Source organism: Cydia strobilella, chromosome 5, assembly GCF_947568885.1.
Source record: "Cydia strobilella chromosome 5, ilCydStro3.1, whole genome shotgun sequence".
In the NCBI taxonomy this organism is placed as follows: Eukaryota; Metazoa; Arthropoda; class Insecta; order Lepidoptera; family Tortricidae; genus Cydia; species Cydia strobilella.
In genome coordinates this window covers 7,096,622-7,303,332 of record NC_086045.1, presented here as the reverse complement: position 1 = coordinate 7,303,332, position 206,711 = coordinate 7,096,622, and the positions used below count along the sequence as shown (strand labels likewise).

Here is a 206,711-nt window from a genome sequence, read left to right as displayed (position 1 = left end):
TCGACAGCTGTTCCCTGGAGAATACCCGATAAAACTGCGATTTCAACGCATATTAGACGAGCCACGAACACGTGCTATTCTAGAGATATCTAAAATTAGCCACGGCTTGGGAACAAAAGAACATATATAACAATAGGATAAATAAATTAACCAGGCTTGCATAATGCATATACAGTTAAAAACAAAACTTTATAAATTTCTAGTTTATAGACAGGGCTAATCGCATGTGTTAACACTTAACGATTACACCCTGTACTAAGTACCTTAATTTTAACCTCGGTAATTAAGTAGTTCTAAGTTATGGTATATACCTATCCTATACCTATTGTACCTAAATACCTTCTACTGACGTTACCGGATGAATTTCATTTATACAAAACCGTTAATTTGACCGATGATTCGTTTGTAGTTACCAACTATCAGCCAGTGTAAATACAACGTTAGCGCAGCCGTGGCGCAGCCCGATAAATTAATAGATGTATATATTCCGATAATTGAATTCGCGTGCGGCCCGCAATATTGATTGCTTGCTATAATTGAAAATACCTACTAAATACTAAATCTTTTCTTAATGATCATATATGAACATCAAAGGAATGTGAGTAATTAAGCTCTAAAAACGAATCACTGATTCATTGTCATTATACTTAGTATTTGTTAGCCTTCTACTTTTGGTAACAATTTAGAAAACGAATGTACTGTTATGCTAAATCTCTGAAAAATATAGTCATGAAACGTTACCGTTAAAATTGCACCCCTAAAGTTTTATGGCGATTTATAAGTACCTAAACATAAATTGTGAGATAGGAATCTCTTTATTTAAGTTAAGTAGCAATAACAACGTTAAAAGTACGAAAAAGAAAAGAGTACCTCGAACGAGCCGTTCGATATGAAGCGTAGGTTTCATAAAAATAATGCCAAACACAAGCGGTCTGGGGATGACAACCACACCGAGCACCGACGGCGACGGCGCGCGGCTAGACACCAACGCGGCGAGGCTAATTTCTAGGGTTCTCTCTCTATTAATGTACGTTATGTACGTCATGTACGACAAGCGAATTTTGTTCTTCTTGCGATACGGTCGTATTTAGGTACTTTTAAGAGTTCACAAAAACAGAACCAGCTCCGCGGTTGGGAACAGCGATAGCAACTTTTTCAGTTTGCTAGTTGTTTTATACACTTTTCTAATGGGATCGATTTGTCCCGGCTGCCACCGCTCTCGGCAGTTTTATTTTATTGGTTAACTGACTCTGATTTTAAAGAGGCAATGGGGGATATTACTGCAATGTTCTGCCACCAGAGTGCAGCACTAGCCTTTTTAGTACACCATAGAGTAACTTATACCACAGATTAATAAATAGTTACTACGTAACAGATACATCATTCCCATACAAAAGCGAAAATACCTACTCTATAATAGCCTACAAAATCTTAATAATAATACCTGCTGCTCAGGACGAGAAGAAATGTACCATAAGTATGCGCACAAAGAGTCGAGACTGCCTTGCTCGCCGTGCGAGCCACGTGCCAACGCGTCATCGTAAGAATGCGCTAGGGTTGTACTGTTACTTATGTTATTATTGTAATAAAACGAATGTTGCGAATCAACCATATTTTATATTAGTCAATCAAATATTTAAAAACAACACTTATGATACCTGACTCAAAAACTCCTTAATTTACGATTTATCTCTACTTATGTTCAAAGAAATAAATAGTGACAAAATTCATAAAGATAGATTTAAAATACTACTCACCTTTCTTCGTCTCTCGGAAATGAAAAAACCGGCCAAGTGCGAGTCGGACTCGCCCACCGAGGGTTCCGTACTTTTTAGTATTTTTTGTTATAGCGGCAACAGAAATACATCATCTGTGAAAATTTCAACTGTCTAGCTATCACGGTTCATGAGATACAGCCTGGTGACAGAAGGACAGCGGCAGCGGAGTCTTAGTATTAGCATAGAGTAACTTATACTAGAGCGGTACTGTCATAGTAAATTTTGTAACCCCAGTAAATTCACTGCCATCTGTCGACACACTTTAAAACTAAAAATGAAGATTTATAAAAATACGATAGAATGTATTTAAATATAGATAAATGATTTTTTTATTTGCATTAATTATTTTTATGATTTTGACCCATGTTCTTTCACTGATATGCGTTAAAATTGTTAAATAACAAACGAAACCGTCAACGCCATCTATACGACTGTAGGCCAAAACTAGTAGCGCCCTCTGAACGAGAATCAAATTTTCTTGATTTTCGAGGCACGTTTTTTCCTTAGACTGTATCCATCTATTACGGAGTTATATCTATCTTTGGTAATAGGGTGCCGTTTTTACCCTTTGGGTAAGGAACCCTAAAAAAACGACAAATTTTCTTTTGTTTTTTGACTTTTACACCCATCTACTGCACAATAATTACGTGGTTTCGGCATTTCGAAGCGTAAGCGCGGGAAACGTGCGGTGCGAGCGCTCAGGCGGGCGTTCGGCGGCCCTCTGTCGATTATATCGTCGACGATACGCCGAGCGGTAGGCATATAGCGCGTGGTTTTGAGCGAGTGAAGGAGGCCTGCTTATACATACTGTACCTTTAACAGGTTTTTGACAAGTTTTCAGAGATAATAAAATATGACATGGATGCAGTCAAGGCGGTTTGTTTACAGAGGACCTACCGGGAAACGCGAATCCGAAATTTCGCTCGAATATGCAGGAGTGACAGAGATGTTATATAGATAACGAAATTTCGATTTTCTTGTATCGCTATAGAGCCTCAAATTGTGGTAGTGGCGCGCCCTACGCAGAGTTTCGCGTAATATTCCCTATTGTATAACAAAATATTTTTAACCGCCTTCTTTAAAATGGAGGAGTATTTTATATTTATACAATATTTTATTTCACGTTTTGTACATACTTTGTAAGTTTGTAACTTGTAACCTCACAACTCCTCAAAAGTAGGTACAGATCAATCAATCATCAAATATTCTGTTAGCTTAAGTTTCTCGGCACATTGGTTTTTGTTGTAATGTTTAACAATAATTGTATTAAATAAATAATTCCCAGCAAAATAGCAGCATACTGGCCTGAAATAACATAAAAAGTTATTTAAACTACATAAGTACATTATGAAAATAAATCAGAAAATCAGAATCAGTGATCTTCACTTTTTTTTATTTGAAGGTATTTCTAGACTGGTCGCATTTTTGTCGAAATTCCGTTTTGAATGTTCTAATGACCAGATTCATGAGGAACTGAGAGAAATACTACAAACATACACACAGCTATTTCAGAATTTCCATCAACAGAGACAACATTTGCATGTCAATAATAACACGATGTATTATATTAACTAACAGATTTTTAGCTAAGCTATTTTTGGGATAATAGACACCACTTATAGATGAGCTATGACTTTAGGCTTTTCTAGTCGATTTTTCGTTATACGTTATGCGTTACGTTAAACTGAATTTGTCAGATAAAGTACATTTACGCTACGTGATTGTTGTCATTTAGGGTTCTAGCTAAGTTGGACATTCCAAGTATTGAACAACCAATTTAGCTAGGACCCTAAAGGCCACCCCCCACTAGCGTCTTTTGAGCGTCGGCGTCTAGTCAGCGCTATGGAAAATGGCGCCACTGTGCAGTTGCGCCAACGTTGCGTCGAGCTCGAGCAGCAACCATATAGAGTTGACTAGACCCCGACGCTCTGAGAACGCTAGTGTAGGGTGGCTCTAAAATGGCATAACGATCGGAGCGTGGTGGTAGGTACATGGAAATAAAACTATTCGTAGCTGTATATAGGCAAAGAGGATAAGAGTGGTACTGTCATAGTAAATTTTGTAACCGCTATAAATTCACTGCCATCTATCGACACACTTTAAAACTAAAAATGAAGATTTATAAAAATACGATGGAATGTATTTAAATATGGATAAATGATTTTTTTATTTGCATAATTATTTTTATATGATTTTGACCCATGTTCTTTCACTGATATGCGTTAAAATTATAAATAACAAACGAAGCCGTCAACGCCCTCTATACGAGAGTAGGCCAAAACTAGTGGCGCCCTCTGATCGAGAATCAAATAATCGTGATTTTCGAGGCACGTTTTTTCCTTAGACTCTATCCATCTATTACGGAGTTATATCTATCTTTGATATAGGTTAACAACTTTGTTATTATCAGAAATTTCATAACGCGGAAGAGATCAGCCATAACTATTTAATTAAAACGAGAGCAACAGTAAAAACGGAATCAATAACAATGGTTTTGCAATCGCTACCGAATTTCGTGTTTACTGTTTTCCAGATTGCTTTCGACATAATTGCTTCGCTGGAGAGCATAAACCTATTTAGGTCACACGGGCTGCGCTAGTAAAAAAACATAACACAGAAACTCACTGAAATAACACCGATTATAAAAACAATCCTGTCAAAATTTCTTAACGCTTGCCGTGTTTAGCACTACACTACACTACACAAAAAATATACAACAGAGATCAGTTATCAAGGGAAACGCCCGATACACACTGTGCGTGAGCCAAAATGAAAGTAGTGAAATGAACTTTGCGACCGTTTGTTTCCTACTGTTCTTAAAATTCGTCACATCACACCGTAAGCAGCGGAGAAACGGACACAGTGGATCGTTTTAAAATATGTATAACGAGACAAAAACAGATAATATAAATAGACAGCTAGAAACCCTAATAGTTTCGCCATGTCTGTCTGTCTGTCTGTCTGTCCGAGGCTTTGCTCCGTGATGATCGTTAGTGGTACGAGTAGAAAGCTGCAATTTGGCATGGATACATAAAACATGCATTGCGGCAGAACGGTAAAGTAAAAACCGGCCAAGTGCGAGTCGAACTCGCGTTCCAAGGGTTCCGTACATTACACAATGTATTTTTTTATGTGAAACGTGAGTGAAATGTCTTTAAAAAACCTGTAGGGGTCGGATCAAAAATTATTAAGTAATTAAGTGCGCCTCACGCATGACTGCACATTTCTAATAGGTTTTCTTGTCATCTATAGGTAAAGAACTAAGTTTGTGTATTTTTTTCAAAATTTTAGACCCAGGAGTTTCAGAGATAAAGGGGGTGGGGAAATGGTCAATTTTTGCCTATTATCTAGAATAACTTCCAAACTGACTATTCTAAAATTATAAAAAATATATATTTGAGATTCTCACAATGAGCTCTTTCATTTGATATGTAACAAGATATAGTTTGAAAATTTTTATTTTTTAATTTTCTCATTTATCCCCCCAAAAGTCGCCCCCATGCTTAAAATTCATTTGTTTACATGTCCGTTTTTGGGTCATATACTTACATATGAGTACCTACCAAATTTCAACTTAACTGGTCCAGTAGTTTCGGAGAAAATTGGCTGTGACAGACGGACAGACAGACAGACGCACGCGTGATCCTATAAGGGTTCCGTTTTTTCCTTTTGAGGTACGGAACCCTAAAAACTATAAAAATGGTACCGACTTCAAACGTATTAGTTGCTAGCGCATTTTAAACGGAGTTATACTTTATTTTATCATTTCGAAGTCGGTTTTACTTTTTTTTTGCATAGTTTTATTTTTGCATTTTTAGTTCTTATAAGTGATGCATCATTCTGCAAGACTCGTTCCTCTCTGGCCAAACTGTCATGTCAGTCAGCATTTTTGCGCTTTGGGTAAGGTTTGAAGTTCTAGATCTGAAGCCATTAACATTTGAGGAGTTGGACCTCATGGAATCCATCATCAGACCTAGACCTTAACACAAACGTTCCTTCAAATAATAAATATCCGTTGTTAAAGAGTCCCGTTCTGGTGATCCTCAGCAGTTCCACTTCATCAAATGGAACTATTTGTTGATGAAAATACTAAAATCACTATGTGTATCCCTATAAGATTTGAGGAGTTCCCTAGATTCCTCATGGATCCCATCGTCAGAACTAGGTTTTGACAAAAACTGGGACCAACTTAGGATACACATTCAAACAAAAAAAAAACAATTTTCCAAATCGGTTCAGAAATGACAAGAGTTCTGAGGTAAGATACAAAATACGATCGAATTGGAATTGAAATAAATCATGTCTTTTGGACTCAACTGTATCCATACCAAATTGTTTCTAAAACGAATCATATGTTTACGCGTGAAGAGGTAAAAGACAGATATAAATAACTACTCACGCATTTATAATATCAGACTAGCTAGAGGAGATTTTGAAGTGGCTTTTCTGTAGGAAACGCGCTAAAGTCATACCGAGCTAAGTCTGCAACGATTTTAATAGCACACGCAGTGCAAGTGTTATTTTAAAATTCAAATTTCTATGAAATTATGACGTATAAATAACACTTGCACCGCTATCAAGATCGTTGCAGACTTACCTCGGTCTAACTCTAAGCCAGTACCTACTTTTCTACGCAGCCAGTCGCAATGTATTAGCCTTAGCAAAGCCGCCGAGTATAACGTTTTTTCCACAATAAACGTAGAGAGTTCACTGTGCAAGCTCGGGTGTCGACCCGAGCCCAGTGGGCGGCAAATGGACTGTTGGGCGGGCGTCCTATATATAAACATATCAACAATAATAATACCCCTTGTTTCAGTGTAATTATTGGCGGGATCAAATAACATATTGCCTGTGCATTGGGAAATGTGTCGAGTTCCATTTTGCTCTAAGATGAAAATAAAGAAATGATTAATGTATTTAATTTTCATTATTTTACTATCGGTAGAGGATGAGTCGCCTGCGGCGGCTACTGATTGAGTACTGATGTAGTTGAGAACTGTATTCGTGGGTTTCATGACAACATTGGAAAAAGTTATATAAGCGGAAATTATCAATTCAAGTGCAGGTAGCGTTTAAACGGATATACCGACTTTAGAGTTCCGCATATCTAAAAAAAACATATTAACCTATTAAAATCTTGGATGAAAACCAACCGAAGGAGCAAGCGGGGTTCCGTAATGACTAGAGTTATGCCGTTCCTGGGAATACCCGGGAAAGTTCCCAATTTTATATGGAGAAATTTCCCCAATATGCTGTACTTCTGACAAACAATATTATGCCAGAAGAGGGTAACCCAAAAAATATATACACATTATAAAAAACCTAACCTAGGGTGCCGCCAGCAGCGGGGCAGGACCCAAGCTGCCGGTGGTCAGGTCAGGGCCGCAGAGTGAGAAACCGACGTACTATACGCGCCGTGTTCAAAATTTCCGCCTTCTGCATCTGACCCTTGATCCAACCACCCAGTGAGTCTCTCTAGGTGTTGGTCGAGACTTCGCTATGAGACCGTTCGCTGACACGACTATCGGAACAATAATCGTCGAGTCAACATCCCACATGGCGGTAATTTCGTGAGCCAAGTCTATATAAATACGTACTTGCTGGATTTGTCCTTTTCGGCTTTCACGAGATTATCATCATGGGGGATGGTGACGTCAACGAGCACGGTCCGGCGCTGCGATCGGTCTATCAGCACGATGTCAGGCTTATTAGCAACAATAGTCCTGTCAGTGATGATAGACCGATCCCAATAGAGCGTGGCACGACCATTTTCGAGAACTGGCGCAGGTGAGTACTTGTAGTACGGCATTCGCGGTCCACAAGGCCGTATAGGAGAGCAAGCTGCTGGTGAATAATAAATAATAATAATTATTATTATATCAACAAAAAAGCAACCCTTATAAATAGGATCACTTCTGTGTTCCTATTCCTAGGTTCCTACCTAGGAACTACCACAACAAGTGTATCGGATTAACAAGTTATTTCTAATTTATGAAAGTCAGTTATACGGAACCCTCGGTCCGCGAGTCCGACTCCCACTTAGCCTACATTTTTGTAAGACATTCCATGATTTAAAAAACCGTAGCGTAGTTTTTTTTTTTTTATTGTCAGTTGATAAACAGATTTGTGAAACGTCAAAAAATCTGATCGATAAAAAAAAATGCTAATAATACCTAATATTGCACTGCAAAACCATAATAGCATTAACCTGATTTGTGTACCACCGTTGCAGTCGCTCAAACCGTTGCACACTTCAGACGATAATGTATTATATAATATGTTCTTCCAAGTTATGGACACAATACATAGTTATGCTGTCATATGTCTAACACGACAGTACCTTACCGTACTAAAGCCTGACCAGGAATATATGATCACGCGCCATGTTGCGGAATTTCACTGGAACTAATTTTTTCATACTATACTGAACTGTCACCCTATACATGAGAATAACAGCGCCCTCTTGACAATGATCATATATTACTGGACAGGCTTTACAATGAATTAACACCAATATTTTTCCTGTGGAGTTGTGGACTACCTCTGCCTCTGACTTTGACACAAGCCAGGGATTTCTAGAATAAAATCCCGCCCCGTATCAGTGGATTCGCATAGTAGCAAACAACGCGGTTTGCGGCCCAGCGGATTAAAGTCCAATCATCCCGAGCGTGATTCGACGCTGCTTTATGGCAGCTAGTGAAAACAATTATATTTGCCATTTAGCGAAAGATTATACATCACCTTTCTAAATCGTCATATATTTATTATCATTAATCATTAATGATAATTCTCTAATATTTATTCAGTTTGTTTAACATACAAAAAAATACAATACTTAAAAAATACCTAAGAACTAAAAATGATCCTCGCTACGCTCAAGATTCTAACTTAGAATCTTTCGCTTTCTCGGGACTCAAAAACACGAGATGTAAAAATAACTTTTCTCAAAAATGGACGGCAAAGTCGACGTTGCCGGTTAAAAAGTAGGTCGCGAAGAGCGTAGTTTATGGTCAGTCAAAAATTAAAAAGTTAAAAACATTGCAGTCTCGATTTCGGGACTGCAATGTTGCATACAAATTCCATTATTTGTCGAGTTGCAAACTTTTTAAAAGTTGAAGTGACCATATCAAATGAAGACATAGGTCCAAACAGATGATCAGTACTTATTATTATAATGTTGGTACCGCGACTATTTAGGTATCTCAAATAGGTTGGCGTATTTTCAGCAGAAAAATACACTTCCATTTTTAATTTAAAAAAATAAAACGGCGGCAAAGCAAATCTTTTTACTTTTTTCTGTGAAAATATATACATAAGAACGTTGCTTCTGTAAAATATTTCTATTATATTTGCATTTGTTGCGCCATTTTTGAGAAAAGCACTATATATGACTCGGCTGGAAGGCTACTTGCTGGCTTCGGATTCAATTAAACGGACTCCCAAGGTCGTCCGTTTAAAACGAATCCTCAGCCAACAAGTAGCTACTTCCGAGCCTCGACAATAATGTACTATTGCTTTCGTGTTGCACACATAATTTTTCACCTCAGCAGTGAGAACATATATTAAAGGTTAAAATGTATTTCGAATTACACAGAATAATACAGAGAAAAAAAAATGTTATAAAAGTATGAAGTGGCAGTTCATGGCCTTCACTAAATTAAAAAGCTACTTTGTTTCACTTCCTGGAGTGAGGAAAGTCGCATTTTCGTCACTCCCTGGAGTTATATTTTTGCCTTAACTATAAGTGTATTATCAAATATTATTTTTAATTATTTAAATTAAAAATTTTATTTTAACCCAGAAAACCTCTACCGAAAAATCTTTTTAGCCTAAAATACATATGATACCTACATGTTTAGTTTTTCAAGAACAAACGATTCAGTTATATAAAACTAGTGACCCGCCCCGGCTTCCCACGGGTTAACAAATTATAAACCTAAACCTTCTTCAAGAATCACTCTATTGATAGATGAAAACCGCATGAAAATCCGTTTAGTAGTTTCTAAGTTTATTGCGAACATACATACATATAGACCGACAGAAGCGGCGGGGGACTTTGTTTTATAAGGTGTATTGATTACATGCCTGTTTAAATATTTATGTTGAAAACACGCCATTTTGCCCAATGAATTGTAAGATTCATAAAAATGTTTGCCGTCTTGGATTATTTTTCTCCTTATTGTCAGCAGTGCTTTTGTAAAATGAGACTAGGCAATTTTACGTCCTGACAGCCTCAGCCTCACAAATATAGAGGTAGGTAGCCTTCGACGTCGCCCGTTTGCCGGCTGGCTCAGCGGATTCTGTGCAAAGAGTAATTTAAAATTCAAAACGCCCGGTCGCGGGCTCGCGCTCGAGTCGAGGCGCTCATTAGGAGCTATTCATTCAGCACGGCCGGCGTGGCGCACGAAAATAATAATTATTAGCCTGTTGTTGCTATTATAAATATGCTTATTTTTGGCTAAAACATACTTTATCTACCTAGTGTATTGTATAAATGTATAAATCTTGTATACTTAACATTTATTTTATATTAGTCATGTAAGCCTGCGGGGCTAAGATGGACGGCTGTCTATCATTTGTCACCATACCTGTCACGCTCTAACAAGTGCGTAAGTGCGAAAGTGACGCATGATATGACAAGTGACAAAAAGGCGACCATGATACCGCTGCTGAACTGTAATTTATATTATCTACCAATAGAGTATGAGTATAGCTTTCAACACATTCCTTCTGCTCCTGCCTTGACTTTCTTCATGTCTAGTGTACTTAACTTGCTTTTATAATGCAATACACTGCTATGTGCTACTAACAAATTGATTTCTCGCAAACATTCTTCTACCCTCCAAAAAGCCCAGACCTTACACCTTTCGATTTTTTTCTGTGGAGATATCTAAAAAGTCGAGTGTTATTTTATTTTATTTTATAGCCTTTTATCAGAATATGTCGTTTGTTTAATTATCTTCCATTGCTAATTCTGTGTGCCCTTTGGCAAAGGCCTCCCCCAACATTTTCCATTCTTCTCTCTTCTGTGCCAGTCTATTCCAGGTTTTGCCAGCTGTCTTTACCAGATCATCCTGCCATCTTCTGAAAGGTTTTCCTCTCTTTCTCTTGCCTTCTCTTGGGTACCATAGTGTTGCTGATTTGTTCCATTTGTCTTCTCCTCTAATTACATGGCCAGCCCATTTCCATTTAAGTGTTCTCAGTTTTTGCACCACATCTTGGGTCTTTGTAGCTTTCCTGATTATGTTGTGGTTGATTTTATCTATTTTCCTCTTTCCCATCATGCTTCGTTCCATGCTTCGTTGGCAAGTACGAAGTTTGGTTTGTGGTGATTTGGTGAGCGCCCAAGTTTGGCATCCGTATGTTAAAATAGGGAGTATGCAGGTATTAAATAATTTTCCTTTAACAGATGTTCATTGTTTTGTCTTTCATTATTTCGAGTGTACCGTACCTTAATAAAGTGATGAAAATACCCCAATTAAAACAAAACATTCCCGGTGAGGTACCCGCGATCCCCCGTAGCAAGTGTCAGCGAGTTTTCCAAAGTTCACACAGTCGATTGCAGGAGTGCCAGCGACGAGACGCAGCCGACGCAGGCCATTAGGATGATGTAATTTGTTAAGGGGATCCCATGCCCCAATGACCTTCGATCCGAAGCTCTTAGTTATCTAATGTTTTTTGTAGCTTATCATAATAACAGCAATATAGTATCCCATATTTACTTCAAAGTTCATTGTTTTCAAGATATTTGGCATCAAAGTTTTAGGCCAAAAAACTGGTTTTCTGGCCATAACTTTTGGGTTAATTAGTTTAAAATTAAAACGTTAGACACATTTTTAGAGACGTCATAGACGAACCCAAATATGTAGATTTCGTATCTGTAAGATCCTTCACAGCAATCGAGATACGAAACAAGTGTTTTTTTAGACAATGTTTAAAAGAATCATAAGTAAATAAGTATTCATTTCTTTCAAAATCCGGTAGACAAAAATTGAGATAAAAGATTGAAGAAACGATAGAAGTTTGTCTTATAATTCTATATGTAGTACAAAAGTAGGAGATACGATTCAAAACTTGTCAAAAATCGATGAAAACCTCGGGTACCCCTTAAAAAATAAATTGCATTAAATTGTTGTTAGGTTGAATAAATTAAATAGAGAATAGCATTTATAGTATTATTTTTATGAATTTTTACTACTGTACAATGTTGTAATTTTCGGTGCGGACGAAAGGTTCGACATTTTTATTGGCCTCACCAAAACCATCGGCCGAAACATGATTTATAGACCGCAATCAGCCGAAACTGAAACTTCGGTCGGACGGACACTAGATATTAGGAAGGAGACAGCAAGAATTTTTAAGACGTCATGCAACACCATTATCTTGATTTGTCGCCCAGTGTTCATCGTAATGATCTTTTTCCCGATACCACAATAAGTACGATGTTTTTCTTATTTTTATTTCTAATTCTGAATAAAAGCATCATCCGTTCCGTAAAGAAAAGAAAGCACCCTTAGTTTAATAAACAGGCGACGGGTAGGTTTGTCGAACGAAATTGTAAAGCCGTAGGGTGACATCGGTATTCGAAGCTTTTCAGGATTCCGTGCCCGAAGGGTAACTATCGGAGCCTCTTACTACTTTATTATGGTGTCCGTTCGTCTGTCAGTGGGTCTACCTCAAGAATCGTTATAATTACAGTTAAAATTTTCTCCAAGAATGATTTTCTAATGATTGTCGCATGGAATAAGTTACCGTTCGGATTCAAACATTTTATTTTCCTTGATAAAATAAGTTTTTGGCAAAAAAAAATATTTCTGGTACAAGCTTTTATCGCTGACTGTACTTTTCTTTCCACAAGTAACTAATACTCTCTTTCTCTCTCTCTCTCTGCCTAGCCGTATCCCATCATTTGGGGTCGGCTCTCCTAGTCCTTCTTCGCCAGGACGCTCTGTCCCGGGTTGTCTCAGATGTGACATTTGCATCTTTCATGTCCTTGTTTATAGTAGCTATCCATGTTTGGAGGGGTCTTCCTCTTCCTCTTTTTGGCGCCGGAAACATTTCGAGCACTCGTCGGGTCATGTGTTCGGGTGGGCGACGCATTACATGCCGGTACCATCGAAGTCGACCTTCCACTAGCTTCTCTTGGAAGTAACTAATACTCACACAATTCTAAAAACTCACACAATTAGGTTTCGTTGTTTTAGTACAGAGTTCCTATGGCCACCTCCTGTCTCCATCATGAAAATTATTCTATCCTTTATTTTCAACTTCTACCTATACCCAACCATTTTTTTACATAAACAAACACCTATATTTTCTACATAAACAGAAATGGATTGCCAGTTTACTTCACTAATTAGTAATTATATACTCGCATAAATTAAACAAGGCTTAATTTAATTTAATTTTACGCCACAAACTGAACACTCCGAAAATTCCTCGTACAATGTCTGTTAAGTACGTAGTAAATCAATTAGCAGCAAATTTTAAAATATGGAAAGCTAAACTTTTTGACGCGTATTTATTACTTTTTGACGTTGAAAATAACACGAGTACAAAAAATGTTTTGCAAACGGAAAACTAGGACTTTTATTAATTATAGGTAGAAGTGTTGCACGGCAGTTCATAATAGCCAAGCAAAAGTAACAACTGCTTTACTACAGGTGCCTAGACCAGTCTCACGTCTGCTCTTTTATACTGGTTTATTTTTGAAAATAAAGGTTTTCATTAAGACGAAAGTGGACGACCGCGCGAAATCGCCTCTCCATACAAACGTAGTCCTCATTTTCCCCTCTGTAATAATATAAACCGAAAATCTAGAAATTAGCGTTTGAGACGTAGGGGATTATGTCATAATATCTCTTTAAAAGTCAACTTGATTTCAAATTGATTGATTGCACATTACTCGCACTGCATCTGTGCATCTCGCTATAAATCGATATCATATCAATAACAGATTCTTTAAATCAGAATAGCGCTGCAGTATGCGGGAAAGCCGGGAAAACAGCGAACAGTTCGGGCATTGTCACCGACGTCTGCCGCCGGAAGCCCGCGAAGCTTCCACGAGCGCTGACGCTGACGAGCGTCCTCGAGGGGAGACCGTCGCAATGAGATCTACTCACTCATTTGAGGTACCTTATATAGCTTCCATAAGTACAGTACATCAAACTTATTACAAAATGCAAACAGACAAACAAACGATTCATGATGGGATGGCCTTTTCTCTGTGGATTGGTTCGGTTAAAGGTTATAAACCACTTATACGTATAACATACCATAACATTTTCAAAATTTATAGAAAACGCCAAAATTATTTTTTTAAACGCCCAAGTAGTGGAAATGTTATAATATGTTATATATCTGTAATCTAGTCTCAAAGCGCTTTTATTTAATACCTCACATACTCACATGGTATGTTTTTAGTGTAAAAAGTAATATTTTAGTAGAAAATTATCCTGTTATTCAAATTGTAGTACTTCTCTTTTTTTTTTTATTCTGGTTAATTAATTTTGAACATTATATGTATAGAGGATATTTACAATCACTTGGAATGTATTTTAGAAAAATCCATTCAATATTTTTAAATGTAGAGCAGTTCAAAATCAACCCTGCATTGTGAAATTTTTGAGCGTTTTCTTCTAATTTGTAAGACCAAGTAGTGAAAATGTTATAGGATGTTATACACGGTGTTTCATGACCCACTGAAATAGCGATCGCTCGGTCAACTATACACATATGTATGGTGAAAATAAAATTTGATCACACTACACACTACACTGTACAAACTATAATGCTCGCGCAGGGGAGGCGAAAGGGGAGGCGAAGAGAAATTCTAATTAGCGCTAATGGAATGTGTTTTAGCTGAAACTTGTCTGTAGGAACACGTTGAAATCACCTATTCAGGATAGCTGCCTTACCGACGGCGATCAGCGAGAAGCGATTATATAAGCGATGAGCGAGTTATTAATTCGCGGGTGATTTTCTCATAAGCCCCAATCGAATCAGTCAATGAAATTGGCTACATTGGCTTTGGCTGCAATCTCATTTTTCGTCCACACGTTTAAAAAAAGGACACAAATTTATATCGAAAAGCCGTCCACACGAAACAAAATCAAATGTCAATTAATAACTACAAAAACCGGCGAACAAATTACATCCGCACTCCACAGAACGATTTGATTAGTCACAGCCAGTGTTGGCCGAACGCTAATGCCATTAACCATTAAAAATTAACAATTAAAAAGGTTAATGGCCATTAACCATTAGCCATTTAATTCGGATTAAAGTTAATTCGGATTAAAGTTAATTCGGATTAAATTTTTGAGACGTTAATGGCCATTGAAGTTAATTCGGATTAACTTTAATTCGGATTAACTTCAATGGCCATTAAAGTTTCTAAAAATTTATTAGAATTACTCTCAATTGCATCAACGTCTAATAAAATTACATTCGTGATATTTTAAAATGAGACAGCAAAATGACCCTGACTGAACCCTGGCAGTAGTAGCAGTACCTACCTACTACCTAGTAGAATTCTGGTTTGGTGCAACACAGACATACGCGGTTTTGGTCATTTAAATCGTCTTGATGAGCACTTCGGAGAGCCGTACCCACGATAGAGCTGATGCTGAACCCTGGCAGTACCTAATGGATCTAAGGTTTGGTGCAACATAGGCACACGCTGTTTTAGTCATCCGACTCGTCTTGATGAGCACTTCGGAGAGCCATACCCATGATAGAGCTGATGCTGAACCCTGGCAGTACCTAATGGATCTAAGGTTTGGTGCAACATAGGCACACGCTGTTTTAGTCACCCGACTCGTCTTGATGAGCACTTAGGAGAGCAGTACCCATAATGGAGGTGATGCTGAACCCTGGCAGTACCTAGCGGAACTAAGGTTTGGTGCAACATAGGCACACGCTGTTTTAGTCATCCGACTCGTCTTGATGAGCACTTAGGAGTGCAGTACCCATGATAGAGCTGATGCTGAACCCTGGCAGTACCTAGTGGATCCAGGGTTTGGTGCAACATAGGCACACGCTGTTTTAGTCATCCGACTCGTCTTGATGAGCACTTAGGAGAGCAGTACCCATGATAGAGCTGATGCTGAACCCTGGCAGTACCTAGTGGATCTAAGGTTTGGTACAACATAGGCACACGCTGTTTTAGTCACCCGACTCGTCTTGATGAGCACTTAGGAGAGCAGTACCCATAATGGAGCTGATGCTGAACCCTGGCAGTACCTAGTGGAACTAAGGTTTGGTGCAACATAGGCACACGCTGTTTTAGTCATCCGACTCGTCTTGATGAGCACTTAGGAGAGCAGTACCCATGATAGAGCTGATGCTGAACCCTGGCACTACCTAGTGGATCTAAGGTTTGGTGCAACATAGGCACACGCTGTTTTAGTCACCCGACTCGTCTTGATGAGCACTTAGGAGAGCGGTACCCATGATAGAGCTGATGCTGAACCCTGGCAGTACCTAGTGGATCTAAGGTTTGGTGCAACATAGGCACACGCTGTTTTAGTCACCCGACTCGTCTTGATGAGCACTTAGGAGAGCAGTACCCATGATAGAGCTGATGCTGAACCCTGGCACTACCTAGTGGATCTAAGGTTTGGTGCAACATAGGCACACGCTGTTTTAGTCATCCGACTCGTCTTGATGAGCACTTAGGAGAGCAGTACCCATGATAGAGCTGATGCTGAACCCTGGCAGTACCTAGTGGATCTAAGGTTTGGTGCAACATAGGCACACGCTGTTTTAGTCACCCGACTCGTCTTGATGAGCACTTAGGAGAGCGGTACCCATGATAGAGCTGATGCTGAACCCTGGCAGTACCTAGTGGATCTAAGGTTTGGTGCAACATAGGCACGCGCTGTTTCGGTCATCTGACTCGTCTTGATGAGCACTTAGGAGAGCGGTACCAATGATAGAGCTGATGCTGCACCCTGGCAGTACCTAGTGGATCTAAGGTTTGGTGCAACATAGGCACGCGCTGTTTAGGTCATCCGACTCGTCTTGATGAGCACTTAGAAGAGCAGTACCCATGATAGAGCTGATGCTGAACCCTGGCAGTACCTAGTGGGTCTAAGGTTTGGTGCAACATAGGCACACGCTGTTTTAGTCATCCGACTCGTCTTGATGAGCACTTAGGAGAGCAGTACCCATGATAGAGCTGATGCTGAACCCTGGCAGTACCTAGTGGATCTAAGGTTTGGTGCAACATAGGCACACGCTGTTTTAGTCACCCGACTCGTCTTGATGAGCACTTAGTAGAGCGGTACCCATGATAGAGCTGATGCTGAACCCTGGCAGTACCTAGTGGATCTAAGGTTTGGTGCAACATAGGCACGCGCTGTTTAGGTCGTCCGACTCGTCTTGATGAGCACTTAGGAGAGCAGTACCCATGATAGAGCTGATGCTGCACCCTGGCAGTACCTAGTGGATCTAAGGTTTGGTGCAACATAGGCACGCGCTGTTTTGGTCATCTGACTCGTCTTGATGAGCACTTAGGAGAGCGGTACCCACGATAGAGCTGATGCTGAACCCTGGCAGTACCTAGTGGATCTAAGGTTTGGTGCAACATAGGCACGCGCTGTTTTGGTCATCTGACTCGTCTTGATGAGCACTTAGTAGAGCGGTACCCATGATAGAGCTGATGCTGAACCCTGGCAGTACATAGTGGAAGTAAGGTTTGGTGCAACATAGGCACGCGCTGTTTTGGTCATCCGACTCGTCTTGAGGAGCACTTAGAAGAGCAGTAACCATGATAGAGCTGATGCTGAACCCTGGCAGTACCTAGTGAATCTAGGTATTGCCAGGGTTCAGCATCAGCTCTATCATGGGTACTGCTCTCCTAAGTGCTCATCAAGACGAGTCGGATGACCAAAACAGCGCGTGCCTATGTTGCACCAAACCTTAGTTCCACTATGTACTGCCAGGGTTCAGCATCAGCTCCATTATGGGTACTGCTCTCCTAAGTGCTCATCAAGACGAGTCGGGTGACTAAAACAGCGTGTGCCTATGTTGCACCAAACCCTAGATCCACTAGGTACTGCCAGGGTTCAGCATCAGCTCTATCATGGGTACCGCTCTCCTAAGTGCTTATCAAGACGAGTCGGGTGACTAAAACAGCGTGTCCCTATGATGCACCAAACCTTAGATCCACTAGGTACTGCCAGGGTTCAGCATCAGCTCTATCATGGGTACTGCTCTCCTAAGTGCTCATCAAGACGAGTCGGATGACTAAAACAGCGTGTGCCTACGTTGCACCAAACCTTAGTTCCGCTAGGTACTGCCAGGGTTCAGCATCAGCTCCATTATGGGTACTGCTCTCATAAGTGCTCATCAAGACGAGTCGGATGACTAAAACAGCGTGTGCCTATGTCGCACCAAACCTTAGATCCATTAGGTACTGCCAGGGTTCAGCATCAGCTCTATCATGGGTACTGCTCTCCTAAGTGCTCATCAAGACGAGTCGGATGACTAAAACAGCGTGTGCCTATGTTGCACCAAACCTTAGATCCATTAGGTACTGCCAGGGTTCAGCATCAGCTCTATCATGGGTACTGCTCTCCTAAGTGCTCATCAAGACGAGTCGGATGACTAAAACAGCGTGTGCCTATGTTGCACCAAACCTTAGACCCACTAGGTACTGCCAGGGTTCAGCATCAGCTCTATCATGGGTACTGCTCTTCTAAGTGCTCATCAAGACGAGTCGGATGACCTAAACAGCGCGTGCCTATGTTGCACCAAACCTTAGATCCACTATGTACTGCCAGGGTTCAGCATCAGCTCCATTATGGGTACTGCTCTCCTAAGTGCTCATCAAGACGAGTCGGGTGACTAAAACAGCGTGTGCCTATGTTGCACCAAACCCTAGATCCACTAGGTACTGCCAGGGTTCAGCATCAGCTCTATCATGGGTACCGCTCTCCTAAGTGCTTATCAAGACGAGTCGGGTGACTAAAACAGCGTGTCCCTATGATGCACCAAACCTTAGATCCACTAGGTACTGCCAGGGTTCAGCATCAGCTCTATCATGGGTACTGCTCTCCTAAGTGCTCATCAAGACGAGTCGGATGACTAAAACAGCGTGTGCCTACGTTGCACCAAACCTTAGTTCCGCTAGTTACTGCCAGGGTTCAGCATCAGCTCCATTATGGGTACTGCTCTCATAAGTGCTCATCAAGACGAGTCGGATGACTAAAACAGCGTGTGCCTATGTCGCACCAAACCTTAGATCCATTAGGTACTGCCAGGGTTCAGCATCAGCTCTATCATGGGTACTGCTCTCCTAAGTGCTCATCAAGACGAGTCGGATGACTAAAACAGCGTGTGCCTATGTTGCACCAAACCTTAGATCCATTAGGTACTGCCAGGGTTCAGCATCAGCTACATTATGAGTACTGCTCTCCTAAGTGCTCATCAAGACGAGTCGGGTGACTAAAACAGCGTGTGCCTATATTGCACCAAACCTTAGATCCACTAGGTACTGCCAGGGTTCAGCATCAGCTCTATCATGGGTACTGCTCTCCTAAGTGCTCATCAAGACGAGTCGGATGACTAAAACAGCGTGTGCCTACGTTGCACCAAACCTTAGTTCCGCTAGGTACTGCCAGGGTTCAGCATCAGCTCTATTATGGGTACTGCTCTCATAAGTGCTCATCAAGACGAGTCGGATGACTAAAACAGCGTGTGCCTATGTTGCACCAAACCTTAGATCCATTAGGTACTGCCAGGGTTCAGCATCAGCTCTATCATGGGTACTGCTCTCCTAAGTGCTCATCAAGACGAGTCGGATGACTAAAACAGCGTGTGCCTATGTTGCACCAAACCTTAGATCCATTAGGTACTGCCAGGGTTCAGCATCAGCTCTATCATGGGTACTGCACTCCTAAGTGCTCATCAAGACGAGTCGGATGACTAAAACAGCGTGTGCCTATGTTGCACCAAACCTTAGTTCCGCTAGGTACTGCCAGGGTTCAGCATCAGCTCCATTATGGGTACTGCTCTCCTAAGTGCTCATCAAGACTAGTCAGGTGACTAAAACAGCGTGTGCCTATGTTGCACCAAACCTTAGATCCACTAGGTAGTTCCAGGGTTCAGCATCAGCTCAATCATGGGTACTGCTCTCCTAAGTGCTCATCAAGACGAATCGGATGACTAAAACAGCGTGTGCCTATGTTGCACCAAACCTTAGTTCCGCGAGGTACTGCCAGGGTTCAGCATCAGCTCCATTATGGGTACTGCTCTCCTAAGTGCTCATCAAGACGAGTCGGGTGACTAAAACAGCGTGTGCCTATGTTGCACCAAACCTTAGATCCCCTAGGTACTGCCAGGGTTCAGCATCAGCTCTATCATGGGTACTGCTCTCCTAAGTGCTCATCAAGACGAGTCGGGTGACTAAAACAGCGTGTGCCTATGTTGCACCAAACCTTAGATCCACTAGGTACTGCCAGGGTTCAGCATCAGCTCCATTATGGGTACTGCTCTCCTAAGTGCTCATCAAGACGAGTCGGGTGACTAAAACAGCGTGTGCCTATGTTGCACCAAACCTTAGATCCACTAGGTACTGCCAGGGTTCAGCATCAGCTCTATCATGGGTACTGCTCTCCTAAGTGCTCATCAAGACGAGTCGGGTGACTAAAACAGCGTGTGCCTATGTTGCACCAAACCTTAGATCCACTAGGTACTGCCAGGGTTCAGCATCAGCTCTATCATGGGTACTGCTCTCCTAAGTGCTCATCAAGACGAGTCGGGTGACTAAAACAGCGTGTGCCTATGTTGCACCAAACCTTAGATCCACTAGGTACTGCCAGGGTTCAGCATCAGCTCTATCATGGGTACCGCTCTCCTAAGTGCTCATCAAGACGAGTCGGGTGACTAAAACAGCGTGTGCCTATATTGCACCAAACCTTAGATCCACTAGGTACTGCCAGGGTTCAGCATCAGCTCTATCATGGGTACCGCTCTCCTAAGTGCTTATCAAGACGAGTCGGGTGACTAAAACAGCGTGTCCCTATGATGCACCAAACCTTAGATCCACTAGGTACTGCCAGGGTTCAGCATCAGCTCTATCATGGGTACTGCTCTCCTAAGTGCTCATCAAGACGAGTCGGATGACTAAAACAGCGTGTGCCTACGTTGCACCAAACCTTAGTTCCGCTAGGTACTGCCAGGGTTCAGCATCAGCTCCATTATGGGTACTGCTCTCATAAGTGCTCATCAAGACGAGTCGGATGACTAAAACAGCGTGTGCCTATGTTGCACCAAACCTTAGATCCATTAGGTACTGCCAGGGTTCAGCATCAGCTCTATCATGGGTATGGCTCTCCGAAGTGCTCATCAAGACGAGTCGGATGACTAAAACAGCCTGTGCCTATGTTGCACCAAACCTTAGATCCATTAGGTACTGCCAGGGTTCAGCATCAGCTCTATCATGGGTATGGCTCTGCGAAGTGCTCATCAAGACGAGTCGGATGACTAAAACAGCCTGTGCCTATGTTGCACCAAACCTTAGAACCATTAGGTACTGCCAGGGTTCAGCATCAGCTCTATCATGGGTACGGCTCTCCGAAGTGCTCATCAAGACGATTTAAATGACCAAAACCGCGTATGTCTGTGTTGCACCAAACCAGAATTCTACTAGGTAGTAGGTAGGTACTGCTACTACTGCCAGGGTTCAGTCAGGGTCATTTTGCTCTCTCATTTTAAAATATCACGAATGTAATTTTATTAGACGTTAATCCAAATTGAGAGTAATTCGGATTAATTATTTGACTTTCATGCCCATTGAAGTTAATCCGAATTAAAGTTAATCCGAATTAACTTCAATGGCCATTAACGTCTCAAAAATTTAATCCGAATTAACTTTAATGCAATTGGTTAATGGCGGAACTAATGGTTAATAAAATTGATCAATGGTTAATTAAAATTAACAATTACGGCCAACACTGGTCACAGCAATCGAATCGAGCGAGCGGTCCCGGCCAATCAATGTCCTTAAATATCATTTTCATCCATACCGCACAATTCGACTGCCTATGCCAAAATTTAGTTAAAGTAGTAAGTAATTATTGTATCGTTTGGAAGGGGTTTTATTAGAAAAAGTACTCGCCGGCAGTGTAAATAGTCAGTTATCTAGACGTACGTGTCTTCGGTGAAAAAATTGTTCATCACTAGTCATTCTTTCCACGCGACGACGTTATTCTTATTTTATTATTAGTATTAAGTAGATCTTTCCCGTACACGGGACATCGTCATGTCCCGGACATTTGAGACGCCTGCGTGGAGCCAAAGGCAACAAGTATGTGAAGACTGTCAGTAAAGTTGACGCTCCGCTAGCTTTATACTAAACAGAATTAATCTCGACCCTAGACGAAATTGGCACATAGATGTAGGCACTTCGATGAATATGGGTATTGATTGAGTTACTCCAACAACAGTCCAATATTCAAATATTTGCCAGGTGAGAACAAAAGCATTTCCGATATTCCGGCTGCGGTATCGCGGTGAGAGCGGACATTGTTGGTGGCGTATTCATACTGCTTAATGGGACGAACGCTCAGGCGAACCAGTGCCACACTGTCATATCAAAACGCGTCACCGTAAAACCGTCCATCTTTTTAGCCTGTGTCCCTTTGTAGTAGGGAAATCAGGATACTGCTCTGATCGTGGCTCCCTCTATATCAGCTCTACGGCTGGTATATTAGTAGTCAGCTTATCGTGACTCGGTTTAGTTCCGCAGTAATAACGCAGGGGCGCAAGTCATACAAGAGAGCCGGAGAAGGTTCCCATTAAGCTTACACAAATGGACGTACTGGTATTAATTTTCAGAGCACCGTTCAATCAAAATATATCTGGTATACTGGCCGGAAAAAAATACTATCCGGATTAATCAGACCCTGGTGCATCATTGGCACTTTAAAAATCGACCGTCGCTACGGTAACCTTATAATCGAAGATCACATTATATACTGGTTTGCTTGGGGCAGCGCACCCATTAAATGTTGTTTATAAATTATAACAGGCCCGTTTTTTTACGGATAGTTTAGGATTGGGATTGGCCCGCACTTGGCAAAAATAATTCATCCTAATTATTCATTTAACCTAATGCATTTACCCCTTAACTATTTGGCCCGTGAAATAGTCTGTTCGGTTACGAACAGGCAAGTCACATAGGTGTAATTCACTAAGTTCGATGTCACACTCACAGGTACGCCTAAAGCGATGCCTCCAGCAGCGTCTCGTCCTACAGCATTTAATTATTTCGGAAATCATCACACAGGAGCAGGAGAGGTTAATAACCCCGTCACCCGCTGCAATGAATGCTTGAGTGCGTGCAAGCTCCATTCAGCGCTCAATGCACGGTCAGCAAACAAAGCGCATTCAGCGCATACGTGTCACCTGGTACCCTAGTACTCGCGAACTGTCTAACGCCTCCTTTAGGACGCCGTGGTTGGGAAGGATTAAATAGCTTTCTCTTTCATCCTTTAGAAAGATTATTAAAAACCTCGTAAGGTAATATCTACTTTTTAGGGTTCCGTACCTCAGAAGGAAAAAACCCTTATAGGATCACTCGTGCGTCTGTCTGTCTGTTCGTCTGTCACAGCTTATTTTCTCCGAAACTACTAGACCAATTAAGTTGAAATTTGGTACGCATAATATGTAACGTAAACAAATGAATTTTAAACGAATTACGAAACTAATACTGGGCCTGAAATTTAGAATAAAATAAAAAAAATAGTTATTTACCTATTCTTTATAGATGACAGGAAAACCTATTAGAAATGTGCAGTCAAGCGTGAGTCGGACTTAATAACTTAGTTTTGATCCGACCCTTATGGGTTTTTTAAAGACATTTCACTCACGTCGTTAAAAATTGTGTAATGTACGGAACCCTTGGAACGCGAGCCCGACTCGCACTTGGCCGGTTTTTATGTTTGGGATATATGGAGCACCTTAGTTATTCTGTGACCTAATGCTACTAACTGCAGCCATTTCCCGTTTTACTCGTACATGTACGTGTACGTACGAGTAAAACAGGAAGTTTTACTGGGACTGCGCCGTTTAAGTGTATTATAAATAACTAGTGACTCTGTGAGCTGTAGACCTCGCGTTAAGATTCATGAGCTTAAAAAAAATTAAAAACAAAACAGAGGAGAACATTATCCGGACATACGAAAGCAGTTCGCCCGGGAGTCAAAACGGAGACCTTCGCTAATGCTTCTGTCAATTACTTCAAAGGCGCACGCTATCAAATAACAAAGTTAGCTCACTGAACCGAACTTTTAGCATGCGCGGCTTGAATATTCATTTCATTACTTCCGGGAGCGGAGCGCATGTTGTCCAGATTACTTTATGTCACTTTGTTGCAAGCAATTATCTGTTTTTACCCGACTTATGAACAGGCATCGTAAATTGCGAGCGAAATCCATTGAAATGACGTACTTTGACTTGCCTTGACTAACAACCCTACTTTATTCTTTATTCTTTATTCAAACAAACACAAGTATAAGTTTACAGCGACCTACGCCAAGACACTTATACTGTTAATACATAGTCAGTATCATAAACATGTATACATTTTTCGAACTACGAGTATCTCAAGGAACTTAAATTAAACATACATACTACAAAGTTACATAGGTAGAGTTTAAAAAAATCCTGACACTACTTTGTAAGGAGGGCCACTTGTCTGCGAATATGTCTGCGTTTTGGATTGAAGCTAAGAAGTTATTTAGTAATTCTATTGCTCGGTACGTGGGTGCGTTTGAACCGTGATAGGTGCGGACATTTGGATATGCGAAAAGGTTTCTGGCTCTACGTGCGCTACGCCCTACTGCAGCTATGTAGTTGTCTGGGGTAAAAATACGCATACGCTCCAGAACAGATGGGTTGTCAATTTGATTTCTTAGAAGTAGACAGTAGTGTAAGGCAAGCGTTTGCTTACGCCTTAGCTCGAGAGACTCCAACCCTACCATTCCCAGTACAAAGGATGACGGAAATAAGTACGGGTAGTATCCATAATACCTTTTGTAAAGATGTCTAGTAAATTTACGTTGGACGCGCTCGACCATGATGTTATACTTTGCTTCCCGAGGGTCCCATGCGATGGAACTGTACTCAAGCTTGCTACGGACATAGGCATTATATAGAATTATTGCAATTTTTGGGTCACGAAACTCTGAAGTCGTTCTTATAATGAACCCTAAAATTTTGTAGGCACTTTTGCAGATATTTATAATGTGAGAGTGCATGTTTAGCTTAGTGTCGAGTGTTAACCCTAGATCTTTTATTTCTGTTACTCGGTCAAGGGGAATGTTTGTAAGAGTATATGTCTGGAGGATAGGATCTAGAGACCGGCTAAAACTTATTACTTTGCACTTAGATTCATTTAGGTACAAGCGGTTTGTTTTACTCCAGCTGTCGACCTCGTTGATTGTTTGCTGTAGTACCGTACAGTCGGATGCATTTACGACCGGTTGAATTATTTTAAGATCATCCGCATAGAATAGTGATTCCACACCTGATATATTACTTGGTAGATCATTAACCATTATTAAGAAAAGAGTAGGCCCCAGAGTGCTACCTTGACTAACCCCGGAACGTGTGTAATACCTTTCAGATTGGTAACAGTTTAATTGGACATATTGTTTGCGGTTCCTGAGGTAGTCAGAGAAGAAAATAAGAAGTTGAGGGGTGAAACCTAAAGCTGATAGTTTGCATAGGAGAGTATCATTGTCAACTAAGTCGAAGGCTTTCTTAAAGTCAAAATAAACAACATCAACTTGTCGTGCAGTATCCATTTCGCGTAAAACGCTATCGAAGAAGCAGATGTGGTTGGTGGTAGTTGATCGGGAAGCGCGAAATCCATGTTGACAATCTACTAATTTACGATTTATCTGATTGAGTAAACAGTGGTTTAGAATGGTCTCAAACACTTTACCAAACACGGACAATACAGCAATGGGCCTGAAGTTTGTGATATCAGAAGACTTGCTTATCTTAGGAATTGGGGTCACTCTTGAGACCTTCCATTGGGATGGGTATACGCCCAGCTTAAGCGATAGGTTGTATATGTGAAGTAGCGAGTGTTCTAACACATATACACAGTCCTTGACTAGAAACGGGGGTATACCATCAGGCCCAGCTGACGACAGTGTTGGCCGAACGCTAATGCCATTAACCATTAAAAATTAACAATTAAAAAGGTTAATGGCCATTAACCATTAGCCATTTAATTCGGATTAAAGTTAATTCGGATTAAAGTTAATTCGGATTAAAGTTAATTCGGATTAAATTTTTGAGACGTTAATGGCCATTGAAGTTAATTCGGATTAACTTTAATTCGGATTAACTTCAATGGCCATTAAAGTTTCTAAAAATTTATTAGAATTACTCTCAATTGCATCAACGTCTAATAAAATTACATTCGTGATATTTTAAAATGAGACAGCAAAATGACCCTGACTGAACCCTGGCAGTAGTAGCAGTACCTACCTACTACCTAGTAGAATTCTGGTTTGGTGCAACACAGACATACGCGGTTTTGGTCATTTAAATCGTCTTGATGAGCACTTCGGAGAGCCGTACCCACGATAGAGCTGATGCTGAACCCTGGCAGTACCTAATGGATCTAAGGTTTGGTGCAACATAGGCACAGGCTGTTTTAGTCATCCGACTCGTCTTGATGAGCACTTCGGAGAGCCATACCCATGATAGAGCTGATGCTGAACCCTGGCAGTACCTAATGGATCTAAGGTTTGGTGCAACATAGGCACACGCTGTTTTAGTCACCCGACTCGTCTTGATGAGCACTTAGGAGAGCAGTACCCATAATGGAGGTGATGCTGAACCCTGGCAGTACCTAGCGGAACTAAGGTTTGGTGCAACATAGGCACACGCTGTTTTAGTCATCCGACTCGTCTTGATGAGCACTTAGGAGAGCAGTACCCATGATAGAGCTGATGCTGAACCCTGGCACTACCTAGTGGATCTAAGGTTTGGTGCAACATAGGCACACGCTGTTTTAGTCACCCGACTCGTCTTGATGAGCACTTAGGAGAGCGGTACCCATGATAGAGCTGATGCTGAACCCTAGCAGTACCTAGTGGATCTAAGGTTTGGTGCAACATAGGCACACGCTGTTTTAGTCACCCGACTCGTCTTGATGAGCACTTAGGAGAGCAGTACCCATAATGGAGCTGATGCTGAACCCTGGCAGTACCTAGTGGATCTAAGGTTTGGTGCAACATAGGCACACGCTGTTTTAGTCACCCGACTCGTCTTGATGAGCACTTAGGAGAGCAGTACCCATGATAGAGCTGATGCTGAACCCTGGCAGTACCTAGTGGATCTAAGGTTTGGTGCAACATAGGCACACGCTGTTTTAGTCACCCGACTCGTCTTGATGAGCACTTAGGAGAGCGGTACCCATGATAGAGCTGATGCTGAACCCTGGCAGTACCTAGTGGATCTAAGGTTTGGTGCAACATAGGCACACGCTGTTTTAGTCATCCGACTCGTCTTGATGAGCACTTAGGAGAGCAGTACCCATGATAGAGCTGATGCTGAACCCTGGCAGTACCTAGTGGATCTAAGGTTTGGTGCAACATAGGCACACGCTGTTTTAGTCACCCGACTCGTCTTGATGAGCACTTAGGAGAGCAGTACCCATGATAGAGCTGATGCTGAACCCTGGCAGTACCTAGTGGATCTAAGGTTTGGTGCAACATAGGCACACGCTGTTTTAGTCACCCGACTCGTCTTGATGAGCACTTAGGAGAGCGGTACCCATGATAGAGCTGATGCTGAACCCTGGCAGTACCTAGTGGATCTAAGGTTTGGTGCAACATAGGCACACGCTGTTTTAGTCACCCGACTCGTCTTGATGAGCACTTAGGAGAGCGGTACCCATGATAGAGCTGATGCTGAACCCTGGCAGTACCTAGTGGATCTAAGGTTTGGTGCAACATAGGCACACGCTGTTTTAGTCACCCGACTCGTCTTGATGAGCACTTAGGAGAGCAGTACCCATGATAGAGCTGATGCTGAACCCTGGCACTACCTAGTGGATCTAAGGTTTGGTGCAACATAGGCACACGCTGTTTTAGTCATCCGACTCGTCTTGATGAGCACTTAGGAGAGCAGTACCCATGATAGAGCTGATGCTGAACCCTGGCAGTACCTAGTGGATCTAAGGTTTGGTGCAACATAGGCACACGCTGTTTTAGTCACCCGACTCGTCTTGATGAGCACTTAGGAGAGCGGTACCCATGATAGAGCTGATGCTGAACCCTGGCAGTACCTAGTGGATCTAAGGTTTGGTGCAACATAGGCACGCGCTGTTTCGGTCATCTGACTCGTCTTGATGAGCACTTAGGAGAGCGGTACCCATGATAGAGCTGATGCTGCACCCTGGCAGTACCTAGTGGATCTAAGGTTTGGTGCAACATAGGCACGCGCTGTTTTAGTCATCCGACTCGTCTTGATGAGCACTTAGAAGAGCAGTACCCATGATAGAGCTGATGCTGAACCCTGGCAGTACCTAGTGGGTCTAAGGTTTGGTGCAACATAGGCACACGCTGTTTTAGTCATCCGACTCGTCTTGATGAGCACTTAGGAGAGCAGTACCCATGATAGAGCTGATGCTGAACCCTGGCACTACCTAGTGGATCTAAGGTTTGGTGCAACATAGGCACACGCTGTTTTAGTCACCCGACTCGTCTTGATGAGCACTTAGGAGAGCAGTACCCATAATAGAGCTGATGCTGAACCCTGGCAGTACCTAGCGGAACTAAGGATTAGTGCAACATAGGCACACGCTGTTTTAGTCATCCGACTCGTCTTGATGAGCACTTAGAAGAGCAGTACCCATGATAGAGCTGATGCTGAACCCTGGCAGTACCTAGTGGGTCTAAGGTTTGGTGCAACATAGGCACGCGCTGTTTAGGTCATCCGACTCGTCTTGATGAGCACTTAGAAGAGCAGTACCCATGATAGAGCTGATGCTGAACCCTGGCAGTACCTAGTGGATCTAAGGTTTGGTGCAACATAGGCACACGCTGTTTTAGTCACCCGACTCGTCTTGATGAGCACTTAGGAGAGCGGTACCCATGATAGAGCCTTACCACCTACCTTAGATCCACTAGGTATTGCCAGGGTTCAGCATCAGCTCTATCATGGGTACTGCTCTCCTAAGTGCTCATCAAGACGAGTCGGATGACCAAAACAGCGCGTGCCTATGATGCACCAAACCTTAGATCCACTAGGTACTGCCAGGGTTCAGCATCAGCTCTATCATGGGTACTGCTCTCCTAAGTGCTCATCAAGACGAGTCGGATGACTAAAACAGCGTGTGCCTATGTTGCACCAAACCCTAGATCCACTAGGTACTGCCAGGGTTCAGCATCAGCTCTATCATGGGTACCGCTCTCCTAAGTGCTTATCAAGACGAGTCGGGTGACTAAAACAGCGTGTCCCTATGATGCACCAAACCTTAGATCCACTAGGTACTGCCAGGGTTCAGCATCAGCTCTATCATGGGTACTGCTCTCCTAAGTGCTCATCAAGACGAGTCGGATGACTAAAACAGCGTGTGCCTACGTTGCACCAAACCTTAGTTCCGCTAGGTACTGCCAGGGTTCAGCATCAGCTCCATTATGGGTACTGCTCTCATAAGTGCTCATCAAGACGAGTCGGATGACTAAAACAGCGTGTGCCTATGTCGCACCAAACCTTAGATCCATTAGGTACTGCCAGGGTTCAGCATCAGCTCTATCATGGGTACTGCTCTCCTAAGTGCTCATCAAGACGAGTCGGATGACTAAAACAGCGTGTGCCTATGTTGCACCAAACCTTAGATCCATTAGGTACTGCCAGGGTTCAGCATCAGCTCTATCATGGGTACTGCTCTCCTAAGTGCTCATCAAGACGAGTCGGATGACTAAAACAGCGTGTGCCTATGTTGCACCAAACCTTAGACCCACTAGGTACTGCCAGGGTTCAGCATCAGCTCTATCATGGGTACTGCTCTTCTAAGTGCTCATCAAGACGAGTCGGATGACCTAAACAGCGCGTGCCTATGTTGCACCAAACCTTAGATCCACTATGTACTGCCAGGGTTCAGCATCAGCTCCATTATGGGTACTGCTCTCCTAAGTGCTCATCAAGACGAGTCGGGTGACTAAAACAGCGTGTGCCTATGTTGCACCAAACCCTAGATCCACTAGGTACTGCCAGGGTTCAGCATCAGCTCTATCATGGGTACCGCTCTCCTAAGTGCTTATCAAGACGAGTCGGGTGACTAAAACAGCGTGTCCCTATGATGCACCAAACCTTAGATCCACTAGGTACTGCCAGGGTTCAGCATCAGCTCTATCATGGGTACTGCTCTCCTAAGTGCTCATCAAGACGAGTCGGATGACTAAAACAGCGTGTGCCTACGTTGCACCAAACCTTAGTTCCGCTAGGTACTGCCAGGGTTCAGCATCAGCTCCATTATGGGTACTGCTCTCATAAGTGCTCATCAAGACGAGTCGGATGACTAAAACAGCGTGTGCCTATGTCGCACCAAACCTTAGATCCATTAGGTACTGCCAGGGTTCAGCATCAGCTCTATCATGGGTACTGCTCTCCTAAGTGCTCATCAAGACGAGTCGGATGACTAAAACAGCGTGTGCCTATGTTGCACCAAACCTTAGATCCATTAGGTACTGCCAGGGTTCAGCATCAGCTCTATCATGGGTATGGCTCTCCGAAGTGCTCATCAAGACGAGTCGGATGACTAAAACAGCCTGTGCCTATGTTGCACCAAACCTTAGATCCATTAGGTACTGCCAGGGTCCAGCATCAGCTCTATCTTGGGTACTGCTCTTCCAAGTGCTCATCAAGACGAGTCGGATGACTAAAACAGCGTGTGCCTATGTTGCACCAAACCTTAGTTCCGCTAGGTACTGCCAGGGTTCAGCATCAGCTACATTATGAGTACTGCTCTCCTAAGTGCTCATCAAGACGAGTCGGGTGACTAAAACAGCGTGTGCCTATATTGCACCAAACCTTAGATCCACTAGGTACTGCCAGGGTTCAGCATCAGCTCTATCATGGGTACTGCTCTCCTAAGTGCTCATCAAGACGAGTCGGGTGACTAAAACAGCGTGTGCCTATATTGCACCAAACCTTAGATCCACTAGGTACTGCCAGGGTTCAGCATCAGCTCCATTATGGGTACTGCTCTCATAAGTGCTCATCAAGACGAGTCGGATGACTAAAACAGCGTGTGCCTATGTTGCACCAAACCTTAGATCCATTAGGTACTGCCAGGGTTCAGCATCAGCTCTATCATGGGTACTGCTCTCCTAAGTGCTCATCAAGACGAGTCGGATGACTAAAACAGCGTGTGCCTATGTTGCACCAAACCTTAGATCCATTAGGTACTGCCAGGGTTCAGCATCAGCTCTATCATGGGTACTGCACTCCTAAGTGCTCATCAAGACGAGTCGGATGACTAAAACAGCGTGTGCCTATGTTGCACCAAACCTTAGTTCCGCTAGGTACTGCCAGGGTTCAGCATCAGCTCCATTATGGGTACTGCTCTCCTAAGTGCTCATCAAGACGAGTCAGGTGACTAAAACAGCGTGTGCCTATGTTGCACCAAACCTTAGATCCACTAGGTAGTTCCAGGGTTCAGCATCAGCTCTATCATGGGTACTGCTCTCCTAAGTGCTCATCAAGACGAATCGGATGACTAAAACAGCGTGTGCCTATGTTGCACCAAACCTTAGTTCCGCGAGGTACTGCCAGGGTTCAGCATCAGCTCCATTATGGGTACTGCTCTCCTAAGTGCTCATCAAGACGAGTCGGGTGACTAAAACAGCGTGTGCCTATGTTGCACCAAACCTTAGATCCACTAGGTACTGCCAGGGTTCAGCATCAGCTCTATCATGGGTACTGCTCTCCTAAGTGCTCATCAAGACGAGTCGGGTGACTAAAACAGCGTGTGCCTATGTTGCACCAAACCTTAGATCCACTAGGTACTGCCAGGGTTCAGCATCAGCTCTATCATGGGTACTGCTCTCCTAAGTGCTCATCAAGACGAGTCGGGTGACTAAAACAGCGTGTGCCTATGTTGCACCAAACCTTAGATCCACTAGGTACTGCCAGGGTTCAGCATCAGCTCTATCATGGGTACCGCTCTCCTAAGTGCTCATCAAGACGAGTCGGGTGACTAAAACAGCGTGTGCCTATATTGCACCAAACCTTAGATCCACTAGGTACTGCCAGGGTTCAGCATCAGCTCTATCATGGGTACCGCTCTCCTAAGTGCTTATCAAGACGAGTCGGGTGACTAAAACAGCGTGTCCCTATGATGCACCAAACCTTAGATCCACTAGGTACTGCCAGGGTTCAGCATCAGCTCTATCATGGGTACTGCTCTCCTAAGTGCTCATCAAGACGAGTCGGATGACTAAAACAGCGTGTGCCTACGTTGCACCAAACCTTAGTTCCGCTAGGTACTGCCAGGGTTCAGCATCAGCTCCATTATGGGTACTGCTCTCATAAGTGCTCATCAAGACGAGTCGGATGACTAAAACAGCGTGTGCCTATGTTGCACCAAACCTTAGATCCATTAGGTACTGCCAGGGTTCAGCATCAGCTCTATCATGGGTATGGCTCTCCGAAGTGCTCATCAAGACGAGTCGGATGACTAAAACAGCCTGTGCCTATGTTGCACCAAACCTTAGATCCATTAGGTACTGCCAGGGTTCAGCATCAGCTCTATCATGGGTATGGCTCTCCGAAGTGCTCATCAAGACGAGTCGGATGACTAAAACAGCCTGTGCCTATGTTGCACCAAACCTTAGATCCATTAGGTACTGCCAGGGTTCAGCATCAGCTCTATCATGGGTACGGCTCTCCGAAGTGCTCATCAAGACGATTTAAATGACCAAAACCGCGTATGTCTGTGTTGCACCAAACCAGAATTCTACTAGGTAGTAGGTAGGTACTGCTACTACTGCCAGGGTTCAGTCAGGGTCATTTTGCTCTCTCATTTTAAAATATCACGAATGTAATTTTATTAGACGTTAATCCAAATTGAGAGTAATTCGGATTAATTATTTGACTTTCATGCCCATTGAAGTTAATCCGAATTAAAGTTAATCCGAATTAACTTCAATGGCCATTAACGTCTCAAAAATTTAATCCGAATTAACTTTAATCCGAATTAACTTTAATGCAATTGGTTAATGGCGGAACTAATGGTTAATAAAATTGATCAATGGTTAATTAAAATTAACAATTACGGCCAACACTGGCTGACGACTTAGGTTTGAGTTTCCGAATAGCGGCTCTAATTTCTGAAATACTGATCGTTGGGATAGCAATTATAGATTCATTGTTATTACCAGCCTCCCGTTCCGCCTTTTTGGGATCTAGTTGTGGAGCTTCAGGTTGGAATACTGAGCTGAAGAAGGACGCAAAAGCATCGACTGCTTCTTGATCAACGACTGTTTTACCTTTATATATGTATTCAGATATTTGATTTCTATTCTGTTGTTTACTTTTGACGTATTTCCAAAATTCTTGAGGGTTTTTACTTATATTACATTCAATATCGTGAAGATATTTTTTATAATATTTGTTAATTAGCTCCTTTACTTGAGACCTGTAATATTTAAACATTTCGAGGTTAAATTGTAGGCCTAATGATTTAAATTTCTTTAAGTGATAGTATTTTAGTTCGATATATTTTTTCATTTCCGGAGTGTACCACGATGGATATGTATATACTTTAGTTTTGGGTAGACGTTTGGGCACAGTAACATTGAAAACGCCGTAGAGTTTTTTGTAAAAAACGTCCACTGCAGAATCAATGTTGTCTGTATTAAGAACATCAGACCAGTCAATAGACTCTAGCTCTGTATACAAGACAGGGAAATCAGCTTTAAAAAAATTCCATCCGGTCGGAGCATCACTATGTTCAACACTACGCGGTAAAGGTAGGGCCCGCCTTGCCTGTCCTCTTGGCAGGGTGACAGTCACTCCTAAAGGTGGATGATATGGATCTATAGGTATCAACGGCTCTACATCACTACCCACGCACACATCACTGAGACTAGTTAAAACTAAATCCAAAATGCCACCATATTCGTTACAAATTTTGTTTAATTGCCTAAGTTTGCAAAATTCAGTGAAACAATTAAATTGGTCAACTACAGTTTTTGTGCAGGAGGGGAGGTTGAAGTCACCAATAATTATGGATTTTATAGCAGAAAAAGTGCAAATTGCATTTTCGATACAAGTCAGTACTGCAAGAAATTGATTACTATTATAATTTGGCGGTATGTATGCCACACATATAAGTATTTTATTATTTTTAATATGAAGTGTAACAAATAATAGTTCCATGTCTGATGACCAGCCATCAATTTGCGTTACTAACTGAGGTTTGTATTTATCTTTCGCTGCTAGAAGTACTCCTCCCCACCCCGCGTCACCTGCCCTATCCTTACGGAACACGGTGTAGCCTGGTGGGAAGAGCTCAGCATCTTGTATCGAGCTCGTTAGAAATGTTTCCGTGAGCGCAAAAATGTCACAGGCACTTGCGAGGGCATTTCTATAAAAGAGTGAGGTTCGGCTACGTAGTCCCCTAACATTTTGGTATATTAATTGTATTCTTGTAAAGCGGTTATTGCTATGTATTGTTTTGGTCTGCGTAATTTTGTCGAAAGGGCTGATTCCAAGGTTTTACACATACGTCTTTTGGCCAGTTATCAGGGATCATAATTCTATCAACCATACTCGATGGCACAGTGAGCTTAAATGAAGCATATTGACCGCGGGATTTAAGACACTCAACTTTGAATGTGTCACAATCATAACCTGTGATAACTTTTAAGTGATCTTTAACTACATCTTCAGGGGTTCCCAACTTTACATAATATAGGTGAATTTGTCTCATCCATTCAGACGCTTGGAGTTGAGAAATGCAAGTGGTAGCACAGCCCCGTGTGATTCCCTTTAGTGACTTTCTATGGTCGTTAATTTCTGACAGGCCATTTTGGGTTGGATTTGTTTTGCTAGATGTTGATGGCGGTACCTTAAGCGGTGCGGCAGGAGTGGTAGACACTTGTTTGTCTTTATTTTTGTTAGGTTTGGAATTGTTGGTTGTTCTTGCCTTAGGACTGGAGCGAATAATAATGGGCTGGACTGGTAGTAGGACAGGAGAAGCTGGCGTGGTGGTGGTGGTCATAGCGGCGGCAGCAGCGGCGTACGATGGATAAGTATTGGTAGTGGCGGTGGTGGTAGCAGAAGCTGCTACGGGAGCAGCGGGGGTGAAGGTGAAGGCAGGGACAGGTTTAGCGACGGGACAGGTAGCTGCAATGGGACCATTGTGCTCACTAATTCCTGTAACATTATTATGCAGTAAGGCAGTAATCTTATTAATAAGTGTCGGGATTAATTCTTCTGACACCCTCTTGCAAATTTTATCGACTAGGCGTTCACTGAATGATTCTTCAATCTCCTGGCGTACAATTGATCGAATACTTTCAAAGTAGAGAATATCGTCGCGGAAAGTCTCATTGCAATACTGCACACTAGTATTTAGTACATTTGGGGACCGCTCTCGTCGTGTTGTTATGTTTCCAGAACTATCTGCTACGTCGATAGGAACAGAAGGAGCGTTGGAAGTACTGGGTTTGGGTAAAGGAGTAATCGACTTCTTTGTTTTATTTACGATATTCGTCTTTACAGAAGTTTGGTTACATTGACGGCATTTCCAGTTACTTTTATTTTGTATGGTCATAAGAGTAAACCGTTTAAAACTTACGCCCATTTCTTCAAAACAATTTAGGCAGTACCTGGAGTGGCAGGAACAACAATCCAAAAAATTTTTGTGGGTCACTGTGCTACATTTACTACACGATTTAGGCATTGTCGAATGGTATTTCTGTAAATTTAAAAATATTTATCAAAAAATACGTATATAATCAATTAAAATAATGAAAATTATTTTATTGACGTTGACGTTTATGTTTACTTGACAGTTGCCAGGACAGTTATATATACAGTTATACTTGAGTAACAACCCTAGTACTTCAATGGATTTCAAGCAGGGAGGATAAAGTAAGTAAATATTCTTCATTGCTTCAATAACAATAAATTTGACATGTACCTAAAATAGGAATAATGTGCCCATACATGGTGGTTTTATTGTAAGGAATGTATGTGTAATTATTGTGTATGTTGTAGATCTATTTGACATCTTACATAAGAATGTTTTTAAAGTCCTGTGCCGCCAGTGTTGGCCTAACGTTAATTGCAATTAACCATTAACCAGTACAAATTGAACCGTAAACTGTAACCGTCCGTTACGGTTTACGGTTCAATTTGTACTGGTTAATGGTTAATTGCAATTAGCGTTCGGCCAACACTGTGTGCCGCTATGAGTATATTTACCCTTTTAACTTCACTAGGTACTTTATTTAGTATGGGAGCGCCAATGTCGGACCTCGAGTTGTCCTATTAGTCCATATGCTCTAGTTACCTACCTATCCGCCTATAGGAGTGATACGTGCTACGAATAATATGTTACTAATAACCAGAAGTACTTCATACTTTGGCAACGCTCTACTGCAATATTATGACTATTTGCCATTTACAGTACAATAGAAATAATAGAATATACTCTTCTCTCACATTTAAAATAAAATCTAATATTCTAGATAAACATAAAGAATAATGACAGAAGACTAGTTATGATTGTTATGAACTCTAACTACTTACTAGAATTAAAGTAAAATTTTACTAACGTACATACCATTATATTTGAATTTGACAGAAGCCCTACCGTATTTAAGGTTAATAAGGTCTACTGTATGAAATTACAAGCAAATATCAGCCTTCCTAAGTATTGTATCCGAGATGTTCGAAAACAAAAAGTCGTATGCTTATTTTCAAGACTATATGTATATGATATGTATACTAAAAATAAAGTAGAATTTTACTAATGCTGAATTATGTACAATTTGGGGAGATAGAATAAAAGTTTCACTTTAAAAAGGCAAAGGTAGCAGGACTAGCAGGTACCTTATTATGTAGGTTATTGTTGGCAGTCGAAGGGCGATTTCTTATTGTACATATATGTGACGTTTTCAACCAAAAGGTACCACATTGTCGCTTGTCGATGAAGTTGATTTCTAATTGAAGCTATATGGAAATAGCGCCTTACTGACAAGAGACAATAAGTACCCTTTTGGTTGAAAATGGCACATATGCTAATGACAGTAACGATAACTATGTTTGTATATGGAACCGCGGACAACCGTCAGTCAGTTAAGTTAAATCCTTTTCTTGAAACCGGCACATATTAGAATCTATCTGTCTGTGGAGGTATCTGTTGTTAGGGCCCTAATTCACATCGCTTACGGAACGCCTCGCTATACCAAGTTAACTTTGACCTTCGACCACGCTTGTTACTAAACCAAAAAGGGTCCAATTTTATTGTACTCTTACTAGGGACTATGGACGAGAAGTGCTCACAGTAAAGTTGTGTCACGAGTATCAGCAACAAAGCCTATGAATGAATGTGAACACTTCCTCTTTTTGACACCGATGTTACATTACAACATTTACAACCGATGTCACAGAGTGTGACAACTAGACGTGCGGAGTTGCGGACGACCCGACATGACATGAGTCACCCTCCCATCTCGGGGACTAATAGTACCAACTGTACCCACCCTCGTGATTTGCAAAAAATATATATAGAAAACGGTCTTTGTGAATGCAACGTTTGTCGATGAAATACATGTGTAGGTATGTGTGTGTGTCCGAAATGCGGCCGGGCGTTTGGTTACTCTAATAAAAATTTTTATATTTAGTTCCTTTATGGTTTAGAGACGGGCTTGTAAGTAATCAAAGTTTTTGTAACGAAAGGTCGCATTTATTTTCGTATTTAGTGTAAGTATTTAAGTAAAATGGTAAATGGAACTATTTCGCTAAATCTGATTAAGTGCCTCCGAGATATCCAAATAAATCCCATCCCGTTCAAAGTGTTCCAGCCTTCCAGCTGCAAAGTAATCCGACGGAACTGGGACAAGAATGCAAATTGTTCCGCTATGTCTTACCTTAATAGCGTAAACCAGAACTGCTGAATAAAAGCTTCACAAACGCGGTTTCAGTTGAGATTTTCCTGATGGATTAGTGTTAGTGGAAAACGTAAGATAAAGCCACTGTTTTGTGTTATTCTCAGTTTTGCTGAAGAATTGTGTTGTCCCATAAAACCCAGCCAAGGCAGAGCTGCGCCACCCTTAACAGTTGCCAACCCCATTTACGCAATGACCAATGATGCAGTCGGAAGGTAAACACACATAAACAGTTTAGAAGTTATTCAAGAAAATAGGCAAGAAATGACCCCCCCCCCCCCTTTACCTCCGAACTAGGTACAGTCGCCATCAGATATATCGGAGCGGCCGAGGTGCTCAAAAATATCTGAACACGCACCTAGCGCCTTGACAATAGAGGCGTGTTCAAATATTTGTGAGCACCTTGGCCGCTCCGATATATCTGATGGCGACTGTACTAGGTCTAAAATTTGGAAAAAAAAAACAAAATAGTTCTTTATAATACCTGTAGATGTCAGGAAAACCTATTAGAAATGTGCAGTCAAGCGTGAGTCGGACTTAATTACTTAATTTTTGAGCCGACCCCTACGGGTTTTTTAACGACTTTTCACTCACGTTTCACATAAAAAAATACATTGTTAAAAATTGTGTAATGTACGGAACCCTTGGAACGTAAGCATGCATGGAGCAAGCGGGATGGTAAGCAGTCACCGTAGCCTGTTTTTTTTTATACCACGTCCGTGGCAAACAAGCATGGCAAGCGTGGCATACGGCCCGCCTACAAGGCGCACGATTCTCATCTTCCCCGCGTGCTCCATCACCATTGATACGGCATTTGTCCGTAGCGTGGACAGCGTGGGTCGCAGTGGGACTCGTCGAAATTAAACATTCGCAAATTCGAAAAAAAAAATTACGCTTTACTACCCGTGCGAAGCCGGGGCGGGTCGCTAGTATTCAATAAGTGGAGTTTTTGACATAACTATAATTTATAATCGCATACCTATTTTTGACATTGTCTTTGTTTATTATTTGACGATCCTTCTCAGGCGAAACTTTTCATATTATCTATGTATAACCAATGAAATGAATTTATTTGGATTATCTTGCTATTAATTTAAATTTATTTCTGACGATCGCAATATATATAGATTCTTATAATTTGACATTAGTAATCATATGTTATGAAATAAATAAATCTAATCTTATCTAATGAACGCTATTGAATGTTTATCATTCAATTCAAAATCATCACTTAAAAGCCAATTTAACCAGCCAACACGAGGAAGCAACTTTTGCATCGAATCAACGAAATCTCGAATTTGGCATCAAATGACTGCCACCATTGTTGATAAAATGCAACGTTCTCATCAGTTTCTGAAGAATAAAGATAGCCTTTACGAGCTAGCGTGATGAAATAATATATTAACGGTATTGTGACTATTAACTTCTTCTTCTAGTCAAAGAGTCAAACTAATTAAATTTTTCATTTTAAAATATTTTTGTGATTCGATTGAATATCAGAATAAGCGTGTACAGTCAGCTGCAGATACGTGTGACTGTAATAATAGTTAAATAGACTTGGTTTTTTTTTCTACGAGGCTTAGAGTAAAAACTGTACGAATGCGACCTGCTTTCTCCTAATAAGTTAATTTATCGGGTTATTTGTAATCCTCAATCAATCTTAAATCCTGTAGAAAATAAAGGATATCGAGTCTAGGGTACTTACAAGTGCGACCGAGTTGTTGTTCTGCTGTAGCCACCGCAAGATGGCGCTGGCGGTGGTGAAGTCGGGGCGCGGGGGCGGCGGGATGGCGTGCTGCAGCGATGACGCCAGCTGCTGCGCCAGCTCCAGCGCTCGAGCGCGTGCGGCTCGCCCCGGCCCGGTGCCGGCGCCGCCCGCCTCTGAACACAAACATAAGCACTTCAGAAAAATATAGTTTTCTTGTATAACGTGGAAGTATTACATATCGTTATTATTGTTATTATATTCGCGATAAAGGCCAAGCTACACCGGATGCCTGTGCGTCGAAGTGCAGGTTCCACTGCGTTGTAAAATAAGAATGTATGCAGCTCGTGCGCTGTAGACTTACCTATGTATGCGTGGACGAGCGCGTATTCTGGTGTGACAGGGGTGCTGCACAGGTCTACGCTTACGTCGACGCAAACGTGCTGCACTTGCAAGCGGTCGGTGTGGCTCGGCCTTAAGGCGGTTCCCTGAGCCAGAAGGCGAAAAATCTCCTTATATGATCATATCTTTCTAAGAGACGTTGATATTCGTAGACGTGGAAAAAATATATGTAGTTCTTGATTATATTATCTTTAATTTATAAGCTTCCGATTCACGAATTATGACACTTCGCTCGATACAATGAATTCCCAAAGTAACCTCTGACTAGAACTTTTAATCCAACTTTACTCGGTTATTTATTATGTGACACTATAAACAAAAAAAGAAGAAAAAACAATCTTAACTTAAATAGTAATTTGACCGCTTTCGAATTTCGATATTGTAAGGCAACGTTTTTAAAATAAATAAAAGTCGACAAAATTCGATCAAAATTGACACTTGGCGCGCATGGTCTTTCCCGTTCTTTCTTGCGAAATGTGACAGTGATAGCGGCAAACCGAGCGCCGGCAATAGATTTTTATACAACATTGCCGGCCTACTTTCGTTACGCACATCCGTTTATAAGTAGATACTTTGGCCGGCATTTATTAAAATATGTATTAGAATTTAAAAAAAAATGGTGTGTCGTGGAACACTGAAACGAAGTTAAGAAAGGGTGACGTATTCGTGTTCAAGTTCATTTATGTTCATGTTCATTTATGTGTCCGTTGTGATTGTGACGTCAAAATCTTACACTATATCCGCCAACCGTCCGATAAGGAACTTCGTTCCAAAAAAATGCTGTCACCACGGGGAAATGACATGCATGGCATGCAGGCATGAAGTTAAATAACTTCGTAAAAAGACCAAGAAGCAGGTAGGAAGCGTAAGAGCGCTGGTGACCTAGCGGTAAGACTTGTTACTTTCAATCCAGAGGTGGCGGGTTCAAACCCCGTCTTGTACCAATAAGTTTCTTGGAACGTATGTATGTACAAAATATCATTTGATTATTACCAGTCATTTTTCAGTGAAGGAAAATACTGTGAGGAAACCCGCAGAGTGCAGACATTCACATAGATATTCAAAGGTGAATGTGAATTGTGATGTTCCCAACCTGCTTTGGGCCAGCGTAAGCTAGCCAACATTTTCTAAATACAAGTTTCAATGAAGAACACATAATAGTACAATAGTTGAAGGAAGCTATTATAGTGGATAGTCAACACTTACTAAGCATTGATCGGTGATTAGTGCAGCATCCGTACAGAGGAGAGACGCGTTATCTCAGGGGATTATGCTAACCGGCTTATCTCTTGATGAACTAACTTACATGGGAGCATTTACAACCACTAGGAAGTTTTTCCCTTTAAGGCTAACACATAGGTGACAAACTCGGAAAGATTCCATCAGTTTGGTATTATGGTTAATTTAGGCACTTATTTTTAGCTAAACTGGCATCTCAGAGTTTTGAATTGTTCAATACAACGATTAGTCACTGATTTATTTTTATTATTTCAAATTTGTGTCCACCACAATACAGCTTCCAAGGCGATGTAACAACGACTGGATGTGATGTATACGCACCAATGTAATCACAATGGCGTAACTTTGATACGAAGATATCCATATCGATATCTCGTTTTGTGTTACGGAAGACAGTAGGTATATTGTGATTGACGGCATTAAGATATACGATCTTGTCAGTAGCGGGTGAGTGAGCATTTCGCTCTAGTAAGTATAGGCATTATTAGTACCAATAAAATTGTTGTCCGCTCGAAATGTAAACGTTAATATTAAGTCCATTCAACGCTAATCACAACAAATTGTCGTTGCGCCTCTACGAATCATTGTCGCTACATAGGTACATAGGGATAATATGCTATCAGCTACGATATAGTGCTAGAGCGTAAATTTGCAGTGAATAAGTTAATGATATTTCTCTTTAAAGATTCGGGAATCGAGCAAACTATACCTCAAAAGTTATAAAAGGAAAGGAAGTTAAAAATCCTTGAAAAAATGCGGTTGTATATAAAATAAAGAAAAAGTTGATTTACACAAGTGTCAAAGAAGAGTCTCTTTTAAAGAGGGGGCTAACGCAAAAATGTAGTTTTTATATTGATTTTTTACGTTTTAATTAAGGGCAAATGCCATGAAAAAATTCACACGAAAACTAGACTATACTTGTAAGGGCAGACTCCAACCAAACCAAAGCCTTAGGTTTAAGTTGGCTCTCTTTTGCTTCCTTCTAATTTCCTGGCTTAATTGTTTCACCATTAGCAACGAGCGGTACCTATTATGCGGTACCGGTATACAAATGAGAAGTCTTTTCAAAAGGGCTTATTTCTCTATGGACACCATACCAAAATAAGGCCTTTTGAAAATACACTTCTCAATTATTCAATATAGAATCGACCGCTACTCTGGAATCTTGCTGGAGAAAGAAAAAACATCACTGTACGCGGGGTTTTACAAAAAGAAAAATTACGTTAATAAAGATGTCAAGATATTAAATTTTATATACCTACACACGCTTACGCTTATTAAAAATTCGCTAAAAGGTCACTGTAAAAAATCTTTGCAAAAAATTAATAATCATTTCATCCCAACGAGGCTAAAATCTTTTCGAAAGGACTCCACTCGCGCAAATTGCGCGGCAACCGAGTGAATTGCATCCGTCTGGGAACAATGACGCTTTGGGTTGGCTCGGGAACAAAAAGAAAAAATCTCATCGCTTTACCTTCGTTAGAAAACTGCGCAGGAATATTTTTAACTCATATTTCCATCCATCTATCGTACGATATTAAAAGATGCAAAGTATGCGAAATTGCGGATCTTAATAACTAGGGTCATTCGATTCATGATCAATAGAAATCGCGGGGTAAATAAAGAAGTTTAAAAGTTTTTTTTAACTCTTACATATTGATATTTTTACTTGAATACTTCGGAACATCTCATTAATGGGATCACCATTAAGATTTAAGTTCCAGATGTTCCCTTCATTACGTAATGTAGTTTAGAAACAACATAAGTTCGGCCCTATGTTTTTGTATTTATTTCCCTAACCAGAATCATTAGGATAGGACGATTATCAGTACCACAGGGTGGTACGGGTGTCCGATCTGTCGTCCTCCTTCAGCCAGACCTTCGATATCCCCTGCATCTTTTTGATGATGATCTTCGCTGGGGCGTTCGACCCTTCGATCCTACGCGGAGCTCGTTCTTGGGTCTTCGCAGCACAGACCTTTACGCTCATCTTTTAATTCCATCAAAAAAATTAGTCCCTCAATACCATCGAAAGCAAAGATCCAAAATAACTACGTTTTTGGCTACAAGACTTCCCGACAACTTTCGAATTGTACAAAAATTTTAAATATACATATATGAAATCAGGATGAATGCAAGTATTTAATTATTATTTCGCTGTATACATACGCTGTGGAACCTGCGAGTCGGGGGCATCAGTTTCCCCGAAAAGCCTCTCACTGCACACGTCCAGTAGCCACCAGCGGGTGAAGTGCTCCGGAAAATGCCAACACCCCGGCATCGTACACGTAATCACATCAGCACATCACTTAGCATCCAATACCACGCGTACAAGGAAGCTCACTTAGAATAAATTCATTAAGCTTGGATTGGATAGGAAAAGGAGAAAATCGGAGCGGAACGTGTTGGAGCAAAAAAAATTCTGACCAGGCTTAACGTGAAGGAAGAAAGCATTAACTATAAATATAAATAAAAGGTGGTCGCGAGTTCAAACCCCGTTCAAATGAGTTTTTCGGGACTTATGTACGAAATATCATATGATATCTACCAGTCCCTTTTCGGTGAAGGAAAACATTATGAGGAAACCGGACTAATCCCAATAAGGCCTCTGTAAGTTAATAAGTTAATAAGGCCTCAATAAGTTTACCCTCTGGGTTGGAAGGTCAGATGGCAGTCGCTTTCGTAAAAACTAGTGCCCACGCCAATTCCTGGGATTAGTTTCCAAGCGGACCCCAGGCTCCCATGAGCCGTGGTAAAATGCCGGGACAACGCGAGGAAGATGATAAATAAAAGAACGGAGTTAATCAGAAAAAGATATTAATAAAAAATCAAGTCGAAATAGGAGATGGTTCTATACAAAAAAAACGGAGTTAAAGTTTGTAAACTTGTCAAAAAAAGTAATTTTAATTTCCCTCCCGATTATATCCGCTTTAAAAATTGTTTAAAACATATAGATAACATCTCCACAAGTTTTTCAATTAAAATACTATTCAGGATCATCCCTTTGTTTATTGGACACTGGGTAATCCGGGAGGCAGATAAAGGTCAGGCGGAAAAATGCACGACGCTGAATACCGAATGAACAATACGAGATATACATAATGCGAATGGTAATTACACAACTTTTCTGTTTTTACCTGTTCCCTGTTGCCAGAGAAATTAATGAAGTTGTAAAAGCCAGGGTGTAAGGATGATGGTAGATGGTAGAATGTAAATTAGTGGGAGTCGTGCCCATTAGTAAAAGTTGATATGAATAATATCCAACAAGAGTTTCAGGAAGTCATTCTAGATTCGAGGGCAGTATTCGACAGCTTTTTTTTTTTAATAAGGAAAAAGCGGTACCTAAACGTATTGGAGATAAAGGAAAATTCGTGATCCGCATAAAAAAAATAGACGATAATGGAAGTCCCTCCAAGAATGTTTAGAGAGGTCGCGATAAGGAACAGCTCAAAAATTTAATCTTGACGCGAACCGGCTGAGATTACATTCTTTCATGTATTGGCTTTTAATATTCTTGTGACAAAGTCTACGATGTCTGTTAGAGGAGTTTTTATTAGAAAATTTGCGAGTAACTAGGTATATAGTATATATTGCAAGAAAATCTACAAAGATGTTTGCCATTTCTGTTACTTATTGAGTTTTAAAATCCTTTGTAAGTCAAGTTTAATTACGTTTAATGCTTTTATATTTTATATACGGTTATTTTTAATTTGCATTATGTTTGCGGGAAGATTTCTTTTTTAAGACGGGAAAAGATAAAATTGTCATGTTAAAGATTTATAAAACTGTATCATTTCGCTGTCTATCTGAAATATGTGTCTTGTACTTATACTTATATCTAGCTCGTTTTTTACATTTTGCTTTTTATATTCAGGTATATTCTGTATAATTTCGCGAAATACGTAAAGTTATGTAAAGAATCTCCCAAGTGCGAGTCCATTATTCAATACCATTGCTCAACTTTTATTATGTTTTTTGGTGTTGTCAAAAGTTGACGTTTGACGAACAATGAAGTGGCCACAAAACATATGGCGCAGCACAGCGCCATCTGTTTCGGCTGTCAAACTATTTAGGTTATTTTTTTCTTAGACTTACCTCTCTATTACAAAAAATAACTCTTTGATAATCGCTCGCTGGCACCGTTCGGGTACGGAACCCTGATAAAAAGGAACGTAAAACAGTTCCTAGGTATCTGAACTGTGAACGGATCCCTCGCCCGTCATTCAAAAACTCATTAGTGCGCTACACTGCAGAACACGAGACGCGGCAACGGTTTATTTCAAACTGTGCTCAGCAACTATTTATTTTCTCATCTTGTTTACAGGGTAGGTACTTGAACCTCATGAATAACTCAACGAATGAGAAGCAATTCTAAGTTTACCCAAGTAACTAGGGAAATGTTTTCCAATGGTTTTGGATCCGTTATTAAATATTTCTATTTGTCGCTTAACTTCAAAATCGGGTAAATCCATTCGACCCTCTCAGCGAATATCTACCCTATTACCTTTTCTTAATACCAAAAACGCATAATCTGACAGATGGATTTACCCGAGTTTGAAGTGAAGCGACTCATATAAGCTTGATTAAGATAATGCAGACATTGGTAGAATCTAATTGCACTTGGGTTGTCTAGCTAGATCCGTGAGTGTAGGGATATGATATGTTGATTTTTAGGGTTCCGTACTCAAAGGATAAAAACAGGACCCTATTACTATGACTCCGCTGTCCGTCTGTCTGTCACCAGGCTGTATCTCATGAACCATGATAGCTACACAGTTGACATTTTCACAGATGATGTATTTCTGTTATAAAAACAAATACCAAAAACAGAATAAAGTAAATATTTAAGGGGGGCTCCCATACAACGAAAGTGATTTTTTTGCCGTTTTTTGCGTAACCGTACCATTAACCCTTAGTACGCGAGTCCGACTCGCACTTGCCCGGTTTTTAATATTTGTTGATGTATTTGCAATAGTTAACTTCAGCTAATTAGATATAGATTAATACATTAATATCTTAATTATCTTATGAAAGTAGAAATTCCTAATACAGGATTCAATCATTAATAGTCCGTGTATAAAATGCGTTCAGTCATACGACATTACGTATTCGATAATTTGTCAACCTAATACGTCCAAGCACGATATTTTGACAAAAGATGTGGGTTTTCTAGAACTTGGGAAAAAATCTACAGCAAATAACATAGTTTGTAAAGGGTTAAATAAAAAGGTAGATGGGTACGTGTAGTTAAATCCGCGATGTAGGTTCGCGTGCAGATTTGCGACTGCGTCGCGACGCGTCCGGCCGAGCGGACCAGCGGCGGCGGACTGGCGCCGCAGCCACCCTCCGTTCAACAGTTTGCACCCTCCCGCGGCATCGCGCCCCCATCTCATGTTCTCATGTACCCTATTTATTGTAAGCTCCTTCCGTACAGTCTATATTTATGTCAACTGAGTAGCTAAGGTTAAGTTAATAGGTAGGTACTAGTTTATACACAATCGTGTTTCGAAAGTTAAGAAAAGTAGGTAGGTAATCACTACATAGTATAAAACAAAGTAGCTTTCCGCTGTCTGTCCGTCTGTCCCTATGTATGCTTAGATTTTTAAAACTACGCAACGGATTTTGATGCGGTTTTTTTAAATAGATAAGAGTGATCCAAGGGGAAGGTTTATATGTATAATTTGTAAAGGTTTTGTGTAAATTAGTTGAACTACCCGTGCGAAGCCGGGGCGGGTCGCTAGTACTTTATATAATGCAATCGTGTTTCGAAAGTTTGAGGAAAATGGAATGTTTTTCTGGTTGTAAATGTTATTTCTGTTACAGATTCAAGGGATATCTTAGGCAAGGAATATGTCTAAAAAAGTTTGTACAACAATTAACCTTTAAGAGGAAAGGGGATGGCCGTTTCTCCATACAAACGTAGTCGCCATTTTCCTCTCTGGATATTAACATCATGAATAATATTTTCCCATTTTATCGAATTTTTGATTATTATAAAAATTAGGACCGAAAAACAGATTTCATACAAATTTTTAAATGCTAACTTAAAATAATTAAAAATTCGAAAAAATTCAATCATATTAAACGTAACAATTATGTTAATATCCAGAGGAAAATGAGGACTTTGTTTGTATGAAAAGGCGATTTCGCGCGGGTCCTCCACTTTCATCTTAAATGCATACTGTAGGATGCAGGCTGCATAACTATAACTAGTAAAAGTAACAATTTATTATATTGAAACAAAATTCGTTTTAATTTAAAAGAAAATTATCCAGTTACAATGTTAAAACATTGTTAAAAAAAAAAAAAAATTCTATTTAGTGGTAGGAATAGATAGGAAATTTAATGATTTTTCTCTTTTCGATTTTTCAAAGATAATTAGATATTAATTTGAATGAGTTAAATTTGAATTATTGTTTCAGTGTCCAACCAAAGTTTCGGTATCGAAAGTTTCATCATAAAAATTGTGTTTCGGCTGACAGTTCGGTTTTGGACAAAAACTGCCCAACCTTTCGGCAACATCGAAATATATAAAATTGCACTTTTAGTTTCAATATTTTGTGACTAAATTGTAAATAATTTGCACATAACTTAAAATTCAGGATCCGCCCTGAGATACTGCTGCAACGTCCTGGGTGATAATGACAATTAATTAACTGTCAATAGTTTGTTGAGTCACATCATTGACACATTATTCTTGTATGTTTCATCAATAGCACATTTTATTTGTCATTATGTCCTGTGATACAAACAAAACAGAGTATTGGCATATTCTTTATAGCTCCAGTAAATTTATATGCAGTGGGTAATCACTATGGGGCAACTAGTGATATAATACATTCGGTAGAGACACGCTGAAAGAGAATGAACCAAAGGACGTCGAACTTAAAGATGTCCTTCTGTTCTGCAGGAAAACCAGAAGATTTAAGGAGAATAGTGTGGGAATGCCGCCGGCACAGTAACCTGCAGCTTCAACTTCAGGGAACTGGGCTGAACGAACGCGACACATGATCGACAGCCCGCCTGCTTCCGGCCGGGCGTCTCTACACTACATCTACATCTACATGGGGCAACTAATATTTTGCAGCGCCGGTTTCGAGGGACGCCAGTACTGTCAAACTGGTTTAATTTGGCAGACATTCAGACATACTCTATGAGTAACCACAATTGAGATGAAACAGTACACTTGGTTTATAAACCTACTTAGTTTGCTGTATAAAAGCTAACATTATATTATTCTTGGTCTGTAAAATAAAGTTCTTCAAGCACTTAAGTAGTGTCTAAATCAGTCATGAACACCTTTCACTTCATTGGGTATTTTATTGCATTAACATGTAGATCAGTGGTTGGCAAATTTAAAAGAAGAGCCAACAACAGTTAGTTTCAGGAATCCTAAAAAACCACAAATGTTTATTATCGTCGGTGTAAAAGCTCACTGCTTGGGAGACTATTAGAGCCGTAGGCGGGTCGTCAACAACTGCGGTATGCCGATACCCGATGTACATTTAAAAGAACTTACCCGCTATAATGCCATCCATCTGCAGTAAAGCAGCTTCCAGTAACTTAGCGGGGTCTGGATCGGAATCGACCGATGTTGGATTGTTGTCGCCATCAACCTGTGTTGTTTTTCCCATTCCACGAATAAAGTAATTCAGCAGTTCAACACTAAATGTAGGTTCAATACTTCAATTGTTAGAGTCAACTTAGTTGGTGATTTAGTTTAGGAAAAGTTAACTTTTTACGCCCGAACTGTCAACAAAACTTCACATCATTCACAAGGCAAGCAAAAAAAAAGCGAACACAGGGTGCGTTCAAATGCTGCAATTCTTGATTCAGGCGATGGACGATGCGACATTAAATTTATTTTATTCGGTTGTCCATGTTGCGTCACTTTCTTTTGAAATATTGAAGAAAAGGATGCAAATAGCGCAACTATGAATTTAATTTTGATAGCAAGCACAAAGTTATAATTTTAAAGCCGTTACACACCTTCGCATCGCACCAAGATCATTGTGCGACGCAAGTAAGGGCGAGAAAGAGAGACCGCACAATGACCTTGGCGCGGTGCGATGGTGTGTTATGACTTTTAAGCTTGTAAAATCTACAAGGATTCAATTAAAAGGGTTCATCCATTAATTACGTCACACAAATTTCGAGGTTTTTTGACCCCTCCCCCCCTCTTTGTCACATTTGGCAAACCCCTCCCCCCCTGGGCCCCTGGTGAGACGTGTCACATTCTTTCAATGAAATCGGCAAATCGAATTAAGTATTATTAATATAAAATATTTTTGACAAAATAAATATTAGTAATTTTATAACCCTAAACAGATTAGGAAAGAAAATTGAACTATTAAAAACGATTATCGTTCCAAAAACTTGTTATTTAACTGTACAGTGAATAAAATAATTTAAATAAGTTAATGTGATATCACAAAGTTTGTGACTCCCCCCTCCCCATTGTCACATTTTCTTGACCCCCTCCCCCCTCCCTTGATTTAGGGGGCTAAACGTGTGATGTAATTAATGGATGACCTCAAAGTTGAAAAATTCACTGTCTTGGGTGGGACTTGAACCTACAACCATACTGGATCACTAGTGCAGTGCTCTGCCATCTGAGCTACCAAAACTACCCAATCCAATACTGAATATTTCTGCCATATAGTATGAGCCAGGGAGGCTGTAAATTCGTTTTAAAATACCTATCCAACGACACCCCAAAACCATAGGGTTGAAGGAAAAAAATCATCCCCACTACGTTACGTATAAGGGAGGTATTATAGCACTAACGAGCATAGATTAGTATATGTTATCTAACGAGCACGGAGCAAAGCCTCGGAGTCCTCGGACGGACATGGCGAAACTATAAGGGTTCCTACTTGACTACGGAACCCTAAAAATTAAATACCAAAGAGTAGTTGACCGAAGCGAAAGGTTACTTTCCTTTCCGTTCAAGTCATCAGTATGATGTCCTGAATACAAATATACATACATATGAGATGACAAGCGCGAAAATAGTGGGGGTGGTAACTGTGACGTCATAAAGACGGCGGTACAAAGATTTTTTTTTCTTTTAAACACCATTTTGGGGATATAACATACTATAACATTTTCACTACTTGGTAAAACAAACTATTGGAAAACATCCAAAAATTTCACAATGAAGAGTTGTACTTTGAACTGCTCTAGATCTGCTTTAGATTGAAAACGACTGAATGGATTATTCCAAAATACATACTAAGCGACTGTGAATATCCTCTAAATCGCCTCTAATGTTTTGAAATAATTAACCAGGTATATCGAAAATATAGAGAAGTACATCAATTTGAATAACAGTAGGTATTTATTTTCTATTGTGTTGTGTCAATAGGATCAGTTTGGAAAAAAATAAAACAGCTAATACTTCATAATTTATTAATATTTTATTAGACCCTTTACCAAATTAAACGTAAATAAATAGAACTAGATTATGGTAATAAGTACCAATCCTTTATAATCTTAATTTACCGTTACAGAACGATAAGAGAAAATTAAATTTCCTAACTGCAAAATAAACTTTTCATAAAAACAAGCAACAGCCATATTGCGTACATTGTGTTATACATAAATAATTAACATGTCATTGATTTCCTAGTTTGTGTATAAATATATAACTCTAATGTGACAATATTTTATTTTAAAATACACACATCTAGATAAGAGATATATTATATTAAACAATTTCCAAAACATGTCTCTTTAAATATGTATTTTTAAAATATTAAAGTATTGATCTAAGGCACAATCTGCTAAAACTTGATATAGTTACTATCACTCATAATTACAAACTGGTTTTTCATAAAATAGTATCCCTTTTAATATTAATAAATATTATTTTCATTTCAATTGACAACACAATAAATGTAACAGCAAAATATTAACGACGCTTTCAACTGTTTAAAATTACAAGCAATTGCTTTTAACCACATTAATTTATATTTATCTATCCTTAAGTACATATATATAACAACTTAAAAATATATAATGTTGGTAAGCTGTGTTTTGGTATTAAGGTGAGGGTCGCTATAGGTACTAAAGGCTTGTTGTTGACTTGGACTGAGTGCTTAGTAGTAGGTATAAATGATGAATAGAATAGACGCGGCCTTATTAACAATAGGTAGTTATTTATTTTACAAACTGTTGTTTAACCTCTCGTGCTAATATTGATACCCGAGAAAGCCGACGATTCCACAATTGAACTACGAGCGTAGCGAGTGGTTCAAAAGATGGAACTGAGCGTTGCGAGGATTTCAAGGCACGAGGGTTAAACAAATTTTGCCACCGAGTGAAACACAAAATTTTTCACCACACGAACACAAGGAAAATACTAACTGTAAAATATCAAACAAAATCAAAGCTAATTAATTCAAAATTAATGTTATTAAATATTTCATCATTTAAAAGTCAATTCCACTAGCCAACATAAGGAAACAACTCAAAATTTGCATTTGTTTACTTTGCCCCACATGTGGATAAAATGAAACTTTCTCATCAGTATTTGAACAATCAAGAGAGCCTTTACCAGCTGGTGTGGTGAAAATAATTATTTTGCTTTGAAATTCTAAAACGTATCCCTTTGCCAGCTTTCTACAGTTATTTAATTTAGAATTTTTAAATAAAATACTGTTCCACGTATTTTACAAATAACATTAACAAATTGGCTGTGGTTTTAACACAACTTCCAATACTTATTTTGTACTTACAATATACATAACTACTCCACAAAAATAAAGTATATAATATATTAGAATTTTAACGATAAACATTTCTCTCGTGATGAAATTAACGCGATTTACAAATCTGCGAGTCAATCAACAATGTAAATATGTCAACAGCAATCAATAAATAACACTTCATTAAGAGCCCGTTATCGATTTAGTCTGTGAAACTTTACACGTTTTGTTACGTAATATAAATAAGAAGTACTGGTTTCTATTAGCACGTCTTCTCATCTTGCCGTTTTACAGATCAATTTTTTGAAAACGGTCTCACTAAATTAGTTATGTTTTTTTTCTGATGGACGTTTATGTAAACGCGCGTAAAGCACTGATTTTGACGGTCTTATTTGTAAACTTCATAAAGTTTGGAAGGCTAAAAATAGTAATTTTGTATTACACATATCCTGTACTCCACCTTTTACGGAGTACATTTTTATTATTATGACTTTGAAGTAGTGTAAATGAAAGTCAGACGAAATCAATTTTCTTCAGAAATTACTTCAAAACAAGTGACAATTTCTCTGAAAGTCGACTCAATTTCAACGTAATTTTGATAGTTAAACAATCTACAACATTTGCTGAAACTGTCCTTATACATCAATTTGTATAATTTACCACCATAATTTTTTGATGAACTTTTAAAAACTGCCCCTTCTCTTCATATATTACCGGTGACGCACGCTCGCGACCTCATTATCAAAAGGCAAGACGAGAAGACGTCCTAATAGAAACTAATACTTGTTATTGAGATATTACGTAACAAAAGGTGTACAATTTCAACTACTAAATCTATCAATTTTACATTGTTGCTCTAAAATCGTTACCGGGCTCTTAACGTGTCGGTGGCTGGATACCGATTTCTTTAATAATACCTATGTATGTATATTACAATTCCTTCAAATCCTGGACAGTTTCTAAGTGAGGGATGGAATAAAATGATGTCATAATTATATTTTAATCAAAAGTAAATAAAATGTCATTTACATGACTGGTTGACATCACAATTGCTAACTTTTTAGCAATGCAGAGATTTACGTTAAATGTTAAATAAATTATTACTACATATTTAAATCTCTGCAATTATTTAACCATTTCATAATTAAGATCTCTCCCTAGTCATATCTAAATTCTACAAAATATATTATTTTTTATTAAATATTAAAGGCAATATCTATCATTAGATATGGACGGATTAAGTAAAGGCGCCCAGTGGGGTGACCGGTTAATAATATTAATAGCTTTTAGACTCTACCTTAACTAACTGTGGCGCGGCGGCGGGACCAAATAAAAGTAAACATTCAAGTTGCAAAACCAACAATGAAACAGCATTATATAAGAATCTCTATAAATAAGTATGTTGCTTGTTTCAGGTAACTCACGGACGGTCCCGCGCCGGCCCTACTTTATACACGCGATGACCACATAACATAACAAATATGTATTTATATATATATATAACTTCGTTGGTAAACATAATTTCAGTTCCATCTAAGTAATTTCGTAAACTTAACAGGCAAGACCACAACCGAAAGTAAGTACTTAAGAGCTACAGGAATGTAAATCTCAGGTTACTTTAAGAAAAATGGAACGGACTGACCAAACGTTAAACACAAAGAGTGTACTAAAACAAAGTTAACAGCTACATTACAAAATTAATTTCATTAACCTATAGCATTTTAAATTGTATCATTAAACCAATATTTCTCTATACATGAAATATATTTTATTTACCTAACTGATAAATTGAAAGTCAATATAGAAATTTAACTCTTCAAAATAAAAGAGATCAATATCGTTTCCCATTAGGTTGAGCACTCTTGTTTTAGAACGCCAACTAACCGCGTCTGATCCGGTTCCGGGACGCAAAAACAAATACGACCAGGCAATATTGGTGCCGCGGGTTTTGCGTATACTGATCAGACATGGACCGTAAGCGTTCTCTAAGCTGGAAAACGATGGCTTTGCATGATGCTTTGATGGACGCAAGACATAATAAAACCTTTCGGATAGTACAATTATATGATACGGGTCAGTTTCTCTAAATCTAATAGGGCTTTTCTAAACCTTGATATTAAATAAAATTAAGTACCTATGAATTGAACGATTCGATTTTAAACTTCCATAAGCATGCATGAAAGTGTTTTATATAACTACACTATTCCAATTTATTTAAAATGAATGTTATTATAATGCTTTTGTGCGACGTTGCCATGCTCCACACTTAAGCTATATTGAGCAAGTGTGCCTTCAATATTTTTCGTTTTAAATTTTAACAATTCAACTAACGATAATATCATACAACTGAACTGACGAAAGGAACATTGTATAGATTGAGAATAAAATAAGTACATATGACCATAATAATGCACCACTCTAATTAAAAATAATAAAACATAGTTATTAAAGAAAAGACGTATTTTTAGAAAAATAAATAATAACAACGAAATATAACTTGTACATTAAATATTAGCCGTGGACTTGCATTACATGCATATTAAGAAACAATTAATAACATAAAAATGGAATGTAGAATTTATAATTCCTGTCTGTACACAATCACAATAAGTAAATAATCACGGAAACACAGGCTAGGCCCTCTCTTCTCAACAGTGAAATGTAAAAATATATTAATTTGTACAATTTCCCCATACTTTAAAACATTTGTAAAATTCACTATCGCACCAAAAATACTTTTAAATTTTAGATTAGATATAGTTGTAGTACAATTAAGTACTGAAAAGTAGAATGGTAAACCAATACAAGTGTCCCTTTAAGTACTATCCATGTACTATACACATACAATGTTTTTAACATCGCATCCGCGAGTTGCGATTAAGTGCACCAACACACTACATTAGTTTTCGCAATTATCAGAGACCGGAATTACTGTGGCGTTTTTGAACTGTTATAGGAAGTTCTCATTTGTGGCAGAGGGGGCAAGTGCCTCGGGCGCCATCCAAGGGGGGGCGCCAAAATGGGCAAAAGGCAGCAGCAGGGAAACTTTTGTCACTCGTCAGGGGGCGCAAAATTGGTGACTGCCCCGGGCGCCATATCCTCTAGCTACGCCCCTGTCCGTAACATACAATGTAGAACACAAAATATTAAAAGTTATAATAGGTAATGGATATTTGACTGTAAAAGAAGTAATTTAAGCAGATAAAATGAAAAAAAAGATGACTACTTATTTCTTTTATAAAAAAAACTAATGGAATGTTCGTTAGTACTAAAACAGACTTTGAACGTGAAATTGGAAAAACACAGAACTGAAGTAGGTAATTAAATGTGTAACTATTAATTATAAAGTTTCATTGTTTTTAATGCACATCTCTAATATATTCTCTATTTCGCATTTTCAACTACTCAATAGTTATCTGGAAGAGATCGCTCTTTAGTGATAAGATCGCTTGATATTTACCTCTACTTTTAATATATTTTAATATGTTGTATTCTATATTGTATGGATATATGTATATCGAAAGTCGATAAATGAGAAGTCCCTAATGACAATTCAAACTGCCATGAGAATTCCGGCCTCTGGTAATTATTATTAAAATGGATAGAGAAGATACTTTTAGTTACTACAATATTCCCCACCTAAGACTCGAATCTCTCATCATGGAATGTTACGTCACGTTTTGGAATGTAATATTTATCATTACCGAGTGGTAGCACTTTCAGCTTTTAATTTAGTTACTAGGTCGTACCCCAAATCTATCTGACCCCGTCACAATTAAAATTTAATTACCCTTTTATAAACCCTTTTCTTTAAGTACTAGAATATCCGCATAAATATCTTCACGCATTTTAACATAACAATTTATAACCGCTTAAAAATATAACTCGACATAATTTGCACTTTTAAAATGATATCTTCGGGGGGACGTTCAGCGCATAGCGAGTTCGAAGCCCTTCAGCGCCCGACACAGTAGTTTGAGAACAGAATCGACAGTGAAGTGAAGCTCCGAAGCGCTCGTACTATGCACACACCGCGACCGCGTGCAAGTGCATCACGAAACACAAAGTCATTATTATCGGAACGGCCCCCCTGCAAACAGTCATTGGTGACTTTTGCTGAGCAAGTGGGAGTTGAACTCGTAGACGTTGCAGCACTGTTCGCCGCAGATGTTGCACTTCCAGGGGTTGGAGTCGCAGTGGCAGCCCTTGTGCAGGAAGTAGAGCGTGGAGTCGGGGAAGGTGATGGAGCAGAAGGAGCACACGAGCGAGGCGGGCGTCAGCGCGGCGTCGCCGTGCGTCGACGTGATCACGCCGCCCTCCGACGCCGACCCGGACCCGGACACGCGAGAGCTCTGCACACACACACAACACCTTTACCGACCACTATACCACCAGCACCACCACAATGCACATGCTACGGTGCTTTTTACGGTTACGTACTTTACCCTTTGGTAAAAACGAGACCCTATTACTAAGACTTTACTGTCCGTCTGTCTGTCTGTCACCAGGCCGTACCGAATGTACCGAAACAAACCGATACAAAAAACGTGATTTTTTTGCCGTTTATTGCGTAATGGTACAGAAAACTTTGTGTTACAAGGGAGCAAAATGACATATTTACGGCGAGGGCGTACATTGAATCCTAAACGAAGCACTATAATAGAATCCCGAGAGTAACGAGGGATTCTAAAGTAGAATCCTGAGCGCAGTGAGGGATTCAAGTGTGTTACGCCCAAGATGGAAATAATTTTGCTACCATGTGACACATACTGCTTTTCACATCACCTGTGAGGTAATTATGATGTTACAAATATTATTTAAGCTAAAAAAATAATGTGCAAATAATATAAAAATAGTGTCCTAGAACAGAAAACTTTTACTTTGATCCCTCCTAGCAGGGAAGAAAAGTGCCACTTTGATCCCTCCTAGCAGGGAAGAAAATTGCCACTTTGATCCCTCCTAGCAGGGAAGAAAAACCCCTTTTTCGAATTGGTGATGTGAAAAAAAATTACGGTTCTAAAAGAAATTACTTATACTTTTTCCTAATCAGAACACGATACCGAATATGCCCTTAAACGGATTCCCAGTATTTTTGTTACACCTTGTATAATGCTCAACTTCGTAATCGCCTTGCCTAATCTAATACCAAGTGAAAATGTAGAATTTTAGGAAGACACAACCGCATGAAATTAATATTAAAGCAACTACACTTTCAATCTAGCATTAATAACGTATGTCTTCGTAATAAAAAATAATAATACTTATTAGGCGTAGGTATGCATATTTAGTTCAAATTTTCTGAGGTCATTTTTCGGCTTAAACCTTCATTTGTTAAGTAAAAGGCATTGTTTCTTTTATGGAGCGCGGTTAGCTACCGAATCCGTCACGAGTGGGAAAAACAAGCCTGTTTAAAAAGCAATTGAAACGGAGACAGAGAGATCAGAGAGAGAGAGAGAGGGAGAGAGAGAGAGAGAGAGAGAGAGAATAATGGTGTTTCTCACGTTGGAACCGCGAGCGCGGCCCCGGGCGCTGATGCGGCGGCGCAGGTCCTCGCGCAGCAGACTTTTGAGCGGCGACACCTTGATGAGCGACGACAGGCTGGACGACACGCCGCGCTTGTCGCCGTTCGCCTCGCCCTGCGACTCGCCGCCGCCCGACTCCTCCGCGTTCGGCTCCTATAATACGATACCAGTGCGGATTCATGTTGAGTGTCTATACATCGTTTTTTTAGCATTAGAAAAAGGGTGAACAATCTTGATGTGTCTTTTTATTGAAAAACGCTATTTAAAAAAAAACGTAACTGTTACTTATGAAGCAAAAAAAAAATATGATCATATATGCTATATAATTGTTACATATAAGCTGCAACTTATTTTTCAAAAGTGTTTTTCAATAAAAAGACACATCACGATTGTTTACTCTTCTTCTAATGCTAACAAAGTATAGGCCTGTTACAAAATGAAGTATACAGAGTTGTATGGGTGAATCAACTTTTTCTTGTCACTTGTTGCCATGCCATATGGTTACGTTCCCCTGGGTCACTCTTTAAACCGTGTTTTTATGGCATTTCAATTATCTAAACGGGCATTTTTGTGGTAGTTAAGGGAGACGTATGTTGTATATTGTATAATGAATCCTCGAGAACGTCAGCTGCTGCTGCGTTTTCAAAGGACGGGGGTAAACAAACTTTGCTACCAAGTGAAACACAATGTTTTTTCACCACACCGACGTGAAAAAAATACTAACTGTAAAACATTACAAATCATCCCTTATCAATTCCACCGGCCAACATGAGAAAATAACTCAAAATTTGCATCTAATTACTTTACCACTTTAGTAGATAAAATGCAACTTTCTTATCAGTTTTGAAGAATAAAGAGAGCCTAAGAGCAAGCTGGTGTGGTGAATATATATATATATTTGCTTAGTCATTTCCTTCTATTTATTTTAATTTACAGAAGAAAAAAAACTAGTGAGTATAAACCAAAATGGTGGATTATGCTTCTGCTAGTGGAGATCAGGTATTATTATATGCGCCTTTTATTGTTCCGGCGCACCGCTCGGATAGGAATGACTAATGATTTTTTTACCTAGCACTATACATCAATTTCAAGTATAAGTGTAATTAGCTTGATTAACTATAATTACTTCTAATATGAGTGACGTAGTATTAGTTAATTATGGTTAATAGGTTGATTTTAGTTAATGAAGTGACGATAACAATTTTAAGCACCAAAAACCCAGTTCTAGTATAATAAATATGCGACACCGATTCGAGCGGGATGTCGCTGTAATACGCGCATAGCGTTGTCTCGCTCAAACTTCGGAGCGACGTGCGAATCGGACGCAGTGTGCCATGCCTCTTTGTGTCGAAAAAAAAGTTACAATAAAGGACATGTTTATATGTAATTGTAAATATATATTATCTTGATTAATTGATGAATCAAAAAAAACAAAACAATAATGATAACAGCTCGGACAGGTTATCGCAAAAACGAATAAGTACGATAATGATGATGGGACACTGCACAGATTCAAAGCCATCCAACTTTTCTTCGGTTTCAATGACGGTGCAACCCTACCCAACCTGTCTTGGGAAATTTATAGGTTGCGACAGTGAAAATAATTCAGAAATTTATTAAAAAACACTGTTAATGACACGACTTTAAGAGATCTTGTTCTTTTTCCGAGTTACAACTCTGTTTTGCGATGATCTGTCCGAGCTATGAATTGATAAATTCGCCAAAATCTGCTAACTTCTAAACACTTGACTGTTGTTTGTTAACTAATCGCTTTGACTTTGATGCTAGTAAAAGGGTGAATCGACTTTTTCTTGTCACTCGTTAACATGTTAACGTTCTTCTGGGTCACTCTTCAAAACCTGATTTTAAGACCTTAAATTTCACCAAATACACTTTTTTGTGGTAGTTATGTAAGCCCTTTCCATAAATGGACATGAGCACGCGTGTTAGTGTGTTAGTAGAACGTGATAGACAATTTATTATAACAAACTATGGTACAATTGTCCCATGGCTAACGGGACGAAATAGCAACAAAAAATAGTTGATCCACCCAAACTGTAGCTTATATCAAATTAATACATTAGTCATGCTAAAACTAGGACTTTCTCATGGCGTACTTAGTTTTAATGTAAACGTAAACCTAAATAAGTTTTTTGTCAACAATTTCATTTTTGATACAAGCTTTTATCGCTGACTGTTCTTTTCTTTCAACAGTACTTTTATTCCAACAAACCCAATCACAATCAGTTTGCGAGGCAAGTATGTGAAGTTCCAGCTCAATCGAATAATGAGAAGTGGGTCTAATTGTGTGGCCCTAGTGAATAAGGATACAAGTCTCGGGCAGCGCAGTTGTAAAAGGGCGTAAGTTCCACGTAACACCTATGCCCTTTTAGACATAAGCTTCGCGAGACTTGTGACCACAGAATTTAGTTTGCAAGATATTAAATAAAAGTTTGTAAAATGACCGTTCATTTATTATAAGATTTTTACTCGCGTGACAATTGGCCTGCTTTCGTGCTACTTATTTAATACGTTTTTATTTTCATAATTTAATAAATGACTGCCGCCCTGTACTGTACCTGCTTGATGGGAATGAGCGTGATGGAGGGCGTGATGCCGGCGGGGAGCTGCGCGAGCGACGAGCTGGCAACGGCGCCCGCGCTGTCGCCCGACTGCGGCGAGCTGCCACCCTCGCCGTTCATGCGCGAATCTGCGACGAGGCAATCATACATTCCAAGGGCTTTTTTTTTAATTGTAGAAAAATCCTGTAAGAGCTGAGCTTACTTTATTTATGTAGGCAAGTCGAATTACGAGACGTGAACATAAACGCATGTAGTCGCTTGAGAAGGTGTATCACGTCTAAAATTAATTACATGATGTATTTAAGACGACAGTGGAGGACCGCGTCTCCATACAAACATAGTCGCCGTAGTTCCTCTCTGGATATATACATCATGAAATATTTTTACACAATTTGATGGAAATTGTGTTGGGTTGGCAGTAATTTGATTTGTGTATTTGTGTACGACTTAGTCAAGGCACATTTGTGTACTTTTTATAGGGTACTTGTCGGCCATGGATATTGGTACCAGATAAATCAGTATCTAAATACAATACATTGCTTACCGGAATTATTTAGATGGTTAGACTGTCCCGGAGAGAACGTCTCGTTGTTGTCGGCCATAGATATCTCCACGTGCGGGGTCAAATAATGCATGGGCGGTGTAGCGTTGTCAACGGAGCGGGCACCGTTGCTATCGCCGCTATCCGAGTATGCGGCTGCCACGGACACGGACAGACCGGAGCCTAGAGCCCCGAGGGCGTTGATGGCGCTCGCGTCCATGGAGCCGTCGGCGTACGCGGCGTTGGCTATGCCGGCTGCTAGCAGGGAAACAGAGTTGTTGCCGGTTCCTGGGTTGTCTAGGTCGATGCCGTGTCTGGAATATTTTAGGTCTTTGAAATACCTTTGAATATTATAGAGTTATTAAAATGGGACTTTTATAGGATATAACCCTACAAGTTAATTAGCTTAAGCTTTGTAGTGATGACAATGCAATTTTATCATATGCATAAACTTAAAATGTAGCCGGAAAACAGGCTGCACAAACTTAGTATTAAAATAACGCATTGTCCATTGAGTATTGGCTCTTTCGACGAGTAGTCGAAAAACGCTGTAAACGAAAATTGGTCTCAATAATGTAATTTTAAACAGAAACATGCTAGCGTTTAGCTTTGCGCCGTGTTACGTAACTTGTTAGGATAAATTACGTAAAAACCTTGTCTTCGACTCAAAAGACAATGAGGAAAATGTAAACACATACATTTAATACGTACTTCCCATAAGTTAAGGTGAAAAAGGTTTTTTTAGCTATCAAGGCTTTATTACAGTTTTTACCAGACTGCATGCAAGAATGGATTGATTTCGGCAGAGTACATACTCTGCAACATAGTCACATACATACATATGCATGTGACTATGTGTGTGTCATTTGTGTGTTGTACCGTTACCTACCTCAAAACTACTGAGTGAAACGAGACGGGTTCGGTGAATGTGCTGTCAATTGATTAGTTTTCATGACGCGGGTAATATTGGCTACATTTTTAACCAGGTGGGTTAGGGGAGAGAGGCTCCTGCTTCTTAATTCTCAGAGAACCAGATCCTCCTTCACAATAATGCTATTTAAAATTATGAAGACTATTGCATAGTTCAGTCTTGAAGAAAATGTAAAACTGAAGTTTGTTTTTATTAGATCCAACAAATACCTACTGAGCTGCACTTATATCATAAAATATTCTCCATTTTTTAAAGCCCCAGATTAACTGAGTTAAAGCCCCAGTGCTTCTTATCAAGGTATGAATCGTCATAACTCAAAACGTCAAACTGTAATACAATATAGTATTAAATGAATGATATGATTATGTATGCATCACATCACACAATCCTTACCTGTTAAAGAAATGAACTCGGAGGCTCTTCATGGTTGGGGCACGGTAGCTGCAGAGGGGGCAAGTTTTGACAAGGTCGTGCTGGCCGACATGCTCGTTCTGGAAATGCGCGCGCATGGCGATCTGGCGCTGGAACCCTCGGTTGCATATCGGGCAATGGTACGGCAAGCTTTTTGTATGGGTGGTGAAGTGTTCCGCTAGATGGTCCTTGCGGAAGAACCTCTTTTGGCAGACTCTGCATTCGTAAGGTTTGACGCCGGTGTGTCGCATCTTGTGGCGGCGCATGTTGGCGCCGTTGGAGAACTTCATGTTGCAGACGTCGCACTCGAAGAGCTTCCTGTGTGGGCGGGCGTCCGCCTGCGCGGCCGCCACATTGTTGTTGTCGGGCGAGCACTGAGCCATGTGCGTGGTCAGGGCGCGGCTGCTTACAGTGCTAAATGTGTTGCAAGTTGTGCATTTTAGCAGTGTGCTGCCTCTTTTAGGAGTTTCTTCTTTACTAGCTGTGGTTGCCTGCCAAACATAAATGCCACATAATGTTTAGAAATTTTAACCACAGAGATTTTTCACTACACCAGTTTATTTATTTCTGAGCTTCTTATTCTTCAAAAACTGATGAGAAAGTTGCATTTAATCCACAAGAGGGGCAAAGTAGCACCAGTTAAGTGGAGCCAGTTTAATGGCAATTAATACATTTTAAAATGTAATGGGATTATTCATAAACATTTGCGAATGCTAAAATGCCCTTGATAATCGTTTGTAAGGGTAGTAATAGAAAGAGAAATTATTTATCAGATAAATTTTTATATTTTTAAATAATATTAGCAAATATTAAGGGACTGTTCAATGTTGTTGTTAAATTAATGGAGTGTTTGATCTGATCAGGGTGTCCTTTCCTTAGATTAGTCCTAGTTGGCAGGTTAGGGGCAGGTGTGGGGAGAATTTGCGAACTGTTTGTCTAATTGTTTACTTTGGGAATGTAGGTGATGATAGTCCTAGATCTGATTAAATCATAGTAAAAACTATTACTTCATAATTTATTATTTTTTATCACCTAATTATAGATTATAATTATATACCTATTACAGATCACCTAATATAGGTAGGTACAATATGGACTATATAAGACTTCTTGTGGTCACCAGTATCACCACACGCGAAAAAAGCGTGTTAAACATTAAACTCAAGGATAGAGTAAAATTGTCCATAATTAGAGCCAGATCAAAGTGTGGGAGAGTGGTCAAAAAGGTTGCTTGACCTTTTTGACCACTCTCCCACACTGTCCCACAAGTGGCGGCTTGGAAGAAGTTGTCGATGGAAACTAGAAAATAGTAATATGTATAATTGTATAGAGAAAAATAAGGTATATTTTTAAGTAGATAGAGTATCAATGTTACAAAACTTCAGTAATAAAGGCTATTTTTATTATATTATATTTTATTATGTGGTCACCACACATAGGCATATCTGTATTAATTTAACCTTTCTCCAGGCATAGTATGATTTATCAACCACATATACCTATGTCAATTGAATTTCAACCTTAGCGTTCTGATTTAAGGTTCAATTTAAATTGAACTGAAGGAAAAATTAACGTCTTCAAATAAAATAAATCATCAAAGCTGTAACTATGGGATACCTATTAGGTATACATATACATTCTTTTGGAAATTTTATAAATTGAATTCTAGGCACGATTTGTGAAAATTGTTTTGTTTAACTTTTTATTATTGTTTAAAAATGACGAAGCCTGTTGTGGACTTGTGGATATCATCATTGCTTTGTTTTGGACGAGGCATGTTGCTGATTTGCATTTCTAGCCACCTGACGATGCCTGTGTTGTGGATATTTTATGTACAAACTGGATCATTTTTAAGGCTTTATTTGATCATTTAGTCTATTTGTAAGATGTCAATTTGTAAATATATATTTTGGGTGAATAAATTAACTTTATGTATTTTAAAAGTATTGTAAGTTACATCCATACAAGCACTTTTATTAGATAAAACTTTCACAATCTTTATTTTAAACATTTTTATAGCAGTAGGCAAAATAAATTAAATGAGTACATGATCCATTAAATAGCATTGATTGTTACCTACTTAGCAGTCGAAAATTTATAAATATTCATAAGTCTTAGCTTGGACTAAGCTGGAAACATAATAAAAACAAACTTTGGTATTTGAATAGTATTAAACATCTTATAGGCATATACCTTGCATGTCAAGATTCAAGGTGCACATTTGAATACATAGGAGCAAAGATAGATATAACTCCGTAATAGATGGATACAGTCTAAGGAAAAAACGTGCCTCGAAAATCAAGAAAATTTGATTCTCGTTCAGAGGGCGCTACTAGTTTTGGCCTACTGTCGTATAGATGGCGTTGACGGTTTCGTTTGTTATTTAACAATTTTAACGCATATCAGTGAAAGAACATGGGTCAAAATCATAAAAATAATTAATGCAAATAAAAAAAATCTATCTATATTTAAATACATTCTATCGTATTTTTATAAATCTTCATTTTTAGTTTTAAAGTGTGTCGACAGATGGCAGTGAATTTACTGGGGTTACAAAATGTACTATGACAGTAACGCTCTAGTATCAGTTACTCTATGATAGGAGTAAGAGTATTTTATTATAAATACATATAGATGTCACAATTTTTGCTCTTTTTATTAATTTCAATGTTATAATTTTTCATATGACATTATTCCAGTATTATATAACAATATATTTCTTTTCCCAACAGGCGAAGAAAATAATTTTCATCACTGTGTTGTCATTAATTGCTGAAGTTAATTTGCATTTTTTTTTTTAAATGCAGTTACATTATGCTAGTTAAAAAACTAGAAACAAAAACATACCAACTAATGAAGATTACTACTTGAATAAATTGATCATTGGAAATTCAGAATCTTGATGGAAATGAGGAAAACCAGTAATCACACCTAGCAGCTGTGCAACATGGTGAAACAAGCACTACTTATCTTACAATACTGTACTGAAAAGGTTACAAAATCCAATGCTATATATGTCAACAAAATCTTATATTATAATTATCACTTTAGTAGTGTATGCTGTAATAATGCAATCATGCTTTAATATTAACATCATGTTATTACAGTACATGATTAAACCATACCTGTTCTATAGTACCTAATCAACTAATCCACAAAATATTACTGTTAATATAAAAAATGGTTAGAAGGTCTAGTTAGAATCAGAAAGAACAATATAGATCCACTTGGAATTGAAGTCTTTTGGCAATAAAATGGCTCATATACTTAAGTTACTAGGAATTAATTACTTTTTAAATTACTAACCGGTTCATTTTTGATTACAGGCAGGTTCGGCGACACGGTGCCTGAATCGGCCTCTGTTTCCCCTTTTGATGACATCACATTACCAGCTCGCGGCCTTTCTGGACATCACTCTCCCGCCACACTCACTTAAAATTAAAACACAAACATTGTATTTAATACAGAAACCTACAATAAATATACAGGTGATAAGTGAAACAACAATATAATAATTGCTACGCCAAGAAATCACAAAACAACTACGCTCGTAAAAGAATGGCGAGGTGAGGTGACCCATTTACAAAAACATACGAATTATCGACTCACGCTATACACTATTTATAAACGTTATCTATCGTATTCATCCCAAACACTTCACTTATCCCGTCCACTAAGTTGAATAATGAACACGATAGTAAATTATAAACTCACGTTTAACTTGATACGTCGACAACCAGCGGTATTTTAGGGAGAGATCGCTATGTGGCCTAATTCGATGCTCAGAACTCGATGCACAAATTCGTGTTACGCGTATAACTGTAAATGCACAAATAAGTCGATCCCCACTATTAACTTGCACTGATTGGACATATTTAAACTAGGTATATTTACGCCATTAAAAGCTTTGATTTCCTAAATTAAATAATAGTATTTTATCTACAGCAATCCCATTTTGATCATGATTCGAATAGAAAAAAAATTATACCTACTTCACACTACACCTGTGATGTGTTTTTTTTTTCTAAAATTTCTTTGTAACTAGTAACACTGGTGTGGTATTACCACTTTCCCACAATATTTAAGAGATATTTAATCAATTTCAATAAAAAAATACAAATATACTTATTTATAAAATATCATTCTTTGAAATAATTTATGGTATTGTGAAACCAATAATTATATTAATCGGTCTTTCTACAGAAATCTTTAATAGTCCGAATCATACGAAAGATTCAGTGCGCACTTTTCATATACATTTGGACCATATTTGGACTTGTAGAATTAAGAGTAACACCAGAACTCCACGCGTAAAAGCTGTAACAGCCATCAAAAACTCATTGAATACTTTACTGTATCTAGCCGTAAATAAATTCTAAATTAAAACTAATTTTCCAATAGCTGTTACGTTTGTTATGCATGGAGGGGAAGTACACAATACATTTAGATAGTCACACACAGTGTCAGTCAGCTGCGTCAGTCGTCACTTATGTCACTGTCAGTCGATAAATATCTACGTAAAATAAATATATATTTTGTTAATCAAACTAAATCAGTTTAGCTTGAACTAGCGCCTACTTTCGTAGTTGTTGTGCATTATTTTCTAATATAAGTATCCAAACTCGGTTCATTACATGTCTTCCGTGCGTCACACCGAAAAAGAAAATGTTGTGAAACTAAACTTGTTTCGTTATTTTTATTACTTATTATGTAAAAAAGCAATAGAAGATGTGTTCTTATAGTGTGTTTTCATTCTTAAGTAAGTGGCGTTTATGGATTAAACCGCTGCTGGTAGCTTTGTACGTGATACTTATAATCGTTTTAGTGCCAATATTGATAGGTCATTCCATAAACAATGGATTCAGTAAAGCTGATCAAGGTGCGTTGGTGGGAGGCGGATTCGTCCTCTTGGCGATGCCCATCTCGATATGGGAGATCACACAACATGTATTGCATTACACAAAACCTTCTTTACAAAAACATATTATAAGGTAATCCAATACTAACAATATCTATGTTACAAAATTAGAATGATCAATTATTTTTATAATTTTGTGGCCTGTAATTTCATTATATTATATGTTTTTGTTTAATGAAGAATCTTCTTTCCCTCAGAATATTATGGATGGTCCCAATTTATGCACTAAATGCCTGGCTAGGCTTAGAGTTTCCAGAACAATCTATTTATATGGATTCTCTGCGAGAATGCTATGAAGCATATGTCATCTACAATTTCATGAAGTATTTATTAAACTACCTCAATGAAGATCAAGATTTGGAGGCAGTACTGGAAACAAAACCTCAAGTTTTTCACATATTTCCTCTCTGCTGCCTTGCACCATGGGAAATGGGAAGGTGATTAGGAATATAATATTGACACTAAATAATAATTATTTATTAGATTGCTAACTAAATTTACAATAAAATTTAAGTTATTTTCTGTTTATTTACTTATCACATATATCTCTTATCTGTCCAGGGAATTTGTCCACAACTGCAAACATGGCATCCTACAGTACACAGTAGTGCGGCCCGTCACCACCGTCATTTCCATGATCTGTGAGCTGTGCAGGGTGTACGGAGAAAGTGACTTCAACCCTAATGTGGCGTTCCCGTACCTGATAGCCATTAATAATCTGTCTCAGTTTTTGGCCATGTACTGCCTGGTGCTGTTCTACAGAGCTAACCGGGTGGAGCTGAAGCCAATGAAGCCTATTGGAAAGTTTCTTTGCATAAAAGCTGTTGTTTTCTTCTCATTCTTGTGAGTATTTGATATAATTCAAATTTTTGACAACCATTATGAAAGTAGTCGTTTTCAAGCAAACATTGTCGCTAAGCCATAAGCCAAAAGAATGCACTGACAGGTTATTCATGTAATGATACAAGCAAATTTCGTCCTTTGCTTGAAAACATCACATATATATATTTATTGATTCAAAAAATTACACAGCATTACAGCAAACTAATACACTGTGAAATTTAAAACTAGGGCTCCCGGTATCCGTGTTACACGCCGAAACGTATACCCGTGTTCTTAAGCCCGGCGGTACTAAGAACCCGGTTTACACGGAACCGCCGGGATTCGAAAACGTTTCGAAGGAACGTTCCCAAGAAACGTATCTCAGACACGTATCTCCGTTTACACGGGTACTTAAGACCGTTCCGAACGGGTCCGAATTCTCCGAACCAGTTTGAGCCAATGTACAATGGTAACAAGGTCCACTATTATTATGTTGACTTCAGATGAATTCGTTTGTCGTACGATTTTTAAAGTGAAGCTTTTATTCTATCGCCCCAATTTATTAGGTTAAGATTAAAACCGCGATTTTAATACCGTAAATCGAATTAATTTCCGATTTTTTTAGTTAAATGCCTACAATCCGAAAAAAGTTTCACTTGCATCGTGGTTTCATAAAACCGCACAATTACTTTTTTTAAATTGTTTTTAACCGTATTGATAAAACATAGGTACTGAGCCATCTTCCTAATCTTCCTATGTTTAATAGTAGGTATACATAATTTTTATTTTAAACTATTTATATCATTTAGTAAAACCGATTGCTACTAAGCTAATTACAAAAATTTGATATCGATCATAGTTTTTTTTTATAATTACATAATGGTATAGTATTTTCGTTAATAAGAGGTGTGCAGACAGAATACAATATTAATTAAAAATAACAGTTTAATTATTTCGTGGTTATTTTTATCTCGGATCTATTACTGCTTTGCGAAAACAACAAACCTGCCAACGGCGCAAAAAAGTTATTAGTAGGTACACAAAAGCGGGATTATCGAGTAATTTTACCCAAGAACCATAAAAAACCATACTACCTTGGATAACTTGCGATAATATTGCTAATTACATTAAGATAGATCTTTAAATTGGTAATCATTCATAATTCACATTGGTCACTTTCGCACTAGCGTTCAGGTAATAAACTTAAATGCGCACGTTGCCGACCGGTGGTCCATCCATCCATTGTTTTCCAATATCCTTTTGTTTGTCATCGTCGAAAACGTGTAGGTTCCCAAACTATTATCACAAGTGTCACCGCCAATTACAAGCTTTATGTCGTTGTAATAAGGTCAAAACATCTGCACAAGAAAATGTTTTCCATTGTTTTGTAGCTGCACCGCATTAAAAAGCGTTTTACTGCATGGTAAGAGGTACCTAAAGTAAAAACAATTAGAATTTATTGAGAAGGTGCAATTTTATCAAGTTGATTTAAAGTGTTTATTAATAACTATAGCGACCCGCCCCGGCTTCGCGTGGAGAGTCAAGCATAATAAAATACATTCTGTAACAAGTATTCACTTCGGAAGCCTAATAATACTAAGAGTTCAATGTCCATTTGTCTGTCACCACTCACTAGGCTGTATCTCATGAACAATGATAGCTAGACAGTTGAAATTTTTACAGATGTATTTGTACGGAACCTTCGGTGGGCGAGTCTGACTCGCACTTGTCCGGTTTTTTTAGAAGTTAATAATGGGTTAATTATTCTTAAAATATAGACAGACAGCCATCGCGCACTTTTTTGTAGACCAATGAAAGAGAGACAAGTCCACCATACATTGATATCAAATAGATTGGGCAGCGTTTTCGATTAAGCCAGCGTGATTTTTTCTAACTTCATTAGCAAACATCGTCATATTTCTACCAATTTAAACAAAACCTTAACAAAATATACACATAAACATTCCCAAAGAAAAACTTCATTCATAGGTGAGGTCTTGTTATCGCGAACATACAGACAGACATACGGACCCGGCGGGGGACTTTGTTTTATAAGGTGTACCTACATTATATGACAAGAAATACAATTTCATATCATGTTCTTAAATTAAACTAAAAATAAAGAAGCAAGTTAAAATTGTATTTTTTTATAAATACTTACTTAATGCCAATTTCGAACATTAGTTTGACTTCCTGCCTACATACTAAACTAGATGGTTCTAATATTTTTTTAAATAGGTACTACCAGGTTTTTTTATTATATTGCTAACCCGCAACGTAAAAAAAAGTAGCTATTTAAAGTGCTATATAAAATACTATACTTTGATAAGAAGCGTGAATACTCTAATACCTATTGCAAGCAAAAACTACCTGCTCAAGAAAGGAGTTTCTAAACCGTTTATTGAATTTCGACTCTATGACCCACGGAATAAGGTTAAATATGACAGAAACTCGTCATGAATCTTTTGTCTATTCATTTGTAGCTGGCGTTCGTTCCTTCGCTACTATCGTCAAGGACGTGTCCGGAGCCACGGATAAATAAGATACGTATCTTCGAATACCCGTTTATCCGTGTACACGGGTCTTAACTACACGTTTCTTAATTAAACGTGTGGAACGGGCCAGAAAACCGTTTACGTATTATTCGGAAACGGGTATTCGAAACGTGTAAACGAAACACGGATTCGACCGCGAGCCCTATTTAAAACCGACAGTATTATACAGATTGTAGGTACAAATGGAAAAAAACTGGCCAAGTGCGAGTCGGACTCGCGCACGAAGGGTTGCGTACCTTTACGCGAAGAACGGCAACAAAAATCATGTTTGTTGTATGGGAGCCCCACTTAAATATTTATTTTATTCTGTTTTTAGTATTTGTTGTTATAGTGGCAACAGAAATAATCATCTGTGGAAATTTCAATTGTCTAGCTATCACGGTTCATGAGATACAGTCTGGTGACAGACAGACAGACGGACAGTGGAGTCTTAGAGACGGAATAGGGTCCCTTTTTTATCCTTTCGGTATGGAACCCAAAAAATGAAAAAGTAATACAAGACAGAAGACAAAACTTGATTCCCATCAGTTGGTATGTTTGCTTAGAGAAAAAAGAAAGCCATTTGCCTCTTCCCTGCTCATGAACACTGCTAGAGGCAGAAGAGGTTTACCACTTAGGGGTCGTCCATTGATTACATTACACAAAATTTAGATTTTTTGATCCCCCTCTCCCCCCTTGTCACACTTTTTCATGGGAAATTTTTCTTGCCTTATTACAAAGAAGTAAGGTGCCAAAGTGAAAACATTTTTGACGTCAATTGTACAATTGTACATATCTTAATCAGCTTCATGTAGCAATCCTTCAACCTTTTTTGAAGTTTTGTTGCCTAAAAACTTGTGTTTTTTTGGCAATTAAATTTTTTTCTACTTACTGGAAAAGGCAATTAGTACATTAATTACTGATACACATTTTTTACTCCATTTTCTGCTTATGATTTAATATTAACCAATTTAGCAATTTAAAATTGTTAGTCATAATTAAGTACTACTACTAATTAGTATTATTTTCTTACAGTCAAGGTGTAATTATAAATATTCTGGTTTATTGTGGAGTTATATCAAGCCTATTTGGAATACCAGAATCGGACACCAAAATTATGTCTTCAAAACTTCAGGTATGAAATAAGCCTATGCTACCCGCGTCATTAAATCGGATTGACACAAAAATACATAAACATTGTATGTGTATTTTTAACCCAAAGCAACAAAAATTTTGCTCAGTTCCGGTCACCTTGCTCGCTCGTCATAAGACGCGTCACTTCCGAGCACACCTACTTTATTATTCAAATAAGGCGCTGTCAAACTATGGGGCCACACAATCACCCCCCCTGTAAACTTACGAGCGTGAGGCCTAGCCTTAAAGATTGCATTTTGTCGCCAGGATTTCCTGATTTGCATCGAGATGTTCCTAGCGGCCATCGCACACCACTACAGTTTCTCGTATAAGCCGTTCGCGAGGCACGAGCCCGACTCGCGCTCTTGCCTCGGCTCGTTCCTCGCCATGTGGGACGTGTCGGACGTGAAGCGGGACATCTCCGAGCACCTCGGCGTTGTTGGTACGTTACCACTACAGCTCGTATAAGGCTCGGGCAGCACAAGCCCCACTCGCGCTCTTGCCTCGGTTCGTTCCTCGCCATGTGGGACATGTCGGACGTGAAGCGGCACATCTCCGAGCACCTCGGCGTGGTTGGTACGTTACCACTACAGCTCGTATAAGGCACGCGCAGCACAAGCCCCACTCGCGCTCTTGCTTCGGCTCGTTCCTCGCCATGTGGGACATGTCGGACGTGAAGCGGGACATCTCCGAGCACCTCGGCGTTGTTGGTACGTTACCACTACAGCTCGTATAAGGCTCGCGCTCTTGCTTAGGCTCGTTCCTCGCCATGTGGGACGTGTCGGACGTGAAGCGGGACATCTCCGAGCACCTCGGCGTTGTTGGTACGTTACCACTACAGCTCGTATAAGGCTCGCGCAGCACAATCCCTACTCGTGTTCTTGCCTCGGCTCGTTTATGAGACTTCTGACTTCTCTGAACAAAAGGTTTCCTTTGGCAAAATTATTCTTTGCGTTCCTAAAGATATACACGGTGGCTAAAAAATAAGTGCATTTCCTTCGCCATAGGGAGGTTTTGGGATTATACTGAGCAAGTTTTACTATGGGACCAACCCCAAAATCGCGATAAAAAATTGACGAAACATTTTGGCTGGTCCATTTTCTATGAGGGTAATTTTTTTTTCGCGATTTCGTGGTTGGTCCCATAGTAAAAGTTGCTCCCATAATGCCAAATTACATAAAATATTTTATTGTCTGAAAATTCATTGCGGGTTCATTCACTGGTACGTACACTTACCTTATTACCTAGTAGTCAGATTAGTCCCTACATACTTAGTATAAAACAAAGTCGCTTCCTGCTGTTTGTCTGTCCCTATGTATGCTTTAAAAGTACGCAACGGATTTTGATGCGGTTTTTTTTAGGGTTCCGTACCCAAAGGGTAAAAACGGGACCCTATTACTAAGACTCCGTTGTCCGGCTGTCCGTCTGTCTGTCTGTCACCAGGCTGTATCTCATCAACCGTGATAGCTAGACAGTTGAAATTTTCACAGATGATGTATTTCTGTTGCCGCTATAACAACAAATACTAAAAAGTACGGAACCCTCGGTGCGCGAGTCCGACTCGCACTTGGCCGGTTTTTTTTAATAGATAGAGTGATTCAAGAGGAAGGTTTATATGTGTAATACTCGTACATCAGCATTGCACCCGTGCACCGGTGAAGCCGGGACGGGTCGCTAGTTGATTGTATAAAATGGTTAAAGTCTGAATAATCTAAAGTTGATGAAGATTAGATAGCGCTGTACGGCTCCGGGTAACTCTGATTACCAGAAGTTGACATTTGACAAGAACACTAAACATATGGTACAACCTTGATGCTGGCAAAATTGTCCCAATGGACAGATGCCATAAGAACCAAGAACTGAACTGAACTGAACGGCGTCACGTATTGCAGATGTCAAGGTAGTACATGGGCACTTTCTTGCCCCCTTATTCATAAAACTACAAGATTTACAATCACAAATATGTATATTAAATATATTAATAACGGGTCACTCACGTGTTTTAAGTCGAAAACGCTCGACAGGTTTCACTCCGTACCGAGGAGCGTCATCAGGAGCTTGCGTCGACGGTGACGGACCGGCGCAGACACACGTGAGTGACCCGTTATTATTATATTTAATATGTCTGTGTCTCACGGAAGTTTTGTCACAAATATGTAAGTAAAAATTACATCTTAAGAGAAAAGGGGACGAAGTCACGTGACCGATTCTCCATGCAAACGTATATAGTCCTCATTTCCCTCTCTGGGTATAAACAATATAGAACACATTTTTACGCAATTTAACGTATACTAACCAAAGCTATAATAAGAGTTAGAAGCTTTCAAAAAATTGTATTTTTCACTCTTTATAATAATCAAAAAATCGAAAAAGTCTAACGATGGGGCATAGCCCATAGGTTGGTTAATTTAGGTACAATAAAGTGTGTAAAAATATTTTCAGGGAGGGAAATACGTTTACATGGAGAAGCGGTGGTCCACTGTCGTCCTAAGACAAATGATTAATAGCTAATGGAGGCTTGTAGCGCGTTTATACAATCAATCTTTTTTCAACTGCTTAACTTGAGGCAATGCGCTGTAAACAATTTCTGTGAACAGGGAGCTCCTTCAGCCGGCGACTGCGAGGCAAGTCCATGTACCACTTGACTCGAGGATACGACGAGAGCTCACGTCTGGTCAACGAGCCGACCAGCAGCTCAGCGCCTAACCTCACCGTGGAGGAGCCGGCCGTGGACATCCGGCCATCGGTGTACGGCTCTGTGGACACGACAGTCACTGCTTCCGCCTCCGACTCTGAGCCGCTGCTAGGCTCTGTCAATGACCCTAAGGCATGAGTGTGAGCAATCGCTAATCGCGACTAAACCGCAAGAAATTAGACTGAAATCGCAAGAATTAATCGCAGTGCGTTCTAAGCCTTAATTATGATTTAAAAAGGCTTATTCTTATTGTTACACGATTTAATTCTGCTGTGTGAAGCTCGTTAACGATTATAAATAAATTTTCTTTGTAACTTATATTTAATATTTCCTACATCACATATTATTGCCAAAAATAACATTGATATTAAAATTAAGGATAATCCAAGAATAAATAAAATGGACTGAACAAAAAACAAGTTACCTACAAACGGTAATTGTTTATGATTTGATTCGCTATTTATTAACTGACAATATATTTTTTACTGTTTAATTTTTTTTGTATCAATGTCACTAATTTATTTGGGTGTTTCTACATTCCAAATTGTTAAGCATAATATTATTATATAATTGTATTATTTACATAAGGTCCAAGTTCACTTAGGGACAAATTTTACTCGATCTATTTTAACATGCTGCATGGGCTGTGGAACTGGAGGCCTACCGCGAGTACCGCGAACCACTTCTTTCATTCGTCTATTTGCCTCTCTACCTATCGTTCGAAAGTTCGAATATGCAAGAACAATAGAGAGGCAGATAATGAAATTTCGATGTTCGCGGCAAAGATAGATATAAAGTTATATCTATCTTTGTTCGCGGTAACCGTATAAAGTACGAGGACATACAGCGTCATCCACATCAGCTGCATATTCATTCGAGAAGGTTTTTTTCTTATGCGCCTGCTACACAACTGGCAACTAAGTTACCGATTCCGACGGTACAAAATGTCACCCAGCGTTTCACGCTACATGCAAAGTTACGAGATGAGAAACACCAATCCTGCTCAATATTGTCTCCAGTGAAGCTTGGTGGGAATGTTTCGCCTTATGTTCCCGTTACGTTATTCGTGTTACATCTCTCTTACCCGATGAAATATGTAACGTTATTTGTCGATTATAGGATAATCGATTATTTCGATGTAGTCAATAATAGAATGTAATTAGGTAACGATTTATTTTTCTGTGAGAACAACATTAGTTATTTGTTTTGGGGGGCAAAGTTGTTGTTTAACCACTCGTGCTAATATTGATACCCGAGCAAGCGAAATAAAGTGGAATCTTGAGCGTTGCGAGGGTCTTGAGGCACGAGGGTTAAACAAATTTTGCCACCGAGTGAAACACAAAAAATTTCACCACACCGACACAAGGAAAATACTTACTGTAAATATCAAACAAAATAGAACCAAATCAATTCAAAATTAATGTTATTAAATATTTATCATTTAAATGTCAATTCTACCAGCCAACATTAGGAAACTCGAAATTTGCATTTTATTACTTTGCCACACGCGTGGATAAAATGCAACTTTCTCATCAGTTTTTGAACAATCAAAAGAGCCTTTACCAGCTGGTGTGGTGAAAATTAAATTTCCTTTAATACCTAAAGGAAAACAAAGTGAGTTAGATAAATACGGCGAAGTGAATCGTCAATAAAACTTATGTAATAAATACCTATGACATATTTAATCACAATAAGTTGTTATTCTTTTGATAAAAGGAAAGAATGGGGTAAGCTTTGTATTGTTTAGTCATTTTATTAATTTTTATACTTATGAAAACAACCATCAATTCAATTTCTACCAAAGCTGTAACCTGAATAAAAGACATAGCTTTTTGCACTTCATTAAGCATATGTTTAAATTACTAATAAACGATCTTCTGATCTGCGATATTGACTTAAATATATCTTAATATATTATGTTATTAATATAAATTGTGATATATACCGCAACTATTGGAGCGGTTCGTCTGTTAAAGTTTTAGAATTAAAAGTATTTCTTTATCCAATTTGCATGAGTTTGATTTTCACTCAAGTGAAACTTTAGTCACCATGGTAAGCGAATTGTCCTATCCTTATGTCCACCTATAGACCAGCGGTGTGACAAAAATAGGTTTTTATAACATTAGTTTTTTCTTTTTTAATATGTCATTGTAAGCATGTTAAATAATATACTTACGTAAAAAGTTAGAAATTTTTAGGTGGAGCGTTCGGCTATATTGAAAGATTTTAATTTTGGCTAATAACTTTGTAAATAATATATACACAGCGGCACATTAAGGAAGAGACAAGTTATGATTTTTCAGTAGGGTGTTTTAAAGCTTTGAAGTTTTAATAACATTGAAGTTTTTGCGCAAATTTAAATTGACTTAGGTACTTAGTTCTATGATTATTATTGTGCACATTAAGAAAATGTTGATACGTGGCAAACCTATACATAAATTGCTGCAGCGGCTAAATATGCTTCCACGTCCATCTTGGAAAACGAATAGATCACAATTGAATGTCGCCATCATGTAGTTGCGTTTCAACCATCGCATGGCCATCTCACTGGCCCAGCGCTGGGCCATCGTGTAGAGGAGCCATTAAAGTCCAGTGACACCTCTATATACTACCCTTCCATGTCGCTTTTTGTGGGGCCCATCTTGGGTGAATTACCGTCTGCCGGACGGAAATAGAATTGGATACCTTTTATTAGGCAGGCCCATAGCCCAGTATTTAGTTCATTGCTTTTATTTAGTAGCCTAGTACATTTTAGATTGGCGGGTGCTGCCTCTGCGTGCGTCCCTAGACACGGGCAAGAGCAGCATCCGCTCGAAAGGGCATCTGCGTGTTGGCTGCGCCTCAAATGTCCGGAATACCATTTTTCCGTGTACGGGAAAGACAAACAATTTGTTAATTTATAAATATATCTCGTAATATTTATTAAAATATTAGTTTCAATTAAAAATATTGGAATGTTATAGCATACATTTTATATTGTCTACGTATTTAAATTAATATGGATAGTGACATAAAATGGATGAAATTAAAATAATAACTATTATAATCTTACATCATTAAAGACCACAAATAAATTAGAAAGTTGTAAATACTGTCTTACGTAAAACAAGATGAACATAGCTGTCTGTAGTGCCTGTCCATCATCCGCACATCTAAAGCGAGGCGTAGACTAGTAAGGACATGCATGCAATTTACGTTACATTTCCGACTGTAATGTAAACTGCATTGAAAAGTTTGATTAGATACCGCCATATAATGAAAACTGCATGCCAGTTCTTGCTACTCTTGCTAGTCTAAACCTCGCTTAATTATTATTCCCCCTCGAAACCTTTCTAAGAAGCCCAATCCTAAGTTGACCGACCTTCCAACTGCATCATCAGATCTGCTCTATGTTAGATATTCGGCATATTTAATCATTATTGTTGGGATCAACAATTTTCTCCATCATCCATCTGGTACGTATAGTATGAATTGCTACTACCTGCAAAAAAAGGGTTGGTCATTGTCGTATAACCAGTGGCGTAGCGTGAACTAATCTAGCCGTGGGCGAAATCGCATCTGAGAGGCCCTTTACTTTCACTGTGCCCGAAGGGGCCTCACTCGAGGCCCCCCTTGGGGCGCGAGGCCGTGGGCGACGGCTCACTTCGCCCACGCCTAGCTACGCCACTGCGTATAATTCTAATTGGCACTTGAGCGCGGGCTAGTCTAACGCTCAAAAAACCTGTGTAAGTGCGCTCTCCGAATTCTCCGATTACGCGCCTTTGTTACGTATCTCGATGACACATTTTAGACTGGTTCTGTCGCGTTCAAGTCGCCGGCACTTAGTAACCGTAGAGCACACGAGAAATCGCAAATTATTTTTCCATATGTTCATTTTGAATCTTATTGCAATTGAAATAGGAGTTTTAATTCAATAACCGGTTAAAGTGACTGAACCTTTTTTATGCAGGTAAGTAGCACGTGCGGTGTAATAGACAATTAGTTAGCCGTAAGGGTCAGCTGAAAACTAAAGACTATCTACCTAATACTGAACTTAAGAGGCCGGTGTCGATTTTAGTCGCAAAAATGAAAAATTGATAGATTTAGTCGGTGAAATTGTACACCTCTTGTTACCTAATTGAAATAACAAGTACTGGTTTCTATTAGCACGTCTTCTTATCTTACCTTTTATCAGATACATTTTTTGAAAACAGACTCACTAAATTAGTAATGTTGGCTTTTCTGATGGACGTTTAGGTAAACGTGCGTAAAGCACTGATTTTGTCGCTCTTATTTGTAAATTTCGTAAAGTTTGGACGGCTAAACATGGTAATTTTGTATTACACATATCCTGTACTTGACGTTTATCGGACTACATTTTTATTATTATGACTTTGAAGTAGTGTAAATGAAAGTTAGAAGAAATCAATTTTCTCCAGAAATTACTTCATAACAAGTGACAATTTCTCTGAAAATCGACTTAATTTCCACATAATTTTGATACTTAAACAATCTACAACATTTGCTGAAACTATTCTTATACATCAATTTGTATAATTTACCACCATAAATTTTTGATGAATTTTTAAAAACTGCCCCTTCTCTTCATTTATTACCAGTGACCAGTGATTATTAAAAGGCAAGATGAGAAGACGAACTAATACTTGTTATTTAGATATTACGTAACAAAACGTGTATAATTTCAACGACTAAATCTATCAATTTTAAATTTTTGCTCCAAAATCGACTACGGCCCCTTATAAACTTATTTAACTTTTTGTAGATTGTCAACAAGTGTTTTGTCTAATTGAACATTTTATGTGTCTAGTATCTTGTTGACAACAACAAAGTGGACCTTATTGTTACATCATCACATGTAGGTAATTTTCATTAACAAAATCAACAAATACTATCACAGGTTGGACTCTCCGTCGCCCCTTTACAACTGCCTCCTGGTTTTGCCAAAATTGTCAAGAGCGCTCAGTCCCGCTTTCAAGCTGTTCGTCTCAATTCTGTTCCACAAAGTTCCCATTATCAGATAATAGAAGCTTAGTCCAGTGATAATTATCTTAAGTACGTTGTATAATACGTAGTCCGTCCAGTGACCAAATGAGCCTAGTAGGAACATGAAGATCAGACCTCCAGCTAACAAATACAGCTTTCTTGTTTTGGACAAGTTGGTGTAAGCCTCATCGCAGACTTTGTAGGCGGCTGCAATCGTGTCATCCAGCGACCCGTCCTTATTATAGACCTTGTGGTCTTTGTACGAGCCTTCTGTCGGCCGCATATGCAGTTCAAGGGCAACTGCGTTGTGGTCCGAGTACGAAAATTGCTCCCCAGGCACCCTATCTTCGAGTGGGTTGCCAAAGTTAATGACCTCGGCCTAAAAATAAAAATTCGATTTAGATGTACCTAGAAAATAAGTTGGCCTAGTCATCTTTTCCCATCAACTTGATGGCGTCAATTGAGAAAAAAGTCCTTCGCAGGCCTAACAAAGTTTTTTTTTATATTGACTTCATGTTATTTGAACCAATCCCGTTCTCCCATACATTAAATGATCCGAATAAACTTACCGCCCACTGAGAGTTGACATGGTACAGTATATGATCAAGCCTCTTCCCCTCAGGGCACAGCTTCACTTGCCTCTTATCAGAGTAGCTGTTGTTGGCGTTGTCGTTGGTGCCGGTGGCTTTCCTAACAGCAGGGTTGGTATTCTCACACTCCAAGTCGTACGGGTCTATGAGTGATGGAAGTTCTGTTATTAATCTAAAACAAAAATATTTAATTTTACCGGCAAAAACCAGTGAAAAGCACCGTGTTCCTCGCGTGCCTTTTTACTATATATTTTTCACCTCAGCAGTTCGAACAAGCCTACTTTCGTCACTCCCTGGAGTGACGAAAGTGCGTCTTTCTTCACTCCAGGGAGTGAAACAAAGTAGCTTTTTAATTTAGTAAAGGCCATAAACTGCCATTTCATACTTCGGGGTCTATTACAAATTCGAAATACATTTTAACCTTTAATATGTTCTCACTACTGAGGTGAAAAATTATATGTGCGACACGAAAGCAAACTTAGAATCACTCGCTTCGCCTTTGATTCAATTATAGACTCTTTCGCTTACTCGGGACTCAAAATCAACACTCACGAGAAAAACCAACTTTCCTCTTTTGTTGCACAAATAACTATTTATCATTTTAGCTTTATACATATAAAATCTGTCATCTACTGCTATTTATGACTTCTAAATCGACAACCGACCGTAGTGAAAGTACAATTAGTGCTGGTGGTACACCCTGAATAAATAAATAAATAAATATTATAGGAGGGACATTCTTACACAAATTTATTATTGCCGTGGGACCATGAAATTCAGTAAAATGCTGCAAATGGTGTTAAAAGTATGAAAATCGGTACGATTGATCTTAAGGCCATTTGAATCAATTTGACCCGTCGAACAAAAAAAATGGAGAGGAGCTACGACGTCAATTTTTTTTGTACGGGTTTTGTTTTTAATTTACTCATTTACCCCCCAAAAGTGGCCCCCATGTTTAAAACCCATTTGTTTACGTTACATGTCTGTGACAGTAAGTTTGTGAAACTTACATATGTGTCCCAAATTTCAACTTAATTGGTCCAGTAGTTTAGGAGAAAATAGGCTGTGACAGACGGACAGACAATCAGACAGACGCACGTGTGATCCTTATAGGATCACTTGTGCGTCTGTCTGATTTATCCTTCCAGGTTCCGTTTTTAGGGTTCCGTAGCCAAATAGGAAAAAACGGAACTTAAACGGATAGATTCGTCATGTCTGTCTGTCTGTCCGTCCATATGTCACAGCCACTTTTCTCTGAAACTATAAGAACTATGCTGTTGAAACTTGATAAGTAGATGTATTCTGTGAACCGCATTAAGATTTTCACACAAAAATAGAAAAAAAAAACAATAAATTTTGGGGGTACCATACTAGGAACTGAAACTCAAAAATTTTTTTACATTAAACCCATACGTGTGGGGTATCTATGGATAGCTCTTCAAAAATGATATTGAGGTTTCTAATATCATTTTTTTCTAAACTGAATAGTTTGCACGAGAGACACTTCCAAAGTGGTAAAATGTGTCCCCCCCACCCCCTGTAACTTTTAAAATAAGAGAATGATATAAAATTAATTAATTAAAAACACGACTGCTGAATTTTAAGCGAACTGAAAAGCTAAAAATAATTTTGATTTTAGTTATAGTTACATAACTTTATGAATTTAAATTGGAATATAAATGTACACTTACGGTCATTTACACTAAATACAAAGATTTATGCACATTTATGACGTGACTGTACCTGTGTATTTTATATCGATTGCAGTCGGGTCGGGGGACCTTGATGTAGTGCATTTTCCCATTCAGAAGGTTAAGGAAAAGCGCGCTACTCTCGAACTCGAACGCTTCGGGCCTGCGGCCTTCGCATAGATACTTGTTAGTACAAGTGTTGTTCTATGTCTGAATACTAGAGAAAGGCGCGTCTTTATCGGACTCTTTGGGCCTTCGGCTATGTGCGTAGCACTTGACGGTACTTGTCGGACGCACTCGGCCTTCGGCACTTTTACTATTGTTGTGTTTGACCACTACACCTTGCTCTTCGGCCTTTGCAATTAAGATACTAGGGGGAAGTTGCGGAAAACGCGCACTCCAGGCCTGCGGCCCTACGCGGAATTCAGACTTCGGCCTTTGAATTTAGACATTTATACCTACTATCGTTCTGTGTCTGAACACCAAATTATTAAAGGCGCTCCTCTCTCAGACGCTTTGGGCCTTCTTTTATTTAGTCCTTAGATTAATACATACAGTCGACTTTATGTCGCGAGCTTTCTAATGTGACTTAAACACTTTTCACAATCATGAAAATTCGTTTAGTAGGTACTAAAGCTAATAAGAAATGGAGTTAGTAGGTACCTATGCACGAGTTCAAACAAAACCTGTTTTTTTTTCCTTTACAACTGGGTTAAATTAGTAGGCAAGTAGGTACATAAGCAATACGAATATCATCGCTTAAATCGAAGTTCACATAAATTTTAGATTTTAAATATTTCAATAGCGCGATTTTAAAATGTTTGTCTTTAGTTTCAAATTTACACTATACCATATTATTTTTTTTGTATATATTTTTCTGATTAGCAGTAAAATTATTTTATTTGAGACGTCACTAAATAAGATAGAAGGATTTATTTTTCTTAGCATATTTTGTAAATCCTTATTCTACCAAAGTAAGAATCAAACGCATATGTTGCATATATATTTTGAATCGTCTTTCAAAACTTCATTTTGCATCTCGATAAGTTTGCAAGATTTTTTTTTCAACTGTCGCGCATTATTATGTATTACGTCCGCCATATTGATTTTATTATGACGTCACATAGCCTATGTCACCCGGGATGACGTAAGGATTCTAATAATGATATATCACACATCTAAATCGGTTAAGAGCGTTCTTACAAGAAAAGTCGAAATAATGTAAAATTGACGATATTCCCGACAACATTTAAGATTTTACGCTCATTATTAGAAATAAAGAGTACTTGTTCCAGTAAGAGCGTCTTCTTATCCTTAGGAATATCGTTGTACATTTTAGAAAAAGGACTAATTAAATTAGTAATGATTGTTTTTCTGATGGTCGTTTACGAAAAACCGCGTGAAGCACTGAATTGTGAGCTCTTATTTGTAAATTTTGAGAAGTTTACTCTGCTAAAGCTGGATATTTTGTATTACTAATATCCTGTACTTTAGGAATATCGAATGATATTCTTCCTACATGCTTTTAAGAAAGAGAAAATCAATGTTAAACGAATTGAATTTTCTCTTCGAAACAAGTGTAAATTCCTACGAAAATCTACTTAGTATCGAAGTCATTTTTATACACGAGCAATCTACAACGTTTGCTTATACTGTTGGTATACATTTGTGTTTATCAAATTCTACTAAAATTTTTTGGCAATTTTTTGAAAACTACTCTATATCGCCGATGACGCGCGCTGGCGATCTCAGTACCGCGGCAGAGCTTGAAGAGGTCGGACCTGTGTCGGTCGGCTCCGCACGTTTTCGACGGCGACAACGAGGTTTTTTATCGTTGTGTGCGGCAGGCGCCGTGTAAAACGCTATACTGTGTGCGTGTAAATTGCGACTGAGAAACTTTGATCCGAGTACTGTATTTGTTTTTATAGTATAGTAACATAACAAACTTCCGAACAACATTAAAAATATTTGAAATGACCTGACATTTTATAGGTAGTAAATTAAAAAAAAAACAGCCAAGTGCGAGTTGGACTCGCGCACAAAGGGTTCCGTACTATTACGCACAAAACGGTAAATAAATCACGTTTGTTGTATGGGAGCCCCACTTAAATATCTGTTTTTAGGGTTCCGTGCCCAAAGGGTAAAAACGGGACCCTATTACTAGGACTCCGCTGTCTGTCTGTCTGTCTGTCCGTCTGTCACCAGGCTGTATCTCATGAACCGTGAAAGCTAGACAGTTGAAATTTTCACAGATGATGTATTTCTGTTGCCGCTATAACAACAAATACTAAAAACAGAATAAAATGTGGTATTTCCTATAAAAAGGGACCTTATTGTCGATGGCGCTTACGCCATTATAAACGATGCTCCGATATAACTAAGACTGAACTTGTATAAGTTTTTAATTATGTATTACTCATCCTCCTTATGATCCCTGGCAGTACCTAGTGGAACTTAGGTTTGGTGCAACATAGGCGCACACTGTTTTGGTCATTCGACTCGTCTTGATGAGCAACTAGGGAGAGCAGTACTCATGATAGAGCTGATGTTGAACCCTGGCAGTACCTAGTGGAACTTAGGATTGGTGCAACATAGGCACACGCTGTTTTAGTCATCCGACTCGTCTTGATGAGCACTTAGGAGAGCAGTACCCATGATAGAGCTGATGCTGAACCCTGGCAGTACCTAGTGGTTCTAAGGTTTGGTGCAACATAGGCATACGCTGTTTTAGTCATCCGACTCGTCTTGATGAGCACTTAGGAGAGCAGTACCCATGATAGAGCTGATGCTGAACCCTGGCAGTACCTAGTGGAACTAAGGTTTGGTTGACATATCAGTCAAATTTGACAGATTGACCGTTTTTGTCATTTTCAGTGAAAATTATCTTTTTGGGATAGAATTTAGCACCAAGTAACATTGTTAAGTGTAGATTTATACTATCAGTCAAAACTGTCAAAATTGACAGTTTGACAGTTTTTGTCATTTTTAGTGAAGATTAACATGTTTTGTTAAAGTTTGGTACTAAGTGACCTAGTTTAGTGTTGTTTGACATATCAGTCAAATTTGACAGATTGACAGTTTTTGTCATTTTCAGTGAAAATTATCTTTTTGGGATATAATTTAGCACCAAGTGACATTGTCAAGTGTAGATTTATACAATCTGTCAAAATCGACATTTTATTTATTTATTTAAGCTTTATTGCACAACACATGAAGGTACAAAAGGCGGACTTAATGCCTTCTTAAGGCATTCTCTACCAGTCAACCTGTAAAAATTGACAGGTTTTGTAATTTTTAGTGAAAATTAACATGTTTTGTTAAAGTTTGGTACTAAGTGACATAGTTTACTGTTGTTTGGCATATCAGTCAAATTTGACAAATTGACAGTTTTTGTCATTTTCAGTGAAAATTATCTTTTTGGGATAGAATTTAGCACCCAGTGACATTGTTAAGTGTAGATTTATACTATCTGTCAAAATTGACAGTTTGTGACATTTTGACAGTTTTGGATCCCAAATCGAAACGGATTGTCCGATTTTGATAGGACCTTCAACATTAGTCATGGGATGGAAAATGCAGTTTGACACATCTGTCCAAACTGTCAAAATTGACAGTATGGCAGTTTTTGTAATTTTTTGTGAAAATTATCGTTTTGTCAAAGTTTGGTACTAAGTGACATAGTTTAGTGTTGTTTGACATATCAGTCAAGTTTGACAGATTGACAGTTTTTGTCATTTTCAGTAAAAAAAATCTTTTTGGGATATAATTTAGCAAACAAACCATGTTAATTTTTACAAAAAAAGACAAAAACTGTCAAACTGTCAATTTTGACAGTTTTGACAGATGTGTCAAACTACATTTTCCATCCCATGACTAATGTTGAAGGTCCTATCAAAATCGGACAAGCCGTTTCGATTTGGGATCCAAAACTGTCAAAAGGTCACCAACTGTCAATTTTGACAGATAGTATAAATCTACATTTAACAATGTCAGTGGGTGCTAGATTCTATCCCAAAAAGATAATTTTCACTGAAAATGACAAAAACTGTCAATCTGTCAAATTTGACTGATATGTCAAACAACACTAAACAAAACATTAACTTCAATGGCCATTAACGTCTCAAAAATTTAATTCGAATTAACTTTAATGCAATTGGTGCGTAATGCAATTGGTTAGTTTGACACATCTGTCAAAACTGTCAGAATTGACAGTTTTACAGTTTTTGTCATTTTTAGTGAAAATTAACATGTTTTGTTGAAGTTTGGTACTAAGTGACATAGTTTAGTGTTGTTTGACATATCAGTCAAATTTGACAGATTGACAGTTTTTGTCATTTTCAGTGAAAATTATCTTTTTGGGATATAATTTAGCACCAAGTGACATTGTCCCAAGCTGTACGGTTACCCTGTACCTGTACCAAATGTAATGACGAAACATGTAAACAAGCGAGTATAAAGGGGCCCACTGACTATCAGTCCGCCGGACGATATCGGCCTGTCAGTTGTTCGGAACTGTCAAATTTTTGTTCTAACTGACCGGCCTATATCGTCCGGCGGACTGATAGTCAGTGGGCCCCTTAATTTCTTTCTAGTATAAAATAATTCTTTTATAATACAAAAGTAAGTACATTTGCACTGGATTTAGTATTTTCGTACCAAATAACAATAATTAGGATTTTAAGTTAGTGTCGTTATAATTGTTTTCAATATTCTTCACGAAGGATCAAGATTGTTTAATCCATCATTGTAGTGCGAGCGAGAGGGAAACGTGGTAGAAGGGACCGGCACACTGAGCTCGCACAGCCCGCCGCAGCGCGTAAAATACCTAAACTCGCTCAACGCCGAAATGTAATAGCGCTCTTAAGGCATTTAGAAGTTATGGTTGAATAAAGAAACTCACATACATATATACATACAAACATGAACGCTGAAAACATTACACTCTTTTCTTTGGGCAGTCGTGTAAAAACTAAAAAAAATATATGATATACATTACCATGCAAACTTCCACCGAAAATTGGTTTGAACGAGATCTAGTAAGTAGTTTTTTTTAATACGTCATTAATCGTAAACCGCAATTTACCTTTCACTCACGTTTCACATAAAAAATACATTGTTAAAATTATGTAATGTACGGAACCCTCGGTGCGCGAGTCCGACTCGCACTTAGCCGGTTTTTCCTTTTGAGGTAGGTACGGAACCCTAAAAAGTGACTGAAATGTAATGATGTGATATATTTTTAGAATCGGCTCAAAAAGTCCTTTCATTTAATACCACCAGTTTTCTGAACAATTATTTTTTCCATACAAAAAAAAGAAGACAACTTTTTAGGGTTCCGTACCCTAGGGTTCCGTAGGGGTAAAAACGGGAGCCTATTACTAAGACTCCGCTGTCTGTCTGTCTGGCACCAGGCTGTATCTCACGAAACGTGATAGCTAGACAGTTGAAATTTTCACAGATGATGTATTTCTGTTGCCGCTATATAAATATTTAAGTGGGGCTCCTATACAACAAACGTGATTTTTTTACCGTGTTTTGCGTAATGGTACGGAACCCGTCGTGCGAGAGCCCGACTCGCACTTGGCCGGTTTTTTTGTTCTAAGGGTCAAATTGGCGTTTTTTCGCGTACCGCTAGCACTAAATTAAAGAATACTTAATAAAACCATTTAAGGTATTCTTACATGGCGCCATCTAGTTTTAACATTATTAAAAAACCTTTTCTAAGGGCTCAATACCATGAAGTTATACCCTAAACAGGAGCGAGCTGTCACTTTTTTTGCCATACTAAATTGAACCTTATCACCGAGCCAGAAAGGTGTTCCTACCAGACTAGAGAAAACGGTCCACATGAGATAGCAAAAGTGGGTCGCGGTGTCCCACTCGCACATGTTGCCAATGTTAAAAAAATACCATTTTGGTAGTATTTATATCAATAACTACTAAAATTAAATACCTTCTTATATTATTTAAGTGCTATATTCAGAGTGCGGTTCTGATATCTTTTACGTAATTTGTAAATAGTTATAATGTCAATATTATTAACTGATTTAACCAAGCATGTGCACAACAAAAAATACATTAATTTTAATATGGTAGACATTGTAGTAACTTTGAATATTAATTGGTATCCCCAACTTGATAAAGAAAATTTCAAAATACATGAATGGCGGCGCTCAAGATTTATTTGCGAAATAAAGTATAAAATGGGTAAAATATGTTGTGTGAAAGGTTGCAGAAGTGAAAGTTTTGTTGATTGAGGTGTATCTTTTCACAGGTAAGCCTCAACTATTAAAGTTTACGATAAAAATACAAGAAAACATTGTCAAACTCATTAGGGTGACTATGATGTCGGTACGATGTGAATCGGCCTTACAGAGTTCTTATTACCTACGTACTTACTTAATGTAAAAATAAGTTTACCTAAATAAGTATATCTTTATTTCGGCATGTTTAATTATTTGGTTGATAGATAGATAGATAGATAAATGATTTATTTGTGCACGTAATGAGAGCTATATAATTGCCAAAATTTAAATCCAAAATCTGTAAATATTACAGACAATTTATACATAATATTCTATATAGGTTGAACACACATTTCCGGCAGTACACAAAGGCGGCAAATAAAAAAAAAAATGGTGCAATTAACTACGATGACGCTTAAAGAATAGCTGAAGTGTGCAAAAGAGAAGTCATTACGTATATGAACATAACATGAGTGCGAAAGAGGCAGACTACAAATAAAAAAAACGTGACAATTTTTAGGGTTCCGTACCCAAAGGATAAAAACGGGACCCTATCACTAAGACTCCGCTGTCCGTCTGTCAGTCTGTCTCTCATCAGTAACAGCTTTTATAACGACTAAATTAAGTAAGGTTTTGTGAAGCGTTTTACAGAGGAGAAAAAAACTATATCCATTCTCTCTGACTTCCTATGCGTGAATGAAAAAAGATCTTCGCCAAACTATACATTCCAACTTATCCTAATATCCCACATACATATGACTTATGGTCACCCTAATTAGAAAGAGATGCAACCGCCCACTTTGACTTCTCATGTGGACACACTTTTTGGCCCGTGTACTCCATCCGGTTTATTAAAATCTAAATCCGTGCTCAATACAAAATTTAAATTTTACGCTTTGATATTATAAATAGGAGTAGGGTGGCAGTTTTCATACGCAAATAAGTCGTCTTTATTTTCTAGACTCTACACTTCACCAGGGATATTGCCACCAGTTAATGCTTATTTAATTATACCTGTAGGACAAATCGCCAGGGCCTGTGTTGAGGTCTCCAGCAAGGATGGATACATCGGCTGTGGATTTAGTCAGACTTACAATCTCTGCAGTGGAATGCGCTTGCAGAGTCCTATGTGCTAAGTAAATATCATCCTCATGGTACTGAGCATGTAACTGGAAATAAATGGAATATTAAACGGTTTTGATTTTGGGGTAATTATTTTAAAGATAGCTGTCACGGTTATAGTATGAATTTTCTCAAATGACTTTTACGCCTCACACCCTAATCTGTTAAACACTCAGGTTAAACAAAAGCCTTTGTTTCTTTTGTTCAGCGGTTACCAATGCTACCGCTATTGACTGAACGGAAACAAACTCGTTTAAAAAGAAAATTTTCCCCTCACTAGCTCGGAAAGTTGTCGTTTATCCTTCAATACAAGCGGGGAAAAACGCGTTTTATCCACTAGTGGGGAAAGTAATTTGACCTTGGATGAAGCGTGTTTAAGTAGCTTGACAGATAACAAAACGTAAAACGCTCATGATAATGGTTCGTTCGATATTAATTATCATTAAATAAATGGTTTGAGAATCTAATAAAAAATACCAAATTTAGCTTTATTTCATGATTTTAAGTCATAAACCTTAAAATTCCATAAGAAACGTTTGTTTTTTTATAATGATGTTAAATATAATTCTGAACGCACAAGTTGAGTCGATGCAATTTCAAAACGCATCGTTGACATATCATACATCAGAAATGTCAACATTGTCAACAATTTTTTTACTTAAAACTTTTTCTCACCGACTCGCGTAAAAATACACAACTTCCAGAGTTTTCTGTTATAATATCATAAAGAAATGAGTGATTCCAGTGATGAAGATGATCTAACGTGAGGATGTTGCACTTTCCTCGCTATAGTGAGGTGAAAAGTTTTGTGTTACACACGGGCGCAAATGTATTTTACTTCTCGTGTGTTGAAACACTTGCTACGCTCAGGATTCTATTTTAGAACCACTCGCTTCGCTCGTGGTTCACCTATAGAATCCTTTCGCTTGCTCGTGTTTCAATTCCACACTCGCGGGTAAAATACAACTTTGCACCCTTGTATAACGTCCTATTGATATGGTTCAAATGTATGTCGTATAACGTTCTTCATTACCCAAACACGTTCTTAAAAATGAGCTGTTACATTCTGAACCTTAATACTATCACGATAGTTGCTTTTTATTTTGCTTTTTTTTGGTTGCTTCGACACGCGCTCGGCACGCGTAAAGGCGCCTCTCCATAAATGAAACAAAGGCTTTTGTTTAACGGATTAGGTTCTTAGGCCTGAAAATCATTTGAGAAAATTCATAGTATACACAGCTTATCATTTATAGAAATCGAAGTATGTGAATCTATATTCATAACAGATTATACCTCTCGCGCCGAATGAACTCCTATGACAGTTCATTTTTAGGGTTCCGTACCCAAAGGGTAAAAACGGGATCCTATTACTAAGATTACTACCTACTACTCCGCTGTCCGTCCATCTGTGTGTCTGTCACCAGGCTGTATCTCATGAACCGTGATAGATAAAGAGTTGAAATTTTCACAGATAAATAAATTATTTTTATAGGACATTCTTACACAGATGATGATGATTATGATATATTTCTGTTGCAGCTATAACAACAAATACTAAAAAGTACGGAACCCTCGGTGGGCGAGTCCGATTGCACGTCTGGTTTTTATATGGAGTAGCTGTGATCTGTGATGTAAAATATTTGTACATTTTTTTTGATTAATTTATTCACAAATCTAATATTTCAGTAAAAAATATGGTAAAAACATATTTCTTCAACAATGATTTAAATTAAATTAAGAAGGAACTGTCATAATTGGAAACATAATTTGACGTGAGAGGTATAAATACAAAGTTATTAGCGTTTTGAATGATTCATGGTTAGTTTCACTAGACTTTATTGTCCGAATCAAACACGCGTAGTGACACCGTGAGTGTCGTGTGTTTGGACAGACCAACGAGTGTGAACGCGACCGGACCAGCAAGTGTGAATGCAACCGATAGTAACGTTGAAAGTGAACGCAGCCAACGCGCAAGAATGAGGGTAGACCGAGCACTGTCTACACAACTTTGACACCCACCTGCTATCTTCAGTCACCCGTGAACATGATGCATGTAACTGCGTCGAAATATCGGGAGCTCACAAATAATACAAAAGGTAATCACGGTCTATATCCCGGTCAATATAAGTCTAGTGAAAGTTATTAGCATTTTCGCGTTTACAAGTTTAAATTGTAAAAGCAAAAAGCTGTTTTAGGCAGATATCATTTTAAAATAATGTCTATTCCAGAGGCTAACAAATACCAAAGGGTCAAATTGAGACATTTGAGACATGTTTAAAGAAATAGTGAAGTATCAGACTAGTTAATTGAAATACTTACATGGGTACAGTAAATGTTAACCAGCCTATCTTTTACTCGGATCCGACACAAACCGACACCCTTGCCTCCAAACCAATCCCCATGGTGGATCTTATGGATGTAGCCATTCAATGGCCATTGGTGGAAAAAAACGTCCTGGATAAGCCACTTTGAGAAAACACAGAGACCTGATCCAAGGACTCCACTGGAAAATGATTTAAAAAGCCATTAATATGTTTCAGTTACAGAAATCTTGTTTGGAGGTATATGATAAGACAGCTGAAAAGGCAGATAAGATTAGTCATGCCAGAAGCACTTTTGCATGTTGCTATTTAAGATATTGGAAAGTTGATTTATATTATAAAAGTTTATAAGTAAAGTTGTAGTTGTTAAGAAGTGGGTGTTGTAAGTTGCTGCACCCTTACGGGGTTATTCTGATGTACCATCTCATGTTAGATTAAGGAGCAGTTTGGTGCACAGATAGCATACATTTAGGATTAGACACATATTACACTTTTTATCCTAGGAAATAGACAAGAGAGAGCTATAGGTCTTTAGGTATGACCCTGCATGTATGTTGTCACTGTTAGCCAGACACACCTATTTAAGTTTCTGTATGTATAAGGACAATTTGCCCTGGCAGTCCAATTCTTATTTGAAACATCTGTAATCTATGTACCGCACCCGCAGCCAGGAAGAGCATTCCATCTGAGTGTTGCTTATGAAAACTGCCCTTTTAATAATTTTGATAAAGCTAGTAAGCAGATTTTTCATAACAATATTAGCTTCTAGTTAGTTTTAACACACTTTAGGGATGGTTGCTACTATTTAAGCATCAATGTAAGTATAATTTGGCATGTGCACAACATTATTATTGACAATATAAATATTGTTTGTGCATTAGAAAACAAAGTAACAAATACCTGTAGAAGTAATGAGAGTAGGGCAGGTTGCGTTTCAGTTTTTCTTTAATAAACAGATAATCATCCTCACTCCAAATCTCCTGTAGGCACACCACTGTATGACAACTTTCTTGTAGATATGAAGAGATTGCTTTCATACGTTCTTTTCTGTTTTTAGAGACAATAGGTATACCCCTAGAAAAATAAAAGATTCGTATAGACAAATTAAGTACGCTTTATAAACATTATAACTTATCTAGCGCCCGTTGCTAATGATTTACCTAATTTCTTTGTAACTTTTTATTTTACTAAAAATATTTAGTTTACTTGGATCTTACCAACAATTGAGCGTAAAAATATTTAAAGAAAAGCCCGACATGGCAAGGAAAAAAACAGCTGTCTTTGTCTTACTTAAGTTTTTAGTACTATCTTAGTTTCTTTATCACCGTAATATACTTTAAAATAGGTAGCTTTAAGTGTGCTACTTCTTATAATTAATATCGAGAAAATAAGTAATGTTTTGTCACACGATTAAATTATTTTTATTAATATCATAAATATGATATGATATGAATATGATTGATGATATAGAACGTAGTGATTATATGCTCTTTGATGATAACCTATTAAATTAAAATGTCAGAACATTGTCAAAAAAAATAAAGTTTCGTGAACTTCAAAATATTAATTCTAATTTCAACCTTAATAATTAAGATCAAAAGTCTAAATTTGTCTGTACTCTCAGATCATGTTATTAACATTAACCGTTTGAGATACTGAATTAAACGCTCGTTTATCTTATCACACCGATGAGCTAAGAGGTAACACACAGGAGTGCTTTTTCAACGCGCGTTAAAAAGCGAGTGAATCCGCCCGCAGCCAAAATTCGATTTAACGGCCAACGCTTAAAGTCGAAAATCCAACAACGCTTGATAAAAAGCGCCACCGCCATCGTGTGAATAAATATACTTACTATACTCTTTGGAATAAATACACAGTCATGTATTCATTTGTGTCATTCAAACGCCTTTTTAACTCGCGTTGAAAAAGCGCTCGTGCGTATGAGGCCTAAAAGTCATTATTAAGCGGCTAACACATTACCGCACCGCACCAAGGTCATTGTGCGACGCACACATAAGAGCGAGAAAGCAATATCTTTTTCTCGCTCTAACCCATAGATGCGTCCTTATCGGACGTAAGGTGAAACACCTTCCTTCTATTCCCATTGCTTCCACGTAGTAAAGCCACGATACGCTAGATATGTTTGGTGATCGCAAAGGAAAATAGATAAATTAAAGTAACATTATAACTTTAAAGCATTTATAATAAAAATCAAACAATAACATCAATGATTTCTGGTTCTAGTGCTTCGTTGACTCCAGCAAGCTTGATAGCCGTAGAGATTTTCATACTACCCGCATCTTTTCTCTCTTTACGTCCAGTCAGTTTTGTTTTTGGAGGCTTGGTTTTAATATTCGGCTCACTGTGTAGCTTCAAGTGCAATACCAATTTGGCCTAAAATAAAAATAAAAACTATTAAGCGTGTGTTTGGTCTGCAATCGGGTAAAACACACATTTATAAACGAGCAGAGGGCCTACCGCGAACAAAGAGAATATAACCACCGCGAACACCGAAGGTCGCGAATTGCGGGTATTTTTCTCTGTCAATCTTATTCAGTGTTGTCAGGTGAGCGAAAAATAATTATCGTCTGTCAAAATTATCGTACCGATGAAAAAATTATCGTATGCCTATCAAAAAGGTAACGTCTAAAATTTCTTGCAAAATAAGCTTCCATGTCCAATGTATAATCAAAGAAAACGCAATTTTCTTTTAAATTTCGCAAAAATCAGTTTTGTATTTGTGTTAAATTTGTGATAGATCCAAACGGTTTACAGGAAAGTTCGACATTTTTTGTAGCCTATTTCTAAATCAATAAATAAATATTAAATTAATAAATATTATAGGGACATTCTTGCATAAATTGACTGTTACAGTGTTGTGTGTACTCAGACAACAATATATATAATACTTATACAAATACTTAAATACATAGAAAACATCCATGACTCAGGAACAAATATCTGTGTTCATCACACAAATAAATGCCCTTACCGGGATTCGAACCCAGAACCATCGTCTTCACAGGCAGGGTCACTACCCACTAGGCCAGACCGGTCGTCTCTGATTGGTCTGTGATTTCTGAGGGAAAGTATCATATTTTGCTTCAAATACTAGACTTTTTGGGTGGCATCGTCCAAGGGCTTAAATTTTCGTACTTTTGCGTACGATAATGCTCTGTGGAACGTTCATCGTACCGGAGCCCAAATTATCGTACATGTACGACAATTATCGTACGCCTGGTAACACTGATCTAATTACGCCTTAATTGGAGTAAAAGTGGAAGATGCCCGCAATTTGCTATCTTCGGTACTCGCGGTAGGCCTTTGGACTCAAAGAGTCATTAACTGGTTAAGGGAGATGGTTAATGAAGCCTCGTAAATATCAGCTGCCGCTGTTATTGGGTTGAGGAACGGCAGCCACCAGCCAGCATGTCGAAATACATATATAAAAAAAGCTTCAGTAGAGCCAGTCTGTCCGTCGTGGAAGCTAACTTGGCCTTGGCACCGACTTTTACAGAACAAAATATGGGTGTCAAAATATAAACGTAATATTTTCATAGAAAATTGACATTAATGATGACATTGCCACACTATGTCATTGCAAATGCCATGCAGAGCTAGCTTGGTCCGACCTAATTTATTCCCTTTCCGGTTGAAAATGTCTCTGCATTGCATTCTCATTGTGTGGCAGCCGTTTCCAACCCACCAACGGAGTTGCTGCTGACTTTTACGAGGCTTTTAAGTGACGCTACACAGTAGATAAAAATACTGTGACACACTGAAACAACTAATAATATACCTACTGCTTATAAATCTATCTCTTTCTTCAGGTCGATACCTTAGCCCCAAAGAGAAAAGTAGTAGACTGCCTTAATAATTTATTTCTAAAACCTCTAGTGCCATTATAAGCTACTCGGTTTGACTGAATACTATCATTATCTTATCTTTGGTCGCGACGCAAAGCAACGAAAGATTAGTGACGGAGAACCTCTCGAACCAGCGCGCCCAAAGCATTAAACGACATACCATGATACCACAGCCATCAGGGAGTGTGCATGAAGTGTAGAGGGGAGCCCAGAAGCCACTTTGTTTTATTGGTGTGAAGTATAATGGCAAGTTTAAATTTTTGCCACTAGATATCAGATCCTACAAATCCTAAAATTCACAAGGGAGCGTGTATGCGTAGATACTACAGGGGGCAGCACTTGCTTCTAAGCAGTTAAGTGTTAAAGATTGCAATTCAGGTCACAAGATGGCAGACCTTCCAACGCAGATCATGGTACCTATAAGCGGACTTGGCCCTCTATTGATGTTGCAATTTATCCAACTTTTGCTTTTGCTATAAATTAATGTAGTTAATTATTACCTTAGTACTCAACTCTGCTCCACATATTTGACATTCATGTCTTATTCTCTCATGTTTCATTAGAATATGTTGTTTTAAATTACTGTTCCTTGAATAAACCCTGTAATAAATAAATACATTTATTAAACTGTATTACAATAGTACATTACGATACATGTGCGAAAAATAGGAAATTCGCAACGAGTGTGGAGTGGAGATAAATTAAAACACAACCGAAGGGATTTCTCCCTGTATTTGTAGTGTTATTACTTGCCAAATTTCATAGTTCTATGTCAACGGGAAGTACCCTATCAATTTTGATTCCCTTGAGTTTGTCGAAATATACGGCATAAACGGCCGTATCTTTTTTGCGTTAACTTAGAAGTTTGTATTTTTCACAGCTTCAAGGGACCGTAGACCTGAGTATATGGTTTAAGTTACAACTCGATACCTCCACGCGTTCCTGAGATAAAGGGTCTTAACAGACAGACGGACAAAAAAGTGATCCTATAAGGGTTCCGTTTTTTTCCTTTTGAGGTACGGAACCTTAAAAAGCACTATTATTTATCTCCACGGGACTTAATCGCGTAAAATAGTTTTAAATTTACCTCCGACGTTTCGAGGACGGCGTTGTCCCCGTGGTCTCGGAGAAGACTGGCTAAAGTTGACATCAACATCTTCTAGGCGCGCGAGTTTTTCGAACTACCCGCACTTGGTCTTGTTTATTAACTTGAACGTTTTGCGCACCAGGGATGCTACCGGGTCGACACACAACACTCACAATATTCGATTTTTCAACTTTCGATATTTGGTTTCGCTTACACTTACTAATGACTGGGTTCCATGTGGATGAGATCTTAAAACCTTCGTCTCGATTGAAATTTCTATGTTTCTTGATTTCAATGGCTTCACGGATTTTTCTACTATAAAACCCACGATCTGTAGAAAGTATTCTAGGGTTGTGAAGCTCAATCCAGTGGTTTGGCCCTGACTCTAGTAAATGCTCAGCAACGGCAGACTTGTTCAACTGACGGTTCTTGACAGCTGCGATATGTTCCTTAACTCGCTCCGCAATGGTACGTTTCGTTTCCCCGATGTAGGAACTACCACAACTGCAATCGATCTTATAAACGCCAGGTGACTGGAACGGGATAACGTCCTTCGGTGACCTCAGGTTTCCTGCAATTTTGGATAAAGGAGTGTATACCGTCCTTATAGAGTACCTCTCAAGTACTGTGCCAACCTTATCCGTTACTCCTTTCACATAAGGTAAAAATGCCGGTTGCCTGGAGACATCAGGACGCTTCACTCTTGCTTTTCGTCTGGGTTGCCACTTTCTCACCTTATACCCGTTCCACCTAAGTACCTCCTGAATATGCGACATCTCGCTCTTTAAATATTCAGGGTCACACAGATCTTGTGCTCTGTTCACCAGCGAGCTGACAACTGATTGTAAGTGTCGGGGATGGTGGTGAGAAAAAGCGCTCAAATACCTATCCGTGTGAGTTGGCTTCCTGTATACAGTATGCGTCAGGGTTCCGTCGACTCGACCAATCACTTTGACATCCAGAAAAGGCAAACTGCGCTGTGATTCCAATTCATACGTGAATTTCATCTTAGGATGAATTGAATTCAAATATTGGAGTAGTTGCTCCAATTCCTGCTTTCCACCTTTCATAACACAGAAAACATCATCAACATATCTCTTCCACAACTTTACTGCCCATGGCTGCAGGTCTATACTGGCTTCGATATGTTCCATCCAGATATTTGCCAAAACCGGTGCTACAGGGCTACCCATGGCCACACCATCGATCTGGAGGTAATGCTTCCCATTATACAAAAAATAGCTACCTTCTAAGCAGTTTCTCAGCAACACCATGACCGACTCCGATGTCAACTTTAGCCAGTCTTCTCCGAGACCACGGGGACAACGCCGTCCTCGAAACGTCGGAGGTAAATTTAAAACTATTTTACGCGATTAAGTCCCGTGGAGATAAATAATAATGAGTAAAAATCGTGAAAGTTTAAATCAGTGTTTCTTAAAAAGCACTGTTCATATTGCTAGACTCAAATGTTGCTGGGCATATCACTGTGCAACATATGAGAGGCCAATAAATGTAAATTAAAAAATATTTACCGCTGACAGTTGTCATAAGGGCATGGAAAAGTTCTGTTTTTTATTTTCGAATGTGTTTTAATGTGCCGCACTATGTGACTGCGTAGTTTAAAATGTCTATCACACTCATTACAAACAAATGCTGAAACATAAAATAGCAATAATAAACCGAACAAGTTGCTGAAAAGAACTAAATGTGTAAATACTCTTTAGCCATGCGGCAGCAGTTCTTCAACTTTTTTAAGTTTCTATAAAGTCCTAATAGTATTCAGGAGGCTATAAAAGAGAAAAACATCCAATTGTTGAGGTTTAACAGCTGTTTACATAAACAAGCATTTTTTACATAAAAGGGGGAAGTAAGAAATTTTGCAGATTTTAAAGTTTTTTTTGTTTTAAACTAAAAAAAAAACTATTACAACTTTAAATTATTATATAACATTGGTTCCTGGCTCTCAAAGTAGGTTTTCCTGTGTCTCAACTCTAATTAGTTTTTGGCATAAATGACAAGTAGGTATGTAATTTTAATTACCTCTGCCCATGTGGTCTAATTTTATGTGCTTCTGATATTTAGACCACAGGCTGAATGTGGCATTACACTCAGAGCAACTGTATATCTTATGTTTTCGAGCATGTTTCTTCTTTTCTTTGAGACTCACAAATTCTTTGTGACAAAGCTCACAGCTGTAACATACAAACTTTCAGTTAAGCTATTAGTAAAATGGAGAAATAAATATTTTTAGAGTGTTGAAAGATAAATTGACACTACACCAACTGATACAGTATGATGACAAACACACAGGGTACCAGGTATGGTACCAATGGGCTTAACCAAGGCCATCTCACAATAATAAATGCCATTAAATTTCAGAGTATAATCATTACTAAAACTGTTAAATAATATGAATGTAACTAAGTATACCTGAATGACAAAATTCCAGTATGCTGGTACATATGTGCTGTTAACTGATGTTTCTTCAGAAAACTTAACTTGCAAATTTCACATGAAAATGGTATCTTCACTTTGTGAGTAGTGTTTATATGTCTCTTCAAGTTCTGTCTGTTAGCATACTTCTTCAGGCATGTTGGACAGCTGCAAAATGTGAGAATAACTTTATACAATTTGGTGAGAATACACCCTACTTGACCGCCACCATATATGAGGAAGGGAATGATTTATATGAATCTCCTATTCCCATGCAATCATTTAAAGCCTTTTACTTTTGAATAGGATATAAGTACATGTAATTGGTAGTTTAATACCTGAATAACATATCATTTTCAGTAATTATATGTGTATTATTGATGTGTCTATCTAGATGACTTTTGTTCGTATAAGCTTTGCCGCAGTTACTTTCAGGACATGGAAAACCTTTCTGAAAAGAAAATTTACACATGTATAGACATCAAAAGCCTTAGATTAAACGGTTTTCTTTACCAAGTTAGCATTTTAATGCCGTGGTTTCAAACCGTCAAGGCTACTATAATCCAGAATAGACAGTTTGTTTCCATAAATGAAAACAGCTAATAGTAAATATACTTTAAATACTTACGATGTTTTTATGAACTAACAAGTGTTGCGTCAATCTATACGGTCTGTTAAAAACGCTGTTGCAACCTTCAAAAGTGCATTGATGTAAAGTTTTCTGTTTAGTTTGCATGTTTGTATTTCCTATCGCTACCACATAAAAAAAAAACTCTATCTGTAAAATATTATTGTGGGTTTTATTCTAAGATTGAATTCATCTAATAATAGTCAGTTCACTTATTATAATACCCGCGAGACATAACCTAAGCTCGTGATCAGTGACAGTGATCACGTCAAACGTCAGCCCAAACCACAAAAAAAAATTGTCAATCCCCAGGAATATTTAAGCCACATTAAAAAACGCCGGTATATTGTGACAGTCTTAACAGGCGACCGGGCTTACCGGACGGTCTGGTCAGTGTTAGGCTGGGCACAGAGGTACGGAATTTTAATTCGGTTTCTGTACGGAATGACAGGTGTGAACGGGACGTCGCTATACACATTTATAGTGCTGTCTCGCTTACTTTACTAATTGGTTATGTTGGTAAATTGACAGACAGACCCTTTTCAATCCATATTTTAATTGTACTCTGTGGTGAAATTGACATGACATGACATGATAAATAATGACGTGATTCAAGTTCGAGTGAGATTCATTAGCTCTCACATTTTACTTGTTCTAAATTTTTATTGTAATTACTTGGCTCTATTGCGACCGTATATTAATTCGTTATTAAAGTAACACTATAATAAGTTACAAGTCAGTTCCCAAAAATACTACGATAAAGGAATCAGCTGACGAACATAAACAAAGGGCATGATAATATTCTGTGAAGTGGTGAAATATTTACAAAATACATTGTGATCCGTACTGTAACTATGGATATTGATGGTTCGTCTATGCCAAATCCCCAAAATATTGGGGAAATAGATCAAAATTTACTTTTACAGTTTAGCTGTATGAATACTACAGACAGGGAAGAACTAATAGGTCAAATGCAGAGACTTTTAGGTCCTAGTTTGACCCATAACACAGCAAGTTTCTTTCTTGATATGAGTAATTGGTAATTGTTTTACTATATCTGTTATTGTTATTTAAAAATGATGTGATGTTTATATTCATCGGCAGCAGCTTTTTGCAGTGTTTGTTTCTTATTGCTAGTAAACATGTTTTTACTTTATGTTTAAATTGATCTTTTAACATTTCAGGAACTTGCAGACTGCAATATGTTGTTATTTAGACTATACCTTACCACAAAAACTTCCATCTATGTCACTGAAGGCAGCTCAAAACCAGGAAACGGCTGTTGGTCCTGGGGTCTGGTAAATACTTTCTTTTTCTAACATATCATCATTTCCTTAATGTTTAGAACTGAGTGTTATTTGAAATGAGTAAATAGGGTCTCTATTGTTTGACATAATTATTGAAAGTCATAATGTAATGATTGTCATATTATCATTAGTTATAATTTGGTTTTTCTCAGAAACGCGTAACTTTTCAGGATTGCCATAAAACAAACCTAACCTAACCTATCTATAGGATAACCCGAGGAAAATCCTACGGTTTCAGAATTATGACTAATGATAATATGATAATCATTACATTATGACTTTCAATAATTATGTCAAACAAAGGGACCCCTGAGTAAATAACTTAATAACCTTTATAATAAAATAAAAAGCAGTCACATTATTTTATGGTCTTCCATAAGGAAATGCAACTATGAAAAAAAAATAGGTATCCAAATACTATACTATAGACTGCCTATAATATTTGCATAGTTTCCTGGATTTCTCAAAGTTCTCTTCTCATGAGAAGTAAAAAACTTAGCTAAAGCCCTTATTGTTTGCAGTAATGATCAGATGGAAGACACTGCATACTTATTTGAAATTTTAAACATGACTCAAGATTTACTTAATTTAAGAGGTTTGATTAATCCTGTTTAGACAGGATCAACATATTTAAAGCATTTTTGAAATCTTTGTGTGAAATGTTTTGTAAAAACATATTAATTAAATATGTGTTAGAAAAGCTTTTGCTAAGTTTTTAATCTATACACCCATGTGCGTGTCCTGCTGTCTTCATAAAATCAAGGAACATTTATTTTAAAAGATTCATGACAAATTGAGTAACAGTAACACCTCCTTTTTAATGTTGGAGTTACTTTTGAATAATATTACATTAATTAAATATTTCAACAAGAGTCAAGTCACCTAGAAATTAATGTATGTATAACAAAAATAGTGATTCTTTGGATGTCATCATTCATCATCATTATATGAAAAAGACAATAAAAAAATGGAATTTATACCTATGAGTCTTACAAGACATGGGTACAAAATTACATGAGTCAAAAGTGACTTGAAATAGCTTATGCAATATTACCCCCAGCATGAGTCACAATAAAGTCACATTGAAACAAAGTCATTGTTAAGCTGAATGCATGACTAGTAACTCAAGTGACAGTATTATTGCTTCTTTTATTTCAGTTTTGAACAAAACTGGACCATTGCCAATACAGGGGCCGAGAGTTGGCCTGGTAGCTGTAGATTGGTACAAGCTGGAGGAGAGCCACTCAGTGCTACACCTGTCTATGTGCCTCCTTTACCTCCGGGACACTCCACCACAGTTATGTTAAAATTAGTAGCACCTAGCAGGCCTGGTACGCATAGGGGCTATTTCCACTTAGTGACTGAAAAAGGAGACCAAATAGGAGGTGAGTTGTGATACAAGCAAACCAAGTTTATTCAGGGACCTTTAGTTTAGTTAGAAGTGTTAGAACCCTTATAAAATCACTTGTGTTATCTGTCTTGTGTGCAACTTGCTTCAAACAAAAAACATGTAAATTGGTGACCTTAGACAAGGTCAAATTGGTAGCCAAGGCCACAGACTAAAACGCAAATTAAAAATTAAAGAAAAAGGTTAATTTTTAATAAATTTTGGAAATTCCCCCATATCTCCGAAACTACTGGGCATAAAATAAATAAAAAATACAATCATTCACTACCTATCTAGATTACAGGAAATCTGAAGAAGGACGAGTGAGAGAAAAAATATACTTAGCTGCATTGCATTTTATAAACAAATAAATATATCAAAATAAACCATATTTTATGAGGAAAAGCAATAATAAAATTTCCTCTATGATGTAATTTAGGTTTTCTTCAGTGAATGAGGTAAAACCAGATTATGGTGCTATAATCCACGTTCAGGGAATTCCATGAATACTTTTTAAATTAAATGTATGTATTATATTACACAAGTACTTTACAGATACACTGTGGGTGGAAGTGACAGTGGAGTCTGAGATGACTATGGCTCTGGTGGAGCAACTGGCGGCACTACCCGTCCCAAGTAGTAGAACAGATGACACTGCCACATCTAACGTTACTCAGGTCAGCTTTTGTTATATGTATTTTATTATCAATTTATAAATATGATTAGTACTTGGTGACATTCCTACAAAGAACTAGGACCAGGTTGCATTATTAATTTATTTTAAACTTCATTGCACAATAACAAGTAAATAGTACAAAAGGCGGACTTAATGCCTTGAGGCATTCTCTACACGTCAACCACTGGGCTAAACAGAAATTAGTTAAGGTGGGTGCATTATTCCCAGGTGTTATAGGCTATTTCTTAAACTTTTTGACCGCCACGCTATTTGTCATATCCAAATATGGAACGAAAATGAGCACGCCAAGACCATTGGTACAAGCTACATAGCAAAATATAAACTTTATTTAAAATATCAAGGTTACACCATAATAATTGAAAGTTCTCGTTTCTTCTCGTTCTCGCCCCATAGCACAAGGGTATAGTTGCATACAACTCGCAACGCTTTATTGACTTTCAAAGGCCTAAAATAAAATATGAGTCCTTATTAGAACACTTAATATGTACGAAATATACCTAATTTTATATTTACCAGACGCTTATCGGTGAAGGAAAACATCGTGAGGAAACCGAACTACTTGGAAGGTCGGAAAGTAAGAAGGTTGGAAGGTCAAATGGCAGTCACGTTCGTAAAAACCAGTGCCTAAGCCATTTCTTGGGATCAGAGGCGTATTTACATATTTGGCGCCCCGGGCCATTGGGCCTCTGCCGCCCCCCATGACCCATGAAACAAACACAAAAGCATAATTTTTCCGCAGTGCCTTTCTGCAGAGCTTGGAATCGAACCTATAGCCAATTGTAAGCGACGCCGACGGCCGAGCTCTGCATAAGGCCGGAGACCCGGAGCGTCCGATAGCGGTGTGCTGCCCTGTGAGGCTGAAGGCCGAAATGCTGAAGAACAGAGCTTAAAGCACTGGTGGAGCTGAGCTGGGACAAAAACCTATGGCCAAGATGAGCTCTGCAGAGTGCTGAAGTCCCGGATCGTCCAATTGCGGCGCTCTTCCGCGCAAAGCCAAAGGTCGAGGTGGGAAAAATCAATGTTTGGGATTGGAACAATGACCACGTTATAGTGACACCAAAGGCCGAGCTCCGCATAAAGAGCGTCCATGCAAGGTCGAAGACCGAGCTGGAGGTGAGGAGAGCTATTGGAATTGGCTTGGAACTTGGAACCAATGTGATCTCGGCTCTCCTGCTACTCGACCTTTGGCGTTCGCTCAAATTAAAACGAGGCGCGACTTGCTGGAAATTCAGGAATGCTTGGGGCTTCTGGAAAGCGCGACTTTTTAAGCTTTTCAGGGCTCGCAACCTGACCTTTTAGTCCGCCATAATTTTTATGAAGGTCTTCGTTTTAAGGCCAGGTCGCAATTTTTAACTTATTCTCGTAAAATTTTGTGACGTTTTATTGGTAAAAGGCAGTCATTTTACAAGTCAATAAATTACATAATATCTATGCTTAAATAATTTTACATTTTAGGGAGGTACTAATTGTTGTTACATATTTATAAATTCTATGATTAAATAGATTTTTTTGTCGATCCAGTTTAAGGATTTTTTTCAAAATGCGGAAATTGGCATAAAGGACTTAAAAGCGCCAAAAGCGTCTATCTATATGGCGCTTAAGACCATTGTGAGTTGACCGTGATAACGACTCAACGAACGAAGTATTTTTTACTTTTACATTTTCTAAGCTTAACGCGAGGTCTACAGCTCACAGAGCCACTAGTAATAACATTGTAAATTTAGACCGATAGTGGGACCATATTTTTGACCTTAAAGTTATGATAATTCTAAAGAAGGAAAAGTGATGCTTATATGGCAGGGGACATGTTTTTAAGCATATTTGTAATTTAAGACGAAAAGTTAGAACGAGCGTTAGGTATAAATTAGGTATTTATATATTTTGATTGATGCTTTTTGAATATTGAATTAAAGTGCAAAGTTTAAGCTTCATCGTTTAAATTATGTATGACGCTTTAAACTGTTACATTTTTAGAAAAAAATTTAACGTGCTTCTTTGTAACTAAAATTAGCTTATTATTTTGTCGATATTGAATTAAAGTTTTAATAATCCACAATAATATCTCTAAATTCTTAAGTTAATAGACAAAGCCGAAAAATTAGAAACATAGGATTGCTGCTTAAATTTTAATATGCGTTTTTTGTCCTGTAAGGTCCAATATTGAATTAAAGTCTATAAAGATAAGTTTTATACTATAAAATAATATATGCAACCATAGTATGAAAAGTAAGAAATCTGAGTGTAGCTTCCATTGTTATAGCCAAATCTATTTAAAAAGGCGCGAAATTCATACCTACGCCGCGCTGGTCCGTCAAGGTGCCGGCGCGGCACGCGGAAGCCTATCGTAGCATTCGTATCTATCTATACCTATAGGTACCTCGCCCGGTCACCCCACCCCCCGCTCAGCTTCGTAAGCGCAGCTTGACTTTTCTTGTCATTCATTAGTTTGTTTACCGTGCACATAAATTAGATGCCGATATTACGTGAAATTAATGTAATTATGACTTCAAAATGAGTACAAAATGTTTGTTATGTGGACTGATTATTTGTAGTTACTTAGTGGTCCGAGAGCTGGTAGACATTTTGGAGTAGGTCCTTGAGGCAAGCTGAAAATTTGCCTGATACTTCTCCTATCATACCCTAACTCAGCACTGGAGGTCTGCCTGCAGGGTAGCGGGGCTAAATCAACCCTTATATTTTATATTTTTTAAGATTTTTTAGGGCTCCAAAAAAGTTCATGAGGCAATCTGTAATTTTTACAGGTTGAAGTTAAGTATCTAAATAGTCACAAAAAAATAAGCCTAAACATTTGGTCGGGTCTTTGACCTTGCCAGAAGATCTAAAAAGTAACGTATGGCACTTACTCGTACGTAAACTTAAGTTGGTCTACTATAGTAATTGTATGCATTACAAAGTTATTTTTGTAGTACAGTAAATTAAAGACTACTAGGTAGGATGTACAGTCAGCAATACTATTCGCTTAGCACCGTTGCATACAAACTTCTTTACAGGGGTGGTATCTTTTCTCTGCAGCTGACTGTACAATGTGATTGTAACTATGACGATGGTGTATATTTACGATGTATGTTATTTATTGTGTTTTTTGTATGTTACTTAAGGGCTTCTGTTAAGGGAACGAAAATTTGATTACTTTTGCGCTACAACGCACGGTTTAGGAGATACAGCCCTCAAAAAAATTTTTTTTTCTTTTCTTTTTAAACGTTAATTAAGTTGAACGAAAATTTTATTATTTTACGCTACGACGCTATTATTAAATTATGTTAGATTTTGAAATTTTTATAATAAATATATCTACTTATATATATATTTGAAGTTTGGTTATGGAATTTTATATTATATAATATGCAAAAAAAGAAATATAGGGCTGTATCTCCTAACCCGTCCGTCGTAGCGCAAAAATAATAAAATTTTCGTTCCCCTTTAAAAAAAATTCTTTTAATATACAAAAAACACAATGAAACACAATAAGAAAAAAAAAACTTTACACGGCTGTATCTCCTAAGCCGAGCGTCGTAGCGCAAAAACAATCAAATTTTCGTTCCACTTTAAGAAACCCTTAATTAATATAAAAGAAACAAAAAAAAAACAAAAAAATCTTTATAAGGCTGTATCTCCTGAACCGTGGGTCGTAGAGTAAAATAATAAAATTTTCGTTGAACTTAATTAACATTTAAAAAGAAAAGAAAAAAAAACAATAATTTTTTTTAGAGGGCTGTATCTCCTAAACCGTGCGTTGTAGCGCAAAAATAATCTAATTTTCGTTCCCCTTTGAGAAACCCCTAAGTAACATACAGAAAACACAAAGAAAAACAAAGAAAAAATCTTTATAGGGTTGTATCTCCTAAACCGTGCGACGGAGCGCAAAAATAATCAAATTTTCGTTCCACTAAGAAACCCTTAAGTAATATATTTAAAAAAAAACACAGAAAATCTTTATAAGGCTGTATCTCCTAAACCGTGCATCGTAGCGCAAAATAATAAAATTTTCGTTCCATTGCATAAAAAAAAAGAAAAAAAAAACAGAAATAGTACATTTCGATGCTAGTGCGGAAAGTATGTCATACTTTACATACTTTTTGAATAATGACATTTCCGCACGTGTATCGAACGACGTTTTTTAACATCGTTGCGAAAAAATAAGAAAAACAACAAGTAAGGAATTCGAAACTTTTATATTATTAATTCTGTGACATTATTGACATTAGACTTATATTGACCGGGATATAGACCGTGATTACCTTTTGTATTATTTGTGAGCTCCCGATATTTCAAAACCACCGTGAATCATTCAAAACTCTAATTATTGACATTGACATTATGAAGAGGTGTTTTTTTAGCTTTTATTCGACTAGAATGGATTTTGTTATTATTATTGAACCCACTTCATACAACATTGTACACATTGTATTGTTTTACAAATATAAAACATTGTACTATTATTACCTAAATATCGTTATTAACGATTATTTCAATACTCAATACTCAGCAATCAACATAAAAACCTACTGTTAAAGTAAGAATACGAAAAATATACGTATTTTATATTTTATTACTTACCTCTTCATCATTATAACACGTAAATTTTTTTATATATTGAATATTGAAAAACCGTTCTTAATAAGTTGTCTGCTTTAAATTTCCAAAGGCAACATTCGATATTGTTTTTATAAATGTACGATACACAAATAATCGTAATTAACGATATTTGGGTAATAATAGTACAATGTTTTATATGTACAATTGTCTTATAAATAAAAATAAATAAATAAAAATCATTTATTTCGGACCACAGAAATCCATAACAGGTTAGTCGAACATGCAGGAACTTAAAACTATGTTAGATACAATTAATTACAATTAATAGAACATGCATTTAAAAAAATAGATATGCATTATTCATGCTTTATTATGCATGCTTATAGAACATGCATTATTATGCATGCTTATAGAACATGCATTTAAAAAAAATCTTTCATTGAAGTGGGTTCAATAATAATAACACCCAGCTAAAAAAACACCTCTTCATAATGTCTCAATGTCAATGATGTCACAGAATTAATAATATAAAAGTTTCGAATTCCTTACTTGTTGTTTTTCTTATTTTTTCGCAACTGTATTAAAAAACGTCGCGGAAATGTCTAATAATGACATACTTTCCGCACTAGCATCGAAATGTACTATTACAGGGCTGTATCTCGTAAACCGTGCGTTGTAGCGCAAAAGTAATTTAATTTTCGTTCCCCTTTGAGAAACCCGTAAGTAACATTCAAAAAACATAATCGAACAACAAAGAAGAAAACAAAAAAATAAAAAATCTTTATAGGGTTGTATCTCCTAAACCGTGCGTTGTAGCGCAAAAATAATCTAATTTTCGTTCCCCTTTGAAGTAACATACAAAACACACAATGAAAAACTAAAAAGAAAACAAACAAAGAAATAAATGTTTATAGGGTTGTATCTCCTAAACCGTGCGTCGGAGCGAAGAGCAAAAATAATTAAATTTTCGTTCCACTTTAAGAAACCCTTATTAATATTTAAAAGATACAACCCTATAAAGATTTTTTAATTTTTTGTTTTTTTTTTGTTTTTCATTGTATCTTTTGAATGTTACTTACGGGTTTCTCAAACGGGAACGAAAATTAGATTATTTTTGCGCTTCAACGCACGGTTTAGGAGATACAGCCCTGTAAAGATATTTTTCTGTTTTTTTTTCTTTTTTTTAATGTTAACTAAGGGTCCACTGCAACGGAACGAAAATTTATAAAGATTTTTTTAAAATATAAATTAAGGGTTTCTTAAAGTGGAATGAAATTTTGATTATTTTTGCGCTACGACGCACGGTTTAGGAGTTACAGCCGTGTTAATATTTTTTTGTTTTTTTCTCATATTAAAAAAGGGTTTCTTAGAGGGGAACGAATATTTTACTTTTTTTGCGCTCCGACGCATGGTTTAGGTGATACAGCCCTATAAAAAATTGTTTTCTTTGTTTTTTCTTTTATGTTTTCATTGTGTTTTTTATGTTACTTAGGGGCTTCTGATAGGGGAACGAAAATTTGATTATTTTTGCGCTATAACGAACGGTTTAGGAGATACAGCCCTGTATTTTTTTTTTTTTTTAAATGTTTATTAAGGGTCCACTGCAGGCGGACGAAAAATGTTATTATTTTGCGCTACGGCGCACGGTTTAGGAGATTCAGCCTTATAAACATTATTTGTATTTTTTTTTATACCTATATTAATTAAGGGTTTCTTAAAGTGGAACGAAAATTTGATTATTTTTGCGCTCCGTCGCACGATTTAGGAGATTCAACCCTATAAAGATTTTTTCTTTGTTTTTTTCTTTTTTGTTTTTCATTGTGTTTTTTGTATGTTACTTAGGGGTTTCTCAAAGGGGAACGAAAACTAGATTATTTTTGCTCTACAACGCACGGTTTAGGAGATACAGCCCTCTAAAGATTTTTTTTCCTTTTTTCTTTTTTTTAATGTTAATTAAGGGTCCACTGCAGTTGAACGAAAATTTTATTATTTTGCGCTACGACGCACGGTTCAGGAGATACAGCCTTATAAATATTTTTTCGGATTTTTTTTTTTTTTTTTTTAAATATTAATTGAGGGTTTCTTAAAGTGGATCGAAAATTTGATGATTGTTTTTGTGCTACGACGCGCGGTTTAGGAGATACAGCCGTGTAAAGATTTTTTTTTCTTTTTGTATTTCATTGTACGACCGGTCTGGCCTAGTGGGTGACCCTGCCTGTGAAGCCGATGGTCCTGGGTTCGGATCCCGGTAAGGGCATTTATTTGTGTGATGAACACAGATATTTGTTCCTAAGTCATGGGTGTTTTCTATGTAATTATGTATTTGTATATTATATATATCGTTGTCTGAGTACCCATAACACAAGCTTTCTTGAGCTTACTGTGGGACTTAGTCAATCTGTGTAAGAATGTCCTATAATATTTATTTATTTATTTATTGTGTTTTTTATATATTAAAAGTGTTATGTAAAGGGGGACGAAAATTTTATTATTTTTGCGCTGCGACGGACGGTTTAGGAGATACAGCCCTATATATATTTTTTTGTTTATTGTTGTGTTTTTTTTGTATGTTATATAATATAAAATTCCATAACCAAAATTCAAATTTTTATATAAGTAGATATACTCAATATAAAAATTTCAAAATCTAACATAACTTTTAATAAAAATATCCTCATATATCATAAATATACACCATCCTCATAGTTACAATCGCATCGACCGTCAGCTGCAGAGAAAAGATACCACCCCTGTATAAAAGTTTGTATGCAAAGGTGCTAAGCGAATAGTATTGCTGACTGTACATCCTACCTAGTGGTCTTTAATTTACTGTACTACAAAAATAACTTTGTAATGCATACACTTTGTTTAGTAGACAAACATAATTTTGCGTGCAAAAATAACTGCAATGCATACACTTTGTATAGTAGAGAAACTTAATTTTGCGTGCAAAGATAACTTTGTAATGCATACAATTTGTATAGTAAACAAACTTAATTTTGCGTGCAAGTAAGTGCCATACTTTTTAGATCGCCTGGCAAGGTTAAAGACACGACTCGACCAAATGTTCTGGTTTATTATTTTTATGACTATTTAGATACTTAATTTTAACCTGTAAAAATTACAGATTGCTTTTAGAACATTTTTTTGAATTTTGTGTAAAATTATTTTGCACGCGTCTGGTAAGCTTAGGTTACCCGCTAGCCCGTTGATCTATATATCAATACCGTTTGACCGCTGCCTCGGCGGCGCACAGCGCGGCGCGCGCGAACATGCCGCGCGTTTGAAATTTAACGTAAATATAAGCACGGAATGCATACGTGTCAGTATTTAGTGACGCACTGATTTTATATTTCTAATCTTTAGTGTGGGAACTAAGATCATTGTCATGACCGTTTAATATTAACTCTACAAACTTTAACTCAATATTGGCTATACTGCTTAACCAGAAATCAATATCTAGAGAAGCACATTGTCTACATTTCTAATTTTTTACAAGTATAATAAGCTGATCCATAATATCGTAATTTTGCAATATCAGCTACTTTAATTCTTTATTTACAAAATAATTCATGTTTTTAAGTTCACCAGAAAGCACATGTTCCTGATTTCTAAAAACCGAATATTGTAAATAAATTAAAGTGGTATTGAATATGTTAAAGTTTTTTTAACTTTAATTCTATATTTACAAAGTTATTAGCAAAAATTAAAATATTTCAATATATCCGAACGCTCACCCTAAAAATTTCTAACTTTTTACGAAAGTCTTATTTAACATGCTAACAATGACATATCGAAAAAGAAAAAACTTTAATATTATAAAAACCCATTTTTGTTCCACCGCTGGTCTAATTGGGTCGTACCTATAATAGCGGCTCTGCAGCATCTCGGCCTTACGTGGTGCGCTCCCTATGGCATCTTTGGGTCTTTAGTTCAATACCCTGCTTGCGGTCCGTCTGTTTGTTTTTTAACTATACACCTTATGTTTCCCTTCGGGCTCTGCTGTCCAGTATCTCGGTCTCCTGCCTTGCGGTTCACCTTTGAAACAACTAACCGTGTCGTGTCTGAACTCTATTTTATTCAATACCACTAGGTATTATAAGTTCTCTTTCAATATGAATGATCTGCATACATATTTTCAACCCATTTTTTACCACCTTGGGGGATGAATTACCAGACTGGTAGAGAATGCCTTATAGCATTAAGTCCGCCTTTTGTACGATAGTATTTTCTTTTGTGCAATAAAGATTAAATAAATAAATAAATGAATTTTGCGTATATTGATCAGTGTTTTGCTGAGTAATTAACCACTAAATGAATGATGCGAAATTTAGTACCCACTAAAAGAACGCGCTTTGTTTTTTGTGCTAGGCTCCGACTGACCCGTTCGCCAACTCCCAGGTCGCCTCTGAACTCTATACTCAATAATTATAGTGTTAATAGTGTACGGTTTTCGGTTGACGTCGGCGTCAGCATCTGGACGCCGTGCGCCACAGAGGTACGGACGTCGTACACGATGCCTTTATTTACCGTAGGAAGTATAGCGATTGCTGACGCAATGGCCGGCGTCTAGACGTCGCTCACGGCGTTAATGCCGACGTCAAGCATGGAGCGTTAGGCCCTGGTCTGCAACAAACGCCGTACGCCGCCGCGGCGTCTGGCGTGTGAGATAGACCACTATAGTGCATTTCCATAGTAAGCATTCGTACGTCGCGTACAGCGACACGCCGGACGCGACCTACGGCGTTTGTTGCAGACCAGGGCCAAAAAGCATTAACGGAAGCCCGCGGCCTTAGGGCGATGTGAAGAGCGACGTTACAGGGCGACATCATGAGAACTCGTCGACAATCCGCGTGGGTAAAGAATTAAGGTAGAAGGAAAAGGGGCGCAAACGCGCTGTAAAAATTTTGATGTGACTACTGGCAATAGAGAACGAATAGTTACTTACTTTAAATTAAATTATGTCTAGTACCAGTAACACGAAAAATTTTTTTTATTGGGGCGCCACTGAGGCACCCGAAACTTAAAGCCAGCGGCGGCCTGCGCCGCCCCCCGCAGCCTGCCGCCCCGGGCCATGGCCCCCTTGGCCCTAGGGTAAATACGGGGATTAGTTGCCAAGCGAAACCCAGGTTCCCATGAGCCGTTGGGACAACTCTAGAAAGAAGATTTAGGTACTTACCTACCTATTTTTAAAGAATATCAACCATTCAAGTACTATTCTCATGGACAAATGAATAAGTTACAAGATAAGGGGTCTTACAACATTGTCACCAATTGTTATTTACTTGGATTTAATTGGTTTTTTCTTTCTATTTACAGATGCCACAAGATGACCAGATGTGTTGATAAAAATTGATGCAGTGTCACAAAGTTTTTAATTTAATTTTACTTATACATCACAAAACCATTGGTTTTCGTTTTTATCATTATATTATAATATTACTATTTGATTTATTTAAATAAAGTTTTTTTTTATATCATAGAAAGAATGCATTTTGTAGTAAAAATTAAGTTATTTGTATTCTTTCATGTTGCATTAATTTCTTATTCAATTTAACCACAAATGTACAAATTAAATTGGTTGCTTAGAGATAAGTAAGTAATACAGTTCGTAAGAAGCTTGCGAAACATTTTCTGTCCCTTTTGCAAAATGTCCGGTCAAAAATGCCTCTATTTCAATCAACACTGAATACTCACAAATTTACGCTTGTCTCTTTACTTTTACTTACTTAGTAATACTTAGCTTTTATATAAGCACTAATGAAATTTTTAATAACTACCTAAAGCGGGCTCTAGCGTAAGAACTATTATATAATCTGTGGCTCTAGTAAATCTTCAAATGGACCTGCTTCAATTAGGATTTGCTTACTTAATTTATTGAAATGTGTGTAGCAAGTACATCTTGTTCACCTTTTTATAAGTTTTGCAATATGTTGTGCAGAAGGGACATTCTGAAAAGGGATTTTGTCCAAGACTTACGAACTGGATTTAGTGCAGAAAAAAAGGAGACCCTATCAATCTGGATGTAGGTATGTTTCGCTAGTGGGATCCCATGCCCGAGCTACATAAGTAATGACTAATGTACATTGTATAATGAACACCTCCAGTTAGCTTCATGCATGAATTTTTTTAAGATGTCAATCGATTCTACCTCTCGTGCGATTCGAATGTTCCAAATAAACCTGCTATTTATTGTATCTCAGAAACTTCCAAATTGCGAAAGTAATTGAGGCGCGCGCATCGCAAGGTAAAACGCCCCATACAAAAAGCGTGCGCCCTGTGACGTCACAACACACTCCTGCGCCAAAATGTATGCAATAGATTTAGAATCATGAAAAATAAGTTTTTTATTATTAACGCCGTAAAACATGCGTTTAAGAATATAGATGCCATATTTTTTTCTCAATATAACAAAGAATCTGTTAAAAATGTTTAGTATACATTAGGGCGATCAAAAAATATGTTAAAATACTTAACAATAATGTTACAAACAATTACGGATCTGGAGGCACGGCAGTGCCCCCGCCAAGACGAGCAAAGCGAAGCGCAAGGGCACTACTTACCTTTTCTCGAAGCGCTTCGTCGTTTTTTTTGAACCCTCATAGCTTATTTTTGGATTATACCAGATAAACAAAATTCTCGGGATATGATGTTATTAGTGGACTTATTAAGCATAAATTTTTTCAATTACATAGCTCTATACTTTAGGTTTTATTCATATCTAAAAAAAAAACGATTTCGTCACTCACTTACTCACTGATGATCATCACAATTTTTTAGGGTACTTCCTAAAATCCTAGGAAGATGAAATTTGGTATGTGAGATATTGCTTGTAGATTTAGAAGCTTGGCTCTACAAGAGATCTGACAACTTTTTGACAGTGCAAACCTTATGGTTTCGTCTTGGCAACATTTTACATGAAAATGTTTTTGGTGGGATATCACATTACTGAATTAATTTCATGTTATAGAACGTGTTCATTGAACAAACAAAATATTTTTCATGCATGTTGCTTGTTGCCCTGTGTTGAATAGCTGTAAGACAACAAAAATATGAATTTGTTAGATATAAATGAAAATTTTACAAACAATTGTAATGAAGTGTTTATTTTAGTAGCATCACTTATTTTTCCTTTATAAATTGCATTGCCATTTAGTAAAATCAAATTGGGGTTTTATTTGTAGTTGTAAAATATGTAAGTACAATTTGAAAGCAATAAATGATTTTAGATAACTTTGATCTATATTAATACCTATACAGCAACATTGTTTACATTAAAATGAAAATATTACATAATACTTATGGTCATATACAGTATTTTTAATATAATACCCAAAATTAACCACTTAAACTGCCATCTGCATATCAATCTTAGGATGTGGATTGTAATCTTTAATTATGAAATCTTCATATTTAAAGTCATTGATGGAATCTACTTTGCGTGCAAACTTTAATGTTGGGAATGGTTTGGGTTGCCTTTCCAGTTGTACTTTGAGAGGCTCAATGTGATTTAGGTAAACATGAGTGTCACCAGTTGTGTGCACAAATTCTCCAGCCTGCAAAATAAAATATTGAGTTGTATATTATGGCTAGCATCAAGGGTAGCTCTAAGGTGGTGCAATGGAACTACCAAAAGTGGCACCAGTTTTGAGGATTTGACAAACCCTAGAGAAAAGTTAACACATCAACATCTCAAGCCACATTCACATTTGTCTGACACAACACGACAGACAAATGTGAATGCGGCTTCACACCATCCAAAAAATTGCTAGGACCACCATTGGCTACAATATTCTAGATAGTCATATAATAATTATGTAAATCTTATATTACTATAGTCCCTGGCCAGTAAGAAGTCAATTTTGACAGTTATGAATTAAGTAGGTCTTAGCTTTGTAAATATAAGGGTCAATTCATAGCTGTCAGAATTGATTTCTTAACTTACACCGACTATTATTGTCATGTTCATAGTAAAATAATAAATCATTTACCAGAGATCACTTGCTAAACTGAAATATAAGAAGTTCACTTCAAAACTTAAAGGGTTCTTAAGTTTGAAGAACCGATATGAGAGTTAAAACAAATCTTACCTCAAGACCTGTAATGTGAGCAATCATATGGGTCAAAAAGGCATAGCTGGCAATGTTGAAGGGCACTCCAAGGCCCATGTCGGCACTTCTTTGGTACAAGAGACAGGACAGCCTGCCACTGGCTACATGGAACTGGGCCAAGCAGTGGCACGGCGGGAGGGCCATTTTACCCAGATCTGAAGGATTCCAAGCACACATCAGCATTCTTCTGTCTGCAGGATTTTTCCTGAAAATTAATTAACATATTTTTAATAAAACTTATCTTTCTCTGGCTTTTCTACATTTCACATATTTCTATTTTGTGACATCTTCTAAAAATGTCCATGACTTTATGTGGTAAAAATTTATAACATACTTTATACTGTCAATAATGTTTTGGAGCTGGTCAATTCCTTGCCCGCTGTAATCAGTTTTAGCATCAATATATTGAGCACCACTGTGTCTCCATTGAAATCCATATACTGGACCTAAGTCTCCTGCAGAAAAAACAAATTCTATGATTACTAACAGGGTAATCTAGAAACAACAAATATTATTGAATTACACATATTTAATACCTTCTTCTCTATCTGTAAAGCCCAGATTATCTAGAAAAGCTCTTGAGCCATTAGCATCCCAAATATGAACACCTCTGGTGGCTAAGACCTTGGCATCAGTTGACCCGGAGATCATCCATAGCAATTCTTCCAGAACTCCTCTAGTAAAAACCCGCTTTGTGGTCAAAAGGGGCAAAGTATTGTTTCTAAGTGTATATCTTTGCATTGCCCCAAAAATGGACAAAGTGCCGACACCAGTTCTGTCGACTCTTTTGTCGCCTGAAATAAAACAGATGTGATGTCCTCCCAGACGTATCCGTCGACAGCGACATCCCGACAAGCGTTTTATTTGTATATTATTATTTCTAAAAGGGTTTTTATTAACTATTACGCGCATGGGCGCGAGCGTGACTTGCAAATCCAAATCCAAATTGCTGTCGGACTTTTTAAAAAACAAATTTGGATTTGGAAACAGATGTAGTATGTAGCCGATATAGATCTTGGAGAACGCGTTACATATTAAGATATAAAGATTTGTAAGTCATACCTGTGTCTATAATTTGCTTAACAAGCTTAAGATACTGATACTCATCGTGGTGATCAGTAAAGCCGTTGGTTGCCATGACTTTCACTAGATGATCACTTGATCAGATATCTAAGTGATTTTGAAAGTAATAAATCTTGCAAAAACTAAAACAATTTAGTTTTAGTGATAATTCAGTTCAATTATAGACAAAAGATGTAATAATAACATTAACAAAGTAAAAACACTGACAATACGTGGACAATTCGCGCCAAAATTTCATATGACACTTATGACTTATGACGTCCTGACAGCTGACGTGACAACTAGTGTTGCCAGGCCCGATTTGAAGAAGTCAGAAGATCTGTACTAAAAACCGGCCAAGTGCGAGTTGGACTCGCTCACGAAGGGTTCCGTACCATGAACATGCGTTTTGAACATGGGTTTTGATATTTCATTGTAGCTAATTATTCTTGCACATAGTGCACGCATCCAGCGCTTGTTGAGGTAATCGGGAGTAATATGTTATAGTATATATATAGTATATAAACCAAATTGTCAGTAAATAAGAACAAAAAAAAACTATACTCATCCTTTTCTTTTGTGTGCTAGTAATAAAGAAAGACAAAGATAGTATGATTCTCTCTGTCTATGTTCTGTGACAAACTATAAATATTATATTTTTGATTATTATATTTTTAGTTGTTTACGTTACGTTACTATATGTTATTTTATATATATTAATAATTAAATGTAATAAGTGTTTGTATTATGTGAAGCATATAGCAATTTTAAATTAAATCCAAATGTATAATATACAACACACAGTTCATGATCAGCAACGCAGGCTATTTATTATATGTACCAATGGCGTTATTCATAAAAGCGTTACATGCCTGAATTAGCTATGAATCATGAAATAAAACTATGAAAACGGATTATATCGCGTATATTGAATTTATAATACATCCCGACGTTTCGAACTCTTTACAGCGTTCGTGGTCAACGGGTGACTGAGGAAAAATTACAAAATGCAAAAATACCCACATACTAAAATAATGAACAATCATAGACTACAAACTTTAAGGCTGGTTGTACATGCAAAATCGGTTCATAAGGCTAGTTATACACTATAATTATTTTTCAAGTAAAGATATATATATATATATACGCGATAAAAAATAAACTATGCCGGCTCCAACCCTACACCACGGACCCGAGAAGATTTAATTCCCTCCTAAATTGTAGGAGGGTATCCCAATATGGGACCGGCAACAAACTCGGCGGGACACATCTTTTCAAAACATCAGAATGTCCAGCATCATCCAACACTACGGTCTCACAGTCTATGTCTCGCTTGCTCCTTTATCAGGTGGACTACAGGATCCCAAGCTGGTGGTAGAGAAAAGCCATCCTCCCTATTAAAGTTTGGAAAGTAGTGTTTCAACTTTCTTGGATCACCTAAATTCCATCCATAGCAAAATAAAATTTACTATGGAGTTGGAAAAAGACTGTTCTCTCCCCTTCTTAGATGTATTGGTAAAAAGAAATCCTGATAACACCCTAGGTCGCACTGTGTATAGGAAACCTACTCATACTGATAGGTACTTAAATGGCAAATCGCATCACCATCCCAGTCAACTTGTTACAGTAGGCAAATCTTTGTTTCAGAGAGCCCAGAGGATATGTGATGACCAGCATCTGGCCGCGGAGCTCCAGCATGCCAGGCGCGCGCTCCAGGCAAACGAGCTCAGGATACCGCGGGTCAACCAGAGGTCCCACATTAAGATCCCCACAGTCGAGCGCAGGCCTGCCATTCTGCCTTTTGTCAGGGGGGTCACGGACAGGATCAGCCACATCTTGAAGCGTGCTTCTATAAAAACATATTTCAAGCCAATGAAGAAGATGTCACAATTCCTGAGGCCTGTAAAATGCAATACCCCTCTACAGACTGCAGGAGTGTACAGGCTGGACTGTGAGTGTGGCCTATCATATGTCGGGCAGACGAAACGGAGCATTTCCACTCGGGTGAAGGAACATATAGCTGATGTCAAGCACCGTCGACCTAGGTCTGCTGTCTGTGAGCATGTCATGGATAAAGCCAATCACTCAATCAAGTTTGATAAGCCTCTGGTTCTTGCCAAGGAGAAGCGTTACATACCCAGAATGCTGCGCGAGGCCATTGAGATTAAGAAATATCCAAACTTTAATAGGGAGGATGGCTTTTCTCTACCACCAGCTTGGGATCCTGTAGTCCACCTGATAAAGGAGCAAGCGAGACATAGACTGTGAGACCGTAGTGTTGGATGATGCTGGACATTCTGATGTTTTGAAAAGATGTGTCCCGCCGAGTTTGTTGCCGGTCCCATATTGGGATACCCTCCTACAATTTAGGAGGGAATTAAATCTTCTCGGGTCCGTGGTGTAGGGTTGGAACCGGCATAGTTTATTTTTTATCGCGTATATATATATATCTTTACTTGAAAAATAATTATAGTGTATAACTAGCCTTATGAACCGATTTTGCATGTACAACCAGCCTTAAAGTTTGTAGTCTATGATTGTTCATTATTTTAGTATGTGGGTATTTTTGCATTTTGTAATTTTTCCTCAGTCACCCGTTGACCACGAACGCTGTAAAGAGTTCGAAACGTCGGGATGTATTATAAATTCAATATACGCGATATAATCCGTTTTCATAGTTTTATTTCATGAGTAACTATCGCGGTAACCGAAGACAATATTAGCTATGAATCGTTTGTCTTTATCTATCATTTTGACTTATGTATTTATAAGAAAGGGATAAAACATAATTTAACTAAATCAGGCCCGTAAAGGTAAAGTTTTATGAATATGAGGGCTATACTATAGCACAAACTATATAGAGATACTATACTATAGCGCACGCGAGTGATTGATGCATGTACGTTGAACATGCTGTTTTTTTTGTTTTGATTATGTTTTCTATGGAGCGATCATTTCGCTTTATCAACGGCAACTCGTTTGACAACCACACGCAACCGTCGGTTGAGCACTCTGATCAAACTCTCATTGAGTCTAGAATAGCATCTATTCCATTATACCATCTAATGATATTATATCATCTATTCTATTAGCATCCCATTAGGTATAATAAGTTACTCTATGGTATAATTGACGAATTATAATTTGTACCGATCTATCGAACAACTTGTATGTTGAATCGGTGTACATTAGGTATATTTCGTCAAATATATCGTGTATCTAACCTGTACTGACTATACCCAAAGAGTATATACTTGGTATATACCAACCCACTACGACTATACCTATCAATAAATACTTATTCGTGTTTTATGGCCTTATTTGATTAGAGTATTGTTTAGTTCTCTTTGGTTGTCACTATGGCAACGGTTATTATTGGACATAATATTTGTAAATAAAATCAATTGAATAGATAGAGAATAAACGATTTTCCGTGAATAATTTGCAGAATATACGTTAAAAGAACATTTATTATTAGGATATTTGACGGTAAGGATATTTAAGGCATAGTCATAATCATTTCAGTCGCAATTTTATGACCTACTAGTGAAGAATCCTTTGGACACTGTCTAGTGTCTGTAAGGTGCATATGTAATATCTGTAAATCTATTAGACAGATTGAGGTCGTGCCCAGTGGAGGAACGAAGCCCTCCAGTGGCTCCCAGGCACGCCTTCCCCCAATTATGTACGTTACTTGTAGGGGGGCTAGATGAACCCAAGGACACACAATCATGCACTCTAGCAACAAAAAAGTGTCCTGAAAAAGGATAGATGTAAAACCTTTACTTTTTTTGTAAGGTTTATGGAGTAGTCTTCAGTTATTCGGCCAGTCACGATGCCTGGCCACGAAGCGCCTTGCGTGGAACTTGGCAGCGCTCCCCCGACGCCGAGTGTCGGGCCGTCTCCGTCGCCTTCAGAAATATCAAGCACAAGTACTCCCGAGCCACAGAATTTGCGACCGACACCTTTGTTTAGGTAGCTTATATATTATTATATTGTATCAGCCTGTGACTTCGCCGGCGTGGCGTCGTGTAAGTTGTTAAACTTACCCCCCAACGTTTAGTAATATTCGTAGGTACTAGAATAGAATTGACCGGCCTCCACTTTTTTTTGCAGGCCGAATTATATGGAATTAGTCTTCTTTCGCAGGCCGGGGTTGTATAGAATTATTGAGGCTCGCGAGCCGGTTTCGACAGTTTGGAGAACCCTGCCTTAGAGGATAATTCCGAGATAAAAAGTATACTATGTCCTTTTCCAGCTTATAAATAATTCTTGCGCCAAATTTTATCGAAATCCGTTCATCCCTTTTTGCCTCACGCACACCGTGCTAATAAAGATTTTATATCTGAGAAAGAATATCCTAGAATCTTAAATAGGATGGATATAATTATAGAACTGGAAGTACGAAATCGAACTAAGTCAACTTACTAAGATTTTATTTCACTCACATTGAAACTATTAGGGTCGGTTGCACCAAACTGTTTGTCACTAAATTTTATTGTATGGAAAGTTTCATAGTAAACCGCCGCGGCGCGCCGGTTGACGTTGATTAGTCTGTCAAGTGCGGATGGTGCAACTGGCACTTAATGTTTATACACATCAGGGCGCTGGCTATGCCGCCTCCCGAACCCGAGCAGCCGCCGGGGCAGGACGAGCTGGAGCGCCGCCTGCCCGGCTACCGGCGCATCGTGATACCGCGGGATCTCACGCTCATCGAGCTATTGGTGAGTGGCGTCTTTATTTTATAAATTAATCAGAAAGTGACGGCAGAACTTAAGACGTAGGTAAGTCACTGATTTAGTAACAGACTATTTACGCTTGCTTTAAAGGTACTTAGATCGTAACGATAAGGGAATACAGACGGCGGGAGCGAAATCCATTCCTTAGCAGTTCTGGTCTATACAGAAACAATTAAATCTGAAGTTGTCCATGAGGAGGAGCCGAAGCGTCACCGTCCCGGCTACTGGCGCATCGTGATACCGCAGGATATCACGCTCATCGAGTCATTGGTGAGTGGTGTCTTCACAGAACATTTTGGTGGGTTTCCATATTAGCCCGAGCAACTGCCGGGGCAGGAGCCGGAGCGCAGCCCGCCCGGCTACAGGCCATCATGATATATACCGCAGGATCTAGCGCTCATCGAGTTATTGGTGAGTGGTGTCTTTTTTTTCAACCCAACCAGCTGCCAGGGTAGAGCTCTTTGTAGATCACTGTGTGGATAATAGCTACTGGCACAACTTTACCATGGGAAAACAATGGCATGGCATGGGCTCATCGAAGGGGAGTGGTGAAACTACCCATATTAGACATGGCTATTCCACCTTCCGAGCAGCAATTTGCCTTCAAACGCATAATACTGTGAATTCTAATGCCCATCGAGTTACCTATTCCTATTTGTAACTAACAAACTATTCATCCATCTATCTGACCTTTATTTCGTACTCTAATACAGGACCAAAGCAATGGATTGATATATTGAAGCGTAGGTAAATAGTAAAATACTAACGGCAGCATCCTTAATTGACTACCGTCCATCGTTAACTTCCTTGAGGAACAAGTGAACGACTGAAAGCGAGAGCCCTTACCTTACGATTTCTATTAGCATCGTCATTTCTTTAAGTTACTAAACTAATTTAGCATGTAAATGTTAGGTTTAGCCATAGTTTAACACTAGGCCTTAAGTTACTAGCTTTCTAATTCTGCATGGCGGTTTCATGTTCTTGAGAGTGAAAGTGTATCTATTATCTCATTATGCTTTAAACAATTGAATTATCTAACGTTAGTACTTATTATATATAGGTAGTTTCAAATGCTGCATCCAGACTCTCCACGAGGCTACAGGAGGGAACGCGAGTACGAGAGTGTGGACTGTGGCGATGCGCTCGTGTCCCTTCGTCTTTGATCGCTGTCGCTCTGCTTGTTGTCGGTTTTTCGGACGCGAGTCAAAAGGGCTCTCCACACTCGTGCGGGAATCGCGGCGCGAAGCCGCGAACGCGTGTCTGGAGTCTAGTTCGCTAATCAGCGAAATCGACTCCACACTCGCGTTCGCGGTTTCGCGCCGCGTAGTCTGGAGCGCGCAAAGAACGCGTGGGGGTGAGGCGAGGGGATCAACCACACTCTCGCGATCGCTCACTTTGTTTGCTGCTGTAGAGAACATCGAAACTGGACAAAATTATTTTTCCCTATTTTTAATGTAATCTGTCCTAGATTTACATGGATTAATACAATATCGCCTGTGAAGCTGAAGCTTAGGGGCATGGGCAAATTGGCATCCGATTCGCACGTCGTGCGAGCAAGATGTCGCTAATAATACGCGCATAGCGTTGTTTCCTCAAACTTCGGAGCGACGTGCGAAACGGACCCAGTGTGCCATGCCCCTTACTCCCCGTAGTGTCTTTCAAACATACACTTTAGGCTACCTACCTATATAATTTAATATTTGGTCTACTCTGTATTAAATTTGTCTCCTAAAATTCCTAAAGGGTAAGGTTTACCAAGGTCCGCCACAGCATCAGCTTCCTTGATTGTTTTAAAATTTCTGTTCGACCAGAAACAATCGAGCGGCGCTCAGACCGACGAGGAAGTTCTCCGTATTCGCGAGGCGAAGTTGCGCGTGATCGCGGAGCAGGTCGGGCTGCGGCGGCTGCCGGTGCTGGCGCCGAGGCTGCGTGAGCTCACGCTTGACGGGAGCGCCGTCGCGACATTGCGGGACCTTGGCATCGGACTTGCGCGTTTAAAGGTTCTGTGAAGCTGAAAGGTTAAAGGGGCCTACCGCTAACGCCGAAAATCGCAATTTCGTTGTCTGCTTCCCTATCACTAAAATAAGCAAAAGCGATAAGGGCCCTCCACACTCGTGCGCGAATCGGGACGCGAAGCCGCGAACGCGAATGTGGAGTCTAGTTCGCTAATCAGCGAAATCGACTCCACACTCGCGTTCGTGCCTTCGCGCCGCGTAGTCTGGAGCGAGATTAGAAATAAGTTTCGCGGTAACGGTAAGCCGTTGTACACTTAGCTATGTACAGTACGTACAGTTAGTGAATTGACGAATCAGAAACGGATGAAGAACTGTAAGCCGACCACCCTTTAGTGCCTGACTACACGGTCGGCAACGAGATTTAAACAACCTAAGTAGTTTCCGAACCTGTAGAACATGTTGTCCTCTAAATTGTATTGCGTCCCGACCTCACGACCAAGCTCAGGTTGACCCTGGACCGTTGCCAGGCGTGTCATAATCGGTCACAACTGCGGTAGAACAGTGTCCCGCGCACCGATGATGCAAGAGTTTTAAAGATTTTTGTGAAAGAAAATTGCACCTACCGAATTGAAATAAGTATCCGTTGTTTTTGTGATGTTGCCTTTAGATCCTGAGCATAAATCGCTGCGGTCTGACGAGCCTCGACGGGGTGTGGGGCCTGGGCGCCTTGCGGGAACTCCACGCGGCCGGTAACCGGCTGCGCGACCTTCAACTCTTGGCCGGTCTTCAGAAATTGCATACGTTGAACTTAGCAAAGTCAGTACATATTTACATAATGTAAAAAACATGGTTAAGTATGTTATCAAAAGTTTATAGGACTGTATAAATATACATACAATAGCTCCAGTCCAGGATGATAGGTACGACAAAATTTAGTGGAGGTAAAGGGTATAAGGGATAGAGTCATGACACTCATGACCGATACAATCTACTTATTTGAAAAAATAGTGTTCTCGCTTTTTTAGTTTCAGTTGTAAAGATTTTAGAAACCAAAGAAAGAAACTGTAAGGTTTTTACTTTTTATGCGTAATAGATATCAATTAAAAATACTTAAAATGTATGCGCCTCGACAGCAGTAGGGCTTGTAAATCAGCTCCAAATTGTATGGAAGATGTTAAATCGGAATCCAAACCCGGATTATTCTATACTAGTTGCAACCAAATTTGTGATTAACCCTAACCACACCCTAACTAACCGGTTAGTTCCCGATTCGCCGGATTTTTGTTCCGCCGGATTTACTTTAGTAAGTACGTCACAATCCGAATATACGAGAATCCGACGTAAGAAAAATCCGGTGAAACAAGAATCCGGCGAATCGGGAACTAATTATACCATCAATCGCCATAAGTATTTAGATGTAAGCGTACCTAAGAACTGTTTTTTTATTCCGTAGACTAAAATGACGTTTCATGTGTATCATGTGTATGACATGACGTTTCTTAGTACCATATGAAATGTCATTTTAGTCTACGGAATAAAAAACAAAATTATAGTTACCTACAATTATTTCACGATTTTTTTTAGTAACCCGATAGCAGAGTCAAGTCGGCTCTGGACGTTGGGCGTGTGTGATTCCTTGCGCAATTTGACGCTGCGAGGCACCCCGCTGGCGGACGCGGAGGACTATCGCGCGCGGGTCGAGACTGCTCTTCCCAGACTGCAGTATCTAGATGACCGTCCGATGCACGGAGATGACGGTTAGTTACAGCATTAGCCTGAGTTTCTGTGCTTTGCCACGTGACCTTGCGAGGTACCCCACTTACTAGCGGATGCTATCGCGCAAGGATCGAAAGTCGAAACAGCACTATTGTATGTGATGCCGGCTGCAGATATTCAGTTACACACTCGTCGAACGTTAACCACTGCCCCAGAAATTGTCCACGTAGAAGTCATGAAATTTCCCCCCCCCCACGTTATTACTCTCTTACTAAATTGCAACTCCAATGGACTCCAACCTTAGGGAGATGGATTCAGAGATAAAATGTTTATGAGATCGTTTTCGTGGGAGAGTTTAATTCGGCTATATTTCCAAAAGTTACAAAGATATACGAAAGGCAGTGGTATTAAAAGCTGCAGAAGCTTGCGGAGTTGCGGAGCATTGTAGGGTAAAAAAAATGAAAATCGGTTGGTAACGTGTTTTGGAAAATTCAAAATGGTGGAATAAAACGACAAAATTTCCTGTTCTTTCGGACATGGCAGAAAGTAGATTATTCTGAAAACAAACGCCGATATCGAAAAATAAAAAAGCTTCCGAGGCAGATAGATTGTCTATAGTTTGGAAAAATGTGACATTTTCAACCAAAAGGTACCACATTGTCGCTTGTCAATAAGGTTGATTTCAAATTGAAGCTGTATGGAAATAGCGCCTTATTGACAACCGACAATAAGTACCCTTTTGATTGAAAATGGCACAAATAAATTTTGGAATCAATCGAAAACCGTGGGCTGGGCATGTGCCCTTATCATTGAATGATTATCAGATTAGTTACCCCGAAGAGTGAGATTCGGCTATATTTCAGAAAGTTATACCTAAAGATAGACGAAAGGCATTTATGTCAAAAGATGCAGGAGCTTACGGGGTATTCGTACCAATTTTTTTTTAATCGATTTGTAAATTTTTTTAGAATATCGAAAATGGTCGAAAAGAACTGCCGTATTTTCGGACAAAGTCTCTTAGGGGTCTTAGTGTCCAGGGTCTAGGGTCCATGGTCTAGGGTCCAGGGTCTAGGATCCAGGGACCAGAATCTAGGGTCCAGGGTCTAGGGTCTAGGGCCCAGGGTCCAGGATCCAGGGTCCAGGGTTCAGGGTCCAGGGTCTAGGGTCCAGGGTCTAAGGTCCAGGGTCTAGGATCTAGGGCTAGGGTCTAGGGTCTATAAAATAAAATTTAAATAATTTTTAAGAAAAAAAAACCGACTTCAATGGGGGATGCCGCTGAAAGTTCACTTATTGTTGATGGTGCACTCTTAGATTCCAGACAATCAAATGAAAAAGATAGCATCTTTTGCCTAATAATGTAGAAAAGGATGTAAAACCACCCACTTTTCTAGCATTTTGTTTCTGTAAGGGTCGCAGTTCTAACCTAACCTAACCTACTTTTCTGATAGCATTTCGTTTCTGTAAGGGTCACAGCTCTAACCTAACCTACTTTTCTGATAGCAATTCTGTTCTGTGAGAATCGCAGTTCAAAACCCAACCACCCACCTAAGCCACTTTTCTAGTAGCATTTCCAGGTCCGGATCAGAGTCCGGGTCCGTGTCCGGCTGTCCGGGTCCAAGTTTGGGTCAGAGTTCGGTACGGGTCCGGGTCCTAGTTGGGGTCCATGTTCAGACCCGGGTCCGGGTCCGAGTCCGGGTCCAAGTTTAGGTCTGGGTCCATAAGGAAGAGAACAAATCGCCAAACGTGAACTATGTGTCATTGAAGAGTTCCATTCTGATCATTATCATCAGTTTCCATTACATCAAATGTCACTTTTTTAAATGTAAACGCTGGATTTGTTGATAAAAAAACAAAAATCACTATATGTATGCCTTTCACATTTGAGGAGTTCCCTCGGTTCCTCGTGGGTCTCATCATCAGAACTCGAGCTTGACAAAAATATGTCTTAAAAACTTAAGTTGCTTAACAAACATAAAGAAGAGGACAAATCGCCAAACGTAAACTATGCGTCATTAAAGAGTTCCATTCTGATCATCATCAGCAGTTCCACTTCATCAAATGTCACTTTTTAAAATGGAAGTGCTGGAATTGTTTATAAAAATACAAAAATCACTATATGTATGCCATTCACATTTGAGGAGTTCCCTTGATTCCTCATGGATCCCATCATCAGAACTCGAGCTTGACAAAAATGTTTCTTGAAAACCTAACTTGCTTAACAAACATAACGAAGAGGACAAATCGCCAAACGTGAACTATGCGTCATTGAAGAGTTCCGTTCTGATCATCATCAGCAGTTCCACTTCATCAAATGTCAATTTTTAAAATGGAAGTGCTGGAATTGTTTATAAAAATACAAAAATCACTATATGTATGCCATTCACATTTGAGGAGTTCCCTCGATTCCCTATGGATCCCATCATCAGAACTCGAGCTTGACAAAAATGTTTCTTGAAAACCTAACTTGCTTAACAAACATAACGAAAAGGACAAATCGCTAAACGTGAACTATGCGTCATTGAAGAGTTCCGTTCTGATCATCATCAGCAGTTCCACTTCATCAAATGTCACTTTTTTTAAATGTAAGTGCTTGATTTGTTGATGAAAATACTAAAATCACTATATGTATGCCTTTAACATTTGAGGAGTTCCCTCGATTCGTTATCGATCCCATCATCAGAACTGCTTTTTGTTAAAAACGGGACCAATCTGTATGTATATATACTTACAATCAAAAAAAGAATTTTCAAAATTGGTCCAGAAATGACGGAGTTATGGAGTAACAAACATTAAAAAAAAAAAAACAACCGAATTGAGAACCTCCTCCTTTGAAATCTTGAAGTCGGTTAAAAATGGAACCGATTTTAATGGACGAGTAGAGGGCTGAACTAGATACTAAGTACTTTTTAGGGTTCCGTACCTAAAGGGTAAAAACCGGCCAAGTGCGAGTCGGACTCGCGTTCCAAGGGTTCCGTGTATTATACAATTTAAACAATGTATTTTTTATGTGAAACGTGAGTGAAATGTCTTTAAAAACCCGTAGGGGTCGGATTAAAAACTAAGTAATTAAGTCCGACTCACGCTTGACTGCAATTTCTAATAGGTTTTCCTGTGATCTATAGGTAAAGATCTATTTTGTTAATTTTTTTCAAAATTTTATACCCAGTAGTTTCGGAGATAAAGGGGGGAATGGTCATTTTTTGCCTATTTTCTTGAATAAATTATTTGTCTTAAAATTATAAACGAAATATATTTGAGATTGTCACAATGATCTTTCATTTGATATATAACACGATATAGTTTGAAAAACTTTATTTTTTAATTTTCTCATTTACCCCCCAAAAGTGGCCCCCATGTTTAAAATTCATTTGTTTGCGTTACATGTCCGTCTTTGGGTCACAAACATACATATGTATACCAAATTTCAACTTTATTGGTCCAGTAGTTTTGGAGAAAATAGGCTGTGGCAGACGGACAGACATACAGACAGACAGACAGACGCACGAGTGATCCTATAAGGGTTCCGTTTTTTCCTTTTGAGGCACGGAACCCTAAAAACGGGACTTACGGGACCCTATTAGCCTATTACTAAGACTTCGCTGTAATAATTATTTTTAAGTGGGGCTCCCCTTGGGCTCCCATACAACAAACGTGATTTTTTTGCCGTTTTTAGCGTAATGGTACGGAACCCTTCGTGCGCGAGTCCGACTCGCACTTGGCCGGTTTTTATTTGTGATGTTCATTTTCAATGTCATCCGATAGTTGCGAGTAGTGCGAAATCTGTAAATTTGTAACGTTATCACGTTATAAATTACGAACTATCTGTGTGTCACAACGAAATCAGTAGAGGCCCTTTTTGCGGAATAAACATTTAAATAAATAAGGTCCATTTATAAAAATATTAAGTCATAGACATAGTATAGGTATACAAGTAGTTATAGACGCGCCACCGAGCGACCGGGGGTAAGAGAAAGAATATTCATATAAAATTTGGGCAGCATATAATTTTTTCTCTTTCACTCTTATAAATTTCGGTATTTCGCCATCGCCTCCTACCTATGTTGCCACCCGGTCGGTGATAAGGACAAAAGCACGGCACTATTTTCTCTTTCCTCTTATAGAAATCGCAATAAGACTATATTTTCTATCAAAGAGGCCCTTGGTAAATCCGTTGTTTGTATGTACATATATTTGGCAGAGGGTGCTCTCGAAGCAGTGTTGAATCCCACGTTGAGTTCGGACTCTGAGAGCGAGTGCGAGGTGGACACCACGGCCACATCCATGACTCCTGACGTCTCCCTGGAACCGCAACCTGGACCGTCAAATTCACAACTAGAGGTACATTCATTCAATTATATTGGATCACGTCATTTGTAATTAATAATAATTTAGATTTAAGTGTATCGCTTGATTTTAGATATTCTAGAAACGCTAACTGTCAACATAATATATTTTTGAACCAGTAAATTGATATTTTTGTTGCCAAGTTTATAATTTCATTCGATGAAATGAAACTAAGCTTTTTACGTGTTTCAAGGAGCTTTTAAGCCGTTAATTAGGTACCTTATCAAAAATTTAGTTAAAAAATTCAATATGTTTCATACAATAAATACTTACTTACTTTTGGTCGCTACTGTAGGCAGCTCTACAAGTTCCTTTAACATCAACTCAAGCAACATGTCGCGCCGGTTTTTAAGCCATAGAACTTCTAACGCTTTCTTTTATGCTTTTTCTCATATATCATAATGAATTATCACGCTATTTGCTAATACTAAGTTATTGTCTTTATCTGTCACAGAGCCTAGAAGCTGATATCGATGTTGTTAGCCCATTGCGTGCCTCTAGGCGAAGACCGGCGACGACCGAGTGTGTGGGAGCAAGGCCGCGAGTGCAACTCCCGCCGCGGCCCAGCACCGCGCACTCGACGCGGGAACGAGCGCCGAGCAGGCTACATGTGCTGAACACGCTCATGGGTAACACGCTCCTACTGTATAGGGACGGTGAAGTTATATGACCAGTGACAACCGAGTGTGCGGGGAGCAAGGCCGCACGTGCAACTCCCGCCGCGGCCCAGCACCGCGACCGCGCACTCGACGTGGGAACGAGTGCCGAGCAGGCTACATGTGCTGAACACGCTCATGGGTAACACGCTCCTACTGTATAGGGACGGTGAAGTTATACGACCGGCGACGACCGAGTGAAGCCCCCTCCTACCAGACTATGTGCGTAAATCGCGGCGCGACTTCGCGGCATATCGCCACAGAATAAGTAATAGTACTACCTTACAGAAAGGACAAGGACACTTCCTACAACCGAAGTTTTACAGCGATTCAGGGACGAATCATGCTGTCTCTTTCTTATGTATGGTACTATCTTATCTGTGGTAGCTACACGCAAAGGGACGTCAAGTCGTTGTGCCAACCCTAATAATTGCTCCATAGACATAGTATGTAGATACAAGATACAAGTACATAGTTATAGACGCGCCACCGAGCGACCGGGGGTAAGAGAAAGAATATTCATACAAATGTATATGTTATTCATTCATTCATTTATTCCTTTATAAAACATAGTTTTACATGTCAAATACAGTATTTCATATTTACAACTATTATGCATGATGTTACTAAATTGCGTAATTTTTCCAACCCAGAGGGGATAGGCCTTGTTGGGATTAGTCCGGTCACGGTCACGATGTTTTCCTTCACCGAAAAACGACTGGTAAATATCAAATGATATTCCGTACATTAAGTTCCGAAAAACTCATTGGTACGAGCCGGGGTTTGAACCCGCGACCTCCGAATTGCAAGTCGCACGCTCTTACCGCTGGCCACCAGCGCTCTATTGTATTTCATGTCAGGATTAATAATAAAAATCAAAAGAATAAAAATCCATGACAATTAAAAAAATAAATAAATTAAGTGCCTATACCTATACGTATTTAATGGTCAGTTATGTCTATTATAAGTGGGTGTTTTTTAAGGCCTATGACGTAAAACGCACTGCGGTTTTTTCAAAAGCGGTTCCGCATCCGCAAAAAATGTAACGTAAGGCATGCTTTATAAGAGCTCTTGTAGACCGTACTGTAGGTAGGTATGTGAAAATCCTACTCGCTCTAATTTATTTGTACTTATTTCAATTTCTAGCAACGAAGACTAGTACAGTCAAGTGTAAAAATATGGTTCATACAACTTACTCAAAAATATGTCCCAGTTCCTAATTCGCCGACATAAGAGCTATGGGACATATTTTTGAGTAATATTCAACCTCAGAAGTTATTAAGAACATAATAAGTTTTTTATCAAATTTTCATTTATTCAGCAAATGAGTCTCCAAAATTACAAAAACAAAAAACTTATGAACAAAGTAACTTAACACTACATAATAAAACTAAAGAAAAACACTAAAACTAACTAGAAAATACACATTATCTATACTAAACATAAACCCCATTCCAACCCCCACCCTGTCCAAACGTGCCAAATATACTTGCGGCATTGCCGCGCTGGATAGCAAGCATGGTTTTTGAGTAAGATGTGTGCACCCATAATTTTACTGAATACAGACAGTGTTGTTAGTCTTCAATATCAGGAAGATAAGTGTTATTTTGTTGGCACAGACGAGGAGTGGCGCAACAGTGGTAGCAGATTGACTTCGCAACACCCAGTGTGTGGGAACATAGCGAGGGCCTTGCGGCGCCCGCAGTCGGCTCAGCAGGCGTATTTAGGTAAGTGAACAACCCATGGGCCATGCAGTGCATGCCCATATCATACCGCCAACATCGAAACGAAAATCCAAAACTCGTTATCTGCCTCCCTATCGCTCTTGGATATTGGAGTGGCAGAAAGGCAAATATGTAACGTTTTTTCTACAGGCAGGGAAGAACGGTCAGCACATTCACAGCTGTAGTTGTAGCTCATGAAATACGGCGTTTCGTGAACCAAAGATTTCCTTTGGCAGGAATGGTCCTTAGGCCCAATATGCACTTGTAAGTTTTACTTACGTAAGTAGGGACACAGACACAGCTATCTATAGTACTATACTACAGAATGGGATATGAATATAATTTTCTCTATGATATTTTCAATATAAATTTAATTACAAGTGTATCTCAGGCCTTAGCAGGACCCAAGTATGGGGTACATTGGGGGGGGGGGGGGGGGTGTTCTCTCAACTATAGTACAAACTATTGATCAGTCTCGTATCTTAATTTATTGACAATACCATTTAAATTTTCTTGATGTGATCAATTACCCCATAACCCCACATACTTACTTCTACCTAGGAGCTTGCGTTTACTTAGGTACCCGTATTGCACGGCACACACGAGAGAAGGTACGCACACGGTATATTCTACTGAAAACAGATGTAAAAAAATAATTTCGGTATTGAACGCAAAGGTGCTAGAATATAATTAAAATAGCTACATTAAATTATCTGTGACTTTTATATTTCATAAAAAAAAAAATTTGGTACTAAATAAAGTGCGTGCTGTTGACCCGAATGATCTGTAAGTACTTAACATAAGATCATGGTTGCGCACTCTTATGACATCACAGAGTGCTATGCATATAATTTATTGTTTACTTAAAGGGCCCTCCACACTCGTGTGCGAATCGCGGCGCGAAGCCGCGAACGCGAGTGTGGAGTCTAGTTCGCTAATCAGCGAAATCGCCTCCACCCATAGTAGGTACTTGCTTATATGAACGACAGTTTATGTAAGTACCTATGTAGAAGATAATGGATTAATGATGTAGATATCCTAATTACAGACAAAAAGGTGATGAAATTTAAATATCTCTATGGCTTAAAGCAATTATTAGTAATAAAGTTTACGATATAAGATAATACCGTCTAACGTCTTATCTACATAGGTACTGTCCGTAGACCTAATATGTAGATAAGTTATCTTATATACATTTTTTAATCTTCGTATTAATTTTAATAATAAGAGCAGGCAGCGGGGAGGGAGGCAGTTTGTGGCGAGCTGACGGTGAGTTGCGACACCGCGGACCCCTATTCCAGAGGGCCCTTTCATCTGGCCCTCGCCTCTGTGTTTGCCTTGATTGGCCAGCCAGAGTGGAGTCGCAAGAGCGAGCGGTATCTATCTATGCTCCAGGTTTGAAGTGTAAAATGTCATAACGGCGGCCTGCTGAACGGATTACCGGGAACTGTCTACCGCAGACTCACCTCTCGATAACCTCACACTCTCACAGCCGCTCTGAAGTGGTGCTCTATTGTCGCACTGTGCATGCGGAGTCAACACTGAATTTGGTAGGCGTTTCGATGATGTCCTTAGCTCTAAGAATTCTAAGATCTACAATTCTGCTGTAAAGCTACAAAGCGGGTTCATACGTTGCACGATATCGGAGGCTAAGCAGCTTCTTTCCGAATGGTTATTGTCACCGGATTACCAGAAGACTGAAAAATTACTTTTAAAGGTACCTAGTTTATAGTTAACGCTATTATAGTCTATCTAAATCTGTGTCCATTAGGAAAATGGTTTCTGTAAAACTGTAGGTAATGTAATGTTATTTATTTCACTCACAAAACTAAGTACTTTTAGTTCATAATTTTCTCCTCTATTATTCCAACTGTCACACATGAGCACATGACATACACATGCATACCTCTGTAAGTGAAATTAGAAAAGGAGTTCCGCGTGTAATATTAGTTGTAGTTGATTATGCAACACGGCCCTGGTCTCCCGCGATACAGGCCTAGTCTAGTGCGGGGGGGACCTCTGGAAACTCTGTACTATATAATATAACCCATGCTATGCACCCACCCGATGTCACATCAATTTCTGTATTGTACTGTCCTTGGTTTGTGTGCAATAAACGTATTTTTATCTTTTTTTGTCTTTATCTTTCTTTATCTTTGTAGAAAATTGACCAGCCAAAATGTATGAAACAGCCAATTTTGTTTCGCGATTTCGGGGTTAGTCCTATAGTTGCTCAGTATAATCCCAAAACCTCCCTGGCAACGGGAATGCATTTATTTTTTAGCCACCGTGTATATTTTAGCAGCGGAAGATTGAGGAGTTGCTGGAGTCTGACCAAGCTAAGCCTGCACGAACCTTGTACCTTTCCAACATTTGTCGCGTCTAAGTTGATGCAGACAGCATTGTCCTACTGTAGTTATTTTATACCTAATGATTAAAATTTTCAGAAGAAGAAAAAAAGCTGTTAGTATGCGAGAGTGTCGAAAACGCAATGCGCGCTGTCGCGAAAGAGATACCCCGCGCACCCTGCGTGGAGGATTGGGCTCAGTTCAGAAAACTTACCGGGTTAGTTTTGCACTAAATTAATGTCATTACCGGATCTAACGCGATTATATTTCATTATTATACCTTTTTTTTCTTTTTTTCTTTTTTTTTCGACGTTTCAGCTAGGTTGCACTAGCTGTGGTCACGGAAGACTGGCGTCCCAGCAAAATGTCAATTGAGATATTGGTAAACAATACTAAACTGCCGACATTAGTTTATATGTATAAATGTTCGGGGTAGGTAGACAAATAAATTTATCTTCCCGTTTCTGTTTAATGTTTATTGTCCACGGCACGACACGCAACACTAACATTATCGGCACACTGATTCAAAGATAGATCCCTTGGTTTCGACATCTGAATCACTGGTCCCCAAGTTGACGATCATTTTTGTACCCGTCTTCCCTGTTGAAATTTTTCGGGTGTTTTTAGGGTTCCGTACCCAAAGGGTAAAAACGGGACCCTATTACTAAGACTCCGCTGTCAGTCTGTCCGTCTGTCACCAGGCTGTATCTCATGAACCGTGATAGCTAGACAGTTGAAATTTTCACAGATGATGTATTTCTGTTGCCGCTATAACAACAAATACTAAAAAAAGTACGGAACCCTCGGTGCGCGAGTCCGACTCGCACTTGGCCGGTTTTTTTTTATTTCGATAGCTTCTCTTATGATCCGAGGATAATAGTGACGCTCGGTGGAGAGGACTTTGGGTTTGTGTAGCTCAATCCAGTGATTAGTTTCAGTTGTCAGCAAGTGCTCAAAGGGGCCTACCGCGCGAACACCGAAGTTCCCGAATTGCGGGCATCTTTCTCTTTTACACCAATCAAGGCGTAATTAGAGTGCCAGAGAAAGATACCCGCAATTTGCGAATTTCGGTGTTCGCGCGGTAAGCCCTCAGCCCTCAGCTATTGCGGATTTGTGTACTTGACCCTGTTTTGGGGGGTTTGCACGGTACGATCTCGTGGTTACCGGGCCAAATCAGCTTTTTTTACAGTACAATAATCTATCACAATGAAAAAATAATCTGTTATCTATTCTGGTATTTCTGGTTAACGTTTCCGATTCCGACCTTTGGTTATTAATGCGATAAGGCATTAATGCGATAATGACATAATGAGACATTAAATTCTAGAGCCCATCACGAACACGAAGCTCACCGATGGACCCGATGGTAGGTAACTCGGTTTCTCAACGTTATGTCACGATGTACTATTTGACACGTGGACTGGTAGTATTTTCTTACTGCGTAAACGGTTTCTCTCATTGCTCATTTACCTACTTAACTTTTGGACTAAGTGAACAAAGATGAAGTAAACAGGGATTGCGTGCGTCTGCGTATATATTTAAGTAACTTGTTTACACTAAAAACAATGAATTTATTAATAGGCAAGCACTTACCACAATACCATCGTAGGGCTGTTTTGAACAAAACAAAATTGTAAGATTTCTGTTCGAATATTCTTTACCATATCAATACTTACATTTTAGAATACTCGTAGATATAGACTTTAATTGAGACAGTGGAAATAGCGCGAAATCGAATGAAAAATTCTTAGTGTGTTATTTATTTATGTATATCTTCCTGAGTCCCTGAGGCCTTTATAAGGATTTAATTCAAATCGAGTTATGAATTAAAATGGAATAAGTACAAGAAGTTTCCAATTTCAAAACTGCAATAACGACGTGAGGTACTCGAGGATATAGTATATGTGTATAGGTAAGGTACTTATTATTATATATATATATTTTCTTATGTATGATGTTATCATATAAATAAATAAATATTATAGGGACATTCTTACACAAATTGACTAAGTCCCACGGTAAGCTCAAGAAGGCTTGTGTTGTGGGACTTGTGGGTACTCAGACAACGATATATAATACTTATACAAATACTTAAATATATAAGTTAAACCAAGACAACTCTGCAACGATTTTGATAGCACACGCAGTTCAAGTGTTATTACGTCACACTTCTATGAAATTATGACGTATAAATAACACTTGTACTGCGTATGCTATCAAAATCGTTCCAAACTTTTCTTGTTCTAACTCTACTTACATAGAAAACATCCATGACTCGGGATAAATATCTGTGCTCATCTCACAAATAAATACCCTTACCGGGATTGGAACCCAGGACCATCGGCTTCACAGGCAGGGTCACTACCCACTAGGCCAGACCAGTCGTCAAATATGCACCACACCCGCACAATCTCTCTGCTTAGCCTTAAGGTGACTGGTAGAGAATTACTTAGGTACCTATAGCATTAAGTCCGCCTTTTGTACTGTAAGGTTATTTTTTTGTGCAATAAAGGTTAAATAAATAGATCGATTGGTCTAATGGCCATAATAGGTACCTACCCTGAAAAACCCTAACTGCCAACAATGACAGATACTCATTTTTATTTCTCAGCATCGACATTGAGATCGACTTTGAAGCACGTCCACAAGGGGATGCTAGCACCGCGTTGGATCGTCTGGAACAAATAGAAAAAGATACGTTAGAAAGGCTGCAAGAAGAGGCTCTGAAGGAGTCGTGTAGTACAAATATACCGTCCACGTCGTCCGGGAGGTTCGACATGCGAGCTCCGAGCGAATGTGACGCGTGGAGCGGCTCGGGGGACTCGACCCGGGAGCCCCGCGGCCCCAGGCCAGACCCCAGGCTCGAAGTCGACGTGCTGTTTAATAACATTATTGCTATGGGTATTGAATCGCAACACTAATTATACAATAGAGGGATTTTAGAATTACAATTTTCGTTACTGTCACGGCTTGAATAGCGAATCTAATGTGACATGTATGAAAAACCGGTTAAAGAATGCATGTTAGTATTTGTAAAAACCTCAGTAATTTCACTTATCGATTTTGATTCTAAGACGTGCATAACGTTATTTAAATAAACTGAATATATTAGTGTATTGAAATAATTAATTGTAAAGGTTCATCTTTTCGATGTTAACGTAACGTAACACTTGTCACTTGAGGTAGGTGCATGGTAGGCATGTGACTTTTAAACCGGAAGTCGTGGGTTCGAGCCAGGTTAGGGGAAATCCTTCTTGAGGAAATTCCTTCCATGGCTGAATAACAAACAGTAAGAAACGGTTTTAGGGCTTAGAACAGACGGTCTGCAACTTTAACTTTTAGGTTTTGGTCAGTCATGCCCTAGATTAGTTTTCATGTACCTAATTTTTTTCATGGCATTTGCCCGTGTAAGAATTCATTATGAAAACTACAATTTTGCTTAAGGGCCGTCTTTTACTAGTATCTAGTACTAGTAGTCAGATTGTAGTGAGACTTACCTACATGAGAATATCTGCATTTAAAGTGTGCTATGAGATCCCTTCATTGTTCATTGATGTTATTTATTTGTTTTTGAAGACTTATTTTCTGGCTCTTGTTATTGTGAATGTTTGAGATGAATTAAAAATGATGGAGTTAACTAGTGTTATATTTTGTTAGTGACCCCAATAAGGTGAATTCTAACCCCAATTTAATATCTCCTTCGGTGCCATCGTGTTTAGATGTAATTATCAGAAGTTTTACCAAGAATAAGGTGCCCCCATTGCACCCATAGTTCGAGAGTGAAATGTATGGGTGATTTCCGAGTCGAGTACCGAGTCGGTAGTACCTACTTTCTCATCAATACGTTATCGATGGATTTCTCTATTCTTGGGAAATTCAAGAAAGTCATGTCACTAGCTAGCCAGAATCAGGCTGCAAGTAGTGGACATGTAGATAGTACTAAGACATAACATAACTACAAAGCGCTTTTATTAATACATAGTAGTCAGTCTGAGAGCCGGCGTCGCGACCATCAGACGTGCCCGCGCCATCATGAGCGTTCTAGACGCGATCACGCGTTTCGTAGTGTTTAACCTACTTACTGTTTACTACAGTATCCTCACATTGGGATATTTCGCTGTGAGATATGTCAAGAACCCCTTTGCCGACCCTTGGGCCCAGAAGCTGCGGTTGGAACCTCCGGCCTGCCTGACGGACCCTAAATATGGAGTACATAAGTACATTAAAGTTAATGTGAGTTTCTTGTTGCTACTTTAAAAACTTATTAAAAGCGCTGGTGGCCTAGCGGTAAGAGCGTGCGACTTTCAATCCGGAGGTTGCGGGTTCGAACCCCGGTTCGTACCAATGATATTTTCGGAACTTATGTATACGAAATATCATTTGATATTTACTAGCCGCTTTTCGGTGAAGGAAAACATCGTGAGGAAACCGGACTAATCCCAATAAGGTCTTGTTTACCCTCTGGGTTGGAAGGTCAGATGGCAGTCGCTTTCGTAAAAACTAGTACCTACGCCAAATCTCGGAATTAGTTGCCAAGCGGACCCCAGGCCGTGAGCCGTGGCAAAACCGGGACAACACTGGGTTTACAACTATACACCCAAGAGCAACACGTTATTTTATAATAGTTAACACTAGAATAATAGGTAAGTAGTTCCTTTATTTATCAATTTATCAATACAAGGCGGCAAAGTTGTAGTTTATCTCTCGCGTTATTTTTTTTTAAACCCAAATTTCGTTACCTTGCCTCTCTATCGCTCTTGTATTCGTGCGTTATAGAGGCAGATAAAGAATTAATTCTTCGAAAACATCTAAGTAATTTGACTGTCCTAGCAACAAAATTCTAATGGCGTAGCACATGGCACGTAGCTTTAGTTAGTACCTACTCGTACCTACCATGGAAGAGCCCACAGAACGTGACTAGGCACAATTAATACCTGTTCAGAGGAATTCAATAAAACAGTGTGTCAATAATTCTGTGTGAATAATTACGAGTACAATAGTTACAAAACATACACATGTGAGCTGTCATGAGCTGTGGTCACCTATAAGTGGCTAGGCATCTGTTAATGTTAAATATCCTTGTTCCTATGTAATTGTGTGGATGTATTATCCGTTAGTGAACCTTAAATAAATAAATAAAAAAACCGGCCAAGTGCGAGACGGACTCGCGCACGAAGGGTTCCGTACCATTACGCAAAAACGGCATTTTTTTGTATTAATGCAAAAAATAGGTAAGTATCTTATTTTATGTACCTATAGAGTACAAAATGATAAGCAGCCTAGTTTTGTAGGCAGTGTTGGCCGAACGCTAATGCCATTAACCATTAAAAATTAACAATTAAAAAGGTTAATGGCCATTAACCATTAGCCATTTAATTCGGATTAAAGTTAATTCGGATTAAATTTTTGAGACGTTAATGGCCATTGAAGTTAATTCGGATTAACTTTAATTCGGATTAACTTCAATGGCCATTAAAGTTTCAAAAAATTAATTAGAATTACTCTCAATTGCATTAACGTCTAATAAAATTACATTCGTGATATTTTAAAATGAGACAGCAAAATGACCCTGACTGAACCCTGGCAGTAGTAGCAGTACCTACCTACTACCTAGTAGAATTCTGGTTTGGTGCAACACAGACATACGCGGTTTTGGTCATTTAAATCGTCTTGATGAGCACTTCGGAGAGCCGTACCCATGATAGAGCTGATGCTGAACCCTGGCAGTACCTAATGGATCTAAGGTTTGGTGCAACATAGGCACACGCTGTTTTAGTCATCCGACTCGTCTTGATGAGCACTTCGGAGAGCCATACCCATGATAGAGCTGATGCTGAACCCTGGCAGTACCTAATGGATCTAAGGTTTGGTGCAACATAGGCACACGCTGTTTTAGTCATCCGACTCGTCTTGATGAGCACTTAGGAGAGCAGTACCCATGATAGAGCTGATGCTGAACCCTGGCAGTACCTAGTGGATCTAAGATTTGGTGCAACATAGGCACACGCTGTTTTAGTCACCCGACTCGTCTTGATGAGCACTTAGGAGAGCAGTACCCATAATGGAGCTGATGCTGAACCCTGGCAGTACCTAGCGGAACTAAGGTTTGGTGCAACATAGGCACACGCTGTTTTAGTCATCCGACTCGTCTTGATGAGCACTTAGGAGAGCAGTACCCATGATAGAGCTGATGCTGAACCCTGGCACTACCTAGTGGATCTAAGGTTTGGTGCAACATAGGCACACGCTGTTTTAGTCACCCGACTCGTCTTGATGAGCACTTAGGAGAGCGGTACCCATGATAGAGCTGATGCTGAACCCTGGCAGTACCTAGTGGATCTAAGGTTTGGTGCAACATAGGCACACGCTGTTTTAGTCACCCGACTCGTCTTGATGAGCACTTAGGAGAGCAGTACCCATAATGGAGCTGATGCTGAACCCTGGCAGTACCTAGTGGATCTAAGGTTTGGTGCAACATAGGCACACGCTGTTTTAGTCACCCGACTCGTCTTGATGAGCACTTAGGAGAGCAGTACCCATGATAGAGCTGATGCTGAACCCTGGCAGTACCTAGTGGATCTAAGGTTTGGTGCAACATAGGCACACGCTGTTTTAGTCACCCGACTCGTCTTGATGAGCACTTAGGAGAGCGGTACCCATGATAGAGCTGATGCTGAACCCTGGCAGTACCTAGTGGATCTAAGGTTTGGTGCAACATAGGCACACGCTGTTTTAGTCACCCGACTCGTCTTGATGAGCACTTAGGAGAGCAGTACCCATGATAGAGCTGATGCTGAACCCTGGCAGTACCTAGTGGATCTAAGGTTTGGTGCAACATAGGCACACGCTGTTTTAGTCATCCGACTCGTCTTGATGAGCACTTAGGAGAGCAGTACCCATGATAGAGCTGATGCTGAACCCTGGCAGTACCTAGTGGATCTAAGGTTTGGTGCAACATAGGCACACGCTGTTTTAGTCACCCGACTCGTCTTGATGAGCACTTAGGAGAGCGGTACCCATGATAGAGCTGATGCTGAACCCTGGCAGTACCTAGTGGATCTAAGGTTTGGTGCAACATAGGCACGCGCTTTTAGGTCGTCCGACTCGTCTTGATGAGCACTTAGGAGAGCAGTACCCATGATAGAGCTGATGCTGAACCCTGGCAGTACCTAGTGGATCTAAGGTTTGGTGCAACATAGGCACGCGCTGTTTAGGTCGTCCGACTCGTCTTGATGAGCACTTAGGAGAGCAGTACCCATGATAGAGCTGATGCTGAACCCTGGCAGTACCTAGTGGATCTAAGGTTTGGTGCAACATAGGCACCCGCTGTTTTAGTCACCCGACTCGTCTTGATGAGCACTTAGGAGAGCGGTACCCACGATAGAGCTGATGCTGAACCCTGGCAGTACCTAGTGGATCTAAGGTTTAGTGCAACATAGGCACGCGCTGTTTTGGTCATCTGACTCGTCTTGATGAGCACTTAGGAGAGCGGTACCCATGATAGAGCTGATGCTGCACCCTGGCAGTACCTAGTGGATCTAAGGTTTGGTGCAACATAGGCACGCGCTGTTTAGGTCATCCGACTCGTCTTGATGAGCACTTAGAAGAGCAGTACCCATGATAGAGCTGATGCTGAACCCTGGCAGTACCTAGTGGGTCTAAGGTTTGGTGCAACATAGGCACACGCTGTTTTAGTCATCCGACTCGTCTTGATGAGCACTTAGGAGAGCAGTACCCATGATAGAGCTGATGCTGAACCCTGGCAGTACCTAGTGGATCTAAGGTTTGGTGCAACATAGGCACACGCTGTTTTAGTCACCCGACTCGTCTTGATGAGCACTTAGTAGAGCGGTACCCATGATAGAGCTGATGCTGAACCCTGGCAGTACCTAGTGGATCTAAGGTTTGGTGCAACATAGGCACGCGCTGTTTAGGTCGTCCGACTCGTCTTGATGAGCACTTAGGAGAGCAGTACCCATGATAGAGCTGATGCTGAACCCTGGCAGTACCTAGTGGATCTAAGGTTTGGTGCAACATAGGCACCCGCTGTTTTAGTCACCCGACTCGTCTTGATGAGCACTTAGGAGAGCGGTACCCACGATAGAGCTGATGCTGAACCCTGGCAGTACCTAGTGGATCTAAGGTTTGGTGCAACATAGGCACACGCTGTTTTAGTCACCCGACTCGTCTTGATGAGCACTTAGGAGAGCAGTACCCATAATGGAGCTGATGCTGAACCCTGGCAGTACCTAGCGGAACTAAGGTTTGGTGCAACATAGGCACACGCTGTTTTAGTCATCCGACTCGTCTTGATGAGCACTTAGGAGAGCAGTACCCATGATAGAGCTGATGCTGAACCCTGGCAGTACCTAGTGGATCTAAGGTTTGGTGCAACATAGGCACACGCTGTTTTAGTCACCCGACTCGTCTTGATGAGCACTTAGGAGAGCAGTACCCATGATAGAGCTGATGCTGAACCCTGGCACTACCTAGTGGATCTAAGGTTTGGTGCAACATAGGCACACGCTGTTTTAGTCACCCGACTCGTCTTGATGTGCACTTAGGAGAGCAGTACCCATAATGGAGCTGATGCTGAACCCTGGCAGTACCTAGCGGAACTAAGGTTTGGTGCAACATAGGCACACGCTGTTTTAGTCATCCGACTCGTCTTGATGAGCACTTAGGAGAGCAGTACCCATGATAGAGCTGATGCTGAACCCTGGCAGTACCTAGTGGATCTAAGGTTTGGTGCAACATAGGCACGCGCTTTTTTGGTCATCTGACTCGTCTTGATGAGCACTTAGGAAAGCAGTACCCATGATAGAGCTGATGCTGAACCCTGGCATAGTGGAACTAAGGTTTGGTACAACATAGGCACACGCTGTTATGGTCATCTCATTCGTTCTAATGAGCACTTGGGAGCGCAATATTTGAATATTATCTTGAGATACATAACTCATAAGATAGATAACATATACTTATGGCAGTAAGCAGTAGGTCTAGGTACTTACTAGGACTCAGGTATGGTCCAATCTATTCACGTGCTGTTTTGATTCATCCTTTTTTATTAAGTTGATGGGAATAGTAACAAAAGTGCTGCCTAATCAATGTTTTGTAAATTTTTGTATTATTCAACACTTTCAGCGCCAAGCGCCCCATTTCAATAACAAAATGAACCCGACTATCGGGTTCTTGGCACTGAAAGTGTTAACTGATCATGATTACCAACGTCATGGTCATGCAATATTATGTAAGATATGAAAGAATATGTTTGTATTTATGAACTGAATCGGAATCCTTACAGGGATAAATTAAAATAACATATTTATTTATCATTATTTATTTATTTAAGAAAATATATTACAAATTATATACCACTAATTATTTTAACAATTATAAAAATTAAGTCTTATTTTATACATAATGATACAGATGTAGTGCATAAGTGTTTGTCGTCGTATTTTCTCGGAAAAGTTCGTATTTGTCATGCTACTTCTGTCAACTTCAGTATTTTTGTACTGAGACTGACTGAAATAGCAAGACACGTTCGTGCGTTTCCGTGAAAATACGATGGTAAACAATTATGCACTACATGTGTATTGATCTAACCTTACTACTTGTAACACGATATGAATGCTGTATTTCTGTGCTAAACATTTTTAATATAATTCACAAAAATAGACAATGAATTATTACAAATAATCAACGCTCTTATATAATTATTATAAATTGTAAATATTTAATCTTATTTACATGAAAGTGAAAAAAATCATTAGTCTCTGTTTTTAAACAAAGGAAAATTATAAATATATATAAAGATCTACAATTTAACAATCAACTGAACCGCACTTAAACTATCGTGAGACATATTTCAAAATATTTATCAGTACGGTTTTTACTCACTATTATTTGCAGTGCACGACGTACAACCGCCGCGGACACTCGTCCCTGAGGATGGATTCCCAAAGAATCCGAAACATGTCGCCAAAAGCGACTAAAAATAATAGTGAGTAAAAACCGTACTGATAAATATTTTGAATCAACTGAACCTTTAAACACAGGTAAATAAAAAAATATATAAAAATCAACAATCAACTTTACATATAAAATAATATAAATGCGTATATGAATAATATATGGGGCATTTTCTATGAAAATTAACAATTAAAAACTTACATGGTGACATAATATGCATAATTCCTTAATACAGTATTAATATTTTTCTATAAAACTCGGTTATTGTATCAGGCCCTTTTGAAATAGTTTAAGTTATTCTTCATGACTACTCTGGTTTGGAATAACTCGTCTGACAGTCTGTGACTTCTAGGCACGTTTACCATTGTGGCAAATGAAAACATCCTCTCCACTGATCCAGAAGAAGGCATCGACGTGTTGTATTTAAGGAAAACATTTTTAATGTGTGGGTAACACGTTAACAAACATAGTTCAGTGCTTTCTTCCGCAAAATAATTTGACATCATTGTTTCCGCTTTTCTTCGAGGTGAATTTAGAGTTCTGTCAGTTTCAGAAACAGTATTAAAATCGTAGTAATCGTCTTCTTTACTTCTACATAGCTCTTCTGTGGCTTCTTGTTGTACATCGTTCTTGAGAATATCAATATAAATTGCTGTTCGGAACGATGCCTTCGCGTATTGTTGATTAATATCATTTACGCAAGTAAACCATCTATTTTTGAATTTTGGATGACTCATCGCTGCAATCATGTAGTTTTCTGACTGTTCTGTGAACGACAAAATATGATTGAACCTTCTTTGAACACTAGATAAATAAACATCTACAATTGGTTTGCAGAATTTAAGCGGCTGCGTTGAAATCTTATCCAATTTGTTTTTCAGGGATATTATACATGGCAACACGATTCCGAAAAACGGTTCATCTCCTTGTAGTATATCAAGTGCCCCTGCTATTGGTGCTGCACATAGTATGAATTCTTCTATGTAATCAAACTCGCTGGGTTTCAGGTAGTTCTTCATTCGAAGGGCTTTGCTTAAGGTCGCATTGTGATTGCGAATAGTCAAAATTTGTTTTAGCGAGTCGTACAGACTATTCCATCGTGTTGCTCCTGGTCGTGATAGTGTATGCCCGAGTACATTTTGTATTATTTCCGCTGATTTTGGTCTTCCTGCAAAGTTCCATAGACAGTTGCACTTTTTCATTGTTTCCGCATGCATTTTGCCGAGCAGAGTATCTGGGTTTGTTAGGGCCGGTTTAAGATCAGAACCTGCACACAAATTCAGTGTATGAGCACAACATCTTAAATGATCTGACAAACTTAAATTTGATTCTCCGTCAGTCTCTTCATCGGACAACGCATCTGACTCGCTTTCTGCTGAGTCAACTTCCATGCTAATTGTTTCTTCTCGATTTTCCAGTGCACTTTGCGAATCATTTAGAGTTCCCGACGTCAATATAGAGTTAGTTTTGACACCAAACATTTTAAAGGCTTTTACAAAGTTTGCTCCGTTGTCTGTTACCGTCGATACAATTTTTGTTATTCCTATGTCAAATTTGGAATAAACTTCAGTCAATATTTCAGCAATTTTATCATGTGTGTGTGATCCTTTGAATCTGCGACATGCCAAAGCAGCGGTTTTGCGATTCAAATTTTCATCAATCCAGTGCACTGTTACACCAACAAAACTTTTCTTTTTTGAAGACCATATATCTGCTGTGGTACATAAGTAACTTACTTCACTCAGCATGTTTTTTATCTCGGTGATTTGGCTGTCGTGGCTGTTGAGTATCTTTTTCCTTAGAGATCTTCGTCCAAAAGTTTTAATACCACTGTGACTCTCGGCTATACTGTTCATTAGACGCACAAAAAATCGGTTTTCCACGTGCCTGAGAGGACTCATAGTGTCAAGAAAATAGTTTATTATATCGCTTTCAAAAGTTTCTTGAGTAAGTGGTTCCGTTTCTGAGCTTTTTAAATTTTTAGTCACAGATCCGTTCTTTTTCTTTTTAGCCCTCTCCACTTGCAGATGCTTCTTATATTCTTCAACAACTTTAGAGCCATGCTTTCGTTTCAGGTGACCCGTAAAGTTAGAAGTTACATTATTAAACCCTTTTATTTCCACTTTTTCCGGCAAGTACTTGACACACAGTCCCACTATTATTTGACCTTGCGATTTTTCTGGCACATATTTAAAAAACGTTCCATTAAGCAAAGTCATGGCCGATGCCGTCTGATGTCTAGTTGGCTCCACTTCATTTCTTAAAATGGGAACGTCCACGTGAGAAGATGATGGCAGAGATTGACTCAAACGATCATTATCGTCGTCATCCATTGTTTCTTCACACATTTAGATACTTCACATATTTCACTCAAACTTTGAGACAGGTTTAAGAGTACAGATATATGAATATGAAAGTCGTGTTTACACACTGTGAAAGACAGATGTTAACTGAGGATAAGGGTAGCATGTCAGTTCATCCTGTGCGCCTTCGTTATCATTATCTTTGACCAATGACGTGCTTCCAATATTAGTGATAGTTTAGTGTACCTCGTTTCAATTGTAAAGGTGTCAACTAGTTACCTGCGCTTAGACTATCTAAACCCTTTTGTTTGCCCTTACATTTAAGCTACAACTACCATTGTTTTCCCGCAGATGGCTACTGCGGTAATATCTTATCTATTTTAGTGGCGAATGACAACAAAGATATAAGAGCCGCATTGACACTTTAAAACCACATGTGTTTTTGCCGGCATATTCTTATCTTTCTTGTATTATTGACCGCCAACATAATGTACCACGCAGAGATTACTATTGTTTTATAGTGATCCCTTTAGGCAGTGGGCCCGTAGAGGCTAAACAATAGCAATTTAGTTATTGACCATGACCAGGTGCCTATTAAATAATTTTAACCTATAGGTGCTATCGTCACTGATTTTTATTTTTATTTGCGGCATGTTTGTCGAAAGGCGAAGGATCGTGGTGTTTATCATTGTTTTAGATTTTAAGCTGCACGTGGTATTAATACTAACGTCCAAACCGTCTAGATAACAATATGGTTATGAAATAAAACTATGAAAACGGATTATATCGCGTATATTGAATTTATAATACATCCCGACGTTTCGAACTCTTTACAGCGTTCGTGGTCAACGGGTGACTGAGGAAAAATTACAAAGTGCAAAAATACCCACATACTAAAATAATGAACAATCATAGACTACAAACTTTAAGGCTGGTTGTACATGCAAAATCGGTTCATAAGGCTAGTTATACACTACAATTATTTTCAAGTAAAGATATATATATATACGCGATAAAAACTACGCCGGCTCCAACCCTACACCACGGACCCGAGAAGATTTAATTCTCTCCTAAATTGTAGGAGGGTATCCCAATATGGGACCGGCAACAAACTCGGCGGGACACATCTTTTCAAAACATCAGAATGTCCAGCATCATCCAACACTAAGGTCTCACAGTCTATGTCTCGCTTGCTCCTTTATCAGATGGACTACAGGATCCCAAGCTGGTGGTAGAGAAAAGCCATCTTCCCTATTAAAGTTTGGATATTTCTTAATCTCAATGGCCTCGCGTTAATCCGTTTTCATAGTTTTATTTCATGAGTAACTATCGCGGTAACCGAAGACAATAATATGGTTATGGTTTGGCATCTGTTATTTTATTCCACAATGTTAGATACTGCAAATGAATATACATAAATACATTTAGATTTAAGCATAATATTTTTAAGTAAATTACGAAATACAAAATAGTAATAAAATAATTAACACAAAGTTTAATAATTGTATAATTTCGGAATGAGGTAATTTAACATTTTGGCCGCTAAAGACGCCAACCTGTCCACGAAAAATCATGCCCTCAGCGCCAGTTCGTGAATTACCTTATAAAAAACCGTTTTAATACTTTTATTATAGCTTTAAGATCAGTAAAGGGTTACCAAGCTTTTTAGTTAAAATTGCATAAAAATATCCAAATTGATTATTTTATTCCTTGAAATACTATTTAAATATATTTAACATCATATTCTTGAAAACAGGTAAATAAAATAGTGAAAAGGTGGTTCTAAAACTATTGACAAAGTTGGAAAAAAAAATTATAATGTGTAAACTTGTAAGGTACTTATTTTTAACGTCATCGCTTCGTCGCATTTCGGTGAAATTATACATTCATAAATATTATAGTGCATGCGTCTATAATTGAATGGTATTCTACACAGAATGTCAAACAATATCAATCCTATCGGTCAGGGACTGAGAGTCTTGGCAACAAAAAACGTGCGATAAGGGAGAGACCGCGGTCGTATATAAGGACAATAAATAAATATTATAGTGCATGCGTCTATAATTGAATGGTATTCTACACAGAATGTCAAACAATATCAATCCTATCGGTCAGGGACTGAGAGTCTTGGCAACAAAAAACGTGCGATAAGGGAGAGACCGCGGTCGTATATAAGGACAATAAAGTGCACGGTGCGCGCAGCACCCGGTTCGGCCTTTTTTTGCGTGTTACACTCGTGCTATTTTACGACAACAGAATAGACAAGGCAAAGTATAGTGCCATTTTACTGTATTCAATGGTAAGATTTCAGCGACAGTAATCTATTATAGAAGAAACAGTCACTAAAGAAACAACTCCGGTAATTCAGTTTGGCGTCATAGTAATCCGAAAATATAATGGATAAAAATAAAAGATTATTGCCGTTGCCAATAAATTTCCCACAAGAGTACAAAGATTTTGTTAAAAATCTGAAAAAACAGAAGACAAATCAAACTGGTAAGTAATCTAATTAATTATATACATAAGAAATATGAAAATCATAACACCTCTCTTGAGTGTATCTTATACTTATATTAGTATAATTTTGGTTTCGAAGCAGTTGCGAAATCTAATTCTTGTTGAAAAACTAATATAAAAATAAAATTAATTGTTTTCAGATTTAGAGTTCGATAAGGAAAAGGATACAGAGCGAGAAAAAATTGCAGATGATTTTAAAACTTTAATCAAAGACGTCCCAGATGAAAAATTAAACGAAATGTGGGCAAGGGTAAAGTCTATAACTGAACTTTACCAACCAGTCACTTTAAGAATAAGCAAAGATTAAGTTTTTAGTTCTATTATTGTTTTATTATTACATTTTTATGTTTAATGAAAAGAGTGATTATTTCTTGTTGATTTGTTTTCAAATTATTATATTACTTACTCCTAATTAGATTATCATACACTAAACTTGTTAATCCTATTAATATTTGTAGTTATAACTTATGCTTAAGTAAAAATAAGAACATAATAAAAGACTGATTGTGATTTATGTGGCATTATTTCAATTATTTGGTAACGTTACGGTTGATTTGAATGAAACAAATTCTACATTTTTAAAATAATAAGTAGTAGTTGAATTATTTTTTTTAATTAGTATAATGATTATGCATGTATAACAATCTATTACAATTATTTAGATGTCATTGTTACATTATGTTTGCCTATTAAATAAACAGATTGTTAAATTTATATACGATAGCCCTGAATATTTACCTAAAGTAGTAACATGTAAATTAGATTAAATATTAACAATTTATAATGTATAAAAGCGTTAATTTTTGTAAAAATTCTTCGTCATTTGTTGTGCATTAAGTGTTTAGAACAGACATAGGTACAGTATTCATATTGTGTTACAAGTAGTACACCATTATAAGTTGTCATTAAGTACAATATAAGACTTAATATTTACAGTTGTTAAATTATATATTGGACTTAATATTTGTAATATTAATCTCATTTGTAGTAAATAAATAAATGTGTCAATGAGTAATCATCATATAGTCTTTCAATTTACCCCTGTATGGATTCCGATTCAGTTCATGAATAAAGACATATTTTGACATATTTTACCTTACATTGCAATAATATGAATATATTTCTAATCATGGTCATTTAAAAAATACAAAAATTAACAAAACATAGATTCGGCATCACGTTTGTTATTACTTCCATCAGCTTAATAAAGAAGGATCAACCAGAACAGCGCGTGCCTAGATTGGATCATATCTGACTCCTAGTAAGTACGAGTACCTACACCTACTGCTACTGCCATAATTCAGTATTAGTTATCATGTACTTTGAATATTGCGCTCCCAAGTGCTCATTAGACGAGTGGGATGACCAAAACAGCGTGTGCCTATGTTGCACCAAACCTGAGTTCCACTATGTACCGCCAGTGTTCAGCATCAGCTCTATCTTGGGTACTGCTCTTCCAAGTGCTCATCAAGACGAGTCGGATGACTAAAACAGCGTGTACCTATGTTGCACCAAACCTTAGTTCCGCTAGGTACTGCCAGGGTTCAGCATCAGCTCCATTATGAGTACTGCTCTCCTAAGTGCTCATCAAGACGAGTCGGGTGACTAAAACAGCGTGTGCCTATATTGCACCAAACCTTAGATCAACTAGGTACTGCCAGGGTTCAGCATCAGCTCTATCATGGGTACTGCTCTCCTAAGTGCTCATCAAGACGAGTCGGATGACTAAAACAGCGTGTGCCTATGTTGCACCAAACCTTAGTTCCACTAGGTACTGCCAGGGTTAAGCATCAGCTCTATCTTGGGTACTGCTCTCTTAAGTGCTCATCAAGACGAGTCGGATGATCAAAACAGCGCGTACCTATGTTGCACCAAACCTTAGTTCCTCTAGGTACTGCCAGGGTTCAGCATCAGCTCTACCATGGGTACTGCTCTCCTAAGTGCTCATCAAGATGAGTTGGATGCCCAAAACAGCGCGTGCCTATATTGCACCAAACCTTAGATCCACTAGGTATTTCCAGGGTTCAGCATCAGCTCTATCATGGGTACTGCTCTCCTAAGTGCTCATCAAGACGAGTCGGATGACCAAAACAGCGCGTGCCTATGTTGCACCAAACCTTAGTTCCACTATGTACTGCCAGGGTTCAGCATCAGCTCTACCATGGGTACCGCTCTCCTAAGTGCTCATCAAGACGAGTCGGATGACTAAAACAGCGTGTGCCTATGTTGCACCAAACCTTAGTTCCGCTAGGTACTGCCAGGGTTCAGCATCAGCTCCATTATGGGTACTGCTCTCCTAAGTGCTCATCAAGACGAGTCGGGTGACTAAAACAGCGTGTGCCTATGTTGCACCAAACCTTAGATCCACTAGGTAGTGCCAGGGTTCAGCATCAGCTCTATCATGGGTACTGCTCTCCTAAGTGCTCATCAAGACGAGTCGGATGACTAAAACAGCGTGTGCCTATGTTGCACCAATCCTTAGTTCCGCTAGGTACTGCCAGGGTTCAGCATCAGCTCCATTATGGGTACTGCTCTCCTAAGTGCTCATCAAGACGAGTCGGATAACTAAAATAGTGTGTGCCTATGTTGCACCAAACCTTAGATCCACTAGGTAGTGCCAGGGTTCAGCATCAGCTCTATCATGGGTACTGCTCTCCTAAGTGCTCATCAAGACGAGTCGGATGACTAAAACAGCGTGTGCCTATGTTGCACCAAACCTTAGTTCCGCTAGGTACTGCCAGGGTTCAGCATCAGCTCCATTATGGGTACTGCTCTCCTAAGTGCTCATCAAGACGAGTCAGGTGACTAAAACAGCGTGTGCCTATGTTGCACCAAACCTTAGATCCACTAGGTAGTGCCAGGGTTCAGCATCAGCTCTATCATGGGTACTGCTCTAAGTGCTCATCAAGACGAATCGGATGACTAAAACAGCGTGTGCCTATGTTGCACCAAACCTTAGTTCCGCGAGGTACTGCCAGGGTTCAGCATCAGCTCCATTATGGGTACTGCTCTCCTAAGTGCTCATCAAGACGAGTCGGGTGACTAAAACAGCGTGTGCCTATGTTGCACCAAACCTTAGATCCACTAGGTACTGCCAGGGTTCAGCATCAGCTCTATCATGGGTACTGCTCTCCTAAGTGCTCATCAAGACGAGTCGGGTGACTAAAACAGCGTGTGCCTATGTTGCACCAAACCTTAGATCCACTAGGTACTGCCAGGGTTCAGCATCAGCTCTATCATGGGTACTGCTCTCCTAAGTGCTCATCAAGACGAGTCGGGTGACTAAAACAGCGTGTGCCTATGTTGCACCAAACCTTAGATCCACTAGGTACTGCCAGGGTTCAGCATCAGCTCTATCATGGGTACCGCTCTCCTAAGTGCTCATCAAGACGAGTCGGGTGACTAAAACAGCGTGTGCCTATATTGCACCAAACCTTAGATCCACTAGGTACTGCCAGGGTTCAGCATCAGCTCTATCATGGGTACCGCTCTCCTAAGTGCTTATCAAGACGAGTCGGGTGACTAAAACAGCGTGTCCCTATGATGCACCAAACCTTAGATCCACTAGGTAGTGCCAGGGTTCAGCATCAGCTCTATCATGGGTACTGCTCTAAGTGCTCATCAAGACGAATCGGATGACTAAAACAGCGTGTGCCTATGTTGCACCAAACCTTAGTTCCGCGAGGTACTGCCAGGGTTCAGCATCAGCTCCATTATGGGTACTGCTCTCCTAAGTGCTCATCAAGACGAGTCGGGTGACTAAAACAGCGTGTGCCTATGTTGCACCAAACCTTAGATCCACTAGGTACTGCCAGGGTTCAGCATCAGCTCTATCATGGGTACTGCTCTCCTAAGTGCTCATCAAGACGAGTCGGATGACTAAAACAGCGTGTGCCTACGTTGCACCAAACCTTAGTTCCGCTAGGTACTGCCAGGGTTCGGCATCAGCTCCATTATGGGTACTGCTCTCATAAGTGCTCATCAAGACGAGTCGGATGACTAAAACAGCGTGTGCCTATGTTGCACCAAACCTTAGATCCATTAGGTACTGCCAGGGTTCAGCATCAGCTCTATCATGGGTACTGCTCTCCTAAGTGCTCATCAAGACGAGTCGGATGACTAAAACAGCGTGTGCCTATGTTGCACCAAACCTTAGATCCATTAGGTACTGCCAAGGTTCAACATCAGCTCTATCATGGGTATGGCTCTCCGAAGTGCTCATCAAGACGAGTCGGATGACTAAAACAGCGTGTGCCTATGTTGCACCAAACCTTAGATCCATTAGGTACTGCCAGGGTTCAGCATCAGCTCTATCATGGGTACGGCTCGCCGAAGTGCTCATCAAGACGATTTAAATGACCAAAACCGCGTATGTCTGTGTTGCACCAAACCAGAATTCTACTAGGTAGTAGGTAGGTACTGCTACTACTGCCAGGGTTCAGTCAGGGTCATTTTGCTGTCTCATTTTAAAATATCACGAATGTAATTTTATTAGACGTTAATCCAAATTGAGAGTAATTCTAATTAATTTTTTGACTTTCATGCCCATTGAAGTTAATCCGAATTAAAGTTAATCCGAATTAACTTCAATGGCCATTAACGTCTCAAAAATTTAATCCGAATTAACTTTAATCCGAATTAACTTTAATGCAATTGGTTAATGGCGGAACTAATGGTTAATAAAATTGATCAATGGTTAATTAAAATTAACAATTACGGCCAACACTGTTTGTAGGTGCCTTTTTCTTAGTCCAGTCAAAAGTCCATCAAAAGTCGTATTTTTTCTAAAGGTCTTTTTTTGTAAAATTACGTTGGTGTTTGATATTTTAATGATATAATAATAAAAACAAATTACCAATAGTAAGTTTTATCAAACATTTATAAAAAAAGCAGTATCAATTTAAAACATAATACCCTAAAATATTTTGTTACTTTTTTGTGAAATAAAACCTATAAATCGACACCCATGACGACTTTTATGACAAAATGCGTAGCAGCCATCCTGAATTACAAAACAGTCATGATTTTCCAAATCCGCAGTCCCTAAAACGTATAAGATCATATTTGTTCCTAAAATTAATCGAGAGAAAATTATTCGAATAATTAATCAATTGAAAAAAATTGTCGCGGGAAATTAGTTGACGATTAATTTAATCGCGACTAATGTTAATCTAAATTCTTCGACTACAACTAATTAATCCAAACTTAATCGTCGCTCGCGATGTGCTCGCGATTAAATCGGTTAATTTTAATCGTTAATCGATTACATTTTGCCCAACTCTGGTAAAGACCTACTCGTGGTCAAGTCTGATAAAATTTTCATTCAGGATAACGTAATTTGTAACCAATTGCGTTATAATCTGAGTCACCAAAATGAATCAGATGCGCGTGGGCGCGCGGCGTAATGAAAGCCTCCTCCTTTTTAGAGGTGGTTAAAAATATAGAAACAATTCAAGTAGGCCGTTCTCTTTATTTGGAGGTGGTAAATTTTATCAGAATTTGAGACCTAGGGGCCCGTTTCTCAAATGCTTGTAACTTGTAATACAAGCAGATGTAACTTTTTGACAGCTTTTGTTAGCCCCTATAGTGGTGCTTTTGAATTAGGTACCTACAGTAAAATTAAGCTATCAATTGAGATGTATGAAACAAAGAGGACAAAATTTTTAAATCTTAATAGTTACGAAAATGGTAATAGTAGAGAAGATTTTACACCGTTGAGTAAGTGGGCCAAAAGCATCTTGAAATTGCGAATAGCCTCACCCTACTGTACTTCAAAGGCGAACATTTATTAGTTATTCATCAGTCATAAGTAGAAAGTTAAAAACCTTGCCGTAACTATCCGTCCTTAGCTCTCAGCTAAACAGTAATGCGGTTCAGTCAATATTAGAAATGATGTCGCAATGTCATCGCTGATTTCTCAAAACTTGTGTGGCTGAGACCGATAACAAAGACTGGTACCTACCTATTGAGAAAGTTCTTTTACTATGTCATACGATTTATTATAAAAGATACATCGTAATGTAGGTACCTAAGCGACACACATTATTATCATAAAATTGCAAATATGAGTTTTGCTGTTTTATTTCAGTAAATAAGTAGGTAACGGAATAACGGCTAAACAGATTGAAAAAAATTCGTCATGCCATCATGGATTAGGTTCCCTACCATACTTCTAAGTATTTTTATCCGATGATGCTCGAGTTAAAATTTAATTAAGTTTGTGGTTTTCATATTTTTCATAATTATATAAGCCCGGGGTATGAAAATTTGGGAGTAAAATCAAATGTTTCGTGGGTAACTTTTCTTGCGGATCTGGTTTTATATTTTAGAAGTGTTTTATCTTATTGAAATCTAACTACCTAATAATGGCATTTCGGATAAGCTTAGATGGTAAAAGAAACATGGAGCAAAAATATTTCGGAGCATCGAGAGATTCTCTTTCGTTCCGTCATAACTGAACTTATAAATAGCATTTGGTATCGGATAATTTATTACACGATCCACTCCCTAATTGAATGAAATGGGGGGTAATCCAACTGCTAAGGTACGAATAGTACGGCATTTACCAATTTAACGTCGACTGACGAGGTAGGACCGATACGACCTTCAAGAAAAGAGCGTACTCCCATCTTAAAGGCTTGCAGCGCACTTACAACCCCTCTGGTGTTGCGGGTGTCTATTGGCGACGGCAATCGCTTACCATCAGGGATTCGTCTGCTCGTTTGCCTCCTCCTATATCATACAAAAAGGTACTAGAGTTAGACCAAGATAAGTCTGCAACGATTTTGATAGCACACGCAGTGCAAGTGTTATTTATACGTCATAATTTCATAGAAGTTTGATGTTTAAAATAACACTTGCACTGCGTGTGCTATCAAAATCGTTACAGACTTGTCTTGGTCTGACTCTAGACGTTTTTCATTTTTGATTGAGAAGCGTATCTCTGTTTTCTGAGCAACATGCTATTTGATAAATAATATAAATATCTGAAAATTACAATTCGCAATTTTGGCTTTTTATAAATTTAAGAGCCCCGAATATACTGCCTTGTGAGATCCCACTCACGATTTGTCGAAATTTAAGGAATAGTGCTATACATATTGTATATGGCATATAATACAATATAATAAAAATGTTATTTATTGTACCTACAACCTTAACCTACACCAATACCCAACCAAAGGAAAAATGCATACCTTACCTACATATTAAGCATATAGGTAGTATAAATGAAACTATCGTAAAATAGACAACAGGCCTTATGATGGCCGAAGTCGGCCTGATTTGAGAAGTAGGTTAATCAAAGAAACTTAGTAACAAAGTTACTCCTTAGTGGAAGAATAGATGATTAATAAAAAACCGGCCAAGTGCGAGTCGGACTCGCTCACGAAGGGTTCCGTACCATTACGCAAAAAACGGCAAAAAAATCACGTTTGTTGTACGGGAGTCCCACTTAAATATTTATTTTATTTTGATTTTAGTATTTGTTGTTATAGCGGCAACAGAAATACATCATCTGTGAATATTTCAACTGTCGTTCTAGCTGTCACGGTTCATGAGATACAGCCTGGTAATAAACAGACAGACAGACGGACAGTGGAGTCTTAGTAATAGGTTACCGTTTTTACCCTTTGGGTACGGAACCCTCAAAACTATCCTGTCTTTCCCCGGGCCTCAAATATCTGCATACCAAATTTCATCTATAGGTATCGGTTCAGCGATTTGAGCGTGAAGATGGAACAGACAGATAGACAGACAGAGTTACATTCGCATTTATAATATTAAGTAGGGAAGTAGGGATATCTAGTTTCTGAAAACGGGTTGGTCCGCATCGCGTTGCAGTTTGCAGTTTATTCACCCCGAGGCCCGAGTGCAGTGGCGAGAAAGCGGAACGGCTCTCGTGCTGCACTTCAAAACTGTGTTTATGCACGCCGATAAATTACCTACTGATCATTTCATTCTTATTTAACCCTAATATACAATTTCTAGACACTACCCATTTCTAGATAACGAATGTACCGATTTAGAAACATTTCTAAATTCCGGATATGTGGAATAATATCACAATTCACACCCAACCCGTGGAGCGAGCATATACGTCAAGAATTTATGATTCCGAATACAGGTTTACCTTTGCTACAAAACGACAAGTAGATAGAGGGAGAGTACTAGATACTGGATATAATTATTGACAAAAATTCTAAAGTGTAGGTATTAGGTAATTATAATTGTATAAGCCATACAAGTTTTATACAATTACATAAGAACTTAAGGAGGTATAGGTATTTATGACTCCTGAACTCAGCTGTGTACATACTCAAACCGTTGCGTCGTATTATTATACGCTTTAAGAAAATGGTAAGAAATATTTCGTGGTCTCTTGAACTTGGCACAGAAAAAACGGGCTCAGTTGTAGGTCACTGGTATTACGATGGGCTCACCGAGAGTTACGTAATTTACGCACAGTACACTGCGCCCAATAAAGTTCTGCTCCATTCAGTTTGGGCTGGTTTCACGCCATCTTTGGGGGTTTTTAACTACCCCCAACGAACAACGAAAAAGCAAGCTTGGTTAAGGCCACTAAGGCAATACCTACCTACTAATTCATAAAATAATAAAACCGACCAAGAGCATGTCGGGCCATGCTCAGTGTAGGATTCCGTAGTTACCCTTGCATCACAATACGAAAACCAACAACGCTTGATAAAAAGCGCCACCACCATCGTTTGAATGAATACACATGTATATGTAGGTATCCTTTTGTGTAATTCAAACGCTTTTTTAACGCGCGTTGTAAAAGAGCTCGATCGGATGAGGCCTAATACTCTAATAGCACCAAATTTATTAACTGCGCGAGCTATTGAGAATTCACCTATGTTATTAATTTGTTATTGTCATGTGTGAGCCGGAATGATTGTGTTAGATAGACTAGATAACTGTAGTGTTTTATATTTTACAGAATGTCAAGTTACATTATTTGGAAAGCGGCGATCCGTCTAAACCCCTTATGATATTTCTGCATGGGTTCCCTGAATTCTGGTTTTCTTGGAGGCATCAGATCGTCGAGTTCAACAAAGACTATTGGTAACAACTTACTCTACTTAACCATAGGTACTCTTATTATTTATTGACTCGAAATTATCTTCTTAAAAAAAAGTGTACTCGGTGTTCTTGCTCGAACTGGCTCGATTATATATAGTCTGTCAAGCCATTTCCGTCAGTAGAAAAAAGCGGCAAATTTAAAAAAATGTAGGCACTACGTTTTTCTACTGACAAAGTTGTTTGACAGAATATAATTATGAATAATAGAAAATAAAGTCTTGTCAAGAGTTAATCGAATTGATCACATATCAACCTATTATTGATGTAAATTCAATGAATTTCAGGTGTATTGCTGTGGACATGAGAGGGTATGGAGACTCGGAGAGGCCAGATGATGTATCTGCATACCACATTGATCTCCTGGTGGAAGATGTTCGTGACCTTGTACGCCAGTTAGGTACGTTACGTGATGGCTTCATTGATTTTTTCCCATTCCAAATACGGGAGAGAAATACAGTCGGGCGCACTAAATAAATTATAAGGGTTCCTTAGAAAACTAGAAATACTTTTTCGACATATACACGGCATCCACGACATACTTCGGTAGCTCTCCGTGATTGTTAGAACTAGGAAAGCTGCGCATGAATACATAGGTGTATATTATCAATCACGTCAACGAAGTATAGGTAGTAAAAAAAGTTAAAAAATTTTTGCTACGAAATATGGGTTTCAAATTCTTTTAGTAGACTGCAGCCTCGGGAAGCGTCAGGAGCATGAGCGGGAAGGCGCTTATGCTTAAACGATTTTCCTGCTCACCACCCTGGGTACATAACAAAAGCTTAAGACTGTCTAGCTGCTAAGTAGGACAAGGACAACGTATACCTTTCTCTGTCTCTCACTGCAGTAATAACCCCCTAAACAGCATATTAACGCATAATTAATTAATTACAGGGCGAGAGAAGTGCATCCTAGTGTCGCACGACTGGGGCGGCCTGATCGCGTGCCGCTTCCGAGACGTGCACCCTGACGCGCTGGACGCGCTCGTGATGCTCTCCAGCACGTCACGTGAGGCCTGGCTGCACGAGCTGGTGCACAACCCGGTGCAGAGGAAAATGTCTTGGTGAGGAAATGTTGCTAGTCTTGTTGGACGCGCTGGACACGATCGTGATGCTCTTCACTCTCCAGCACGTCCCGCGAGGCCTGGCTGCACGACCCTTTTTTTTAACGGTGAGGGAATGCCAGTTGCGCATCGTTCCCCGGGCCCGGGCCGGTGGGCCGTCTTTCTACTAAAAAAGACAAGCCTTAGCGCACGAGCTGCCCAACACACAAACCGCATAAACCGGTGCACAGGAAAATGTCTTGGTAAAAATTGGCGGCATTAACTATAGGTATTATATTAACCAATTTTGGTAACGGGCTATTAAAAAAAAGGGATTGAAGATTCCTATTTGTAACCGGATATGGCACCATTCGACAGAAATCATGAAACTTGGCATGGTTATTTACAAAACCGGCCAAGTGCGAGTCGGACTTACACATGAAGGGTTCCGTACCATTAACTATAAAAACGGTCACCCATCCAAGTACTGACCCCGCCCGACGTTGCTTAACTTCGGTCAAAAATCACGTTTGTTTTATGGGAACCCCACTTAAATCTCTATTTTATTCTGTTTTTAGTATTTGTTGTTATAGCGGCAACCGAAATACATCATCTGTGAAAATTTGAGCTGTCTAGCTATCACAGATCACGAGATACAGCCTGGTGACAGACAGACAGACGGACAGACGGACAGACGGACGGACAGACGGACAGCGGAGTCTTAGTAATAGGGTCCCGTTTTTACCCTTTGGGTACGGAACCCTAATTAAGGACGAAACAAAACAAGAGCATGTCGCGCCATGCTCTGTGTAGGGTTCCGTAGTTACCATTCTGTCAGAATAGGGTAAACGGGGGTTACCTAATAGTAAGTATCATGTACATTATAAGCAAAAGTGGATACTTTCGCAGCGCTTGTAATACGTATTTTTACTAATAAGAGAAGACATTTTTTTAAATATAAATCAAAAACCGTAAGACCGATTATGTTCGCTATAGTTTTCCCCACTATAGCGAACATAATCGGTTCTATGCCCACACACCATCGGGTTAAAGCAAAAAAAAAAAACTTTTTTTTAAATTACTTTTTTATGACTCCATACCAAATTTCAGCTTTCTAGCATTAACGATCACGGAGCAAAGCCTCAGACAGACGGACATGGCGAAATTATAAGGGTACGGAACCCTGAAAAGTGGAATTTGTCAAGTGTTGTTTCCCCTCCTTTTCCTCACGTTTGCATCCCGAGTTCCGAAAACGGAAACTTCATTTGTTATAGAAAAACGGTTGAAGTTAGGTACAACAAAACAGCTAATTAACAGTAGGTAAAAAAACGAAACCCTTATAAGATCAGTTTGTTGTCCATGCGTCCGTCTGTCTGTCTGTCAAGACCCTTTATCTCGGGAACGCGTCGAGGTATCGAGTTGAAATTAAAACCATCCATATAGGTACTCAAGTCAATACAGTCCCTTGAAGCTGTGAAAAAACCAAACTTCTAAGTTAACCTAAAAAAAAGATACGGCCGTTTATGGCGCATAAAACGTACATTTCGACACTCCCAAGGGAATCAAAATTTTCAGGGTACTTCCCTTAGCCCTAGAACTATGAAAATTAGCAAGTAATATCGTCTTGCACTAAGTCTTGCACTACAAGTACAGGGAAAATCTCAAAAACTATAAATTTGTATAAAAATAACATAAAAAATAAGTCAAATTTGTACGGCACCCTCGGTGGTTGAGTCCGACTCGCACTTATCCGGTTTTTTAAAACTATTGTGTCTATGTAGACGTCCACGATAAAGTATAAAAAGTGCCGATTCCGACATTATAGAAAAATACCACTGTATAGTGTATAGCTACCATGAGTTTGCAGTTTCGCTAGCCGTTGCGTAGACTAACTTACTCATGGTAAATGTAGTTATGGAAACTAGGGTGGGGTCTTTCGCTTTCGAAATGGGCAATTTTTGTATTGTTTACCAATATGTTTCAGGTACGTAATGTTGTACCGCATGCCATCCCTCCCCGAGAAGCTGATCACGATGGACGACATGCGCGTGTTTGACATGTGCATCCCCGCCCAGCCCGGCAGCCTTGACGTCGAATGCTACAAATACTGGTTCGGTAAACCTAGTAAGTGTGCTAAACTAAAACCCGTTCACGTTCACAGTGTGAGGAGTATGATAAAGTATGAGAAGAGAGAGTAAAAGTAGCGCAAATCGAAATTTCGTCACATTCGTTTCGGAAGATTTCGCTTTACAAATTGATCTCAATTTTGACCTCATTAATTTTGCATCACGCTCTGCTAATAGTGACGGGAAACTCACAGAAAACCGCTGGGCTGTGCGGGAAACTAGAGCAAATACTTGCTCGTGCTACCTACTTATAAATTTTATGCGAGCGCGACGCGTTGCGTTGATCGAGTGATGACAAAAAGAAGTTAATGAAGTCGAATTGAGAACAGAGGGCCTACCGCGAACCAGTAGGTTCGACGTATTGCCTCTCTGGCGCACTTGTAAATTCGTACGTAAGTGTGACAGGGAGGCAACACGTAGATGGTTCGCGTTCACCAACACCTTGTAATACCATGGTTGCAATAAACGATTATGATTATGGTTGTAAATACGACTCAGTCAGTGGTATTACATGGGTTATTACCCCCGACGGAACGGCGGTAGTATAATATGCGTTCAATTAAGGTGCGAGGCTGCACACAAATTGAATCAATGTCAACTTTTACCTCCAAAACCTGAACGTACATTTCTGTTCTGAGAGCCTCGGGATACGCGAAAATCGCAATTTCGTTATCTGCATCTTTATCACTCAAATACAGAGGCGTATTTACATATTTGGCGCCCCGGGCCATTGGGCCTCTGCCGCCCCCCATGACCCATGAAACAAACACAAAAGCATAATTTTTCCGCAGTGCCTTCCTACAGAGCTTGGAATCGAACCTATAGCCAATTGTAAGCGATGCCGACGGCCGAGCTCTGCATAAGACCCGGAGCGTCCGATAGCGGTGTGCTGCCCTGTGAGGCTGAAGGCCGAACTGCAGAAGAACAGAGCTTAAAGCACTGGTGGAGCTGAGCTGGGACAAAAACCTATGGCCAAGATGAGCTCTGCAGAGTGCTGAAGCCCCGGATCGTCCAATATAGTAAGCATTCGTACGTCGCGTACAGCGTCACGCCGGACGCGACCTACGGCGTTTGTTGCAGACCAGGGCCAAAAAGCATTAACGGAAGCCCGCGGCCTTAGGGCGATGTGAAGAGCGACGTTACAGGGCGACATCATGAGAACTCGTCGACAATCCGCGTGTGTAAAGAATTAAGGTAGAAGGAAAAGGGGCGCAAACGCGCTGTAAAAAATTTGATGTAACACGACAATTTTTTTTATTGGGGCGCCACTGAGGCACTCGAAACTGAAAGCCAGCGGCGGCCTGCGCCGCCCCCCGCAGCCTGCCGCCCCGGGCCATGGCCCCCTTGGTCCTAGGGTAAATACGCCCCTGCTCAAATACGCACGAAACTTTCGTGTTTCCCGGTAGGTAGGTTCTCTATCTGGGTCGATAAGAATGTAACCTAGCGTCAATATTTTTTTGTTGGATCAGCAATGTACGGTGAATTGTCGTTGTCACGTGACAAGTGAAACAAGGAGCCTGATGAGTGATGACGCTGTGTTTTCGACGGGGTTTTTAATCTTATCTTGTTTTACAGCGGCCGTGACCCCACCAATCAACTACTACCGCGCGAACTTCGTATACAGCTTGCCCGTCAAAGCTCGCTGCGAGCGCCTCGTCCCCATGCTTGTCGCCAACGCCGCCGACGACAAATACCTGTCGCATTCCATCCTAGACCGCATGATGACAGAATACGCACACATCGAAACGAAGCTGGTGCCTGGCTGCGGACACTTCATTATGCAAGAAAAACCAGAAGTCGTTAACACGCTAGTGAGAGAGTTCCTAGGGAAACATAGGCTTTAAACTAGGTTATTTTGTACAAAAGCTTTACCATTGTTTTATAGTAGGTAATTATGGTTTTTTTATATATTTACTTATACTTAATTACAATAGGGTATGAGACTGTATTTAAAATAAATTATTTCACACCATGCATGAAATAAAGCACCAGATATTTTTTAGAAAAACATAGATACTTAGCAGTTATTTTTAAACACAAGTTCTATTTAATAAATCGGATAGAAATATAAATAAAAAGTCGGTGAGTTGACCGAGACGTCATTGTGTAATGTTTCATTCATATAAATTCCATAGCAAACAGTTTTGCCAGTTCTAAAAAAGAATACCCTAGTAGGAGAATACCCTATCTCATCTTTAATTTACACTGGTTCACCAGGCATGCATGTGTATGTGTCTTTATTATTTGTTAATAATTTTATAAATAAAATTTTTATCTATTATGTCTGTGTATTTTTAACCCAGTCCGAGTGATGGATGTAACTATTTATCTGAAGAAAGATATCAAAGATAATGCGCGGGTCAATACAAAGACCGACACCACACTATGCATGCAACACACATGTTGTGTTGGCTTGGCGCAATACACGCGAGATACACGGCTGAAAACCTCCTGGCTAAGATCAATTTTTGCCAGCAACGTCGGGCTTTTCTACACGACCATCAACAGCTAGAAGTTAGTCTAAGATAACTCTGCAGCGATTTTGATCACATAGACTGATGTGCAAGTCATGCAAGTGTTATGTTTTACGTCAAACTTCTATGGAGTTATGACGTATAAATACCACTCGCACAAGGGTTGATCTCCCACTAAAATTTTGAATTTCGCGCCTTTTTCTACTGATAAGTTGGGTTTTCTGGAGTATAGTAGTTCTATGTATATTTAAAGTTGCTGCTACACGATCGGAAACGAGGCTTCCGACCACTGCTACCATGGTAGTTTTCGAGGTGGTGGGCAACCAAATTGTATTGAGTTCCCATCAAGTCCAGAAATTTGCAAGGTCACCCTGGCTGGCCGGAAGCCAGACAGCCACTTGGGGTTGCCAGATTTTTTGAGATATTTAGTATTTGGCGGTTTAAAAAATCAAAAAATAAAGTATACTCCGACTAGAAATTGTAGAAAATTATTGAGGGCGCCACTTCCTACATAACTGTCACATTTATGACGTACAATGCTTAAACATGCTAACAATTTAGTATGGGAATTTTTTAGTTCCATTTTATTTAATTTCTACTATTTTATGTCGCACTTTACACACAGTAAAAATAAAGTATTTCTTTATTTCTAACATATTTTTTGCTTGTTTTAGTTTAAAATAAAGTTTTTTAGCATACTTTATGTGTTTCGTATTTCATAAAGTATACGGAGGCCAAGTATAGTAAAATACTATTCTTGCAACCCTAGGTCTACCACGGCATCAAAATTTCTTTACATGCGCCATGTGCAAGAATAATCTATCGTTTCTGAACGTATTTTTGACAAAAAACTGTCACTGTCAATGTCAAATACTTTAAAATTGTATTGTAAGAGCTGAGCCGGTTATATGCGTTGTTTATTATTTTGCGAGTTCAGGCATTTTCATTTTAAATGATTCTGGCTATTTCTTACTAGTACATTAGATCCACAGTTATTGAAAAGTAGATTAGTGCCATTGCCGCCATGTATCACTGTGGAATGCGTCAATTGGAAGAAAGGCATGTGGCCAACCAAGTTGATCTTATGGTTTGGAGCAACAGACTTGATTTGTTAGCGTTAAGTAACATCAAAGGTAAGTTGGTAAACTATCATTGTACATTTTTACCGTGAAAACGTTATAAGGTGTTTCTAAGTTAGCTTTTATGAAAATCTGATTGCCTAGAGTTAATCAAATATTAACATACCTATTAACATGTTTTGTTAGGAGAAGTGCAAGTACATAGACTTATAAGTTGGCAAAAAGTGTGGACATTATCTCCACCTAAAGAAAATGTTACTGTACAAGCTTTGGCTTGGAGGCCCGATGGAAAGGTAAGGTGTTGATTTTTTTTCCTTAAGAAAGATTCCTTAAGGTGCAGTAGGTTCAGAAAATGGATAAAAAAAAGCCGTAGCGCTTTTTTGGATCACAATACGGCTGCCATAAATTTAGTTAGAAATCTTGAAGCCTTTCTCTAGGGACTTCAGCGATTCAAATCCTGAGTTTTTGACTTTCGCTCAATAGCAAAAAATCACGAACATAGGTCTAAAATGCACTTTAAAAAATTATAATAAACCGCACAAAAGCGAAACATACGAAAATTTTTCTAGAAATGAGCAATATTATGCTTGAGGGAACTCAGCGATTACTTTTTTTATTTTTAAAACAAAAAAATTAAATTAGAGAGTAAGAGAAGAACATAAGCTTACTGCACCTCAAGAGTAATGAAACTAAGAATATTAAGTAATACTGATAAGTTCGTGGAAGTCCTATTTTTAGAATAAATTCTGTGAAAGCAGTTATGCATAATTGTGTCAATCCATATAATGATAAATCACATACATAGTGTACTATATTCAGGCATTAGCAGTTGGCTACAGTTCGGGCAGCATCCACATAGTGGACATAGAAGACAAGGAAATCCTCGACAAGTATGATTTGGAGCAGGAGCCTTCGGAAGAGTTTGAAGACTCAAAGCATTATGGAATCACTTGCATCACATGGGCAGTCAGAGCTAGTACTCTGGAAAGTGCAACAGAGTATAATATCTATGTAAGTATTCATTTTGTTTTAAAACTAAATTAAATCATGCAAAATACAACATACCAAATACCAACTAACTGAAAATCTTAATAATTTTATCCATTCTCCAGGCTTTGGTGAATAAAATAGTAAAAGAACTCATACTTTATTAGAAGAATAAAAATAAGAAACCTTAAATCTTTCAGGATGATGCATCAATATTTCTCCAAAAAACACCATCCCTTAGCAGTGGTTATAAAAATCAGGCATCTGAGGATAATGTTAAGGACATCAAAGAAATGCAGGAGCAGACCCAACTCAATATGCTGCTGGTTGGCTACGGCACTGGACACATCTACATGAGTGTATTTGGCAGATACCCATATGGAACTATCCATCTCACCCAAATTGCAAAAGACGAATTTGGAGAGTTCAAAGTATTAGACATAAATCTTTCAGAAGATTTTAGTATGATGCAAGTATTTTACTTAGACAGAGCTACGAACAACCTGTATGTAGCACTTATCAACACAAGTGTGTTGTCGGCCTATGCAGAGGAGATATTTGTTGTGGCAAATAAACACAGCCAACTGACTCAGTTGATGTCTCATCTTGATCAGACAATGATATCTATTACTGAAGCTTGGGAGCACATTTTATTGGAAATGGATACAAAAATGGCGTACTATGCGGCATCTGTCCCGGAGGGCGGAGTGTCTGCGGATCTACTAGAGCTACTTATGTTAGGTAAAATACTTCTGTGAATAAATGCACTATGTGTTTATAATCCAAATATACTGTACAACTGGCCGATGTGTCGCAAGTCTCACGAGACAGCACCATTCGTGGATCTTGCATAGCATTCATTATAAGTTATAGCAAATAGAATAGAGTGTATAGAGGGTTATTGCCATAGTAAATTTTGTAGTCACAGTAAATTTACTGCCATCTATTAATTATTAAAACTAAAAATGAAAATGTATAAAAATATCAAAAAATGAATATATATGAGGAGTGTCTTTAAAAGGGCTTATTTTTGTATGCTTTTCATAAGAAATAAGCCCTTTTGAACAGACACACATATATGGATGAATGATTTTTTATTATTTTTAGAATTCCGAGCGTAGATAGGCCAATAGCGCAAATTTTTCTTGATTTTACGAGGCACGTTTTTTCTTTAGACTACTTATACGGAGTAACATATATCTTTGGTGATAGTTTATAGTGTTCACATTCACTGTTCAGAATGGTTAGACTTAAGTGATTTAACCGACTAACATCCATTTTGTAATTTTTAGGGTTCCGTACCTCAAAAGGAAAAAACGGAACCCTTATAGGATCACTCGTGCGTCTGTCTGTGTCTGGTCTGTCACAGCCTATTTTCTCCGAAACTACTGGACCAATTAAGTTGAAATTTGGTATACATATGTAAGTTTGTTACCCAAAGACGGACATGTAACGTAAACAAATGAATTTTAAACATGGGGGCCACTTTTCCTAAATGAGAAAATTCAAAAATAAAGTTTTTCAAACTATATCGTGTTATATATAAAATAAAAGAGCTCATTGTGAGAATCTCAAATATATTTTTTTATAATTTTAGGATAAACAATTTAGAAGTTATTCAAAAAAATTGGCAAAAAAATGACCATTCGCCCTTTATCTCCAAAGCTAGTGGGTCTAAAATTTTGAAAAAAATACACAAAATAGATCTTTACCTATAGATTACAGGAAAACCTATTAGAAATTGCAGTCAAGCGTGAGTCGGACTTAATTACTTAGTTTTTGATCCGACCCCTACGGGTTTTTAATGACATTTTACTCACGTTTCACATAAAAAACACATTTAAATTGTGTAATGTACGGAACCCTTGGAACGCGAGTCCGACTCGAGTTTATTACATCCGAACTCTGTCATTTCTTGTTAGGTTAGATAGTTAGAGTGTATTAATATAGATCATTTTGAACACCTGTTACTTTTACTACCTATCTGCGGCTTATGTAATGTAGTTAAGTTGAGGATAGCGCGCAAGCAGCAGAAGTTCTTCGTTTTATCATTTTGTATGATTATGCTATGCTACATTGACGTGAGTCTGCATCTCACAAATATTAAGTTTAGGTATGTTATATTTTTAGCATATTAAGGGTCACGGTCCTACTTATAGTACTTGTTAAGTTTGACGAAATTTAAATCATATCTAATTGCAACAGAGTTGCATTTGTTCTGTTTCGTTAAATTTTAAAACAAAACTACTTAAATCAACTCTATCTCGTATGATTCAAATTTCACTGACGAATCTTTAACTTTTTTCTTGTATGCCTGGGCCGAAAACTGAAAACACCAAGAAGCCAACTACGTAAAATAGTAGGATTAATAACAGGACATAACACACTAAACAAACACCTACATATCATGGGTAAAACGGACAGCCCCATGTGCAGAGCGTGCATGGCAGAAGAAGAAACAACAAAACATATACTCCTAGACTGTAAACAGGTAGAAGTATATAGGAGCAAATACCTAGGAAATCCATGCACACTAAAGGAAGCAACTAGCAACCTGAAGACCTTGCTAGGCTTCGTGGAGGAGCTGGGGTGGTTAGAGTAGCGCTACCTCGTTTCACGCAAAATAGGCACATTGGATGTCGAGTTGCGGAAAATGCCCAGCAAAACTAACTAACTGTATGCCTGAACCTTAGGAGCATAGCTTAATAGGAGGGTAACTAAAATGTTATTATGGAATTTCAGGTGTTCCCTCCGATCAGCTGGAGTTGTTTCTGCTGAAAGAATTAACAGCAAAAGGTTTAAAAAAGTTAGGGAGCTCAGTTGAACTGAGTTATTCTACAATTCAGAAACTTGTCCTCAAGCAATTGAACATTGTTGGACAAAGCCTAACATACTACCTGGCTGAACTTAGAGGCTTGGCAAGGATACCAGATCGATATAAGGTAGGTCATGTTTTTATTACATTTTAGGTACATATTTATTTTCACCTCAGCAGCTCGAACAAGCCTACTTTCGTACAGGTAGTGAAACAATGTAGCTTTTTAATTTAGTGAAGGCCTTGAACTTCATACTCGTGGTACGGTACGGTACGTCGGTCCGGTCCGGTCCGGTCTCGTCTCGTATCGTATCGTACATATTATAATATATATTTTTTCTGTTTATTCTGTGTAATTCGAAATACATTTTAACCTTAAATATGTTCTCACTACTGAGGTGAAAAATTATGTGTGCAACACGAGAGCAAAGTTATTTTACATCTCGTGTTTTTGAGTCCCTCGCTACGCTCAAGATTCTACCTTAGAATCTTTCTCTTTCTCGGGACTCAAAATAAACACTCGCAAGAAAAACCAACTTTCCTCTCTTGTTGCACAAATAACTATTTCACCACACCAGCTGGTAAATGCTCTCTTGATTGTTTAAAAACTGATGAGAAAGTTGCATTTTATCCACATGTGGAGCAAAGTAATCTGATGCAACTTTTAAGTTGTTTCCTTATTGTCCACGCATGTAGGGGTGGGGTGGGTTCTTGGGGTCGTGGATGAGGTGAGTTAAATGACAACTCGTAGTCCAATACATGCACGTATAATTAACTTTGGTGATACATAGGTGTTAAGTTATCACTGTAAGCGGACGGGCTCGACCGCAAAATACACGTTCGAAGTTTGAGTCAAAGTAAGAGTTTAATGGACTTGCGCTGTTGTTTACAGATACTCGGCCTCGAGGAAGCCACTGTGACCGAAGCCATCCGCGCGTGCTGCGCCTTCCTGAACAAGAGCCTAGAGCTACAGCAAGTGATCGACATCTCCATGCGCCACTACAAGGCTTTCTTCCGGTGGCTCTTCGTCGTCATCGCGAGATTGCTAGATGAACAAACGCCCAGCGAAATCGTTAAAATAACTCAGCAAGAACACACGCATCTTGCAGAGTTTTTGTACAATTTCGATAATGTTCAAGTGGAAGGGAGCGAAACTGTGTCCGAAAAGCCAGTGAAGTTCAATTTGGAAAGGCTCGGGCAATACCTTCAGGACCAAGATTTAACTATATTAACTGATAACGATGATAACCCCTGGCATAAGTTTCTTGCAGAAAATGCATGCTTGATGAAAGATAACGAGACCATTTTCTCTATGTCTGAATTTCGAAAGTTCTCCCTAGTGCAACAACAAACGTTTTTGAAAAAAGCCATCAATAAAGTGTTCGACGTCACCGATAAAGATACCGGAAAACACTTTTCAGTTCTGTACAATCTGAAGTGTTATGAAGATAAATCAAGTTCGTATACTAAGAATAATCTACGGGTATCTCAAATGTTTGATCCGGCTCAGCAAAGATTTATGATGGCGTTTACAAACAACGCAAACGGAAGTGATGGAATTTGTTTCATGTCGGTGGCTATCAAGGAGAAATCTTGCAACGCTTCAGCTATCAAATATTACATTACATCCGGTTTGATACGGGACTTAAACAAGGAACAGTTTGACGAGGAAAATGTAGCCGTACTGGACTTGCAGTTTTACTCAGCAGAGTACTTGTCGATGTTGATACGGCACCCGTGCAGCAGTGAAAGTACGATATTTGTGCAGTTGCCACTAAAAATAGCGTTGGATAATGCCAACGAATTCAATGTTAAAACGAAGTCCTGTATATTTAATGAAAAAATATCTCGAAGAAACATCACGTCTCTGTTAGATCAGGGCATTTACACCGTGCTGGATAAAATGGATGGTTTTAGAATAGCGGTGTCGGGCGGGCGCCGGGTGGCCGTGGTGGTGTCCGCGAGCCGCAGGAAGGTCAGAGTGTTCGAGATGGAGGCCGACGCAGACGACGACGATGACACTCTGGACTCGACGCAACACTCGCTCGAGGCAACTAACGACTCATACATACAGAAGTGATCAATGATTTTATTTAATAACATGTCACTGATATTTCTTTGTCCAGTCTATTAAATTGAATTTTGAGGTCTTGTCACAGGGATGATAGTGTGAGATCCCTCTTGACATTAATATTCAGTGGCTCAGAACAGAATACAATTTAAATTAGCAATTTGGTTACCACAAGTTTGGGAACAAATCAAATTATTTTATTAAATATTTTGATTTGTGTTTTTTAAGTAGTCACACTACTATATATAAATTAAAAACTGTAATAGATGTCTCATATATTAAAGAAAAAAAAAAAAAACCACCAGCACCAGCACCAGTCTCTCTCGCTACAACGTAAATCCGTAAGGAGTTCGTTTAGGAGGTGCAAGCGCACACTGCTTGCCCTTAGAGCTGGTCAAAGACGCCTAGTTTTACTAAGATGGCATATAGTCGAGAAATTCGGACGGGCACCGCCGTGGCGGGGTGGCCTAGAGGTTCATGGCGTTAGCCGCGATAGCTAAAGACGCCGGTTCGAATCCGGCCTTCACCACTTCTTCTTCACTTTTTCTTTAATATACAGACATCTATTACAGTTTTTAATTTGTTTACCAATTAAAGATACCTATTCATGGCCTAGGTGTCCGTAATTTGTTGGCACACTGCATTCTTCTAGGTTGGTTTTTCAATATTCAATATTCATTCCATGATATGAAAAAAAAAGTGCATTCACCAATCTAGTCATAGCATAAATAAAATAATAAAGACTACTATATACTTAAGTTGCTGATATAATTAAGTTTTTCTTACCTACCTATAACAATTTACAGTAGCATTTACCAATCAACATGAAACAGAAATGATTTCAACAATCTATAGTAGTAAACTCCTCGAGTCTGTCAATCTTTTAAGTGGAATAAATTATATTAAACTGGCATGTGGTGATTTAATTTGAATATTTTCAAACACGGAGTTGAAGTCTGTATCCAAGCCCTGATTGTCTATGCCGTAGAGGAGATGTTCCGATGATGGGTTCCTACTTGGTCCTCGGCTGGGCCCGGCTACGGGTTGGCTTTTGGAAGTCACCGTGGTTGGGTTGTACACCTCATCAGCATCATCTTCTTCCATGTCATCAACTGTAAATAAAATTTAATGCTTCCGTAAAACCATTTTCTTCTTTTTGGAATTAGTACCTTGAAGAAAAGTCATTTAATTTTACAATTTGAAACACACAGGTCAAATTTTACCAGACACAACAAAGAAATAAAAAATAGGTTGGTTAGTTTTTCAAACATTTGATCCGTTAAAGTATTCATGTATTGCAATTAGTGATGGGTCGTAGGTAAGATACTCACTCATTACCGTTTTCCCATTTGGGAATATTACCAGTAAGTTACCAAAAGCTAGTAAGATACGAAATCTACGATTTTTATGAGACTTGATGATTCTTTTATTATTTCTATATTAATTGGTAGTAGTATGCCACCACTTTACAACTAAAAATAAAATACATAGCAAACCTCAGGGAGTAATTTACCATTTTTACTAGTAATAGTAGTAATATTCCCATTAATACCGAGTAACTTAATTTTACTGGAAATATTCCTTTAAACACAAGAAAGTAGTTTTTCGATTTTTATTTCTATCTTTCTCTATATTTCCATTCATCATCTTCCTCGCGTTATCCCGGCTTTTTGCCACAGCTCATAGGAGCCTAGGGCCTACTTGTCAACTAATCCCGAGAATTGGCGTAGCATTAGTTTTTACGAAAGTGACTGCCATCTGACCTTCCAACCCAGAGAGGAAACTAGGCCTTGTTGGGATTAGTCCGGTTTCTTTATGATGTTTTCCTTCACCGAAAAGTGACTGGATAATATCAAATGATATATCGTACATACGTTCCAATAAACTCATTGGTAAGAACCAGGGTTGGTACCCGCGACCTCCGGATTGAAAGTCGCACACTCTTACCGCTAGGCCACCAGTTGCCTATTTCCATTGTGCGGTAAGAGTAATGTTACTGTTAACATTACTGGGAAAATAATTGCCTTGGAAACAACCCATCTCTAATTGCAATACAAGTTTAAGTAGGTATAATTAAACTTTTGTAACAACTTCTATAATTTAACATTGTAATAGGTAACTTATGCACAAATAATTTATAACTTTCTTTGTGTACCCCGTGTGGTTGTATGTACGAGTAAGCAACCTGCCCGTGCATACATATACATGGATGAATGAATATAGATACACTTCAAGTTACTGATAAGTTTGTTAATTAATGATAACTTTATTTTCCGCTTACTGCTCCTACACTAGCTACTTTAGATTAGAAATTATTTAATTAAGGTAGGGCACTCAAGGTCTATTAACACATTGCTTATTATTACATCATTTTTGTATATGACTGTTTGTTGCCTAAATAAATTAAATTAAAAAAAAAAAAAAAAAAAGTTACCTGGTACAATAGCATGGCCATCATATTTGTTCCAGTCCTTCCTCAGTCTCCAGTACAGCACAGCACAGCTGATCAGCACAATGATGGACACGACAATAGCGATCAGCTTCACAGCCTCAATGGTGGAGAATGTGGAACCAGAGACAATCATCTCAACCTGCCCGACTGCAATCCCTGAGCCGTCAAGCTTCTTTGAGATGCATTTGTAATAACCAGACTCAGCTGGAGTAACATTCTGTAAGAATTAAAACAAAATATACTAAAAAAGTCACCCTATGGTACCCAAGAGATGGATGTAGAAAACAAAGACGTCGAAAAGCAAGATGGGTAGATGATATCCACTTAACCTTGGGGCCTTACTGGTCCAGAGTTGCAGAGGACAGAGTACAGTGGAGAAGGTTGGAGGAGGCCTATGCCAAAAGGCACACCGAACTGCGGGACATTTTGTAGTTCACTAATAAAAGATACCATCAATTTAATAACCGTACCCAAAGATCGGAGATAAATGGCTATAATAAAATAAAATAATAATACTAAAAAAGAGGATCTTATAACTTGCACAATTGACATTAAATGTTAATTTTAATAAAACAAATTATAAAGCAAAATTAAATAACTTTATTATTCAAATCAAAACAAGTGTAATATTAAGAAATCTAAAACAAAATATCCCAGTGTACTTACATCAATGTGAAGTTTTCCTGATAGCACTTCATACTTGTACTTTCTTTCATCATAATGATTGTCAGGGCCAATCACCTTGTCTTTGCCAAACAACCAAAACATAAAATTATGGTTGAAATCATTGCTGTTGCACGTCAACACAGCTGTGCCTCCCGCTGGGACCTCTTTCACTATAGAACTCTTTATTACAGGGGATTCAGTTATAGCCATTTTGAAATTCCTTATTAAACACTTTTCTCGGGTCTGTTATATCATCAACGCTCTTGGCGCACTGAGTATATATTTGACATGTGTAAACATTCTATGGTGACACTGAATGAGTGCCAAGTTTAAAATTATCTACAATACATAGAGTCACATGTTCATGACTTTCTTGAAGGTAGCATATTGAGTTTATTCACTTCTGAGTCATAATTTTTGTCCTTCAAACGAATTTTAAACTTATTTGGTAATTGTTCAAGTTTACTAAGAAAACACATAGTAATTTTAGTATCTACTACTTCCACTAGAATGTTTTATTAAATGCATGAAGACTTCTACACTCAATACAGGCAACAACATCCAAATTGGAGTCATGACAACATAAATTGGAAGACTTCCTTTTGTATATTCCAGTTTGATGCAAATTATGATTTGAGCTGCCATTTTCAGTCCAATTGCTGCTATGTACCACACATGTTTATTAATTGTACCTCTAAATCTTTCAATACCATTCCGGCAGTGCGATACCATATGAAACAAAACGTATATAAGAAGAATGCTATCATAGACCCACATTGGTATAAATACTATGAACCAATTCCAGTGTGTTCTCGACTCTAATCTCAGACACAGTAGTATCAAGAACACTAAAAATATAAACCAGGTAAACAGGGCTCTGTGAAGTATGGCCATTTTATTGTTTGCTATAAATATTCAAAGAATTCTCTAATAATAGAAAATTTAATATTATATTCAGGTGATTTAAGAACACTGACGGATTTGTTTTGACATTGACGTCATCAGCCATTATTGACAGTTTCAGTTTTTCAATCAAGGCTAAGACCGTAGACCATTCTGTCGTGAGAATGGATCTAATAACCAGGGTCTCTCCAGACTAGGGCTCGCGGTCGAATCCGTGTTTCGTTTACACGTTTCGAATACCCGTTTCCGAATAATACGTAAACGGTTTTCTGGCCCGTTCCGCACGTTTAATTAAGAAACGTGTAGTTAAGACCCGTGTACACGGATAAACGGGTATTCGAAGAAACGTATCTTATTTATCCGTGGCTCCGGGACACGTCCTTGACGATAGTAGCGAAGGAACGAACGCCAGCTACAAATGAATAGACAAAAGATTCATGACGAGTTTCTGTTATATTTAACCTTATTCCGTGGGTCATAGAGTCGAAATTCAATAAACGGTTTAGAAACCCCTTTCTTGAGCAGGTACTTTTTGCTTGCATTAGGTATTACAAGTATTCACGCTTCTTATCAAAGTATAGTATTTTATATAGCACTTTAAATAGCTTTTTTTTTACGTTGCGGGTTAGCAATATAATAAAAAAACCTGCTAGTACCTATTTAAAAAAAAACAAACATGTTCGAAATTGGCATTAAGTATTTATAAAAAAATACAATTTTAACTTGCTTCTTTATTTTTAGTTTAATTTAAGAACATGATATGAAATTGTATTTCTTGTCATATAATGTGGGTCTAGGTAGATCTTATAAAACAAAGTCCCCCGCCGCACCTATGAATGAAGTTTTTCTTTGGGAATGTTTATGTGTATATTTTGTTAAGGTTTCGTTTAAATTGGTAGAAATATGACGATGTTTGCTAGTGAAGTTAGAAAAAATCACGCTGGCGTAATCCAAAACGCTGCCCAATCTATTTGATCTCAATGTATGGTGGACTTCTCTCTTTCATTGTTCTACAAAAAAGTGCGCGATGGCTATCTGTCTATATTTTAAGAATAATTAACCCATTATTAACTTCTAAAAAAACCGGACAAGTGTGAGTCGGACTCGCCCACCGAAGGTTCCGTACAAATTTAATTTTAAATGTTTGTTGTTATGGATGCAACAGAAATACATCTGTAAACATTTCAATTAGACAGTTGAAATTGTCTTTCATTTTCTATCACGGTTCATGAAATACAGCCTAGTGAGTGGTGACAGACAAATGGACAGTGAAGTCTTAGTATTATTAGGCTTCTGAAGTGAATACTTGTTACAGAATGTATTTTATTATGCTTGACTCTCCATGCGAAGCCGGGGCCGGTCGCTAGTTATTAATAAACACTTTAAATCAACTTGATAAAATTGCACCTTTTCAATAAATTCTAATTGTTTTTGCTTTAGGTACCTCTTACTACAGTAAAACGCTTTTGTAGTGCGGTGCGAACAGCGAAACATTTTCTTGTGCAGATGTTTTGACCTTATTACAACGACATAAAGCTTATAATTGGCGGTGACCTACGGCGGTAATAGTTTGGGAACCTACATGTTTTCGACGATGACAAACAAAAGGATATTGGAAAACAATGGATGGATGGACCACCGGTCGGCAACGTGCGCATTTAAGTTTATTACCTGAACGCTAGTGAGAAAGTGACCAAAGTGAATAGCAATATTATCGTAAGTTATCCAAGGTAGTATGGGTTTTTATGGTTCTTGGGTAAAATTCTGCTTTTCATTTGAGCATGATTACTCGATAATCCCGCTTTTGTGTATCTACTAATAACTTTTTTGCGCCGTTGGCAGGTTTGTTGTTTTCGCAAAGCAGTAATAGATCCGAGATAAAAATAACCACGAAATAATTAAACTGATATTTTTAATTAATATTGTATTCTGTCTGCACACCTATTATTAACGAAAATACTATACCATTATGTAATTATAAAAAAAAACTATGATCGATAACAAATTTATGTAATTAGCTTAGAAGCAATCGGTTTTATTTGATATAAATAGTTTAAAATAAAAATTATGTATACCTACTATCAAACATAGGAAGATGGCTCAGTACCTATATTTTATCAATACGGTTAAAAACAATTTAAAAAAAAAGTAATTGTGCGGTTTTATGAAACCACGATGCAAGTGAATTTTTTTTCGGATTGTAGGCATTTAACTAAAAAAAAATCGGAAATTAATTCGATTTACGGTATTAAAATCGCGGTTTTAATCTTAATTTAATAAATTGGGGCGATAGAATAAAAGCTTCACTAAAAATCGTACGACAAACGAATTCATCTGAAGTCAACATAATAATAGTGGACCTTGTTACCATTGTACATTGGCTCAAACTGGTTCGGAGTATTTGGACCCGTTCGGAACGGTCTTAAGTACCCGTGTAAACGGAGATACGTGTCTGAGATACGTTTCTTGGGAACGTTCCTTCGAAACGTTTTCGAATCCCGGCGGTTCCGTGTAAACCGGGTTGTTAGTACCGCCGGGCTTAAGAACACGGGTATTCGTTTCGGCGTGTAACACGGATACCGGGAGCCCTACTCCAGACGTCACCGATAATCGCATGCGATTTGCATTACATTGCGGCATTTGCTCGATCTAGTCTGTCAAGCCAAATATGTCAGTAGCAATGTAAAGCAAACTAAAGTATGGTATCCAAAGAGTAGTATAATATATATGGTATTCCTAGGAAACGAACAAAAAGCAGCAATGTACATCGAACAACGATGAAATGTAAACAATATAGTTCCACAGATAAGATATAAATGACACGCAATTTTCAAACAATTCAAACGTAGTGTTGCTAACCCGCGATTTTTCAAATTTGCCGCCTTTTTCTACTGACAAGATTTGCTTGACCAAGTATAGATTGAATTCGCCATTTGTTGCAACGTTTGTAGTAGCCTTCAGTGGGCATGGTGAAAATCTTCGTGCAATCTGTGGTAGTTTTTGAGTTGACAGCATAGAGGTTGACAGCTGAGACAGCTCAGCTCGTAGAAGTGACGTTTACAAACAATCTTAAATCTTTGTTTCGCCGACATAACCTCTCAAGAATATGAATGAAATTAAAGTTTAATAACATAATATTGATGGAGAGCTAATCAAAAATACGTAGTCAATAATGATATTTCAAATTGTACTGATAGTGAGCACTATCAAGTGCTTATTTATTCCTCTCTAGTAAGTTGCAGTACATGTTTGATTTTCTTTTTTCCATGGGGCTAAATTATTGTTTCTAGGCAATATTACTGTTACCCTTAGGCTATATTTAATAAAACCATATATTATCATTCACCATGAAAGTGGAGTAAGGCATTTGTGAAATGTTTAATTTGTTTGTTTTAGCCACTCAACGGATTTCGAGGTTCACAGAAACTGGTTAGCAATAACACACAACATCTCCATCAGTGAATGGTACTATGACGCTACATCAGAATGGACTCTGGATTATCCTCCATTCTTTGCTTGGCTGGAATATTCCTTATCATTTGTTGCAAAGTTGTTTGATCCCCGAATGTTGCACTTAGATAATTTAAATTATGCATCAGATATGACTGTGATATTCCAAAGATTAACTGTAATTGTTTTAGATTTGGTTTATATTGCTAGTGCTAAGAGGTATGTACAATATTACTCATTATCAAACCCCATTATCAATGTTGCAGTTCATTAAAAATAAAGTGATATCTATTTCTTGGTCAAAATATTATTTTATGGATGAAGTTGGCCACTAACATTGAAGTTAGGGTTTCCTATGGGATATACTGCCAAACCTCATTTTCAATAAATTGCAGACATTGATAATAGGGTTAGTAGTAGTAGTAAATCACTTTATTGTACAAAACAAAAATCAGGGTTTGCTCATTATTCCAAATATAAAATTCATTTAACAACGCAAACCAATGAAATGTTTAAAAAAATATGCCTATCATTATCTGTTTGTAATTTACCAGTAGAAGGTCTATACTTAATACAGCTAGGATAAAAAAATATTATCCTATTTGAACAAAACTTAGATGAAATGTATTTTGTTTTTCAGTTGTGCAAATCTCATTAGTGATGGTAAGCTGCTTGTGTTCATTCTGCTAGTGTCTAACCCGGGCCTGCTGATGGTAGATCACATACATTTTCAATACAATGGATTTTTGTATGGTTTTCTTCTCTATTCCATGTCAAACATGATAAGAGTAAGTTAAATGTGTAGTTTTTTAGTGTGCCTGACTTGAACACTTGCTTTTATTAGTTTTTTTTCTACTGTAAATGTAATTACAGTTTTTATAACAATCTTAACTCAAAGATAAATAAATGAATAGTTAATAGCTAAAGTGGATGTAAAGTAGAAAGTAGGCTAATTTCTTGTTGTGCATTCCTGTGCTAAGTCACAGAAAGCTCTAATTGGGTACCCAATTAGAACTTTCTAGTAGTTCTAAGGTTAGATGCCAAATTAATGTAAAATAATTATCACCTAACATTTGTTACAGGGCAATTATGTGTGTGCTGCGCTATGGTTTGCAGTTCTGCTAAACTTAAAGCATATTTACCTATATGTGGCTCCCGTGTATGTTGTGCACTTGCTCAGAGCATATTGCTTTACCATATCAACAAACGATGGTTTGCACACACCATGGTACTCTTTTTCTTTCATGAATTTACTGAAATTGGCAATTACTGTCACTACAGTGTTTGCTCTATCCTTTGGACCATTTTTGAACCATATACCACAGGTAAAATGTACATATATGTATAAAGAAATGTATTTCCCTGAACAAGCTAAAGAAAATAATTAATTATTGATAATGACTTGTTTTCAGGTTATATCAAGATTGTTTCCATTTAAAAGGGGCTTGTGCCACGCATACTGGGCTCCAAATTTCTGGGCACTCTACAATTTTTCAGACAAGGTGCTGCAGCATGCTCGTGAGTATTATAGGTCGTTTGACAAACAATACTAGTTTTACAACTGCTGGCATGATTGGTTAAGTATAACTTATTGTATTTAAAGGAATATTTTCACTTAAACCTTTACCCAGAACAGAACTCCCAGCAGTGAGGTCAGAGATAAAAGTACTTTGCATTCTATTAATGTCAAGTAGATAAATTATGGATTGATTTATTATTAAAGTAATAATTCTTACCTGTTTTATTATCCTGCTTTGTCATTTTCATTAAAAATAATAATATTCTGTTGACAATTCAGTACCGCGGGCAGGCATAGCCGTGCCCAAGGTGGAGGCTTCAATGACGGGTGGGCTGGTGCAAGAGTTTGACCATGTGGTGCTTCCATCCATAAAGCCCATCCACACTATGGCATTGACCGCCATTTTCATGATACCAGCTCTGGTAAAACTTTGGCATCTTGGAGCTGACAGAAAGTACAGAACTGTTAGTTTTGTGAGGTTCGTATTTAAAAGCTTTTTATTAACTTGCAATGTATGTACCTATGTATGTTTGTACGGGTCATATCTTGCAAGTTACATTTGACCCACTTCCCGACTTCCAATAAAACTGAAAATTTGCATACATATGTAGGTCTGGTGACAATGCAATATTATGATACCATCAAGCTGATCTGATTATGGAGACAGGAGTTGGCCATAAACACCCTGTGATAAAACAACGAAACCTAATTGTGTTTGGGGTTTATAGAATTGCCTCGATGAGTATTAGTTGCCTGTGGAAAAAAGTACAGTCAGCGGTAAAAGCTTGTACCAATAGTGTATATAATATAAAGTTGTAATATTAGTTCAAAGTTTAATTTGAATCATAATTAAGTTTCCCTGCATATAGTAAGATAATATAATAGCTAGTTAAATAAAAAGGTATTTTGGCAGCAGCTTTCAAGTTATTATTAAAAAAAAACAAAACATTTATTTCTGACAATTCGGAATCCATATATGCATCTTGTAACTACTTGATTTGTGTATTTTAACTAAAAATATTAATATTGTCAATTTTCGTTTTCAGATGTCTGGTATTATGTGCTACTACGTCGTTCATGTTCGGCTGGCATGTTCACGAAAAGGCTATCCTTTTAATTTTGATACCATTAAGGTAAGAAAAGAGATGTACATATAATTATATTAAATTCGAATGTATTTTGTTTTGACGTTTTATCATAGAACAATATAACAAGAAGACGGACAATGTCTATGTCAATACTCGGGTTAGTGCTAGATGGCGTCACTAACGCAACAGCTTGCAATGGAGTTGGCAACTGTCAATGGTTTGCATAGATGGCGCCATCATAGCTTGCCCCTTTTTCTATGAGATTTGGCTTTTGGCATCCAGGGCACAAAATTCCATTAAAAAACAAAAATTTGACACAATTCTAGGGATTGACAGGACAAGCTATGCTGGCGCCATCTGCTAAATACTTCGCCCGGCCAACACCATTCCATCCATTTTGACGCTAGACTTCTTTTGTTGAGTTGAGTTGTTTTGAAACTGGTCTCAGTTTAATCCATTGTTTGGCCTTTACACCTCTGTTCAAAATAACTCAACTTCGGTTAAATAGATGGCGCCTGAATATTAGAGGAACGCGATTCTGTATAGACAGCGTCCGTCTCCATCTTTTATTCGTCGTGGTTATATTGAATTATTTGTTCCAGTTTCTTGTCGGTACTCGGAGATGTTGACGGAAGATTGTTTCTCCTTCTGTCCCCCATCGGACACTACTCTTTATTTCCTTTACTATATCCAAAAAGTCTTCTATCCATCAAAATATTCATATTGTTAACTCATAGCGCAATTGCCTTTGGGAATATACCAAGATTATATGAGCAGCCCGTGAAGCCCAAGAAGAAACCTCGACGTGGTTTCCTACGCCTTCCTATGCTGGGTCATGTGGAATCGTTGTACGTGTATGGTTTAATACTACTGTGCGTTTACGAAAATTTCATTCATACTATGTGGGGTTTGGACAAAACTCTACCATTTTTGCCTCTGATGATGACTTCGGTTTATTGCGCTCTTGGAGTTGCGTATTTTTGGATTTCATATTATTATTATTTCCTTTACTTTAACGTGAGCAGGGTACCAATGTTGGGCACAGGGAACCTAACGCAGTATGCTAAGAAAATCGACTAGGTGGTGTCAAAGAACAGGAAAATCCTATAGGATTAGTAATCCTATACCTTTTGAACTGAGCTTGTTCACTTACCTGTACCATAGAGTAACTTATACTAGAGCGGTACTGTCATAGTAAATTTTGTAACCCCAGTAAATTCACTGCCATCTGTCGACACACTAAAACTAAAAATGAAGATTTATAAAAATACGATAAAATGTATTTAAATATGGATAAATGATTTTTTTATTGGCTTTAATTATTTTTATGATTTTGACCCATGTTCTTTCACTGATATGCGTTAAAATTGTTAAATAACAAACGAAACCGTCAACGCCATCTATACGACAGTAGGCCAACGCTAGTTGCGCCCTCTGAACGAGAATCAAATTTTCTTGATTTTCGAGGCACGTTTTTTCCTTAGACTGTATCCATCTATTACGGAGTTATATCTATCTTTGCCTGTACTAACTGGCATTGTATTATTACAATCCTATTATCTGCTTTTGTTTTCGTTTACAGTTTACTTACAAAATAAGTTAGAAGTACATTGCATGTATTTTAAATTTTTAACCTTATTCCTTGTTGAATGGGGTTAAAATGGTCTAAAAAGATAATGTCATTTTCAATTTTTTGTATAGTCATATCTACCTCAACCGCGTGCATTCTTTTGTAGTGTCGAGGATTGTATAATGCAAAAAAAGTTATGTTAGCCATTATTTAGTTAGTGTATTTTGTAGTCTATTGTTAAAAAAACAGTCATTAATCTATACTAACATTTCAAGGCGGTTATAATCTGCTTTTACTACGAGGTAGTTATCCTAATTTGTTTTTTACCACTCAATGGTATAGGCATGATGACAGATTTTGAAAAACTGTCCTATAATGTTAAGAATCATAAATTATTTACTATGAATAACATATTTCTGCATTTAATAAAGGTTTAGTAGGAAAAAACTTTTAAATTCGCTCCAAAATGCTTGTAAGTGTCATGGCGTCCCTAGTGACGTCAAGTTCATATAAACAAAACGCACGTTCTAGACGTTCCTTAGAAGCTTATTAAATAAATTTGTTTATTTCGTATTATTAAATATGAATACCAAAGTGTATAAATGTTGTGCGGTTCCTCAGTGTAATAATACATCAATAACAACTCCTAATAAGTTATTTGTGCATGTTCACACAATAAAACAACACGAAACAAGTAGCTTAAACTTGCAAGGCGAGACAATGGCCGTAGTGCCTAAGACTCATCTTTATTTTTGCGAAGATCATTTCGATGTATTTAATTTATTTTTTAGTTTCTATACCTAACAGTATCTATCTTGTTTGAGGCGTAACTTTAATATAAAAGTTGCATGAGAGTAGGTTTTTGAGGTTAGGTTTCAAATTACACTAATGTTGTCTTTAATAGATAATGACAAATTCTTATATTAACCTCCTATGGAATACACTTAAAAAGCGATTTTACAGGATTTGGATTTAGTTAATTACTTAAATTAGTATGATTTTTATATAATTATAAATATTGTTTATTGTACTTACAAGGAACTTTTGACATTTATAAATTCTGCTGAACAAAAGTCTTCGTTTGATTGTGAAAACTCTCCAAGCATCATCACATCGATTCTAGGCAACTTAGCACTGTTTGCCTTAGTAAATCCTTATTCCACGAATGATTAGTGTGGGACGCATCGTGCGTCAGCACTTTCGCGGCGTCGCAATATGCGACCAACCAATATGCCAATATGGCCGTACTGTGAGAACGGCAGGGGCAGCAGCCGAGTTGGCTGCAGTTCGCAAGCGGGAGAAATATGAGGTCCTGGCGAACTATTTATTTGTCCCTCTTGCAGTGGAAATTACGGGGTGCTGGTGTACGGAGGCCAAGGCCTTTTTCGGGGAAGTGGGGAGACGCATGCGGGAGAGAGGTTTGGATCCTCGCTCTGGGTCCTTCCTGATGCAAAGATTGTCCATCGCGGTTCAACGTGGCATCGCGGCGTGTTAGTTTCTAGGATAGTATATAGGTAGTTTAGAGTAAGAGTAATTTGTTATTGTGATGTATAATTGTATATTTGATTTAATTTTATGTAATTTAGTATAATTTAAGAAATTTATATGTAACATGTTTGTAATCAATAAATGTAAACACTTATTCCACGATTCAAGTTATTATTATTAGTTAATATTCGGTTTAAACTACTTAAATTGAATCCGTGAATCGTAAATAAAATAGCAGGAGAACCATAGGAGAACCAGTACTGAAAGTACTTTGGATATTTGTTTACATGAACATGACGTCATTCGCTCTGATTGGTGTTCACCGAATCATGGCGGACTTGCGTATTTTGTAATTTGATTTTAACAAAACTTTTATCAATCTCACCAAATATAAAAAAATAAATGCGTTTTTCGTATTCTACGACTAAAGTTTTATTAAATAAGTATAATATTTTAGTGACTTTTAATTACTGTCATCATGCCTATTATATTCTTGACTCTTTGAGTAACCTAGCTCAGTTCAAAAGATTTACACTAAGTAATTCATAATTGAAATACAGTTATGAGCAATGAAAACGGGTCAGTTTGTAATAGAAATTTGCATACAGTGGCCAGTTTTGCTCATAAGTGTAGTTATGGAGTCTGTGTAAATAATTATGGAGATGATTGAAAAGTTTTAGTATCTACAAGTCTTAATAATATTAATAACTACATATTCTTCGTCAAAGTAGGCACATGATGGAAGTAGTGGCATGAAACTGATTAAATGTAAGTAACTAGTTCAATTTAAAATACACTGTAGAAAACTATTACCAAGACAATCGTAATAATAAGTGTTTAGGAAATCAGGTTTTTTAACCAATATATCAATGTTTTCTCGAACGCCTAGGTCATAACTGTAACTAATGCATTCATACCTACGTGTAATACTGTACGCTCTTTTTGGCTTAGCGTTGTTTGGGAGTGCCAATTAAAATAATAGTCAATACATACTAAAACAATAATAAATAACCTATCAACGTTTGAAAATTACTTAGGTACAGTGGGGTTGCCAATCGAAGTAGGTAATTTATTGATTAATTAGTGATAAATCTAATAATTATTATAAGATAAGGATTGTATAGAAAAAGTTTACAATTAGGTACTTATAATAAAATGTAAAGTTTTGATTTTATTAAAAGAGGCTTTGTGTTATGGCTTTTTGTCTTCTTAGTAGGTACCTACCTAATTTTAGTTTCCTGCACGTCTTGCGCATTACCTATATCGCGACATTTCACGCTTGATTCCCTCGTTTAATGGCCATAGCCAATCCATGATTTTCAAACAGTGTTGCAAGTTGGATGTAATTAACCGACTTCAAATTACCAAAGGAGGAGCTTTTCAATTCGGTTGTATTTTGTAATGTATTTTACTATGTTACTTCAGGACTGCGTCATTTCTCAACCTATTTGGAAATACGGAACACAACGAAACGTATTTCACGTTTGGCAATATGTCTTCTGCGTTAAGTTTGTTCAGCAAGTTAGGTTTTAAGCAACATTTTTGTCAAGGTCGATTTCTGACGATGGAATCAATAAGGATTTGGGGAACTCCTCAAATCTTATAAGCATAATTATAGCTATTTTCAAGCATTTGCATTTAAACAGTGATATTTGGTGAAATGGAAATGCTCATGAAGACCAGAATTATGGAACACCTCCACGACAAGTATTTTACGTGTCTTGGGGCTAATGGCCACGCTCTCGCTCAAAAGAAACAATGGCTTTTGTTTTACCGATTAGGGTCTTTGCTGTAAAAATCATTTGAGAAGATTCAAACTATATACGTACTGATGCAATCGTTTGGACAGGTCTCCGCGGAAGACCAGCGTCCAGGTCACCACCTACCTGAAACGTAACTTAAATCATAAATGTTTATTGCAAACCATGGTACATATATTGTTACAGATGATTAAAGTTTCGCATGGACCCTGACAGGGTTATAGCACGTGTGGCACGTATATTCTTAAAAATAGTTCTTGACTTGACTTCAAGCCTTTTTTCAGTGAAGGTTACGTTTTATAATTAGGTAATAAAATTGTTGTACTAGACTTATATCGACCGGGATATGGACCGTGATTACCTTTTGTATTGTTTTCGAGCTCCCGATATTTCGACGCAGTTACATACATGCATCTAGTCAAAGTTGTGTAGACCGTGCTCTGCCTACCCTCATTCGTGTGCGTCGGCTGCGTTCGCTTTCAACGTTACCACCGGTCGCGTTCACACTCATTGGTCTGGTCGCGTTCACACTCGTTGGTCTGTTAAAGCACACAAATGCGGCAGCAGAAAAGTGTTGTAATAGTTTTAAGTAGTATTACAATACAATACTCTTTATTGCACACCTCATACTCCTCATAGTTTACAATAAAAGTACAGTAACATAAACAAGACCATTGGATAGAGGTAACAACAGAGGCGTCACCACCAGGAGTCGTAGCACGGTACGCTTATCACCATGCCTGTCACGTTCTAACAAGTATGTGAGTGCGAAAGTGACGGACTTAGTGATACGGGAAACCATGCTGCGCGGGCAGGGAAGTAGTGGCGAAAGACTCAACCTAGACATGACCACGACCTCTCTGCTAAGAGTGCACAGTACTATTAGTTATTCTGTGGCACGACTAAGAAGAAGAACAACAGAGGCGGTCTTATCGCTTAAGAGCTATATTATATATTGCAAGATATATTGGCAATATTGTAAGTCCTGAATTTATTTTCGTTTGTCTTCTTATATTTAGGTATCTTCTTATTTATTTATTTTCCATTTTTTTAAAATAAGAAATCTATTGGAGTATTCCCATACACCTTTAAAGCGAGCTTACCTAGTATTATGCTTTAGGATATGAAAATCACGCTTCGGCTGTGGAATGAGCTCCCATGCCGAGGTTTTCTCGAGGGGCTACAGTATGGGGTTCTTCAAAAAAGGAGTGTAAGGTTTTTAAAGGGTCGGCAACGCGCGTGTAATATCTCTGGTGTTGCAGGCGTCCGGTATAGGCTACGGTAACTGCTTACCATCAGGCGGGCCGTATGCTTGATTGCCACCGACGTGGTATTAAAACGATAATAAAATATAATGTATTTCGTAAAAACTGAAGTTCCTTTTTGCATTAATCGGGCTACGAGTCTACCTTTGTATAGCTGTGCACAGTACTAGCCACATTTATTTCACGGTCCAGTTACCAAAACACCCTAACTCATTGAATAGAAAATCGAGCATCCAATAAAAAACCTGTCAAACCCAAAACCGCGCGGGACAGGTGTAGACGTAGGTACCTGCGATCTTTGCCTGACGAATTGACGATAAAGTAAAACGAGTAGTTCCTTTTCACCGGGGTTTTACAATGGATATTATACATATATATGGGGATTCGTAGTTTTTTTTCCTATTTTTGCGTTCCCTTTTAGGTATTGTTTGCCATAATGATCGTTTGTCCTAACGCCCTTCAGATATGATTTAGGGTAGACTGGGGACAATTGAAACAAGTCAAATTTCTCGAAAATTACAATTTCTATGCATACGACGCAATACTCAGGCTACGCGGCCAGCCATTGTTGAATCCTGTAGCACCTGTAGGTACACTAGGTACCAATAGTGCGCGAGCGACGCGGCGGTGTTGAGAAGACGTTCAAACATTTCGGGGTATAAAGTGAAGTAGATACAGGTACACGTATACTTTTTCGTTTAATTTTGTTTATTTTGAATACTTCAATTCTTTAGGTGTATTAGACGGGAATCATGAAATATTTTAATTGCCACAGTGATGGAGTGTTGTTTGTAAATAATATTTGGCCTTGAAGTAAAACTGGTGTGGGGACGGTAGAAACAATGTACTTGCTGTGTACCTATCGAAGTGTTGTCGGCGAAGATACGCTACTTTCAATTTTATAGGTACGTTGTATAATGTGGACCGACATCGTCATGTGTGAGCTCGCTGAATTATTTCTGGTTCAGATATACTGTTATGGTTACTAAGTGCTAGGGTAAATTTGACATCTAGAAAATATCTTCAAATTTGGTACCTGCGACATATTAATCAGAAAATCATTGTGCCGAGTTTCTTTTTTATCCGGAAAACGATCATTCAAGTGTAGAAAGCAACGTCAAAAATGATAATAATGACCTAGGTACCTAGGTATTTTTGACGTTCCGTACAAAACTTTGTTCGTGCGGAGCACTTATAGGATCACTTCGGTTCTGTAAATCGCTTACGGTTACAGCTACGCTTTCCCGACGCCGTTTGACGTAGGTACTTATTGATAGCTAAAACTTGGTACAGTTATAGCAATTACTAGCTCTAAATCTGTTATTATAACAAAACCAGTAAAATAGGGTGGCTTCCAATGCAGGGGCGTCTTTGAAACGTTAGTTTGTATATTGTTCTCGTATATATAATATATTATTATGCAAGATTTTTTACAGTAGGTGAACATCAATATATTATTATAGTAATCTAACTAGTTACAAGGAATGGTAATTTTATGGCCGTTTTAAAACTATCATAGTAACCCCAAATTTTCCTAAAGCCACCCCGTTTTACGGTACACATTCAGTGCTAGCGCGTGCTACGCGCTACGAGCGTAGCCGATAACAAGCAAAATCCCGTAGCTATATAAAAAACAGCGACTACGAACAGAGAACCCGACTATCCTTAATGGCTACCGTAAAATCAGGTAACTATAGTCCTTAAAATAAAACTATGAAAACGGATTATATCGCGTATATTGAATTTATAATACATCCCGACGTTTCGTTTCGCGATATACGCGATATAATCCGTTTTCATAGTTTTATTTCATGAGTAACTATCGCGGTAACCGAAGACAATATTATAGTCCTTAAGTACAACTGTGGTCCAGTTTTTAACGTTGATTCTTAACGTGCCTTTAAGATGTGTACTCGTTACATTTACTTAGATACACTATAATGCTCTTTCTATAGTTTGTCAAAGAACTGTCTCATTTCAAACATAGACAGAGAGAATCATACTATCTGTCTTACACTAGTACTAGCACCCAAAAGAAAAGAATGAGTACTTATAGTTTTTTTTGTTCTTATTTACTGACATTATATACGTAAATTAATTTTTAACAAGCAGAAACGTCTGCGATCGATGATATTAAGCTTAGAATAACTAATGACTTGGAACTCCTGTGGCCGTTTAAGAAGTGTAACACTCTTACGGTAGATGTCGCTAGGGTCCCCTGGACCCATATAGTGGGAAGATTTGCTGACTATGGATGAGGTCTTGGTGGCTCAGTTGGCAGAGCGCTGGAGTATCGATCCAGAGGCCGTGAGTTCAAGTCTCACCCAAGACAGTATTTTTTCCACTTTTAAATTTATTATATAGATATAGATAGTAACATAATGACACTCACATCACAATACCTATTTTACATAATTAAATATATTAGAATGAACATACACCTATTTCCAATAAAGACATTTAAAAGTTCTCGTATCACACAAAAACACAAAAATAAGTTGGACTCGACATGTTGCCGACTTGCGAAATCCTCCAAAACGATAACTAATGCAGGGCCGGGTATCTACAATAAACTACCTGATAGTTTTAAAAATATTGAAAATGACCTGACATTCTATAATCAGTTAAAAAAGTGGTTGACCACAAAAGCCTTTTATGACATGTCAGAATATAATAATAATGATTTAATCTTAATTTAATTTTATATTTTGTATTTTTATTAATTATTGGAAATTTGAAATGTGTTGATTATTTTTATATTGTTTTATTTTACTTTAATTTAATTAATGATTATTTGAATGAATTGATTATATTATGTAAATCCAATTATGACGTGTAATATGAAATATTATTATAAATAAATGAGTATGAGTATGAGTATATACGTACTCAACATAATTTGAAAAATACTTATACATATTTTACTGGAACATGAATTTGGACCATAGTTGTAAGTTGTGGACTAACGTTACCTGATTTTACGGTATTTTTGACCGAAGCGTAGCGAAGGTCTACGGTTTGACTCGCGCATTTTGCTTTTGTATGTCCGGATGTTCTCCTCTACAGGTCGCAATTCTCAACCGATTCTCGTGAAATTTTGTGACCAAATTCTATGACCAAATAAAATTTTTTTGTCGATCCGGTTTTTTAAACTTTTTCAAAATGGCGGAGTCGTGATAGCTCGCGCCTAAACAAATAGTCGTATCGATACCATAATAGTATTTTCTTTTTGAGATATGTTTACAGATTAAATTTCGAAAAATTCAGAAAGTTTGTATTGCTGGTTTTGGCGGTATTTAGATATTTAGTTTTTACTCGAGAATGAGTAGCTGAATTTCGTCAGCTTAGGTAAACACTATCAGGGTGTGTTTTGCAAACATTCGCTTTTTTCGTTTGCACCGGGTGGTCCCTGGTTCGATCCCCAGTAATTATATGCTGCTACATAACTTTTTGTATTTTGTTTTTTACATTTAAAGTTAAATTTCGTATTGTTTTTTTTAATTTGCTTTTTATTTTTCTATTTTGAAGTTAATTGATCAAGAGCGGGCTTAGCGTATTCGTTTCATTTTTACAAGCTTTTATTTAACTAGCCCTAATAAATATGTTTTATTTTTGTTATTTTAATTCTCTAAAGTGTTTTGAACGGCGGAGGCATACATTTAGTTAGCTTTAAGTGGTTCTCTCCTTTTTCCGAATTTCATACAATTTTATTTACAGTTTTTCTTATAAAATACGTAGATTTCTTGCACCATAAACTTTAAGGTTTATGTAGTATAGATTCGTTTGTCTGAGCGGGGTTATGGAGCCAATTATTCAATTGAAAAATTCAATAAAAAATTGAGAAAATATTACTCAACGGCCGTTTGTGTGAGTGACCTTTACACTATACATGTCAAACAAGTTGTTTAATAATAACTAACAAAGATGTCACTTTAACACAGGTGACCTAACTAAGTAGTACCTAATTTGTTCGACAGGTGGTGACATCGTCAGGTCTAAACGGGCCGATTTTTAGGGTTCCGTACCCAAGGGTAAAAACGAGACCCTATTACTAAGACTCCTCTGTCCGTCTGTCTGTCACCAGGCTGTATCTAATGAACCCAAATTTTCACAAATGATGTATTTCTGTTGCCGATGCCGCTAAAACAACAAATACTAAAACGTACGGAACCCTCAGTGGGCGAGTCCGACCCGCACTTGTGTGCGGTTTTGAGTTTCGTGCGCTTGATTTCGTGTGGCTCCCTTCGACATATCTCCACTACTAAGCATTTCAATAATTTTAGAAATTCAAAAATCAGCCAGGTATACAGGTTGGTTTGGGCAAGTTTGGGTCAGTGAGGGCAGCTACCAGATCCCGTGCTGCTACGCGAAAATGGTCTTAGAAAACCTTCCCTCAATTTCAAATTAATGAATTTTGGGGTTTACAGATTTTGGAAAAATTATGGCGCGGTGGCGCTATATCATGAATGGTTTTGATATCAGTGTATCAACGAAAGTAGCCATTACTCGGAACTGCATGTGCTGCTGACATATATGGCGCTGATTCTGCCCTAGAAACGACGCATTCGGAGCTAAAATTACCCCTATTTGCAGTGTTTATTTAATAATTACTCATCAGTCCATTAACCGATTTCGATACAATTGAGTTCATTTGATAGATCTTTTTGAAATATTATAAAATTAAAATACGCGATATTATAAAAAGCTGGAAAAGAGTTAAAATGTAGCATTGTTACAGGAATATCACGACCGCGTTTGTTTGAGGTGTGTGAAAATTAGGGCATAAAAAGCTCAAATGCGCTCTTACCTACAGGCTTTACAATATAGGTTCGGGTAAAGGCTGATATTCAAGCGCGCGAAGCGCGCTTTTTATACATGGCTCCCGGGGCGCCTTTTATATTGTAAAGATTACATGCAGGGCGCCTGTTTACACTGTAAGGTCGGGCGAAACCCGACATTCAAGCGTGCAAAGTGGCTCTTTCACACCGGCTTCACACTGTAGGGTCGGACGAAGCCCGACATTCAAGCGCGCTAGGCGCGCTTTTACACACAGGCTTTGCACTGTAGGGTCGAGCGAAGCCCGACAATCACAAGCGCGCCTTACGTAAAGGGCGCCTGCGGCGCCTTTTACACTGTAGCAAAGCAGAATGGGGAAAAACGCGAATGGAACAAAAGCTATTGGAGAACAAAAATTTTGGGTAATTAATCTATACAGTCTTCGCAATAACTTCCACGTCACGTTTCACATCAACCACTGCGGCTGTATCCCTGATACAGCCCATCGAGGAAAACTTCTCCCATACAGTTTGTATGAAAATGAAAACTTTTATTTTTCACATGCTATTTTTTATGAAAATTGTTTTTAAAGCGAAATTTACAAACCTACAATATATTATGCTGAAGCGATCAACATCAAAATCAAAGTGATTTGTTAAGATTTAGTAAGTGGAAACCGTTTTCTGCCGAAATGGAAATTGTATGAAAGAAGTACCTACTGTCTGTAGCTATTCTACCATCTTAAACGTAACAGGACTGATTGGCGAGATAGAAAAATGTGAATAAAATTTCACGTTTTCTCCATAGTAAATGTAAAATTTTGTTACCTACTCAAAAATGTGACTCACACGCCAACAGCACTAAGCTAGCAATAGAAGCGTTTTTGTAGTTATCGGTAGAAGAATTCACGACACTCAATTGATAATAGGAATAACATACACTTAACTTAAAAAATAATGAAATAAAACTATGAAAACGGATTATATCGCGTATATTGAATTTATAATGTTAACATTATTTAAAAAAAATATTGTATATTGAATTTATAATGTTAAAATTATTTAAAAAATAATGTTAAAATTATTTAAAAAAAAATTGCACCATGGGTTTGAACCATGTCGGTATCTCAGCTATTATCTGATTTTTTTTCAAACAAGAGATTACGGATGCTACGAGCACATGACAATTAATGTCTGAAAATATCAGTGCCTTGTCAAAGTCTCAAACAAGAATTTTAATTTAATTTCTAATCTTTTTAACAATAAACATTCCATCCGCTATATAGGTTACTTTACATTACGAATCTACTGATCTTTTGGTGGTTAGTCGGCAGTACAGCTCTACACATCCATCTTATCTTAAGCTATGCTCGCGAGGTCTACAGCTCACAGAGCCACTAGTTTATAATTAGCTTCTTACGTTACGAAGAACAATTTCTAGACATATTTACCTATAGGTAATACCCATAATCCAAAGGCCTGCTCTATAAGGCTGCCGTATAATCAGAAGTTCAGCTGAACTCGCTCCACTATAGAAGAGAAACGCTCTATGGCGTTAAGCTGTCACGGTTCGTGGCAGTCTTTTGTTTGTAGATACCTGCTAGTGTTTGGGATAGGCCGAATGTGAATGGGTCTAGTGGGCGCAGTAGTGGCACGCGTAAAACAGAGCATGGTGATCGCTCCCGGGAGTCTGGGGGTATATTCTGGAGCTATAGAGAAAATGTTATACAATAATATGTATACCTAATCTAATAACCGATACTAATACATGACGCACGCAATGTCAATCTGCACATTCTTAATTTTTTGCAATGGAATACAATTATCATCAATTCTTTTTCTTGATGAAGGCTAAGGGCCACTTGCACCATTCCACTGACCCGGGGTTAACCCGTTAAACGCCACTTGCACCATCTCATTAACCCGGGATTAACCGGTTAAACCTGGAGTTACCATGGTTACCAGTACAATTTGACACTGGGTTAACGGTTTAACAGCTTAACCTCGGGTTAGTGGGATGGTGCAAGTGGCCCTAAACCGTTAACCCAGTGTCAAATTGGACTGGTAACCATGGTAACTCCAGGTAACCCGGTTAACCCCGGGTTAGTGAATGGTGCAAGTGGCCCTAAGAGTGTACAGACGACGTCAAGGATATGTTTACACTTTTCGCCTTATTACAAATACGTAAGTTGCACATATCTGTGACGTCTACTGTACACCATTTACCAAATTGGTTACCTATGTAATAGGGTTTCTGGTTTCTCCATCTATTTAAATATCTCTGTATTACTATACCAGCTGGTAAAGGCTCTCTTAATTGTTAAAAAACTGATGAGAAAGTTGCATTTTATTCACATGTGTGGCAAAGTAATCAAATGCAAATTTTGAGTTGTTTCCTTATGTTAGCTGGTTTGATTGACTTTTAAATGATGATTTTGAATGATAAGTATATGTAATTATGCTCATTTGGATTCGATATTTTACAGTTAGTATTTTTATTGCGTCGGTGTGGTAAAAAAAATTGTGTTTCACTCGGTGGCAAAATTTGTTTAACCCTCGTGTGTTGAAACCCTCGCAAGTCGCAACGCTTAAGATTTCACTTCTAACCACTCGGTACAGTCGGTACGCTCGTGGTTCAATTTTGGAATCTTCCGCTTGCTTGGGTATCAATATTAGCACGAGTGGTAAAACAACAACTTTGCCCCCTTGTAAAACAAATAACTATTATTTTTGCTTTAGGTATTCCAAATTAGAATGATAGACGAAATCGTTTAAAATCATATGGTCAAGTTTTATTCCTGGGTTATTTTCGGGTCTATTTTGCTGAATGAGATGCATATCGATCCGTTTTAGACGCGGAATCGTTTTTACAAAAATAGCAAAAAATAGTTATTTGTTTTACAAGGGGGCAAGTTGTTGTTTAACCTCTCGTCTCGTTTAAAAATCACAATTTAAGTCAATTCTACCAGCAAACATAAAAAACAACTTAAAATTTGCATTTGATTACTTTGCCCCACATGTGGATAAAATGCAACTTTCTTATCAGTTTTAGAACAACCATGAGAGCATTTACCAGCTAATGCAGTGGAAAAACTTTTTGCGCTCTCTATCAAGTTTCCAATTTTCTCTAAGTAAATATGGCGTAAAGTAAATTTTCTGTCTACCTTTTCAATAATACTCGCCTCGCACCGCATTAGTTCGCTCCTTTTGTATTGCAATATATTTTTTTCATGAGATGTGTACTTAGGCCGCTCGGGCGGCGATAAAATTACGATTTACTGTTATTACCGGGATCGCGGCTATGAGAATTGGCACTGCTTTATAGAGGCGGACTGTTATTGTTTTTTCTATGGAATTCGAAGACTAGATAGGTTACATATACTACATACTACAATCGCAAAAAATACGCACTTAGTTTATCTATTAGTTTTTGTTTGCAAAAGTGACGGTCGTTCCACTAAATTAGAATCATAGGAAATAAGATTAGATAGGTCTTACAGTAATAACATATATTAATCTATGACCCGAACAACTTGAATTAGAGGCAATGTCCTAACCTACAATAAATAGTTATTTTCACCACACTAACTGGTAAAGGCTCTCTTGATTGTTCAAAAACTGATCAGAAAGTTGCATTTTATTCACATGTGAGGCAAAGTAATCAAATGCAAATTTTAAGTTGTTTTCTTATGTTTGCTGGTAGAATTGACTTAAATTATGATTTTTATTGATAAATATTTAATAACATTAATTTTTAATCGATTTGCTTTGATTTTGTTTGATATTTTACAGTTATTATTTTCCTTTTGTTGATGTGGTGAAAATTTTTGTGTTTCACTCTGTGGCAGATATTGTTCAATTGAATCAAAAAACAAACAAAATAAATAATCATCTTCTGATTTTTTTTCTGAGGAACTAGAAGAGACCCAGACCCAACATGATAATTCTTTTAAAAAAAGCCGGTCAAGTGCGAGGTGCGAGTCGGAGTCGCGCAGCGAGGGTTCCGTACAAACTTACCTGTATAAATAGTTCGATTCCCGATTTTCTAACGAAAAGAACTGTAATGAAGTACAAACTTAACTTAGCCGTTGGAAAACTGTTGTCCCCATACATCGACATAGGTCACGGTCAGTTTACCAACAAGTTTGCAAGATTTTGGATTTCCGAATTTAGTCGTGCTACATGACATTACTTCTTGTAGTGCTAGCGGTACGCCAAAAATTGTGTTAAAAGCATGAAAATCGGTACGATTGATCTTAAGGTCATTTGAATCAATTGGACCCGTAGCACCAAAAAATAAAATAAAAAAAGGAGAGGAGTTATGACGTCATCTTTTTTTGTAATTATGGAAAAAAATTGATCAGACACCTATCGTGTGTGGTATTAAATGAAAGGGCTTTTTGAGCCGATTCTTAAAATAAATAACATTATTACATTCCAGTTTATTTTTTTAAATAGAATCCAAATAATTTTCAAAACATACGAATAAGTTTGGGCTTCTCCAGTTACTTCTACAGATTCCGTTCAAAATTTTCTGTTAAATATATATACCTCAAATTATACCTAATATCCTCATATCAAACCATAAGGAAGCAATTTTGAAAATATTTACGTTTAGTTTTTTTTTTTTTTTTTCATTGTTACAAAGTGTGATCTATCAATTGAATATTTAAAACGAAAGCATTAAGTTAATATATAACGGTTTTTTCAGCAAGTCGCTTATATCTCGGAATCTATAAGTCGTAGTAAAAATTGTCTATGTAAGAAATAACTGAAGTATATAGTGACCCTGCCTGTGAAGCCGATGGTCCTGGGTTCAAATCCCGGTAAGGGCATTTATTTGTGTGACGAGCACAGATATTTGGTCCTGAGTCATGGATGTTTTCTAAGTATTACGTATGTGTGTTGTGTTTGGAGTATTTGTATATTATGTATGTACATGTATCGTTGTGTGGGTACCCACAACACAAGCCTTCTTGAGCTTACCGTGGGACATAGTCAATTTGTGTAAGAATGTCCCTATAAGATTATGAGATTATAAGAAGATATGTATGTAATGTATGTAATGTAGTCGTATTCGATTTATCTTATTACTCATTAGACTATGAAACTGGTGCGGTCAGTAATTAATCAATTTGCTTAATTTAGAACGCATACAATCATTCACCGCAGATATAGTAAACATAGTGAATTTGATGATTTGTAGGCAATCATACCGTCAAAGGAATGCTTTTCATGGAAACTAATAAGCTTAGTGCATTAATTATGATTGTTATTAAGGTAAAGTAATTGCGTGTAACAATGTGCGCTATATGAGCTTTGGGACCGAGCAGTGTGAGCGAACACTGACTCACCAGACAAACATTTTTCACCACATGAATATTTTTGAAGTAAAACTTCTTTAGGCGCGACTAGAGGGTAACTCAGTTTTTTTTTCTGACGGAAGTAACGCTCAGTACAGTAGTGACACACGCACAATAGGACACACGTCAAAGTGCCAACATAGCGATAAACATCATCGTCAAATAAGTTGTACTTCAATCGCGTGTAAAGAATTCTCGCACACACTTTTTTTTAAATATTTATCGTACTTATGCCTAAATAGTTATTTGTTTTCTCATATAAAAGTCGAGTCAGCATAGTTCAAAATGCATGAAATTTTTTGAGATGTGATATGAGATATCTCACGTTACATTTAATGGTGTATATTAATTTATTAATATAAGAAATTAAATTAATATTTGTTTTTACACACTTTTATTTAGCTTCACTGCGTATATATCTTCTTTGTATTATAGTGCTACAAATCTTGTAACTAAAATTTGAACCACTTCTCGGTATTTGATTCAGTTGAAATTTGGAGCAGTACCGTAATTCCGGTAACAATGCAATGTTATGGTAACATGGAGGTCATCTGATATGTAGCCAAAGCAACCCCTTTGATGGAAAAACACAAACACATCGAGTTTAGGCTCATTAGAAAGGTCTCAAGAAGTACTCAATAGACATGCAAATGAGAATAAGTACCTATACATTCAACAATAAAAGTGTGTGTCAACAAAAAAGTTTTTTGACAGTTACTTGTTAAGGGGCCAAGTTGTTGTTTAATCTCTGGTGCTGATATTAATTGCTACCTGACAAAACAAAAATGCAACACATTAAAACATGTTTCTTCATTTTCCTTATTTCATATTTATTCAATATTCACCACATAAAATAATGAAACAAAATAGATAATTTAAAATATTTTTTAAAATATAATATAATATAATATATATATTTTTTTTTTTTTTTTTTTTTTACAGTTATTACTGTGTTTAAAAAAAAAACATTTATTTCAGACATACATGGTCCATATTTTGTTAGTTGTTAAATTAAACTTATAACTACGGTTAACTTAAAAATAAACTTAAATAACTATCTTAGGTGCTAAAGATAAATGCAGAGAGGATCAGTGTCTTATCAGGCCACTGTCCCATCTGTCAGCCACGACGGTCAGGACTGTGGCGGCTGTCGCGCACCCTGCGGAGCGTCGCGGCGCAGCGCTTGCAGTGTGTTTAAGCGCGGATAAATCGTAAATCCCCACTACTCCAATACACTTTTTAAGTTTAAACGAGTGCCGCCTTAACTTACCACTACTTAAATCCCACGTAAAAATTAGTACTTACAAATAACCCCGCTTATCAAAGAATCCCAAAAATATTCGATAACTTAATAATTGTATACTTATCAATAGAATCCTTCAAAAATAAACATTTATCGCTAATCCAAGTGCAGACCAGTAATTAAAAGTCTTTCAACAGAGGGATTTATTTTCATTATCCTCGTACAATATTGCCCGCCGCAGGTCCCAGAAAAATCCGGCCGCCGCGCCGGCGATTCATATTCATAATGCCGGAAAATAATTAGTTTTCATTATTCAGGTCCTCATCTCGGAAAGTGGAAACAAGTGACAGGGCTTTCGATGCTTGAATTATGTCTCCGGAAATAACCTCGGGGTAACTACGACCGTGGTTTAAAACTTTAAAACACTTTTGACAAATACTTATATTTAGAGGGTTAAAAAAATATGAAAAAGGTTTTCCCATCTCCTGTTTAAAAGGTGGCTAAACAATAAGTGCAGTCCCGTTGCCAGGGAGGTTTTGGAATTATACTGAGCAACTTTTACTATGGGACCAAAAAATTTGGTTGTTTCATACATTTTGGCTGGTCCATTGTCTATGGGAGCATATGGGAGGGTAATTTTTTTCGTGATTTCGGGGTTGGTCCCATAGTAAAAGTTGCCAAGTATAATCCCAAAACCTCTCTGGCAACGGGAATGCACTTATTTTTTAGCCAGCCTGTATATTACATGATTACAAAACAGGTAGCATATACACCTACTACAACTTTATTACATTGTTGAATAGCTAAAATAGTAAGTTGGTATTTCGATTTCGCTGAAGTTATTTGAATTAGTCGGTATAGATTGTCGCTTACGAAGTCGCGTGCAACGGCTAGTATAGTAGCTGTTGCACGCGACTTCTTACGCGTAGATTTGTATGTTGGTGGTTATATATCTACATGAGCATGAATCATTTGTTTATTAACAAATTATATAATTAAATTTAATAATAATAATTATTATTATTTTATTATTTATAATAATTATACACCGCATGAGATTTGTTTGCTAAAAATCACAAACTACGAAGTTTCAAGCCCCTAACTGAAAAAAAATTGTTTTCGATATAATCGCTCTCAACCCCGTTACATTTTCAAGTTCACTATTTAAAAAAAAAAAATTTGCTCCCGATGCAAACTCCATTAATACAAACTTTTCAAAAACAGTGAAATCAGTTTTAGTCTTTTTAAAATAATGCCCTTTTACCAAGTTCCTAGCTTAAAAGCAAACTTGTACCACGTATAAACTTACTTACAATACCCTTTTTAACCCCCATAGGGGTTGAGTATCTAAGAACGTTGAAATAAATTTTTTTTGTAATCTTATATAATGACTTTCTAAGAAGTTCAAAGCATTTATGGATTCCAACTTTCGACCCCTTTTTAACCCTTTTATCCCGTTGCATATTTAAAAACGCTGAAATTGCTTTTGTTGTATTCTAATAATATGCCTTTATACAAAGATTCACGTCCCACACTCAAAAAAATGTTTAAACTCCATACAAACTTTCAATCTTCTTTTTCAGCACCTTAGGGGATGAATTTTCAAAACATGAAATACATTTTTACGAAGTTTCAAATTCCTGCCCTAAAATAAAATTCGAACGCCATACAAACTTTCTTAAACGATCAATTTTTAATAACGCTGAAATTACTTTTCTTGTACCTAATCTAATATAATAAGTATGCCCTTGTACAAAAATTCAAGTCCCGCACTCACTAAAATATTTAATCTCCATACAAACTTTCAACCCCTTTTTCACCACCTTGTAATGGATTCAAAATAAAAACGTTGAAATTACTTTTCTTGTATTTTAATAATATGCCTTTATACTCAGATTAAAAATGTGCAAATTTCATCTTTCTAGCTTTTGACGTTTCGGCTCTGCGTTGATATGTCAGTCAGTCAGGGCACGTGCAACCGTGCATTTATACACGGTGTTACTTGAGCCACTGAAAACCTGAGACACCCCAACAGTTTTTTTAAAATTTTGAACTCATCTTGAATATTTATTCTTTAATCCGATAAATATTTAAAAAAAAATTAGTTGTTTAGTTTTCTTAACAATTCTATTCGACTGGTAATTCTACACAACAATTGCTAGTTACCATCGAAAACACTGAGACCATTTGCATACCTTACTGCAATGAGATAAGGTTTACCAATGGCCAGTTAAGGGTGTTGCTCATTGACAAATAACGTGTCAAATGCTAGTTATTGATATTGTTGCATTACAAACCTGTAAAATGGGCATGTAAAAATAAATAAATACCCCCATTAAAACATAGCGCGATCGATTCTCCTATCGATTCTGAACAAACTGTTTTTAGGTTTTCAGTGGGTCATGAAACACCGTGTATAAGATAGATTATATTCACTGCATTTTTTGGATACGTAAAAAGCTAGTGATTATAATGCCTAAATCTATGGATATACTTTATTGAGATACATTATTGAGACGCGGTGATCAATAGAGGCGAAATTACCATAAGTATACTTATTTTAATTCGACAAGTTATTATTTATATAGCTGAGTCGGCACCCTTTTGCTGTTGCTGCAATGCACACAGTGCAAGTCTTTCCGCTATTCCTGTTGTCTCTAATATTTATAAGATTTTGTATTTTGTTTTAATTGAATGTGTATTTTGTTAATTGTGTATTTTTCTGTTTGTCGATATTTCTAAATTGTGTGTATTTGCAGCAAACAAACAAATAAACGCTTTATCTATCTATTTATTGTCAAGACTTGTTTAAGAATAATAGTCTAGTCTGGGACCGCTTCCCTTCATTTATAACCTTCCACGCCGTTTGTTATAAAATAATAAAATAAAATAATTCGCGGATTCCCATCATTCCTCATTGCCTGTTATTTATCAAGCTAGATTCGGCGGGATGAGCCCTCGATAAAAACATGACACCCTATTTATCTTATGGCGTCATGACGCGACACTCTGAAATTCTAAAGACGCATCATCGTAGCGTGACGTCTACTTTATTAATTGTTAGAGACTCTTCTGAACACACTTAATACTTGACTTGTAACTAACTAACAATAGTAACAATGCAATAAAATCTTGCTAGTAGGCTTTGATCGTCGTCGTCGTCGATATTTGAAACTACTTTACAAGTCATCATCTTCCTCGTGTTATACCCGGCATTTTTCCACGCGGCTCATGGGAGCCTGCGGGCTAAGCACGGTCGCATTTTTATCGCCTGTCACGTTCTAACAAGTACGTAAGTGTGAGTGACATGCATAGTGACAGGCGATAAATATGCAACCATGTTGCCACCGCTTGAGTCCGCTTGGCAACTAATCCCAAGAATTGACGTAGGCACTAGTTTTTACGAAAGCGACTGGCATCTGATCTTCTAACCCAGAGAGGAAACTAGGCCTTAATAGGATTAGTCCGGTTTCCTGACGATGTTTTCCTTCACCGAAAAGTGACTGGTAAATATCAAATGATATTATGTACATAAGTTCCAAGAAATTCATTGGTACGAGCCGGGGTTTGAACCCGCGACGCCCGGATTGAAAGTCGCACGCTTTTACCGTTAGGCCACCAGCGCTTTTTGAAACTACTTTACAAGTATACCTATAGGATGATACCTACCTACTAGATGGCAATACAATAATTTGTTACCATTATGACTGAAAAGAAAAAAGATACAACCGGCTGACATCGGCGGCCATCTGACAAAATATGGCAGGCGATGACCGAAAAGTTCTTTTTTTACATGTTCACATGTAATGTGTCACATGACCAGCTGAGCTGACGATCTTTCTACCGCGATACAACCGGCTGACGATTGTTTTTTATTCACAATAGCATCTAAACTATCATCTGACAAAGTATCATGCGGGAGGCGATGACAAAATTCCTCAACCTATTAGCGGAGTGGCAGCTGACGTCCACGAGGGTTCATCATACATAGCCGTTAACCACTATACGAGTTTTCGCCCGGGAGGCGATGACTGACGAAATTTGCGCCTGGCCCGCGGTCTAATGCATTCGCCGTCACGGATGAGATCGCACTGCCGGACGGGGCGGACGGAGCGGCGCTAGGCGCGAGGGTTCGGTTCCGGTGTAGAATACGGCAGATTCCCACGGAACTGCCGAAATATCACACCCTTCGGCCAGAAGTTTCCAGCAGCGGCCGAGCCACGAACGAGCGACGCCGATTTAAAACACTCCCTTCGGTCGTGTTAAAACATTTGTCTCCACTCGTTGCGAATTTCCCATTTTTCGCACTTGTATCGTAATGTACTACTACAGCCAAATTCAAAATTGAAAAGAATATCCTCGTACAATTTATTCATGTCTGTATTTTCTCATGTAAATGGTTTTTAGGGTTCCCTTCCTCAAAAGGAAAAAAAATAACCCTTATAGGATCACTCGAGTGTGTCTGTCTGTCTGTCCGTCTGTCAAAGCCTATTTTCTCCGAAACTACTGGACCAATTAAGTTGAAATTTGGTTGAAATCACACATCATTGGTCATTTGGTTTGTGACCCAAAGACGGACATGTAACCTAAACAAATGAATTTTAAACATGGCCCCCATGTTGTTTTGGGGGGTAAATGAGAAAAAGGAAAAATAAAGTTTTTCAAAATATATCGTGTTACATATCAAATGAACGAGCTCATTGTGAGAATATAAATATATTTTTTTGTAATTTTAAAATAAATAGTAAGTATAGGATTGAAAACTGTAATAGATGTCATATATTAAAGAAAAAGTGACGAAACCCTCCAGTGGTGAAGGCCGGATTCGAACCGGCGACTTTAGCTATCGCGGCTAGCGCCATGAACCCCTAGGCCACCTCGCCACGGCGGTACCCGTTCCAATTTCTCGACTATATGCCATCTTAGTAAGACTAGGCGTCTTTGACCAGCTCTAAGGGCAAGCAAGCTTACGGAATTACGTTATAGAGAGACTGGTGATTTAATAAAATAATTTGACTTGTTCCCAAACTTGTTCGTAAATAGTTTAGAAGTTATTTATGAAAATAGCCAAAAAATTACCATTCCCTCCCTTTATCTCCAAAATAACTGGGCCTAAAGTTTTGAAAAAATTAACAAAATAGTTCTTTACCTATAGATGACAGGAAAACCCATTAGAAATGTGCAGTCAAGCGCGAGTCGGACTTAATTACTTAGTTTTGATCCGACCCCTACGGGTTTTTAAAAGACATTTCACTCACGTTTCACATGAAAAATACATTGTTAAAAGTTGTGTAATGTACCGAACCCTTGGATCGCGAGTCCGACTCGCACTTGGCCGGTTTTTCTTAATTATTTCAGGCAATTATTTTCTTGCAGATTCCATGAGAGACGTCCATTGTAATGGAACCTATAACGTTAGCTTTCGAACTTCTCGTTCAATGGTGGCATGCATCGAATCCACGGGCATATAGTGTCCCAAGAAAGGATTTGTCTGGTGGAACACTGAAAATATTTTTTTTCAGCACCACATCTCAAAATTATTTAACGTTCCCTACACTCGGTTTCCGTATTACCTATTTATATTTGCAGTCAATGTCCGCTCGCATAAAATTACTCGTAATTAAAGCAAAATCCTATACAACAATAAATTATCATTACGCCTAAATGAAACAGTAAATTTAAGACCTAATAAGAAGTAAACAAAAAGTGAAGTCCGTCATAAATTATTAGGCCAATAAGCTCAAGATCCCTCGTAATAGATCGCTGTTCGAGAAAGTTTTGCTTGTTTGAACACCTGGACTTGGCCAATGCTTAAAGATCTTAGCCTCGTGTAGACAGGCTGACTTACAAGGGGCACTGGGTTTCTAATTTATATAAGTCTGCCATTTATCTCAGGCAGACCGAAAAGAAGATGGCGGGACGACTTGGACGCATTCTACCCCAAATGGCGGGAAAATGTTGATGCGGGTGGAGTGGAGAAAACGAGGGGAGGCCTTCGCTCAGTAGTGGGACACCAAAGTAGGCTAATAAAATATCCAAGAATCATAAGAAATTAATTCATAGAGCTACATTCAAATTTTATAAATCCGCGGCTTACCTAGCTTAGTGACCGATAGTACAAAAAAATTGTATGGCAATCCGTGTATAAGATATTTCCGTGCAAGTTCAATAATCCAATTACCTGCAGTTTGCAACTTTGACTGGACACCACATTTAAACTGTCAGATAATATTAACAGACTTAAGACGAAACAGGACGAACGCCCCGAAACCGCCTTTCCATACAAACGTAGTCCCCATTTTCCTCTCTGGACATTATGAAAATATTTTTACACAATTTGATGTATTTCAAATAATAATAGCTTGATTTTTTTGGATTTTTTCATTATTATAAGAATTAGGAGCATTTAAAAATTTGCATGAAAAATAAAACTAAAAATACATAAAATTCTGTAGAAATATTTTCCTTAATGTCAGTTTCCAGGGAGAAAAATGAGGTCTACGTTTAGGTACAAGTAAATGTATCTGAGAAATATTTATATGTGAGTTTGCTTAGGATTAGCGGGACTCTAACCTTGTTTTTGTTTCTTACAAATAACATATTGTGTCTTTTAATTGTAACTATCCATTTCAAAATGATATATTTTATTATTCATTGATTTACTGTCTATTATATATATTTATCTTGAATGAATCTTGAATCTTATGATGAATTGTTAATTTTAATTATTAATTTTGAAATTTTTATTTTTTATGTGAATTGTGATGTACTTATTATGCATTATGTAAATATTGTACAGATAAGTCAAATATCTTGAAATTAGATTATTTTAAACCGGGTCACTCACGTATTATTAAGTCGAATAGCTCGACATGTTTCGGTCCAATTTTCGACTTAATAATACGTGAGTGACCCGGTTTAAAATAATCTAATATGTTTGAGTCTCACGGGAGTTTTATAGTTTGAAATTAATTTATTTCATTTTATTTATTTATTTAATAATATAATAATATCATTAAACCTGCCTACTGAAACCGTAGGAGCAACTGTTAACCACCAAATTGATTCTATCATTTTATTTACCGAAATAGCTGTCAAAAATATGGCATCATTTTCCATAATTGAATTTTTGATCGAGCACAGACTTCGGTAGTACCTACCTAAAGGCGTAGTTTTGGTGATCAATTTATTGCAATTTAAATTATACGCAGCGACTTTTTTCTAAACCTATTTTAGTAAGTATAAGTACCAGTTCTTTACTTAAAAATGAAGAATATTTTTATAGGTATTATTTAAACCAATTTTCAGTAAGTAGTGTAAAGTAGACTACTAAATTATAAGGTTCGTCATGTTCGCCTGTTTTTCCCAGAAACTATAAGATGTGTAGGTAATGAAACTAATATAATGAAATCTAAAAGTACCTAATACTATTAAATACACAAGCGATACTCGTACACCTAAAAATAACAACGATAGATGGGGCACGTCTATAACAGGTACTAAATGTGGAATCTTTAACGTAACGTAAATATGTTAACAAATAATACTCTTCAATAGAATAAAACCGGACAAGTGCGAGTTGGACTCGCCCACCGAGGGTTCAGTACAAAAACATTCTGGTCTTCATGAGCAGTTCCATTTCACTAAATCGTTAGCACTGTTGAAATGCAAGTGCTTGGTTTTTAGATTAAAATAAAAAGTCGCCTTAAGATTTAAGTGGGCTGAAAACCGATGGTAACGGAGTAACGGTCAAATGCCTATTCATACATATGTTAATTAATTGAACAAAAAGATCGCTAACAATTTATTCATAAGGTATATTTGACCTTCTTTTATAGAGCCCGTAAAATGGGTGAAACGTGATCGTCTAAGCGAAAAAAGGGTAGCTTTAAGCATAATATAGTGAATACAGACATAAACTAAAATAAGTGACTTTCGGCTCCTTTTACGTAAAAAAACTAAGTTAAAACTTTACGCACTCTATAGCCTCCGAAAACCCAGAAGCAGTTGTTTTGTTTTTTAATTAGGAACTCTTTGTTAATCAATAAAAGTTCAAAATAGATGGTGGAGTTTGTACAAAAATTTGCACCGGTCTCAGGAGGATAGAGTAGGTATATTTAGGTATTAAGTTGATGATTAAAAATAAAAGACACGACCATTCAGTGAAATAAATAATGTCATAGCTCGTACCTGAACGGTTAGGTATATTTAAAATACCTATTAATTATTTATTACGAGGGAATGTCGCCAGCATCCTTGGTACAATGCCTCCAGCCTATTTTAAATTTAAGCTAGTTACTAATTTAGTTTAGTAGTACCACTGTATATATCTATTATGTAAATAAATTCTTATAAATATTATATTCAGGAGTCTAATATTTAAGAAGCCGGTGCATTTGCAAGGGAACTCCACAGGTAGGTACTTTTTGTTTATTTTTAGGGGAAAGCAGTAATCGTTAGTTACATGCAAGTGCAACTGTAGGGAGTTATGTTTTTTTTTGTCATTATATAGATGAATATTTTCTGTAAATCAAACTATGCACGCCTGAATCTCGGTACCTATATGAGTTCTTTCTTCACCACGGAACTCTAAAAAAAGCAAGGCATTTTTTGGCTGTCATCATGTAGATGCAAAAAACTCCGTAGTAGTGATACCTAGTCTCATTAGTTGCAAGCACATTAGTAAAGGATGTTATGTATAAATATAACGGCATCATTGCTTCACTCGGCACGACAAATGAAAGCCGCTTCGCGAAATAAAACGTAAACTGAAATTGTTATTTCCCTTGTTATAATTAATTATTTTGCACCGTGACCTTCCAATTTGATGGAGAAAGATAGAGTAATTTAAAATTAATGGGCTCCCGTCTTATTTCGTCAGACGCTAAATAAAACGTGAATGAGATGTCTTAGACAAATTAAACTGAGAAAGTTCGGGGCTTTTTATTCTAGCTATAAAAGCCGTATTTAATGACTATCTTGATAAAATTTGACGCGATCTTTTAGAGCTATAATTTTGTAATGGTAAATG

The 206,711-nt window shown here is 38.2% G+C and overlaps 12 protein-coding genes, 1 long non-coding RNA gene and 1 other non-coding gene across 15 annotated transcripts; 8 read left to right on the top strand and 6 right to left on the bottom strand.

Annotated features, from left to right (window-relative positions):
• Positions 1–50,682: 50,682 nt before the first annotated feature.
• LOC134741365 (zinc finger protein ztf-16) lies at positions 50,683–65,995 on the bottom strand. The gene is made up of 7 exons (XM_063674120.1): positions 65,693–65,995; positions 65,285–65,409; positions 61,961–62,469; positions 60,640–60,950; positions 60,093–60,223; positions 57,493–57,666; positions 50,683–56,343 (listed from the first exon to the last, which is right to left on the bottom strand). The coding sequence occupies exons 2-7, from the start codon at positions 65,357–65,359 to the stop codon at positions 56,092–56,094; spliced, it is 1,452 nt and encodes a 483-aa protein (XP_063530190.1). The 5' UTR covers positions 65,360–65,409; positions 65,693–65,995; the 3' UTR covers positions 50,683–56,091.
• Positions 65,996–66,447: 452 nt separating this feature from the next.
• Positions 66,448–75,845, top strand: LOC134741364 (transmembrane protein 184C). Its single transcript, XM_063674119.1, has 6 exons — positions 66,448–66,969; positions 67,094–67,333; positions 67,458–67,739; positions 71,288–71,387; positions 71,654–71,828; positions 73,984–75,845. The coding sequence occupies exons 1-6, from the start codon at positions 66,707–66,709 to the stop codon at positions 74,217–74,219; spliced, it is 1,296 nt and encodes a 431-aa protein (XP_063530189.1). The 5' UTR covers positions 66,448–66,706; the 3' UTR covers positions 74,220–75,845.
• A 1,167-nt stretch (positions 75,846–77,012) lies between these two features.
• On the bottom strand, positions 77,013–92,408 carry LOC134741362 (putative neutral sphingomyelinase). 2 transcript variants are annotated; one of them, XM_063674116.1, is made up of 6 exons: positions 92,251–92,408; positions 91,934–92,107; positions 91,032–91,215; positions 88,605–88,759; positions 79,634–79,826; positions 77,013–79,443 (listed from the first exon to the last, which is right to left on the bottom strand). In XM_063674116.1, exons 1-6 carry the CDS (start codon positions 92,289–92,291, stop codon positions 79,000–79,002), a joined length of 1,191 nt encoding a protein of 396 aa, XP_063530186.1. In that variant the 5' UTR covers positions 92,292–92,408; the 3' UTR covers positions 77,013–78,999. The 2 variants fall into 2 exon arrangements, with proteins under 2 accessions (XP_063530186.1, XP_063530187.1); XM_063674117.1 differs by having other exon boundaries at positions 92,194–92,314.
• On the top strand, positions 80,904–81,217 carry LOC134741363 (uncharacterized). The gene is made up of 2 exons (XR_010127878.1): positions 80,904–81,016; positions 81,089–81,217. It is a non-coding gene; the product is annotated as an uncharacterized LOC134741363 (long non-coding RNA).
• Positions 92,409–93,215: 807 nt separating the features above from the next.
• LOC134741360 (oocyte zinc finger protein XlCOF19-like) lies at positions 93,216–99,285 on the bottom strand. The gene is made up of 7 exons (XM_063674115.1): positions 99,048–99,285; positions 98,758–98,870; positions 98,417–98,587; positions 98,027–98,178; positions 97,519–97,639; positions 95,400–95,499; positions 93,216–93,427 (listed from the first exon to the last, which is right to left on the bottom strand). Exons 1-7 carry the CDS (start codon positions 99,153–99,155, stop codon positions 93,245–93,247), a joined length of 948 nt encoding a protein of 315 aa, XP_063530185.1. The 5' UTR covers positions 99,156–99,285; the 3' UTR covers positions 93,216–93,244.
• A 368-nt stretch (positions 99,286–99,653) lies between these two features.
• LOC134741385 (protein ILRUN) lies at positions 99,654–112,459 on the top strand. Its single transcript, XM_063674150.1, has 5 exons — positions 99,654–100,086; positions 100,232–100,345; positions 101,513–101,739; positions 102,297–102,418; positions 112,315–112,459. The coding sequence occupies exons 1-5, from the start codon at positions 99,902–99,904 to the stop codon at positions 112,339–112,341; spliced, it is 675 nt and encodes a 224-aa protein (XP_063530220.1). The 5' UTR covers positions 99,654–99,901; the 3' UTR covers positions 112,342–112,459.
• Positions 112,460–114,085: 1,626 nt separating this feature from the next.
• LOC134741384 (thymidylate synthase) lies at positions 114,086–116,443 on the bottom strand. Its single transcript, XM_063674149.1, has 5 exons — positions 116,169–116,443; positions 115,643–115,900; positions 115,441–115,561; positions 115,086–115,311; positions 114,086–114,551 (listed from the first exon to the last, which is right to left on the bottom strand). The coding sequence occupies exons 1-5, from the start codon at positions 116,242–116,244 to the stop codon at positions 114,342–114,344; spliced, it is 891 nt and encodes a 296-aa protein (XP_063530219.1). The 5' UTR covers positions 116,245–116,443; the 3' UTR covers positions 114,086–114,341.
• A 3,081-nt stretch (positions 116,444–119,524) lies between these two features.
• LOC134741359 (uncharacterized) lies at positions 119,525–137,162 on the top strand. The gene is made up of 11 exons (XM_063674114.1): positions 119,525–119,657; positions 119,967–120,143; positions 120,772–120,892; positions 122,719–122,907; positions 123,530–123,678; positions 124,447–124,619; positions 128,777–128,916; positions 129,377–129,551; positions 131,198–131,305; positions 133,750–133,867; positions 136,262–137,162. The coding sequence occupies exons 2-11, from the start codon at positions 120,004–120,006 to the stop codon at positions 136,569–136,571; spliced, it is 1,623 nt and encodes a 540-aa protein (XP_063530184.1). The 5' UTR covers positions 119,525–119,657; positions 119,967–120,003; the 3' UTR covers positions 136,572–137,162.
• Positions 137,163–137,648: 486 nt separating this feature from the next.
• LOC134741358 (epoxide hydrolase 3-like) lies at positions 137,649–162,993 on the top strand. The gene is made up of 6 exons (XM_063674113.1): positions 137,649–137,883; positions 157,405–157,529; positions 157,832–157,944; positions 158,439–158,607; positions 160,571–160,710; positions 162,288–162,993. The coding sequence occupies exons 1-6, from the start codon at positions 137,683–137,685 to the stop codon at positions 162,554–162,556; spliced, it is 1,017 nt and encodes a 338-aa protein (XP_063530183.1). The 5' UTR covers positions 137,649–137,682; the 3' UTR covers positions 162,557–162,993.
• Positions 162,994–164,077: 1,084 nt separating this feature from the next.
• LOC134741355 (anaphase-promoting complex subunit 4) lies at positions 164,078–170,895 on the top strand. Its single transcript, XM_063674110.1, has 6 exons — positions 164,078–164,319; positions 164,452–164,558; positions 165,085–165,276; positions 165,453–165,993; positions 167,995–168,194; positions 168,960–170,895. The coding sequence occupies exons 1-6, from the start codon at positions 164,211–164,213 to the stop codon at positions 170,145–170,147; spliced, it is 2,337 nt and encodes a 778-aa protein (XP_063530180.1). The 5' UTR covers positions 164,078–164,210; the 3' UTR covers positions 170,148–170,895.
• On the bottom strand, positions 170,887–173,477 carry LOC134741356 (uncharacterized). Its single transcript, XM_063674111.1, has 3 exons — positions 173,257–173,477; positions 172,573–172,807; positions 170,887–171,250 (listed from the first exon to the last, which is right to left on the bottom strand). Exons 1-3 carry the CDS (start codon positions 173,464–173,466, stop codon positions 171,036–171,038), a joined length of 660 nt encoding a protein of 219 aa, XP_063530181.1. The 5' UTR covers positions 173,467–173,477; the 3' UTR covers positions 170,887–171,035.
• On the bottom strand, positions 173,381–174,266 carry LOC134741357 (transmembrane protein 60). Its single transcript, XM_063674112.1, has one exon. The coding sequence runs from the start codon at positions 174,148–174,150 to the stop codon at positions 173,743–173,745; it is 408 nt and encodes a 135-aa protein (XP_063530182.1). The 5' UTR covers positions 174,151–174,266; the 3' UTR covers positions 173,381–173,742.
• A 2,944-nt stretch (positions 174,267–177,210) lies between these two features.
• LOC134741372 (probable dolichyl pyrophosphate Glc1Man9GlcNAc2 alpha-1,3-glucosyltransferase) lies at positions 177,211–181,530 on the top strand. Its single transcript, XM_063674132.1, has 8 exons — positions 177,211–177,390; positions 177,556–177,828; positions 178,250–178,397; positions 178,692–178,934; positions 179,022–179,127; positions 179,408–179,606; positions 180,175–180,261; positions 180,819–181,530. Exons 1-8 carry the CDS (start codon positions 177,332–177,334, stop codon positions 181,294–181,296), a joined length of 1,593 nt encoding a protein of 530 aa, XP_063530202.1. The 5' UTR covers positions 177,211–177,331; the 3' UTR covers positions 181,297–181,530.
• A 7,028-nt stretch (positions 181,531–188,558) lies between these two features.
• On the top strand, positions 188,559–188,631 carry Trnad-auc (transfer RNA aspartic acid (anticodon AUC)). The gene has a single exon. It is a non-coding gene; the product is annotated as a tRNA-Asp (tRNA).
• Positions 188,632–206,711: the final 18,080 nt, after the last annotated feature.

Bases quoted from the DNA above. Each gene is read 5' to 3' on its own strand.
- LOC134741355 (XM_063674110.1), top strand. From the start codon at position 164,211: ATGTATCACTGTGGAATGCGTCAATTGGAAGAAAGGCATGTGGCCAAC. The intron at 165,277-165,452 runs GTAAGTATTCAT...TAAATCTTTCAG, and splicing joins CAACAGAGTATAATATCTAT to GATGATGCATCAATATTTCT. The intron at 168,195-168,959 runs GTAGGTCATGTT...TGTTGTTTACAG, and splicing joins GGATACCAGATCGATATAAG to ATACTCGGCCTCGAGGAAGC.
- LOC134741372 (XM_063674132.1), top strand. From the start codon at position 177,332: ATGATATTTCAAATTGTACTGATAGTGAGCACTATCAAGTGCTTATTT. The intron at 177,829-178,249 runs GTATGTACAATA...TTTGTTTTTCAG, and splicing joins TATATTGCTAGTGCTAAGAG to TTGTGCAAATCTCATTAGTG. The intron at 180,262-180,818 runs GTAAGAAAAGAG...TATTTGTTCCAG, and splicing joins TTAATTTTGATACCATTAAG to TTTCTTGTCGGTACTCGGAG.
- LOC134741358 (XM_063674113.1), top strand. From the start codon at position 137,683: ATGAGCGTTCTAGACGCGATCACGCGTTTCGTAGTGTTTAACCTACTT. The intron at 157,530-157,831 runs GTAACAACTTAC...AATGAATTTCAG, and splicing joins GAGTTCAACAAAGACTATTG to GTGTATTGCTGTGGACATGA. The intron at 160,711-162,287 runs GTAAGTGTGCTA...CTTGTTTTACAG, and splicing joins ATACTGGTTCGGTAAACCTA to CGGCCGTGACCCCACCAATC.
- LOC134741362 (XM_063674116.1), bottom strand. From the start codon at position 92,291: ATGTCGGGCTTTTCTTTAAATATTTTTACGCTCAATTGTTG. The intron at 92,108-92,250 runs GTAAGATCCAAG...TTATTTTTCTAG, and splicing joins ATTTTTACGCTCAATTGTTG to GGGTATACCTATTGTCTCTA. The intron at 79,444-79,633 runs GTAAGTTTATTC...TTTTATTTTTAG, and splicing joins ATGTCAACTCTCAGTGGGCG to GCCGAGGTCATTAACTTTGG.
- LOC134741365 (XM_063674120.1), bottom strand. From the start codon at position 65,359: ATGTCATCAAAAGGGGAAACAGAGGCCGATTCAGGCACCGTGTCGCCG. The intron at 62,470-65,284 runs GTTAGTAATTTA...TATGTTTGGCAG, and splicing joins CTGTAATCAAAAATGAACCG to GCAACCACAGCTAGTAAAGA. The intron at 56,344-57,492 runs GTGAGAAACACC...GTGTGTGTGCAG, and splicing joins GCCGCGCTCGCGGTTCCAAC to AGCTCTCGCGTGTCCGGGTC.
- LOC134741360 (XM_063674115.1), bottom strand. From the start codon at position 99,155: ATGCAAACTAAACAGAAAACTTTACATCAATGCACTTTTGAAGGTTGC. The intron at 98,871-99,047 runs GTAAGTATTTAA...TTTTCTTTTCAG, and splicing joins TGTTAGTTCATAAAAACATC to AAAGGTTTTCCATGTCCTGA. The intron at 97,640-98,026 runs GTAATTAAAATT...TTTATGTTTCAG, and splicing joins ATTAGACCACATGGGCAGAG to CATTTGTTTGTAATGAGTGT.
- LOC134741385 (XM_063674150.1), top strand. From the start codon at position 99,902: ATGGATATTGATGGTTCGTCTATGCCAAATCCCCAAAATATTGGGGAA. The intron at 100,087-100,231 runs GTAATTGTTTTA...TTAACATTTCAG, and splicing joins TTTCTTGATATGAGTAATTG to GAACTTGCAGACTGCAATAT. The intron at 101,740-102,296 runs GTGAGTTGTGAT...AGTACTTTACAG, and splicing joins AAAAGGAGACCAAATAGGAG to ATACACTGTGGGTGGAAGTG.
- LOC134741364 (XM_063674119.1), top strand. From the start codon at position 66,707: ATGTGTTCTTATAGTGTGTTTTCATTCTTAAGTAAGTGGCGTTTATGG. The intron at 67,334-67,457 runs GTGATTAGGAAT...TTATCTGTCCAG, and splicing joins GCACCATGGGAAATGGGAAG to GGAATTTGTCCACAACTGCA. The intron at 71,829-73,983 runs GTACGTTACCAC...TTCTGTGAACAG, and splicing joins CGAGCACCTCGGCGTTGTTG to GGAGCTCCTTCAGCCGGCGA.
- LOC134741359 (XM_063674114.1), top strand. From the start codon at position 120,004: ATGCCTGGCCACGAAGCGCCTTGCGTGGAACTTGGCAGCGCTCCCCCG. The intron at 122,908-123,529 runs GTTCTGTGAAGC...TGTTGCCTTTAG, and splicing joins TCGGACTTGCGCGTTTAAAG to ATCCTGAGCATAAATCGCTG. The intron at 124,620-128,776 runs GTTAGTTACAGC...TATATTTGGCAG, and splicing joins TCCGATGCACGGAGATGACG to AGGGTGCTCTCGAAGCAGTG.
- LOC134741356 (XM_063674111.1), bottom strand. From the start codon at position 173,466: ATGGCTATAACTGAATCCCCTGTAATAAAGAGTTCTATAGTGAAAGAG. The intron at 172,808-173,256 runs GTAAGTACACTG...TAATTCTTACAG, and splicing joins CAGGAAAACTTCACATTGAT to AATGTTACTCCAGCTGAGTC. The intron at 171,251-172,572 runs GTAACTTTTTTT...TTTTATTTACAG, and splicing joins TGGCCATGCTATTGTACCAG to TTGATGACATGGAAGAAGAT.
- LOC134741384 (XM_063674149.1), bottom strand. From the start codon at position 116,244: ATGGCAACCAACGGCTTTACTGATCACCACGATGAGTATCAGTATCTT. The intron at 115,901-116,168 runs GTATGACTTACA...GTTTTATTTCAG, and splicing joins TAAGCAAATTATAGACACAG to GCGACAAAAGAGTCGACAGA. The intron at 115,312-115,440 runs GTATGTTATAAA...ATTAATTTTCAG, and splicing joins AACATTATTGACAGTATAAA to GAAAAATCCTGCAGACAGAA.
- LOC134741357 (XM_063674112.1), bottom strand. From the start codon at position 174,150: ATGGCCATACTTCACAGAGCCCTGTTTACCTGGTTTATATTTTTAGTG.